The sequence below is a fragment of the Pelodiscus sinensis genome, chromosome 5 (assembly GCF_052426305.1).
Source record: "Pelodiscus sinensis isolate ZL-2025 chromosome 5, ASM5242630v1, whole genome shotgun sequence".
NCBI lineage: Eukaryota > Metazoa > Chordata > Testudines > Trionychidae > Pelodiscus > Pelodiscus sinensis.
Window position 1 is genome coordinate 17,332,320 of NC_143056.1, and position 240,974 is coordinate 17,573,293.

A 240,974-nucleotide genomic window follows, 5' to 3' on the forward strand; every position below is an offset into this window, starting at 1 on the left:
ACTTTTGTCTTCGGAGGCAAGAGGTAACACTTCTGAAGGACATAAGCAGTGGCCAGTATAGACATAGCCAAGCCTACTGACAGATAACTGACCTGCAGCAGCCTGAAAACTGCAGCTTTTCAGAACCATGTGTGCACACGCTGACAATAACAGAATCACATGTACCTGAACCATCACTGGGCCAATTCATGCTCGATTCTTAGACAAATGTCTTCAATGTATAGTTAAAGACACTATTACAGTTCCTAGCCAGATAAATCACCAGCTGGGGAGAACTATCTATTACCAATGTGCATCTACAGTGAATTCATTCGGTCTTGACACATGTAATTTATGGCAAAAGCACAAGAAGCTTATGGTAAGCTGGTAAATAATGTTTGTACCGGAACTGGGAGATGAAGAATGCATTTGAAAACAGTTTTAGCTTTATTTGGTAGTAAAAATTTCACTGTCAGTGGTTTCACAGAGAGCACCAAGCAAGTAATATTTTCAGATTAATAATTTTTCAAGGAAGAATACAAATAAAGAGTTGCACAGCATTCCTTCCACCTGCGCTCTTATTATTAGAAACATAACCAGCAGTTTCTCGTTTCTAGTTCAAAATCAGACAACCTTTTCCCTCACCCCAACACTCTTTATAAAGCTGAGTAATACAGACATGTCTATTTGAGATGGATTGTGGCTTTGCTTTGTGCAATATTGAAAAATGTTTAGATTTTCCATATTCCACTGTTTAGGATTACTACAGCAAACCTCTTTTTCCATTTTTAAAGATTCTTTTATTTCAGTACAAGAATGGGAGAATGTCAAGTACATTAAGCATATCACCAACAGCTGTAGAAACCCTACATTTTAGTCTTCAAGGACAGATCAAAACAGAATAAATTTACAGAGTAAGCTCCAAAACGAGTACAAAATGAGTAGTAAAACAGCTCCCAGCATGTTATTTTGTGTTCATCTGTTTTTATTTTAAAAGCAGTGTAAACGTTTATTTGCATGCCTGTTTTCTCACTATTGCTGATTTACAACGGTGTGTGATCAGAATCAGTTCCACTCAAGACTGAAGAAATGCTGATTTTGCTCTCACTTAATCCGATTCTATCTTTTCTACCCTTACTCCCACTCCAGGGATTGAACCAAACAACCCTGCCCCAGAGCAGTCACCCATCAGCCATGCAGCTGCTGCCCCAAGCTCCAGGCAGCAACCCTCCGGCTGCCTCGACCCCCCGGTGGGAGCACCCCGCTCGCCCACTGCCCCAAACTTCGGTAGCAGCAACCTGCCCACTACATGGCTGCAAACGTCCATTGTAGCAACCCACCCGCCCCTCCACAGTCTCAAACCCTGGTGGCAGACACCTGGTCCCTGACCCACAGCCCCAAACCCCAGCAGCAGCCACCAGCCCACTTTCCTGCACCCCAAACCTCAGCGGCAGACACCCACCCGCAGCCCCAAACCCCAGCATCAGATACCCACCCGCAGCCCCAAACCCCAGCAGCAGACACCCGCCCACAGCCCCAAACCCTGGCAGCAAACACCAGCTTGTAGCCCCAAACCCCGGCAGCAGACACCTGCCCATCATGTGGCTGCAAACCCCAGTGGCAGACACCCAGTTGTCCACAGCGCCAAATCCCGGTGGCAGACACCTGTCCACTGCTCCAAACCCAGCGGCAGCCAGAAAAGCTGATCCCCAACTAAGCCCCAGCCACCAGAGTAGCACTACCCTTTCGTGCCCCCCCCCATACTCATTCCCGTCCACCACTGGGCCCCACTGTGGGAGCAGCCACTCCAGTCACCTTCCAAATCCAGCAGGAAGGTGAGGGTTGCTGTATGGAGGAGGTGGGCGGGCTTAGAATGTTTTGTGCACAGCCGTGCAAGCGCGCACATTAGAGGGAACGCTGGTCTGTACATGCTGCAGTCACACCTCCCAATTGCAGTGTAGACATATCCTCAGGGGAGACTCCCATTTCTCAAAGTCCCACTTTCCTTGCATGAGTCAGACAAACTGCCGTTTATCTCGGTGTCTTTTATGTGAAGGCCTGTGTGTGAAGTCTTCCTCTTGCCTGAGACTGGTTTGTCATAGTCTACCATCCCCTAAGATTGCCACCTTGGAGACACAAAAAAAAGGGATGTGTGGCATCACCCTGAGCCCATAAAACAGCTGGCAGGTGTACTGATTTTCCAGGACACCTACTTCCAGAAAGGGACAATCCTGGGAAAAACTGGACAGAGAACAGCCCTAGCTAAAACGCTAAACTCCATCTCAGGAACCCTGTAGCTAAAACCTATTTCAGAGCAGTATTCATTGACTAGCACCCCCACACCTGTTACAAATACTTTGCAGGAAGAGATTCCCAGTGCTTGATCTGCTGACCCATGATAGGCGTTTCAGAGGTGGGAGATGTCTATCTGATAGAACACCACAATTGATTTCTTTGCAGACTTTATGGTCCAAGCTTGAGCTGAGGACGAGGTGTGGACTTCTAGAATTTTGATAGCAGGCCTTGCTCGATAAAGTTACAGACGCCTTATCTGCAGGAAATTATTAGCATCATCTCTACTGTCAAGGCTCTTCTTAGAGGTAAGTGAGAACTTTCAGAAGCCATCCATGCATGAAAGCCTGACGGTTTTCTTGCAGCTAAGAATGGTGGGGTGATGTCAAACCTCGGAGTCTGTGTTTGGCCCATTGTACTAGGATATCTTCACTTGCAGTACTTGTGACCCTGAGGGGAGAGGAAAGGAAAGATCTATCTGCTTTCAGCAATAGCCCAGGCTGCTCTTGCACAGGAAGGGGTAAGTGGGAGAGGCAGCCTGTCAGAGGGGCTTCCCCCATGCAGGGCTGAAATCTGCTATTGGGCTGGCATCAGGGTTCAGAAAAGGCACAGAATGGAAGCGGCGCTGCTCTGCTCGCATCACTCATAACTCCAGACAAAACAGGAATTCAGGGATCACTGTGCTCCAGCAGCCCACTCACCTGTCTAGTTAGATGTCCTGTCTCTGACACAGGTGCCAGCTGCTTTTGAAGTAGATGCCCGAAACCTTACATGAGAACCTACTCCTCTTCCCTTTAGCTAATTTGGCTTTTGCCTGGAAGCCTGAGGATTTCAATCCTTTCCAAATATGTGGGGCTGGATTTTTATCCTAACCATGGTAGTAGTGGATGTTTTATTACATCTTGAGGGCGGGGGGCTGGACTCGATGACCTCTCGAGGTCCCTTCCAGTCCTATTATTCTATGATTACCCATATAAATATCCCAGAGTCTCTGTTCTCAGTGCCAGACTTTCCTAAGTAGGAAGCCAGGAATAAACAAAATAGATCCATCTTGACCATGTGCAATGCTGTGGTAGCTGTCTTGGTCCCAGGATATTAGAATGACAAGGAGGATGAAGTGAGATCCTTTATTGGACTGTAGTAGGGCACTATTTGGAAACCATGGGAGGGGTGGTGGGCACAGCCCGCCCACTTCTCAAAGTCCCTCCCCCAGCCCTACGGAAGGGATGACTAGACCCAGGGTCCAACTGATTTCTGGGGACAAATAATGACAAAAGGGATCAAGGTGTGGGGGTCACGGGTTTAAAACAAGGGAACCGGATGGGGACACCGAGCAGAGAACCCCGGACAGCACCCACTGCTCTTCAAAGCTGTCAATGGAGCCAGTGGATACCGCCCAGAGGAACTCTACCCGGATACATGAAATCAAGGAGGAACTAAAGTAGGCCCCCACAGCCGCAGAGCACCCCCTCGTCCAGCATCCTCCTCCTGGTGGTGTAAATGGCGGCTTTCGCCAGGGCCAGGAGGAGGTTGATGAGGAGGTCTCGCAACTTTGTGGGGACACAGATGGGGTGTGCATAAATAAAAAGGTATGGGGGAAAAGTACAGCCAGAACCTCAGTAAGAATTAGGGTGGAATATACGCTGGCCCATCAGGGTTCCCCACCATCCACAGGTCTTAAATAGTCCCACCATTTGGCGTCAGGGTGGGACATGAGTGTGGGGAAATGCAGAGTGTGGAGCACGAGCGTGTACAGATGTTTTCTTGAAGCAGTTTGGAAGCAGATCAGCTGCAAATCTTGCAGCTGGCTTAGGGTCCAGGGATGGGGTGGCCAGCGGGGTCCGCGGAACAGGAGCCCGATAAGAATGGACAGAGGCTTTGCAGGTAGGGAGGGGCGGGGTGTACCTTCTCGCAGGGCTCTCTGCAGGAAATTGAGAGCAGACTGTGGCAAGGCCGCCTTCACCTCCTGGCGTAGGCACAGGAGGGTTTGGGGGGTGGAGAGCCCCATGCGCTGAGTGAGTGCTTGGGGATCCACCCAGTCCCCGGTGTTGTAGTCCAGGAGGTCTCCGATCTTGATGGCTTCTGCCAGGATCAGCCTCCGGCACACTGAGGGAGACTCTGCCACCTGTATGCACAAAGCTGGATTGTGGAGCAGGGGCTCTGCGAGGAGGTCTACTCCCTCGGTGGCCACAATGGACCTGGTTGAGAATAGCTTTCAGGTCTAGAGGAGTTCCTGGTAGAATTCTGGCAGCTCTGAAAGGTCTCGCAGAAGACCTCTCCCCCCCCCCCCCAGATAAATAAAGAGTTGCCAGCCATATTGGAGCCCCCGGAGCCAGCGGAGGAAGACGCATGCCAAGGTGCTCCATTCCAGACTACCTACACTAAAGAGGAGTCTCTGCAGAGCCTGGAGGCGGAAGGTGCAGACCTGAGCCTCTCCTCCAGGGGGAGAGACAGAACCCCTGCAGAGACCCAGAGCAGTCCTGGCTAAAAGAACTTCAGAGCTATCCTCTGGAGCTTGGCCAGGACCTCCGGGGCCGGCCTCAGGGTGTTGGGCAGGAGCCAGAGCATGGACAGGACAGGCTGATTTAGCACCAGCGCTCTCCTGTGGAGGGAGAGACACTGAAGAAGTCCTGTCCCTCTCCACAGCCGCTTACCCACCCTGGCCTCCAAATCTTGCCAGTTCTCCAGAGGAGAGGGACGTGTGGCGGATTATTAAACACCCAGATAGAGAAGTGGACCCGCGCTCCACCTCACGGCCTGAAGCGCGGGTGGGAGGGAGCTTGCCTGCCATGGCCTGAAGCGCGGGTGGGATGGTCCCTGACCATCAGGCCAGAGCTCTTGACCCAGTTGACCCGGGCGGAGGAGGCCGCAAAGTAGATGGCTTGGCAGGCCTCCACTCGTGCCAGGTCTCCTGGGTTCTGTTGCACGAAGAGCACATGCCATCAGCGTACGCTGACAGAACTAGCCACAGCTCTGGCTCTCGGAGCACCAACCCCGTCAACCTCCTATGGAGGAGACAAAGGAAGGGCTCAATTGCCAGAGCATACAGCTGGCCCAGCTCGGTCAGAGTCCAGCTGAGCCTGACCAAACACTCCACGAGGGCATACAGCACCCGGAGAAAACCCACAAAATGGGGCCCGAAGCTGAAGGCTTGCAGAGTGCCCAGGAGATACCCGTGGTCCACCCTGTTGAACACCTTCTCCTGGTCCAGGGACAGGAGAGCGAACGACAGACTGTCCCTACATCCAAGCTCCAAGAAATCCCGGACCAGGTACAAATTATCAAAGATGCTACAGCCCAGGAAGATGTAGGTCTGGTCAGGGTGGATCACGTCCGCTAGCACAGGCCGCAGTTGCAGCGAGATGGCTTTTGCTATGACCTTGTAGTCCGCGCTGAGGAGCAAGACGGGATGCCAGTTCCGAAGGTTGCGGAGGTCCCCCTTCTTCGGCAATAAGGCAAGCACAGCTCACCTGCATGACAGAGGGAGGACCCCACTCTCCAAGGACTTGGGCCAGATGGTGACGAGGTCTGGGCCAAGGACGTCCAAGAACACGCGGTAGAATTCCACGGTCAGCCCGTCCATGCCCGCAGTTTTATTGTTGGGCACGAGAAGGAGGGCTTCTGAGAACTCGGTCAGAGTGAGAGGCAGCTCTAGCTGGTCCATAGAGGGCAGAATCAGGTCCAAGGGCATGAACGGGGTGAGGGGTGAATTGTGATAGGGAGGGGGACCGGAACTTTGGACTAAGTCAGGGGGACAGTTCCCCGGGTACATACCACCGAATGGAGACCAGAGGGGGGGCAGAAGCGGGAAGGGGACCCGGGCCGACACCAGGCTCAGGTGGAGAAGCAGAAGCTACTACCCCAGCATCAGCCAGAAGGGTGTTCTCCGCTGGGCCCCCGAAGGGAAGGGAAGATGGCCGCCCCGCCTCACTTGCAGGAGAGGGGGCGCCCCTGAGCCTGGGACCTGGCCATTCAGGACCACCTGTATGCCCAGTCCTCCAGTGGTTTGAGGGGTACATGCACACACCCCCACTGTCAGGCCCCTCTCTACTGCCTCCTGGGCGGCGGCCTCCGAGACAAGGAAGAACACTACTCAGAGAAGAGTTATTCGTGGTTCACAATCCTGCTGGAAAGGCATAACAAGTGGGGTTCCGCAGGGGTCTGTTTTGGGACCGGCTCTATTCAATATCTTCATCAACAATTTAGATATTAGCATAGAAAGTACGCTTATTAAGTTTGCAGATGATACCAAGCTGGGAGGGGTTGCGACTGCTCTGGAGGACAGGGTCATAATTCAAAATGATCTGGACAAATTGGAGAAATGGCCTGAGGTAAATAGGATGAAGTTTAATAAAGACAAATGTAAAGTGCTCCACTTAGGAAGGAACAATCAGTTTCACACATACAGAATGGGAAGCGACTGTCTAGGAAGGAGTACGGCAGAAAGAGATCTAGGGGTTATAGTGGACCACAAGCTGAATATGAGTCAGCAGTGTGATGCTGTTGCAAATAAAGCAAACATGATTCTGGGATGTATTAACAGGTGTGTTGTGAGCAAGTAATTCTTCCGCTCTACTCTGCGCTGATTAGGCCTCAGTTGGAGTATTGTATCCAGTTCTGGGCACCGCATTTCAAGAAAGATGTGGAGAAATTGGAGAGGGTCCAGAGAAGAGCAACAAGAATGATTAAAGGTCTAGAGAACATGAGCTATGAAGGAAGGCTGAAAGAATTGGATTTGTTTAGTTTAGAAAACAGAAAACTGAGGGGGGACATGATAGCTGTTTTCAGGTATCTAAAAGGGTGTCATAAGGAGGAGGGAGAAAACTTCTTCATCTTGGCCTCTGAGGATAGAACAAGAAGCAATGGGCTTAAACTGCAGCAAGGGAGGTTTAGTTTGGACATTAGGAAAAAGTTCCTAACTGTCAGGGTAGTTAAACACTGGAATAAATTGCCCAGGGAGGCTGTGGAATCCCCATCTCTGGAGATATTTAAGAGTAGGTTAGATAAATTTCTATCAGGGATGGTCCAGACAGTATTTGGTCCTTCTATGGGGGCAGGGGACTGGACTCAATGACCTCTCAAGGTCCTTTCCAATCCTAGTATTCTATGATTCTATGACTAGCTTGCCATACATTTTGGAGGCCGCCACCACAGCCAGAACCCTCACCACCACCCTCGCCAATGCCCACATGTATGTTTCAACGTGGAGCGAGGCGGCGACCAGGAGGCAGCGGAGGCCGTGTCTCCTGGTCTCCTTTCTTCCCCAGTGCTGCTCTTCTGCCTGCCCCCTCCACCTTCAGGGTCGACGGCTGGTGCCAGAGCTATAAAAGGCCAGCCAGCAGCCTCAGTCAGGGCTGAGCCTGCAGATAGACCAGAGACGTACTCAGGGCTCCCAGCCTGGGAGCCTGGGACTGAGGCCTGGCCAGGGCCTCCTACCTTCCTGGGGCCAGAGGCCGACTACCTGCTCCCTGCATGGGAGGCTGAGGCCTGGCCCGGCCCGCCTACATTTGCCAACCTTGCAGAGGACCAGCCTGATCCCAGGCCCCAACCCCTGCCCAGGAACCAGGAGAAGCAGCTGCTGCTGCCGCCAAGACCAGAGGCTCGGCCCAGGACTCTGACACAGCCTGGCCCAGACGCCTGACACCGCCTGCACCAAGAGCCCAACTGAGCTCCACAGACCTGCGAGCCGCAGAGGACTGGGTCGGACTGCCGGGACCCCAGTGGGACGAACCTGCCATGGACTCCATGAGCACCCAGCCAGAAAGCCAGATACCGGCTAAGGGGGAGATGGGAAGTGGTCCAGTGGTTAGTGGCCCCAAGGCTGGAGCCCCCGCTGAGCCCATAGCAACCTGCACTTCTGCTCCTAGGGCCCTGTGCCCCCCCTGCCACCCACCTACCGGGTGGCAGTCTCCCCCTCCTTGCCCCTACTGCAGGCAACTGGCCTGCACTCCTCCTGAACAAGGCCCCCTAGCCTGGGTTTGTTTGTGGCCACACCCTAAACCAGGGCCTGGCCTTCCTTTGAACTACACTGTGGTTGTTGCTTTCACGCCCTGAACCGAGGGCCTGATGTGGGTGTAAACTACCGTATTTTCCGGCGTATAAGGCGACTGGGCGTATAAGACGACCCCCTAATTTTTTAGTTAAAAGATAGGGTTTCGTCTTATACCCCAGTGCCTCTCCGCCTCCTTTGCTCCCAGTGTCCCTGGTCTGCTGGAGACGGTCCCCAGCAGACCAGAGGCACCGGGAGCAAAGCCAAAGCCGCAGCAGCGGCGGGGTCCCGCGCCTCTGAGGCTTTGCCAGAGCAAAGCCTCAGAAGCGCGGCACCCCGCTGCCGCCGCCGCTTTGGCTTTGCTCCCGGTGCCTCTGGTCTGCTGGGGACCATCTCCAGCAGACCAGGGACACCGGGAACAAAGCCTCTGAGGACGCCCCGGAAGCGGGACAGCCCTGGCGCGCCTGGGCTGCCCCGCCGCCGGAGCCCCTCTGCGGCTTTGCAAAGCCATACCCGGCGTATAAGACGACCCCCGATTTTGGGGGGATGTTTTTTAACATCAGAAGTCGTCTTATATGCCGGAAAATACGGTAACTCTGTGTTTGTCTGTTACCACACCCTGAACCAGGGCTTGAACTATCCCTAACTGGGACTTTGTGGAGTTGCCGCCCTCCCAGCACCAGCACCAGGGCCAGGTCTATGTACATATATAGATAAGCAGACTCTGTGGTGTGTTGCCCGCCTGAAGGAAGGCCAGGCATGGACCTGCAGCTTGGCTTAAAGGGACAGTGCAGGGAGCGGAGTGGCCGCCCACTGACGCGGAGGAGGAGGAACCCCTCCGGGAAGCCAAGCCAACTACATAGACTAACTAGTTGTCCCAGTCAGCCTTCCCCTAAGGGTATGTCTAGACTACATGGCTCCATCGACGGAGCCATGTAGATTAATTTTCTAGAGATAGGAAAATGAAGTGGCGATTTAAATAATCTCTGCTTCATTTACATCAAAATGGCTGCTGCACTGTGCTGATCAGCTGTTTGGCGGCACAGCACGATAGTCTGGACCCTCCGCGGTCAACAAGGTAAGCATAACGGGGCATTATGGGGCGGTCAACAAGGGCTTCTCTTGTCGACTGCGGAGCGTCCAGACTACCACACTGTGCCGCCGCCAAACAGCTGATCAGCACAGCGCGGCAGCCATTTTGATGTAAATGAAGCAGAGATTATTTAAATTGCCGCTTCATTTTCCTATTTCTAGAAAACTAATCTACATGGCTCTGTCGACAGAGCCATGTAGTTTAGACGTACCCTAAAGTTGCCACTTTGGTTACCAGAAGTTGTCCAATGAAAGGTATCACCACTCCCGCCTTGTCTCTCTAGTATCCTGGGACCAACACAGCTATGACCACACTACATACAACAGATGGAAGATAATGAATTTTGCCATCTAAAATGTACACTCCACAACATGTAGAAAAATGAAGCAAACTTTTTAACTGTAAGATATCCTTAAACAGAAGTAGGTCCAATAAAAGATACTAGGTCACCCACTTTGTCTCTCCCCTTAACTGTTATGGATTTGCATCTGCTCACGGTCCTGGTGTCAGGCTGTCTACACTTGAAGCTGGGGCTGTGATTCTCAGCTCATGCAAACACACTTGCACTAGCTCTCATCAAGTTAGGATGCTAAAAGTCATAGGGTAGCCATGGTAGCATGGCAAACCGTGGCACAGGCTATTGGCCCCAAGAATGTACACACAGGATCCAGTCAGGGGCTAACCCCTGCTGCTGCTCGTGGGTTCCGTGCAACTCTGGTTACACTACTATTTTCAGTGTGCTAGCTTAAGGAGAGCTGGGAATCACCTTCAAGTATCTCTTTTCTCTTTGCTCTCTCAGCTCATTCAAAGGCTTTCAGCTCAGGGCCTTTTTCCACTGCAGTGCGCCTTTCTAACCTTTGCAGGTCTTATGCAGTGCCTGTAACTTCCTTTATACTTTTTGTGCTATTTTTATAACCCACTCTCGTTTTTCCTCTGGAGATCAAAAGAGTGGTTTTACTTGAGAGAGGTTTGAAAATCTACTGAATGATAGATACAAACAAAAGAGATCATCTTAGTGAACCATTTCCCTCTGGGTTTTAGCTCTCTTTCTTAATCAGGTAAGAGTTGTTGTAAAATGCTTCTGGCAGTAAATAAGCTGTTTGCTACTGATAACAAATTCACCTATGAACGTGCAAAAGCTTAAGTCAAATCAGAGCTGTGGTTGGTCGAAACTTCTCAAAATCAAACCAGGAACCTCTTTTCTGTTTTTATTAAAAGCAACACTTCAAAATAAGAGTCTCAAAAGTTATAGTTTAGGAACATGGCGACATACTTGGGGTATCATATCTGTGGTATTGCCCTCAACCCCTCACGCTACACCCTCACAGAGCTGTGAATGTAGATTACTCAATCTGATTTATGAATTAAATCCAGAATGCTTTGCACAGTCTTGGGGACTCCCATAAGGTCCCAGAGCATGCACACACACTGTTTCAAGCCCATAGAATGGGACTGATCATCTACGTCTCAGCACAACTTATGAGAAGGGAAGAAACTCATACTTGCTGCTGGTTGTGGTTTGCGTTGTGTGCAGCAAGGCCAAGGGAAGAGAAAAGCCCCAGAGTGCAGCTAAGTGTCACTGGGACAGCAGAAGCTTAGTAAAGCAGCCAGGCCACTGCGGTAGTGGCTCATCTCTAGCTGAAGGGGAACTTCTGTGGAAGAACAATGGTTGCCTCACCAGTGATTTTAGATGCTTAGCCAGACTTTCAGTGCTTCTCAGGGTCACGCATCCCTGCCAAATGAAAGAGAGGAGAAGCTGATGGATTTCATGTAAACAAGTGAGGGGCAGTGTCCCGTCCATAGGATGGCTCAAGGCAGCTGCCCCAGGCCCTGTGGTGACCACCTCAACCATCCTATGGATGAGACCCAACCATATCTGTGGGGCCCAGGGTGGTCTGGGGGATTAGCTGGAGGTGGGGGCTGGTGCTGATGGCAACAAGGGTCGGACCCGTCACACCCCATGGTGGTGGGAGCCAGAGCTACCCAGCTGCCCATTCTGCTCCATCACCCTCTCCCAGCTGGCTGTGCTCTGCTTTGCTGCAGTGGCAGGAAGTGGAGCATCCCAGCCCCAGCTTGCTCCCCCAACTGATGCAGGCCTCGGGGGAGTGGACAGGGCTGGCGCTGGAGCCGGGGTGCTCCGTTTCCCGTCACTGGGGTGATGTGGAGCTCAAGCAGCTGAGAGAGGGCAGGGGGGCAGAAGTAGATGCTGGGTAGCTCCCTTTCCCACTGCTGTAGTGATTTTGGGCGGAGGGGACAGCAGACCTCTGCTGCTGCCCTGTGCCAGGCTTCTGAAAATCCCTCCGGGTCGTGTCACTCAAAAGATGGGATGATCAGGGTGGGAAGAGACAGGGTAGGGGCACAGCAAGGGGAGAGCTTTAGAAAAGGGGTAGAGTCGGGCAGGGGCAGAGCAGAGGTGGGGCAGGGCTGGGGCCTGCAGTGAGAGGGTTGTCCCAGGCCCCACAACACCTAGGAATAGCTCTGACCAGGGGTAAAAGTAAAATTAACTTTTTTCAGTATAAGGGGGCACCACCAGCTATGGTGAGTCGTCTCATGTAACCCCCACATGAGGTGACTCCACCCCTCCCCTAGCACAGGACACCTCCCCGCCCCCGCTCTTCCCCTTTTCTCCCCACACATTACCTGGAGGAGCCTGGAGGTGGTAGGGCAGCCAGAGGAACTGCCGGCAGTTCTGCTGCTTTCCCCACTCTGCCCCTTCCAGCAGAAGCCCCAACCCCATCCCTGCCCCTCAGAAAGGCAGTTCCATGGAGTGGCTGGGGGCGGGATGGTGTCTTTCCGATACGCCATACCGGCTATAAATAGGTGCTACGGCATACCAGACTTTGCCGGCCACTTTCTTGCTAGGACAGCGTACCGGGTCACACCAGCTTACATTCACCTCTGCCAACAGAGCACTTTCCTGCTGACCTTGGAACTCCTTCCTATAAAACCTTAGCATCATTGCTCACCTGGGACTCTTATGTAGGCATCACGATGTTGATAGGAAGTCAAACTGTGGCTTACGCTCTCCTTGTCTTGTCTCCACTACAGTGTGGGTCTCCACTGACTATTTTGCACTTGTTGCATATGCAGAATGCTCACTGAGGCTATGTCTATACTACAGAGTTTTTGAGCAAAAACAGTAACCTTCCTGTGGAATCTCTGTTACTATTTATATGGTGCTGCAGATGCACACAGAGCTTTGTCGCCCCAAGTAGCTTGCGGTCTAAGGGCCTAATCAGGCTAGTGTGCTTCTGCAGCTCCTGGTACAATTGTATCTGAGCGCTTTCAATATGTTTATTCTCACATCCCATACAATAGGGCTGTCTGTTTCTCCCCCTTTTACAGTGGCACAGAGAGACTAAATGACTTGCCCATGATCACACAAGAAGTTTTTGGCACAGCAAGGAGACAGGCTGCACTACCCACAGATCCTGCCCCAAAGATCCTCATCCCTGGAGACCCCCAGGTGCTGGCCAAGCTTGCAGTTTGCTCTGGAACTTGTCCATGCTCCTTTTAAAAACACTCCATTTGCTTTATCTTGTTTTTTAAAAATTTGCAGTATTAAAATGTTGCAAAAATGGGATGGATTCTGCCCCCTTATAGGTCACTCCAGTGGCATGTAGAGACCACAAAGGAGCCAGTGTAGAATTTCCCCCCGCCCCCCGACATGAATAGTGTAGCTGTGTGCTGCTTCCCTCCTCAGGCCCCCCTGTAGGAGACAGGCTGGGATAGTTGGTGGGGGCATGCTTGTAGTGTTTGATATTCTAGCCTGTGGAGTAGTCAATAAGCAGTCTGCGCTAGGCTGCTGTAACTTATGCTGGGGGGGTCCTTCAGTCACCTTTGCAACCCTGGGATATGATTTCAGTGCTGCAGCTCTTGGAAGACATAGCACAGAATCTAGCCCCATGCCAGGAGTGGATGTCAGACTATTGCAAATTTTCCTGCTAGAAGTATAATTTCAAGCTCATCCCAGGGACTTTGGAAGAGGGATTAAGCTTCATGAATATTTTGAGTGAAAGTACTGCAATTCCGAGCAGGCCTGGTTGTTCTGTGATATTGCCTTGAAACTATAACATTAATCAAACAAAATCAAGTGACATGTGGTAGCTTTGGTTGTGTTTTGCTTTGAGAGTTTTGGCTAGGTTTGAACCTAAGTCTTGGGATGTGACTGCACGTGAATTAGAACTCTTACCAAGAAAAACCATAGCCCTTCACTCTTGCCTGATTGTGATCAACGGTTTTCTAACTTCCCCACTACAACGTCACATGCAACAGCAGCCTTCGCTTTTGTTTGTATGAATTAAAAACATGGAGGGGAAAACCCATGGGCCAGATCGCATTTAGTTCTTCTACTGGTGTAAAATCAGAGGAGATCCAAGAGTAAAAGGAGCCTGCCCTGACCTCTTGTGCACCACACAGAAAGGTCAGGATAGAGCTGCTTTAAAAAGAAAACAAAATAATTCAAAAATGAGGATTTTACTGGGTTTGGAGGGGTTATCATTTTTTATTATTATTATTTTCACTTTTTTCAAATCTCTCAGCAATTTCCACCTACCCTGTAGAGATCCTGTTGAAGCTCTTTGTCAGTGCTGTACAGGGGTGTCTTAATTGAAAAATGTATACCCATGAGGGGAGTATAGGGGTGGCTCTGTGTCTAAATCGTAGGTGTGCCTGAAACCCCAAAAGGGCAACAGCATGGCAAGAAGCAGGCGAGGTCCTGGTCCTCTCAAGCACCCATGAACTGAGCAGCAGAATTTGCCAGCTGCAAAGCCATTAGCAGAAACCCTTAAAAGAGCAGAGCAGTAAGTATGCTGACTGCACTTTAGCATCTCTCTATATCTCTTTACACTGGGCTGAGTCTAGGTGGCCAAATGGAACACTATACATTCGCCTTTCCCTTACTCCATCTAGGCCAGGCTAGTTTATGCTGATGCCCTGCACTGTCTGGTTCTTGTCATTAAAGGCCTCTGTTCAGAGCGCTTTGCTTTTTTCTTTTCTTTGGCCTCTGCTTCCGACCTTTATTTGTTCTCTCTGCTGTTGTGCCTGTAACCTGCAGGGCTATTTGTGTTCTGATTTCCTGTTGTTTCAGAAGCTGCATCTACACAGCATTCTAAACTCAAAATAAGATATGCAATTTTTGCTATGCAAATTGCATATTTTATTTCAATTTTATTTCAAAATAGCTTATTTTGAAATTTGGCATGTCTACACGACGCCAAATCTCAAAATAAAGCAGGGTATGTCTACACTACCCTCCTAGTTCGAACTAGGAGGGTAATGTATGCATACCGCACTTGCTAATGAAGCCCGGGATTTGAATTTCCCGGGCTTCATTAGCATAAGCGGGGAGCCGCCATTTTTAAATCCCCGCTGCTTTGAACCCCGTGCAGCGCGGCTACACGGGGCTCGAACTAGGTAGTTCGGACTAGGGTGTCTATTCCGAACTACCGGTACACCTCGTTTCACGAGGAGTAACGGTAGTTCGGAATAGGAACCTAGTCCGAACTACCTAGTTCGAGCCCCGTGTAGCCGCGCTGCACGGGGTTCAAAGCAGCGGGGATTTAAAAATGGCGGCTCCCCGCTTATGCTAATGAAGCCCGGGAAATTCAAATCCCGGGCTTCATTAGCAAGTGCGGTATGCATACATTACCCCGCTAGTTCGAACTAGCGGGGTAGTGTAGACATACCCGCACTGTTTCAAGCCATCCTTTATTTCTCGTGCAATGAGGTTTACCAGAAAACCAGTGAAATAGCACGTCCATTATTTCGAACAATATTTTGAAATAATGGGCGGCTTGTGAAGATGCAGGGTTGCTATTTCGGGATACCTCCTGTATCCCAAAATAGCCTTGCAGTGTAGACGTACCCTAAGAAGTATCAGCCAGGTGCTGCCCTCTTTCTGAAGAGCCTGACTGGCTTCCTTACTTGCCTGAAGCGCTACCTCACTTCATGGAAACAATTGGCTTCTCCAGGCGATCAGGTGAGAATAGGGGTTGGATTTGCAGGAGGAGTTGAAGCAAACCCTAAGTGGGAGCAGCCACAGTACATGAGAGGGACAACAGTATATGGAAAGGGCCAAATTCTGATCCTCTCCTGGTGAGTTGCACCTTACTCCGTGAGTATCCCCGTTGACTCCAGTGAGCAAGGGAACCACAGGCTGGCCCTACATGATGGCTATATTCAGTAGTCTGCTTCTGCAGTCCACACTAGGACCTGGAGTTTTGTTCCTTTGCTTTTCAGTGTGGTGGGGAGCATTTGATGTGCTAAGTCTATGCATGTGTCTGTTTCTGCTTTCCTCATGGAGGTGGCTTTGGGACTGATCAGTGGCATTGTTCTATCAAAGAGGCAGGGTGGTTTAGGGCCAGCTTATGATGCCAGTGAGTAGTGCTAGGCTGTGCTGAAGTCAACCTTTCTTGCAGAGGATGGTGCTCCTCACCAGGGCTATGTCTATACTGCACCTGTTTTGTGCAAGAAATAGGCAAGAAATACGCAAATGAATATCGCTTAGCCTCATTTGAATAATTAATTAGCACCCACTTTTTGCACAAGAGGCTTTTGCGCAAAAAAACCCTCTTGTGCAAGAGACGTTCATCCACATTTTTTTCCGGAAAAACGGCTCTTGCGCAAAATTCTCTTGTGCAAAAAGTGGGCGCTCAGTAATTATGCAAATGAGACACAGTGATATTCCACGCTTAGCCTCATTTGCATATTTCTTGCACAAAATGGGTGCAGTATAGACATAGCCTCCGAGTGAGGGAACCACAATCTGGCTCCCAGTGAACAGGAGCAAGGCTGGCATGTAGAAGATCTCTGCTATGGGCTTCCAGTGCAACCTGGAACACTTCACTGGCTTGTGCCCGTTTTTCCCATCTCTGATACTTATCAGAGGATGTTATGAGACTTAATTAGATGGGATCAAAGTCAGCTTGGTATTTACCCAGATGCACATCTTGGGGAGGACAAGGACTGGGCAGAAGGAACACTCCCTGCCCATTAGGCCACAAGAAGGCCAAGCAGATTATCAATTTCTGCACTTGGGGTCTACTGCCTCTCTGGACATGGCACATCAGAGAGCTAGTGATCAGAGACTTAGGAAAAACTATTTCACTAGAAGGGTGATGAAGCACTGGAATGGGTTACCTAGGGAGGTGGTAGAATCTCCATCCCTAGAAGTTTTTAAGTCGCGGCTTGACAAAGCCCTGGCTGGGATAATTTAGTTGGGATTGGTCCTGCTTTGGGCAGGGGGTTGGGCTAGATGACCTCCTGAGGTCTCTTCCAGCCCTAGGATTCTGTGATCTGGGCTGCTTACATATCAGCTTCTGGAGCAGGCCTGGCATGCTGGAGGGATCTGGCTGCATCCCATCACAGGTTTAGTAGTGGGTGCGGTATCCATGCTCACCCATGAGCTCTGAGGCAGAGTCTCCCAAGTGGTAGTGCATCTCCTCGTCATGTGCAGAGTAAGATTCTACCTCCAGTGAACAGCCTGCTTCTGGGAATTTTTAAAAGTAGTCATGGCTAAGTGGGAAACTGTATGAAAATGAATCTTGTGTTATACATAACTGGGAAAATGACTGATGCTCAGTGTGGCCCTGTATTAGCCATGGGTCCCCAAACCAAAACCTTCCCTGACTCCTCCATAGGGGAAATAATGGTCTGCATATCCTATCTCCCTGCCAAAGCACTGGGACAGCAGGCAGCTACAGAAAAGCTTAATCAGGTTGCTACCCTACCATTCCATTAAGGTTGGAAATCAGAAGTCGGGTGTGTAGGAGAAGTTGGGGAGGAAGGGCTGTTAGGCATTTGGCACTACTCATACTGCCTGTGGTACAGCTGTGGAACTGGGGAAAGAAACCTGATCACAAAAACAGGCAATTAGGAAAAGGCAGAGTCTCATGTATGTCACAGATCCCTTGACTAGGTCAGAGTCATGAAAGAGTAGGTATCGGGTGGGCCCTGCAGGAAGGGTGTGTAAACTCGCTTAGCCTGAAAGCTCTTTGGGACTGGGCCCATCCATTTCTTAGGTGTTTGTACAGCACCTAGCACTCTGGGGTCCCTGGTCTATGACTGGGGCTTCTAAGCGCAAAGGATATTAAATTGCATTTAATCAGTTAATCGAGACACAGGATTCCAGTTTCCCATCTCATGCCCGGTCCGCTGCACCTTTGCCTTCCCTGCCCCCTGCGGAGATGGTGCTGAGCAGAGCTGGCTTGCTCCCCACTGCACCGACTTCTGCTTCCCCCTCTTGCTACCTCTGATAGAGACAGCAAGGGGTGGGAGAAGCAACTAGTTAAGCGACTACTCGACTAGTCACTTACATCCCTACTAAGCACCCCTGAAATGCAGACAGAAAGAAGTCACATCTCAATATGCCTGATCCCCCACTTAGTTACACTATTGGAGTAGCTCTGGTTTAAAACCACTTGCAACAGGGCAGCCCCCACAAATTCACTGTGGGCTAGCTTAACTTCACCATTACCTTTGCTGTCATGTTTTTAAAGATCTTTTATAGCTGCTAACTTTCCATCGTGTCTTTTTATTCACAGGCAACACAAACAGGGGAAAGCTCCTCCGGTGTTTCTGCACCACACGGCATCACCATAATGCCGGGACTCGGGAATGATTCGGAATGCTGCCAAAAAATGCCCTACAAGGAGAGCCAGACGCTGTTGGCTGTGATCTACTATATTGTTATTATCATAGGCTTGCCAACTAATATTATAACGATGTGTCTAACCATTGTACTAATCCTAAAGGAAAACATTCTTGCTGTCTACCTTTTTGGCTTATCACTGTGCGAGGTGATGTACTTGTGTACCCTGCCCCTCTGGATTATCTATGTACAAAATGGACACATATGGGAGATGGGACCAATGGCTTGCAAGATAACAGGATATATCTTTTTCTGCAACGTATATATCAGTATTCTGCTCTTGTGTTGCATTTCTATCGATCGCTATGTAGGAGTGGTGTATTCTTTGGAATCCAAGGGGGTGAGGGGTCAGAAAATTGCAGGGCTCATCACGTTTATTCTCTTTTCTGTAGTTTTAGTGGTCCACATCCCAGTATTTGTTTTACCCGATAACGAAAACTGTACAACCTGCTTTGAGACTCTACCACTCAACTTGACGTTTGCTTCTTTCGGCTTTGCCAGGTTCCTAATTGGATTTGCTATTCCTTGCATAATCCTCATTTTCACAAACTACAAAATTTTCCAAATCATCAAAATAAGCTGCAGCTTGAACGAGCCCCAAAAAACCAAAGCAAAGCACTTAGCTGCTGCGGCCATCGCCATTTTTCTGATCTGCTTTGCTCCCTATCATCTGGTGCTTCTAATAAGAGCCATTTACTTTTTTTTGTATCAGAATGACACATGTTCATTTGAACGTGGCATATATTCAACTTCTGCTATATTTCTGTGTTTCTCCACTGCTAACAGCATTGCTGATCCAATCATCTATGTATTGGCTAGTAAGAATAGTAGAGATTTCTCAAGGAGTCTGTCATTAAGGGTTCAGTCTAGTCTCAGTAGCAGGAGTGACAGTACCAAGTTGAAAAATTCCAAAGAATCACAGGAACCAGTACAGACATCAGAAATTTAAAAGGTCACAGTAATCTCCACCCTTTTAGAGAAACTATAGAGGTTTCTGCCATCAACAATGCTTTAGTGCGGGATCTGCTGGCAGTGGTTATCATGTTCACAAAAGGAGATGGAGGTCCCCTGTTTAGGGCACCATCACATGGGCATATTGGCACGACGTCTTAATGAAGCTTTGTCACAATGCATGTCCCCAATGCTAAGTTCCTGAAGGTTATGAAGGAGGAGATCTAACACCCATTAGAAGAAAGGTCGTCTGTCTGCCTCTTTAACTTATTTCAACCACTGTCCACCAGTATTTTCATTCTAAACCAGCCAGCAGTATGTACTGGCTTCCTTCAAGTCAAACTAAAACTTGATAGACTTATTCTCAGGGCTCAATCCTTTTCTCATACGCTTTCAGTGCCAATGTTAGCTTCTAAGGGGACTCTGTAGTTATCATGGAGGAGTATTTCAGGGCTTGCATGCATGCAGAAGTAGTTGAGGTTAAACACTAGAAACAGACCCAAATTAAAGCCCTGAAAATAATGTCTAATAAATGTTAGACATTAGATATAATTTACCAGATATCATCGGGAAAGGCCGCAATCAAGAAGAATTAAGTGTTAAGTATTATTGTAAGTGACCAGCTTAGAGCATAAAAATAAAGACTTTGCATCAAGACTTTGCTGGTCTGGAATTCAGCATATTTCATTGCTGATGCTTTGTTTGTTCAAATCTTGTACTGTACTTAATCTTGCAATGCACTTAGCATCTAGTACATTTATGTTTTCTAGTAAATGGGATTGTAATGGGGCGTAGTGGCCGCCCTCTGACCCCGAGGGTGAGGAGCCCTAGCAACCTACCTCACCAGAAGCCAGGAGACGGGGTGAGGGATACAAAAGGCCTGCCAGAGAGGCCAGGCAAGCCCCCATAACCAGAGAAGTCAGAAGCCTCCCCTGCGCACCCAAGCAAGGAGCTAGACCCAGGGGAAGCCCAGGACTGGCCTGGGCTATTGGGCCCACTACTAGATGACTTCCTGGAGAGTCTGTTTTACCCAGCCAGAGGTTCCTGAACAACAGTGCCCAGAGAACTTGCACTGGACCCAGGTACAGCCCGAGGGGAGAAACGGAAAGAGCACAGGGAGGCCGACCTTCGTTTTGCTAGAACCAGGTCAGCATGTTGCAGAACGGATCCCCGCTGACTCAGCAGCAGACCACTTGGCTGCAACTAGGGCCTTGGGCTGGGAGTAGAGTGGATGGGCCTGTTTCCCCCTTGAAACCCTGCTTTTGGGTGGCAGTCTCCCCCCTCTGCTGTTGCATCAGCCGGACCCCTGCCTGAGCAAGGGGACCTGGTTGGAGAAGCTGTGAACAGGACTTGAATTGATTGTTTTCCTGTTGCCCTGCCCTGAACCAGGACTTGGGCCCTAAAACTGTTTTCCTGCCACTCCACTCTGAACCAGGGACTGGGCATTGAACTGACCGTTTGGCTGCCTGTCACTCTGCCCTGAACTAGGATCCGGCCTGAGGACGGTCTTGGGGGCTATTGTCACCCTGCCCTGAACGAGGGCCAGTGCTCAAAGACTTTTGTTACAGACTGCGTGTGGGTCTCTGGACTACTCTCATGGATTGGCAGCCACACCTGATTCCCCATGAGAACTGAGCGGAGTATAGTGGAATGGAGTGGCTACCTACTGACCCCAAGGGAGAGGAGCCCCTCCCTGAGTCCCACTGGCCTACAGAGATGGTGACTGTTTTTGATGATACCTCCACAGTTTGTATGAACTTGAACTTTTCTCAGGGTTTGGCTTGGCCTCAGTCCCTTGCAAATAGATCTGCAGTGTCTAAGTTGTGAGCTGATCCTTCAATATTAGTGTTTGGTCCAGATCCTAGCAAATAAAGTATTGAGACAGGAAGACTGATCTGCCTTCTGACACATGTTAAGAGTTCTCCGTCCTGAGCCTGGTGGTGGTGTATTGGTGAGGAAATGTTGATGCACTTTCATTACTGCTGGCTATACTGTGCCTGTGAATAAATGAGATATGTAGTGTAGGGATGTTAGATATCAGGTAATTGAATAGTCGTGTAACCACATGAATTCTTATCGGTTACACGACTATTTGATATTCCCAGGGGTGGGGCTGGTAGCTAGTGCACTCCGCCCCACTGACAGGAAGTCCCCTGCCACTCCACGCTGCTCAGAGGCAGCAGCATGGGGTGCCAGGAGGAAGCTGGTCCACAAGGGGAGCCAGTTTAAAAAACAGCTCCCATAACAGATCGGCTGCCTGCCACCTCGTGCGGCTGCCTCTCATACAAAGGTAGCCTCATGGGGTGGCAGCAGCCCTTGTTCGGTTGGGAGGGGAGACGAGCTTCCCATGAACACAGGCTGCTGCGAAAGGAGGGAAGGGGACAGGAGAGGCTGCCACAAAGCAGCCTCTGTTCATGGCAACCTGGGTTGGCCATGGACAGAGGTTGGTCCCTGGCAGCAACCCCTGTCCACGGGGAGTCTGAGCTCCTCGCGGACAGAGGCTGCTCTGCCTCCCACAGAGCAGCCTCTGACTGTGGTGAGCCTAGGCCTGCCGCAGACAAAGGCTGGTGTCCAGCAGCAGCCTCTGTCTGTGGGGAGCTCAGGCCTATCGCAGACAGAGGCTGCTTCCTAGTAGCCTCCCCTGCCCCATGCCCCCTTTGACATGGCGCATGTGCAGGGCTTCTTGAAGCGCGGGACCCAGGGCGGCCGCCCCGCTCGCCCTGCCCTATATCCGCCCCTGGCTGCCAGCATGAAGAGGGGGCAGGTGGCACTGCGAGATGGTGCTGGGGGGAATCAGCTTTTAAGATGGCTCCCTCCAGCACGAGGTCCTGCTCCTCCCCTCCTCCGGGCTAGGCTTATTGGTTCATTGTATAGTCAACTGCACATTGATATCCCTAATGGAGTGGCCGTTGTTTTCAACCCAGCATTTCTCATGAGAAGGAACTGAAAATGGGGGGGAGGGATAGCTCAGTGGTTTGTGTATTGACCTACTCAACCCAGGGTTGTGAGTTTAGTCCTCAAGGAGGCCATTTAGGGATCTGGGGCAAATCTGTTAGGGTATGTCTACACTACAAAGTTAATTCAAACTAACAGACATTAGTTCAAATTAACTTTAATAGGCACTACACTAGCGCTCCGCTAGTTCGAATTTAAATCAAACTAGCGGAGCGCTTAGTTCGAACTAGGAAAACCTCATTTTATGAGGATTAAGCCTAGTTCGAACTAGCTAGTTCGAATTAAGGGGTGTGTAGCCCCTTAATTCGAACTAGTGGGAGGCTAGCCCTCCCCAGGTTTCCCTGGTGGCCACTCTGGCCAACACCAGGGAAACTCGTCTGCCCCCCTCCCGGCCCCGGACCCCTTAAAGGGGCACGGGCTGGCTACGGTGCCCGTGCCAGGTGCAAGCCTGCCAGCACCCAGCTAGCAGACCCTGCACCTGGCATGGATTGAGCCACCCACCCGATGCCCCCCAGCCCTCCCCCTCTTCCGGGGACCAGGCTGGCGGCTCCCGGGAGCTTGCCCAGGACCGCAAGAGGCGGACACCCGCCTGGGCTAGTGCAGACATCGTGGGCCTCGTCCACAATCTCCGCACTAGGCACAGGAAAGTGGCCGGCTAGGGCAGGAGAGCTGCCAGCCTGGCCACCCAGGAGCAGGTGTGCAAGAGAATCAAGGGGGTCCACTGAGACCCCTGACCCTGAACCCTGAGCTTACAATGGCCGTCCTGGGTCAGACCAAAGGTCCATCTAGCCCAGTAGCCTGTCTGCCGACGGTGGCCAACCCTAGGAACCCTGGAGGGGATGGACCGAAGACAGTGACCAAGCCATTTGTCTCGTGCCATCCCTCTCCAGCCTTCCACAAACCTTGGGCAGGGACACCACTCCTACCCCCTGGCTAATACCACTCCATAGACCCAACCTCCATGACTTGATCTCACTTCCCTTTATACTCTCTTGTAGTTCTAGCCTTCACATCCTCCTGCAGCAAGGAGTTCCACAGGTTGACTCTTTGCTTTGTGAAGAACAACTTTCTGTTAGTAGTTTGAAGCCTGCTACCCATTCCTTTCCTTTGGTGTCCTCTAGTCCTTCTTTATGGGAACTAATGAAGAACTTTTCTGTATGCACCCTCTCCACCCAACTCCTGCCTTTAGAGACTTCTATCCTGTCCCCCCTCCGTCTCCTCTTTTCTAAGCTGAACAGTCCCAGTCTCTTTAGCCTCTCTTCATATGGGACCTGTTCCCAACCCCTGATCATTGTAGTTGCCCTCCCCTCTCCCAGCCTCTCTCTTCCCCTCTCCCACCTCCTTTTCCCAGTCTCCCCCAGTTTTGTTCAATAAAGAGAGATTCTATTTTTGACCACACGTTTTCTTTATTTTGTACATCAGGAAGGGGGGCTAGGGAAGGGTAAGTGGAAGGTGGTGAGGGAGGAATGGGGCATGAGCCCCCGATGGGGAGGACCAATTGCCCCCTCTCCCCAGATGGCAGCCTGCGGCAAGTGCAGCCGGGCTGATGGCTGAGTGGTGTGATGTGCCCAGTGTGGGTAGTCCAGGCAATCCAAGCCAGGACTGCTTTGCAAGCGGGGCACCCCTGAGAACTGTCTGTCCAGGGTGGGGGTCGGGACCCTTTAAGCACAGTCCTCGGCTAGCCTGAGACAGCATCTCCACGCTCTAAGTCCTCATCTGATGCCCTGCCGGCACTGCTTCCAGCCATCCTTAACCCCGGTTCAGGGTCCACTTAATGTGGACATGCTAGTTCGAATTAGCAAAATGCTAATTCGAACTAGTTTTTTAGTCTGGATCCGTTAGTTCGAATTAGCTTAGTTCGAATTAACTAATTCGAACTAAGTTAGTTCGAATTAACGTTGTAGTGTAGACGCACCCTTAGGGATGGTACTTGGTCCTGTTGTGAAGGCAGGGGACTGGACTCAAGGTCCTTTCCAATTCTAGGAGATAGGTATATCTCCATTCATTTATAAAACAAACAAAAATAATGGTCAGATTGCAGCACATGCTCTGTAATAAGATCTCATACCTTTCAGATGCCAACAGGCCCTAGGGGAAGAGGCCAGAGATGTACATGAAATCTCATCTTGTATTTATTTAAATTAAACTTTCCATGTGGTTATAAAATACAATTGTGTCATTGCCATTTATTTGTACTATTGCTCCAGCATTTATTTTATTTAATTGTTACTTTCTTGAGCTAAACCAGAATCAGATGACTGTACACCTACTGTAACATTTATTGCAACTTTTATTGCTATTTAAATGTATAATTCTCTGTTCTTTTCCACATTTTTTACATACCTAGAATTTGCAGGGTCTGCTGATGGATGCGTAGCAGCACTTTGAGTGGATGCAGAGGGAGCGTAGGACTGTCACAGGGACTGCCAAATGCAATCAGAACACACTTCACTTCACATGTGCTTGAGTTAGGTGTGTATCACTCTCGTAATATCAGTAGGAACAAAACTATGTGGAAGAAACCTTGCAAAATCTGGTAACCCTGCTCATGGAAAATGGGCCACATGCAGAACCCCAAGGGGTCACATGCAGCCCTTGGGCCACAGGTTGCCTGCCTCTGTCTTAAAACTTTTGCTGATTTATAGCTTGATTTTTTTGGAAAGTGCTGAATACCCAACATTTTAGATGAAGACTTCTGAAAATCAAGCCTTCGGTTGCTAACAAAAAGATATGGATGTTGGTGGAAAGGAATATTTTCCTGAGCCAGAAAAAACACATGATGTGTTTTGCTAAACTGTTGCTATTCATGTCTCTTTTTGTACTTAGGAACACGCCTCAGATGGGACAGTATTGTGCTGGAAAGGCTCTGTACAAGCATGTACATGGTGAAGTACATCTAGTCCCTGCCCCCTAAGACGTTAAGGTCTAGGTTTTTTATGCAGTGATAGGATCTGGACTCCCAAATCTAATTAAAATCAATGGGAATTGGGTGTCCGCATCAGCTGCTGGTTTGGGAAATGTCAGCCTCGTGTTTTATTTCTGATGTAAGCTGCATTGAACTGAAATTAAAAGCTGGCTTCCAGTTATTAACACCGGAACTAAGTTACTATCATAAATAGGGCCCTACCAAATTCACAGTCCATTTTGGTCAATTTCATGGTCGTGGGGTTTTAAAACTAGTACATTTCAATATTTTAGATATTTAAATCTGAAATGTCATGGCTTTGTAATTTTAGAGGTCCTGATCCAAAAAGGAGCGGTGCAAGGGTCACAAGGTTATTGTATGGGGGCTGCAGTATTGCTACCATACTTCTGCGTAGCTGCTGGCAGCAGCATTGCCTTCAGAGCTGAGTAGCTGGAGAGCAATGGCTGGAGGTACCACCAGCAGCACAGAATTAAGGATGGCATGGTATGGTGTTGCCTCTCTTATTTCTGCCCTGCTCCCTGCACAACTGGGCCTCTAGTCAGCAGCTGTCACTCTCTGGCCACCCAGCTCTGAAAAAAACAGTACAGAAGTAAGGGTGACGTGGGTATGGGATTACCACCCTAACTTCTGCACTGCTGCTGGCACGGCACTGCCCTCAGAGCTGGGCATCCAGCCAACATTACAACCACTGCTCTCCAGTTACCCAGCTCTGAAGGCAGCAGAATAGAAGTAAGGGTGGCACTACTGTGACCCTCCTAAAATAATCTTGTGATCTCTCTGCAACAGCCTTTTGACATCAGTGGGCATCGCAACAGGCCTTACATGCTTCAGCACCAACACATGTTACTGCCAAATGACTTCAAATGCCAAGTCTGATGAAATACTGAGTTTTGTAATGCAAATTCAAGGATGTGACCTTGCTATTGATCACGAGATCACTATGTCTTATGGTCTCCATGACTTAGACCAAAAGGGGAGCTCGGCACAGAGCTCTGTTCCATGCAAGTCCCCTGGATGGCAACACTCAGGAGAGGGGAGCATTGGCAATTTATGGTGATGTGCATTTTGCCAGCCTTTCCTGCTACAGAGGTATTGTAGTAAAGCCTTCAGCTGCCACTTCATCTAAGGGGGAAAGATTCCAGTCTCATTCCATCCCCCTAATGTTCAGCCCAGCTACTTGGGCGTGACCCTATGCGAACCTGCAGACTGCTAACCTAAGCCCCAGTTTGGAGACAAGTTAGCGAGGCTATAGTTCAGGTTGGGCTCTGTTCCTGAAGAATTTCTCCGTGACAGGTCTTCAGAGATCCAGCCCTCCATTCCCTGCACACCTACATTTGCCACTAAAGAGGGGGAGAGTTTATTTGTGATTGAGTTAAAAACTCAGATTTGATTTGGAAAAGAAGCCATTGCTTTTTCTGCATTTTTTTCCCAGGCATTCATAACATGACCGAAAGAGGGTCTTGTTTTGGTGACTAGTTATGAAAATGAATCATTTCTTACTGGTAATTACAGCTGCTCAAAAAATTCACAGCAATTTTGCCTGATTGGGAGTTGTAGAATGACTCAGATACTTTCAAAATAATCAGTGTAATTTTTTTAGCTAGTTTCAGTGGGAACTCTCTGGGTCATGAAAAGCAAGAGTCTTTCTAAAACTTCCAAATCTTGGGCTTCAGAGTGTTGATATTTTTCCTACTGAGATGCTTGAAAAACTAAGAAATCCTTCCAACAGATGAACTACAGTATGAACGATGCTTTTAAATTCTGCCTTAAAAGGTATTATTACACAAAGTGTTTACATAGCTGGTATCTGCAGTCGTTTAGCAGGCAGGAAACATCATTGTTGCGCGTGAGCTCAAACTCCTAGATGGCAAGATAGGATATTTTACAGTCTGTGGTTGCTATTCTCGTTCATGTGGCTACCTTGAGTCAGTATGAACATTTATGCCGGGTAAAAGACCTTCAGTTAAATAATAAGTCTGTGAAAACTAGCTTGGGGCCAAGTTTTCAACATCCACCTTTCAAGCTCACACCTCCAATGATCCCTGCTGGCCTGTGTTCTTTTCTCAGGGAACCCAAGTCATTCTTTCATGCAGCAATTTCTTAGCTCTTCTTCTTACCCACTTTGCCTTCCTTTGGAACAAGGCTAGATTGTGCCTTTTCGACACAGTCTAGAGTGGGGAGCAAAGCAGCAGAGACAGCTCAAAGAGGGGCTGCGTCTCAGTGAGAAGCAATTGCCCTTCTAAGGGTATGTCTAAGGGTATGTCTACACTACCACCCTAGTTCGAACTTGATGGGTTAGGGTTAGGGCTAGGGTTAGGGTTAGGGTTAGGCTCAAGAGCTTGTGTGCAAAAAGGTGTGTGTGGACAGCAAACAGGGATTTCTTGCGCAAGGTGGCCATTCTGTTAATGGCAATCAGAGCTTTCTTGCGCAAGAACATCCATGCAGTGTGGATGCTCTCTTGTGCAAAAGCACATTGCTTTTCCAATGCACTTTTGGGCTGTGTCTAGACTGGCAAGTTTTTCCGCAAAATCATTTGATTTTGCGGAAAAACTTGCCAGCTGTCTACACTGGCCGCTTGAATTTCCGGAAAAGCACTGACGATCTCATGTAAGATTGTCAGTGCTTTTCTGGAAATACTATGCTGCTCCCGTTCGGGCAAAAGTCTTTTTCCGAAAGACTTTTGCGCAAAAGGGCCAGTGTGGACAGCAGAGATTTGTTTTCAGCAAAAAAGCCCCGATCGTGAAAATGGCGATCGGGGCTTTTTTGCGGAAAAGCGCATCTAGATTGGCCACAGACACTTTTCCGCAAAAAGTGCTTTTGCGGAAAAGCATCCTGCCAATCTAGACATGGTTTTCCGAAAATGCTTTTAACGGAAAGCTTTTCCGTTAAAAGCATTTTCGGAAAATCATACCAGTGTAGATGTAGCCTTATAGTGTGGACTCTCTCTTGTGCAAGAACTTTTTGCGGAAGATCTCTTCCGCGAAAAGGTTCTTGCGCAAGAAGCCTACAGTGTAGCCTCAGAGAAAGAGGGAGAGCATGGTGGCTGGACCAGCATTCCAGCTCTCCTGTATGGGCCCCCAGATTGGCCCAGGGTCTTTAGGCCTGGGCCCTGTGGATAGGGTTGCTAGGTGTCTGGTTTTGAACCAGACAGTCCAGTATTTGAGCTTTCCTTTTGGAAAACAAATTGAGAAAATATAAATGTCCGGTATTTTTTAAATAAGATGTAACATAGATTGTGATGTAATGTCAAGTGTGTCTGGTATTTTTGTTGAAATTATCAGGCAACCCTACCTGTGGAATAATCAGCCACTGCAAGAGCCAGCTGATCTAGCCCAATAACACACAGCTTTAACAAGAAACTGACATGAGCTGCAAAAAGAAACACTTTGCTGAAATACTATTTGACACGTTAACCAAAGCAGCTGCATCAGCCAGAACAAGACCCTATTTCTAGGAATTTAAACTAGTTATTAATGCCTCATCCATTTCATTCAGATCACTGATAACGCCTGGGGGTTATATTCAGATTTTTCGTCCTTCCAGATCTTTTCACAAATATGAATTAAAAAACAAACTACACGGTTTTGCAGTAAGACTAAAAGTTTGCTGAGTGATGAAGGTCTAAGATATGAAATGTGGTAAAAAAATGTCACGGAACCTCATGTGAAACCCAAAAGCTGCAAAGTGGCGGTCAGAGGCAGCTGCCGTTTTAGGAGTGGAAAAAATGCATCTCTTTTGCCTTGATATGCCAGAGGACATAGACTAGGCCTGTAATCAAAAAATGTCAAGTCCATGAAATCACAAGGTCTTATCTTAATATTTTCTTGAGGAGGGGAAGCAAAGGGTATGTGCAGCATGCAAGGCATAGGATAGTCATGTGCATACTGGTGACGACCCTAACCTTGCAATCACTTATGCATTGTGCTTAACATTATACAAATACAATAATTCCTCATTTAATACAGTAGATACATTTCAGAAAATGATCATGCTAAGTGAAAACATGTTATGCGGGGTCAATTTTCCTATTGAAAATAATGGAAAAGGTGGGGGTTGCGTTTCAAGTGCACATGCGCTCGCAGCTCCAGCCTGCATTTCTTAGCAGCTGGGAATGGGACATAAGGTTAGAGGAGAAAGGAGACTGGGTTATAGCAGGGAGGGGAGGTGTTTGGCTCTGGAGAAGGGAAGGGAATGTAAGGGAAGGACAGGGGAGGGGTCTTGCAGCCGGTGGCTGGGTTTCCCCAGCTGGCTTACCCTGCCTCTGGAGGTTCACTGCTTGCCGCGCCATTCCCTGGTGACCCTCTCTGGCTGGATCCCTCGCTCGCTCTCTTCTGGGTTTCCCCAGCTTTCGGGTCAGGGGCAGCTGTCCAGGGCTTCCTCTGCCTCCTTAAAAGCATTCGGCCAGAGGGGGTCACTGGGGAACTGTGCGGTGAGCGGAGAATCTCTGCCGCTTTGTAAGGAGGCAGACGAAGCCCCACGCAGCTGCCGGTGACTGTTGAGGTGGGGAAACCCAGCCGCCAGCTGCAAGCGGGGGGCGGAGGAGAGGGAGCGAAGCATCTGGCCAGATGGGGTTGCTGGGGAACAGCACGGCAAGCGGAGAACCTCTGCCGCTTTGCAGGGAAAGCCTCGCGCAGCTGCCAGCCACCAGCTGGCTCTAGGGAAAATCGTGTTATTGTAGGGATGGATCGTGTTGTTCGAAAAATGTTCCCCCCAAAAGAATCGTGCTATTGCGAAAACGTGTTAAGCGGGCACGTGTTAACTGAGGAATTACTGTACTTCCGGTGGGAGCAGCAATTTAGGCTAATACTGCCCACTGCAGGTAGCTTTATTTAATGCACAATTTGAACATTTGTAAGAAAGCATCCAAGATGCCATACTGATAGGTGGCCCATGAGCTATTAAAATAGCCACTAGCTATGAATAAAATCCTTTCTGTTTCTTTAATCCTTCCATTCAACTCAAGTCTCTCCTTGGTATAATAAGAGTTTTGGCACCTGTCCATAGCCCATCATGAGGTAAGAATTTACTTACTCCAGTTTAGGAGACATGTTTGCACAGACTTAACGAGATATCTTCAAAGAACATCACCTACACAGTATATACAAATAAGCTATCACCAATGTTCCCTCTCATTTTTTCCACCCACGTGCAGAATAAATTTTGTTATGTGCATGAAGGCATGTGCAGATATGCACCACTAATAGAAACACATGCTGCCCATTCTGGGCAGCTGTGGGCACTCTGCCAATCAGCTGGGTACTGGCTGAATCTCTCCTGGGTGACTGCCTAAGTGCTCCGCTTACAGTGAACTCCAGCTACCACTAATCTGACTATTGTACACATCTACAAGAAGGAACAGTAGTGCTCAGATTACTCAGCTTAAAAGGCTCTTTGATCTTCTTACATTTTTTATGGAAGTCATGATACAGATATGTGGGGGTGGAGAATAGCCCAGAATAAAAGGTGAAGTGAAAGCCACAGCACCCTTCCTGGAACAGGAAAGAAGAAGTCTCTGCCAGGCCTGTGGAGAGGTGAGTGAAAATCTTGTAGGTCAATTAGAAAGCAAAATTTACCAAACTGTGAGGCAATAGAAGAAAAGGCTTTGAGACAGCAAAAGGAATCCCCAGTACTTCTGGGAACTTCACATACAGCAAGGAGGCTTTGTAAATGTACTTCCCCTTATGACTAAGCCAGGGGGTCTTCCAAACAGCTAACAGACTTATTAAGTCAATGTTTCTCTTTTTAAAGAACTATCTCATCTGACCAGAAATGTCCCTCTCACATGAGGGAACAGTGAGGAAGTGAGGAAACAAATTAACAGAGCCAGAGATGTATCCAGAAGCCTCCTACTACAAGACAAGTCCAACAAAGAAACCAACAGAACACCACTGGCCATCACCTAGGGTACGTCTAAACTACATGCCTCCGTCGATGGAGGCATGTAGATTAGACAGATCGGCAGAGGGAAATGAAGCCGCGATTTAAATAATCGCGGCTTCATTTAAATTTAAATGGCTTCCCCGCTCTGCCTGTCCGAGACAGAACATCAGGAATGGCTGCCCGTCGCAGGGAGCCATAGCCTGTAATACCTCTGAGGCTGGTATAGGGGGCTCTGTCTGTGAGGTGGAGTGTTTTCCATATAAGGGCATGTAAATTAATAATCTTCCCCTGCTCGCTCCACCCATTGCAGTAACAGATCAGCCAGTGGGCTGACTGGTGCTCAGGCCTGCTACTCCACCCACTGCAGCAAAAACCAACCTATGGGGTGATAAGTTCACAGGCAATAAAACAGGCAGGCAGCCCCTCTCTCACTGGGGATTCGCATTGAGTGAACGCCTGGCCTGATCACCCAGACGCCTTGCACCCCCCGCTCTTGAGTCTTACTGAGCGTACTCCGAGTTGGTCGACCCGAGTGGAGACAGTTTATGAGCGTGTGACCGGTACTTGTGTTCCTGCTGTCTCCAGAACTGGTATAACACCCCCCCCCCCCCACCATCATCCCTATCCTAATTGATTTTTTAGTTGTCCTTATTGCTTGCCAAGTGACAGTGGCTAAAAAGTTACTAAGTTAGTTTATAAATAGTTGTGGTTTAGGTTTTTTACTGTTTCCTTGTATAAAGTTGTGTAAATAGTCAGCCCTATGGATAATACCAGTGTTAATTCAACTGTTCCTAACCCCTGGGCAGTTATTGGGAATTATTGTGATTTAGAAAAGCCTCAGGGAATTGTTTTGTGTTGTCTGGCAATCTGTTTAATTTTTGTTCTGATGATTGTCTGGCGCCATCAAAATAAAATCAGTTTGTACTTTTTGAAACCCCCAGTTGTGGTCTCATCCTTTCCGGCATCCCTTCGAACCTCGTGTATTATGGGGACTGACATGGCGTCACGAACAGGATGCCGGAACCCCAGAGACCATGACAACTCTGATAGTTGCCCCTGGGCTAAAACTGAGAACCCAGGTTCTGAGGAGGATCAGTTTAATCATTTGCAATACCACCTCCTCTGTACTCGACAGCGCGAAGGGGCCCCTAACACTTTTGACTGGGTCTGTGTCATAGGACACGGCCATGATTGTAGGACCTACACCATTCCTTTGGGGTTGAGCGATGTGGGCTGCTTGCTAACTTGCCATCCCACCTTCAGGGCCACCCCGGCCGATAATAGCCTTCAACCGTGTCTCACTCAAGTGGGTGAGACAGCCCCTAATTCAAACCCTCTTAGCCTCTGGAAAGAGGTGAACAGGGTAATTAAACTCTGTGGGGTAGCCCCCTCCATCTTGGCCCCCGAGCCAAGAGCCCCACATGGATCACCTGCACACCACCTGTTAATAGGATTGGTCCAAAGGTTAGATGGGATAAAAAAGGTTAAAAAACTACGCCCCGATTCTTATAAATCAGAGGATGTTCTGGCTGCCATCTGCAATACCCTAGCAGCAGCCCTTGATAAAGTTACTGTCTACCATGGGGCCGTTACAAATTGTGCACGTGGGGTGGCGCACTCACAGTCAGAGGGAGAACCGGAGTTTTCCCCTCAGGCGCCAAAGACGCCTCCTTTAGAGACACAACTTCCTCCCCCATACCAAGGCTCTCATGACCCACCAAACATTTACCCTGGCTTGACTACCCTGAGTTCAACCATACCCACAGCTCCCGACCTGATTGTACCGGAGGCCCTCCCTGTGACTGTAACCCGATTAAAAATGGATGGTCAGGGGAATACCTCTCAGGTAACTGAGACCCGCCCCCAAACCAAGGCGGAAATGAAGGAGTTCATCACAGATACTGCCCGACGTCCAGATGAGCCTCCTATAATCTGGGTAGGGAGATTAGCCTTGGAACAGGGGAGTGACTGGGTTGACCGGGAGGAAGCCTTAACGTTAACCCGTACCGGGAGTTGGTCGCGGGGCCTTATGGGGGGAGTATTGGCAGCGAATAATCATTGGCCTGTAACGGCCGCAGCTGCCGCGCACCTCCAAATACAAGGGGGATTTCGCGCAGTACAGATGCCACCTGATTGTGTGAATAACTCCACTACCCTTATGTACGCAATCGCTGGGAGTTCTATTCTGCTCTGGGATCCCACCGCACACCCCCTCAACTTAACTAACGTTCAGACGGTAGCACAAAACCCATTTCGTTTTGTTGATGATCCCACTCAGATTCCCATAGAAGATGCGGCTGTTACCCTAGCCGTGGACAACAGCCCTAATCTAGACACAGGGGCTCTTCTGTGGCTAAGGGGATACACAGGACAACCTATTGGCCGACTATACGACGCTGTAGAGAGGGTGAAGTGGGCAACACTAAAGGCCGCCCTACTTGCAACCCCCTCTACTCTGGTGAAAGGGTCCAAAATGGCGCCCAAACCCAAATACCCCGAGCGTTCGTTCATTGAGCGTAAGATTTTTGGATTTTTATTGGGTAAGGGACTCACCAAGGAAGCTATTAGGAAAATGAATAGTGATCAACAGAAAGACTTGGCTGTGAAATTGGGGTGGGAAGATCGCCCTATTCCCCCGCAGCCAAAAAACGGGGAGAGGCCGAGTGCCTAGTGGTCACTCGGCCCGATTTAAATGACCCTCGACCCTATCAAAACCTGACTACCGAAAACGAGACAATTATCCCCTTTTTGTTAGACATGGGGGCACAGGTATCCATCATCCCCCCCGATATGCCCCACACCCCCACTGGAAAGATAGTCTTTGTACAGGGATTAAATAGCGTTGAAGCAACCTACGTTAGTCCATCACAATTGGCTTTCTCTTCGATCTTAATTAGCCCGCCTTGAGGGCGTTGTTTGTCCCCTTTTTGTTTTTCAGGTACCAACCCATTCGAGCCCCCCACCGGCTGTTTGACTTCCGGAGCCAACGAGAACCATCAAGATGGAAAAAATTTAAGTCTGCCACTGAATCTTTCGTTTGGGAATATGTTACCAAATGTCCCGCAATCTCGAAGCCCTCATTAATTTGACCGCTGAAGGGTTTCGACAAGTCGATTTGGCTCTCACTGTACTAGCTCATTATGCCGAAAAGAATCGTCTAATGATACAGGTTATATTGCAGAAGGACTTTTGTATGGCACTCGAGGACCTTGACCCCAGGTTTAAGGACCAATACTGTTTGCGTTTCAAGCCCGGGTGGAACAATGTTTCAGCCATCACCCAACAGCTGACCTCACTTGCAGTTCGGATTCGCGAACAGCGGGAAGAATGGGACTCGTGGCAAACAAAACTTTCCTCTTGAGGACTGAGTACTTGGGCATCCACCATTAAGCAGTGGTTGATTGTATGTGCTCTTGTGTTACTAGCCTTTTTAGTGAGCACTGCTGATGCAAAAGCTCGTATCCACAGAGTTGTTTCCGCTTTCCCTGTTACTGTTGCTTACTTTTCCCTTTCTCCCCTTTCTGAAGACAGCAGCTCACCAGAACCTCAATTTACCCAATTGGCTTCTTGCTGATTACCCTTACGTGCGCTCTCACCTTAGGCAACCCCCTTACCGCTTGCTCCGGACAGCCACGGGGGCATGTCCGAGACAGAACATCAGGAATGGCTGCCCGTCGCAGGGAGCCATAGCCTGTAATACCTCTGAGGCTGGTATAGGGGGCTCTGTCTGTGAGGTGGAGTGTTTTCCATATAAGGGCATGTAAATTAATAATCTTCCCCTGCTCGCTCCACCCATTGCAGTAACAGATCAGCCAGTGGGCTGACTGGTGCTCAGGCCTGCTACTCCACCCACTGCAGCAAAAACCAACCTATGGGGTGATAAGTTCACAGGCAATAAAACAGGCAGGCAGCCTCTCTCTCACTGGGGATTCGCATTGAGTGAACGCCTGGCCTGATCACCCAGACGCCTTGCACCCCCCGCTCTTGAGTCTTACTGAGCGTACTCCGAGTTGGTCGACCCGAGTGGAGACAGTTTATGAGCGTGTGACCGGTACTTGTGTTCCTGCTGTCTCCAGAACTGGTATAACACCCCCCCCCCCCCACCATCATCCCTATCCTAATTGATTTTTTAGTTGTCCTTATTGCTTGCCAAGTGACAGTGGCTAAAAAGTTACTAAGTTAGTTTATAAATAGTTGTGGTTTAGGTTTTTTACTGTTTCCTTGTATAAAGTTGTGTAAATAGTCAGCCCTATGGATAATACCAGTGTTAATTCAACTGTTCCTAACCCCTGGGCAGTTATTGGGAATTATTGTGATTTAGAAAAGCCTCAGGGAATTGTTTTGTGTTGTCTGGCAATCTGTTTAATTTTTGTTCTGATGATTGTCTGGCGCCATCAAAATAAAATCAGTTTGTACTTTTTGAAACCCCCAGTTGTGGTCTCATCCTTTCCGGCATCCCTTCGAACCTCGTGTATTATGGGGACTGACACTGCCGATCAGCTGTTTGTCGGCAGAGCGGGTCAGTCTAGACGTTCCCCTGCCAACAGAAAACCCTTTTGTCGACCGCCCCGTTATGCCTCGTGGGATGAGGTTTACCAGGGCGGTCGACAAAAGGATTTTCTGTCGACAGGGGAACGTCTAGACTGACCCGCTCTGCCAACAAACAGCTGATCGGCAGAGCGGGGCAGCCATTTAAATTTCAATGTAGCCGCGATTATTTAAATCGCGGCTTCATTTCCCTCTGCCGATCTGTCTAATCTATATGCCTCCGTCGACGGAGGCATGTAGTTTAGACGTACCCTTACAGTCCTCATCTAAAACCTCTCCAACACATCATCAGTGATCTACAAATCCATCCTGGACAATGATCCCTCACTTTCACAGGCCTTGGGAGGCAGGCCAGTCCTCGCCCACAGGCAACCCACCAACCTGAAGCAATTTCTCACCAGCAACTATACACTGCACCACAGTAACTGTAACTCAGGAACCAATCCATGCAACAAACCTCGATGACAACTCTGCCCACATATCTACACCAGCGACACCATCACAGGACCTAACCAGATCAGCCACACCATCACAGGTTCATTCACCTGCATATCTACCAATGTAATTTACGCCATCATGTGCCAGCAATGCCCCTCTGATATATATTTCAGTTAGTCTATAAGGTGCCACAGGACTCCTCACCGCTTCTGCTATATACAGTAATTCCTCGCTTAACACATGCCCGCTTAACATGTTTTCACGATAGCACCATTTTTTTGGGGGGAACATTTTTCAAACAACACAACCCGCCCCACAATAACACGATTTTCCCTAGGGTCGGCTGGTGGCCGGCAGCTGCGCGAGGCTTTCCCTGCAAAGCGGCAGAGGTTCTTCACTCGGCGTGCTGTTCCCTGGCGACCCTCTCTGGCCGGATGCTTCACTCCCTCTCCTCCGCCCCCTGCTTGCAGCTGGGTTTCCCCAGCTGGCTGGTCACCGGCAGCTGCATGGGGCTTACTCTGCCTCCGGAAGTTCTCCGCTCACCACGCCATTTCCTGGCGACACCCTCTGGCTGGATGCCTCGCTCCCTCTCCTCTGTCCCCCACTTGCAGCTGGCAGCTGGGTTTTCCCAGCTCACCGGTCACCGGCAGCTGCACCTGCCTCCTTACAAACCGGTGGAGGTTCTCCGCTCACCGCGCAGCTCCCTGATGACCCCCTCCGGCCGGATGCCTTGCGTCCGGCCCGAAGGGGTTGCCAGGGAATGGCGCGGCAAGCAATGAACCTCTGGAGTCAGGGTAAGCCCTGCGCAGCTGCCGGTGACCAACCAGCTGGGGAAACCCAGCTGCCAGCTGCAAGCGGGAGGCAAAGGAGAGGGAGCGAGACATCCAGCCAGAGGGGGTCACCGGGGAATGGCACGGTGAGCAGAGAACCTCCGAAGGCAGGGTAAGCCCCGCGCAGCTCCTTGATACACCGCCGCTTTGAAATGCCACATGGAGCCCTGGGTCAGCTGAGGACTCCCCAGCTAATCCTGGGCTCCACACAGCATTTCCATTGAACCTGGAATCAGCTGGGGACTCCCCAGCTGACCGCGGGTTCCATGTAGCATTTCCCCAGAACCTGGGGTCAGCTGGGGACTCCCCACCCCGGGCTCCACGTGGAGCAGAGCCACATGGAGCCTGGGTCAGTTCCTTGGGCTTTGATTTGAAACACTGAGGCAGGGTTTCAAAGGGGCAGCACCGCACAGCTGAGCCTGGGATCAGCTGTGCAGCACCGCCCCTTTGAAATGCCGCCCCACTTTGAAGTATTGCCTCTTCCCCCTCTCTTTGGGAAAAGAGGGGAAAATTGACTAGTTGACTTGACTAGCCAATAAGTCAACTAGTCCTTAATAATCTTAGCCTGGATGGCTACCTTGGTCTATCAGAGCTGGAAAGCCCTGCCAAGAAAATGAAAGAATATATTTTTTGTTAAAAGAAAAAGAAAGAAAGAAAGAAAGAAAGAAAGAAAGAAAGAAAGAAAGAAAGAAAGAAAGAAAGAAAGAAAGAAAGAAAGATCATTGTTGTCCTATAATGATCCCACGTCCCTTGGACCTCCAGATTTTGTGAAAATTCCTGTCTGAGTTCAAACACTGTGGGTATGTCTACAATGCAACACTATCATGAAATAACTAGCGCTAATCTGAAATAACTTAGTCTGCATCTACACAGCAGGCACTTATTTCATATAGTGTCAAAATACTGTCAAGCTGGAGAACTTCTTACTTCCACTCCTGTAACCCTCATTGTACAAGGAGTAAGGGAAATCGGAGGAAGAATGCTCTATTTCAAAATAAGTACTGTGTAAATGCTCCCTATTTCGAGATAAGCTACACAATTGATGTAGCTCAGTTTTCATAGTTTATGCCAAGTTAAGTGCTGCAGTGTAGATGTACCATGCCTACATCTAGACTACATCCCTTTTTCGTAAAAGGGATGTAAATTAGACGTATCGCAATTGCTAATGAAGCGGGGATTTAAATGTCCCCCACTTCATTAGCATAAAAATGGCTGCCGCTTTTTTTCCGCACGGAGCTTTGCCGGAAAAAGCGCCAGTCTAGACGCTGATCTTGCAGAAAATAAAGCCTTTTCTGAAAGAACCCTTATCCTTCTTGAAATAAGGGATAAGGGATCTTTCGGAAAAGGCTTTATTTTCCGCAAGATCAGCGTCTAAACTGGCGCTTTTTTCCGACAAAGGTCCGTGCAGAAAAAAAGCGGCAGCCATTTTATGCTAATGAAGCGGAAGAGATTTAAATCCCCGCTTCATTAGCAATTGCAATATGTCTAATTTACATCCCTTTTATGAAAAAGGGATGTAGTCTAGACATAGCCCATGTGATTCAGGTCCACATCTCTGTTGTAACTGACAATGGTATAAAATGATCAGTAGTTATAACAGATAACTGCAACTTGTCTATGCCCGGCATCAGGCATCCAGTTCACTAATACAGAGATAACATTTTATATAAGAAACGCATTATTCATATTACTTTCATTTTTGCTACTTTTAAATTATGATAAAAGCGGCGAGGAGTCCTGTGGCACCTTGTAGACTAACTGAAGTGTAGGAGCATAAGCTTTAGTGGGCAAAGACCTTTAGAGGCCTCTAGAAATTTCCACTACATGCATCTGACGAAGTGGGTCTTTGCCCACTAAAGCTTATGCTCCTACACTTCAGTTAGTCTATAAGGGTATGTCTACACTACCCTCCTAGTTCGAACTAGGAGGGTAATGTAGGCATACCGCACTTGCAAATGAAGCCCGTGGAACGAGGTGTACCGGTAGTTCGGAATAGGCATCCTAGTCCGAACTACCTAGTTCGAGCCCCGTGTAGCCGCGCTGCACGGGTTTCGAACCAGTGGGGATTTAAAAATGGCGGCTCCCCGCTTATGCAAATGAAGCCCGGGAAATTCAAATCCCGGGCTTCATTTGCAAGTGCGGTATGCCTACATTACCCCGCTAGTTCGAACTAGCGGGGTAGTGTAGACATACCCTAAGGTACCACAGGACTCCTCACCGCTTTTGCAGATTCAGACTAACACGGCTACCCCTCTGATACTTAAATTATGATGACATAATATTATGGTCTCTGGCAAACAGATTATGGATACAGTAGATGCTGCATAGAGTGACGTCACTGCCTCCATCCATACTCCCCATACCGAGGCATGCCTTAAAAGGGATAAGCCATAAGATCTCTGAGGTGACGTGGAAATATGTCATTAGGGAGTTGCCCATTTCTCTCTACTATTCTCCCAACCTCAGTTCTATGCACCTATGGTCTCTTTAGCCAGTGTAAGTAAAGCACTGATCTCTAATATTATAAACTTCACATGATATTAACCTGGTACAAGGAATTCTAACTGTTTTGATATTCAAAGCTAGAAAAGACCTCACCTTACAATGTTTTGCAATTGTCTAGCTGACAGCTTTATTCCATTTGCAGATAAGAGAAAAGAAACGAAAAAAGAGATCTGATTAATTCTAGAGATGTGATTGGTTAACCAGTAAGCATCACCCTTACCGGATGATCCTTATCGGTAACTGGTTAACCGAGGGGACCTCAGGGCTGGAGCAGCCCCCTGACCATGGAATCCTGGTTAACAGATTATATAGGATTTTATATCCCTAATTCATGTTGCATGTTAATCCATGGAATGTCATGTTTCAATAACAGTGCGCCTGGCCACACGAGGGCACCAAACTCTAATCTATTTCATCTCACTTCTAGGACATGTTGGGAAGGGAAAGAAAATTAGTATCTTTCTTCGTTTTTCTTTGTCTACTCTCACAAAATCACAAGCAACACGATGCTTTGGTTTAAAAAAATGAGAGTGAAAAAATATGAAAAACAAATCCGATCTCTGCTGTGACAAAAATTTTAAGTCATAGGCATGATCTATGGGGAAATATAAATCAACAAATTGAAAAAATGAAAAACAGGATTTATAATGTTTCCAAGAAATAAACCTCTAAAGGTTTATTTCAAAGGGTTCATCAAAGGAGACAATTTCAGTGCTGCCAACTGACTGGGACTGAAAAGGTTAATGTAGCTATGACTATATCTGCTGAGCCACTGTAGAGTGGGGTTATGCTCTTTATCAGTCCAAGGCAGTGATTCTCGGTCTGTTCCAGAGGATGAGTCCATTGTACTCCAAGAAAGAATGCTGAGACTTCTCTTTTATGCAATGGTAAAGAAAGGGAGCGTAGGTGCACCCTGCCTGGCTCTCTTTCTGACTCTCTCTAGGATGCAAACCCCCATGAGGTAAGGCAGCGCTACTCAACACACAGCCCCTGTGCATGCAGCCTGTGGTGCCTTGAGCTGCTTCCTGGGCCCCCTGCTTGCCTCATTGGTGGGGCTCCAGCGGCAGTGCCGAGCCATGAGGCGAGCCACGCGGCTTTGAGACAAGCCGCCTGCTGGATCTGCCACAGCCACAGTGCCTGCCCACGAATGGAGCCACGTGGCGCGACACTGAAACAGGCCGCCTCGGCACATGCTTGGGAGCTCCAGCCGCCAGGGAGCGATGGCAAAAGGCAGCAGCAGAGTACGCCCGCCATGTCTGCCACAGCAGCAGTGCCTCCCCGAGCCAGGCCACATCGATGGGTGCACGGCAGCTGCTGGGGATGGCAAGAAGCAGCGGGGGAGCCGGGCAGCGAGGCACATGGCAGAGCTAGGCAGCGGGAGAGCGAGGCTGAGGTGAGAAAGACCTGTGCAGCTGCGCTGGGGCTTGGGTAGGGTTACCATATGTCTGTTTTTTCCTGGACATGTTCTTGTTTTCACATGTTAAATCACCATCCGGACAGGTTTTTTAAAAGGCAAAAAATGTCTGGCATTTTTTGCCCTGCAAAGGGAATTGGGGAGGGGGGCAGCGGCACGTGCCTTCAATGAAACGTTCAGAGCCGCGCACCCAGACCATTCATGGCTGCTCTGTGCACGGGCTCCAGCAACTGGAGGGAAAATCACGTGGCTCCAGTGAGACCCAGGGTGTTACCCTCCATCCTGCCAGATTTTTGTCCCGGGCTCTGCAGGAGGGAAAGGGTATTGAGTTAGAGCAGGCAGGCTGGGGGGGCCTGGCTCTGGGGGAGGAGAGGAGCATTGGGTTGGAGTGGGAGGGGTGGAGGATGTCTGGTTCTGGGGGAGGGGTGGGTGCATTGGGTTAGAGCAAGGGTCTGGGGGGTACCTGGCTCGGGGCATTGGATTGGAATGGGAGGACTGGAGGGTGCCTGGTTCTGGGAGAGGGAAGGGAACTCGGCATTAGAACTTCTGACTTCTTTCCTTTTCTGTAGGTGGGCAGTGGGTGCGTTGGTTAGATTTGGGAGTTCCAGTCTGCTCTGTGAGTATTGTGGGAGCTGGTGCTTGAGGGGGTGAGCAGGGGAAAGGAAGGGATTCTGGAAGCAGGATTCCCGAGTTCCTTTTCTAGCCATGTCACTTTTCCCCTCAGGGCCTTTAACTTCACATTGATTGTACTTATATTTCAGTAAATATTGTATTGGCAGTTTTTGTTTGATTAGTTAAAATTGTAAAGCCAAAACCAAAAAGTAGTCAATGGTCTTCTGTTGATATGTGTTTTAGTAGTTACATTGCTGGACTGTCATTGCTCATCAAAAGTGCTGTCATGTGGGTGGAAATTGGGTAAATACTGTATTTTATTAATATCAGCAGAACTGACTTAAATGGGGCCTGTGTGTTGTGTAGTTTTGCCTTAATCTTTGTATTCATGCCTGTCAGTATGAAAGAAGCTATTTGCATAAATATTTCATATATTTGCATATAGGTGCAACCACACTTAAGTTGCAGTCCTCGACATGTGCTGTGGGTATCATTGTGGCCCCGGAGGCTTCCAATGCTGAATAGCCCTGATCTAAGGCATTTGTGTGGAACTAGAGCTAATCACTTTGGTATCTCAATGCTAAACAACAGAACTTCCAAAGGAAGAATCCAGGTACACTGGCATCAACAGAGTTACCAACTCCTGCTATAGTATTGCAAGTCTTGTAATAGTTGGTGTTTTTCTTAAACCCTGAGCTGCTGAAGTTAAGGGATTGCATGAGAATCTCATCTTCCAGAGTGTTTAAAGTACATTTCTAGCCCATGTGGTCAGGGCTGCTGACAGGAGGAGGAAAGGGGTACAGTGGCAGCTGCCCCAGGACTTAATGATTTAAAAAGGGCCCAGGGTTCGTGGCTGCTGCCACCGCTACCTCAGCAGCAATAACTGGAGCCCCAGGTCCTTTAAATAGCTGCCAGAGCCCCTAGCCATTCTCCTTCACCTGAGGACCTGCTACTTTTGGGGCTCGAAAGTGACTCCCCCAGGACCAAGACAACCATTTATGGAGGCATGGGGTGCAGTAGCACCCTCCCCAGGTTGGGTACCTGTATTTCATACTTGAGGACTGCTTAAAGCTCCAGAGGCAGTTCTTAAATGCAACAAGAGTTTGAGCTGCTTGCAGCTTTGCCTTTGAGGGAGAGAGTTTGCTTTTAAAAAAAAAAAAAAAAAGGAGGCAGAGTGATTATCAGTAACAAAAGGCCAGGCATTCAAGTAATTGAAGGATTATTAGATCATCATGAAAACACTGTAGGGTACTCCACTTAAAAGATAGGGTGGGGAAGAGTAGGAATGAGTGTTGTGCTACTGGCAGGGCCAGATTAACGGGGAGGGGGGGCTAGCTGGGTAGCTGCCCAGGGCACCAACCTATGGGGAGGCGCCTGATGGCAGCTGTAAGGGGTGCCACGTGCCCGGGGGCCACACGGCGCCCCTTTGAGCTGCCATCAGGCGCCGCGTGCCTGGGGCCATGCAGTGCCCCTTCGAGCTGCCATCAGGCGCCGCGTGCCCGATAGCAGCTGTAAGGTGCGCAGCGCACTAGGGGGGAATGGGGTCGCTCATGAGCCGTGCGCCTGGGGCAGAGCCACACATGCGTCGTGCGCCTGCTGCCTGGAGCGCAGGAATGGCTCGAGCCAGCCCTAGCTCCTGGGATTTGCATTTGGATCACTACTAGCTTACAAATGTTCCTGAAAAAGGGGTGAACAGTGACTAATTCAAATCTAACTGCAAAGGGTTACAAAGGAATCTCACAAAACTGGGTGATTGGGCAACCCAAGAGCAGATGGAATTCAGTGTTGATAAGTGCAAAGTAATGCACATGGAAAAATATCTGTTCAATGTGCACTGGCAGTGTAAAAACTAAAAAGCTATCTGAATATTGGGAATCATTAGGAAAGGAATAGATAAGATAAAATACCATATTGCCTCCATATTGTATGCCCACATTTGAATACTGTATGCAGATCTGGTCACCCCGTCTTAAAAAGACATATTGGATTTGGAAAAGTTACAGAAAGGGCAACAGAAATTATTAGGGGTAAGGAACAGCTTCTTCCATATGAGGAGAGATTAATAAGACTAAGAATTTTCATCTTGGAAAAGAAATGACTAAGGAGTGGGGGAGATATGTTAGAGGTCTAGAAAATCATGAATGGTGTGGAAAAATAGAATAAGGAAAGGTTTTTCATTCTTTCACTAACATAATACAAGAAGCTGACCCAATTAAATGTATAGGCAGCAAATTTAAAACAAACAAAATAAATTATTTTTTCACAGTCAGCTTGTGGCTCTCTTTGCCAGGAGATGGTAGAAAGGCCCAACCCATGACACAATAAGAACAAAATAAGTTCAGGAGCATAGGTCCATCAATGGCTACTAGTCAGAATAGATAGGGATGGTGTCTCTAGCCTCTATTTGGCAGAAGCTGGGAATAGGTGACAGGGGATGTATCATAATGATTGCCTTTTCGGTTTATTCCTTCTGAAGCACCTGACATTGTCCACTGCTGAACGATAAGATACAGGGCTAGGAGAACCATTGTTCTGACCTGGTATGGCCATTCCTATGTTCTTATACAGAGCTGAAATAGAGTCCAGGAGTCTTGATGGGGTCTGTCTCTCTCCACATAGTAACAAATAAAGACTATACATTAAGGCTATGTCTACACTCGCAGCTTCTTGCGTGAGTAATATGCAAATGAGGCTAAGCGTGGAATATTGCCGAGCCTCATTTGCATACCTAATGAGACACCACTTTTTTTCAGAAGAGGCTCTTGCGCAAGAAGGAGCTTCTACACTGCCCCTTCTTGTGCAAGAAAAACCCTCTTGCGCAATGTCATTACACCTATTACTTGACAGGAAGAACAGCATTGTAACACTGCTGAAGCCTCTGTTCTCAGTCCTTCTGCCCCATGTTCTCATTCTTTTCTCCCTACCCCCAACATGGCATACACAGGTTTCTCCCCTCACCAAAATCTGAAATGGCACCCCTGTCCAGGACATGGCCTAGTCTCTCATCAGGCCTGTTGGGATTGCACAGAAATCTTGGAAACATGAGCCAGGTGCACTCTACTGGCTCAGACACCAAAAGGAAAACTCCTGCCATGTTATTTGGGAGAATCACAATTTTTAGCCATACTCATGATTTTGGAGGCCCGACTTCTGCTTTTAACTCCTGAAATTGGTGATGCTTCATTAATTGGGCCACCACATCACTCAGTTGTATTGCACCTTTCACATAAAATTCTTCTTTAGGTCAGACACCATTGGAGGTACTGATTTTTGAAAGCAGAACAGAGCTGTGGAATGACTGTCTTACTAAACATTGCGCAACCAGAAGTTGGAAAACAGCAATGTGCACAACAAACCAATGGTCTAAAAGCCAGTGTCCCACAATAAGAGAAGAGCATTACATTGTTAACCTCTCCTCTTCAAATCGTATTTGTTTCAGTCTATTTTGTTCCTATGGGATTTGCCATTCCCACAGGATAGTTGGCTGACAGAAAGACACATAATATAATCACACTGACTTTCTATTTGTAAAGTGACAAACTCCTTTGAAGACAATATGATACCTATGTTACTGCAAAGCCAGGAATACCTTATGCACTGATAGGCACCACGTGTCTTATGAGAGAGTTGGTGATATTTAATAGTAGATTCTTAGTTGCTATAGCAACTGTCATAGCTATGGTATTTATGCTGTGATATGGTGGAATACCTATTTTTTAAGCTATACAGGGATGTATGGCATGAAAGTGTCAAGTATTTAAAAATCCATGTTTAAAGAAAATACCTATTATGAAGTGAGCAGGTACGTTGCTAGAAGTTCTTTCTAACATGATGCTTTGCAACAACAGAACAAGTATAATAAACCAAACTGCAAAGATTATCTAGAAGAGCGTTTTGAGATGTTAAAAAAAGCCCTAAAGAATCTGCAGCATTTTTATATGGTTTTATTGGTGAGCAGTAATGCACTGGTCTTCACACTACACACCATACCTTGTGGACTAGTTTCATCACATAGCTTTCGAGTGTATGTAATGATTTCATCAGGGTTGTTAGCAGAGACCAGACCTTCTGAACAAAAAGCACAAGCTTCTCCCACAGGAGTTAAAGGAGAAACTCTGTTACCTGACAACAATAAGAGCTTCTAGCTGCTAGAGGGGGATGTGACACACATAGCCAGCATGTGATGTGCCACTCTATCTAAATTTCTCAAAACTCGCATGGTAGTGCTGCTACATAAACACTCTAATTGGAAATAGACTTCTTGATATCTTCTTGGTAGGGCAAGCCTTTCTTGGAAGGCAACCTGACGATATCCAGACAGAGATCAAGATCTGTATGCCCTACTTTCAATAAACAACATATCAGAAAGATCGGTGCCAAAGTGGAACAACTTCAAGGAAGAGGGTAGCGCTTATACACTAGACCAAAAAAAATGGGGTTAGAAGTACTAATGGGATTAGAAGGAGGGAGAGTATGAAGCTAATGTATTTAGGATGGGGAAGAAAGAAATAAAAATATTTTGCCCAGGGGAGGTAGCTTATATAGGTAAGACAGAACATTTCTGCTGGAGCCCCTGGTTGAATTGTTAGCAACATATGACCCACTTTCATCCAACAATGACTCTTTTCTGTTTTCATCATTGGCTGGAACGCAGCTGCACCTTTATTCCAGTTCCACCTCTTTCTGCCTCCTTTAATAGGTGAAGCAAGCAGCCTTCCAAAGCTTAGAGCCATCCTATGCCCAGCTGAATAGGTTGACCAGATAGAAAGTGTGAAAACTAAGAATGGATGTGTGAAAAATACGTGCCTATATATGAAAAAAATCCAGATATTGGAACTGTCCCTATAAAATCAGGACATCTGGACACCCTACAGCTGAACTACTGAAGGAACAGCAGGGAATAGTCATATGTAACTGTTCTTGCTAGGTTTTTTTCTAGTTCTGGATTAGCCTGAGCCTGCCCTAGGAAGGAGAGAGCCAACAGAGCTCTTCTGAATTGTTTTACAATATTGACAAAGACTATTGGCTATTTTTAAGGCAATTCATCGTATCTGCTGCTGCACTGAGTTAAACAAATGAGGCATGATCAGCTTTCCTAAATATAAACCAAATCCTAAATGCTTTAGTCAAACTAATAAAAAATGTAGATGGTATCATGAGCTTTCACGGGCACAACCCACTTCTTCACATGAAGCACAAAAGCTCATGATACCATCTACATTTTTTGTTGTCCTGCAGCACCTTACAGACTAATTCATTGTTTTTTAAGTTTTTTTTTCAGTTACAGACTAACATGGCTACCCCTCCGAAACTTTTAGTCAAACTCTGTGGCTACGTCTACACTGGCGGCTTCTTGTGCGAGAACTCTTTTGCAGAAGAGTTCTTGTGCAAAAACTCTTTCACAAGAGAGCGTCTACACTGCCATGTCCTTTTGCGCAAGAGATGTGCTTTTGCACAAGAGCATCCATGGCAGTGTGGATGCTCTCTTGCGCAAGAAAGCTCTGATGGCCATTTTAACCACAGGGGCTTCTTGCAGAAGAAATTCATGTTGCCTGTCTACACTGCCCTCTTGTGGAAGAACTCTTGCACAAGAGGGCTTATTCCTCGTGGGGAGAGGAATAATTCTTTTGGAAGAAGCCCTGTTTTACAATGCTATACTGTAAATTTACTTGCGCAAGAACGCTCATGCAGTGTAGACAGCAGGCAAGTTTTTGCGCAAGAACAGCTGTTCTTGCGCAAGAAGCTGCCAGTGTAGACGCAGCCACGTGTAACTGACAAGTTAAGGATTCAGGACTATATGAGCTACTAATCTGATCTGGAGTGGCTGTTTCCCAGTAACTCCTTCCCTTCCCCTTCTCCTCTCCCCCACTTCACAGGTAAGGCTAAGTACTGCTGCACAAGAGTTCCCTAATATAGTTGTAGGCAGAGGCAGTTTGATCAATCATACAGTGGTATTGTCTAAAACCATTTGTTTCTTCAAAATGTAAGCATTCTTGGGTTTTTAAGTTGGTTTCTAGGCCTTATGGATGCAAACAAAACCTACCAAATGTGGCCTGCTAACGTGCTAGCATCAATCCTTTAACCACGCCAGTGCTTAATTTTAAGAGTGTGAATAGATCCACTGATCCGTCCAACAAGAGGAGTGAGAAAACATCCAGTGACACTACTCATGTGCTTAAAGTGAAGTATGTGCATAAGTGTTTGCAAGATTAGGGCTTCCCTGTCCCAAATTGAAACAGTAGCCCTAATAGGGGAGTAAATTGCTCCCATTTATCTCAGTGGGGTAGTAATTCTGACTGATCTAAGACCCTGTGTTTGCAAACACTTCAGAAGGTGCATAACTTTGCTCACAAGAATAGTCACATTGATTTAAGTATGCCTGTAACTGTAGTGTAGTAATAGAGATGTAGCCGTGTTAGTCTGGTCTAGCTGAAACGAAGGACAGGATTATGCAGCACTTTAAAGACTAACAAGACGGTTTATTAGGTGATGAGCCTTCGTGGGCCAGACCCACTTCCTCAGATCAAATTGTGGAAAATTGGCATGACCATATATACCAAAGGGATACAATACAAAAAAAGTGAACACATATAAAAAGGACAAATCAAATTTCAGAACAGAGGGGGGATGGGGGGGAGGTTAATGTCTGCAAGCTAATGATATTAGAGGTAATACTTGGAGAAGCTATCTTTGTAATGGGTAAGATAATTAGCGTCTTTGTTGAGGCACAGTTGTAAAGTGTCAAATTTAAGCATGAATGACAGTTCAGAAGTTTGTCTTTGAAGTCTTTTGTTAAAATGTCTTTGAAGCAGGATACAGGTAGTCAAGTCCTTGAGACAATACCTTTTCTGGTTGAAATGTCAAGAAACTGTTTTTTCTTTGTGAAACTGTCTGATATCTGTTTTGTGTGCATTGATTCTTTGGTGAAGTGTCTGAGACTGTAGTGGTGTGAGTAAAGCTCAATGTGTAGGTATGTAAGTATGCTTGTAACTGTAGTGACATGAGTGAAGGTGTGAGTAAATGTTTGCAGTTCTGGGGTCTAAATCTGCAAGCTAGTGACAGTAAATAAAGTGTCAATATTACCTATTTAACTGTTTCATGTCAGCAGACATTTTTGCTTTTTCTGGTGTGGTAAGTGTCACAATTCTGGACAACTGTGCACCTGTATTGCTCCCTCCAGGGCATACACTGAAGGCTCCAAGTTCTTAAGCCTGTTACCTCACAGACAGAGATTCTTAGAACTTTTCCAAGTTGCACAGATTCCTGCCTGCATCGTATTATTCTCAGCAACCCAGATTACCCTAACAGGTTAGAGTCTGCGCTTTTGCTCTCTCCCTCTTTGGAAGATATAAACAGTGCAGTTGCCCACAGTTAAAAGTTACCGCTCAGCTCCTTCTAAGCAAGCACATTTATTCTTAAGGTGAAATCGTTCAAAAGAAAACACAGAATAACAATAAAAGTTCCCAAATCCATGCAAACCTCCCAGCGCTAACCCCTCAGTCTTATGGGGCCTCAGTAGGCCAGGACTCTCCAAATCTTTCCAGGAAGCATGGGGGTTCCCTTTGAACAGAAAGTCCTAACTGCAGGAGTCAGTTTAAACTGTCCTTTTTTGCTAGTCTCCAGAGAATCCAGTTTGAACCAGTATACGCGAGCCTTTCCAGGTAATGATACCTCTTCTGAGGTGTTACAGCCTGAGTGATTTCGCCTAATCACCCCCCCCCCCCCCCCCCCATACACACACACACTCTGGTCTTAGCTCCTGGAAGACTTGCTGCCACCGTCCCCCATGCAACTGCACCCTGGCCTACAATTGTACATCAACTTCATACAGTAAAATCTCCCAAAGGCATTGCAGGAAATTGCCGTAGGTGTCACAGTGGGAATGGACGCTTACACATTTTTTTTCTATTCGTTATTATTAGTATTGCAGCAGCAATCAGACGTTCCAGTCAAGATCAGGGACACATTGTGCTGGGCTAATATTTTTCAGCTCAGGCTAATATTTCAGGTTGGCATCTTATTTAAAGTCAACAATTTTCACTGAAACAAAAAACAGGACTATGTAGCACTTTAAAGACTAACAAGATGGTTTATTAGGTGATGAGCTTTCCTGGGCCAGACCCACTTCCTCAGATCAAATTGTGGAAGAAAATAGGCGTGACCATATATGTATCCAAAGGGATACAATAAAAAAAAAGTGAACACATATAAAAAGGACAAATCAAATTTCAGAAAAGAAGGGGGATGGGAGGGGAGGTTAATGTCTGCAAGCTAATGATATTAGAGGTGATAATTGGGGAAGCTATATTTGCAGCCAAGGGCAAACTGCAGCCAATGGGAGCCCCAAGGGTCCATGGCTGAAGAGCCAATGGCTACGTCTAGACTGGCATGATTTTCCGGAAATGCTTTTAACGGAAAAGTTTTCCGTTAAAAACATTTTTGGAAAAGAGCGTCTAGATTGGCACGGACACTTTTCCGCAAAAGCACTCTTTGCAGAAAAGCGTCCGGGGCCAATCTAGACGCGCTTTTCCGCAAAAAAGCCCTGATCTCCATTTTCGCGATCGGGGCTTTTTTGCGGAAAATAAATCTCAGCTGTCTACACTGGCCCTTTTGCACAAAACTTTTGCGCAAAAGGACTTTTGCCCGAACGGGAGCAGCATAGTATTTCCGCAAGAACACTGACAATCTTACATGAGATCGTCAGTGCTTTTGCGGAAATTCAAGTGGCCAGTGTAGACAGCTGGCAAGTTTTTCTGGAAAAGCGGCTGATTTTCCAGAAAAACTGGCCAGTCTAGACACAGCCAAAATGTAAAGAAACCAGAGAGGCCTGATAGCAGTTTTCTCAGAGTGAGTCCATAGACCACTTTGAGAAACACTGTCTTACAGAATTGCAAGACTGAAAAGCTATTTGTGATAAAGCTAAGTTCTATTATTTCTTTTTTTAGAATGTTCCAAAGTCTTGGAGAGAATACTTCACCTGAAGTGAGTTGTGCCCACAAAACCGTCTGCATGTTTTGTTAGTCTTTAAGGCACTGCTAGAGCATTTGTTGTGTGGCAGGATGTTGCCCTGCCCTGGCCCTTTAAGGGGCTGAGCATCAGGGGAAGCCCAGCTGCAGCAAATGAGGAGGGCCCAGCTGGAGGCAATAAGAACAGCTCCTAGGAGGAGGAGAGAGAGATGTACCTGCCTGCTGCTCTGGGGGGAGAGCAGTGGAGACTTGACTGCTGGGGAAGCAAGTGGTTCCCTGGAAGAGGGCAGGACTGGGGAGGCTATGGCAGGATGAACCCAGGCTACCCGGCCTGAGGCCCAGCGCTGCAAAGAGGTAGTCACGAAGGGCCGGGGCTAGCATGGAGGCAGCCCTAAAAGGCCGGGCTGTGAAGGTAGACAGGGGGAGCTTGAGCCAGGGAAGCCCCAGGACTTCATAAGACCAGGACGCAGTGTCACAGGAGGTAACCGGGTAGGCAGAGGCGCGCCTGCGGCCAGGGAGGAGGGCCTGGAACTACTGCGGTCTGCCTGGAGGGGCTATTAAGGGACTGGCAGTGGGCAACTGAGGCTGGGACAGTGTGGAGGGAACTGGGTGTTCCCGGGGCAGAAGAACTGGGGGTTCTAGGGAGTAGGGAGGACCCTGGACTAAAGAACAGCAATGAGTCCTCTACCCGCCCCCCCCCCCCCCCCCGGAAGGGGGTGTGAACTAAGAAGGGAGTGGTCACTGTCAGAGGGCAGTGCCCCAAAGACCAACACCACACCCAAAGGGGGCGGGTTGGTGGTGGAACAGCCAGCTACTTCCCCCAAAAGCCACCCTGAGGGAAGAAGCTGTGTGGAAAAAGTGAGTGAATCTGCTACAGTTGTTTTTTAAGTTTCACCTTGAAAGGTAAGGGTGTGTAGGGAGAGAGGATTTTTGTGTTTGTTTTGCTTTACATTGTAATTTCAACCCCCTTATTTGACTTTTTTGACATTCCTTCCCGGGGTCATACCCCACCGGTTGAGAAAATTTGCTAAGAGATGATTAAACACCTAAGAGGAGACAGTGCCCAAAGGAAACACTTTGGCTGTGTCTAGCAGTTGCTTTTGCGGAAAAACTTGCCAGCTGTCTACACTGGCCGCTTGAATTTGAGCAAGAACACTAACGATCTAATGTAAGATTGTCAGTGTTCTTGCAGAAATACTATGCTGCTCCCGCTCGGGGGGGGGAAAAGCCCTCTTGCGCAAATGCTTTTGCGCAAGAGGGCCAGTGCAGACAGCTAAAAACTGTTTTGCGCAAAAAAGCCCCTATGGTGAAAATGGCGATTGGGGCTTTCTTGCGCAAAACCGCATCTAGATTGGCACGGACGCTTTTCCGCAAAAAGTGCTTTTGCGGAAAAGCATCCGTGCCAATCTAGATGCTCTTTTCTGCAAATGCTTTTAATGGAAAAACTTTTCCGTTAAAAGCATTTGCGGAAAATCATGCCAGTCTAGACGTAGCCTTTGAATTTGCTCTCTTCCAAATGACTGCTGTGTAGAGTAGTATAAGAACACCTCTTATAATGGGGATGATGAAAGCCAGATAATGAAAATATAAAGCTTTTTACCTTGCATTCCCCCCCCCCCCACCCCATGCCATCTGTGCACCCCATTCCCCAGAGCTGGGATTGAGAGCAGAGCTATGTCTCCAGGGTGGAGGGGAGGAGGAAGGGACACGGACTGGGATGAGAGGGCCAGTGCTTGGACCAAAGTTGGTGACCGAGACAAGGCTGGCAGCCAGGCTGGGAGCAGAGCCCTGCGGACAGGGTCAGCAGCCAGGACCCCATGCAGAGGGCCAGGAGTGGAGCCACGGGAGCACTCCCACTAAGGATATTAAAGACTAGTTGACTATCCGATAAGCATTTACTTATCAGATAGTCTTTTGACTAGTTGATATCTTTCTCTCCCTCCTCCCCGCCTTGCTGCCTCTAATATAGAGGCAGCAAAGGGGGGGGGGGTACTTCAAAATGTCAGCGCTGCACAGCAGTGCTGCCACTTTGAAACCCCAAGTCGGACGCTTCACAGCTGATCCATGGATCAGCTGTGTGGTGGGTTGCCCCTTTAAAATGCCACCTCTGCGCGATTCAAAGGGACAGCTGTAGAGCCCAGGCGCATCTGGGCAGTCCCCAGCTGATCCCGGGCTCCCTGTGGCATTTCCCCGGAACCAGCTGGGGATGCCCCAGTTGACCCCGGATTCCACTCGGCACTTCCTTGAAACCTGGGGTCAGCTGGGGATTCTGGGGAAATGCCTCTATGCATTTTAAAGGGGCAGCTGCCGTGAAGCCCGGGGTCAGCTGGTGATTCCTAGCTGACCTTGGGTTCCCCATGGCATTTCCTCAAACTTGGACAGCAGGGGACTCCCCAGCTGATTCCCCAAGCTCCATGGCTTTGAAATACCCAAGAGCCCTCCTTGAGGACTCTTGTGCATTTCAAAGAAGGTGCCATGTGCAGTCAGAGTCAGTAGGATGTCCCACTGTCCCCGGACTGTAAATGGAGTTCCTCATTCCTCCTTTGAAATGTACAAGAGCCCCAGCAGATGCTTTTGTACTTTTCAAAGGAGGAATGTGGAAGTGCCTGTCGACTAGGCAATGGAAATTCCATCAACTAGCTGACTAGTCAATTAACCGCATTTTAACATCCTTAATTCTCACACCCTTGCTTCCCATGCTTATGGCTGTCTAAGGGTCTCATCCTGAAGCTGAGAGTGTGTTACTTAACTCACAGGAGTATTTTCATTAGTTGCTCACATGTGTAAGCATGAGCCATACTGAAGGGATGTTAATTGCTGTTTTATTCATATTTGTATTGCAGTAGCGCCAAGGAATTCCGATCATGGACCAGGACCCCACTGCATAAGTTGCTTTACAAACAACGTCAAAACCTAATCCATTTGAAAGAAAAGTCTTACTTAAGGCCCCAGTCCCGATGCTGCGTTTCCTACTCCTTTTGGTGGTTTTACAAACAGTTTCCTATTTTCAAACTGTTTTTTCCTCGCTTGTTGTTGTGTGAAAGTCCCACCCACATGGGAGTGGTTGAGTGACCTCACTAGAGGCAGCTGATCCAGTCCCCAGCACAGCTAGCCCCTAATGCTCAGCCCAGCACAGGCTCAGGTAGTCGGGTAGGAAGGTGGCGAGCAGACTGTCTGCAGCAATCTGGCCCACTGAACCTGCCCAACCTTGCACTGAGGGGGCCCAGTTAAGACAGCCCCCCAGCTGTCTAGGCAGGATAAGAGGGCAATTCAGTGCCAGATTTGTCCTTCAAGGGACTCACTTACCCTCCCCCACTCTCCAGCTTTGTGTTGCCTGATAAAATAGCTGCAGTGGGGAACATGGCGTCCCAGGACAGGGTTACAAAATGTTCCTCTCACGCTACTAACCATTTCTGATTTGCTGGCAATGTAACTGAAAGTCATGTCAGTTCATTGAAGATGCATGCGATTTTTAAGCATTCTCTCTCCTATGCTGGAGCAGAAAGCATCTCAAGCTCGGTTTCCTGCATCAAGTTGTTGCAGACTTTTCTGTTTTGTTTTTTTTTTTTTTCTTTCAGGGTGTGTTGTCTCCCCTTAGTCTTTGCTTCTGGCTTCTATTATAGATTCTGCTTTTGTTAAGAGCTGTCTTGGGCTTTTTCAACACCTAGATTAAATTGCAGCTGGGATAGCACTTTAATACGGCAGTGTGGTCACAGAAGAAGCGCTGAGAGAGAGGTTTCCCAAGGCTCTAGGTAAACCACCTCCACGAGGGCATGGGTGCCAGAATCAGAAGTACTGGGGGATGCTGCAGCACCCCTTGGCTTGACAAGATTACCACTATATAGAAAGATTACAGTTTGATTCACCCCCACCATAAAAATTGTTCCAGCACCCCTGCACAAGGGGGCTGTGTCTAGACTGGCAAGCTGTCTACACTGGCCATTTGAATTTCCGCAAGAACACTGACGATCTCATGTAAGATCGTCAGTGTTCTTGCGGAAATACTGTGCTGCTCCCGTTCGGGCAAAAGCCCTCTTGCGCAAATCATTTGCACAAGAGGGCCAGTGTAAACATCACAGTACTGTTTTCCGCAAAAAAGCCCCGATGGCGAAAATGGCGATTGGGGCTTTTTTGCGGAAAACCGTGTCTAGATTGGCCACGGACACTTTTCCGCAAAAAGTGCTTTTGCGGAAAAGCATCCTGCCAATCTAGACGTGCTTTTCCGAAAATGCTTTTAACAGAAAACTTTTCCATTAAAAGCATTTTTGGAAAATCGTGCCAGTGTAGACGTAGCCGGGGAGTTAACAGTTTTGGGAGCCTGTTTACACTGGCACTTTACAGAGCTGTAACTTGCTGCACTGGGGGAGGTTGTTTCACAACCCTGAACAAGAAAGTTACAGCACTCACCTTGACAATGTAGACAAATTCTTAGTTATGAACGTTTCACCGTGCTGTGGGAGCCTGCTAAGGTGAAAGTTCTTCATAGGAAACTAGCAGTCTAGCTTTTTCTGCTCTTTCCAATACTGTCTTTAGAGTTTGGTTCAATGTGGTGGATGGGTTGAAAGGGTAAAGGTGATAAAGCCTTGTTCTCTTTATAGCTTTATTTTTATCTCTGTGGTGGTTTGTTCTCTAGTAATTTTTTGGGGTACATTCTTTTGTATAGGTTTAGTCAGATAATATATTGTTGTCATTTCCTAAGTTTTGTTTCTTACATATAAAACAATCCTTGAGTTTCCTTTATATTTTTCCCCTAAAAATATCAAGTCTTGTCAGTCCTTGGCTAGAGGACTGCCATGGGAGTTTCCTCAGACCTTATCTGAAGAGCTAGAAGGTTGAATCTTTCAGAGTTTTTCTCTCTGGTCTTATATCAGTTTGGGTGTGTCTAGACTACATGCCTCTGATGACAGAGGCATGTAGATTAGGCTACTTGGCATAGGAAAATGAAGCAGCTACTTAAATAATCGCTGCTTCATTTAAATTAAAATGGCTGCCATGATATGCTGATCAGCTGTTTGGCGGCACAGCGCGGTAGTCTGGATGCTCCGCAGTTGACATCAAAGGCATTTGTTGACCGCCCCGTTATGCCTTGTGGGATGAGGTTTACCGGGGCGGTTGACGAATGCCTTTGATGTTGACCGTGGAGCGTCCAGACTACCTCGCTGTGCCGCCAAACAGCTGATGGGCACAGCGCGGCAGCCATTTTAATTTAAACGAAGCGGTGATTATTTAAATCGCTGCTTCATTTTTCTATGCCGGGTAGCCTAATCTACATGCCTCTGTCGTCAGAGGCATGTAGTCTAGACATACCCTTTGCCATACTGGAGATACATCTTCTGGTCTTTGATTTAGCAGGTCTAGTAAGGAACAGCTAAATCAAATGCTAAGGTCACCCCTGGTAGGTGCGGGTACTCATTGATTCAAGAGAAGTAAAGGAAGCTAATGGGAGCATTTGCTCCTGTTGACCTGCTGTGGAGACAGCACCAAGCTTGTTTATGTAGCTTGAATTGTGTAAGCCAACCTTCCAGATCCTAGAATAGACCTGGCCTCAGAGTTTTAAACAGTAAAACACCTTCCTTGTTCAGTCTCTTGTTATATGAGAAACTAACAATGTCTCTTATTTTGCTGGAGAGCTTTTTGAAAGTTTGAAGATGTTGATCTAATATTTCTAACTTAAAAAAAGATAATTTTAAGGGAGAAAAATGTATATTGTCTTTATATGTATATGTATATGTTTATGCTCTTTGTTATCACTTTACACTTTACTTTTATTGTCTAGATCCTGCAAAGAAACACACCTACTGAACCCAGTAACAGAACTCTATGCTAGCACAAGGATAGTCCTTTCAGGCCTTACTGACGGATAAGGGCCCACATTATTTGCAAGTAGGCCAGAAGGAACTGGTGTGTCTGTCTGAATATGACAATTTTTCCTCTGATATCAATTTCTTTTTTTTAGCATTTTGACTGGGAATTCTACACCATGCTGTGGTCAGAACAGTGCAGGTTAGAGCCAAGTATAAAAAAGACATTAACATCTGTAGCCTACATTGTTTCAGACTTCTGCCTAATTGATAATGGCATGCACAGAGTACAACCTTGTTTTGAACATTCCCTGCACCTAATCTCCAAGTTCTATCTTATTTCTTGCTCTTCCTACAGTCTGTGCTCCTCCAGCTCTCTTTTAGGATCTTAATTTTCTGTCCTACATTTTCCTCCCCACCCTTCCTTCACACATCCTCTTTCTAAGAGCTCAGAGCCAGAAGCAGCAAAGCAGCTGCTGCAGTTCACCCCCTTTCAGAAGTAGCCAGGAACTAGACCCGACATGCCCTTCCTTTCTGCTCAATTGAGAGCCAACCAGCAGGTAGAGAGCTGGGGAAATACAGCAGCTAAGCATTAGGAACAAAGTGTTTGTAGGGGACAACATCAAGCCTCAAAGCCGTCCCATACATAGGATGGTTCAGGGTGTCTGCCCCAGACCCCAAAGTTTTTTTGGGGGAGCGGGGGGGCCCTCACCCATCCGATGGACAGGGCCCAGGGTATTACCTGGGGGCCTGCCATGCGGCAGCAGAAGGGGTCACCCCCTTCCCACTCACGGCAGCAGTGGGAGCAGAAGCAACCTGCTCCATTCCACCCTGCTGCCCTATCCCAGACTGCTGCACTTGGCAGCAGGAACAGAATGCCTCGGCCCCAGGGCACTTCCTACTGCCACAGTGAAGCTAAGTGTAGTGGGCTGGGAGAGGGCACTGGGGTAGAGCAAAGTAGGCTGCAGGGTTGCTCCAGCTCCCACTACCATGGTAAATGCAGGCTTCCCAGTAATCCCTGGCTCGCATTGCTCAGAGGAGGGGGCTCCTTCCTGGAGCTGCACAGAGCCAAGGCAGGCAGAGAGCTTGCCTTTGACCCACTGCACCACCAATCATACTTTTAACAATCTAGTCAGTGGGCCCAAGGTATCAGTTGCATGTTTACATGATCACATCCTTGTATCAGAGGCAGCAGCATGGGGGGAGAATGGAAAGGAGTGGCTCTTTGGTTGCTGGTAATCTACAAGGAGCCAGCTTAAAATCAGCCTTCCTACGTGTATTGGCTCCCACCTGTGCTGCAACCTCTCTATCAGAGGCGGGCGGGGGGGAGAAAGAGAGAGAGGCAGCTTCCCAGAAGCCTGTGCTCACAGGAAGCTTGCTTAAAATCTGGCTCCCCACCCTCCACGCTTCTGGGGAAGGGGCTGTGTGTAACAGTACAGGTTAACTGATAAAACCAAGATCATTAGTTAACTGTTCACAGGGGAGGGGAACTTTTTTTGGTCAGGGGGCCACACACGACAAAAGCAAAATAAACAAAAACCCCTCACTGACACAGCCCCAAATGAGGAGAGAGACATTCCCCACCTTTCCATTGCACACCAGAGCCTAGGGAGGCCCAGCCTAGTAGATTTTGTGTGCTTCCAGCCCTGCAATGGGACGGCAGGGGGGCTGAAGAGCCAGCACAGGTTTCCCAATACTAGGGGGAAGGGAACTGAGCAGTGGGGGCTGCATCGGGGCCTGAGGTTCCCCACATCTGCCTTATACTATCATATCCCTATTTTTGACTAGGCATTCCAGCTGACAACCAAACACCTGGCAACCCTATGCTAGAAGCTAAAACTGGAGGGCTACATCTACACTGCAGGCTTCTTTCACAAGAACAGCCGTTCTTGTGCGAAAACTAGCGGAGCGTCTACACTGCACGCACATTCTTGCGCAAGTAAATTTACAGTAAAGCATCAGAACAGAGGGCTTCTTGTGCAAGAGTTACTCTTCTCCCCACAAAGAATAAGCCCTCTTGCGCAAGAAGGCAGTACAGATGAGCAATAGGGTTTTCTTGTGCAAGAAACCCCTATGGCTAAAATGGCCATCAGAGCTTTCTTGGGTAAGAGAACATCCACAAAACGCTCTTGGTGCAAAAGCACATCACTGCGGATGTGCTCTTGCGGCAGACTTTTGCAAAAGAGTTCTGGGGCAAGAAGCCTGCAGTGTAGAAGGATCACTCAATAATTGCCCTGGTCTATTCATTCCCTCTGAAGCATTTAGCAACAGCTACTGCCAGAACAGGAAACTGAGCAGGCTGAGCCATAGTCTGACCCCCCTAAGGCTGTGGGGATGGTCCCTTGGGGTTCTGCCTGCAGGCAGCAGAGGTGTTGCTGTTAAGGGAAAAGCCAAGCATGTGCCATGCACTAGATTTCAAGCTGGGAGCTGAGGGCACATGGTGCCCAGCCATGATGTGCAGGAGGAGCCCATGCAGCAGTAGGGCAGGGTCCTGGGTAAGGGGGGGGGGCTCCTTTGCCACCACGGGGCAGCAGGGAGGAGAGAGCCCGGGCTGCTCTCGGGCAGGCCCCACTCGTGCTGGCTTTGGAGCCAGTGTGGCCAGGATCCTGGTCACATCAATAGGCAGAGGCAGGGGGCCCGCCTAGCCCATTGGCAGCTATTTGAACGTTAAACTCCACCTCGCTCTTTTCCTCAGCCAATGACAGCTAAGGGGCGGGTATGGGCTCTATGGTAACCCCTCAACCAGTCGTACGTTGGAGGGGGGTGGGGTGGGGCTGAGCACCATGGTAACCCGTCATCCAATGGAAGGGTGGATGCCGTGTGGGTGGTGCTTTACGGTCAGGAGACAGCCAATGACGACCAAGATTTCGCTGTGGGCGTGGCTACATGGTGGAAGCATCGCCCAATGGCAGGCCGGGTAGGGAGGGGGCAAACGACCGTTTCTTTGTGGGCTTTGACAATAAGATGGCGGGCGGGGAAGAGGCGGGGCTGGCGGGGGTGCTTGGTCCCGCCCCTTCTCTCAGGCGCGGAGCAGTCGGTGAGGCGGGAGCCGGGCGCAGGTCGGGAGGCGCCGAGGAGGTGAGTGGGGTCGGGCCGAAGCGCTCCGCGGTCCCGGGATTAGCTGCCCCCCCTCCCCCCGGGGATCGTCTCTTAGTCCGCGGCAGCGAAACAGGGGCACCGGTCTGGAAGCGGCTGGGCGGGGAAGAGCCCGCGGTGGGGAGCGGATTCAAAATGGCGGCGGATCCCCCTCCCCGGGGTCCCAGAGCAGAGAGGGGCGACGAGCAGCTGCTGCCGCCACCGCCCAGGGTCTCCTGGGAGCGGGCTAGGCCGCCTCTCGGGGGGCGCCTCCTGCAGCCTGAGCTCGCTGTTCCCTTTCGCGCCCCCTCCCCGCTTCCCGCCCAGCGCTCGCTGCCCCTCCCGGCGTGCGGCCCTCCCCCAGTGCCCCCTGGCCCGCAACCCCCCACGCGCCCGCCGCCCCCCAGCGCCTGAACCCCGCCGGCCGCAGCTCCTCCCGTACGCTCCCCCTCCCCGTCGTCTGCCACCGCCGCCACGTACCGTGTGTGCTCCTGGGAGAGACTCCTGCCAGCCCTAGTCCTGCCTCGGAGGGGAGGGGTCGCTGCCCTGCCCCTGTGGGGGATAGTTGTAATCGGGGGGGCTAACCCCCCCCCCCCACCTACGCACCTCTGCGCGTTTCCTGCTCCATCACCACGCTGGCACCTTTCCTCTGTCCACTGCATCGTCTCTGTATCTTGTCCCCTTCCTCACTGCCCTGTACTCTCCTGCCCCCGCCCTGTATTGATGGGGGTGACCCCCTGGCGCTGTTGCCACCCTGGTGGTAAGGGCTGCTCCCCCCCCCCCCCCAAACCCAGGCTCTGCTTTGCTATTGTATTTCAGAAATGTTGTCTGGTGTGCGCTGCCATTTATAGTTTTGCAAAATAGGTACCTAAAATTCTGTGGCAAGGCTTCTACAGCAAATTTGAAGATCTGTGCCCCATTCAAGTAATTGTAAATTAAATGTGCTCGTCAAACTACTTATTTTTCTATTGAATTCAATCTGTTCTTCCAGCTTTCAGATGCCCATGTGCTGCAATTTTTTGTAGTGGCGCCTCTGAATTGTAGTAGCTAAAGGAGATTAACTACCAAATCAAGGGGCTTTTGGCACACAGGAAAACGGAACAGTTTGGGCTTTGGCACTCATGTAGAGTGCTCACGAAAGGATGAAATTGTGCTTCCCCATTTTAGATGAGGTTAATGTTTACTTGAAATTGTTGGGGGCAGGGGACTTCAACTTTCTAGCTTCTAAACAGACAGCAACTTGACCTCTCCTCGTTTGTCACTGTCCAACAGCAGTGGACCAAGTACACTTGTTGAATTGCTCTATTTTGGTGATCAGCAGAGAAACAAGATTTACAATTATGAACCCCGATCTACACTACACAGGGCAACATAAGGCAGTTTATGTCAATCTAACTATTTAAGTGCAGCCTTGGTCCCACCAATACAAATGTACACCACCGCTTTGACCTCCATGAGAGTTGCAAAGCTTATGTCAGTGTAGGGAGGGTGACATGTAGTCTTGTCACTCTCACCCCTAGGTCTTCATTCCAAACTGGGCTGCCACCTAAGCTCCTGCTGGGTTTCTTGCTTCTCTGCCCTGCCCTGCCCTGCCCTCTCCCCCCAGAGTTCTAGCTGCTTGGTCTGTGCAGCAAGCCTGGCTGCACAGACTGCTCCTGGCTTCCTACAGGACGCTTGACTCCTCACCAGGAGCAAAGCAGCCAACTGGACTCTAGGTTCGGATTTCTCTGCCAGAGATGAAGTCCCAGGTAGCTCTCTCCTCACCCCACCCACATCACCAGCTGGGAATTGGGGAGGCAAGAAGTCCAGGGGCAGCTGGGTACCCAGTAGGGGAGCTCTGTGGAGTCTCTTTAGTCAGTGGGAGTGCTCTTGGTGAGGACACTTACCACTGACAGGAGGCTAGTGTGGTCACTCTGGGGGTTGTAGGTTGATTTAAGTTTGTAGTGTAGATATGTCCATACACTTCAGAGTTAACACTCTTTTGCTATGAATGCCTGTTCGTAGCTATGGTTTGTGTGCAGATGCAGGAAAAACAGCAAGATCTTTTTAATTTTTTTTTTTTTTTAAAAGCAAGAGGTTAAAAACTCAGGTTTTTTTAATTGCAATTTGTGCCCCCAAACCCTAATTTTATGTCAGTGGGCAAATCTATAGTAGGCTTTGCTACCCTATAACTATGAAAAATAGGACTCTGCTTAATAAGAGGATACAAAGAGAACCTATTGGTTCTCAGGAGCAAAAATAATTGTTCCTGGGAATGACCTAAAATTACATGCAACAGGTCAAGTTTATCATTGCTTTGCATTGGCTAACTATTTTTCCCTGTGAGTATTAGAGATGTTAAGTGGCAGTTAATTAAGTTATTCCCCTGACTACTGGATTGGTCAATTGGGGGGGAGGGGAGTGCTCGCTACTGCCTCTGTGGCTCTGTAGTTTAAATGTAAATTGCTCCCGGGGGGCAGTATGAGCCGGGACCAAGCAGTCCCAACTTGTGCCAGCTCCAGGACCACTGCAGTTCTGCATCTTCAATGTAGTAAGAGCCTGCCGCAGAGCCACAGCAGGATGACATGAACTGGGGTGGCCCTGGGACAGCTGGGGTTCCCCCCAGCACTGGGTCCTACTTCCTTCCCTCCCCTCCCTCTGATACAGAGGCAGCAAAGGTGGGGGAACGTGAGTAGTAGTGACTCAACTACCTGATAAATCTAAATTTATCAGGTAGTCGACTACTCGAGTAGTCGCTTTCATCTTTAGTATGTATTACTGAAGTTGCAGTTTGACTAGGCTGAAACTGTCCATCTCTGCAGTATCACTTTGTCCTTTCCTATGTACCGTAAAACTCCAATTGTCTGGTAAACAGTGGTCTGGCACTCCTGATAGTCCGGCACCAACTGGAACCCAGAAGTGCTCCAGCCAGCCGGACAATTGGTGCTCCTGTGAGCCCCACGTGCGCTCACGAGCCGAGAAAGAGAAGGGGAGGAGAGGAGAAGGGGACTATACCCCTGTGACGGGTCTGTTGGACCTGCACTGCGTCCGGCCGGGGAGGGGGACGGCAGCAGCGAGGGGCAAACCCTCCACCGTTTTGCAGGGAGGTGGGGGAAGCCATGCACAGCCGCCTGCTACAGGCCAGCTGGAGAAGCGGCAGGGGAGGAGAGGGGGCAAGGTGAGAGGCAGCGCTGCAGGGCCAACCCGACAGCACTCCAGCTGCTCTGCTCCGCCCCTTCCCCAAGTCTGCTGCCACCATTTGCTGCCTGCCTGCAAGCGGTGGCAGACTTGGGAAAGCGGTGGAGCAGAGCAGCTGGGGTGCTGCCAGGTTGGTCCCGCAGCGCCGCCCCTCACCTCGCCCCCTCTCCTCCGCTGCTGCTTGCAGCCCCAGCTGGCCTGTCGCCCGCGGCTGCGCGGGGCTTCCCCCGCCTCTTTGCAAAACGATGGAGGGTTCGCCCCTCGCTGCGCCGTTCCCCGCTGACCCTTCACTCCCCCCTCCACACACACACACACACCCAGGAGGTCGCAGTGCGGGTCCTGGCAGACCCATCACAGCCCCCTGCCAGAGTACCCCCTGATACTCTGGCATATCTGATAATCTGGCTCCCCCTGGGTCCCAAAGGTGCCGAATTATCGGAAGTCTACTGTATATTATTTTAAAAAGTTTTCCTGTAGGACGACAGTGACATCATCATGTCATCCTGTGTCCCACAGCCCCTTCCCCCCTCAGCTGCCCCACCACTTCCGTTCGTCCCTCCTCCCTGCTGCTAACCCAGCAGGGGTCTGCAACCGTTGGCTCCCAATCCTTAATAGGAGCGGTAGCACTGCTGCTTCTGGTGGGGGGAGGAAAATTCCAGGGGGCCAGCAGAGAGGCCTGCTGTAGGGGGATTAAAAAAGCTCCATCTGCAGCAGGGGGCAGTGAGGCCCATGGCAGAGGGCAGGAGGGCTGTTAGAGAGACCTACTGAGGGTGGGGGGGGGAGGGCACAAGACTGGTGGGCACTTGGCCCCTGAACTTACCTAGGAGGCACCCTGACCCCTGAACTAGGGCCAAGGCTGGAAGTGCCTCTGGCAGCCGTCACATGGCAGGCTTCCTGGAGTTAAAATCTCTGTCAGAGGGAGAGGGGCCGGCGGCGAGAAGGGGGGGGGGGGCAGAGCCCAATGCAGTGGAGAGGACTGGACTAAGGATCATCCTGCAGGAGGTGCCCTAGCCTCTGAACCAGGGCTGGATATCCCTCTGGCAGCCACCCTCCCACTCATCTGTGATGGTCGGGGGCTGGGAAGAGTTGGGCTCAGCTCTTGCGCAGCCTTCCTTCTCCCTCCCTGCCAGAGGCTGGCTGGCTCCCACCTGACCCACCCACCCCCCTGCTGGCCATAGGAAGAGAGGTGGGCCAGCTGCAGTCTCTGTGTAGTCCAGTCCCCACCCACCCGCCCCCAAGCTTCTCCGGTAGCCAGAAGGAGAGAGCTAGGCCAGCCTCAGCCCAGCCCAATCCCCTGGCGGCCGGAAGGAGGGAGCCAGACCAGCCTAGGTCTGGAGCCCACTCTACCCCCCAGCGGCTGGAGCAGGGAGAGCCAGGGCTGCCACACCTCAGCGTGGCCTTCCCAGTGGCCAGGGGAAGAGCCAGGGCTCTCTACCCTGGGAGAAGGAGGTTGGCTAGTGCAGCGAGCAGGAGGCACCACCCTGTAGTAGTTTCTGGATCTGATGAATCCTCCTCTCGGTCCTTTTATTGAAGGTTCATGTTCTCTTCAGCAAGCATTCCTGTTTCATTCTGTTTTGGCAAGTAATAGTAACTGTTTTGTGAAGTAGGGTTTTATTTTCCAAAATGGTCAAATATGTAAAGCAGAAAACATATCATAGTTACGTATTCTCATATCTGCAACTTTTTAACGTTGCTTGATCTTTACTAGCCTGAATTCTCTTAAAATCAAGACAGTCTATCATATAGTCTAGGTGCATTCTTGAACATATTCTCCTTAAGGGTACGATTGGTTAACAATAGCATTATTGGGAAAATGCCTCTCCCCTTATTTAATTGAAGTCTTTTTTTATGACAGAAGTTTTTAGACAAAAATTTGAGTTATTTTCATATTTAGCTTTGAAGCTTTTGGAATTTCAAATGAACTAGCTATTTTCTGCCTGATCCGGTAACTCTATTTCAGGAGACATTCATAGTAAATATGTTAAGAGGTCTATCAAACTTCATTTAGACCCAAATTTGTTTTTCAAGTCTATTTTTATGAGCAACACATTTCTCCTACATTTATTGCCAGCAAATCTATCGCCTTGAAAAGCACATTTTAATCTGAGTTCTTTTTGCTGCTGTGGGGGAAACACCTCAGTTTTACAGCTCCCCACTTACATTTGCTTTATGTAATTTTCATGTAGGATGGAAGAAGTGACAAAATCAATACCCTATACCCTGATTAGCCAAATTACATAAGGCACATAGCTTTGATTCTGATAATTGGGAACTCAGCTAATAGGGGAGGAGCCAGCTTCTTGCACTCCTGGCTGAGGATTTCTGCTCTTACCAGCTCGCTCCACTGATGGCAAGGCTGTAAAGGGTTTCCTGTGTTGCAATAGCCAGTGACACAATCTTTGCAGGCGCAGGGCAGAGCAGAAATCCCAGAGCAGGACTTTGCTCTGCCCTGCCCTGCTTAGAGTGCTACCTTCCTTGTGCCTGTAGGGATCAGGTGACATTTGCCCTGTTTACAGTAGGGAGTCCTGAAGCTCTGCTGTCCCAATCCTTCTCACACCCACTTGCTCAGTCCCATAACAGCAGGCCTGAAAAGAGCTCCCTCTGCTGCTGTTGCAGCACCACCATTCAGTGGCGGGGTAGCTTTCTCATAGCTTTTGCAGCCCTTACTGGGGGTCTCTGTTAACCCAAGCTCCGCATTATCTAAATCTCTTCCTTCTCCCCCTACATTAGATACAGGGGGATGAATGAAAGGATTTGAATAATATGAAGGTTTGGTTAATACTGTTTCAGGTAAATGGGACTATACTGCATGTTTTTCCTTCTGTTGAAGAGATTCTTTTCTCCCCTCTTTATGTATATTTCAATATCCCAAATGACTGTTAAATACTTAGTCTACTGTTTCGGTGGCTAAAAAAGGAAGAACGGTGCGGCAAGTAATGTATTAGTTTAGGATTTAGGAGACCCGAGGTTTAAATCCCCGCCTTGCCACCGACTTTGTGTGACTTTAGGTGAGTTACTTAGCCTGTTTGCTCAAACTCTGTACAATGGAGATAATAGTACTACCTCGACTCGCAGATATGTTATAAGGATAATGCATTAAAGTTTGTGAGGTGATCAGAAAAGTAACGGCGCCTAAGTACCTGAAATAGAAAACAGATGGAGTTCTGCTGGGTACCTCCTGTAATTGACTGACTGACTGTTCTGCTGCCTGGTAGGTGGAGCTATAACACGTGCTGTATGGAATCTTGTTCTGTAGCATGGGAGAAGAGGAAGGATTACATCAAACGCAGTTACTGGTATGTAACTTCTTAAGTAAAACTTTTAAACCAGTTGTGTTGTGCAGTCTCAAACGGGGCAAAAAGTTTCCATATTCCTTTATGAGGACATTACAGTTAAAGTAAAAAACAACATCATAAACCAGGAAATGCTGAATCAAGGTGATATTAATCACATAAGCTTGGGGTGACTAGCTCTGATGGACGCTGCTTTCTAGAATTGTCCAGAATCCCATTAACAGGGATACTTCAAGAGTGTAGGTCCATATGGACATTGGTTTGAGAATCACAATTACCAGGGCAAGTACAGTAAACTTCTGATAATCTGGCACCTTTAGGACCCAGGGGGTGCCGGATTATCAGATTGCCGGACTATCGGAAGGGAGGGCAATGAGGAGTCTGGGGTGGGGTAGGGGGATGCCACCCCAGACCCCTCATGGCCCCCCCCTTCCGAGAGTCCGGCTTTGCCCCAGGCGTCCCTGATTCAGCTGCTGCTGGTCCGTTTCAGCAACGGCTGAATCGGGGACACCTGCAGCAGAACAGCTGGAGTGCTGCGGGGTTGGTCCGGTAGCGCCGCCCCTCGCGCTGCGAGACCAACCCGGCAGCACCCCAGGTACTCTTGGGGACGCCTGGAGCAGAGCAGCTGGGGTGCTGCCGGGTTGGTCCCGCAGCGCCACTCCTCGGTGCTACTGGACCAACCCGGCAGCACCCCAGCTTCTCTGCCCCAGGTATCCCCAAGTCAGCCGCTGCTGATACTGATCAGCGGCTGATTCCAGGAAGCCGCGGGCAGAGCAGCTCCAATGGTCTGGCTGCCCGGAGCACTTCCGGGTTCCTGATGGTGCCGGACCATCTGCGTTTTACTGTATCTTGATTCCTTATGGAATCTTAAAGAGGGATGAACTCTTAGGTGACACAATACAAAGTTCACTGAAAAAGTATAAGGGAATTTAGAAGCCCTTAATAAAACTAGGGGACAGAATGGCAGGTTCAAGTCAGTGTAGACAAATATAGTCTAACATGTTGGAAGGAACAATTTACCTTGTCGTGTGTTGGATTTTGCGCTACTTACTCCGGGGGGGGAATGAAGGTGAACTAATATAAAAACATCTGACTAATCCAACATTTATTGTGCAAAATATAAAATGAGAGATAAAGGTGTATTAAGGGAAGCAGAGAATAAAACTGAAAATGTTATGGAGTGAGGGAAGATTCATTTAGAATTTTTCATTTTGAATTATTTAGGTTTTAGTTAGCCCCTCCCTTCAAAAAAAAAAAAAGAAAGAAAAGTGTCAGACTTAAACTATACTCGGTAAGACCAATGGCTCATATAGCTCAGTATCTTGTTGGATAGTGCCAGATGTTTCAGAGGCTATGGAAAGAACAGGTTAATTTTGAGTGATCAGTCCCCATCATCAATTCCTAGTTTCTGTTAGGTTTAGGGACACCCAGAGCCTGGAGTTGCTTCCCAGTGATCTTGATGGGCCTATTTTCCATGAATCTGTTTAATTTTTTTTTTTTTTTTTAAGTCTAGGCATACTAAGACTTCTGTCTGAGGAGAATTTAAGAAAGGAAACTATAAAGGAATTAGGGGGCATCTAAGAAAAAAATTAAATTGGCCTTGAATTTCAATAAACATCCAACAGATTACTTTGTGGCATATAGAGCCCTAAGATACAGTCAATATTAGTTAAATTCAGAAAACACTTGGGCTACATTTACACTGAGTTTTCTCAGCAAAACATATGCTAATGAGGGACTCATTTGCATGAGTCATGATCTCATTTGCATATTTTCTGCCAATATTTGTTAGGGTATACCGATTTTGCAGGAAAGGGGGGTTTTGCGCAAAGAAAACGTCCACACTGCTTGGTTTTGCACAAAAACAGGCAGAAAATATGCAAACGAGATAGTGACTCCTGATAATGAGTCCCTCATTAGCATATTTTGCCGAGAAAACTTCTACTGTAGATGTAGAATTGTATGCTTACCAGTAGGATGTCAACACGTAGTCAAGTACACATTTAACCAATAAGCATAGGCTGATTAGTTAATTTTATTGACCACACGCATCATCTGGCAGGGGAAGCTACCATGGAACAGCCTTTGTCCCTGGCAGGCCCACTCTCACTGTGGGCAGAGGCTGCTGCCAGCCAACACAAGGCAACAGCACAGGGTGGCAGGGGGCTTCCCAAGAGTAGAGCCAGGAGTGCACTGGCTGTCATTCCCGCCCCCAGGGACTATTGAATAGTCATGAAACCAATAGTATTTTGTGTGGTTACATGAATATTTAGTTAATTGCTATCTAACATCCCTACTTACCAGACCAGTAGCTAGCTAATGCTCACCTTTCTGAACATAAAGCAATTATTGACTTACTAGTCATAGTTTGAAAGACTTTCCTGTATAGGTATGTTGCTGTAAAATTGTCCATTGTGTTTTACTATCCATACTGCTAAAGCAAGCCTAGTATGATCATTCTTGTGTTTAATGAAATATTCTAAAGTTTTTACTGTAGTTTTATTTCTGCAGTGTCTAACTTATTAGGGCACTGGATTGTGCTACAGAACTTTTTTTTTTCCTTCACAGGACACAATGTTTGTGCGAGGATTGAAGAGAAAATGTTTTGATGGCGAAGAAGATATTGAGGGAACTCTGGCTGGTTTTAAAGCTATCCCTTCATATAACCTTCAGCGGCAGTCACTTTTAGATATGTCTTTGGTGAAACTTCAACTATGCCACATGCTTGTTGAGCCTAATCTTTGTCGTTCGGTACTTATAGCCAATACGGTACGGCAAATTCAAGAGGAAATGACCCAGGATGGGACTTGGCAGATGATAAATACACAAAGTGCAGGACAGACTTCTCTAGATCGTCTGGTTTCAACAGATATCCTTTGCCGTTCATCCAAGGAACAAGCTGAAGGAAAGCTTGTTCCAGTCTATAGTACGTTCACTAAAGACTATGAGGAGCCTCATTCACAAGATCATTCAGAAATTATGCCAACAGTTACTTCAGCACAAGCTCCAAGAAACCTGCCAAATAATATGTGGGAAATGGAGAATCCACAAGAAAATAGAGGAAACTTTCAAAAGTCATTAGATCAAATATTTGAGACATTAGAGAATAAAAATCCTAATACGGTTGAAGATCTCTTTTCAGAAGTTGACAATTCTTATTATGACCTTGATACAGTGTTAACAGGAATGATGAGCAACACAAAAATGGGACACTGTGATGTACTTGAAACATTTCCTTCTCAGACATCCACAAATTCTAATTCTAACTGTAAATCTGATCTTAATGAGCTTGAGCATATTGTGGAGATCCTTGTTGAATCTTGAAACTGTTAAGTATACAGAAGACAGATCCTTAAGGAAACAGAACTTGTGGAAACAATTTTTCAGATAGAATAAACTATCACAACTGCACGTGTGTTTTATATAAAATTTATATGTATAAAGCACTTCATATTGCAAAATGTTAACTTTTGAAGTTAGCATGCAATTTGTAGTGTCATTCTGGTTTGTCTATTGAACTGTAAATACATACTCTAAATGGTTTTAAGTTAGAGCCCGAGGCTTTCAGAATTGGGCTTTTTTGCTTAACTTTTCTAGCCTTTGAAGGGGATGTATGTTTGGTGAGAGGATTGCGCGTGCTTTTTTTTTTTTCTCCTCCCCCCCCCCCCCCCCCTTATCTTTCTTTCTTTCTCCCTCCCCAGTAAGAGGCAACAGAGAGAGCCTGGGTTCTCCTTTACCTCCGGGTTCTGGACCAACAATTAATTCCTACCATCATTTAATTTCTTCCCTGTTCACTTCCTCTGTTCTGCCAGTAGTTTTCACAGGGCTCTTGAAGAGCAATATGCAATAGTTATCATTATCCTACTAGATTTTGTCTGTTTTTGCTAATATTTTCTGTTTAAATATAGTTTTAAAGTGTTTATCAGTGTTTAGATTTTTCCAACTATTTTCCTAAAATATATTTTTACTACAAATGTCCTGTCAGCTGCTAATTTAGTAACTTTTAATCATAAATATTTGCAGTTGATGTATTTTTGAAAGACTTTCAAGAAGGGATTTGTTTTATACCATGAACTACCTTATGTAGTTCAGTAAAATGTGTGTAAATGTAAATATACAGTTTTATACATTACATTAAAATGTAAGTGCTGTTTTTATGATTCTGTTTTTATAGAGTAGTACTTTACTAAACTAAGAATTGTAAAAAGCATAACTGTACACCACTTGAGTATCATTAGAGGGAAAAGCTCTGATGAAGCTGCACATACAGCTAAATGCAATTACATTAATTCAGTTCAAATCACATTTTTGTTAATTTCAGACATAAATTATATAGGTTTTTATTTATGTGTATTTATATGTAAATGTCATCAAGTGAATTGTTTTATCACTGGGATCTACCTTCAAATAACTGTTGATATGAGAACTGTCTTGTGCTAATTACTACAAAAAGTGTTACTAGAGGCCTTCACATCTCCGATAGCGTCCTCCACTGTCTTGTCTAAATTAGTATGTCCCACTGTCTTTTGTCAATTTATTTTTGATCAACAAATATAGTGTGGGTTAGTATTTGCTTTCTTTAAGGACTTACACATTCGTTTTAGAGTGTGTGTAATTAATCTTGTCCCTAAACACTTTTGGGGATGGGGTGGATCAAATATGGTATACAATTTTACTATAAAATGAGCAAATTTTACCTTGGTACACTGGTGCTAGAAAGAGAATCCTACATGATAGGAAAGGGAGAGAGAAAAGAGACTTCATTCCTGGAACCTTTTGGTATTGGCTGTGTGGGGAGAAGCGATTGCAGATAGTTAAGTTTTTCTTGGTGTATCAAGAGACTGAGTACCGTGGGATGGGGGGAAACAAACATCTTGGCATTTAGCATACCTTTTTGTCTTCCCACAGATGATCTAACCTGTTTGTCGTGTGATTCTCAAATCTCTAGTTAGAGATTGAGTATATTCCAATTCCTCACTTCCATGAAACTTACTTTCAAATATAAATACTCCTGTTTCTAGTATGTCTAGCTGATGCCTGTGTTCAATTTAGAATTTTAATAATTTAAGTGCTTTTGAAATAGCTGGTTGAAAAACCAACATTGTATGGCTAAGATTTGCCACCACAGTAGATGGATGCATATTTTAACTCAAATTTGTGTCATATCATCCCATTTGTATGTGAGCTTTCAGTAAACTTGAAACTTTTTTAATTAAATTTGAATATGAGATTATCTTTATTTGCTTAGTAGTAAAACATTGCTTCATAATTCCAAACTGACAGTGACTTTGTATCAAAAAACTAGCTAGATGAAGGACCACATGGAAACTTGCAAATTAAATTGGTACAATTTAGCTGGATTGAAAAGTTACTTTAGAGAGCTTGAATATTTAAAAATTTGTAGATTAGAAAATATTTGCATCATTACAAATTAGATGACACAACAGGTAATCCTTATTAAACTGGATACAAATGCTGTAACCTTTCTCTTTTTTTACTATGGTGAAATCATTGAAAATAAAATCTAGTTTTAAGTTGCAATTGGTATGTACCACAACATGGTTAGTGATGACTCCTTCCTAAATCTAATGATGTCCAGATGGATACTTGCATACGATGTCTGCTTTCTGGAGGAATTCAAAGGGTAAGTGGATTAGTTTTAGGAATGAAAACAAATGAGGCATCTCCCCATACATTCAAAAGGCAAACAGAGGGGCTTCAGCAGAGCAGGGTACCTACTACCTACCTCTTTTTAACTTTGTACATCGCCCCTTAGATTGCTTTGATATTTAAACATCTTTGATTGATTTTTATTTTTCTGTCTTCAGGTGGAAGTTGCTGATGTCTTTGCTTAAAGGGCTAGCTTTTTCAAGAATGCTTGTTATTCTTACAACTTAAGTTACAGATGCAGGGAAGATGCAAAAGCATTCTGTACAAATAGAACAGTTTTATGTATAGGACTTGTCAAATATGTAAGTGCACAGATTATATTAAATATAGCATAGCTGTACTAAGCATCTTGACAAGCATGTTCTGTTAACTGAATATTTTCTATTATGCAATTGCACATAGTTTAATGTACAGAGTCTTTCTTGCTAAGACAAGTGTTACATGTTTTGGCTAATCTATGCATTTATAGAGATGATCTTTTAAAAGATACATGTATCTTATTTCATTTTGACTTCATTAAAATTTACTTTAAAATGTTGGGTTTTAACATGTAATATTGCATGTCTGTTACCTTTAAAAGTTTGGGCCTTGGCTTAGGGTATTTAAGCATTGCTGCACTTTGGATTTAGGCTCCTAAATCCCTAACTCTTTTTTGAAAATGAGACTTAAACTCCAAAATAAGATGGGCATTGCAATGCTGAGCACAGTAATGCCTAAATAGCTTTAAAGAGCTGGTTCTGAGTACTTAGCAGAAACTTGAAAATAATATATGTTTATGAAGAGATTTGGTGAACTGTTACCATTGCACCTGGAAGGGCCATTTCTAGATTTCCCCAGAAATTTCCATTCAAGTCAGTGTAAACACAAGGTTGTTTTTGTTACTGGTATTCTGTCTATCTTAGACTAGTCTAGTTTGTCCATGTCTCCATAATTTTTCATCTTTTTTGTTAATGTAAATCTGTTAATTGTTTGTTCTCTAGTCCAGTTAGTCATTTTTTGAGGCTAGTTCCAAGATAATTGGTCTTGTAGAGCATTTGCAAGCGATGTGTGTTAGATACATGGACAGTATTTTCATCCTTTGTACAGATGATAAACTCCCTCAGATTTTTTTTACTACAACTTAATCACCATTCACCTCTCCATTAAATTCTCAGAAACCTTGCCCCTACAAGCATGAAATTCCTGGATGCTGTAATTGGCTTCAGCAATGGAACTCTGTACATGTAAGAAACCCACCTATCAGCACTGCTATTTTCATAGACCCAGTAACCTTCCCAAATGCACCAAGAAGTGTTACCTACAGACAGGCTGGTATCCCTACACACCTCACAGATAGTGAACTGGAGTGAAGGTGGCATTAGCCTGGGAGCTCTGCAGAGCAAGACTGCTGTATTCCTGCCAATCTTCACTAGAATTATAACCAATAAAAACTTTGTAGATGTGTTGAATCCCTCAATGCATCAAGAACCAACACATAATGGGTACATAGAAGGTGATGAATTTGATAACTCACGATTCAAGTTAGATGAAAAAGATGAGGACTCAGATTCACTAGCTGAATCTACCACTGCACCAAACCTGAAATGGAAGGTACCAGTGAACATCACTTTTTCTCTTGTTCAGGATAATCAAACTTCCAAATGATAATCCAGCATGTTCCTTCTGTGATGAACATGTTGGTAAGCTGAGTGCTTTAAGCCTCCACCCTCAGCGATATCATGGTGGAAAATACGTGGAATTCCAATGCTCCCGTTGTCAGCTAACAGAGCCAAAAGTGCATAGCATCTTATGCCACATTCCCAAATGCAAAGGGGAAGTATCACAAGAACCAACAAGTCACTGGTTTTGTAACACATGCCCAATGAGATTTGAAACAAAAATTGGCCTCACTCAACATAAAAGAATTCTGCATCCAGAGGTTCATAATGCAGAATGCCTCACAGCCAGCTGAAGCCCAACTCACAATGTGGTAAGCATAAAAGCTGCTGGATAACAGAGGAAGAAGGTCTACTCAGGGATCTTGGGGGGGGGGGAGGAAATTCAGGTGAAAAGAATATGAACAAATTAATTGCTGAACAAATGAAAACAAACTGCTGAACAGGTAAGTAATAACAGAAGACATCTGAGTCTTCAAGGAAAAAGCCATAAGGAAAGATCTGACACCATATGTGAGTACCTGAAGAGAGAGACTGATACAATACCCATCATTATTGGCCTTAAGAATACCTATATGTGAAAGGTGTCAGAGTCTACTGGGCAGAGTCGATACCTTGGAATCTTTGGGAAAAGCAGAATTTGACTTGTGAATCATGAGAGCTTGGGTTGCAGGAAACCCCAATATGAGATCAATTGTTGAAGATTCAGCAATTGGCATTTTGACTTCCTTTCTAACTAGAGACCCTGAACCACAAAATAGAAGGAATATAAGAGCATAGGTTACCAAAAACAGAAAAGGAAAATCTTGGATGAAGAAAGGGGCAGCGCATACAGGCACTTAGAAAAGATACCTGCATCTTTTTAATACTGAGATGCAAACTCGCCTCCATAATCCTTGATGGCAGAATGCCTGCAGTGCCAAGTCCCTCCGGCTGAAGTCCATCAAGCATATAAAGACAAATGGGAAATAGAAACACTTTTTGAAGGCCCCGGACAATTCAAATCTTTCACCAATGCCAATAACACATTTACCACTGTAAATCAAGTAAGACACAGGTAATCAAGAATATCCAAGGAATGAATAAGAACTCTGTGCCTGGTCCTGATGAGATCAGTCTAAGACACCTGTGCTTGGTAGACCCAGATGGCCTTAAACTAGTGGAACTTTACACCTGCTGATTACAGGCATAATTCCTGATGGTATCAAAGCATGTCAACCAATGCTGATCCCTAAAACAATGGACACAGAAGCCCTAAAAGATCTGGGAAACTGGATCAATTGTGCTGAGGCTTTTCTCAAGAATAATTACCAGCAGATTGGCCAAAGTGTGTTCCTTAAATACACACTAAAGAGGATTTATAGCAGCACCAACGTGTTCTGAAAACCTGAAGGTACTCCAAACCATAGTGAAACAAGCCAAACAGGAAAAAAAAGACCACTGGGAGTTGTATTTATTGATATCTTGAAAGCATTCGATTCAGTATCCAATGACCACATTACGTGGGTATTACAAGAAAGGGGCCTGGACCATAATATTATTGAACTCAAAAGGGACTCCTAGGCTATGTTTACGCTATGTGTTTTGTTGGAAGAGGCAACACAAATGAAACGTGAGCTAATCAGCGCTTCATTTGCATTGCCTCTTCCGACAAAACCTGTACAGCTGGTCCCCGAGTTGCGAACGGTCAACTTACAACTGTTCGCAGTTACGACCAAAAGTGTCGTAAATGGCGGACCCTGAGTTACGAACGTGATCCGCACTTACGAACAACGAGGTTGCGTGTAACTCAATGGGGTCCGACTTACGAACAAACAGTTATGACCAATTGCTTGGTCTGTAACCGTTTCGTAAGTCGGAGACAGGCTGTAGTAATATCTAGATACGTATGGAGGTTGGGCAAGAACTCACTCCAGCCATCAATATAAAAGTTGGTGTCAAACAAGGAGACCCTATGTTTCCACTGCTATTAAGTTTAGCACTTGCTTCTCTAATCTCAACATTAGAGAAAGCTGTCCTGGGATTCACTTCTGGATCAAAGCAGATAACTCTAGCTTTTGGGGTTGACTTAGTAATGCTGAGTGATACATAAGGCACAAAGGCCAGCATTGATGTAGTGAAAGCCTTTTGCCAGCTTTTGGGGCTTATAGTACAAGCTAAAAAATGCCATGGATTTTTATCTATACCCAACCCATGACTCTTACACTGTCAAAAATTGTGAGGCTTGGGAAATCAATCAAGAAGGTTTGAATATGATCATTTCAGGTGAGGCAGAGAAATAGCTGAATCTTAAGGCAGACCCATGTATCCGGTTCTCAAAATCGGCACTGTATGAAAAGCTAGACACTTGGCTAAAAAGAATCAGCAAGCCTCCTCTCAAAGCTTCACAAACTTGTACTGTTTAACACTTTCACAGTGCCTAGGATCATCTACTTGCAGATTGCAGAAAGTGTCCTTTCTTCCCTTGATGATCACATCAGAAGTGCTGTCAAACAATGGCTCCATTTACCAAACAACACTCAACAGCTTCATCTATGCCAGATCCAGAAATGGTGACTTGGGAGTAGCAAGGCTTATCAGCCTCAGTCCATCAGTCCAAACAAGGTGGTTGCACAACTGCACACTGTGAAGATAAAAGCAATAAAACACATTACATTAGCTAACAATATAGAAAAAGAGTTTGAAAATCTTTGGGTGGCTGCTGGGGGAGAAATTGATGAGATCCCCAGAATAACAGACCTAATCTTCATTGATTACAAGTTACCCCAGCATGTTCTGGAACTCTTGACTGAATGGGAAAAACCAGCACCAAAAACATGTTATGCAACACTATGCAACTGGAAAACTACGAATTCTCCCAGTGGAAAAACCTTCAATACCAACTGAATGCTTTCAGAACAACTCAATCCATAATCAATGGCTCCGGTTCTACTATGGGTTCTCTGAATGTCTGTTTCTGACTGCTCTCAAGATGTGATCAAATGTATACCCCACCAGAGAATATTTGGGATGTGGAAAAAACAACAAAACAATGAAGTATAGACACTGCCTCACCCTTGTATCCTGGGTCAGTGTCTGCAGTTCAAGGAGCCCACATACAACGTCATAACAGACTCTGTGACATTCTGAAGAGAGAGGCTCGAGAACTCAAATGAGAGATTTACCAAGGGCCCCAATTTTTACTCACCACTAAACAAGGACTGCGAAAACCAGACCTCAACTTTGTTAAAGAAGGAACAGCATTCATGGTAGATGTGACTGTCTGATTTGAATATAAAGACTATGTTTTTGAGAGAACTTTCTCTGTGGCTGTTTCTGTCCTAGAACGGGAAATGACCAAAATCCAATGAAAAAGTACTTTTTGCCTTAGGCAAACCACTAGACAAAATCCCACAAATTGCTAGGCTAGCTGTTGGACATTGTGCTAAATATTTTTGCTAATATTGGAAAACAAAATACATTGCCAACTATTCCATGAGGTTCTGTCCCTCGTGCTGACTTTCATTTTTACTCCTATTTCTTATCCCAACTGTCTCCTACCCTCATTTCATGGGAACCTTTTAAAGATTAAATATGTTCAGGACTGCTCACTGGACTTGACATGCTTGGTTGGACGGGCCACGTGGGGGTGTGCAAACATGCCGAATAACCCAAAAGAGAGACCCACAAGGATTTTAAAAATAGAATGGTCTCCTAGAATATGTGCTAATTATTTTTGCTAAACTGTTCAATCTTGTATTTGGCTGTGACACACTGAATATTTTCCCAAACCTGAAGAAGAGCTCAGCACAAGCCCAAAAGTCTCTCACCAACAAAAATTGGTCCAGTAAAATTCTCTCTTCCCACCATCTCCTTAATATCCTATTATTGAAATGGTTACAATAGCACTGTCATCAGGAGTGCCTGAATACTAAGCATGTTTGACTGGATAGGGGCTAGTTTGCATAGGAATAGAACAGAGTTGACTATCAACATTTCTGGCATTCTGCTGTGAAGATTTTAATCTAGCTTTTCAGATCATTTGTTTTTGTAAGATTCACTGGTGCCTCTAACAGACTTGGGCTATGTCTACACGGGGAAGGTTTGCATGTTGACAGCACTTTCATCACCAAAAGTGGCCAAAAGAGAAAACTGGTAAAACTGGGTTTTCTGCCTCCCATTGTGAACATTTCATAGCCACATTGCTATTACACGGTGGACAGATGGAGCAAAGCAATGTGAGTAAGCATCCCATAGAGCGGTATTGTGTGACGTCTGAGCTGATCCTTATGCTTCTTGGAATTCCCTGTGAGTTCTACCACAGCATTCTCAGCTGCTGGGAGCAGTACTGTGAGTAGCTGTCTGAGCTCTCCTTGCTGAGGAATGTCAGAGCAACACAGCAAGTCTCTCTGGCCCTCCCCCTGCAGCAGCAGCAGCCTGCCTGTGACTCGGTTCCTAATGCAGGGCAGAACAGGAGCATTCCAATGATTTGCTTTTTGTCTGTTACCCAATTGGAGCAACTCACTCAGCTGTCAGAGATTTCCCCTTCCTCTTTCAAAGCTGTGGGGACAGGGGAGGAAGGGTGCATGCCTACAGGGCAGCAGAGATCAAAACACTGAGTAGAGCCATCAGGGATACTCTGAGCAGAGCACTGTGGGATACTGGCAGAAGACAGTTCTGTCAACAAAACAAACAGCAGTGTCTACACTCGCTCTTTGTCAACAATAAAGGGATGGGAAAAGAAAAAAGTCTCTCATGGGTGTGGAAGGTTGGTTGTGTGGTGGGGGGCGGTGGTGTGTGTGTGTGTGTGTGTGTGACACCGACCAAAACTGGGTGTTTTTCCTGACAAAAGTCTCATTGCGGTATGAATGCTCTCACTATTTTGTCAACTTAAGGCTGTTTTTGGCGACACAACTTGGTAGTGTAGACAAAGCTTTGGTTTCTTTTCAATGCATCATATGACTATCTTTTTCTCTAGAAATTGTAATGTGACAGCCATGGTGCCCAAACACTTGACAGCTGATCCAAATGCTGAGGCTGGGCTTACCACTCTGTTTCATGGAGGACATAAAAACGGTAAAGCAATAGCTAACATTAGATTGGCTTTTTCTTTTCTAACCGGGTAATCCTCTCATTTAGGAATCCAGAATATTTGGAACTCAAGTAGTTTCAGACATTCAGCAAAAGCATAAGAATCCAGACATCTGAGACAAACAGCAACTTATATCAAGAAAAAGGAAATTGGGAGGCAAGGAAAGAATAGTGTGTTGCTGGTTTGGGCTGAAAAGCATCTTTCTAGATACCTTAGATGCAGTGACAGTATAACTGAGCTGTGGTTTTTCATCCTTCAGCAAGTTAGTATTTCACATGGTAGTCTTCAAATTCAATAGCAACTGTGTCTATACTGTGGAACAGCAGTGGGACCATGGAGTCAGGAATCCACTACTCCGCTCCTGCCCATGAACTGCTTTGGGTCTTCTTTCTACACCAGCCTAGCCCCTACAAATGTAAAGAATACACATTTCCTGAGTAAGCGCCCACTTTCCAGCTGCTCTCACTCCATATGGCAGGGCCCGCTGTGGCTGTTGAGGAGGGGAAGAATTTGGCATGTTATTTCCAATGGGTGGTTAGAGTTTTATTCAATGTGTCTGCCACAGTGGGCTCACTTCCCTCACCTGTCATTCAGACATATGGTAGTCTCTTTGTATAGAACTTTTACTTGTAACCGGACCGCCTCCTTCAGGCAAATTACCTCAGTTGCTTCTTGCATTAAAATGAAGGAGCAGCAAAGCCACAAATATCTAGAATGTCTCAAAGGAGTAGCCTGTTGTTAGTCTGTAACTTAAAAAACAATGAGTGGTCCTATAGCACCTTAGAGACTAACAGACAATATAAATAGTATCATGAGCTTTGGTAGGCACAACTCCTTTCTTCAGATGATGAGAGGAGCAAGAAGCACAGAGGGGCAAATGGTTTAGCAAAGAGGTCAAGAAAAGCTAACCTGCCAACTGGAAAAAAAGCCAGAGATCCATCTTTATAGTAGGAAAAATGTCCATTAATTTCAAATGCCATCTTGAGAGAGAAGAATAATCAAATGCACAAACAAGGATAGGAGAGTTTGCAAAATGTAACTTGGAAGTAACTATCTCTTTTGTTGGCTATCTTTTGAAACTCCCTTTTGACTGTGCAGGTGGTGCCAGTGTGCATCCATTTAAGTAATAAACTGTCACTTTTGAATAAATTAGATATTTTAAATCTAAATTAATTTTATGTGCATTGATCACAGATCAAGTTTTGGAAGAATTTGTTTACTAAATCTTGGCTGCAGCTCCCCCATCTTCCCCTCCCCCCCCCCCTTTTTTTTAAAGGGATGGCAGATTGTGCAAAATAGAGTCTTCAAACTGGGTTAATATTTAGGCTATTGGCACAAGGGCTGGTGTGAGGTGACCTTAAGATGTGAAGACAAAAATATCTTTATTGCTTTTTTAAAAAGAGGATGGAGGCATGAATTCACATGGGTCTAGTTACTTTGATGCTGGTATCAAACTCAGCAGCTCAGTATATCAAAGCTGTTGGCATCTAAAAGAGTACCTCTGTTGCCATATGCAAAAGACGTTAGTGAGAAAATATAGATGGTTAATAGTCTGAGATTTAGTAAGAAATATGTTCCTATAAAAATAGTATATAAAATCCTTATACAAAATGTATTGTCCTTGAAACACTCAAATGGGATTATGAGAAATAATCTAAGTCATGAAAGTAAGATAGTAATAGAGATGTAGCTGTGTTAGTCTAGTCTAGCAGTAACAAAAAACAGGACTATTTAGCACTTTAAAGACTAACAAGATGGTTTATTAGGTGATGAGCTTTCATGGGCCAGATCTGAGGAAGTGGGTCTGGCCCACGAAAGCTCATCACCTAATAAACCATCTTGTTAGTCTTTAAAGTGCTACTTAGTCATGAAAGTGAGAGAAATTCTTGTGTACTTGAGGTAGACAATTGTATGGCAAGAAACCTGGCTTCTGTTCTTTGATTTGCCAGTGACTATCTTTGGGACTCTGGACATGCCACTCAATCTCCCTCTCTGAGTTTATTTATTTATTTAAAATATTTTTACCCCACCTCTCTATTTAAAATATTCAAGGCAGCTTACAAAATTGTTTAGAACACAATATAAATATATATAAAAAATTTAAAATGAGACCCTAGAGGGACATAAAACCTACTAAGACATCTCGAGAGGAGAGACACACAGACTCAAATATCAATAAAAGCACGAGTCAAAAGGGTGGCTTTAGCCTGATGCTGAAACAATGCTAACGATGGCACCATGCAAATATCCCCGGGGCCAGAATTCCAGAGCCTGGGAGCAAACGCTGAAAAGGCCCTGTTCTGCATAGATATTAATCTTATCTCCATAAGTGAGGGAACATTGAGCAGAGCCTCCCCAGCTGACCTCAATCCCTGGGCAGACTCATATGAAAGACAGTCCTTCAGATACAGTGAACCTGACCCATTTAGGGTTTGATAGGTCATAACCAAGACCTTAAATTGTGCTCAGAAACATACCAGAAGCCAGTGCACTGGCCAGAGCACTGGCATAATGTGCTCTTTATAACAAGTATTAGTTAAAACTCAGGCAAATGCATTCTGGACCAGTTGAAGTTTCTGAAGTCTGTTCAGAGACAGCCCCACACAAAGTGCATTACAATAATCCATCCAATCAGGATGTAACCAAGAGCATGGATCACTGTGGCCAAGTTATGCTTGTTCAGGAAGAGTTGCAGCTGGCGGATCAGCTGAAGCTACCCAAAAGCACTTCTGGCCACCAAAGAAATTTGGTTCTCAAATGTTAAAAAAGGGTCCAGGAGGATTCCAAAGCTGCGTACTTGTTCTTTCAGGGGGAGAATAACCCCGTCTAGAACAGGTACCATGTCACATTCCTGAACAGATGGCTTCCTGATCCACAGGACCTCAATCTTATCTGGATTCAACTTCAGCTTGTTTGACTTCATCCAGTCCATCACTGCCTCCAGGCACCAGGCACTTTTTCCGGAGGATCGGGGCCAGTGTAGACGCTCTTTTCCGGCTTTTCTAAAAGCCGTAAAAAAGCGGCGGACATTTTTATTTAAATGCCGCGGGGGATATTTAAATCCCCCGCAGATTTCCCTATTGCGATCTCTGAAATTAACATGCCCCTTCCGGAAAAGGGGCCAGTGTAGACGAGCCCCAGTTGTGGGGGTTTGTTTTTCATTTTATCATATATGAAATGAGGATTCTTGCCTCCCACAGGTGTTGAGGGCAAATTAAATTTCTTAGATTGTTCTTTGAGTTTCTAAGATGAAAGAAACTATAGAAGTGCAAAATATTGGCTGTTTTCTATATCAACTGGATTTTAAAAATAGCTACATAACAGAAAAAAACTACTTTTGTTTATCCATTACAACATAATTTGCATTCCTTTTTCTCTATTGCCTTATGTCTGAAAGGAGAAGAAATTTTTATAGTCATGAACTATAGATCTAAGTTCTATATAATATTGCACCAGATACTGTATTTATACCACCTTGAATGGTTTTAGGCCTAATTGGTAGTACAGTAGTATGGGAGACCTCCAAGGAATACCTAGATGTTACAGGAAGTGGCATTGGTCCAGTAGAAGGAATCTCTTCCTTCTTATTTTTGAATCAGTGCTATCTTAATGCAACGGTCAATAGGCCGCTGGAGGTACTGTCTTTTAGGAGAGATGTTAAATTGAGGCTCTCATCACATTTGGTCAAGATCCCACATTTTTATTGCAAGGGCAGAAGTGCAATTCAGATGGTATTTTGTTCAAATTGCACTGGGTGCAGTCAGGCCCAGCCAAAGGGTTTGCAGGGCCCAAGGCAGGACGCGGAGCCCTGGGCCCGGCCGATTGGTGGTGAATACTCAGCAGTGCAGGGTCCTGAAAGCACAGGGCTCAAGGCATTTTGCCTTGCTCACCTTGCCCTATGGCCAGGCCTGGGTGCAGTCAAACAGACCACATTTAATTATTGAGCACTTCATGCTGTGGGTTCTGAGTGACTCTCTCAGGATGGGACTTCTCTTCATTGAGAGAGAACTGTAAGGGCACTTTGTCAAGAAAAATCAACTTTAATTTTGAGCTCAGACAGTGAGTGTTATACATAAAGGCAGTTCATGACTCATATTTAAGGCGGTTAAGGTTTGGACCTAACTTCTTTCATATGCCCTATAATCTTCAAAGCTTTTTGTCATTATTTCTGACCTGTGGCAAATAGTTATGTAACTAACTGTGAAATCTGCTTTCCACACTAGCCTTTTCTAGAGTGATAGTTTTAGCAGTCATTGTTTTATAAATTATACCCACCAGAGCCTTGCTTGGTGTTAATGTACCCATTAGGCAGTATTCTGTTAATAGCTTTTCATAGATTTTTGTCAGACTCAGAGCATATATAGATTTGCCTCAACCTTTGTGGAAACATCTGAACTCATTTACCACAGCTGTAGAAGAGACACATCCTTAGGTAAAAAAGCATTGACCCTAGCAACCAGTCAGTTACATTAGACAACTTATCCTACCTACCTGCCGTCACTGTTCTCTCTGAGGAAGTTATCGGTTTGATGGCAGACACTAGGTAGTGACTTATTTGAAGTGATCCCCTCCCCATTTAAGGGTTATGAGTAATACGACCTACAGTGTCTACACTAAGAGACTATCTAGAAGACTGGCTTATTTTGGGCCTCTAACTTTTATAGTGACATTTGGCAAGTTATTCAATGGCAAAAAGGTACATTAACTCAACATGAAGGTTGCTTGTAAGGATGTGAATGTTTAATTGTTAAATGGTAACTGGCATGCCTCACCCTTAATGGCTGAGGCTTACCGGTTAAAGTTAACTGGTGGGGGCTGGAGCATCCTGCAAGGAGGGGCTACTCCAGTGCCCTGGATGAAGCAACTCCCCATCCCTCTCTTTAATTGGTTAACCAGTTAAACATATTGTCAACAACATATTGTTTAACTGGTTAACCAATTAAATGGGATTTTACATCCCTAGCTGCTTGGTGGTAGGTCATCCTCTTGCAGAATGCTGAAATGATAAAATTTCTGAAAACCAGCAAATATACAGTTACACTTACCCGTGCAATCTTAACTCTTTCAGTAACAATTTAAAAAACAGAGATTATACATACAAACAAGACCATAATCACAGAATGAGGATTTCACTATAGATATGTAGTTTCTTGCCAGATGAAATGCTATTTACACTAAGGCTACATCTACACTGGCAGCTTCTTGTGCAAGAATAGCTGTTCTTGCGCAAAAACTTGCCAGGTGTCTACACTGCACATGCGTTCTTGCACAAGTAAATTTACAGTACAGCATTGGAAAACAGGGCTTCTTCCAGAAGAGTTATTCCTCTCCCCACGAGGAATAAGCCCTTTTGCGCAAGAGCTCTTTCATAAGAAGGCAGTGTAGACAGGCAACATGATTTTCTTGCGCAAGAAACCCTTATGGCTAAAATGGCCATCAGAGCTTCCTTGCACAAGAGAGCATTCACACTGCCGTGGATGCTCTTGCGCAAAAACACATGGCGGTGTGGACGTGCTCTTGTGGAAGACCTTTTGCACAAAAACTCTTGCTCAAAACAGTTCTTGCGCAAGAAGCCTGCAGTGTAGACATAGCCTTTGTTTGTTTGTTTTTAACAAACTCAAGAACTGTTTCTTCATTTAGTGAGTAGAAGATTTTGGTTTTCTTCATTTAAATCATTGCTCTGGGGTGGGGATAAAGGGTTCAGTAGGCAGAGTGCCCTGGGGAGAAAGGACAACTGCAGCTTTCTCAGTGCAACAGCTTGGGGGCCAGGTGAAAAGTGCCTGTCCATGGCTACTGTAGAAGGTACAGTCGGAGAAAGAGTGCACGAAAAAAGAAAAGCCTTTTTCAAAAGATCCTGTAAACCTCATTTTTGAGTACAGGATCTTTTGAAAAAGGCTTTTCTTTTTGAAAGAACTGCGTCTAAACTGTGGTTTCACTTTCAAAATAGCATTTTTCGAAAACGCCATGATGTGATTATGCAAATGAAGCACGGAAAATTCAAATCCCAGCTTCATTTGCAATTTTGATATGTCTAATTTACATCCCTTTTTCGAAAGAGGGATATAATCTAGAGAGAACCTTTGGTGTTTTTTTTCTCTTTTATCATTCAGCAGCATAGTGATTATTTGGTTTACCCCACAGTTGTTGTTGAGACATTTGGTGCACTAGATCAGGTATGTATACCACATGTAATAGGCATTTGTAGGACCCAGGGTTTTTGAAAGGAGGGTTCTGACCAGTGTTGGCCATTATAGCAGTGGAGATATGTCTGTAGGTTTTGCATCTGTTCTGGCATCTGGTGCCGCTTTGTGTTGGTGCGCCCTGATCTATGGGGAGCCTGCTTCTGATAATGAAGTTGAGAGAGGGGTTGTTTTTGAAGGCCAGAGGAAGGGGTTCAAGTAGGACGGAGTCCCAATTGAGTTTGGTACCCTGTAAGGATTCAAGTGTGGGGTGATAGGTGACATCTGTTGTGTTTGAGCTGCCATCTATTCATCTTAGAGCTAGTTTTTTCCATTTGTGTCCACATATGTGGTAAAGCAAGGGGGAAGCAGTGTGGATGGGAAATGCAGCTACTTCCTCCAAAGCTGCCACTGGTCTCTTTGCATAAACTCAATGCAGCAGATGGACTGTGGGGGAAGGGGGAGTCACTGAACAGCCATTCTAAGTGGCATGTCCCTCTCCAATACTGCCCAAGTAGTGTGTCAAAAAAGATTTATTAATGTGGCTTGCAGCAGCATTTGCTCCCCTTCTGTGTTCTGTGACCCCCAGCCGTGAGGTCAAAGCACAGCTGTGGCTGGGGAACCAGTGGCACATGTTGAGGGGAGGGGAAACTGCTGAAAGGAACCTGGAGGAACAGTTCTTCTGCCTCTATGCAGGGATTCTGCCTGGTTTCCTGTGCCTCTCTGGCCAACTTTCAGGGCCCAGCTCTGGCATCCCACCTCACTGCTGCCTATCTAGATATTCAGCAGGGGTAACAATCTGCTGGAACAGAGGGTCCTGCAAACTGTCCACTTTTCAGATCATGGACCGTTTGAGAAATCCTAATTTGCTTACAAACTTGTTTATTTAAAAAGTTTAATTTTTGAAAAGATTTCTTTAGCCTTGTATTTGGACCTGAAGTGGTTCCCTGAGCTTCTGTCTTTAATGTGAGAAGTGTTACTTAGCTGTGATTCATAAGGTAAAGTCATAGTAATATTTAAGGACTCTAAATCTTTTTTTTTTTCAAAACTGCACATGCAAGTATTTGTTTGCTTTGCACAAATATTTATGCCAATATACTTTGATTATGCAGATGCTCATGGAAAGCAAATATAAAAAGAGGTGTGAGCAAGTCCAAAGAAAATCCATTACAAAAATCAAATGAATGTGGATGACTTTTGCAATATTTGCCCAACTCTAGCTTCATTGCAGAAGAATGTAGATGTCTTACTCCACTCCACTAACAGAAAAAGGAATACTGCTAATGGCTGTTTACTGACACCACTTAATTCCCTTCATTCTGCTCTTTTCTGATATAGGAAGAAATGGGATTGTTAAGGAGTAAGTATGAATTCAAGGCTGTATTCTAAGGTCAGAAATTGGCAAATGTGGTGCAGTTCTAATTCCAGTAAGCAGATTTTGATACAGCAGTTGAGGAACTTTGGGCAGTAGTCAATAAAAAATATCATTGCAGTCTTTGTACTTCTGCCTGTTAGCCATAGGAATAAAGTGCTAAGTGGCCTCTTGCAAGTCCTATATTTGTCATGATCTAACTCAGCTTTGTGGTAGCATTATTTTCTCAGGTTATGATGTTTAATGCTCAATTTGGCTTTAACAAGAGAGTATTCTTTGTGCAGCTCTTTTTAGAGCAAAATTTTTTATTGTGATGGATGTGCAGCACCATTAAACGAAAGGAACCTGCATTAAAGTAAATTGTACACTGCTGTATTAATGTGGTCCAAGTGTTAAAAGATGCTTGATAGTGTAAAAGGGAATTGATGAAAGGAGGGCCTTTGCATTTCCTTTACCAGCGGGGGGCCCAAGGATGCAGTTAAAGGGCTGCCCCTGTGTTGTTTTAATAAGAAAGGTGGGTGGGTCCTTCCGTTTCCCTGTTTGTTGCAGTGCTCCAAGACGGGGGAAGGAGGGGGTGACCCATTGAAGCTCACCCAACACATCGACTGTCCAATTCATGGGTTGAGTCACAAGGAAAAACCTGCGGAGCACCGCCAACGAATGGGCTCACTTGCAGGGCGCCTTAAACCAGATGTACTGCAGCTGGGGCTGGCACAGAGCAGCAGCTGCAGGGCAGAAGTCCTGGTACCATCCATTGCTCCGCCCAGCGCCCTAAGCTTGGGGCAGCGGGGCTGAGCCATGCACTGGAACCACGGTGCCTAGAAGCTGCCGCCTGGGTGGGAGGAGCTACCTCCCACTAGCAGGGCGGAGAAGAGACCCGTCCCACAGCGGGGAGGGGTGGCGCTCTGGCGGAACTGCGGCCACGCCCATTCCAATTGGGCCAGAGGAACCAGTCGCCCCGCCCACAAAAGCGCCGGAGCCTTTTGGATTGGTCGGTGCTGCTGGCTTATCGGAGTCCACCCTTCCGAACGAGCCAGCCAATAAGAAAATGGTTGCTGGGCTGGCTTGAAAAGCCGCTGGCCAATGGGAGCAGGGGCAGCTGCCGGCGGGCGCCGCGCTCGCAGCTGCCCCCCCCCCCCTTCCCCGTGGGGCTGCGTGCGGAGGGGAGGAGCTGAGCTGAGGTGGCCGGGGCCCGGCGGGGGTGGCGCGCGCCTCCTCCCCCTCCCCCTGGAAGGAGTCCGAGTCCCAGCCGCGCGGAGGGAGCCCGGCAGGCGGCGAGGGCAGAGCAGCGCGGCGCAGCCTGCGGCGGCGGGTGGCTCCTCTGCCAGGTGAGACACCGGCCGGGGCTGGAGGGGGGAAGGTGCCCGGTGGAGGGGAAGAGGGACCTGGCTGGGGGGGAGGGTCTGGGGCAGGACCTGACTTGGGACAGCGGGGGGGCGAGTCCTGGGTGGGAAGGACCTCGGTGGCTGCTTGGAGTAGGGAGGAGACGGGACCGTGGGGCTGGGGGGGGGACCTGGGGGGACCTGGGGGGGGGAGGATGGGATCTGGGGGCTGGGGGGACCTCCTGGCGGGGGGGGATGGGACCTGGGGGGACCTGCTGGCGGGGGGGGGATGGGATCTGGGACCTGGGGGGACCTGCTGGCGGGGGGGGGATGGGATCTGGGACGACCTGCTGGCGGGGGGTGGATGGGACCTGGGGGCTGGGGGGACCTGCTGGCGGGGGGGGGGGTGGAAGAAGACAGGAATCTGGGGTGCGGGAAAGACCTGTCTGCGGGGTGGGGACGGACCTGGGGGGGGGGGGGGGTTGGATGGTTGGCTAGCTGCTTGCCGGACTTGGTAGAGGGAGGAACCTGGCTAGCTAGCTGCTGGAGGGACCAGGCTGGTTGCGATAGGTCCTGGTGGAAGGGGAGGGGGCACCTAGTTGGCAAAATTCAGTAGCGGCTGGGATGGATCAGATCAGTTATAATTAGCCGAACTGGGATCTCTGGAAAACTGGGCAGGAGGAGTGTAACTTTTCATAGTTCAGGAAGCCCAAGGTTATCTCTGATATTACTGCTGCTCGTTGCTGCTGGGGACGGCACAGGCAGCCGTTTTCAGGAAGTACCCAACTAGGCTAGTCTCTTTTCATGAAGGCCAGATGGTGGCAGGCTCCCCTGGGCTTTATTATAAATGGTGCATTTGCAATAGTAGCTGTAGGGATGGCGGCAAGAAAATGAATCTATCTAGGTCGCTATCTGTGTGTGTTTTATCATTATTTAGATTGAAATCATATTGTTTTTTAAAAAATCTAATTGAACCCAACACATAACTGCTTTGTATCTTTATCGCATGTCTTCTCATGTCTGTTATATAAGCTCCCAAGTTTGCTTGACTTTCCAGCATAGCTCATACTTTTCTCTTACATGCATATTGCATATTTGCTGCACTAACACACATGATTAATAGTTTCTGTTCAAGATAGGGCTGGAATTTGTTGAGGTGAGTTTCAGCAATTTAGAATTTGAGGTGCCTTCACAGAAATGTCTGAGAAGCGCCACGTGGTGGTTTTCTCTTATCTGGTTCAGCCAAGTATGTTAAATCTCTCACTTCTATAGGCATTAAATTGAATTTGAGTTCAAAATAATTTAAAAATAGATAGTACAAGGTATTTAAGTTAAATGGACCACAAACAAATTGGTCCTGAAAGGATGGATATAGAGTTGGTGGGGGACTGAAGAAAGAGTAATACAGGTTGAACGTCTGTAGTCCGGCAACATCCATGGTCTAGCATGATTTTAGTTAGCTGGGTGTCCCCTTTTATGGATGTGGCCAAATTTCCTGCAGTCCCATAAAGTTTGCTTATAGCCATCAGTCCTGGCTCTCAGTTTTTTTTGGTGCTGTTGTTTAGCTCTAATTTACCCCTAAGGGTGGTTTAAGAGCCTGGTAAGCAATGAAAGGTCCTGGTGGAAGGGGTAATGGTCCTAGACTGTATTGACCTCTGGTGATTTGGCAAATTGTCTGGTTCGGCACTGGTCAGTTCCTGAGGGTGTTGGACTAGAGAGATTCAACCTGTGTATGTTACTAATATGTAAAACTAGTAATTATTCACAGAATATGCAATTGTATGCCTAGTCTGTTCTAAAACTGAAAGCTTTCTAATATGTAGGCTACCTGCGTTTGATAGTCTTTCCTATTTTATCCTGTCACTCGTTGTATAGCAATGTGAAATTAGAATGGCAATGAGAATGGTAAACTTGTGGCTTGGAACATGAAAATGAGTTGTAATTAAGGAAAAGATCCTCTTTTTTTTTTCTAATTAGCCAGGTGGCGGGCACGTGACCTAGGGTGTGTGAGGCTGTTCCTGTTGCACAGCACGGAAGGTTATCTTTGATTTTTACAGGTTGAGATTGGGTCCAAAAGTACCTTTAAAACCTTCTCCCGGAGGAAAGGATATCCCATGGAAAGTTTGGTTGTGGTAGCTCTTATAGTGTCCAATTGATTAGAACACAAACATACAAACATTCTCCTTTATGTATTAGATATTATCCTTTCTTACATGTATTTGCACACTGATTTTTTTTCCCCAGATTTATTCCTGAGTGCTGGGCTGACCATTAAAATGTGAAATCTCATTAAAACTCCTTTTTAAAGATTATACTTCCTATGTTCTTCACAAATAGATTTTAAAAACTACATCAACTTTCAGAAACAAAAAACAGGACTATATTGCACTTTAAAGACTAACAAGATGGTTTATTAGGTAATGAGCTTTTGTGGGCCAGACCCACTTCCTCAGATCAAATAGTGGAAGAAAATTGTCACAACCATATGACAATTTTCTTCCACTATTTGATCTGAGGAAGTGGGTCTGGCCCACGAAAGCTCATTACCTAATAAACCATCTTGTTAGTCTTTAAAGTGCTACATAGTCCTGTTTTTTGTTTCAGCTACACCAGACTAACGCTGCTACCTTTCTATCACTAATCAGGTCTATCTAGCATATTAGGTTATTTTTAAAGAACAAATCAAAAATAGTCATGCCTTTTTAGTATGTTAAACATCTCAGTGTTAACAAGTAGTTGTTTTTAAGCAACCTATTTTTAATTTCTTGTCAAGAATGGTCCAGACCTTCAAGAAATCATTTTCTGTAAGCAATAAGGAGTTGTATCTGAATAATGGTTTTTTGTTGGGTCAACTTGGTTGGTCTCAAACAGTGAGTACTCTACTGCTAGATTATTGCTCCTTTTTTTACCAGCTAGTCCTGTGTGGTGAAATTTTGAGGTGAAAAAGCAAACACACCCATTCATTTTATAGTGCTCTCTGTAGCCAAATTCCAACGAAGCATTGCCTTCTTTGTTTATAGAATATTGGAACTAATTGCTATGTTAAGTGTATTATTCACAAACCAATATTTTAGTTACCTGTGAATATTTGAGTGTGACTGTTGAAATGCAGATTTTGAACTGAAAAGCTAATTCTTGCTTCAAAAGAAATATGTTTCCACCTAGATAAAGTGTGAATATTTTACTCTGGTGCTGAATTTTCTAAATAGACTGCTGTGGCTAGTTTCAGGTTTTAAGAAAAAAGTCCAGACAGGCTGAAAAAGCACTCTGTTTCTAACAGCACATGGGATTCCAGGGGGCACAATTTATGAGAGCTCCCTGGAAGTCAGTAGAGCTATGCCAGCTGAGGAGCTGCTCTCAAGAATAAATGAGATTTTGAGAGCACCCCAGTTTGTGAACCTCAGTGGAGGCTGAACAGTCGTCCCTTTTTACTATACCCTCCAACCTTCGCCTAGTCCACTAACATCAACTTAGTCTTTTTTGCGTTGCTTAAACTTCAATCACCTTGTTAAAATCCAAGTTGTAGTTTCTGTTGTGTACTGACAACCCATACACTCTTTGGGTACAATTAACATGCTATGATGTGTGTTACCAGCAAATTTATGGATCCCATCAATTCATCATATTCCCTAATGGTGGCTTCATATACTTCATATACGCTGCTGTGGCATTTCAAAGTGGCAGCGCTGCGTGCAGCCTGGGGTGAGCTGGGGACTCTCTAGCTGACCCTAGGCTCCCTGCGGCATTTCCAAGGACCCGTAGTCAGCTGGGGACTCCCCAGGCTCCAGCGCAGTGTTGCAAAGCTCGCAGAGCCTGGGGTCAGCTGGGGAATCCCCTCTGATCCCCAGGTTCTGCGAAAATGCCATGTGGTTCTGGAAAATGCCGTGCAAAGCCTAGGGTCAGCTGGGGAGTCCCCGACTGACCCCGGGCTCTGCATGGCATTTCAAACCAGCAGCACAGCACGGAGCTCAGGGTCAACAGGGGACTCTGAGTTCCCCGCTGACCCCAGGCTCCATCAGGGCACTTCCACTTTGAAATGCACAAGAGCCCCCGCTGGGGACTTTTGTGCATTTCAAAGCTGGCACTCCACGTGCAGCCCGGGGCCAGCGGAAAGTCCCACTGACTCTGGGCTCCACACATGTGCTTCTGTTTTGAAATGCACAAGTGCCCTCCTGGAGCCCAGAGTCAGTGGGAAGTCCCACTGGCCCCGGGCTGCATGCAGTTCTGCATTCATCCTTTGAAATGTACAAGAACTCCTGCTGGGGCTCTTGTACAGGGGCTCTTGTACATTTCAAAGGAGGAATGCGGAAGTGCCTATCAACTAGAAATTCCATCCACTACTGGACTAGTAAATTACTTGTTAGTTAACATCCTTATGCAGGAGCCAGCCCCCGTGTGAGAAGGCTGGGAGCAGGAGCTGTCCCTCTCCCCTCCACTGCATGCTGGACTGCCAGCTCTTGCTGCTAGCCCAAGCCTGCACGGGTTCAGCAGTGGCAACCCAGTAAGATTAAGGGAGGCAGGAGTGGGATACCATTTAATCAGTGAATGGGTTAAACCTGAGGTTTAACCCATTCACTGATTAATGGGGATTTTGCATCCCTACTTATAATTTGGTCAGCCTGTTGTCTTTATGGTCATGTTAGAAAACCTCTGGAAGAGAGCAGTTTTTAGCCACAGCATGTTTTATGAGATGATACAAAATTAATATTTGTGAAACTGATACTTTGTGGTCAACTTTCTTTATGTATCCTGCTTAATTATTAAAGATATTTACCATTTCACATGATATTTTGACAAAATATAAATCAGATTTTTGAACTATAAGCCCAAGGCATGGGATAAACTTAATTTTGACTCTTATGAGTTCAGGTTTTGTAGATGTTGTCTTAGCGCTGAATATTTAAAATATCAGTTTAACACAGTTGTGCTAAATTTCATTCTAATGATTACTCTTAGCATATTCAGGCTTTGCTTTTACAAAAATAATAATAGAACACTTTTTTTCTAATTCTATCCTAAAGTTGCATCATTCTGTTGAAGTGGATGACTTCGGCCATTATCACAGCTGTATAATTCAACACCATTTCGGATGAATGCACTTTATACAAAATCTGGAATCTTCCTACCTGGAACTCCTATCTAACTTGTAAAGGTAACTTTTTTTTCTGTAAAATAGAAGTTTAACTTGTACAGTGTCTATTTAGGTTTCAGTTCTCATAGGTAGATTCTTAATATCCATCTTCTGAATAATTTTGGTAAAATCAGTAGTCCAAAATGACAGTGGGTTTCTTTATGCTTAGTGCATAGGGTAAAATCTTCAGATTATTTGCTTTGAGTAGCATGTTTTATGTGAGCTTCTGTTCACTTAAGCATTGTAGTCTTATAATAAATTGTTTGCATAACACTCAATTTTTCTGGGTTTTAATAACTAAGGCCCCGATCCTGCAGTGAACTCTGTGTTGCATGCTCATTGGCAGTCCCTTCAGCTGCAGGAATTGGGGGCCTTATGGAGTGAGTCTATCTGCAAGGAAAAAAATTATTAAAAGTAAATCTCTCAGGACTGCAGACACCAATTCCATGCTAGAGTAGTGGCTCTCAACATTTCCAGACTACTCTACCCCTTTCAGGAGTCTGATTTGTCTTTCTCACTTAAACTACTGTCTGTCTACTGTACAGGCAGTCCCCAGGTTACGCGGGTCCGACTTACGGAGGACGCGGGTGGCGGGATCGCCCAGACGCACCGCGGTCCCGCCGCCCGGGTCCTCCGTGGCTTTGCTCCGCATCTCCCTGGTCTGCGGAGCAAAGCCACGGAGGACCCGGGCGCTGGGACCGCGGCGTGACTCGGTCCCGCCGCCCGCGTCTCCCTGGTCTGCTGGGGGGGGGGGGGGGCGCAGCTAGTGCGCTCCCCCCCTCCCCCCCTCAGCAGACCAGGCTTTTATTGCGGACGCCTGTGGTAGAGCAGCTGGGGCGCTGCCGGTTGGTCCCGCAGCGCCGCTCCTCGACGCTACTGGACCAACCCGGCAGCACCCCAGCTGCTTTGCCCCAGGCATCCAGATTCAGCTGCTGTTGAAACTGATCAGCGGCTGATTCCAGTAAGCCCGGGGCAGAGAAATTCTGCCTCAGGCTTCCTGTAGTCAGCTGCTGGTCAGTTTCAGCAGCGGCTGAATCTGGACGCCAGTTTCGACTTACGTACAAATTCAACTTAAGAACAAACCTACAGTCCCTATCTTGTACGTAACCCAGGGACTGCCTGTATTCTTGTGTCTGGTTTTGTATCTCAGCACAGTTACTGATAACATTTTATATGGTAAAAATGAGAAAGTAAACAATCAATTGGAATATAAATATTGCATTTACATTTCAGTGTCTAGTTTATAGTAGTAGGGATGTTAAATAGCAGTTAATTAGGTAACCGTGTAACTGATGAAAATCTTAGTGGTTACACACTATGGGCTCTCTGTTATAAAGCTTATACTGCATAGCCTACAACGCAACCAGCTCCCTAAGAGCGGGGCTGGCAGCTAGTGCACACTGGGAGTGGGATGTCAGCCCCCCCCCTTGGGGAACCAGTTGCACTGCAGGTTCTGTGGTATATACTGGGGCTATGAAGTATAAATATTAGAGTGGGAGCCAACGTATAAGAGATGCAGTAACTGATAAGCTCATGCTTAACTATCTAAACAGTTATACTGTTACATCCCTAGTATATAGAGCAGTGTAAGCAAATCATTGTGTGAAATTTTAGTTTGTACTGACTTCCCTTGTGCTTTTTATGTAGCCCGTTGAAAAACTAGGCGGATACCTAGGGGAGTTGATAAACCTTCTGAAAGAACTCTGTGTACACATATCCCTGATTGAGAACCACTGTGCTACAGCAGTAAAAATGGCAATGTAGATGTCCCTACTTGAGCTCAGAAACCCACCCCTCTTGCTTGATTCAAGAATCCAAGCTCTAGCCTGACTGGAATCATCTACACTGCTTCTATATTTAGCTGCATAGCATAGGGATGTTAGTGAGTAGTCGACTACTTACTCACTCCACTCCACCCCACCCCACCCAGCTGCTGCCTCTGTATGAGAGGCAGCAAGCCAGGGCAAGTGGGGGGGAAATAACAGGAGCCAGTTTAAAAACTGATTCCCCGCAGCACTGTCTCCGTGGTGCTGCCTCTTCCCACTCCCCCCGCTGCCTCTGTCAGAGGCAGCAGGGAGTAGGGGGAACAGGGGAGGCTGCTCCAGTAGCAGTCCCTGCCCATGGAGCAACCCTGGCCACTGTGAACAGGGGCTCTGTTTGCGGCAGTCAGCTGTGGCTGCCGCGAGCAGAGGCTGCTGTACTTGGTGCAAGCTGGGACAGAGCAGTTCCAGCCTGTGCACTTTAAATATAGTAAGAGCCTCCTCAGCGCAGGGGGGTCCCAGAGCTGGCACTAGATGGGACTGCTCAGTCCTGGTTTGAGATGGCTCCATGAGCTACCCCTGTTGCGGCTCTGCAAAGCAGCCCTAATTGACTGATCGTGTAGTCGATACAAATTGTACAAGTTTTTCTCTTATCAGTTGCGTTTGTTTATTTTGGTGGTGGGAACTTCTCTGATTCTCTCACAACTCTACATCCCAGCATTTCTTCACTGTGAATACTCTAAGTTCTGTTGGCAATGGATTTTCATTTCAATCCACTGCTGCCTGTATGTAGTTTCTGTCTAGGGTGTTACATGTGTGATCACATGCAATAGTTTTCTATCTCCAGTAGATGGATGACTTAAGGAAGGAATTTTTGTTCTCCAACTGTTTTCTGTCAGGAAAAGCTAGTTGGAGGCTCTACATTGAATCTGATTAAGTTTGTCAATTCAGCTGTCTTGCTTTGTTGAAACCACAGTAGTGCTTTTTTTTTTTTTTTTTTTTAAAGTTCCATCTTAATTAGTCAAACTTTTGCTACAGGAGTTTATAGATTCAGTAACTTTTTGATTGTTTGGTTCAGCTGAACTATTTATTCTGTTATGCCTTAAGCTTAAATGATGATCATTCCCTTCCTCCAGCTGAAACACTTCACCCAAAATCTTAGCTGAACTGTAGCTGCAGCAATACTTGGTAAGTATGTACATTTACTATATAGGGTTCATTTCTGAAAGTGGAATCAGATGCACAAATGACACAAGTTGGGGATAAACTTTAAGATAATCTTATGTTGCTTTTTCTTTACTTTTGGAGACCTGTAACCTAATTACGTTTCCTGCAATTGACTCTAGTGATAGATAGGGATGTTAAATTTAGATTAACTAATCGAATTGTCGGTGGGGTTTCCATCAACTATTTGATTAGTCTATAAGGGAGCCTCCGCCTTGGGCTCCCGCACTCCCTGTGGCACCTCAGCCTTTGAAATGTACAAGAGCACCTATGGGGCTCTTGTACATTTCAAAAGGAAGCTCCAGGAGCAAGGGATAAGTGAAGGGAAGGACTCCCCTGCTGGCCCTGTGCTCCCTGCAACTCCTGAGCCTTAAGAAATGTACAAGAGCTCCTCTGGGGCTCTTGTACATTTCAAAAGCAGAATCGCAGCAGAAGTGACACAAGTGGAGATTGCTTCAGTCCCTGCTCCTGCCATTTCCCACTGTGCCTCTACCTCCTGTGGGGATGGTGCTGGGGGGAACTGGCTAGCCACTAGCCAAAATGCTCGCCACTAGCCGCATGTGGCTATTTGACCGGTAGAGTGGCTAGTTTGTGGCTATTGCTTCAGAACTGTTTGGACACCACAGTCTTATAGCAATAAACATCACATCATATTTTAGCAGGTGGAAAACACAAATCCTGACAGAATCCTGCTTTCCCAGAATGAAATACTGAAATTAACAAGTAGCAGCAGATAAACAGCTCTTTATTTTCTGTACATGGAAATTGATGACCATTGCTTTACAAATGACTTGTGAAGAGGGCTCTTTTTAGTGTAGAAAGTTTCCCGGTTTAATTACTAAACTTTTCTTCTCTTCACCTGTTATTTTTAGATCAAGGTGAACTTTTCACGTCAGTAGCACCTTCTATCCAAGGTTGTTAGCACTTTACAGACATTAATTTAGCTTTGTAACAGTCCTCTAAATGTCTGAAGTATCCTGTCTTCTGATACAGAAAAGTTATGAAATAAAACTGAGGATTCCAAACTCCTAGTTGTGTAGTTTAACCAAAGCTGCTGTTTCTTAGTTTAATTTAGAGCTCTTTAGATTCTTGTCTATATTTAAAAACATTGTTTGGCAGGTGATTGTCCTCATTTATAGTTCTATGAAAATCTTAACAGTAATATATAATGTCACTGTTTTCAGATAAGTAGCTCTATTACTATTAAGTTTTGTGAAGTATCTTTCAGTATTTGGTGACCAAAAATGTCCTGCTCTATAATTACTTAACATTATCTGTTCCCCTTTTGAGGAGCTATTTCCTGTAGGATTATAGGTCCAATAAATAACATCACTACACAGTAGCCTAGATTTTTGGAAATAACACAGATTCAAATGGCAGTACGTGGCATTCCTCTTTAGAGTATATCAGGCATGCATACTTCCTATTTAATCTCTCATACAGCTTGGCTAGAATAAAATGCATTTCAGGGATCTTGGCTAGCAGTTGTGATTATCCAATCATACCTTGGTATGTTATGTAAGCTATTTTGGGTCATCAATGTAAATCCATTCCTAATGTTCAACCTGGTGGTTTCTATTTTGCCCTTGATCTCTACTCCATTAACAACACTAATTTACCTCCTTGCTGCTCTTATCTCTCTTCTGAGGAAAGGAGAGAGAGGAGCTGTTGCAGGAATATTTGAACTCCATTTGTCAGGACCTTACTGTGCTAGATGCTGAGCAAAAATGTAGGAATACATGCTCCCTTACCCTCAGATGTTGACAATCAAAAACTGGATGTACATTAGTTAACATATTAAAGGTTGTGATGCTCAGCTACTACAGCAATGGGAGCCAGATTGATAGGTAAATGGCAAATAATGTGAGGAAGGAGGAGAGAAGATGATGCTGACAAGTTTACACAGTTGCATATAAGGGATGTTAATGAGTAACTGGTACCTGAGGAGCAGCCCCTTTCCCTGCTGTGGGGTGGCAGGGAGTGGTTCCCCTGCCCAACCTATTCAGTTACTTAACTGGTTAAACATAACGCTTAATGGGTTAATTAAATGGGGTTTTTAATCCCTATTACATATACTAGATGTGTGCACAGCTTGATGGTTCTGAATTATAACTACAGGCAGTCCCCGGGTTACATGGATCCGACTTACATCGGATCCCTACTTACAAACGGGGTGAGGCAACCCCGCACTAGCTGCTTCCCCCCAGCAGACCAGGGAGACGCAAAGCTAGCACCCCCCTCCCCAGCAGACAAGGGAGACAGAGAGCAGCTTTTCTCAGCAGACACCTCAGCTTGAGAATAAAGGACTGAGGGAAGTGAGGTGTGGGAGAATAAAATTGAGCTCTGGAGAAATGTTTGTCTAGAGTTTCCCCTACAATATGTACCAGTTCCGACTTGCATACAAATTCAACTTAAGAACAAACCTACAGTCCCTATCTTGTACGTAACCCGGGGACTGCTTGTACTAGCATTATCCATTCCATTGTGATGGTAGACGTACACTCAGGTTGATCTGGTGTGTTCCAGCCAGTCCCAGGGTCTATGTGATCACTTCTTATTGGGTTCTTTGGCCTTGTATTTTTTTTGTTCTTATATTCTCCTCTCTTTGTTCCCTCTTTCTCTTAGTCTTCAACCTACTCAGCGTTTTTCTTCCTGTAGTTCTCATCCTATTCTTCCCTCCCCCGCTCTGCCACCACATGTCTCACCCACTAACTTACTGGCAGCAGCTTGCTTTTTTTCTCCTGCACACCCCATTGTGCTGCTTTTCAAGCCTCACATCCTGCTTGGGGACCAGGGGGAGGTGGTGTGCTGCTTTTCACATCCACCTTTGGTGTGGGGAGGAAGAGGAAGTCTTCCAGTGTGGGCTATTCCCACAAGTCAGTATACCTAATTTGGGCCTAATCTACATTAAAGAGTTAGGTAAAAAAAACCCGCATTTTACATCATGATGAATAAACATCTACACTGCAGAGTTCCTCCTGAGACTGTAACCACTCACTACACCAGAGCTACTCAACAAGTGGCCCGTGGGCTGTACGCGGCTCGTAACCCGTTTGTTTGCGGCCCACTGTGTGGTTTGGGTTTAAGCAGTGCTCGACACGTGGCCCATAGGTGGGAGCCAAAACAAAAAAGTAGTCAATATAATAGTCTTCAGTTGATACATGTTTTAGTAGTTAAATTCCTGGACTGTCATTGCTCATTAAAAGTGCTGTCATATGGGTGGAAATTGGATAAATATTGCATTGTATTAGTATCAGCAGAGCTGACTTAAATGGGGCCTGTGTGTTGTGTAGTTTTGCCTTAATCTTTGTATTTATGCCTGTCAGTGTGAAAGAATCTATTTGCATAAATATTTGCATTTATATGCAACCACACTTAAGTTACAACCCTCGGCATGTGATGTGAGTATTATTGCGGCCCCCAGGGCTTCCAAAGTTGAGTAGCCCTGCACTACATCAACCTAAACAATATCCCTCTCACAGAGGTGGAGTTAAGTGTCCACACAGACACTGTGCTTACATCACCTTTGGCAGCTGGAGCCCTCTCAACTTTGGCTGTCAATTTGAGGAAAAGAGGCTCTGGTTGTCAGTGCCCCACAAGACCCCACTAAAGTCAGTGTAAGTGCTTCTGGTGATCATATGCACCACCTACAGGAGTGCAGTATGGATACTAAGGACTGATTTAATTACTGTGGTGGCTATAGATTGACCTACTGTTAATTTTGTAGCATGTACTCGCCCTTTAACAGGCATAAGTACCTGACAGTAAAGCTGATTGTAAAAGTGACTTCTCACCTTTGCATAAAGAAAAGCCCCACAATATCCAACAAGGCTAAGTCACAGATTCTAAAGTCAGTAGATACCATTGTGATCATTCAGTCTGACCTTCTGTGTAATACAAGGCAAATGCTTTCTTGGAGATCATGTCCATAAACTTGTACTGTAATAGCCAGGGTTGTCCCTACGTGGGTGCAGGGCCCAGGACAAACTCCCCCTCTGCCTCAAGCTCCTTCCAGCCCCCATTCCCACCCTTTCTCTGTCCTCCTACCCCAAGCGATGTATGGGACCTGGTGCTGGAAATGTTTTGGGCCCGCCCCTGCACTGTCCAGCAACAGCGGGGAAACTGAGTGCCCTAGTCCCAGTGTGCTCCGCTCTGCTGGCTTTCAGCTGTGTTGCTCTGTTTCCCATCACCACCAGTGAGTGTGAAGGGTGGGGCGGTTCCACCTTTTCCCTCAGACAAGATGACTGGGAGCAAAGCAGTCAGGGGCTAGATAGCTCCGTTTCCTGCCACCACTGGTGAATGCAGGTCATTCACCATACCTGCTGTCAGCACAAGTCTCCCCAACTCCCATGGCCCCCCCGAAGTGCAGGACCTGGGGTGGTTGCCCCAAACCATCCTATAGATCTGATTATAGCAAGTCAGTGCCAGTTGCCTCCAGTGCTAGGTATCCTGCATGAGAAGGAAAAGTGTGTACACTGTATACAGTCATAACTTTTAGAAATTCACTCTTGTGATTGCTTTCTCCTGTTGAAACTGCAGTTCCGAAGTTTAGTAATGTAGGATGTTTTATGAAAGGCAGAGCGCGAAAACAAGTGGATTTGCTCAACCAGAAATAACGGGAGATTTTAACTCAGCCATTCACTGCTTTCTTCCCTGTGACTGTTCCTAGCTTCCTCACCACATGTCAGCAGCAGCTGTGCTGCAACATTACTCCGTGACAGATGAAGCTCATCTCTTCCTCTAAAATGGTAGCACTTGTATAAGCCACACGTTTCTCAAGGTTAATATTTTTGGGGAGTCTGGAGTGTTTGTTTTGCATCGCTGCCTGCTTGGCATGCTGTCATGATGGTTAAGTGGCATGCATCCCTGTTTCCTCCCGGTTCCCTCATACTTCAGTTCACGTTTCATTGTGGCACATTGTTGTTTCCTTCCAACCCAGAGGGGCAAAATTCCTGTAGCGCTAGCTTGGATCTTAAACAGGGAGCATGCTGCTCAGCCAGCATCTGTTCACGACTAGAACTGTGGACGCAAGCTCCTCACTGATTACTGAACTGGATGCAAGTGTTTGGCCCTCTTACTGAAAACAGTAAACTGTATTTGACTTGTTTTTATTAATGTGCTAGAAGTAGTTAGGCGTTCAACAATTTTATGTAAACTTCCCATCATAAATGTCCTGTATCCGGATGCTGGTTCACATTATATGCTAGGTTGGTTACGTAGATGAGAAGGACAGTACCCAAAATATTTTAAGTGTGTAATTCCCTATCTTTAATTGTTCTGTGTGTCATGACAAAGCTCTCTAATGGAGACCCTTAATCATTTTCTAAAACCTGTTCAAGTTTTCATCCAAGTGTAAGGAAGGTATAATATGTAACTTGTTATCCTTTCATTTCTAACTAGGTAAGTACAATTTCAGGTTGATGCTGACATTAGCTTTAGCCTGTAGTCACCTTGTATATTTACAGTTGAGTTTTGAAATAGTGTATGTATATGAGCATTCTGTTGGGGCCCTATTTTTGAATGTTGAGTAGCTTTCAGGAATTAGGCCAAAGCGAAAAGGATATACTTCATAGCAGTTTCCAGAAGCTCCTCCCAATTCTAGCATGTCCAGTTTGTGCTTCTCTGTTGAGCAGATTGTATAGTTCTGTCAGCTGTTTGAGTGAGTGCTGTGCAGTAGTCAGTCCTCTCAATAATGCATGGAATTAATAGAGGTTGCTGTTTTGCACCAGAAATTACAGTGGGGAACAGATGATAAAATTAAACAACTTGGTCATAGTTCCATGCTGTGTAATGGAGGAGTACTGACACAAAAATAGAGTACCTGGAAAAAATTACAGTGCTATTAAAAGGTAAGTTACTCACAGAAGACTGTAGCAGCTTGTTAAAGGTATACTCTTGTGACAAATTATTTTATACTAAAATGTAAAAGTTCTACTAACATGGTAACAAAGCTCCATGACTTTTTAGATCAACATTTGAGTGTATTTGACACAGAAATGAAGTGTAAAATGACAATAATATCATGATTACTAATGGAAATGTTAGCATTGCTGTAACTTTGTGGCTGCTTTGGTTTTTTAGCCTCTAAAATTTTTATACTTCTAAAAGTATCTAGCTTATAAAAACAGACTTGCAGCATTTTTGCAGTTAGGCAACCAGCCACGTTAAACAGGCATAGTGAAGACTGCTGTAAATAAGACCAGGTATTCTAAAAGTCTCACTCCCGTTATAGATTTGGCTAAGAAACAATGTGCTTGTGTCTGCATGCGCTAGCAGAACAATTTTAAAGGTAATGTTTAGAAAGCTACAGTTGCTCTAACTGTATTAAACATTTCTAGAACAGCTAGTATTGAGGAGTTGGAACTTACTTTAACTAAATGGGGTAAGGTAATGGAAGGTGTTAATGCATGTGAGTGTTGGGATTTTTTGTGTGCTAGGTACATTATGTGAAGTGAAGAAAAATCAAAACAAGCTATATACAACTGTTTCATGTAATGAAGTATTTTTAATGCTCATATCTCTGAAAATTTCAGTGTGGTAGACTGGAATTTAGCTTAGTATGTCCTATTAAACTGATGGTTTGTATTCACTAAACCACCATGCACCTCTTTGAGAGAGAATGTAGTGGTTAGCATTTATGAGTATTAGTCAAATTGGTTAGAGTTATAAAGGATCCTGGTTGACAATGAAGCCTAAATATAAGTTAGGAAATACTAAATTACAATTGCCTTTACAACCTTAATCTGTCCATATGTATGAAGATAATCTTTGAGTGATCACATGCTTGTTTTTTTCATTTAGTGAGCAGGATGGATGGTGCTCCCTGACTGGGTAAGCTATTCAGTATTTTTTTATCCTCATTCAGCGTGCAGTTTGAGGCCATATTTGCTGCACGCTATCTAAACCCTGCACTGATTGCACAATTAGCTATAGTCTCATGGCTTTTCTGTGACACTCATCAGCATAGGAAGTGGCTGCTTTGCAAACATTAATTAAATTATTTTCATAACACTCCCATGAGGTGGGCTAGTGATATTATTCTTAAAATAGTTTTTTTTAAAAAACAAAGAGTGAGTCCCAAATTGCAAATAGTATTTTTAATGTGTGCCAAATTTTACGTTATAGATTTTCTGATTTTTCTTTTTCGGTATTTCACATCAGAGAGAGACAATTAATGGCTACTCTTTAACAGTTTGATTTAAGTGATTTACTCAGTTTAGTCTCTAGCCTTGTTTTTTGAAACACTTGAACCTCTTTTGTGGAAAACTTCAGCCTAGATGGTCGAAGTTTTGCAAAGTGAAAACCAACTGAATGCAACATCTTTATAAGGGAAAGTTTAGTTAAACAATAGTTAAACTGCACTTATCTTAAACAATACTAGTCCTGCACTTATCTTAAAATTTTATTCAAATGGCAAATTTGATTTCCTACTACAGGAACATCCTCTTAGTCTCTGTGTATTTTGATATGAGTCTCTTGCTTTCATTCCTTTCCCACCTCCCTCCCTTTCTCCTTCCTTTCTTTCCCCTCAGTCGAGTGCTGCTCCATGTTAGGAATGTTAAATTTAGTTAAACCAACTAATCAACTAGTTGATGGAATTTCCATTGATTAGTCGATAAGCAGGGGAGCCGCAGCAGGGTTAGCTTCCTTTTAAATGTGTTGGTGCTCAGCAGAGAGGACCTGGTGCAAGCCAAGACAGCTTCCCTTCTGCTTTTTCAAAGAGAGATACAGCGTCCTGGCACTGGGTGCGAGTGAGGAATCTGCTAGTGCCCGGTCCTAGCTACTTCCCTGCCTTCAACAAAGATGGTGGGGGGGGGGACTGGCTTTTAAGCTGGCTCCCCCAGCATCAGCTTCTGCTCCCCCCTAGCTGCCTCTGATGTCGGCTGATAGAGACAGCAGGACGGAGGGGAGGAGACTAGTCGACTATCCAATAAGCTTACGTTTATTGGAAAATAGAGTAGTTGCTTACATCCCTACCATGTGTCTTGCATTCTTTTTGTTACCTTAGAGGACACAGCTCTCTTCAGCTGTAGTCCAGGCAGATTAACGCTTGGGAAGCCATACAGTGTTTCACTTTGTTCCAGTGCTTAACCACCTGGACAGAAAATTTCTCCTACTGTCCAACCTAAACCTCCCTTGCTACAATTTAAGCTCATTGTTTCTTGTCCTACCCTCAGAAGGTAAGGGGAAGAATTTTTCTCCCTATTTCTTGTAACAAAGTATTTAAAAACTGTTACATCCCCCCTCTCTATCTCTTCCAGACTAAACAAACCCCAGTCTTTCAAATCTTTTTCCTTATGTCATGTTGTTTTTCAGATCTTTAGTTGGTTTTGTTACTCTTTTATGGACCTTCTCCAATTTGTGTTACATCTTCCCTAAACTGTGGCATCCAGAACTAGACTCACCATTGAGGCCTTATCAGCATGAAATGGGGTGGAAGAATTACTTCTTGCTTACAAGACTCCAGCTAATACATTCCAGAATGATGTTGGCTTTGTTTTGTAATAGTATTACACATGTTGACTCATGTTTAGCTTGTGATCCACTATAATCTCAGATCCATCTTTGTAGTAGTCCTTCCTAGGCAGCCATTCCCCATTTTGTATGTGTGCAATTGATCTTTCCCGTGTGGAGTGTTTTGCATTTGTCCTTATTGAATGTCATCCTCTTTACTTCAGATCATTTCTCCAGTTTGCCCAGATCATTTTGGATTTTAATCCTGTCCTTCAAAGCACTTGGAATCCTTCCCAACTTGATATCATCTGCAAACTTTATAAGTGTACTCTATATGCCATTATCTAAATCACTGATGCAGATATTAAATGGAACCAGACCCAGGGCTGATCCCTGAGGGACTTCACTCAATATGACTTTTCAGCTTGGTGGGAACTACTGATAACTACCCTCTGGAACTAGTTTTGCAGCCACCTTATATAGAAGCTCCATCTAGGCTGTATTTCCCTAATTTGTTTGAGATGGCCATGCAAGTCAATATCAAAAACCATATTGAAGTCAAGAGATACCACAACTATTGCTTCTCCCTATCCACAAAACTTGTTATTTTGTCAAAGCCATTTAGGTAAAGTGTTTAAGACTATAACTGTCCCCTGCTTTTGGCATTTTTTTTCCTTTGGCAGGGATAGTCAAAACAACTTTGTTTTTGTGGCCACTATTCATATGTCTTGGTCAAGGTCCAGGCTGTAGAGAATATAACCAACCCCCCCCCCCCCAAAAAAAAAAAACCCCACACCCACAATTATAACTAATAAATAAAAAGATTTCAGGGTAAGTTCAAAAGCAACTGGGGTCTGTATTTGGCCCACAGTTTTCCTGTTGACTATTCCTGGCTTAGGCTGAGGCACCATCAGTGACTATAAAAAGTATAAACATAACTAATACCCTGCCTCAAAGGAGCTTCCTTAAACATGTGCTGTTAATATTCCAGAGTCCTTCCCACCCCAATCCATATTGATGTAGACATATAAGTTTGGTTTTCGATTTTACAATTAATTGACAGCCAGGCAATCAGATACCACAGAATATGTTCTGAAGAGAAAATCTGGGATACACATTAACATACTCAAATCCAACTTCAGCAAACAAGGACACTGCCCCAGAGAAGTAGCTCACATTGAACAGGCCATTCAAATACTCCAGGAGAACGTTTCAGTACAGAAATAAAACCCTCTAACCACAAACCCCAAATTTTCAGCTACTATTCCACACTGGAGTACTTCTATAGTATCAAATTACCACCACCCATACTCAGTTGAGACCCTGACCTGAAAGAAATCTTTCCTAAACACCTCTTCTAGTTTTCTCACAACCCCCCGACCTCTCCAGGCCGAGAAGCAGGCTTCCCACAGACCAGACACATCAATTCAAAGTGACATCAGACCCTGCTAGAACAACAGACCCTGCAAACATATTTTCACTTGTACAGTGAGCAACAATTCCCCCCCCCATATGCGCTTTCCAAGATCCTTGGATCCTGCACATGTCTATCTCAATATGTAGTATACCTCATTAAATGCAATAACAACTGTGTGGTGAAACTAGACATTCAGGGTGTGTCTAGACTACAGGGTTTTGTCGACAAAGGTGGACTTTTGTCGACAAAACTATACCTGCGTCCACACTGCCTTTGAGTTATGTCGACAAAACTCAGCAGTTTTGTCGACGTATGTAAACCTCATTCTACAAGGAATAACGCCTTTTATCGACAGAGTTCTGTCGATAAAAGGCATTATTGCATCTATACTGTCCTTTGAGTCCACACTGTTATGTCGACAAAGCGGCTTGCTTTGTTGACTGAACTGGATGTAGTCTAGACGCTCTTTGTCAACCGTATCTGTCGACAAAACTTCTGTCAACAAAACTTCTGTAGTTTAGACAATACCCTAAGACACAAATACCATCTCACAAAGCAGGTCAAGTATAGAGCAACTATCTGACCTCATCCTCATGAACCTTATACTAGACTTTAAAAATATGAGCCTGGGAACTTAAATTCATAACTTTTGTGACAGTCAAATACTTTCCTCAGATCTGGAGAATAGTTCTGTGTAGCTGGAAATCTTCTATCTCTCACCAAGATAAACTGTTCCAATAAAGAATATTACTTCACCTACCTCATCTCTGTTTTATTTGTAGACATTTCTGTGGTGTTCTCTGCCATAGTTTGACCCCATTTGCTCAGTGTAAATGTGAGCAGTTGTGTACCTTTTTTATAACAAAATGTTTATAAGCTTTCTAGTTTTATGTGGAGACTTTCATTATAAAGCTTTACACATCCCTCTAGCTTTCTGAAAATCCATTTTAGATGCACAGAAAATTGGAGGGTCTCGGGTTGTAGGTGAAATTGAGGCAGGGACAGGGTTGGAGAGAGAATATGGAGTAACGTTTCTTCACTTTTTTGAGATTAAAGGGTGGAGGGAGGACTTTTCTGGGGTAAGGTTTTTAGAAGTTATAATGAACATGTTACTGATGAATTGCTGAGACTTGACAGTTATCATGGACTACTGTGCTTCACCCTGGTCCCCCCCTCCCTGCCTCTGAAATACTGAAAAGTTTCTCTTTACACATGCAATACAAAATTTCTGGTATGCTTAGAGTTATGGGACTGAAATATTCCAGCATGCAAAGTTTACTTCCCCTGTAAGTAAAAAGTAGTAAGAATAATTTAATAGTGACAATGGAACAATTTATTAAGGATCATGATGGATTTGGTATCATGAGCAATTTTTAAACCAAGCTCTAGGTATCGCTTCAGGTAAGCTTTGTGTTACTCAGGAGATCAGAATAGACTATCACAATGGTCCCTGTTGACGTTGGAATCTATAAAACTGGGAAAAATCAATTTTGATGAGTAAAAACAGGTCCAGAAATTTATGGGCATTTAGGGTTGCCAGATGGCTTAACCAAAAAATACCAAACACCCCCCCTCCCCTCCAGCCGAAAAAAAGGTGGGGGGGAGACCAAAGTTATTACGCAGCAAAAAACAAACAAAAAATCCCAAGAGTTAAGCTTTTTTTTTTAAAAAAAAAAAAAAAAATGCATGGCCCCTTTAAGAAGAGCCTTTGAGGCTTTTTGGCCCTAACAGGCTGCCATGGGCCATCCCCCATCTTATCTTCCTGCTCTGGACCATCCTGCTCTCCTGCAGAACCAAGTAAGCACCCAGGAGTTTCGCCTCCTCGCTGGGGGAAAAAAAATCAGAAAATACTGGACATTTTAGGTGTCTGGTATTTTCTGAACCTTTTACCGGACAGGAGGCAAAAATACTGCACTCTCCGGGTCAGTACCAGACACCTGGCAACCCTATGGGAGTTTATATAATGTTGGCAATTCTGGGTATTGTGTTAGGTGGGCTGTTTGGAGAGGGTACTGGGAAAAGTTGCATGCTGGTGCAGGGAAGTCTTACATCAGGGCTACTCAACATGAGGGCCGCATGCAGCCTGTCTGGACCGCGGTGTGGTTTGTGTTTACGCGGGGCTCAACACGTGGCCTTCGGATGGGAGCTAAAACAAAAAAGTAGTCAATATAATGGTCTTCTGTTGATATGTGTTTTAGTAGTTAAATTCCTGGACTGTCTTTTTTTATTAAAAGTGCTGTCATGGGTGGAAATCGGATAAATATTGCATTTTATTAATATCAGCAGAACTGACTTAAATGGGGCCTGTGTGTTGTGTAGTCTTGCCTCAATCTTTATATTCATACCCATCAGTGTGAAAGTAGCTATTTGCATATATTTGCACATATATTTGCATGTATATGCAACCACACTTAAGTTGCGGCCCTCGGCATGTGTTATGAATATCACTGTGGCCCCCGGGGCTTCCAAAGTTGACTAGCCCTAATCTAGTCTGACCTCCTGCACATTGCAGACCACAGAACCTCACCCACCCACTCCTGGGATAGACCTAGAACCTCTGGCTGAATTACTAAAGTCCTCAAATCATGATTTAAAGCAGGGTTGGAGAACCTCACCCCTGGGAGCTGGATGTGGCCCCGAGGCTCATGAGCCGAGTCCCCCCCCCCGCATTGGGGAGCCTGCGTGGGTGCTCCAGCCCTCTCCCACCCTGCTGCTGCACCATGGGGCTTAATCTTTGTATTCATGCCCGTCAGTTTAAAATAAACTGTTTGCATATATATTTGCGTGTATATGCAACCACGCTTAGGTTGCAGCCTTTGGCACGTGCTGTGAGTATCATTGTGGCTCCCAGTGCTTCCAAAGTTGAGTATAGCCCTGTCTTAGATGAAAAGCGCTGTTTTCAAGGCCTTGACTTGTGGCATCATCCAATAGTAAGAGCCTACAGGAACCTGTAATCTTCATCTCTGGTGGCTGCAATTCCACATACTCCTTCCAGTAGTGTCATTGAAAAGTAGCAGACTTGTTCTTTCCCCTTAAATGTCATTCAACAGGCTTTTACCTCCACTACTTCCACTTGGGAATGAAGTGCCCTGATGCATTCTTCTCCACACTTAGCTCACTAAGTGAAACTCTCTTTTTCCTTTGTTGTTGGGGAGTAGTTGAGAGTCCCCAGAAAAGTTAATTATCCATAAATCAAAATCCCTTGCTATTTGTTTGGTACAATGATTGACCGGAATCTTGATCAGTGATGTAAAAGGATTATCCTGCAGCCAAATTCCATGGCCCTTTACTGCCTATGCTTTTAAACTGTCTGAATATTTAGTGTCATAAGCTCATAAATGGCTTGAAATCCTTGATGTAATGTCGTAAGGCAGCATAAGTGCTAATAACATCCATTGAGAAGTTTGCATTTATGAAGGAACTTCAATTCTAAGCCCCCCCCCTCGGCATGCATGAAATGGGATGCACTTCAGTGTACATACATGTGAAGCTCATCTACATGTAAACAGTGACTGAAGTGGTGCTGTAGCCACGCCAGTTTAAGGATTTTAGAGACCAGGTGGGTGAGGTAATAGCTTCTATTAGGCCAGCTTTTGTTGGAGAGAGAAATGAGCTTATAGAGAGTTCTTCTTTGGCCCAGAGACTGACTCAGTGCAGTTAAGTTTCATGGTATGGGGAGGAGCTATGATGAACTCAGCTCACGTAGCTTTGTGCCCAAATTGGGAGGGGAATAGAAAACAAGAATAGAAATGTCATCCTGCAAGGTAAAACCTGTTTTGCAATTGTAACTAAATATCCACCAACAAGTGAATAATGTAATGTTCTGAAATATTTCATGTGGCTGTTACCCGGGGTTCTTTCAGCCCAATTCTCTTGGTAATTTTTACTCTCTGCGAGGTGGTGTCAGGAAATAATTCAGGGGACACGTGGTTGTCCGACTGATGGATGGATGGAACAAACAGGACAACACGAGTGCTTTCACTTAAAGCTAAACTTTACTTAGTCTCAAGCACTTTCGTCCGCAACAAGTTAGTAAAACACCCGTACCCTCGATAATTACTGAAATTGAGTGTGGCTCTCGAGTGACACAGAGCAGGCTTCTGATGGTCAGTCTTCCGTCTGCCAGTGCGGAGGAAGATGTGTCCAGATGTGAAGAGTCCTCAAGGAGTCCTCGAAGCGATCCTCCAAGTGTTCCCAAAATTGTCCCCCTAACTCAAACTTTCCTTCCCTATTTATCCATTAGCATTACAATAACATGTCACTCAAACTTGTTAGGCAAGCACTTTTTTAAAGGTTAGGCAAGAGGTTTTCTTCTGATCATCACTTTCACCAGATGCGGTTTTTTTCTTTTTCAGTGACTTCATACTCGGGTGCCCTGATAGATGTGTCGTAGGGCATTTAGACAAACTTCCTGTTTTTCTTAATGTATAGCTCAGCAATTTCACTAGAGATTTGGGCCTCAGGAAGTACGCGGGGTCAAGCTGCCCTCTTGGTGGCACCCAAACTTCCCTTCTTCCCCCTCCCTGATTTGGTCATGCTGTCTAGGCCTATTTTGGACATGTTAGCTTGGTTGCTAAAGTTCAAGCAGTAAGCAATAGTGGTTCAGGCACATTACTGGATTTGCCGAAATCTCCCCGTACAGTTAAGGCACTTATACTCAGAAACTTCTGTTTACTTGGTAGGATAGCTGTGGCCCTTTTTCCTATCTTGATTGTGGTCTGCTATATTTCTGTCTTTCTATCCTGGAAGTGTTGTGAGCTTTATTCCAAAATACTTAGCCTAGTAAGCCTGCAAAAATTTCAGTTAAAAAATTCTCCAGTTATAAAAAGCTTCCGTATGATCCTGTTGATGCAATTTTTTGTAGTTCTATTTGATTTAATCATGAGATATGAATTGTATTTAATAGCTGAAGCATTTTGCTCTAATCCAAAATTGTAAGCATCCTTAGAAATAAAAACTTCTTAATAGCTATTGAGAGGTACTTTTTCCAACTAATTTTCTGTGTGATCAGTTCCCCAGAGCATTGATTAATTTAGACAAACTGTCTGTTATGCCCATTTGTCCAGTGTTAGAAATATAACTTTTGAAAAAGTGTGGTGTGAGCCAGTGATGTTTAATAAACAAGTATAGAAGGATTAACTAGAAATTTTCTTTTGCAGGTTCATGTTGGGGAAAGGTCTAAAACGCAAGCTGAGTGACTATGAGGAGAACATGGCTGATCTCTCGAGTGCTTTTGATTCCAGTCGAAATCTGCCGTATCCACTTAAGAGGCAGTTAGTGCTGAATATGTGCCTCACCAAGTTACAAACTTACAAAATGCTGGTGGAACCAAACTTACACCGATCTGTGCTCATAGCTAACACAGTAAGGCAGATTCAGGAAGAGATGAGACAAGAGAGTAGTCAGCAGCCAATTAATGTGTGCAATGGCATTGCCTCCCATTCTCTCAGCTACCCAGGAATTGATTCACCTGGAATTTCTTTACATTTGCCTTCAGGTAGTAACCAGCCAGAGTCTAACTGTTGCAGCTCGTGGTCTGGAGAAGGCCCAATTGAAAATAGCCTGCTGATGGTTTCAGATGATGACATGTCATCTGCCATTTCATCTATTCTGAAGGATTTGGACTTCATGGAAGATATAAGCCCACCTTCTTGTTTGGCTCCTGCTGGAGATGAGCCAAAGCTGCCTGAAAATGCATGTCTAAAACCAGAAGAAGTGCGACAAGATTTGAAAGGAGCTGAATGTGTATTTGGTTCCTTTGAAATTTCAAATTCAACTAGTTACTTAAAAGATTTGGCTATAGATGACATCTTTGAAGATATTGACACTTCGATGTATGATTCAGACTTCTGCTCTGCCCCACTAATGGCATCTAGAACACCACCTACTGCTACAGAAGAAACATTGAAAACCTTCCCATCTTGCAATTCTTCCTCAACAACCAATATTCAGATATGTAGACCAGATCTGAGTGAGTTGGACCATATCATGGAAATTCTTGTTGGATCTTGATATTTATTTTTAACCAAAGAGACTGTACTGCCACTTAATATTGGTTTGGGAATATAGCCACTGAGAGAGCTGCGAGGAATTTCTTTTTAAAGAAAACACAATTGCCCATGAGTAATTCTTACAATGTCTCTGTTATAAATCAAAAAAGCGGCAGTTTTTAAAATTAAATTATTTATTTATCAAATCGTGCAATCATCTTTTTCCTTCCAGGGGTGCATGGGGTGTGTGTGTGTGTGTGTGTGTGTGTGTGTGTGTGTGTGTGTGTGTGTGGACCTAAAAATGTATGCACGTATCCTTCCCCTCCACCCCTCATCACACGTGAATAAATGTTTATGTGCAATTTTTAATTTGTCAGAAGCTTTTACATACAAAGTGAATTTCATATGGGAATCACTTATGAAGCCTAAATTTTATTTTTAATATTTAAATACATGACAAGTTGGTATACATTGGAGTTGCATATTTGGATTGTGCAAATCCATCCGCATTACTAGAAAAATGTGTATATATATTTTAAAAATAAAACAAATTTCACTTCCCTTTGGTTGGAAAAACAGCCTCAAGACACTTGGTGAAGTATCTTGCATTTTCTAAAGCATTCAAAACTATTTATTTTTATAAATTTTATAATCTTTCTACATTTTACTACGTTACTTCATCGTAGTTGAACTATAATGTATTTCTAGCTGGATGTGGCTAGCACTACCTCTATAAGCTGAAATGCTTTAACTCTTTTCAGTGCTTTGTCTCTCACTGCAGGGTTTTTTCCTTTTTGTTTCATCCTTGGTATTTTTCTGGTGTGTTTGGGGGATGGGACGGAACACGCTTTTAATTAATTAGAATCTTTGTTTTACAGTGACCTAGCTGATTTGTGAAATTAAGGGTATTAAATGTTTAAAATTTCTACAAGTATTTGCAAATGTAATTTATATGTATATTGAAATTTAACATTTTCTGTCAGTATTATGTGCTTAGATTTTAAATAATCTTGGCATTCTTTAAATTAGCATTTACTGTACAGATAGCTTTTCTATTTAGAGAATGCTGTATGTCTTCAGTTCCTTTCACTACAAAGCTTTTTTTATGTGCACTATTACTTACACATTTGCACAGATGACATTGTAGAAAGAAACTTTCTTTAAATTTAAACGTGTGAAGTAGCATCTTGGGAGTGGTACTTGAAAAGCCAGTGTGTATCCTCTTCAGAAGTGAGTTGAGCATTTCTCAGAGTACCATCGCTTACTGTTTTGAATACTCCTGAAATGTTATTTTAAATGTGGTGGGTCATTGCTGATGACGAAGCACTGTCTTGTGAGAGCTGGGGAAGTGGGAAGTGGTCAGCTCATTCACATGCAGCTGCAGGATGGGGGGCCTCAGTGTATTGAAACAATTTCAGATATGGTACAGAAGGGTTTAGCTGTTTTTTCTTTAATCTATTGAAGATGAGGCTTGTCGTGAGAACTGTTTTTCCATGTGATAATAGGAAATAATTTTTCAATTTAGGCTGAAGTCTTTATTAACTTCTGGAGTGGCTTTCTAAATTGAGACACTAGTTTTCCATTGAAACTGTAAAATTGTTTCAATACATCTATTAAAGCTGTAGTACATTTAGGATAAAAAAGTTTGTGGCCAGCTTTAAAACCTTCTGTAGTTCATGGCAGGGTTGCCATGTCATTCTTTCAGCTAGTAGCAGAAACTTAGCAGCAATAATGTCCCTTTTAGATAAATGTAACTTGCTCAGTTTTTTAATATAAACTCACTCGTGTTCACGTCAGTGTCTTTTACTCAGATCACTGCTCAGATCCCTCCAACACCCCTCAGTGTTTTTTTTAAGTGTTTTGCTTTTGTTACATTTGTCCTTCAATTTTTTTGTGAGTTCAGTATCTAAGAAGCTGAAGAGCAAGAAAACATGCCCTAAGTGTTGTACCTCAAACAAGGGATGAAGTCCTGGTCTTGTAGAAATCAGTAGCAGTTTTACTATTAACTTCAGCTGGGCCAGGATTTCACCCAGGATTTTAATCTTAAATATACTGCAGCATCAGTTCTCCTGTGCTAAAATACTCTATTTCAGAGGTCCTCCGTTGATAGTCTGTTGTCCCCAAAACCCACTATAGGTCACGTTCTCTCAGCTACCCAAATTGTTTGGCAACTGAAGGGTATAAATATATGTGCTCACTGTTAATGACTCTAATAATTAAATCTAGAACTTCTGATGGTATAAAATGTTCTAAATTATTGGATACAGGATTAGTTTGAAAATTGTATAGTTACTGAGAGAGTACCGCTTCAGAATGTACACAGACTGCATTGTGTATAGACTACTCTGGCTTTTCCTCAGTCTCCCTTTTTGTATGTAAAGATATGCCTGAATAAATCCTTGAAATATTACTGTCCTTCCGCACTGTGATAAAGCAGAATTGTGATTAAAAATATCTTTAATTTTGGTCACGGGAATAAAAAATACTTTTATCTAATTTCTTGTATGCATTTGGAAATGTGGAATTTGACAAAGCAGTAAATATCACCCTTTTGTTTGTCATTAACATGATTGCTACATTGTGTGAATTTAATATCCATATGTTCATATTTACTACCCAGCTCTGCAGAAACATAAGACATCAGGGGAATTAACTTTATATGCAACTGCTGTAAACTATTTTTTATATATTTTGGTAACTGATATAAATGATTGAATACAGTGAGGCTACGTCTACACTGGCATGAATTTCCGGAAATGCTTAAAACGGAATAGTTTTCCGTTATAAGTATTTCCGGAAAAAGAGCATCTACACTGCAGGCTGCTTTTCCGAAAAAGCCCTTTTTCCGGAAAAGTGTCTGTGGCCAATGTAGACGTGCTTTTCCGGAAAAAAGCCCCGATCGTCATTTACGCGATCGGGGCTTTTTTCCGGAAAAGACTACTGTGCTCTCTACACTGGCCCTTTTCCGGAACAGTTTTCCAGAAAAAGGACTTTTGCCCGAGCGGGAGCAGCATAGTTTTTCCGGAAAAGCAGCCGATTTCTTACAGTAAATCGTCACTGCTTTTCCGGAAATTCAAGGGGCCAGTGTAGACAGCTCGCAGCTTATTCCGGAAGAGCGGCTGCTTTTCCGGAATAAGTGGCCCAGGTTAGACACAGCCTGAATGACACGTCTCTTTGGACATAGAGGTCTTGCCACTAAGCTGTAATTATTAACTGGCTGCTTAATAGCCCACTGCCAGAACCATAAACTGTAGGTAATGCAGCTTGGATGATATACTTTTACACACAGTTTTTAATTTTAATTATCCACAAATTAGTTTTAATTCAGTATTAAAAAAAATCTGAAACAAGCTAGGGACTTCTATTTAGTTTAGGACAAATGCAATACATTTTCAATTTAGCCTTAATTTCTTGGAGTTTCCAGTATGAGTGTAATACATGTATTTACCTTGCTAATATTTTCTTCACTGAAGTAATGAAGATGCAAAATAAATATTTCTCTCTGCTTGCCTTTTGGGAACTATAGATAATATGCAAGTTTACTTACCTCTTCACACCCAGACCCCATCTCTCTAAGCCACATTTCTATAGAACACTGGTTGTTAGGCATGGCAACTTCATAAGACAATGTGCTGGGAAGAGTTGTCTCTGCTTTTGATAGTCAAACATCATTTTCTTACAACTTATTAAACATAGTTTACCCCATCTACACAAATGTACAGCAGCTTTCAACTTAGTTTGCAGGACACAAGTTCAGATATACTGTCACCAAGGCTAAGTTTAGACTACATCCCTCTGCCGACAGAGGGATATAAATGAGGCACTTTGAAAGTGAAAATGAAGCAGGGATTTTAATATCCCATGCTTCATTTGCATAATTGTATCATGGCATTCTTTTGAACAAGCACCATTTCGAAAGTAAAAACGCAATCTAGATGCGGTTCTTTTGAAAATGGCAGGCTTTTTTTGAAAGATCCAGTACTCACGTACAGGATCTTTTGAAAAAGCCTGCCATTTTCAAAAGAACCGCATCTAGACTGCAGTTTTACTTTTGACATGGTGCTTGTTCAAAAGAGTGCCATGATACAATTATGCAAATAAAGTGCAGGATATTTAAATCCCTGCTTCAGTGGCACGGCGAAGTGCCCCATTTACATCACTCTGTCGGAAGACGGATGTAGTCTAGACACAGCCCAAGAAAACAGTACAATTGAGAGCTGAGGCTCCCATCTGTGTATGAAGCCTATTATTGCTCTGAATTCACCAGTGGTGCAAGACAGCTGTCATCCAGTGGGAGAATAGAGCCCATTGGTGGGGAATATATCCTTGAATGAACTTACTAGTTTAAAAATAACATCTTCAAAGAAACATCTTACCTGTGATTTGGAGATGTTGGGAGTACCTTAGAAATGTCAATTATGTAAGTTGTCTTGTTGATACAGAACATTTTAATATCAGGATAAAAAACGTATGGAATTTTTCACAGGAGGCCCAGACATTTAATCTTGTGTTTGTAGCACAAAAGAAATAGCTGCCTTTACACATGCTGTTTAGTTTAGTAAACAGATTTCTAAAACTCCCCTATGCTTAAAAAGTGCAGTTGGACTTTGAGAAATGACTAAATTAAATGACACTGTGAGATTAAACATTGGTGTCCATGTTCTCACCCAAAATAAATGCACTAATTACAGGTAAAAATGTCTTAACTGCCACAGTCACACACATATCCTGGACTTGAAGAGCCTGGTCCCTCACTGAAGTTAATGGATAGCTTACACTGATTTCAGGGGGGAGTAGATTAGCCATGGGCAGCCGAGATTAGTGAGTGGGCCACATGAGTGGCCTTCCATCGTTTCGGCAGGCTGTATGATTGAAATCCAGTGACAGGCAACATGCAGCCCACAAGGGTTTCACCTATGGTCTGTGCACCCTATCTCTTCTCTCCCCCTCTGCCCCCCCCTTCCCTAATGCCTCTCATGTGCTAGGACCCTGGAGCTCTGAACTTACTCCTACTCCTACCTCCCAGCACTTTCAGAGGACCATGAATCTGCTGATTTGTGGTCCGTCCCTGCTCCTCCTTCCCAGAGTTTGAACAGCTGATGCATAGAGTGCAAGCTCTGAAAGGGATGGAGAGGAGTGAGGTTGGAGCATAAATCAGTGAATTCCTAGTGCTCTGAAACTGCTTTGGGAGGAGTAGAAAGTGTGGGGCCCCAGTGCATGAGTGGTGCACTGGTCACGGATAGAATCTCAATGTGCTGCATGCGGGTCGCAGGTTGCCCACCATTGGGTTGGATCAAGCTGAGTTCTTATGAATTACCAACAATGAATTCTGCAGTGCTGGCCAAATTGGACCCTCTGTGATTAGTACACAGGGATAGGATATCAGGGGTTAGTAAAAAACTTGTTGAATCCAGCTCACTATCAGTTGTGTGGGCTCTAGTAACTGATGCAGTGAAAGTCCAGGGAGCATGTAGTGTTCACTCTGCGCTTAAAAAGAGCAGCTCAGTTACCGCAGTAATCTTACAAAAACTTGGGAAAATAGTCAAATGCCATTTGGGGTTTTTTTAGATGACAACATATGTAAGCAAAGATTGTAGTGGTACATTACATCACTTGTATGTGGCTTTTTGCGTTCACTGAGATTTTGCAGATCCGGATGTGTAAAGCTGAGCTTTAATTTTATGTTGGTTTTGCTTTCAGGGACAATAATATTTTCATTGCAGTGACTTGATTACAGTTTTAGAAGTATGTATTAGGGAGGTGAAAGATCAGCTGGTAAGCATCATCCTTAACTAATGTTCACTGGTTCTGTTTAACTGTTAACAAGGTGGGAGGCTCCTGCAGTGCCACGCGGGGCGGGGCTTACCGCAGATAGAGGCTGTTCCGGTTCCAGAGCGGCCCTGGGACTTGTTTGGGCCTTCAGTAAACAGGGCTGGGCTGTCAGGGACTCTTCTGGCTGGGCTAGTGCAGCCCCTGCCTGAGGTAGGGAGCATTCCAGCCCACCTGCACCCCCTTTAATCTGTTTACTGGTTAAACAGGATGTTTAACTGATTAACCAACCAAATGGAATTTTACTCCCTAGGACTTAGGTGGGGAATAACTATTTGTTTAATAATGGGTTTTTCAAATTAGGAGACAATGATGTGTAACAATCTTAATAGTTTGAAGGTGAAGCTTGACACATTCAATGTGGAAATCTGATGTAAATTTTAATAGTGAATGTAATGAGTGACTATTTGCAAAGGGTCACAGTGGGTGAATTCTCCATTTTAAAATCAAGATTGGATGGTTTTTCTAAAAGATCTGCTCTAGGATTTTGGGGAGGGGACAGCAAATTCTATGGCTTGTGTTATACAAGAGGCCAAATTAGATGATTCCAGTGGTCTCATCTGGCAATGTCTTACTATACTTTTAAAAAGTTTTTCCTGGGGGATGACAGAATGACCTCATGCATCACTCTGTGTCTCGCAGCCCCTCCCTCCATCCTCAGTCACATGGCCCTCCCCCCTTCCCCATGCTTTGTGGGAGTGTAAGCCATGCGGTCTCCCCCGTGCTCCAATCTGCCCTGGCAAGTGGGGCTGTGAGGGTGGAGGGGCGCTGTCCATCCTGTGGCATCTTGGGCTGCTTTAGAGTGGGCAGTGGTGGGGCTGGGCTGGGGCAGGTGGCCAGGAAGCTGGGCAGCCTGACTCTGCATGTGGCATCCACTTTGCAGCTTCCCTCTGCTAGGGTTGCCAGGTGGTTTCAACAAAATTACCGGACACACTTGACATTACATCACACTCTACATTACATCTTTAGAAAATACCGGACATTTCTATTTTCTCATTTCTATTTTTTCAATTTGTTTCCCAAACAGAAAGCTCAAATACTGGACTGTCTGGTTCAAAACCGGACACCTGGCAAACCTACGTCTGCCTGCTCGGTCCTGGGCCCCTCGGGTCACAGCCCGGAGCCACTTGAGAACAGAGGGAGGCGAGGCCTCTGCGTCCTTCTCAGTGAGGCAGGGCAGCACTGCAGGGTTGGGCCCTGGGCAGAGACACACCGCAGCCTGGAAGAGCTGGAAGCCAGCAGTGATACCTGTGTATCCCCCTTGCCTCGCGTGCCCTCAACTGTGAGTCGCAGGTCGTGAAGGAGGGATGGGTTGGCCCTCTGCCTCCTCCTGTGAATGAGAATCCTTGCCCAGTTCCACAATGCACAAGGCTTGCCAGACTTGCTCGCATCACCTGAATGGAAACGTCACTGCCAGACACAGTGGGAGGTAATGGCCCCCATGACCTCCTACCGGGTCCACGCCACATGGGCTGGGAATTAACCCCTCTCTGCTGCATCCCAGCCTTGTGCCCTTCCCCCTCCCCCAGGCTGCCTCCACGCCACATGGGCCGGAGGTTAACTCCCTCCCCCACTCACTGCCCCATCCCCAAATGGATTTTGCGTGGCTGGAGTTAGGAGGCTAATTCCACGCACGCACCCTGAGGTGTCACAAAGGGGAGGCCCAGTAGCGTTTGGAGCAACTGCCAACCCGCTGGTGCCCATTTCTTTGCTGGTTTGGTTGCCTGTTCGTGGGAGGGGGCAAGGTGTGTGTAGGTAGGGAGGAAGGGGGATAGGGTGTATGAGGATGGGCAATGCAGTAAGGGGTTGGTGGGGGAAGAGGGATATAGGAATGGAGGTGGAGGAAATGCAGGGGGAGGGGTTTGGGAAGGGTGAAGGTGTAGGAATGGAGGAACTAGGTGGGGATAATGTGGGCGGAGAGGGGAAGGGTTAGGAAGGCTGGGTGGGTGTAGGGATGGAAGGAAGAGGATGGGCAGGAGGGAGAGGGGTTAGGGAGGATGGTGGGTGTAGGAATGATGGAGGTGGGGGTAAGGCTGGAAGGAGGGGGGTGGGCTGTGGGTCATGGAGCTCTGGACCCCCAGCTCTTCCCCTCCCCATTTTCCCCTCTCCCCACCAGCGTGCACGCTTCCTCACAAGCTGAATCTGATGCGGAGCCTCAAGGTTTCCTGCCTTCCCCCCTCACCTGCAGGAAGCTGGTGCAGGTGCTGTAAACTTGCAGGGGCAGGGTGCTCGAGGTGAAGCACCAGGCAGGCAGCAGCCCAAGCATGGGCCAGGTGGAGGCAGCAGTTCCCTCCTGGGTCCCAGAGATTCTGGGGCTCCGAAATGCAGGGAGGAGCTGCTGCCGCCACTCCTGCTGCCCCCTGGCTCCCTTGGTCCACCTCCGACAGCTGAAGGGGAGCCCAGAGATCGAGGCTGCAACCAGGGGGTATGTGGGGGCAAGAGGCTGTAGGAGGGGAGCTGAGAGGCTGGGGCTGGTGTGACTGCTGGCCCTCCCCTCCTTGGCGGCCGGGGTGGAGGGAGCATGAAAGGCCGGGGCTGGCACAGCCCCAGCCATCCCCTCCTCAGTGGCCAGGGAGAGATCTGGGCCTGCCTCCCCCCAGAAATGGGGGTTGGAAAGCATAGTGAGCAGGGGGCAATGCTCCCTAGTAATCCACAAATAAAACATTCCCTCAAATTGGAAACAGTTGAGCAAACTTTCATCCTGAGGGATGAAATTTACAAATATACACACTACTGCACACAGCCTGTGCAAGCTTTTCCTATGGGGAACTTTGGAAAGGACCCGAGGTTAAAAATAAAAGAAACTCCCTCCCGTGAGCAAAGCAGCCTCTAGCAGGAATAGCCTGTGATCGGTATGTAGGAGTTAGGGTTGAGTCTGCCAACATACTGGCCACATCTCCCCACTCTACAGCGGTCTTCCAGAAACTGGTGAAGAGCCAAGTTCTGTAGCATGCAAGAGCCTTCTATGTACATACTGGGTAATCTGCCTTCAAAGTCACTGTGGCTCTGATTAAGGGGTAATTGTCTTGGAAACTCACAATATTAGTAATGCTTACAAAAAAGGAGCTTGGAAAAAATATATTCTGTTTGAAACATGCTATGACGGCAATCTAAGCTTATGACTTTTATAACAGTCTGTAGCCCACCAACTCCTGTTTTTGTCCTGTGTCTGCAGAAGTGTTAATGGGCTACTATTCCTTGAAGGTCTCTTACAATATGTGCTAACAACTTATGGAAAACAGTATGTCCCACACTGCATTTTGCTGTGATGTGGGACTTCCTTTTCCCAAGCCTGAAGAAGAGATCTGTGTGGCTCAGAAAGCCTCTCTCATCAACAGAAGTTAATCAGATAAAAGATATTACCTACCTTGTCTAAACGAAGGATTATATGCATGTCTGATGTGTTCTTCCTTAGGCTTTTATTAAACACATTGAGTAGCAGGTAGATATCACGTAATACCTTATTGAAATAAAATTACATATCTTTTATTCATAGACATTAAAGTCAGAAGGGACCATTATAAGCCTCAGTCTAGTCTTGTCAGATCTCCTGGATGGTACAAGCCATAGAATAGGGCAATTACAGCTCGTTTTTCTAAAGTTTTCTGTTCAACAGGGCAGTTTTGGCCAAATCAGAGGAATGGCCAAATTTAGCAGGAATGTGTATTTTGATACTTTGGGACAAACGTTTAAACAAATCATTTTGACTTCTTGGGGGTTTTTTATATACATTATAATGATTAGAGCAGGTCAGAAAAACTTGGGTGGAACATATCTGTCTGTATCTGTGCGAGTTTCTTCATATGGTGGAACAGTTTTCCATCAAAATGCAGTTCTGGCTAAATCTCAACACTTTTGTAAAGTTGCATCTTACCAAAATCTTGTTTTGGTGGGGAAGAGGGTGAAGGTGGGGGAAAGAGATTTCAACAATGTTGAAATGTCCTATTTTGACATTTTTTTTGGAATGAAATGTGTTTTTTTTCCTTTTTCAGTTCAAAACTTTGTTTTAATGTTTCTCCATTATAATGCAGCCATGTAAAGTCATGATCAAAATGAGAAGTCTGTAAATGGCATTAAGAATATGCTGCACCTCCTGAAATCCACCTTCTACAGCTATACTTGTGAAATTCAGTTTCTTATCTTCCCCTCTTCTTCACAGAATGGGTACTAACAACATTATCTTAAGGTAATGTTGAGTGGCAGATCACTGCTCTGTCACTGATTCGGCTAGAACAAATGAGTCAATGGCAAGGAATGGGAGCCACAAGCAAAAGACAAAAGGAAATGAGCAGCAAGTATTTACAGGAAATATATCTGAGGCTCTCCCCTTCCCCCAACCTCTTGACAACTCTTGGGTTCAGACAACTGCATGCGGCATCCCAGTTTCTTACCTAAGTAGCGTTTGGATTTTGGGGTATGCTTGTATACACTTACAATTTATGTTGCCTAAATGAAATCTTTTTTTTGGGGGGGGACAAGATTTTGGAAACTCTAAACTGAAAATAACCTCTAACTTTAAACACTTCATTGAAAAAAGCCAACCTTTTTCTTCCAGCTGGCTCCTACCTATCTAGGTCTAAAGTCCTCTCTCAAGTGCTAGTATTTTTTGGATCTTGCACTCAGCAAAGTTTGGGGTGTTCAGAGTGCCCCAGAGGATTAGAAAGCAGAAATCAGTCCCCCTGGATATCAACAGGATGCCTCCTGTTAGCTAAGGTGCAGGCTTCCCTCAAAGGGTTTCTCTACATTTAAAATGAAGCAGCAGTCTCAGCGTAGCACTCCAGTGAAGAAGATTCTGCCTTCACCGGCAGGAGGGGTTCTCCCACTAGTGTCGGTTCTTCACCTTTTCTAAAAGCAATAACGGGGTCTACATGACAATTGTCTTGTCAGCCTAACACTGCCTACACCAGGGGCTAGGTCAGCTTAACTGTCATTCAGATTTTTCTAGTAGCACCTTAAAGACTAACAAAACATGTATGAGGTTTTGTGGGCACAACTCACTTCTTCAGATGACTGGAGTATTAGAAGTCCAGATGCAAGAATAAATAAGGGAAAAGTGGGGGGTGGGGGAAAGAGAGACAGATAGTGAGTAAATGGTTCAAGTAGTTACAAGAACCATCAAGTAGTCCCCCCCCCCCTTTTCCTTTATTTAGTCTTGGATCTGGATTTCTAATACTCCAGTCATCTGAAGAAGTGGGTTGCACCCACAAAAACTCATGATACCATCTATGGCTGTGTCTACAGTGGTGTGATCTTGCGCAAAAGCAGCCGCTTTTGCACAAAAACTTGCTGCCTGTCTACACTGGCCACGAGTTCTTGTGCAAGAACACTGACGTTCTAATGTGTGAAATCAGTGCTTCTTGCGAAAGAACTCTGATGCTCCCGCTCAGGAATAAGCCCTCTTGCGCAACTGTTCTTGCGTAAGAGGCCAGTGTAGACAGGCAACATGAATTTCTTGCACAAGAAAGCCCTAGGGCCATCAGAGCTTTCTTGTGCAAGAGAGAGTCTACACTGGCATGGATGCTCTTGCGCAAAAGCACATGTCAGTGTAGACGCTCTATTCTGGAAGAGTTTTTGCACAAGAACTCTTCTGCAAAAGAGTTTTTGCGCAAGATCATGCCAATGTAGACGTAGTCTTGATGTTTTGTTAGTCTTTAAAGGTACTACTACAATATTGGTTGTTTTTTTAAGTTTTTCCTGTTACAGGCTAACTCGGCTCCCCCTATGAAGTTTCAGATTTTTCTGATAATTTTCTAGTGAAGACCAGTTCTAAAGCAGAATCACTCAGTCCTGGGACAATTCATAGAATCATAGTTGCCTTGACTGATTAGACAAAGGGTATTGTTCTTCAGCTCAGATGAGGTTTCTTAGGCCTCGCTTCTATGGGAGAACAAAGCGTTAGGATCAGGCTGAGCTGATTTAAGTCACCAAAAAATTGCCCCCTTCCCTGTCAGTGGGCCTGTCCCCCTGCAGATTTTAAAGCCACAACCCAACCATACAAATCCTGACAGATTGGAATTTAACTACAGACTTGACAGGGGCTGGGCAGTGGTGGAGGGGTCTGTTTGTGAAGCCAAAAGCAAGATGGAGGAATCCTGCCAAGCAAGTGACAGTGCAGTCTGCAATAGGCTTGATACCCCACGGGCCTGCTGTATTGGAAGGCACATTTTTGAAAGGCTGAAGTCTTGGGTTGTGAACTGGAGAGGCACTGGATCTTGTGTAAATGATGCTTAGCTATTCCAAAACATATGGGAACCTGGTGCTGTAAAAGCTACAAGTGAGGCATCAGCAGAGATGCCTTGTGCAGATGTTCTGCAAAAGCAAGGGCAAGTAAGGCAGAAAGTAAAAGAAAAGACTGACTGAGGTAGAGGATAGTTTATCTAAGGCTGTTGCATTTGGCCTTGGGCAGTAACTGCATGTCTTCTTTAATGTGAAAGTTGGTTTTTGTCCTATTTGGATGAGGCCCCAGTCACACTGATATTTCAGCTTCTGCCTCCTTTATCAGTTGCCTTGACTGGTTAGACAAAGGGTATTGTTCTTCAGCTCAGATGAGGTTTCTTAGGCCTTGCTTCTATGGGAGAACAAAGCGTTAGGATCAGGCTGAGCTGATTTAAGTCACCAAAAAAAAAAAAAGGATTTAAATCAAGTTGCCAAAAAAGCTAGGACTGTGCTACTGGCACTTCTGTTTTTTGAGAAAACAAGTATAGAATGGGGTTCCCTTGGAAAAGCTGAGTTTTCTAAAAATAGGGAATAGACTTACATCATCACCATTGTGATCAGTGGCTATGATGTCCCAAATAATGGGGGATGTATTATCTTATCTAGATCTAATATTTATATTAGAGTACACCTGTGTGTCTATAGAGAATAAGACAGAAAATATCTTATTGCCTCTATATAAAACCATGGTACACCCACATCTTGAATACTGCATACAGATGTGGTTGCCTCATCTCAAAAAACATATATTGGCATTTGAAAAGGTTCAGAAAAGGGCCAAAAAATGATTAGGGGTTTGGAACAGGTCCCTTTAGGAAGAGAAATTAAAAAGACTTGGACTTTTCAGCTTAGAAAAGAGGAGACCAAGGGGGGGGGGGGAGGTATGATAGAGGTTTATAAATTCATGACGGGTGTGGAAAAAGTGAATAAGGAAAAGTTATTTGCTTATTCCCACAATATAAGAATTAGAGGTCACCAAATGAAATTAATGGGCAGCGGGTTTAAATCAAACAAAAGGAAGTTTTTCTTCACTCAGTGCACGCACAACCTGTGGAACTCCTTGCCAGAGGATGTGATGAAGGCTAGGACTTTAACAGGGTTCAAAAAAGAGCTAGATAGATTCATGCAGGTTAGGTCCATCAATGACTATTAGCCAGGATGGGTAGAAATGGTGTCCCTGGCCTTTGTCTGGAAATGGGTGATAGGGGAGAGATCACGTGAGGATTACCTGTTGTGTTCCCTCCCTCTGGGGCATGTGGTCTTGGCCACTGTCGTCAGACAGGATACTGGGCTAGATGGACCGTTGATCTGACCCAGTATGGCCATTCTTATGTCTGTCTGCAAGTCCATTTGTTCAAGAACTCCTCCTAAATGCTGAAGCAAAATGCAGGACAATGTAGCACTTTAAAGACTAACAAGATGGTTTATTAGATGATGAGCTTTCGTGGGCCAGACCCACTTCCTCAGATCAAATAGTGGAAGAAAATAGTCACAACCATATATACCAAAGGATACAATTAAAAAAATTTCTATCACTATTCCTCCTAAATGGTAAGAGACAGGGCCACCAAATTTGGTATGCAGCTTCTTCTTATCCTAACTTGGAGAAAGGTCAGGGTTTGGTGGTGCCAAGACAATTGGAAGCCCCATGAAAAGGACAATTTTCCATAACATGCAACGGGAGGGCTGCTGTTGCGAGGAACATGAGTGACCATCTAAGTTCCCTCTATGGTGCGCGCACACAGAATTTTAATCCCACCCACCTCAGCAGAGCTAAGCAGCAACACTCACCTCCCTTTGACGTGAAAGTAAGCTTCTGCTGGTGGTGGGGTTGGTGGGAGAACGGGGGACCAAGGCTGCGTGGTGGCTTCGCAGCTGGGATACTGACTCCAGCCCAGACACATGGGGTAACTACCTGCCATGAGGTCCCACCCTGCGAGCAGCTGAGCAGCCATCCTGTGGCCCTGGCCCCACCTTCAGCCTTCCCCAGGGCTGAAGCTGCAATCAGGGCGAGCTGTGTGGCAGCTGCTGGGGCCGGGGCCATAGTAGTGCTCCAGCCCTGACACAAGTGGCAGCCGCCCACCACATGGCCCTGCCCCAAGAGCAGCCAGGCAGCTGCCATGCGGCCGTGGTCCTATCTTCAGCCCTTCTGCAGGGAGCCAATTTCTTCAAAATAATCCTAGGTAGAGGGTCTCTTATGCCCAGAAGCCATGACAGTTTTTCTGTGGCAAAAATTTAGGGGCATATAGGAAGCTGTATGTGTGCTGAATAATGTCTTCCCTTTTTTTTCCCAGGCCACTCCACTGTTCTTTTCTGTGGTGCCACCATCCTTTCCTATATATTGTCTGTCTTTAAGACAACATCTTAACTAACTCTCTTCTCTGCTCAGCCCAGGTCCATCACCACATAAGCACAGAACAAAAAACAACTCTGTTCAGTTTGTATCTTTCTTTGCATATGTTACTTTTTCCTCTGCTAAGAAACAGGAATTGAAAGCCCAGAACTTTCTAGACGCAAGAGGTAATCATTAATACATTTATTTTGATGAGCCTTTAAGTGCAGGCGTAGCATGTTTGGGATGAGATTTCATTGTAATTTTTAGAAAATCAAAAATGTGATTTAAATAAAAAAAATTACAACTTTTCTAACTATTTTAGTGTGATTTTTTTTTAATGCAGTAGTACTACTGGAACAACCCATCATGTAGATACAGTTATACATTGCCTTATTACAGTATAGTTTATTCCCCTTTCCTGTATGTGAATAAATTATACTGGTATAAACACCTTTATTACTGATATAATTGTGTCCCCGCCAATATTCCCTCTAATTTTTTCCATCCATGGGCAGATTTTTCTATTTGTGTGTGGAATATTTTTATGTGCACTGAAGCATGTGTGGATGTACACCACCAGCAGCAATAAAACAGGTAGCTGTGGACGCTTTGCTGCTCAGCTGGGCAGCATTTCAATCTCTCCTGAACAGCCACACAAGTACGCGGCTTATAGAGAACACTGGTCTCCACTAAGTAGGGTTCTACCACTTTAATTATACTTATAGGCTACGTCTACACTGGCACCCTTTTCCGGAAATGCTTAAAATGGAACAGTTTTCCGTTATAAGTATTTCCGGAAAAAGCGCATCTACATTGGCAGGATGCTTTTCCGGAAAAGCACTTTTTCCGGAAAAGCGTCCGTGGCCAATGTAGACGCACTTTTCTGGAAAAAAGCCCCAATCGTCATTTTCGCGATCGGGGCTTTTTTGCAGACAAGACTACTGTGCTGTCTACACTGGGCCTTTTCCGGAACAGTTTTTCCGTAAGAGGACTTTTGCCCGAATGGGAGCAGCATAGTTTTTCCGGAAAAACACTGACAATTTTACAGTAGATCGTCATTGCTTTTCCAGAAAAGCAAGCGGCCAGTGTAGACAGCTGGCAAGTTATTCCGGAAAAGTGGCTGCTTTTCCAGAATAAGTGGCCCAGTGTAGAGACAGCCATATAGTTAAAGCAGAGTGAGCAAACTATGGCCTGTAGGCTGCATCTGGCCCATCGGCCATTTTAATTCAACCCTTAAGCTCCTACTATAGCACGGGCACCAGGGCTTACTCTGGTCTGCACAACACTTGGAAGCAGTTGGCATGTCCCCACTTTGGCACCTATCCATAGGGGCATCCCAGGTGTTCTGCATGTTGACCCTGCCCCAAGTGCTGCTCCCCCCCCAGTCCCATTTCCTGGGAACTGCTGCCTATGGGAACTGTGGGGGCAGTGCCTGTGGATGTGGGTAGCGCACACAGTCACCTGCCAGTGCCTCTGCCTAGGAGCTGGGGAGGATGTGCTTCTGGGTGTTATTAGCGGTAAGTGCTGCCTAGAGCCTGCACCCTTGTGTTCCTCCTGTATCCCAGCCCTCTGCCCCTGCTCTGATTCCCCTCCTGCCCTTCAAACCCTTCAGTTCCAGCCTCTCTTCCAAACCCTTTGGTCCCTGCCCAGAGCCCTCTCCTTGCTCCCCACACCCTTATCCCTTGTCTCACCCCAGAGCCTACATCCCCAGCCTAAGCCCACACTTCCCTTGACCCCCAACCCCAATTTTGGGAGTGTTCATGCCCCTCCGTACAATTTCCATATCCTGATGTGGCCCTTAAGCCAAAAAGGTTGCCCACCCCTGGTTTAAAGTCACGCGACACTGTGTGTATGCAAGCCTTTACTAACATGCAGTTAAGGTCAGGCTGTCCATCAGTAATACAGCTATTTACCAATGCCTGCACAAGTTTGATTTATGATCCTAGCTGGCTACATTGTTTCTGTTGGTGGCTTTAATGGCACTAGAGCTGCCTTCTCCCGTTTTATGGTCTCATCTTGATAAAGATCTAGCCATCACACTGTTGGTGCATCACTTGTCAGGGTCCTCTACAGGCTGTTAACTCTTATGGGCTGTGTCTACACTGGCATGAATTTCCGGAAATGCTTAAAACGGAATACTATTCCGTTTTCAGTTTTTCCGGAAAAGGAGCGTCTACATTGGCAGGCTGCTTTTCCGGAAAAGCCCTTTTTCCGGAAAAGCGTCTGTGGCCAATGTAGACGCGCTTTTCTGGAAAAGAGCCCCAATCGCCATTTTCGCGATCGGGGCTTTTTTCCGGAAAAAACTACTGGGCTGTCTACACTGGCCCTTTTCCGGAACAGTATTCCGGAATAAGGATTTATGCCCGAGCGGGAGCAGAATAGTTTTTCCGGAATAGCGGCTGATTTTGTACAGTAGAGCATCGTTGCTTTTCCGGAAATTCAAGGGCCAGGGTAGACAGCTCGCAGCTTATTCTGGAAAAGCGGCTAATTTTCCGGAATAAGTGGCGCAGTGTAGAGACAGCCGTACAGTTTGTAAATTGTAGTGATCTCTAATACAGAGCTCCCAGCCAGACTGGGGCCCTAGCATAGTGCAAGGTGCCACACAGACAATTAAGATTGTTTGTCTCCAGTTAATCTAATCGTAGCTGAAGACAAGCAAGTGGGGAAGATGACTTCAGCCCCTTCTTGGGGCCCTTTCCAAATCTTGCAAACTCCAGGGTACTGAGCCACAGAGGAGGGCCTCTTTCTTGCTGCCATAGTTTCTGCAGGAGCGCAGTGAACAGCCAAATTCTCTGGCCAACTATTCCCTTCCCTGGCTAGTGCCAGACGTGTCTTTAACAGTTCCTGCCCACTTATTTAACCAGGACTGTTTTTTTTTTAAAGTTGGCCTTTGTCCTTCACAGTCTAACAATGCTTCTTGTGGTTAGAAAAGCCTTGAAACTTTGCTTAGGAATTTTATTACTGCAAATGCTTCTCATGAGAGGGGCCCACGAAGGGAGCCAAGAGTTGTAAAGTTACCTTAGCTCATTGGTTGTAAACTTGTGGTCAGGAGTCCTGGTTAGCAGAAGGGACTTGCCCCCTGAATATTAGGGCTCACTATGTGGCCTGTATTCAATAGTCCCTGGGGGAGGGGGGTGGAAGAGCAGATGGCTCTGTGAAGCCAGTGTTCATGGGGCTCTGGCTTTTAAGCCGGCTCCCCCCAAGCACCGGCTCCTGCCTGCCCCTCACCCTCTGTGGGAGGCAGCAAGCGGGGGCAGGCAGCTCTGTGGAGCAGGCATGTGCAGAGAGCTCTGAGCATATCGGCTCCTGCCTGTCACTTGCTCACATATGCTCTGCCTCTAATAAGGGAAGACGGGGCGGGCAGCTCCACAGGAGCTGATACACGCAGGGCTTAAGAGCCAGCTTTCCACATGTACCAGCTCTGCTTGCCCTCTCACCATCTCAGCTGCTGCCTCTCTGTCACAGGCAGCAGTGTGGGCAGGTGCAGCAGCTCCATGGGATCCAGTGCTCATGGGAAGCTGTCTTAAAAGATGGCTCCCCCCCACTCCTTGCCACCTCTGGTACAGAGACAGCAAGTGAGGGGGAATGCCTGTAGTCGATAAGTTGTTTGGATTAATCGGTAAACTGTTTAATTGACTATACACTAACATCCCTAGTCTAAATCACCACCCTGGAATTTACCCTTCCTTGTCTGCTATTTCTGAGCTTAAGTTACTGGTAGAAGTCCAGCTTGACAACTTTTTGATTTTGTTTAAACTTTAGTCACAACTACCATCATTCATAACAAAAAAATGGGACCCTTTCACTAATTTTTGTTTGTATGTCTATTACTGTCCCTGCCCTGCAGGCTGTGGGACACCATCTGGGACACCATTTTAGTAAATAGTTGCGCAGCAAGTCCTTTGTCATTGAGGCAGGTGTTTGGAGATGTCTACATTAGAAATTGCTATAGCTATAGCATAGACTAGGGTTGGGGCCACTGACACACAGAAAGATCAGTCAGGGGGTTCACACAAGTGAGAAGCAAGAAAAAAACCCAAACCCTCACTGAAAGACACTCCCCACATTCCCCTCACACCCAAATTCTAGGGGGCACAGCCTAGTAGATTTTGTGTGCTCCAGCCCCGTGGTGGGGCAGTGGAGGGACTAGAGCACCAGCGCTGGCTCTCCAATGCTAGGAAGGAGGGGAGGGCCCTGAGCTTCTGGGGCTGTATCCAACCCCCAGCCCTGAGGTTCCCCACTCGTGGCATGGACATTTACTTCAGCGATGGAAGAGTTTTTTCTGTCACTGCAGTAAATTCACCCTTAAGAGAGGAGCTAATTAGATTTGACAGAAGAAATCTTCCTTTGACCTAGTGGCTAGGTAAACTTAATTATATTACAGAGGGTGTGAAAGTGTTAACAGCCTTGTTGATGCTTCTGCCTTTCATGGCAACCTAAAATCACTGTTTCACTTGTACACTGGAGATGCATTTACAAGTAAAAATTCTAATTAGTTGGCAGTGGAAGAGTCTTCTGCATTTCTCGCACACAAGTATGCTCATGTGCATAGTTCCCGCAAAGGTGTGCACCTGTATAGGTGTGCACAAATAATTCTTCCATGCCCACCTCTTCTGGAGAGCTGCGTGGCAGGTGTTTGGTCCGGAAGGTGGGGCCGGCTGAGATGGTGCAGCCGGCTGGGACCTGCCACATGGGGAGAGGGGTGTCTTCTTCGGCAGCCAGGAACAGGACCTGCTGCATGGCCGGGTCTGCTCCGGTGGCTGGGAACAGGACATGCTGCGTGGCGGGATAGGTGAGTTTCTGCTCCTGCGGCCGGGAACGTGTGCATGCTAATAAGCCAGATGTTAGAGAAAAAACTGCCCCCCCAGTAAAAAAGTTTGGCCAGGCTGCTCTTGCTATAGTGGGCTGCAGTACTCCTTGGGAGAAACTGGCCGCACACTTCCTGCATACCATTGCCTTTAGAAAAAGGAAAGGTGTGAAAAGGAGAAAATAGCCTCAGACTCTCCCACCTGTCACCTTGGCGTGAGAACTGCGGGGCTTACTTGGTCGCATGAAACCTGCTCAGTTTCGGCCCAACCCCTGGGACACAGACCCCCCACTTGGAGACCATTGGGCCATATATGGTAATATGCAAGCGCAGGAAAGCGATGTGCAGATTGGGGGATAAATACCCATCACACAGTTTACTTGACGAGGTCTTCGCAACACACGTACCACCGTGCGTGTGCCTTCCCGTATACTTCAAAGTGCTGCCAGCCTGATCAACCGACCAGCCACCTTCCCCGACTCTCGGGCGTAACCAAGGCCTTCGCAACCGAACCGATATCTTTGAAATGTTCCGTGTGCTGTGTAAGTTGGTACGTATGATTTGATTTTCTTCGTTGTATAAGCTTAGTGTTGTACTTGTTTTGGGTAGTACATAGAGTTTGTGGTTATCACTGTTATTTAATTAGTGTAGCTGGATATTTTTAGAATAGAGACTATTCCCCTTGCCATTCCCATCCTTATATCTCTGACACGTTTAACTAGAAATAGTAGAATAAATATAATAAATACTGTAAATTCATTATTAACAGTCTATTAAAAATCTTAGAATAAATACTATAAATTCATCACTGTTATAAATAAATATTTTTTATTTGCTAAAACGGTCCACCTGGTTCTGTCCTTCCCCCCTTGGGTATGCATCATCGGACCTGTGATTCTCACGACACCAGAGTAGCACACATCCAAACCAGCACACATGAACTCAATATTGGTGCACAAGCCAAAACTCACTCCACTCATGGTTGGAAAATCTTAGAGGGAACACTGATAACTCATGCATACTAGCTGGGGCTAGCCCCTTGAAGGAATCGTGATCCTAAGCTGTTGACTGTTAAACCCATAGGCTGTGTCTACATTGGCACCCTTTTCCGGAAAAGGGATGCTAATGAGACACTTCGGAATTGCAAATGCCGCGGGGGATTTAAATATCCCCCGCGGCATTTGCATGAACATGGCTGCCGCTTTTTTCCGGCTCAGGGCTTTGCCGGAGAAAAGCGCCAGTCTAGACGGGATCTTTCGGAAAATAAAGCCTTTTCCGGAAGATCCCTTATTTCCTTGAAAGTAGGAATAAGGGATCTTCCGGAAAAGGCTTTATTTTCCGAAAGATCCCGTCTAGACTGGCGCTTTTCTCCGGCAAAGCCCCGAGCCGGAAAAAAGCGGCAGCCATGTTCATGCAAATGCCGCGGGGGATATTTAAATCCCCCGCGGCATTTGCAATTCTGAAGTGTCTCATTAGCATCCCTTTTCCGGAAAAGGGTGCCAATGTAGACACAGCCATAATCTATTACAGCAGCGGGCAAATACTGGCCCATAGGCCTGATCCAGTCTGCCAGGGCTAGCTCCAGGTAGACCACCGCTCTATTTACCTGCACCTTCTTAGGTATAGATGCTTCAGCCTCCCATTGGACACAAATCACCATTCCCAGAAAATTGGAGCTGCGGGAAGTGGTGTGCTGGTTGCTCTTCTTCCCGTATCTCCCATTTGTTGAGAACAATGATGTGCAGCCTGTAAAAGGAGCTACAAACGCTTGTACCTGCGGAGGCGCAGGTAAATATAGCGGCAGACCATTGGGGCTAAACCTGTGGACCCACTGTCTTAAAACTATTTGTTTGCAGACTGGGGTGCGGTTTGTGTTTACACGGGGATTAACACATGACCCGTAGGTGGGAGCCAAAACAAAAAAGTAAGTCAATAGAATGGTCTTCTGTTGATATGTGTTTTAGTAGTTAAATTCCTGGACTGTCATTGCTCACTAGAAGTGCTGTCATATGGGTGGAAATCGGATAAATATTGCATTTTATTAATATCAGAACTGACTTAAATGGGGCCTGTGTGTTGTGTAGTCTTTCCTCAATCTTTATATTCATACCCATCAGTGTGAAAGCAGCTACTGTATTTGCATATATTTGCACATATATTTGCATGTATATGCAACCACAGTTAAGTTGCGGCCCTCGGCATGTGTTATGAATATAACTGTGGCCCTCGGGGCTTCCAAAGGTGACTAGCCCTGATCTAGTCTGACAACCTGCACATTGTAGACCACAGAACCTCACCCACCCACTCCTGGGATTGACCTAGAACCTCTGGCTGAATTACTAAAGTCCTCAAATCATGATCTAAAGCAGGGCTGGGGAACCTCAGGCCTGGGAGCTGGATGTGGCCCCGAGGCTCATGAGCCCCCCCAGCATTGGGGAGCCTTTGTGGGTGCTCCAGCCCTCTCCCACCCTGCTTCTGCACCATGGGGCTGGAGCACACACAATCTACGAAGCTGGGCTCTCCAAGAATTTGCTGTGTGAAGGGAATGTCTTTCTTCTTCTCAGTCTGGGGCCACGTCAGTGAGGGTATGTTTGGGGTTTTTTGCTTCTCACTTGTCTGTGGCCCTCGACTGATATTGTTTTCATATGGCAAAAGAGGAGAGCAAAATATGGTTGTAAAACCACAAAACTGATATATGTGCAGGGATTTATGCATGTATAAGGTATGAATCTATTTAACTCTTATTCTGAATAGATTCCTGTTTGATGATGCTTGAAAGAGTGATGCTCTTGATGAGAGGTGCTTTAAAAGAGCTCTTTATGAGAAGGGGAAAGCCATTCAGGTAGCTTAAATAAGCTATGCACAGCCTTATTTCCGTGGGCAGAGATTACAAGCGAATCTTGAAATGTTGTCTAGTCTTTCTCTATATATAAAAAAACTTTTCCCTCAGGATGACACCATTAAGTCACTATGCATCCACAGGAACAGGCCCCACCCTCAGCTTGGTCCAGGCCTGGCCAACCCTCTCCTTTCCTCCTCAGCAGCCAGGGGAGAGCCCTAACTGCCTCAGCTGGCACAGCCTTGGCCCTCCTCCTGCAGCTGAGACTGTGGCCTGCACCACCCCTCCACCCACAGCTGGAGGGGGGCTGAGAGCCCATGGCCTGCAGTGGGGGAGAGGTAGGCGGCTGGGTGGCTGTAGCCCTGGCCCTCCTCTTCCCGGCAGCCGGGGGAAGAGCTGGGCCTGCCTACCCCCTCAGAGAGAGCGGGGCTGGTGAGCGTAGTGAGCAGGGGCATAGCCTCCTAGTATGTTTTAAAATAAAACTGATTAGACTGGCAAAATAAAAAACCTATAGCTTTGGACCACAATTTAGCAAAGTTCTTGAGGATGTGAAGCCATTAGTTAAAGTTGCACAGGGGTATTTAAGCACCTAATTGACTCAGCACTTTAATGCAATGATTGCCATTTCATTTCACAGTAAGCGAAAAAATACATACAACAGAAATCTGTATCTGGGACATTTTATTAAATACAACTTTACAAAAATCAGTGCAGACTTGTTAGCTCTTGCCAACTTTACTAGAAGAAGGTTTCTAACACTAGAAAAGTCAGTGTTTCTGTAAAGTTATAAAACCTTCAGCCCTGATCCTACACCCACTTTGGGTGTAGCCATGCAGAGGTCATTACAGGATTGAGTCCTAGACTCCTGGGCCACTTTAAATGGCATCCATTCAAATGCAAGACTGACTAATGGTTAGGATACACTGTTGCCACTAAATGAGCAGCAAACACTTTCCCCCTAAATGAATAGCACTGATGTATCCTGCAAGTTACTACTGCTAGTAAATGTATAACTCAGCTCTGATTTTACTGCTGACTGGATTTTATGCAGATTAAGGCTATGTCTAGAATGCAGGGTTATATCGGAAAAAGATATGCAAATTGCAAAATGCAATTTGCGTATCTTTTTCCACTTTTTTTTCCGGAAGAGGCTTTTCCAAAATTTGGTCCATCTACAGAGGGCTAAAATTTCTGAAAAACCTCCTCTTTTAGAACATCCTTCATTCCTCATTCAATGAGGAATACAGGGATGCCGAAAGAACACGTCTGCTTTATTGGAAACTGTTCCAAAACAGTGGATGTGTTCCTTGGGCGCGGCAGTGTAGACACAGCCTTAGGCTTCAATTCTGCCAGTACTTATCTATTTTCAGTACAGACTATGCAGTCCTTAAAGTTAAGCATGTGCATAAGGGATGGCAAGGCCTTAGTAAGAATCTCATTTAAATACAGGTCCCTAACACAAAATTAAAATAGTTTAGAATTTAAATTAACATTTAAAACATTTAATGTCAGATTATCCAGTTTCTCTGTCACGTGCCTGTACAATTCAACTATATACAATATACTTTAACATGTACAAAACCTCATGTTATAATGCTGAAAAGTTATCTTCATAAAGTCACAGTACAGACTTATCTGGCTTGTTAAAATGGAAACAATCACACAAAGTTTTCACATTCATAAGGGACAAAGTAACAAAAATATTGATATAACCTGCATATAAAGTTCTTGATAAGGAGCAATGTACCATACACTTAGTGAAGATGAATGTTTGTAATGAACAAGTCATAAATTCTGTGGCTGATATTAAATACGAAGTGTACCTGACTTGGTACTTGTACATGCAGAACAGTGGGCAAACTAGTCATTAGTATGAAATGTGAAGTCTTAAAATAGCAGCCTACATCACTGCAAAATATAAGGCCTTGACTGCACAATTGGCTTCTAACAGATTTACAGCCAGGACTATGCAGTTTAAAATGGTTGGGGGCTGAATGTTTCTAAAGTCATGTTAATACAATCTCATTCGAAAGCTATCCTATTACAGTACAATACAAGCAGAGTTTCTGAACCTGATTATAACAGTGACTCCATCCAGGCTGACTGGTTAAATTGTGTTAGGTCAGTACTCAGTAAAAATGCCATTGAGCAATGGAGATAAAACTGTACAGAGCCATAGTTATACACAGAAAATTATGTGAAAGTCAAAGTGTGTGTAGTGGAGGTAGAGGGGGCTTCTCAGAGGAGGGGATCAGCAGCAATACAAAGTATCAGATCTATGGATGCTCCAAAACAAATCAAGTGAAGGAAAAGAGACGGTAACACCAAGGCACACCTTACAACACACCTAAGATGTGTTTAGATTTTTTGGGGGTAGGATGGAGTTTGAATTTAAAAGATCCATTTATATCCAAAAGGGAGCAGTAGTTAAAAGGTCACAGAGCGACGACCAAATGCTTTTTAATGTAACACTTGGTTCTAGCGGATTACCATAAAAGATATCACTTCATAATTTGCCATGACTGCCACCAAATTTACTAGCACAAAACTAGAATCTAAAACCCATTACAAAAAGTATTTTTAGTAAGAAAATTGCTGTAGGTGTTACATTTATAACAGTGGTACGATTTTTCCCCCCACCAAAAAAACCCCTCTAGACTTCAGTACCAATCCAGCAACAAAATGAAAGTAAACTGCACTTTAAATGAAGGAAAAATAGGTACCTGTACTTTAACAAACATCACTATTGAAAATTTTCATTTTTAGATTGTGTGCACTGAAAATTCTGGTCTTTCCTGGTACTCTTTTAAATTGCATATTTCCATTTGATGGTGTCTTCTTCAAAAACAGGTTATAAGTAAAGAAATTACCATGTTTGGAATCTGGTGATACAGATAGCTGAGTCAAAATGAAAAAAAAAAAACCACAACTTATTAGCTTTTCTACAAGTAAATAGTTCAAAGCAATTAAAACAGTTTAAATTTTCACATAGATTGTGTAATTATTAGTCTTACTGACAAAAATAGGGTTATCAGAATGAAATGTTTACAATCAGGAACATAAAAGGAAAAGAGCCTATTACAGTAGTATATTTAGGCTAGCCCTAAGTAAATACAGGTTTGTTCACTATAAGACATTGACTAACATTTATTTTAGTTTGCAGTATTTAACTATGGGACTTCCCGTTTCTCCTGAGAAGCTATTCCAGAGTCCATTAGTTCATATTAAATAAGGTTTTTCCTGTTCAGTCTACATTTTCTTTTTCAATTTCATCCCATCATTTGATTTTTACCTCTTGATTCACTCCTCCCATGAAAAACCCATCTCTTACAAATGTTCACAGTGTGTAGCCAGAAAAGATTTCCCCACCTTTACAAATAACGAAGTATCTGCAGCTTATTCTTTCAAAAGTCAGTCCTAACCATTCTCTGTCTCATCTGTTTCTTTTGTCCAAACTCCCTCCTGTTTATGTCTTTCAGGCACTAAGGTGTCCAAAACTGATCAGAGTTCAATATTCAGTTTATAAGTGAACTAAAAACTGGCAATTGTTTGCATGCATTTTGCATTACCACAGGAACAAGACAATTTATTATCTGCTTAAGAGAAAGGGAACTTTTTTGGGGGTACTCATCTAAACATTCCCAGGACCCTTTTTTAGGATAATGAACAAGAATGCAATTTTGCCACATTTATTTCTAAATGTGAAGCTTTCCTTCAAAATGAACTGAATTCCTTTAGCAGAAAACTGATGGAACTTGCAATACTCACTAGCAATTGCCCCCAGCATGTGCAAATGCTGGCTTGAAACAGAAACTAAATTCAAGGACAAAGTACACAGCCACCAAAAAATGTTATTTTAAATTGGTAAATCATTATCTGATTAAAGTGTCAACTCTCGTGTAAGTATTTCCTGTCAGATCTCTCTGAGCATACTTAACACAAATGGGCTAAATCCTAGTAATATCCTGGTCCTTTGCTCCTAAACCCCCAAAGTCCATTTTGCTTTATTTCAGAGTGTGCTATTGAGTTTTCTATTGAGAGAAGTTTTGTTTATTTCTCACCTTCTCTATTCTTTCCATCAGCTGTAGAAGCCTAACCTCTGATTCATTCTGAATACCTGAAATACCAGTTGGATACAACTGCCTCCTCCCTCTTTCTTCCCTTCCTTCTTCAATGTTTCATAAAAGTGAGTTGAGTCAGTGTTGCTCTCTTTTTATTCCTGCCTTCATCACATTGATCCTGGTGTAAGGTGGCTGGACAGCCTCAATCACCAAAGTGTCATCAATCAATCTGACATGTTTGCGGCAATCTTAGCACAGGGCCCATATTAATCGTGCAAATTAAGTTCCATAAATAACACATGGCCTGAAGTTCTAACTCTCCCAATCTTACCTCACTTTGCACTTGCTACATACACAGTACTTCGTGCACAATTTCCAAGACCATTTGAAAAAAACAAAATTTGGCTGTAGAACTGCCAGGTCCCTTTAGAAAGTATGTTAAAACACAAACTGGGCAGGGAAAATCCCAACATGTAAAATAGGAGACCACTCACTAATGTAGAAAAACTTAGAAAAACTCTTACCTTGGTTTGAATTAGTGTTTTACAGTTACTAATATTGAATCCATCATCCTCTGAGTTTTCATTTACTTTAATGTTTGTCTCCTCCAAATCATCTTTGCTGTCTCCTGAAACATCCTAGTAAACAAGGAGCAAAATTTAAAACACTTTTTATAATATTAAGTGTCCATCAATGTCAGAATGCTTTACTCAGAAATGGGCTGCTGCCTAGTGAAAAAATGTTCCCCTCTCAGAACTAATAAACAAACAGACATTTAACTTTATTTTTGGAAGCTAAAATATAAATCTGAGGTGTACCGGTAGTTCGGAATAGGAATCCTAGTTCGAACTACCTAGCCGCGCTGCACGGGGTTCGAACCAGCGGGGTTTTAAAAATGGCGGCTCCCCGCTTATGCAAATGAAGCCCGGGAAATTCAAATCCCAGGCTTCATTTGCAAGTGCAGTATGCCTACATTACCCTCCTAGTTCGAACTAGGAGGGTAGTGTAGACATACCCTGAGTAACTTTCCCGGACCAGAGGAAGAGCTCTGTATAGCTAAAAAGCTTCTCTCTTTTTATCAATAGAAGTTGGTCCAATAAAAGATATTACCTGACCCATCTAATCTCTCTAATATTGGCATAAAGGCATTTTATGCCATCATAGTTATTCCTTCACAGAAATAGTGTTTAACTGTACCAGTATAAGGCACTTCTATACTGATATACTTGCATTGACATGAAAACAGTAGTAATGCTCCTTCAATTAAAAATAAAATTACACCCCTAGTTATGCTAGGATAACTCATGTGTAGACCAGGTCTCATGAGACTAACCAGCACTACAGTTTTGTATGATAAATTTGTGTGAAAGGTTGATTAATCCAGTTAACACCAAGGGTTTCAAATAGACAACTATCAAGAACCTAACAGCAATTATTAATGAAGATATTGCTACCTCTGAAAAACAGAGCAAAAAGATTAAATTTATGCTAACTAAACAAGTGATAATAATGAAAAGCTACCTCCAAATAATCATTCCAACATAAAAAAAAACAGTAAAAAATTCCACTTTGAGATTAAAATTTTGCTTTTTTTACACTTTTAATTTATTTAAAATACAGTTTCTCCATTTTTCCCCTAAAATGGGTGAAATGATTTGCGTAAAGGCAAACTGACTATTGTGTTCCAACCTGCCACAGGTAGGCCAGATATTCAAGCGTATGATACTGAATCAGCCCAAGTGATTTTGTTTTTCACAAGGAACAGTTCAATATCTGCTTCAACTGACTTCGTTGGGCACTGGACTGAACTCAGAATATCTTATATAAATTCTGATAATTTCTCTACCTCAAGTTATACAAAAAATCCCTACATTAGTGGAACTCTGCCAACTAAACCTAAAATTGACGCTGTAATCAAAACAAAGTGATATATTGTCATTACGATGGAGTTTCCAGTAAATTCTGTTATAAATTGGCAAAGACAGCCAGAATTTGGTCTTTGCACCATAATAATAGTTATAACATTTTGGCAGAGAACATCATAAACTAAGGATTTGTCTACACATAACAGTTTATCTGGAATAAAGGAGTGTGAATTTAAAGTGGTACTATTCTTGATTTATGTCATGATTCTGGAATAAGTGTGTCCACACAAGACATTAATCAGGAATAACTTCTTGTGTAGACAAGCTCATACATCATCAAAAAGGCCTTAGTGGAAAACATTTGTATTTGCAATCCACCAAAACATGGTTCCTAGAGAAGCTTTGTGACTGAGAAATGATTTTTTTTCTGCCTAGACTACTTAAATTAATACAAATTAAAATTATACACTTACACTGGTCTTTTAGCCAAACATATCTTTAAATTACCTTTTGATTTACATCTATTCCAAGAGCAGATAAGAAGTTTTCCTGGCAATGGGATTTATTCCAGAGTCTTCTTAAACCCATGGTGCTACTGGAGTCTCTAAGAGTTCTCCAGAGGTTTCCAGAGTCAATACTAGAAAAAAAATGCAACTTGAAATTGTAGTTCAAAGAAAGTTTCCAAACAAAATCCAATTGAATCCACACCTCATATAAAGCCATTATTTAATTTTCAATTCAAATGCAACCTTCTAGGAGACAACTGTATAGAGGTACACCTGGAACCACCTTCTATGGAATCTTAGAATTATTTCTTGAAGCCATCAACCCAACTTGCTAACAAAGATGCATGATGTTCAGTGATATAAGCAATGGCAAAAAAAGTATGCATGCTTTTTCCTCATCAAATAAATAGCCAGGGCGCGACAAATCAGTGAATCTACTTACCCATGGCGAATAGATTTCAGCCAGTCACCCCATTCACCTGCAGCGTGCGCATGCACAATGCAGGTCTTGTGCATGTGCAGTGAGGGGCTGGCAAGTAGATTTCGCTGCGGTTTGTCAAGCCCTCTAAATAGCCACACAGTAAGAACATTTCTCAGCAATCTTTATATGCCCCATATCTCCAGAATGAGTAGAAGTAAATAGGAAATAGATATTAGAAAAATCATGATCCAGAGGTGGTGATGTCCAATTTATGTTGTGGAGAGCAAGCAGGTACAAAAGCAGAGTGCTAGTTCTTTTAAAAGGCAGTTAACCTAGTTTGGTTATTCTGTGTCTCACAATCCTCATTCTTTCAGCTGTCATGTTGCATTAAGCCAGCCTGATAGTCACGTGAGTTACCTTTCATATTTGGTCTCATCTCTGTAGGTGTGATTTCCTCCTCTGTGATGCTCAAAAAGTATTTAAAGCAAAGACCCAGTTCCAAGGAAACACAAAGGAAAAGAATAAGGCATCTAAATCAGGATGTTAAATTGAAGAAGGTTCTTATGCCTTATGCATCATCCATTGTATCTGTGTACTTTCCAGTAGCATTAAGTGATGTGGCTAACCTCTGCCATGGGTTGTTTGTCACATATACTATTTAGGTTCTTTGTATGTTGCACAGCACCATAATATTGGTGTGCCTTCCAAGAATTAAAAATAACAATCTCTCTCTCTCTCGCCTTTCCCACCAATAAATTACCTGATCAAATTGGTATGCATAAGAGGAGCTTACTGAGGGAAAACTAAATAAAAACATTTATTTTATTGTATATTACTGTATAATCCTGGGATGGACAAAAAGGCCTCCGTGGGCCAGATCTGGTCCGCCAAGTGGGTTGATCTGGCCCATGGAGGCCCTGCTGCTCCCCCGCCCCCAGGCCATTTAGGACCTGGGGGCAGGGGAGAGCGCAAAACTTCCTCCCGCCATGCGAGGACTTCAAAGTGCCACACGCTCCTTGCAGGGTGGGAGGAGATGTCATGCACTTCCTCACCCCCAAGCCTCAATTAGTCTGGGGGCAGGAGAGCTACACAAAGTTTCCTCTGCTCTCCCCCCTGCCCTGCGAGGAGCTCACAGCACTTCAAAGTGCCATATACTTGTGCAGGGCGGGGGCAGGGCGAAGGAAGCTTCGCGGAACTCCCCCGCCCCCAGGCCCTGATTGGCTGGGGAGTGGGGGGAACCCGCAAAGCCTCCTCCTGCCCTGTGATGAGCATGTGGCTCTTAGAAGTGTTTCATGCTCCTCACAGGATGGAGGTAGGGCAGGAGGAGGCTTCACGCACTCCTCCTGCTCCCAGGCCAATCAGGGTCTGGTGGCAGGGGAGCTGCGTGAAGCTTCCTTTGCCCTGCCCCGGCTCTGCGAGGAGCATGCGGCACATCAAAGTGCCACATGCTCCTCACAGGGTGGGAGGAGGCTTAGTGCGCTCCCCGCCCCCAATTGGCCTGGGGGTGGGGGAGCATGGGAAGCCTCTTCCCGCCCTGTCAGGGGCATGGGTACCTAGTGGGAAGGGGGTGCAAAGGGGCTCCCCCACTCTCAGACCAATTATGGTCTGGGGGTGGGGTAGCCTAGAATCATCCTGGCCCTGCCCCTTCCAGTTTAGGCCCTGCCCCTTCTGGAGTTTTGAAGTGGTCCCCGGCCAAAAATTGTTGCCCGCTCCTGGTATAATCTATTGACCGTTACTAACGTAAAGCACAAATATCCAAGACTACTTTGTTGGTTACAATGTTCCAGATGTATGCTGAAACAAGCACTGCTACCAGTGCAGAAATACTAATCCTTCAAAAACAGATGACAAGTTGATCAGCATTCCAGCAGACTTAACAAACAGTCAAGTTACCCATTGCAACCACTGATTAAGGAGAGCATGTAGCCTAACAGGAGGAGCATAAATTACTGGAGGAATTAGGAGGCTCTGGTCACAAAAGTACCCATGGCTGGGAAAGAAAGACCTGTGCTGACATTCTTGGTGAAAGAGAAACAGGCAAAAAAACCCAACAAAACACAACAATAGTCCTGACACACCTTAGAGCAGAGGATAGCAAAAGGGCCTCTGGGGGCTGGATCTGGCCCACCAAGAGGGTTGATCTGGCCCACGGATGCCCTGCCACTCCCCTGCCCACAAGGCCAATCAGGCCTGGGGAAAGGAGAGCATGTAAAGACTCCTCCCATGCGTACAGCACTTAAGTCAACCATTAGGGTTGACTCTAAGCAGGACGTGTCCCTTGCAGGGTAGGGGCAGGGAGTGAAATACTTTGCGCACTCTCCCCACCCCCAGGCCAATCAGTACCTAGGGGCGGGGGGAAGCATGCAAAGTCTCCTCTTGCCCTGCAAGGGGCACGTGATGCTTAGAGTCAACCGCCAGCTGTCACTCTGCTGGCAGCTGACTCTAAGCATGGTTCCCCCTGGCAGGGCACAATCAGAGAGCGAGAGATTTCCTGTGGTCTCCCCGCCTAAAAACCCTGATTGACCTGGGGGCAGGGAGAGCACGCAAAGTCTCCTCCTGATGCCAGGGGCACAGGCGCCTAGAGGGAACTGCCAGCTGTTCAGAACAGCTGGCGGTTCTCTTCAGGGCATAGGTGCAAAGACTTAATGCACTTCCTCTGCCCCCAGGCCAATAAGGGTCTGTGGGCAGGGAAGCACAGAAGTGTCCTGGCCCCTAGGCCACTTCAAAATTTTTTGAAATGGCCCTGGACTACAATTATTGCCCACACCTGCCTTAAAGGCTAACAAAAAATGTAGATAGTATCATGAGCTTTCGTGGTTACAACCCACTTCTTCAGATGATACCATCTACATTTTTTGGTTGTCTCTAAGCTGCTGCAGGACTATTTATTGTTTTTTAATTTTTTTCAGTTACAGGCTAACACGGCTATCCCTCTGAAACAACACATAGATATGCGGGAAAGAGAAAGAAAGTTGCAGCGGGGAATGGGAGGACTTATAACACATCAGTTCCTACAAACGTCAATGACTTTAGTGTGGAACACATGTATTCCAGGGTGACTTATAGCGGTGACCCAACATAGTTTATTTTAATTTGAAACAAGTACATTTATCCCTCTTTCCCCCCCCCCCCCCCACCAATTTCTTCTTTCAGAAAAATTAACAGTATTATTGCCAGGTCGACTTAAATTCATTACCAAAGCTGTCTCTTCATAAATTCAGGAATGCCAATGTCTTCATTATCTGTGTCAAGAACTTGATCTAGGCTTCTTATGTTCTCTGTGGACTGTGGAACAATGACTTCTGGAAAACTCAACTTAAAAATATTCTCACAGCTGATGCTGGCCTAGAAAAAGCAGAGTTTTATTAAACACCTCATAAGGCCAATCCTGCAGTTCACAAAGGACCTGATCCAAAGCTAACTGAAATCACGGGGAGTTTTTGCCAGCGACTGTAAGCCTGATGCAAATAGGGATGTAAGTGACTACTTGAGTAGCTTACTACATGATAAACTTAGGCTTATCGGATAGTTGAGTCATTATTTGACTACTCGCCCCCCCCACACACACACACTGCCTCTATATCAGAGGCAGCGGGGAATGGGGGGAACTGGCTTTTAAGCCCGTTCCCCCCAGCACCGTCTCTGCAGTGTGGAGAGGGTAGGGGAAGTAGAGCCGCAGCTGTCCTGGAGCTGGCATAAGCAGGGACTGCTTAGTCCCAGATCATGCCACCCTTGGGAGCTAACCCCAATGCGGCTCTGCATTTTGAATGTAGTAAGAGCCCGGGTCCTGTGCACCCCGCTCCTACTACATTTAAACGGCAGAGCCACAGCGGGGGGGTGGGGGTGAAGATAGTGAGCGCCCCTTTTTTTGACCAAACAAGTAGTCGATAGAAATTCCATTAACTACTTGATTAGCTAATTAACTGCTACTTAACATTCCTAGATGCAAAGGCCATTAGCACAACAAACACTGAAATCTAGGAGAGTTTTGCTTGAATGAAGGATTGGGCAGAATACGTGAAAGATATGGAGACTAGGTACAACTAGATATATCAACATTATTATAAGTAGTCAAACGCTAACTCTACACACACAGTTTATAGGCTGTCTAATAAAGATTAAATCAATGTCTTTGGTTCACTTCCGTATGTGTGCATCACAAAATGGTGCTTTTCTTTAATTGCTAGTATAGAGACAGAAGGGAGAACTTACACGTTTCTCTTATGACAATAATGACTGAGGATTTTCAGGTTCAGATCTTAGTTCATATGAATGATTTAAGACATGCAAGCAGTCCCAGTGCAATTAATAGGATTACTTGCAGGAATATGGGCTGCTCATGTGAGTAACAATAGGAAGAATCTAGATCTGTTCTAGAAATGCTCAGTCCATCTGCTCCAAAGATTCAATTTTGACCTTTAATTTCATTTTTGTCCAGAATGGTAAATTATTTTAATGATTTTTAAAAACTGTTTGCTTGGATTGCAATATTCCTGTAGTATGTTTCCAACCCAAACCCAGTAATTGCATGAGAACGGGGAATTAAAATTATCTATTCTATTTTCATTGTCTCAGATGAATAAAGTGGAAAAATTAAAAATGCCATTTTAAGTGTAAATCAACACTAGTCCAGGGACTTTTCCAAATATTAATTCAAATAGCTTAAATCTACAGGTGGTTCACTATCAAATTATAACTATCTCTAAGCAGGTCTAATTTTGGGACTAAGCTATTTGTATCTCCTTAAAGCACCTCAGTGTGTGGAAGGTAACAAAGGGGAGCATCTTATAACATTCTTTAATCCATTATGTGTGTGATGGAGTTAGCAAATTATCCAAGTGTTGTAGGGTACTTAATAGTGACAACTTGGAAATCAGGAATGTAAACTCTGGAGTCTTTTTTCTATGCCTTTTTACAGCTATAGAGAAGAAGACTGTTCTTGGTTGGACAGGACATACTTAATCCCTCTCTGTGCAGCTGGTGGAAGACTTATGTAAGGAATGAGCCTGGGCTGCCAGTAAGTCTCAAGGAATGATGGCGCATCCTAGGTTGTCCAAATATTTGTCTGATAGTCAGAAAAGAGATTTACTTCTAACGTGTAGGCTCAGATGAGCGAACTTTCCTGAAGAGTTATTGTTGAAGTGTCCAAACCATCTATATCGATATACATGGAGCTGGAAAAATTGTTCATGCTGTTGTACATATGTAACAGCATGCTGTATTAAGGCTACGGCTCACCAAATGTCATGTGACAGAGCACCTCCTGTAAGATGGAGCCTGATTAGTCAAAGAGGGAGAGGCAGGGAGACAGGAAGGAGTGGGTGGGACTCTGTATCAATCAGGTAAATGAGCTGGTAGGTAATACTTGCAGGGATTAGAGGCCTTATTAGGGAGAGGCTTTTGGAAAGGCCCGGCAGCAATTCCTGAATTTCCTGAAGGAATCATAGTCTATGAAAGGTGTATGTTGAGCTGATACTGAAGTTTTTGTTAAAGAAAATGCTGAAATTATGCCACTGCAAGGAGCTTTATTCAAAGTATGGGCTAGTGAGCTGACCCACCAGCATACAATATAGCCAGATATAGGTAAAGTTAATACCAATACATATTTGTCATTTTCTTGGCTATGAAGCTCTTAAATATGTGTAGTTGTCTTCTCTGCTTAGATTATTTCTAACACTCAACTACGGCATTATTTTCCTTCATCTTATGGTTTTGTCATATTGCTATTGAATGCCTAGTGGTTCCCAATCTTTTTTATACTACAGACCTGCAAATCCATTCACAGACTTTTAGTGGACTGGTAATATTTTATTTGCCTATTCATTAGGCAAATGAATATTCAAATATGCAAATAAAACATGACCAGTCCGCCAAAAGTTTGTGAATGGGTTTGCCAGTCCACGGTTTAAAATGCCCTGGTCCTCAGAGGCCCCGAGTGCTAGCCCTAACCACTAGAGCCCACATCCCTCCACTCCCCACCCCCCCCGGCCAGCCACTAACCCCAGGGTCCTCTTCACCCAACCCCAGCCTGCCACCCTCAGAGCCCCCCGATGCCAGCCCCCTGCCTCTTAGAGCCCCCGTACCAGATTCCCCAGTGCCAGATCCTGTTTCCAGGGCCTGACTGCACCCAACACCCTCAGACTTCCCCCCAGTGCCAGCCTCAATTTCCCCCCCCCCCCCCAATATTAGCCCTGTTCCCAGTACCCCCCAGTACCAACCTTAACCCCTAGAGCCTCCCTCCCCGCTAGCCCTGCCCCCAGAGTCCCCTGCCTGGCACTGGTTGGCTGAGAGGTGGGGCAGGACACGCCTCTCCCAACAGCTGTGGTGGGAGGGGAGGTGCTGGGCAGTGTATCCCAGCCCAGGTCCCCAGAGCCATCACGGCCCGGCAGCCAGAGGGTCGCAGCCCGGCTGGCATAATGCATGTCAGAGTTGAGATCAATTACTTTGCTAAAGCAGTGAGGAGTCCTGTGGCACCTTGTAGACTAACCGAAGTGTTGGAGCATAAGCTTTCGTGGGCAAAGACCCACTTCGTCTGATGCACCTGACGAAGTGGGTCGTTGCCCACAAAAGCTTATGCTCCAACACTTCAGTTAGTCTATAAGGTGCCACGGGACTCCTCGCCACTTTTGTAGATTCAGACTAACACGGCTACCCCTCTGATACTTTGTTAAGGCTAGGTACAGAGGAATTACCATATGAGACTAGCTTAATGGTCATTCTTGTCCAGTATCCTGACTGACAGTGCCCAATAGGAGATATTTCAGAAGAAGGAATAAAATACATTATAAGATTTATAACTGACAATTAGGTAATAATATGGGGGGAGGGGGGGGGGATGGAGAGCAGGCCGAATGTTTCTTCGAAGGCCCAGGAATCTGCTCGTAGACTTACAATCCAAGGCCTAAGGTTTCTGTCTTAAATTATTACTATTTATTACTGGTAGCAGTGACAATGTGCTAGGCATACTCCATACCCAAGATGCAGACACTGCCCCAAAGAGCTAACAGTTGAAGGCAAGCAACATACCAAGAGAGCAGGGGAGCGAAGGATAAATTGTGTTATGTTCATTCCCAGCAGACCATTGTAGTCTCTCTACTATGAAATTGCACACACAACTCAAAGTGGGGTATGCCACTCAAATGTATCAGACATCTCATTGCTTTGGTTAACCATGAAGATTAAAGTAGAATGTTGGTAGCAGAAGAGATTTAAATTATGTTTAGAGAGATATCAAATGACTTGGTATAGTCTGTTTTGATTAAGAGTAACTAGTAATGTATATTTATCTCTCCATATACTCCCCTATCTTCTGTCCCAACACACTCGGACTTCTTGTCCTAGTTTTCAAAACCCTCCACAATTTAGCCCACTTCTCTATACATCCTAATGTCATATCACTAGGCAACTCTTACCTTTCTTTGCCAGTGATTCCAGCCTTAATCACCACTTTTCCCACAAGTCCAAACTACCCTTTGTTTATGGGTAAAGTTACCAGTCAAAATCCATAAAGTCACCACCCCACTCAATCCTCTCTCAAAATTCACTTCTGGCATTTAGAAAACAGCCATCTGGTAACACACAGATAGGTGGTAAGTTATAACTGCTGCTATGATTGGCTACGTATTATGTATACTATTAATCCCTGCTTTTAAATATATAAAATGTTTGTAACCCTATCCTACTCTCCCACATATTCCAGTAATGGTGACAGCCCGGTCCTTTATATAAGTCCCTCCCCCAAAGCATGTACAGTAGTTTATGTTGCTGATATGAAACAACTGAATCGGAATGCAGCATATAACATTAAATATTAATCCATGGTAGTTAATGAAAATGAATCATTTCATAATCATCAACGTTGCATTTAATTATATTTTCCTCCTCCTAAAAGTGTATCCTCCCAAAGTGCTGTTTGTTGAATGCGCTTTCTAGAACCCCAAGGGAACTGTAGAATAATAAACTTTTAGCAGTGTCTGACTTACTAGTAATACATACCTTATCCAGAGAACTAGCACTAGTTTCCCTCCCATCCTGTGGAGATGGTTTGCAGCAGTGACACACATGAGAAGTATTGCAATGTTTTCCATTTAACTCTATACCATTTTTAGAAGTTTTTGTTTCTGATGAATTCACCAAAACTTCAAGAGTGTCAATGATGCTCTCAGACTTGACTAACGATTCATTGAAACTTTCAAAATCACCCCAGGAACTATTGGGTTCTGATGTACAATGAATGCTCTCAGAAAACTCTTCACAACTTCTTCTTCTAACTTTCTCCAGGGAGAGGCTCTGCTGCATCATATCAAGTTCCACTGTATCTTCTTCATTTCTGCTTTCTTTTCTGTTACATTCAGCAATTCCCTCATTATTTTGACTTAGAGACATACCGCTCATTTTGGCTGTAAGATGCTCTTTCAAAGACAGACAGCTTAATCCTTCTATGGTGCTAGGACTTTTCACCAATTGCTGGTCCTGAATTTCTGTGTTATTGCAATAATATGGGATCACTGGTAAAACTTACAATGTAGAAAACAGACAACATAGTTTAGATGTTAAAATCTAATGTTTCCAAAGAATACAAATCTTCATTTCTCTTAAATCATCTGTAATAACGATGCTAAAGAACAGTATGTCCTTCACTCTCGCCCCCGGTCATCAACATTGTGTAGGTTATTCAGTCTGACTTTCATTCCACTCAGGATTTCAGTCTGCAAAAGATTGTAAATAAAGACATTTGTGATAATGGCTGTGTAAAGCTAAGAAGAGGAAACTGATAAAGAAAAAATGTTCACATATAAACACATTCCAATATTATACTGTTGTAAACAGCAATTTAAAAGGACAACTTAAAATGATCCAGCTGAAATTTGCTTTTTACTTTTGGTAACACTTTGTGCCTAATCAGTTTCACCATGTCCCTTGGAGTCTGTTTTGCCTTCATATAGCAAAAGTTTAAAAGAGATTTTTTTAAAGGTTGTGCATGTGTGTGAGGCAGAATTGTAAAATTACAAGAATTGGCCATGGAACTGCAGGAGAGTTATAGTACCTTTACTTTTTAAAAATAGCTTAGAGGCCATTTTGACTTCTAAAGAACACCTGTGTATGTAAAGCCGAATGTCTTTATCTTGGATATTAATATTTGAAAGCTGTGATTTAATCTTAAAATGCTTAACACATGCAAATTCGTGTGATAAAGAAATCTGAAGTCCTATAGTAATTGTTGGTGTTCAGTCCATACTAGTCTTGATATTAGAGCTTCCTTAGAAACTTGACAGTGAGAACAAGTACTGTAATTACTTGTGATTTGTCCTTTTCAGATGTGTTCATTTTTTTTTAATTGTATCCTTTGGTATATATGGTTGTGACTATTTTCTTCCACTATTTGATCTGAGGAAGTGGGTCTGGCCCACGAAAGCTCATCATCTAATAAACCATCTTGTTAGTCTTTAAAGTGCTATATTGTCCTGCATTTTGCTTCAGCTACCCCAGACTAACACGGCTACATTTCTATCACTGTAATTACTTAAGCTGTTTTACATGCTTGCTGGTTCTGTGACAACAAGTCACTGTGAGGTTTATTTCAAGATGATCAGCAGGCAGGGAAATGGGGCAAAACTCAGGACTGCAGTGTGCCCTGGGGCTTTTTCTGCTAATCCCTTCCCCCCATAGTGCCAGCCTTTGCTTTTGTACATGGCACCACATTATTAGCACTCTGCCCAGAATCAGACTCAGCAGTAGGAATAATCCCCGGGCAAGCGCCTCCTGTAAAGGTCTGCTTTCAGTCCAGCGCCCTCCTTTATTCTCCCATCAGAGGAGTAGCCGAGTTAGTCTGGATCTGCAAAAACAAGGAGTCCTGGGGCCCCTTAAAGACTTAACAGGTTTATCTGGGCATAAGCTTTGGTGGACAAAGAGCCACTTCCTCAGATGCATCCGACTAAGCCGGTTTTGTCCAGGAAAGCTTATGCCCAAACAAACCTGTTAGTCTTTAGGGCGCCACAGGCCTCCCCCCTGTATTCAATGGCAAGGGGCATTGTCACTCTCCCCACCTCCGCGCCTGCCCCTGCCTCGGTTTCCCCACCTGCCCCATGGAGGCGACGGCAGCGAGCCCGGCTCCGCACCGTGTCTAGCGGGCAGCCGCCGCGCCAGGCCGGGCTGCCTGAGAAGCGCTGGACGAGGTGCCGGCCGCCAGTTAGCGCCGCTGAGGCCGGATCGGGGTCGCGCGAAGCTCCCCCCGCCCGCGCCACGGACCCTGCCACGGCCGGAGCCCCCCTTTGGGCCAACGGGTCCCTCCCCCACAGGGGCCGGGGAGAGGGACGGGTGCTGGCCCCGCCCCGCAGGGAGCGCAGGGGCTAAGGGGAGCGGGCCGGGCCCGGCCTGTTGCCGCCGCGGGGGAGGGGCAGCCTTACCCGCACCGCCGCGCGCGGCCAACGACCGCCGCTGCCTCGGCCACCGCCACTGAGGGGCAGCGGTTGAATCCCGGCGCGAGCCAGCACCGGCCGGCCTGGGGGCGGGGCCGGCGGGCGGGGTGGGAGGGAGCGGGGGCGTGGCTGAGGAGCACAGCACGGGAGTGAGGTCACCGGCAGGGAGTGGCACTTACTGTCGCTAGGGGCGTGGCTACATTTCGGGGGCGGGGCTTAGAGGTCTTTAGGCCTGTAGAGAGACGGTCAGCCTCCCCATGGAAACGGTGGGGGGAGGGGAAGGAAGTTGAGTGTTAATCCTAGTGGCTGTGCAGGGAGGCCCAAGTCAGCCAGGCCTGCAGTGTCCCCTTCACTGGCTCTGGCTTCTCCTTAGTGCCCAGGCAGGACACAGGGTTTGCCTGCACTGCAGCCCCAACGTGCTCTTTGCAAACAGGGGGGAAGGCTCATAGGGACACAAGGGAATGCTACCTCTCCCCGACTGCTTGCTGTGTCCGTAGGGTAGCCAGTTTTGGTTGGACGTATTCTTGGAGATTTAATCCCATTTCACAATCCTTAATTAAAGATTGATTTTTAATTCCTGGAGATGCCGGGCCAGGGCTGGAGGGCTGGCAACCTGGTGCATTGGTGGGGGGGTCAAACTGGGAGATGTGGTTGCGGGTTTTCGTGGTTGGGTGTGAACCTGTATCTTTCCTAGACAAAAGCCATCTGAAAGTCCTGTCTGTATCTCACATGCCATCAGGTCAGTTTAACTGTAGCAGATGTTGCCATGTCAGTATCATCAGCCCTGATTCTGACTCCCCACTATAAAGAGCACAGAAAGTGCTTCTTAACTTCAAGCCCACACGAACTGTTCCAAAAGTGAAGCTCTAGCAGGCGTAGTTGTCAATATTGTCAAAGTGTTGCCAGGGACAGTGCAGACAAGCTGGAGGCCTGGGGGAAGCTAAGGTGCTAGAACAAGGGTGGGTGATAACTTTTGAAGGGGGTCACTTTGCGAATTTCGGAAGTGGTTGTGGGCCACCCTGAAAGGGGTGGGGCCTCGGGTGGAAGGGGCGGGGCTAGGAGACTTTGAGTGCTCCCCTGCCCATCAGTCTAGGGGTGCAGAAGTGCATGAAGTCTTTGCCCCCTGCCCTGCCAACTGGCAGTTCCCTCTAGGTGCCGCATGCCCCTGGCAGTATGAGGAGACTTCCTGCGCTCCCTCTACCCCCAGGCCAATCTGGGCCCTCCCCTGCCAAGGAAGGAAGGATAAGAGCACAGCAACATCAGGAGGAGAAGGAAAAAGAGGCTTTCCCCTTAGTTTGGGAGGCACCTCCCCTCTCCTCCCAGCACTATGCCTCCCAGCCTCTGTGAAGGGGCTGGGGCTGGGGCTGGGGCAGCAGACATAGTCTCTGGGTCTCCCGTCCTGAAGGGCTGTGCACCCTTGGCTGGGGGAAGGAGACTTTGCACGTTCCCCCCAGCCTGGGGGGCAGGAGGAGCGCGTGAAGTCTCTCACTACCTGCTTCACCTTATCAGGGGCAGGGTGGGGTGTGTAGTGAGAGACTTTGCGCACTCTCACCGCCCCCAGGCCAATCAGGGCCTTGCAGGTAGGGGAGTGCACAAAGTCTCCTCCCCTCACCAGGGTGCACAGTTCCCTCAGGTTGCCGCATGCCTATGGCGGGGAGAGGAGACTTCGCGCGTTCCCCAGTCCCCAAGTCTAGATTGGCTTGGGGACGGGAGAGCAGTTGGGCAGCTGTGGGTTGGATCAGCCTGCTTGGCAGGACAGATCTGTCCCACGGAGGCCCCTTTGCCCACCCCAGTGCTAGAAGGTTGAGGGCTTGTTTGTGAATTTTAGGATGGCTTTCATATGAATATCTTAATTTGGCACTTTGGGGATAGATAGGGCACCCATAGTCATAGCTAATCCTTTGAAGACCCCGACAACCATCTAGCACCACACAAACCTCTGCCCTGACAGCTTGTCCACAGAGCTTAAATTCTTTAGCGTTTTTTCCTGGAGACTGTTACAGCCCACCCCATTCTCCAGGGGGTGCACTGGGACTTGGGGCTTCGGGCTTCAGCCTCACGGATGCCCTAAAACAGCTTTGTGGCTCCATAGAGGGTGGAAAACCTCCATTTGGGAACTGTAACAGCATCAAACTGGAATCCATGTTTGAAAATATTTACCAGAACTCCACTCCAGCTAAATGTAAGTCTATGTCTCCCAACCTCTCAATATCTTGGAGTGGGAATTAGCTTAAAACTGTTTGCTTAAGACTGTCAGAGCTGTTTTCTCTCCCCCAACATCACCGTTTGGGGTGGGCATAGATCTTTGTATCTCTCTAGTGGCTTTTCACATGAGGGGATGTGAGGTTTCTCCAATAGTTAGCACCCATTCTTCTCCATTTTCTCTCTCTCCTCTTTTAAATTGTGTTATCCCTCCCCCTTCATGGGTTCCCTCAATTTTTACCCCAAGGCCTTTATCTTTCTGGCTTACTATTGTTCAGCTCAGTCATGAGTCAGATAACACAATTTGTGAGTCTGAAATTCTGTTATTTTAAAGACAAATAAAAGTTGGGTTCTTTTTATTCACGTTTTCCTGCACAACCAGGAGAGCTAGAAATATTTTTCTTTTCTTTTCTTTTCTTTTCTCTTTTTGGAGGCAGCTGAAATGAACACATAATTGCAAGACTCCAGGAGCTAGAGCTTTTAGATAAATACTAACATTGTGAGACTTGGGATAAAACCCTGCAAGTTAGCAATGCTGCTGTACTTCACTGCGTGGCTTCCTATTAGTTCCTCAGATTTGTCCATATTTTTTCCTATTTTGTGTGTTCCTCTCTCTTTGCCTCCTCTATTCCTTATTGCAGCACTGGGGCTGGAGAGCTGAGTCTCCCACTGTACAATCCTGAGCTGGGAGATGTTGATCCTGCTGCTGTGTAGAGCCTGCCTAGACTGAGAATTCCACTTCACTTGCTTTCTCTCTGGCATGCCCAAAAGCTGAAGCAGGGAGCAGAATGGAGGCACTCGGCCCAAGGCTGCTGCTTGCTGGCTCTGCTCTCTCACACACTCTATTGGCAGGAACGCAGATTTGAAACAAGCACATAAACAACCCCCTTCTCCCCCCCATCTTTTCCTTAGGCCTCTTGGTATGACTCACGGCCCTCTGGCAGTCCCCCCAGCCAACCTGGGACAGTTATAAATGGAAGGAGAGAGGTTTTCTGGAGCAGGGACTAGGGAGAACTGTCTGTGCATTTCACAAGTATGCCTCCCACACCTCTTTACTCCTGTTCCAGGCACCAATGCTATACTTGGAATGAGAGGCTGGCCTGAATGTAGGGAAGTGCCCAGCTGCACAACCAGAGTAGCATTTTATAAGACTGAAAACCAACTCCCTACTCCCTCACTGTAACCATTTCCTGGCCTTCATATCACCCCACTATCCTAGGCTGAGGATATGGGGAAGGTCTGGTCATTCTTTGAGATACATACCACATGTAACTTACTCATTGTGTGGTGCATTAACCATCACACATGCGCATATGCATGACGGAGCTCTTCATGCTTCCAGCCCCCTTCCCACTTTTGCCCTGTAACAGTGGAGCTGAGCTGTTTGCTCCTTCCAGCTCCTGAGATTGGTTTGCAAGGCTTTACCGTGGGAAGGCAGCCTTGAAAATGTAAAGGGCAAGGAGCTTCCTAACCAAAGACTGAGAGATTCCTTTACATTCCAGACTCCCCAAATCAGAGAGGCCCCACAGCCATGAGCTTTGTAGGGCCTGAAAGCCTGGCTGTGGCCAGTTGGAATCTGATGTATAATTAAAACTGGAGGTGGGAGATCTGAGGAGTGCTAGAATTTGGCTCAAACTCTTGGGCTGTGTCTAGACTGGCATGCCAGCTGTCTACACTGGTCGCTTGAATTTCCGCAAGAACACTGACGATCTCATGTAAGAAATCAGTGCTTCTTGTGGAAATACTATGCTGCTCCCGTTCGGGCAAAAGTCCTTTTGCGCAGAAGGGCCAGTGTAGACAGCTCAGATTTGTTTTGCGCAAAAAAGCCCCGATCGCGAAAATGGCGAGTGGGGCTTTTTTGCACAAAAGCGCGTCTAGATTAGCACGGAAGTTTTTCCACAAAAAGTGCTTTTGCGGAAAAGCGTCCGTGCCAATCTAGATGCTCTTTTCCGCAAATGCTTTTAATGGAAAACTTTTCCGTTAAAAGCATTTGCAGAAAATCATGCCAGTCTAGATGTAGCCTTGGTGTGGGGGAGGAGGAGGGCCTTGTGCGTCCTCTTACTGAAACACTAGCAGCCTCACTAAGAAAACTCCAGAACAGTGAGGTAACAATGTTCTTTATTTATCTCTCTCTCCCTAGCAGATAATAGCTCACTGTGGGAACAGCAGCTGCAGGCTCTGGGCTCCTGAGTCAGAAGTGAGGCATCAGATTCATACAATACGCTGGGGCTCCCCCTAGTCTGACCAAAGAGTCCTAGCAAAACTGTGCCATCTAGTGTAAGTAACCAACCCTTCAGGGCCTGTTACAAGGGTATCAAAGTTGCTGAAAAAATGATGGCTGCTTGTGCAAAGTTCAGGACTGTTCTGGCTTGTGTCTTTACTAGGGTTGCCAGATGGTTTCAGAAAAAATACAGACAAAAAAAAATCCGCCAGGAAAAAGTTTGTTGAGAGAAAAAAAAAAAAGGACTCTGAGAGTTGTTAAAAAAAAACAAACCCAAAAAACAAAAACAAAAACAAACTACTGTGGCCCCTTTAAAAGCCATGTGGTGAGGCTTTTTGGCCCTAACAGGCTGCCAGCGGCTGCTTGCCATCTTGCCTCCCTATGCTGGGCCGGACAGCCCCCCTGCGGAACCCAGTAAGCACGAGGGTTGCCAGGCTGCCTCCTTATTGAGCTGGACAGCCTGGGAATTTCGCTTCCTGGCCAGGAAAAAATCAGAAAGTACCAGGCATTTTAGGTGTCCGTGATTTTCTGAATTTTTTTTACCGGACAGGAGATGAAAATACCAGACTGTCCGGTTCAATACCAGATACCTGGCAACCCTAATCTTTACTGTAGAATTATCTACATTCCTGTTAACTCCTCCTGAGTTAGCCTAGTCCAGGGCAGAGCTACTACTATGAATGACACACGAGTTGCTGCCAAAAACATAGTGCAGTGCAGGCTTATAACCCCCTTCAGACCTGCCAAATCAATTAAAACCCTCACTATACCACAGGTCCCATTTTGGCTGGGACAGTCCCTTTGTAAAGCCCTGTCCTGGCTGTCCCAACTTTTTTTTTACAAAAGTGGGCATTTGACTCTTTTGCTCTTGCCAACTTGATCATCTGGCAAGAAAAAACAGGACAAGCGCCCACTTTTGTCAAAGTGGGGTGTAGTACAGAGGAACATGCAGGAAAGAGAGACATGTCAGGCTACATCTAGACAGCAAGCGTCCTTTGGAAGAAGCTTTTTTCGGAAGAGATCATCCGAAAAACTTCTTCCGAAAGACAGCGTCCACACTGCATAAGTGCATTGAAAAAGCGATTTGCTTTTTCAAAAGAGAGCATCCAGACTGAATGGACGCTCTCTCTCATGTAAGCTGTGATTGCTGTGGATGGAATGGCCACAAGGGCATCTGTGCCTTTTCCTCTTTCCTCTTTTTCCGAAAGAACTCCCTCTTCCCCATCCACACAAACCTTCACAAAAAGGTTTCTTCCTCGTAGAATGAGAATTACCAATGCCGGAAAAACCCCTCGTCCGTTTTTCTGACAAAACTCTGTAGTGTAGACATACCCTCAGAGGAGCTGAGAAATCTGATCCAGTGTTGCATTAGAGAAGAGTAGTTTGCCTTGTGGCCCTATTGCTTATATCCTTCCTCCCAGAGAAAAGGTGTAAACATTTTATCTGTGTTTGAAACCTCCCTTGGGTACTGATAAAGTTATAAAGTTGAGTCAGTGTAAAATATGAGAGGGACTATTCATTCTGAATGAGATTATGGTTGATGAATGATGCAGTCATGATGATCCGCCATTATGTCCAGCAGCTGTTGTAAATTATTATCTTACCTATCAAACTGATTTGGTTGCGGTAAATTACACAAGGGCTATGTCTAGACTACAGGTTTTTTTTAAAAAAGTGGTATTTATAAAAAAAACACAAAAACCTTCACCTGCATCTAGATTGCTGCCGCATTCTTTCGAAATTAAAATGAAGGAACGCGGAGGTTTTTTTGACAGCTGTAAACCTCATTTTACGAGGAAGAACACCTTTTTTCAAAAGATCTCTTTTGAAAAAAGGCGTTCTTGACCACAAACAGAGCTTTTTCGAAAGAGAGCATCCAGATTGCCTGGGTGCTCCCTTTCCAAAAAGCGGATTGCTTTTTCAAAAAAGTTGTGGCTGTCTAGACAATCTCTTTCAAAAGAAGTGTGTAGTCTAGATGTACCCTAGCAGAGCAGTTTCTAGTCTCTGTGCTAAAACTTGTAGCCAAAGTGATACAATCTGTGTTCATTTGTTATACAGGCAAATGCTTCAGCAGGTTTATTAAGTCTCAGTGTACCAGTGATAAGGATCTTTTAAACAGCAGGTGAAAGTTCTACCTTGACTTTTTATTGTTCAGAAAATTATTATGCCCCAATCAGAATTGTGAAAGCTGTTGCAGAAGCACTTGGATAGACATCCTCCCCATCCCAAAGACCTGCAACACTGATCCTCAAATGGATTTGGGCTGCTAGAGTCCATTGAAATGGACCTTCCAGCAGAGATTAGAGTGTATTCTCTCTCCTGCTTGGTTATGGCAACTAGGGATCATAGGGGACCCCAAGCTAAATAAGAGTCAACAGTACGACACCGCTACAAAAAAAGCAAACACAATTCGGGATTCATTAACAGGAGTGTTGTGAGCAAGACACAAGAAATCATTCTTCCACTCTACTCTATGTTGACTAAGCCTGAACTAGAGTATTGTGTCCAAATCTGAGCACAACATTTCAGGAAAGATGTGGAGAAATTTGAGGAGGTCCAGAAAAGAGCAACAAGAATGATTAAAGGTCTAGAAAACATGTCCTATGAGGGAAGACTAGAACAATTGGGGTTTTTAGTTTGGAAAAGAGAAGCTCGAGAGGGGACATGATAGCAGCTTTTAGGTATCTAAAAGGGTGTCAAAAGGATGAGGGATAAAAAATAGTCTCCTTGTCCTCTGATGATAGGACAAAAATCAATGGGCTTAAACTGCAGCAAGGGAGGTTTAGGATGGACATTAGGAAAACCTTCATAACTGTCAGGATGGGTAAGCACTGGAATAAATTGCCTAGGGAATCTTCATCATTGGAGATATTTAAGAGCAAGTTAGAGAAACATCTATGGTGCTTAGTCCTGCTGTGAGGGCAGGGGATTGGACTTGATGACCTCTTGAGGTAGCTTCCAGTTCTAAAAATCTATGTTTCTGTGATTTGTCAATACTTGTGTATATTGCATGTAGTGCGTCTGGGAGTCCAGTGAGGCTGGAAGCCACTAGGATTTTTCTGATGTGAGCATATATATACCCGTTGAAACATTTAAGGAATTCTAGGCATGCACAGTGAAATGAGTGGAGATATCTGCTGTTTGCTAATCCTCTTTTCACTGCTTGATTAGGTCTGAAATCCATTATTGCTAATGAGACTACGGGGGTAGGGGATGGAGGAGGAGATTTGTTCACAAGGGCTCGGAAATATGCTTCCTGGTCTGTGCTGAGCTGGCAGTGAGTATTAAATAGCTTGCCCTGAAATTTGACCAGCATTGTTAACTAGTGCTGAAGAAGGGTGTGTGACTTGATTAGTAGTGTTTATGTGCCACCTTGTTAAGCTTTGGCACTGGACACTGACAAAACTCCGTAAATGGCTGTACTGAAGTAGTAACACCATATAAAGAAAGTCATGTGATAATGAACTGCTACATTACAAGCTATTCCCCATCCACATTACAAGGAGTGTTTGACAGAAGTAGAATGTAATATTAACACTTTTTTATAGCTCCTGCCTTCCAAGGAATTCAAATATTAATTAAGCTTCACAATGCCTCTGAGATAGGGAAGGTAATGACCTCCCTTTTACAGGTGGCATGCAGAAAGATTAAATTATTTGCCCAAAGGAAGAGAGTGAGTCATTCTCAAAACCCTTAATTCATACTTCCAAGGCCTTTGTTCTCACATGAAGACCATGCTGGGTTCCCAAAGTAAACTCAATCAGAATTAAAATGATCAAATTATTTATCCTGGCTTGAATAAAAAGGTATTTGCTAGCTTTTAAAAAGTGCTGTGGAATTAGTTGGCAAAAAGACTCCATCACACTTGGAATTTCAGCTGTTCATGCAGCTCCAGTCAGACCTTGGGTGGGTACAAAATGTAGGGCCAAGCCACGAAGGGCTTCTACACACTCGCACTATTTGGGACTGGCATGCAGAATTCTTGTTACGGCCAACTGGGGTTCTGCACATGCAGGCTGACATACTTACCCCTGCACCAGCCCCTTTATGCCAGGAAAACGGGCCAAAGTGGCTGCTATCTGGGCTTTTCCGGGGTTACATGAGCTCCCAGTTATGTGTAATTTAGGCCACTGGCCTCTCCAGCCCCCACTGCAGCTGAACTGGAATAGCACAAAGGTGATTTAAACTTAGCTCCCCTCTCCACCCTGGTTATGTTTTTGTTGTTGTTCTTCCTCGGAGGCCTGATATATTTGAAAGCTGAACCAGTATAACTGCTTTGGTTAGAGGTGTGGGGCTTTTCAAGTCATATGTTTCTACTGGCACAATAAGTAGTGAGGATGCAGTGATACCAGTGTAAAGATGTCTTAAAGCACAGTGTATAGCTTGTTCCCCTTTCCTCACAAGCATATCTCTAGCAGCATAATGTTCCTTTACATGCAGATATAGTTGCATCCACTCTGGGGATATTGTACTGTTTGAATTACACTCATATAAGTAAAGCCATATAACTTTCTAATGTAGACAAGGCCTTTAAGAGCTACAGTCCAGAATCAAACTTGGAGTGTCTGCAGGACTTAGCCTTTCCCTACCAAGCTCTGTATTGAACCTCTGTTGTAGGCCACACTAAGAGAAAATAAATAGTTTAATAGATGAGCTCCCTCCTCCCCCTTTCCAATGAAGATTGAGATGCAGTATCTTCTGCATTCAGAAAGCAGAAACAGGGAGCTTTTCCCAGAACTGCACACATGTGATATGTACCAATGACTCTTCATTGTTACCAGGCCCGCTGCCGGGGCAGGGAGGAGGGGGATAAAGGGGGCAATTGTCACAGGGCCGGATAATACAGAAGGGCTTGGGCCTCTGTGGCTGTGTCTACACTGGCCACTTATTCCAGAAAATCAGCCGCTTTTCCGGAATAACTTGCCAGCTGTCTACACTGGCCCCTTGAATTTCCGGAAAAGCACTGACAATCTACTGTAAAATCATCAGTGCTTTTCTGGAAAAACTATGCTGCTCCCGTTCGGGCAAAAGTCCTTTTCCGGAAAACTGTTCCGGAAAAGGGCCAGTGTAGACAGCACAGATTTCTTTTCCGCAAAAAAGCCCCGATCGCGAAAATGACGATCAGGGCTTTTTTGCGGAAAAGCGCGTCTACATTGGCACAGACGCTTTTCCGGAAAAAGTGTTTTTCCGGAAAAGCATCCTGCCAATGTAGATGCGCTTTTTCCGGAAATACTTATAACGGAAAACTGTTCTAAGCATTTCCGGAAAATCATGCCAGTGTAGACGTAGCCTGTAAGTGGCAGCATCTGGAGCCCCAGACCCTTTGAATCGGCACTGGAGCACCATGCCATGCAGTGTGCACCTGGCTGCATTGAGACCATAGGGTTACATGCTGCAGTCCACGTGGTACTGAGGACAGGCTGTCCCTAGTCCTGCCCTTTCTGCCTGAAGCCCCGCCTCTCCTGGGATGTGAAGCAGGCCTCCCCCATCTTGCTGAGGGGCCCAGCGAGGCTGTCAGCCCCTCTGCTTATGGTAAACGTAGTCGTTCAGCTATCTCATCAGTCAATATTTCAATAAACGCTTTGCAACATAACAGTTAATATTGGCATATGCGGTACTGATGTATCTGTGTTAGTTCCAGCGTATTAGAGAGACAAGGTGGGAGAAGTACTAACTTTATTGGATCAACTCTTGTTGGTAAAAGAGACTAGTTTTTGAGCTTCACAGAGCTCTTCTGCTTCTAGTTCGCCACATTAATATGGTATCAGATTCTGGGATGAGATAGAAATTCAATTCCTTGCAGAATGTATATATAATACAGCCTGTGTTAAATGTAAATCTTTAATGGCAGCAAGACATGGGCTCACAGAATCATAGAAGATAAAGGTTGAAAGAGCTCTCTGGAGGTCATCTGGTTCAACACCCTGCTCAAAGCAGGACCAACCGCAAGTAAATCATCCTGGTTCATAGCCAGATGACAAGAAACTTCAGTGCTTCACAATACCTATCCTCCTGCTTCACAATAACTCCTGCTTCACAATACCTATCATCTTCTTTTTAAGAGTTATACAGCATCACTTGGAGATCAGAAGAGGGCAGTATGATACAAAAACATATTCATGGACTAAGTACTCTCACATCTACAGCCAAAAGAGGGCAGCATGTACCCTATAAAAAGTGTATTTGCTGCATTATTGAGGGTATGCCTCTGAAAGGAAAAACAAATCAGTCATAAAAATCAGTGAACCAATAGTTACAATTGGAGCTGGCCCATAACCTCAAAGTTTGGCTCTAGATTCCAACTTTCCCAAAATGCTAGGGCATTTGCATTCAGGGTGTTTGTTTCGGCTCACTTCTATTTATGGTAAAAACCAGGAAGGGATTAGGAACACCTTTACTAACAGCTGAATTTAGCTTCTAACAATACTGAACAAAACCAGTTAGCAGCACTGTCCAGAATATTAACATATGGATACAATTTAAAAAAAATCATAGCCACCCAAGTCCACATGCTGAGTCACATACACCTCTTCCCCTCCCCCACACACATAGTGGTGCTGCATCAATATGATTAGTGTTTGGATTACGGGGGTCTTATCCCAGGGTTCTTATCCCCTCAATAGCTGACATTGCTCTAGCAGTTGATTTACAGTGTATTGTGGGAAAGTTTGTCTGTCACTTCCAAGCTCCTGCGTGGAAATGTTCCTACTTCCCCCATCCCCCCCATGCATTTAGCCAAGGCATTTCTAACTCTGCACACACCTGTTCTGGCCAGATGACAGGTGGGGTTTGGGCAGAAATGGATCAGGACACACACAGCAAGCTGCACTGCAGACATACCCTGCAAGCCACAGTCTGCCTCCCAGGTTCCATCTGGATGTAGTGGTGCTGTTGTGCTGGCTGGCACATGGGAGGGGAGTGCAGAGTCAAAGGTCTGTTCTTTCTTGCTCACACGTGAGAAGGGGAGAGTGCAGTAGCTCCACAGAGACTGCCCTTTTCACCCACTGCACAGGTCCGCATAGTGTGTGTAGTCTGCTTTATGCTCCCTTATTCCCTGTGCAGCCATGCAAGTTTTTCCAGGATTTCAGCTTAGCATAAGAGTTTGCTCATCCTCCCTAGCCTCCCCCCCCAAGTCTGCTCAGATCCAGTTAATGAGTTTGACAATGAGATTGATCCAGGATAACCTGCAGCATAACTCTGGAGAGGGGTTTGGGTAGGGAGGGGTTGGGTATGTTGTGTGAGCACATGTGCCGCCTGGCCCCCGACTGCCATTACTGTAGCTTAGTAGATGAGAGCAAACTGAAGGGGGAAAGGCCGTGTTTTGTGTGACAATTCCAGGTCTTGTAACGTGAACTATGGTGGCTTCATCTCAGTGTCCCTCTTTTGGGACTAGCCCAGCACTGCAGAGTCAGCTGCCTCCTCTCTGAGTCTGCCTGTCCTCTGAGCAGGGAGGGAGGTTTCATTTATCGCTGCTGTGAGAATGCCATGCAAGTAGCAGTAGAAATGCAGGCAGGGGCATTGCTCACAGCATCCCTCCCAGCCCATCTTCCCTTCCCCAGCCCCCATCTCACAGGGCTCTTCTGTATCACTACCTAATGGTGAATGGTGCCCCAGACTGAGCTCCTTAAAAGCAGGCAAAGAAGAAAACTCCCAAAGCCTGGACAGTCAGCTATGAAAAAGAGATCCCTTTTGTCACAGCGGCGAGGAGTCCTGTGGCACCTTATAGACTAATTGAAGTGTAGGAGCATAAGCTTTCTTGGGCAAAGACCCACTTCATCAGATGCATGTAGTGGAAATTTCCAGAGGCAGGTATAAATATGCAGGCCAGAATCAGGCTGGAGATGACGAGGTGGATCCAATCAAGGAGGATGAGGTCCACTTCTAGTAGCTTTTGTCACAAATACTGTAGTAGAGCAGTGATAGAAATGTAGCCGTGTTAGTCTGGGGTAGCTGAAGCAAAATGCAGGACAATGTAGCACTTTAAAGACTAACAAGATGGTTTATTAGATGATGAGCTTTTGTGGCCAGACCCACTTCCTCAGATCAAATAGGAAGTGGGTCTGGCCCACGAAAGCTCATCATCTAATAAACCATCTTGTTAGTCTTTAAAGTGCTACATTGTCCTGCATTTTGTAGTAGAGCAGACATCAAAATTTGCCAGAATAACTGAAATAAGGCATCTCCCCCACTCCGAGGCTAATGTTATCACAACAGCAAACTGCAGGTGTAGTAGAAAGCTACTACTTATGTGCACCCTTCGATGTGAGTCTGCTACAGTTCTCACCTGGCTCTTTAGCTCCTGCTGTCAAGAACAGATATAAAGACCAGAAGAGGCCAAGCTGTCCTGGCAAAGCCACTGCTGCCGGACACTTATACTCTGCTCCTTCCTGTCCCTGCTCTGCCCCTTCCCTGAGGCCACGACCACCTGCCGCTACTTCGCTGAGTCCCTCTTCTCCACCATTTGTCAGCCATTTTCCTCATCCCTCCTCTCCTCTGCCTTGCTGTAGGTGGCAGGGGCCTCATGGGGGTAGGAGGGTGAAAAAGTCCTCTCTCCTCTATCCATTTTCACAGGTGAATAATCAGGAGCAAGAAAGACAACTGGAGGGAGTAGAGTCCACCAATAACCAATGGGGATATCCCCATTATGATGTGAACTATGTCCACCTGAGAGCTGATCTCACAATGGAGTCCCCATGTAGTACTACAGAGGTACAGAGGGAATCACTAGTCCACAAGGGCATGTCTACACTGTAGAGTTTTCGCAGAAAAATGGCCATTTTTTCCAGAAAAACTACACTTACGTCCACACTGCTATTGTGATCTTTCGACAGAAAGGCGACAGAAAGGCGACAGAAAGTCGAAAGAACACAGGGGCTTTTCCAACAGTAATAAACCTCTTTCTATGAGGAAGAAGCCTTTTTCCGAAAAAGCTTTTTCAGAAAAAGATGTGTGGACGCGGAAGAGAGTGTTTTTTCAAAAGAAGAGGCCTCCAGGAAAAAGCACAGGTGCCCTGGTGGCCACTACGTCCACAGTAATCACAACTGAAATGCGAGATAGCATCCAATCAATGTGGACACTATCTTTCAAAAAAGCACATCGCTTTTTTGTTGTGCTTTTGTTGTGTAGATGCTCTATTTCAAAAAAGTTTTTCCAGAAGATCTCTTCCAGAAAAGCTTCTTCCAAAAGAAACCTGCAGTCAAGACATAGCCCCAGACCCTCAATGATCAAAAAACTCATTGGGTCCAAGGTGTAATCTATTTTGTTCTTTTTTATTGAGGTTCATATGCAGCCCTCATCACTTTAGTAACTGAGCACCTTAGTTCCCTTCCACATGACAAATTCTTTCCCAGTCCAAGTGCCAGTCAGTTGCGGAATAGGATTGTTATGTATAACTAGTGCTAGGCAATATGGACAGCTCTCTGGATGAGTGGACTGAAGCTAATTTCATGCCTGTCCCCATACGGAGCCAGTGTATTTGCAATGACATTTGAAGACAAAACACTCAGGGCATACAGGACAGCTAGGAGAATTTTTTCCAATAAGGTTCTGAGTGCCAGACTTGCCAGCTTAACATGAAAAGAGCTTTTGTAAGCACTAACCCATCTGCAAATAGTGTGAGTTGTTTTTAAGTGAGGAGAAACTTGGAGTGCACAAGACAAATCTGACTCCAGCGGTGAAAGTAACTTAACATTTCTTACAGGTACTGTCTTAGTGCAGCTCAGGTCCCTGCCAACTCTTTAAATAGCTCCCTGCTGGCTTTTGCCACAGCTCATCCAGCTCTTGCTGGAGCTGCACACCAGGGCACCACCCGCTTACTTTCACCTCTGCCAACTTCTGAAAGTGATACAGTTGCCTGGAGAGGTTGAGAGCCACTGCTCTGGAGAGTGATTTGGATCAAACATACGCGGGTGAACACGAGCAGCAGCTCATGGAGTTACAATGATTGCCATGTTCCATATTCCAAATTGCCATATTCCAAATCAGAAACAGGGTCCCTTGCATTTCACTATGGCCTTGCTGCTGAATTCCAAGCAGAAGGCCTTTGGGCAACCCCAGGCTGTCATTTCTGGATAATAAACTGCAGACCCATGTTTTTCTCTGGTTGTCAGGATCACCAGATCATTTTGTGCTATCTGGACTTGTCTTGGTTTTCTCATTCCTATTCATCTCTACATGCAATTTATTTTTTAGTATTTTTAAAAAGAAAACATCTCTCCGAGTCTGTATAGCTGCCAACAGCAGAATAAAAAGGCTTCATTAAATGGCTGCTGTGTAAACAACCACAGATGCCGTCAAATGACATTCATAGTGGCACAAAAGGGCACCAAAAGGACTAGCACGGTGGTTCCCAATTTTTCGGTGCACACAGACCCCTTTTCAATCTGTTAACATTTTATGGACCCCCACCAGGGGAGTGGTGGGAAGCGGCGGCCAACATATTTCTTAACCTGTGCTGCTTCCTTAGCTCCCACCCCCTCCGTCCTCTGCCCATCCATGGAGGATACAGCAAGGGGGCTCTTGTGGCCAAAGGCAGCTCCTGCCCCAGCACTCTACCCTTGGCCGGCCATGGAGCCCTGTAGAGGGAAAAAAAGAAAAGGAAAAGAAAAGTAAGGATTTGGTCCATCATGGGACTGGGAGGGGGGAGAGGGCTGGAGCATAAATGGCAGCACAGCTGGTGGTGGGAGGACGGATGCTTCCTCCTAGATCCCGTCCTGAGGGCAGGAGCCAGCGCGCGTGTGGCCAGTTGCAAATGGTGAGCCCCGGGTAAGTATCGCCTGGCAGAACGTCCCAGTCCTATGATGGGCCTGATCCTTACTTTTCCTTTCCTAAACTTTCCATGAACCTCCTACAGTACTGTCACGGATCCCCAGAGGTCCACGGACCACAGGTTGGGAACCACTGGACTCGCACTTAAATCCTATGTAAACTCTAATCCAATTTTTATTTCCCTTACTTTGCAAGGTAAGACCGTGGGTGCTTGTCACTCATCTGTGCATGCGTGGGTTGGATGCTGCATGGGCACTCTGAGGACCTGAGTTCTAATCCTAACACGACTTGAGTTGGATGAATTCCGTCACATTTCTATGAACCTTAAAATAAGCCTAATCTCCACTCTCCCCCTTGGTATTAAATGGTGTTACACACATAACACTCTTTCCCGCAGATACTGTTGCACTTTGATCAGTATAACCCCATCTCATAAACGCAACAGCTTCCTGAAGGGCCAGTCCCATGACTCCCACTCACTGGGAGCTGTATTGTCAAACTGAAAAATCAGAGTCATGGCTCGGCAAGCCAGTCATGAGATCTGTGAAAACACGGCATGTACTTACTTGTTCTTGTCAGGCAGTTCTCTTTGTGTGTAGGATAATTAGCTAATTCTATTTAGCACTAAACTTCTGGCACCAGTTGAGCATCACTTTTATCACTATGTAAACATCCAGCTGAAGGACACTTTTGTAATATCTTGGGGCCAGTGCAGCCACAACAGCACAGCAAATGCCCACTTGACTCTCACTTCAGTTACTAAACAAAGATGGTGCCTGATCCCAACCATACTTCAACCAGTCCTACACTGATGTAACCCAAAGAAGTGCACCCTGGTATATACGTGTCCATTTGATTAGGATTTGTTACCAGATTTGCCCAATACTCTGGGGTATGCTCATTTATCAGGGTTACCCTTATGGGACTGGGGGAAGGTTAACAGTTCTATCAGTGTGCTGTTGGTGCTTACTTGGGCTCTCATATGGAGCTGAATTCTCCCTGCTGCCAATTCCCCCTCCCACTGGAGCTCTCCTGCAGGAACTAGGTTCCTCAGGATGGGGTTCTTCCCACCTTAGCAACACACACAGACACTCACACACACTAATCAGAGCACGTCTGAGAGGACTGGGTACTCAGCACTCACAAGCTGACCCCCTCATTTGTCCCTGGACTCAGCTGGCTGGGTTTCACAGCAATGCCACACTGCACCCTCATGTGCCTTTGGACTCCGTGGGCTGGATTAAACAGCACTTTAAGCTGCCGTCCTCATAAGCCCCCAGGTTCAGCACCCCCTATCCCCACTTTCACACCACAGTCATTCACAGGTAAACCACACGATGAGCAAACCCCACAGGATTTTGGGCACTACAGGGATCTTTTGCTTGGGTACAAGAAGCGTTGTTGCAGAGCGAATGGGGAAGCCAAAACAACACCCCTTAAGGAAGAGTGAGCAAAAGAGAAAGAAAGAGAGAGAAGCAACCAGTTTAACAATGAAAGTGATTTATTTCTGAGTAGTGAATAGATATCAAACAGTTACAATATTAAATCTAACAATTACAATATTAAATCTAAATTGAAGCTGATTACAAATGTTAGGTAACCATATAACAGTTTACACAGGGCAGGGTCAGGAGGCTATGCTTAGAGAGATAGTTGCGAGAGAGAGAAAGAGAGAGAGAGAGAGACCTCACCACTCCATGGAGCTTGCACTGATCGGGGTTCCCAGATGATGATGGTAGCCGGGGGTCCAGAGGGCAGGAGAAAAGCAGGTCAGAGCCCCCAGCACGATCAGACAGGAGATGAAGAAGTCTCAATGGAACTGATGCAGTTTAAGTCCAGGTATCAGAACAGTTTTCTTGGGGCAAAGATAGGAGTTTTTATAGGGATAGTTCAAAGAGAAAGAGGAGAGACAATAGAGATTGATCACCCCTGGTTATGGGTGATGTTCCTTGAAGGAGCTCACAATGCAACTAGGCAGTTTCAGTATTTTAGATGTCAATAGGATCGTTACTAGAATTGGTCTGATAATGACTAATCTGGGTGTGAGCAGGCCTAGGTTCATTAGCATCTGGAGCAGGGATTTCCCATCAGGCAGTGCTTCTCTGCTTTCGGTGTCCCATAGTTCAGTGCGGTTCCTGCCTTGGAAGAGCTGCTCTCCATTCTGTATGCTAATGAGATGTCCCTCTGTTCCATCTTTAATGTAAATGAGGCTGGGGTGTTTCCTTAATTGTATCACCCTTGTCTGAAGCAGCTAGGTGTGTCTTCCCCTGCCTTTTCTTTGCTTTGTCTTTGATTCTAGCAGAAGCCTGAGGGAGGGGAAGGGTTTTCCATGAATGTCACTCCCTGACTCCCCAAGAGCACAAGGCTGACAGGTGACCATGTTCTGGTTCCCCAATAATCACAGAGCTGGTGGGTAACAGATCCTTTGACATCTGGGATCTTTTGAATTCTGTTAAACTGGACATCAAGAGTAACTGATGCAAGAGATCAAAGTGGAAGAAAGCAAAGAGGAGGCAGCTGTTGTTTTTAATCTGGAGACTGAGACAGATCGTAAATTTTCTGGGGGTGGCAGCTGCCTTTTTGTTCTGCTTCTGTACTGTGCCTAGCATAGCAGGGTCCTGATCCATGCATGGGACTCCCAGGTGCAATGGTAAAGCAATTAATTAGTTAAGCTTGATAATACTGATCCAGTCGTTAGGGAGTTTTATTGAAAATATGCCAGAGGGACATTCAGATGAGAGGACAAAAGATATTGGTGCCAGTGTGAGGTCATTGGTCTTGCTTAAGGCTGGCCAAGGACTCGACTAGCTTTACACTCCCATGCCCTGCGTCTATCATTGGGTGTTTTTGACCCCAACACAGACCCTACAAAACTTAAGGTGCAAAAAGGATAAAATTTATCAACAGAGATAAAACTAAACAAAGTAAAACTCAGGACCCCCTACTTGAACAAGTATACACAAAATAACACCTCAGCTGTTAACTCCCCAACCAGGGCTGGGGTAGGGTTAAGATAGTACAAGTTGTCACTGTACCATCTCTTGTTGGCAGGAAGGATACATTTCACTGACAGAACAGGAGCACCGGCCACACAGATGGAGAACCAGATCCCCGGAATCAGGAATACAAGGGCCTCTTCAGGCAAGTAGCTCTTCTTGGTCTTCTTCCCTGTGTCATCCTGGGTACAAGTGTGAGTTGAAGATGGATAGCAGAAGGGCTGCCATCCTGAGTGGCAGTAAGACACCCTCCCTAATACCATTCAGATGTTACATATTTACTACAGAACCCTGGAGGTAAAGATGGTCTCGGCCTTCCTATCTGCTAGCTACCTCTACATAAGTTCTGACTGCGTCTTCTAGAGCGGCAGCTTGTGCTTCTGCCTCCAGCACAAACAACTTCCATTACTAGAACAGACAGTCCCATGTGCCTGGATAGTTGGCCTTATATAATCTCCCATTGCTAGGCAGATTGGTCAGTTATGTGACCTATACCTGGGCCTGCCATAGCATGAAAAGAGCTGCTCCAAAATCAAAAAGGGCACCAAAGCCTGGGTGAAGAAAGGGCACTAAGATGGATGCCAAACAACAAGAGCTATCCAAGATGGCTTAACAGGGAATAAAATGATAAAACCAAAAAGTACCCTTGCAGCCTGAGCATAGGTGGCTATATAATGTTAGGTCTGTCCAAAGCGATTGATCTCAAGTTGTTATCATACTAACAGTATGCCTGGATGTCACACACTGGGTATGTCTACACTACCACCCTAGTTCGAACTAGGGTGGTAGTGTAGACATACCCACTGTCTGGAGGGTGCCATGTGTGCTGGATTTGTGCACATATCTATTGCACTGAAAAAATACATATCTCACTGGTATGTCACTGAGGGACACTATAATAATTTATTTGTTTGTTTTATTATTATGCCACCTACTAGATCAAATGACTTTATGCGCACAAGAACATAAGAATAACCAAGGGAACGGAGCACAAGGAATGCTAATTGTCCGGAAGCTAGGGTCATGAATCTGTACAACACCCACAGGTTCTGGTTGCTGTCACTGGAGATTATGTGGTTACGGTTCTGACACGTGGTGACCCATAATATAGCTCTCACTCACTTACCTTTGGCCTAGGGCAGTGGTGCTCAACCTTTTTCCCGGCGTGATCCCCAGGAAAATTTTGGTTAAGGAAAAAAAAAGTGCGGCCCCTTTAAATGCCGCTCTACTCACCTGCCAAGATATTTTGGCCTTGGAAAGGGTTCAGAAAAGGGCAACTAAAATGATTAGGGGTTTGGAATGGGTCCCATATGAGGAGAGGTTAAAGCGACTGGGACTTTTCAGTTTAGAAAAGAGGAGACTGAGGGCGGATATGATAGAGGTCTATAAAATCATGAGTGATATGTAGAGGGCGGATAAAGAAAAGTTATTTATTAGTTCCCATAATAGAAGAACTAGAGGACACCAAATGAAATTAATGGGTAGCAGGTTTAAAACTAATAAAAGAAAGTTCTTCTTCACACAGCGTGTAGTCAACCTGTAGAACTCCTTGCCAGAGGAGTCTGTAAGGGCTAGGACTATAACAGAGTTTAAAGAGAAGCTAGATAATTTCTTGGAGGTTAGGTCCATAAATGTCTATTAGCCAGGGGATAGAATTGGTGTCCCTGGCCTCTGTTTGTCAGAGGCTGGAGGGGGATGGCAGGAGACAAATCACTTGATCATTGTCTTCAGTCCACTTACTCTGGGGCACCTGGTGCTGGCCACTGTCGGCAGACAGGCTACTGGGCTAGATGGACCTTTGGTCTGACCCAGTACGGTCGTTCTTATGTTCTTATGTTCATGCCGGGAAAAAAAATGATGGCCAGCATGGCAATGCAACCCCCCCGGAAGAGAGCTGCGACCCCCTTGGGGGTCACAACCCATGGGTTGCGCACCGCTGGCATAGGGGTTTAACAGCCTCTCTCTCAATCCCTTTCCCTACAGACTGTGGAGGGTGCTTGTTTTCTCCCATAAGTTTCCTTTCCTAGCCCTGTTTCTAGCTGTAGGGCACCACACACATAATACACGGTCAGAGTGATGGTGCTGTTTATGGTGCCCTGCTTTGGTCATTTCAAGCCAACCCAAAACAACAAAATCAGAGAAAGTTATATCACTCCGTCTTAAGCAACTGCATTAATAGGTATCAGCTGCTAGATGCTTGATATTCTGGGTCATGCCACTTACCAGACACGCTGAACAATTTAGTCATTTCCTCTTGACAAGATGAATAGAAAAAGTGAATATTGATTACATTGAAAAATATTGCCAGAAGATGCCTTTTTGCTGCATAGGCTGTGCTCTGCCCAGGCTGACACTTGTGACTGTTTGAAAGGGCAGTTTCATGGAAGGATAGCTCATCCCCCTGCTACCTCTGAGAAAGTGATTAATTTCACTGTATTTTTATGGGTGGGAGAAATATCTGGTGCCTAGCTACAATAGAGCCTTGAATAATAATTTCTCTCCCCTATCTTGATATGCCTCAGGGACAAATCCAGCAGAGCATAATGAGTGTGGTACCTAGGAGAGCTGAACTTTTGCCACCTGGAAATTACCATGGGGAAAGAAACCAAATGCAGGACACAGACAATGGGCCCAACGAACCAAGGAAGGATTTTACGGCCGTCCTGTTAGAGAACTATAGAGAACCCCTATACCAAGAGGAATGAAGCTTAGTTAGATAGTGAGCTAAGCTATCTTACTACTCTATTTCTAAAGACACTCGGGCTATGTCTAGACTGCAAGCCTCTTTCGAAAGAGCCTCTTTCGAAAGATACTTTCGAAGAGCCTCTTTCGAAAGAGAGCGTCTAGACTGCACGCGGAATTTCGAAAAAGCAAGCCGCTTTTTCGAAAGAAAGCAGCGAGTGAGTCTGGATGCTCTCTTTCTAAAAAGCTGTTTGCTTTCAAGAACGCCTTTCGAAAGAGCACTTTCGAAAGAAGGCGTTCTTCCTCGTGGAATTAGGTTTACCACCGTCGAAAGAAAAGCCGCATTCTTTCGATTTAATTTCAAAACGCGGCTGCAGTCTAGACGCAGGTGAAGTTTTTTCGAAAAAAACCCCTGAGTCTGGACACAGCCTCAGTCTGGCAAGCACAATTTGGCCCAGTGTTTCCAAATTGCTTTGAGATCCTCAGATATTAAATTCTCTGGAAGTGTGTGGTGTTATTACTGAAACATAGAAAGCCTCGCTCTGCTTGGAACACCACCACCTTACCCTTTCAAAGACATAGTTTTATCGCATAGCCACATCCCTGTAAGCTGTGACTCATGGCCGGGTGTGTGTTTGTCATTCAGCACACACCTGCATTGCCCATGAGCTGGGCCATAGCTGTACAGTATAGCTAGCGCACCCATGGTTTGTGTACCTTGGCTGAAGAACACTAAAGCAGTTGTGTATTACATGCTAAAGGTGAGATTGTGATGGCCAGTTTAGATATTCCCTCCATAGTTAATTGGCTTTAGGGAGCCTACTTGTGGAGTAAGATACTACCCTGAGTTCCAAAATGGTTGAAAAATTGATTGTTTTCTCAATAAACCTATTAACTGTCATCTTAATCATTCCAGTTCACTAGAGAAACACCCTGACTGTAGTGTTCGCTCCATCTGCAATAACAATCCTTAGTACTTCTATAGCACTTTAGAAGAAACTAACTAACCACGAATGCTATAGGATTGCAAAACTCTGCAGTCATTTTTACTGCAGCATCCAATTCTTTTGCTCCAGAGTCAGAAGGTAAGTCTAGTAAACACTCCACAAGGTGAACACATGGCATGTTTCTGTCCCCCACTAAGCCTCGCCCCCACAGGTTCCCACCTTGCTCTTGCTCTGCATCCTCTTCTTCTCCCTATCCTTCCCCTCTCTCAGTAGCATGGGAGTGACGGGAGGGCTTTCAAAGGGGAAGCCACTGCTGCCAGTGCTACTCCACTCATTAGTTCAACAGCAGCATTAAAGACTAAGGCTGGGTCCATACTGGGGGAGACAGTCGATGTAAGATACGCAACTCCATCTACAAGAGCAGCATAGCTGGAGTCTATGTACCTTAAGTTGAATTTCTGTGGCAGCCCCCTTGCTGGAGATAGACAGGAGACATTCTCCCATAGACTTCCCTTATGCCTCGCAACCCTGAGCTGGGTCGAAAGCTCAGTTTGCAGGTTTGCAAAAAACTATCCAGATGACCATCATCATGATTTAAACGCTCATTGCTTTGGTAGCTCTATAGTTCCACTTTGGAGAACAAGTGTTTGTAAAGCAGCCTTTATAAATGTCAAAGCTGTTATAGCTAGATAATGGCACACAGCACAGCATGGAAATATTCCTTGACATATCTTATAGCTTTTTAAAGAACTGGAGTTCCCCTGATCTTCACTGAAACAGTTCCCATCGAAGATAAATCTTCAAATATCAGGGACAGCTGAGAGGGCATCATTATATTAACTCTGTCCTTCTATAGGATACTGCCCAAGAATTGTAGAAAAATAGGTTAGATCAGAAATCAATAATTTAATTGAAAATAATTTACAATGGAAACCAGCAGAAGTGGTTAAATTGTGGACATATGCAGGGCTTGGTTACCCAAGAAAAGTTGCACTGGTTTACCTTAAACCAGTTTTTAAACCTAGTCAGTTAAACAAGTTCAAATCCCTGTGTAGATACTTAGGTTTGAGAGGTTTAGTTTGAGTTAGTTTAAACTTGTACCTATTTATCTTAAACAAAACTAAAGTAGGCCACTCCTAAACCAAAACATGAATGATCACTTCCAGAGCATTGCTGATAATGTGAATAGACCTAATTAGTGAGATCTAATTAATCCGAGCAAGTCCTAGAGCTACCGAGCATCTTCCAGCTGTGCACCTTACAGGGTACAGCTTTATCTCTCTCTATAACATTTTTTTCCTGCTGCGTCAAAATGACATCATCAGGCTCTCTGGCCGTGAAAGCGGCCAGAAAGAAGGGGGTTAGTGAGTATAGCAAGCCTGGGGCACAGCCCTCTACTTGTACATTAAATTAAAATTACCCAGTCTTTATTTTATGGCCCTCTTATCTTTCCATAGACCCCTTCATGACCTCCTTTCCCTCAAGAAAATGACCATGGAATTTAACTTGAATGGTTCCATTAGTAAATCGTTTCCCTGTTGGATGGCTCCTGTGAATCCTGTCAACAAAACCCCATCCACTGATATCTCATTTTGATCAATTGTCATTGATTTTCTAGGCCTCGCCAGCAGAGGAAAATGATCCTTTAAGGTGTTATTTCTGCTGCGTACTATAGATGAAATAACTAGCTGCATTTGTCTTAGTTTCAGGAAGTAGAGAAGAGGACTACTACACCAATGTATACAAATTCTGCTGAGGAATAGTTTGTCTGAAATAAATACTTTATCTTCAATGGCTTTAGGCTATGGTTCCTTGACAATGTGCTCGTATAGTAGTGCATGACAGACTGATTTACGTATCAGTGCCGTCGAATTGTTGCAAATTGTTGGTTTAGCTTTACAGAAATTAGAATCATAGACGATTAGGGTTGGAAGAGATCTGAGGAGACCATCAGTCCAACTCACTGTTCGAAGCAGGACCAACCCCCACTAAATCATCCCAGCCTGGGTTTTTTTCAAGCCAGGCCTTAAAAACATCTAGGGATGGAGATTCCATCACCACCTCAGATATGACAAAGCAAAGAACCTGTCTAGTGTTATGGGTGAGAAAATCATGAGCACCCAAGTTTGTAGCTGTAACTCAGGAACTGCTCATGGACTATTTGCTCATTTGAGAAAAGAGAATGTGTATAACTTCCTGCTGGATAAATTAGTCCTTTTCATCTGATTGTTTAATGAGATGGCACCTGGCCTTGTGAGCCTGCTCTACACTCTACTCTAACATGCACCAACATTTTCAAACATGACTAATGATTTGGGGTGTCTCAATGTTGGGCTGCTTTGTTTCACATGCCTTAGAGGGGTCTGCGGGTGTGTTAACCTCAGACCACTTGAAGGTATCTCAAGCCAATAAATAGAGGCACCCAAAATCACCGGGAACTTTGGAAAGTCTTGGCCCCAACTTTTACAGAGGCAGAAGAAGAGCGAGTTGAATACTTTGCATCCTTTAAACAGGAAAGCTTTACACTTCAGAAAACATGAGGCTACACTACATGGGGGAACAGAGTGTCAAGCCCTCCTACGATGTAAGAACTGGCTTTGTTGATTACAAGATACCAAGCTGCCTCTCCCACAATCTGAGGGAGGAGTGTGCATGTGTGGTGCAGATACACATACAATTTAGCTCCTTAGTCTTGCTGAGCAAGTTAAATGACTCCTGTCACTGTCAAAGTGCCAACCTCCCTCACTCTCCAATGGGCTGAGTGTTTAGCTGGTGGCATATGCCCTCATTTTGCTGCTTTTGATCCTAAAGGGCTGGTGATCAATTGGAAAAACTTTTTCCTGAATATAGAATAAGCAACCATTCCACAGTGGCCTGTTCTTCATCATTATGAATCTTACGCATTTACGGAGCACTGTATCCAAACACCTGACCCACACAAGGCACACTCTGCTCCTTACCCTGAGGAGTTCACCGCCTTTTTCCATCCCTTGCCTTGGAAATCCAGGGCAACAATCATATTGGTTGGCTATAAGGAGGGAAAAGATGGCATGGAACCCAATACTGGAAGGAATCCCAAAACAAGGCTATGTCTACACTCGCGGCTTCTTGCGCAAGTAATATGCAAATGAAGCTAAGTGTGGAATATCGCTGAGCCTCATTTGCATACCTAATGAGCCATCATTTTTTTCAGAAGAGGCTCTTGCACAAGAAGGAGCGTCTACACTGCCCCTTCTTGCGCAAGAAAAACCCTCTTGCGCAATGCCGTTCTTCCTGAAAAGTAATAGGTGTAACGGCATTGCGCAAGAGGGTTTTTCTTGTGCAAGAAGGGGCAGTGTAGATGCTCCTTGTTGTGCAAGAGCCTCTTCTGAAAAAAATGGTGGCTCATTAGGTATGCAAATGAGCGATATTCCACGCTTAGCCTCATTTGCACATTACTCGCTCAAGAAGCCGTGAGTGTAGACATAGCCCAAGTGTTTTAAGGACAAGCAGACAAGAAATGGAAGGTAAATCTTGGTTGCTATTATTTCCTAACATTTAAACCTTCTAGAAGGCTATTTTCATGCTGTCTATAGAATTGAAGGCTCTGTTGGGGCCAGTTATTTATTTGTTATCAAACTGATGAAGATATAAATACCTGGCATAAAACACTCCCAGGCTATGTCTAGACTGTAGGCTTCTTTCAGAAAAGCTTTTCCGGAAGAGAACTTCCAGAAAAACTTCTTTCAAAACAGAGCATCCACACAGAAAAAGCACAACGAAAAAGTGATGTGCTTTTTTGAAAGATAGTGTCCACATTCATTAGACGCTATTTCGCATTTACATTCTGATTGCTGTGAACGGAGTGGGCACCAGGGCACCTGTGCTTTTTTTACTGGAGGCCCCTTCTTTTGAAAAAACACTCTCTTCTTCCTTGCAGAAAGAGGTTTATATCTTTCTGGCAAAAGAACACAATTGCAGTGTGGACGTAAGTGAAGTTTTTCCAGAAAAACGGACTTTTTCCTGGAAAATCTCTGCAGTGTAGACATACCCTCAAAAGGGTATGTCTACACTACAGTGCTATTTCAAATTATCTTAATTTGAAATAGTTCATTCGAATTAAGCTAATTCAAAATAATGCATCTATACACAAAAACTATTTCGAAATAGCATTTTGCTATTTCGAAATAGCACGTCCACATTGAGTGGACCCTGAACCGAAGTTAAGGCTGGCCGGAACCAGTGCTGGCAGGGCATCAGTTTAGGACTTAGTGTGTAGAGCTGCTGCCTGAGGCTAACTGAGCTCCAGGCTTAAAGGGATCCTACTCCCACCCCAGATAGACAGTTCTCAGGGTTCCCCACTTGCTTGTCTACCTTGATGAGGGACAGCAAAGCAGTCCTGTCTTGGAGTGCCATGAGTGCCTGCACTCAGGACACCATAGCACTCGGCCACATGGAGCCAGAGCTGCTCCTGGGCACGCCGGTGAGTCTCATGGGGTCGTTGCCATCGGCCCAGCTTCACTTGCTGCAGGCTGCCGTCTGGGGTGTCCATCGCGGGTCTGTCAGGATCCAGGAGGCCCTGAGGGAAAGCGTTCACCCCGAGGAGCCCTCAGAGTCTCCCCGGTCCTCCCCACCGGGGGCTCGTGCACCATTCCTCCCTCACATCCTTCCACTTACGCCTCCCTAGCCCCCATTCTTGATGTCAAATAAAAGACACGTATGTTCAAAAATAGAAACTGGGTTTATTGAACAAAACTGGAAGGAGGGGATGAACCTCTGGGGAGACTGGGAAAAGGAGATGGGAGAGGGGAAGAGAGAGGGTGGAAGAGGGGAGGGGGAAACCTGGGAGGAGGGGGCTGGAAGGGGGAAGCAAGGGGAAGAAGGGGGAGGGGAAGCTCAGGGCTCAGGGATGGGGGGGTCTCGCCAGACCATCTTGACTTTCATGCTAACCTGCTCCTGGGTTCACATGTGGCCTTTGGTGGCCAGGCTGGCAGCTATCCTGCCACAGATGGCTACATTCCTCTGTCTAGTGCGGAGATCATGAATGTTAGGGGCACCCCCCCAAACCTGAATAAGGTCCATGATTTCCACCCTGGACTAGGAAGGCGCCTGCCTTCTCCAGCTCCTGTCAGGCTCCTGGGAGCTGGCAGACTGATCCTGGGGAGCGGTGGAGAGTTGGCTGCCAGTGGCTTGCTGGCTCATGTTTTGGGGCCATTGGGTCAGGGGGCCTGGTGGCCACTGCTGGCTCTGGGCACTGTGACAGGTACTGTGGCCAGAGTCTACCCCTTTAATGGCTTTGGGGCTGGAGGAGAGGAGAGTAAGTTTTCCTGGTTGTGCCCAGAGTGGCCACCAGCGCTCCCTGGGAAGGGCTGGAGGACCCCTATTTCGAAGTAAGTGTCTACACAGCACTTAATTCGGAATAGCTATTTCAAATTTGGTGTTACTCCTTGTAGAACGAGGTTTACCAAATTCGAAATAAGGGCTCCACTATTTCAAATGTATTTCAAAATAGCAGTTTGCCTGTGTAGATCCTATTAAAGATAATTCGAAATAACTGCTGTTATTTCGAATTAACTTTGTAGTGTGGACATACCCTTAGAGATGCTCGCAAAAAGCAAGTTCACATTCAGGTATTGATTTAGAGCATCTCTAAAGGAAAGGCATTTTGGATTCAGAGTTTTTCTGCAGTCCCTTTTTGTCTATTGAAAACGGTTGAAAAATTGACTTTTTTGACATAGGGTGTGTGAAATTTGTAATGAAACAATTTTGTGAATGTTGCACTTTTTCTATGAAGCCCAAATGCGAAGCGTATTTGCATCTGGGCAGGGAAGCAGTGGGGTTAATTTGTTTTTTACTTTTCTCACCTTCTTTCAGTTGCAAAATGAATGGAAAGGTGGCAGGGCAAGGGAGAAGGGGACATGAGAGAAGAGAGAGAGAGGGGAGAAAATTAAATGCCTCAAAATGGAACATGTTTGATACAAATTTTCAGGAAAAACTTGAAATGAACAAATCATTGCTCTTTTTCCAAATCTAAATTAACAAGCAAATGTAAAATACCTACCATTTTACATGCTCTAGTATGGTGCTAAAGATTCAAATACATCCATTGCTTAGGCAAAGCTCTTCATTTGAGGCTTTTTGGACACATATTTGTTTGAGGCATGAACATGGAGTTCTGCTTGCAGGGAGGGTGTGTGAATTTTCATGACTCACCTAGTACATGGGGCTCTAAAAAGCTGAGCCCCTTCAGGAAAGCATCATGGTGTGGGACAGTTCCACACATGTCTTTGCAGATCCTTCGGCCTGAACCTGCATTCTCAGCACCCCCCAAAACTTCCATTGAAACTACTGGGAAAATTGAGATTATATGCAGGAACACACTCCACGAAAATATACCTCACTGCCCACTTGGTTTTACTCTGATAAAAGAGGCTGAAAAATGGCCTTTTCCCAAAATCAACCTGGAAAGTGTTTCGATAGCTAAGTCCTGACATCTGGCCCATTAGTTATTCTCCATGCTGTTTATAGAACCATTCCCCATGGGAAGTGTGTGCAGCCTTTGTTTGGGACCTGCCCCTTCTACACAAAGCCCCCCTGCCACCCTTTCCATCTGAGTCCTCGTCCCTTCTGCCCCAGTTCTCTCTTGCTAGCCCACAGGCACAGCCCTGAGCCCTGGCTGGTGTCTAAGCAGCCCTAAGCCTGGGCTGCCCAGAGGAATTCTGAGCCCCATTGTGACCTAGCCTGCAGCAGGGAGCATTATCAGAAGTTTGGCGAGTCTTAACCTTCCCCAGCCTCCATGAACCATGGCCCATGCCACTCCAGGAATTCTAGGAGTTATCACTGTACTATCAAAGTTTGCTCTTCAGACATACACTGCTCTAGGCTCCGAGCTTGCACCGAACAAGTCCTGGGCAGACTCTTGTGTCCATGTGGCACGCCATTAAAAGCCGTGGGGCTCTGGAGATTCACAAGGATTCTGCCCCCACCCCACAGTACTCATTGCAGCATCAAAGCCCATACTTCCAAATTTTGCATGAATGACATGACAGAGGTGGGGAATAACACTGAGCAAAGAGGTGGATGATTATTGTCAAACTATGCCACTGTGGAAATAGTATCATTGGTTTCATGAATGAATGCTTAGAGGTAAACTGATAACAGACAAAAATGAATAGTTCTGTGGCACCTTGGAGACTAACAAATATATCACAAGCTTTAAAGCTCATGATATGATATATTTGTTAGTGTCTAAGGTGCCACAGGACTGCTCATTGTTTTTAAAGCCACAGACTAACATAGCTACCCCTCTGAGGCTTGATAATAGACAATATTTCTGTACAGATAATGAAATACGTGAGCTAGCTCTGGGTATTAAGCTTAAGTCATTCTCCGAGAAGCTCATCTCATGACAGGCACAGTGGGGCTTTAAAGGTATATTTCCTATCCAAAGTTCTATGGAAGAATTGGTATCGACAGTCCTTACTAGCAGCTGTGAATATAAGTATTGGCTCCCTCACTTTGCTTTTTTTGTTTTTTTTTTTTTTGCCAGACATGTTCCAGCAGGATTTCAAACAAGCAGGATTTGTGGAAACCACCTACATTTTGGCAAAAGAAGCAGAACCAGGACTGAGATAAATATGAAAGAATTCCTAAGCAATGCTTAATGTAAGAGATGGGGAATGAGATAAAATAAATTGCATTTGGTTGGAGATAGCTCAGCTGGATGGCCTGAATTTAGGGTACTTTTCTACCCTTATGTAATGACCAATTAGTAACACATATTAGCAGGCCTTTTTATATACATCTAGACATTCTTATTTACATCTAGACTTCATTTTCGAAGCTAATTAAGTATTAAATAATTTGTCTTATGAACCCCTGGCCTCTGGCAACATGTAAGCTATCTAGCCCCAATAAGTCCTGCCTGGATTAGTTAAATGTAATAATCTGCTATGAGTTTGCTAACTAAAGAGAAATGTGTATTCATGCCACATATTGTGCACAGATGTTTATTCCAGGACAAGGCACTATTTCATGTTCCCAAGGATCAGGTGGTTGGTTTAATAAACCAGCAATTTTTGAATCAAGAAACAACTTGATATCCAAAATAGTACAGTGATTGTGCAGTGGTTCGGTCACAAGCCCTGCATGTTAAGAGAGTCTGTTTAGTTACTGGGAAATAAATAGAGAAGGATATATTCCTGTGGTGTCAAGCTGCTTTTTTGCACACAAGTCAGTGCTGCTAACCATAAGGTTTATTGATTCTTGGTTTCATCCATGCTCTAGATCTGACTTTTAACCCATCAAGTCTGAGTGACTTTAAGTGTTGTATTTTTGCAATAAATTAAAGTTCCCGCAAGGCCAGACAGCGACCCTCTACTAATGGTCACCCTTCTGAGTGATTCTATTGACTGCAAAGGGACAACAGGGGCAACTCACTGCTCACCAGTGGGAAGAAGGGTCTAGTAATCTGGCCTTAAATAATTGTAAAGTCAACTGTTTGTTTAGGGCAGTGGTTCTCAAACTTTTTGGCTCATGGCCCTCCTGGCTAAATGCAAACCTTTCTGTGGACCACCAGGTGCTAGTGGAAATGCACTGTTAATTACATAATTACACCCGAGCCATTTTGCTAATGCTGCAGCTGGGAAGAACGGTTTAATTCCACCAGTAAGAAAGGAAATATTAAATTATTAAACAGATTAAGAATTGTAACTTTCTCATGTCAGTTTACCAAACTTCATTTTAAATAAAATAAGATATTAATTTATGTCCAACAGAAAAGGTTTCAATGTTTTCTTTATTTATGGTAGAGGTGAGGAACCTTTTTTGGGTTGGGGGCCACTAAAAATCACTTGGGGACCACACAAGTGAGAATCAAAAAAACCCTCCAAACCCCCCAAACCTCACTGATGTGGCCCCCAACTGAGATACCTCACTCCTCTGGTGCTTCCTATTGGCCAGATTTACTCTTCTGGGGTGAGTGGATTTTGTGCCCCCTCCTTAGGCTCTGGGGTTGGGATGTTAAATATTGGCTAATCAAACAGTTAAACCTCATGAATTTTTATCAGTTACTCAACTATTCTATAGTCCCCCCGGGGAGGGGGTGGGGCTGACAGCCAGTGCAATCTGGCCCCACTCCTGAGGAGCCCCATGCCGCTGTGGAGTGCCAGACAGGAGCTGGTTCTCGAGAGGAGCCAGTTTAAAAACCAGCTCCCCTCACAGACTAGCTGCCTGTTGCCCTGCACTGGTGCCTCTGTGCAGGGGCAAGTCTGAGCTCCTGGATCTGGAGTGAGCTGGAACTGAGCTGGGCTGCCTGGCTCTAATACACTTTAAATGCAGAGCTGCAGTGGAGGTAGGTCCTGGACCCAGCGCAAGCCGGGACTGACCTGTGCTGCTGGCCAGCCTGCTAAAAAATTTACTGGTGGAGGAGGGGGGAATGTGTGTAGGCTAGAGCATTGACCTATAAACTTTTGCTTATTGGTTAATTGGTTAATTGACTACACTATTACATCCCTACTCTGGGGTAGGGACAAAAATGAGGGGTTCAGTGTGTGGGACAGGGCTGCCAGTGAGTGGGATAGGGATAGGGGTGCAGGATCTGGGCAGGATGTAGGGTGCAGGAGCAGGCTGGAAGCAAGGTGTCTGGTCCAGGGAGAGGGAGCAAGAGCAAAGGAAGGTTCAGTATGTGGCCAGGAGGGAGGGTGCAGGAACAAGGGTGGGTTCAGGAGCAGGGGTGGGATGTCTGGCCACAGGGGAGGATGCAGAAGTAGCGGGGGGTACTGGGTCTCAGTAGGGGGTGGTGCAGGAGCAGGAGCCTGCAGCAGCCTATACTCAAAATGGTAGCTGCCCTGGCACACTCCAGCCCCTCAGAAGATCTGTCACCACAGATGAGTTCTGTGTTTGCAAATGCGGCACCCAAAGTTCCTAAGAAGACGGCATGGTCTCCTTGCAAGAGGAAGGTTTCAGATCTGTGCACTAGCAATTAGTGTACACCTATGGCACTGTTCCCCAAACTGTGGGGCAGGCCCCCAGGCCCGAGCAGCCTCTGGCTCCAGCTCCTCCCTCATTCCCAGCTCCATTTCTGGTGATGGTGGAAGAGAGGCTGTGTGACAAGGAAAGTTTGAGCACCCTGTAGGAAATAATCCTATTGGGTACAAGTTTGGGGCACAAGCCAGCAAGCACTCCTGTGGAGTCAGCAGCTGCAGCACTGACCTTCCATTAGGGAAGTGTGTTTCATGCACTTGCTAGCACAAACATTGTGTGTGTGTGAAGGGAGGGGGGCTTCCGAGAATTGCATTAGATAAGGAGCTTTCTGCCAGCAGCAGCATCAACAGAACGATAAATCACTGGGATTTTGCATAGCTTCTGGTACACCAGGGATGCCAGTGTCATGTGGATTTGTGCTACTCCCTACTGCATGTGTGGGGGTGGTTAGGACTGCAGCTGAGCCTTGAAGCTGCAGAAGGGCCTGGTCCATGCACCCCCTTCCCTTCTGCACCCACAAAGCAGCCGAGTACAATTTGGCTGAAGCAAGGGAAAAGAAAATCCATCAACCGCTGGGCCGATTGAGCAGGTTAAAATAGCAACTGTGCTGCCTTCCAGTGGGCAGAGATTTTATTCATTTTACAGAGAGAGCAGAGTCAGGCTCTTTTAGTCTTGCACTATGGTCTTTCCGCCTAACCTCTATTAAGCCTCTGTGTATGTAACATATACTGTGTGCCTGCGTGTGTGTTTTTATTCTGGACCAGCCAGGCACATACGTTTCCAAGCAGCTTGACATTGTCTTAGTCATTGGCACTACTGTTCTAATGGCTTCAGATTTAATCATAACACATTGTGCTATAAATTATGAATCAGCCCAGCTGACTTCTTCCCGTAAGCCCTGCGCTGGCTGCTTGAATTCTGAGGACCGCATTATGCTAAAGTCAGGCGATCAGACGCTGGGGGAAGGGAGGCTCGCAGTGAAGTGTTTTGCTGGGCGCGGGTTGCAAAGGCTGGGGGGGTTTGATTGTTTATGCAGAAATTGGTCTGATTCTGCAAAACCTGAAAATGGAGTCGTCCCTGGATAGAATTCATAGGTAGGTTCATATCACCTTTGGACTTATCATTCTGGATTGCTGACTAGCTCTGTGATGGGGCTTAACCCCCATCACCAGCAAGGCAAAGGGAAGAACCCACATTAGTCATGTTACTCACCATTCAGGTGCAGAGCTAACTGGCTCTTGGCTAAAGCAGGAGCTAGGTTTCGTGAGCTCCCTCAATCTACCTATTTGTGGGAGGCAGTAGAAGTTATAGGTCTTTTTGGTGGGGCATGGGTTTAAGAGCTAGGGAACAATGTAGGCAGAAAGATACAGGCTCAGAGTAGGTTCTTGCAGGAGAAGTTTGATGATTTGTTTTGGACTTTCATAGGGCTTATTGTGTTACCCTAGGAGGGAGTGACACTTTCACTTGACTTGGCTGGAGGGCCAAGCCACAGAACTCCGACCGGGGAAAATGCCATTGCAAGGCTGAGAGAGAAATCAGTGGGGTGTACCAGGCACGTGGGCCCCATGTGATGCAATGGCCAGAAATGAGAAGATGCCCATGGGGTGAAGATGTGCTCTTATACCACTTTATTTCACTGTTCCATGGGAGGGAGGGAATTACATCTGGCCTACATTTTGCAGTATAATGGACTGTACCACCAAGCAACTGGCAAACTGGGCACAGAGGTGCGTGTGTGAGAGAGCTCCATCTACACGCTTACAGATTGACCCATTGCTGAGGATGTGGGGCGTGTTAAACCAGTGCAGAACACATTTGAACTGAATCTATATGATGTTGAGCACCATTGTGTGTAGTAAATGTTAGACACAAATCTAGGGAATGTACGTTATGCTGGTGTATCCCACGCACCTTTTGGGTGTGGTTTACTGTCCCATGTAGTGGCATTGAGACCACTTAGAGAAAAAGAAAGTTTCCTCTACAGACCTAGCTGAGAGCCAGTTGGCTTTTAGCTCAAGCAGTAGAGACTTATGCACTAAGTGCCAGAGGTTCTAGATTTGGTTCCACCTGGTGGTGTTACGCTGACAACAGATGTCTGCTGAAAACAGTTCTGCTGGAAGATGAGATCCAAACTGAGTTTGGCTCCCTTAAAAAAACAAACAAATGAGGCCCCCACTTCTATTGTATCTGAGTCTAAATGATATTGTAACGTATTTATCCTTACAACACCCCTGTGAAGTGTGGAAATTCTATCAGCCTCAACTTATAGATGGGGAACTGAAATATATTTTTAGAAGCATAGATTTTTAAAGGTACTTAATACCTTTAAGCTGACCAGAAAATAAAAGTACCTTTCCTCAGAAAACTGATGTTTTTGAAGGAAGTCTGAAGTCAGAGAAAAAAATCAAAAATGCATTTTTTTTCCTGAAGGAATTTTCCCCAAAATTCTCTTTGAGGAGAACAAAAATGGATTTTTCTTCATCTTCCTGGATGTCTATCTGGAAAATTTTTGTCAATATCATTTTCAGCTATCAGATGGAAAGTGAAATTTACAGGAGTCTTCCAGACAGGCTGCTGGAGACTGAGGTATCCTGGAAAAATTCTGCCGCTTCCACAGAACGCGTTTGCTCTTCTGAATTTTTTTTTTGGAAAAGCAGACGTGGTTTTTTGGCATCCCTGTAAATCTCGTTTTACGAGGAAGAAGGGATGTGCTGAAAAAAGGGCTTTTTCCTGACATTTGGCCCCGTGTAGACAGGCCAAATGTCAGAAAAGCCTCTTCCAATATAAGAAGCAGAAAAAGTTACACAAATTGTGGTTCACAATATGCGTACCTTTTTCCAGAAAAAAACACAGTCTGGACACAACCTGAGTGCCCCTGTTCACTGATTCCTTCTGCTGCCTAGTAGCTAGAGAGGCAGCCAGGCTGTGAGAAGAAGAGAAGGTGCTCAGCTCCTGATAATCCTTGTGGAAGCTTCTTGTCAATTTTATTTTCTGCCTGTCAAAATGAAATGAAATTAACAAGAACTTTCCAAGTGGGAAGCTGTCATCTTGTCAAAATAAGGAAATAAAAATTCCACAGAAAATTCTGATTTTAGGAAATGGGCACTTTCTATCAGAAAATCATTCCAGTGTGAATTTCCCAACCATCTGTAGTAGTCAGGGGTTGCTCCACTCAGTTTTGCAAAACCCAAGGGACTTGGATGGATTTCTATTTTCAAAATTGACTTTATAAAACTCTTCTACTCCAACTGTTAGAAGTCCAAGAACATGACTTTTACAAAACACTACCCAGGAGCTATTTAAACAGGAAACAAAGAACTTCCCAGACAAATCCAAAGTCTGACAAATCTAGAAGTCCTACTGCTTATTGACATATTGCCACTGTGTTAGTAAAGCTAATTTGCTGCTAGTTTTCATGCTTCGACTTCAGATTAACTCAACACAGTGCCTGTTGCTAAGGCCAACCTGTTTGGTACTCTGTACTTATTTTGCCTGCTGAATACCATGTTACCCGCTTTGGTTGGAACCTTCCTTCATCAATCCCTAGTAACTGAACACTTGCTGAATCCCTAGTAACTGAACTACGTCTATACTGCAGGCTTTTTCCTCAACAACTCTTTTGTGCAAGGTCTTGCGCAAGAGTGCATCCACACTGCCATGTGCTTTTGCGCAAGGGATGTGCTTTTGCGCAAGAGCATTCATGACAGTGTGGATTCTCTCTTGCATAAGAAAGCTCTGATGGCCGTTTTAGCCATAGGGTTTCTTGTGCAAGAAACCCCTGTTGCCCATCCACACTGCCTTCTTGCACAAGAGCTCTTGCGCAAGAAGGCTTATTCCTCATGGGGGCTATGTCTAGACTGCAGGCTTCTTTCGAAAGATGCTCTTTCGAAAGCATCTTTCGAAAGAGCATCTTTCGAAAGATCGCGTCTAGACTGCAGGCGGATCTTTCGAAAGAAAAATCCGCTTTTTCGAAAGAGAGCACCCAGCGAGTCTGGATGCTCTCTTTCGAAGATGGCCTCTTTACATTGAAGAACGCCTTCTTCGAAAGAGGAACTTTCGAAGGAAGGCGTTCTTCCTCGTGAAACGAGGTTTACCGCCATCGAAAGAAAAGCCGCGTCTTTCGAAATAATTTCGAAAGAACGCGGCTTGAGTCTGGACGCAGGGGAAGTTTTTTCGGGAAAAGGCTACTTTTCCCGAAAAAACCCCTGAGTCTGGACACGGCCGGGGAGAGGAATAACTCTTGTGCAAGAAGCCCTCTGTTCCAATGCCTTACTGTAAATTTACTTGTGCAAGAACACATGTGCAGTGTAGACGCGCTGCAAGTTTTTGCACAAGAACAGCCATTCTTGCGCAAAAAGCCTATAGTGTAGACATAGCTTTGATGTTTTCAGATATAGTAACATATGGAAAGGCATTCTGTTTCCATAGGCCTCTTTGGCTTTGAGGCTCTCATAAACTTGCTCTTGGTCCATGATGTGTGCCTCCCTTCGCCCTGTCCCCACCCCATGCTACTGCAACCACAATGATAATGAGAGCACAGCAAGCTGAAATTTTGTTGTGCAATCCCCAAATGTTCATGTTTTTATTTAAAATCTTCTGATTATTTTTGACAAAATGAGATGTTCATGATGATCTGATTTTTGTTGTTTTACCTTTTTAATCTTTTTTCCTCATCCATTTTCCTCCTCATTCCCTCCAGTGGGAGAAAAAGGAGGAGGAAAACCCCCCAAAATACAAAACCGATCATGAACATTTTTCATATTGATGAACATTTTAAAAGTTTAATGAAAAATATTGCATGAAACAAAAATTTAGTTGCTTTCAAAAATTTCTGCATAAAATTCTCACTATTTTTTTTTACAAGCTGTAGTGGTAGGAGCTCTTGTGAGTGGCATGGCTCCAGAATAGTGGAAACAGACTGGCCTGCAGGAAACAATTGCAGAATTGTGCTTTCCATTTTTACTCCTATAGGAACCAAAAAACAGCCTGTGTTGTTTGAGAAGATAAAAAGCAGACTCCATCATTTAACTTTTCAAAGACTACTCTTTGTTGGAGGTGGCCATCTGCTAGTCATCTCAATTTAACATGAATACTTGGCTTAGCTGTGAAATATTGAGTGGCTACAGTGGAGAAAGTCTCTGATGGATGATCAGTTTAAGATGGCAAACATAATATCAATACTGTAATTGTTCCAGGAAATAGACATTTCAGGGATTTTTTTTTCAGTTCACTCAGTCACTTTTATATGACAACAATAGGGAAAAAGTAGTGGAAGCTGACATGTACATTCAGCTAGATTTAATCTGTGTGTGTGAGAGAGAATTTTCCTGTTATCAAAGAACAAGATGGCGACATTTCAAAAGTTACTAGCTAGAAATGGAATATCCAATATTATAATGCAGTACAATATCGTATAATTTCAGGCAGACAGATTTGCCCCTAAAGACATGCAGCTCTAGTCTTTCCTTTACACAAGAGAGTGTTAACCCTGCACACTGCTATTAAGATGCATGTTTTGCATTTAGATTGAAAACAGCTATCAGCATGTTAAACTCTTTTTACTGTGAAAACCTGGGGTCAGAGCCCCAGCAGGTGTAAATCAGGGTAGCTCCGCTCTAGCTAATGGAGTTATGCTGACTTATTCCAGTTGAGGAGTGAAAACACACAGTGAAAACAATACCATTGGATCTGGTTCATGGGAAATTTAGAGATGTGAGGGTGAAGTGCAAAGACAAGTGAAACAAAACTTCACTCCTCAGTGGAAAAACTGTCGTCAGCAAAGAAAACCCCGCAGGAGCATCACACTTCTGAAAGTCAGAGGCAAGAGTTGAGCTGTGGAAAAGGGTTTCATTCCCCAATGAAGCTTTCATCTTGGAGACACTGATTTTTTTTTTTTTTTTTTTGCAAAGCAAAACAAATGTCACTTCAGAAGCTAATAAGATTTTCTATGCCCTGCATTTTAAATTGGGACCCAAAGAAGCTATGAGCCCTGTCCAAAGCCCACGGGAATCTTTCCATTGATTTGTCTGGGCTTTGGGTCAGACCTCATGAAAGGACCAGTGATGTATTTCGTTTTAAATCCCAGATACGCATCAAAGGCAAAGAGGCACCAAAAGTGTTGCTTTCTGTTTGGGTAGCTTAGATCAGCAGGTCTCCATCTCAGACCTTGTTGCTGACTAAATGTGCCGCCCGCTCCCTTGGCAGCCCACGTCCCACCCCACCCTGGGAGTGACCAGACAACCAACACAGGCTGCCCCACGGTTGGAGCTGGCTTCTTCATTAGGATGGCAGGATAAGGGACGCCCTGAAGGTAGGGAAGTGGGGTGGGATCCCAATGGTGGGCTATTAAAGTTGAAGGACTTTGGGCAGGGTTGCTACTGACATGTCTCCAGAATATTGGCTTTACTTCCAGGAATGGCATAGGCCTACCCTTGTGAGCCCATGCAAGCCAGGGTGACCTTGCATGCATGGTGAGCGTGAGGCCACGTCGCATGGAAAAGGCCATTATGTAGTGTGCCACCTCACCACCTTTAGTGTGACCTTGCATACACTGCAGAAGGGTGGGGTGGTGTGGTCTTCAAAATAGGCTCATGCAGTGTGCTATTGCACAAAACCACATCCAGTTTTATAGTTGTTCCGGACAGGGGCCAAGCCTAGAAAAGTCTGGACTGTTTGGCTTAACATCAGGTAAAAAGCATGCTTAATTCTGGGGACCAATCCTGCACAGGTATTAATCAAAGTCGCTCTATTGACTTTAATGGCACTTTGCTGATACTGAGAACCTAGCCCTTTGACTTCAAAGGCACTCGCAGGGGGCCCTCAGTCTCTCTGTGGTGCCTTTTCTTAGTCTAAAGCTCAAACTTCCCCTTCCAAAGTGCTCTGCCATTTGGACCCTGTGTCTCTGCATGATCCCTCCCTACGCTCACCCTGCCTGCCCCTGTGCACTGTGCTCTCCCGACTGCTCCCTTTGTCTGCCTTACCCACACTTTCCGGTTGCCATGCTGCCTTTAAAATACTCCCTGCCCCTTCTCTTGTAGTGCATCTAGCACCACCCCATGTCTTCTGTGAAAGATTTTAGCAGCAGACTATCCACACCATTGTTCTGCCTGTTTTTTCCCCCCCTATTGTGTTTTGTATCAAATGATACCTACGCCTGTCTCTGCAGGAATTCCCCTCAGCTGGGAGCCTGATGTCTCTTGGGGCATGTCTACACTAGGAAATTATTTAGAAACTTATTTTGAAATAATAACTCCAGAAATAACTCTTTTGAAATAGCATGTCCACACTACAGAGAAGCCTCGCAATGAGTCTGAGGCAGGCATCCTTAATGTGGATATGCTACCTTGACTTAGAGCCCCAGGAAGCACTGGGGAGTAATTACTCTGGGGAGTATTTCGAAATAGCAGCAGAGCGTCCATACTACCGTAATTTTGAAATAACTATTTTGAAATAAGCGTTATTCCTCGTGGCAAGTCGGAGTTCTTATTTCAAAATAACCAACCCCAGATTTTGAAATAACGGGCTTGGTAGTGTGGCCACTCTGCTTGTTATTTCAAAATAAGGGTAAACCTGGTTTTGGCCATGGTCTTGGACATGGTCCACTTATTGCATGTTTCCATATAACTGACAGGTTTTTGTATGTGCAACAGGAATGTGCATATTATTTGGGCAGGTAGTTTTCAAAATGCCACATTTTTCGGCTCAGATCCACCCCCTCTGCAGCATGTGTAAGACTGTGGTGGCAGCCCATGTTCCCTGTAAATGAGTGCTGCTGAGGCTGCTCAGGAGAGATTTAAATGTCTCCCAGCTGATTAGCAGAATGCCCACTGCTAGGTTTTTTGTTTCTACTGGTGGTGCACATCCACACATGCTTTGGTGCACATAAAATTTATTCTGCACATGGATGGAAATATTCCGCACATGGATGGAAAAGATTAGCGGAAACATTGGCAGAAGCCTAATATTGCATAATCCTCAATTTTCACAATATTGTAAGTTAAATTACGGCCTTAATGATTAACATTAAAGCTACTATTAATCCTTGAGCAACAGAGAATTCTGTGCTATTGTCCCAGTACATACAAGAAAAAGACAAAGCTGACTCAGTCCTCTGCCCCAGAAGTCAAGATCCAGATCTGTTTCTCTTGACTGAAATCATGTTTATGGCAGAAGAGTCTAATTCATAACCTGGACAGATGTGCTGACTTTTTCAAAGGTGGCTAATCGTTAGATTCTTTCTTATTTTAAGTGCTTCTTGGCTGCAATTCAGTAATCATTTATTCCTGTCCTTTGGCGTGTAGTATAAGGAGAACTCAATCATCTCATTAGTCTGAAAGCTCTTGCCTGAGAAACTAACTTCCAGTAGATGTTCGATTTATTATAAACTTTGAAATGTGAATCAAGATGATTTATACATTGCTCAAATTCCAAAGTAGAACTGTGCAAGATCTACAAAAATAAAACATTGATGTAAAGTAGCTAGCAGCAAATGGAGGTATAGCTAACAGCAAATGGAGGATTCAGTCTCTAAGACAGAATGAAAAGTGTTTCCAATTTACTAGTATATCAGTCATATTAATTTGAGAGGCTTTGTGTAATCTAGGGGTCTCTTTAATGAGGGACTAAAGGCATTGCAGAATTACCCAAGTTTTGCTGCTTGAGACTATTTGCATCTGCATTTGGTTTTGCATCTTGTACTATGAAGGTGGAAAGCTACTGGAGCAGAGATTGCCTGTAATACCCAGCCTCAGAATATGCAAATGACTAGCAGGCATAAAGCTGGCTAATGCATAGCAGTAGAGGGACAGAGAGTGGCCGAAGAGTGCAATGAACTTTGGGAATCACCTGCTTTGGTGGATGATCCTTTGCAAAGCATAGGCAGCAAGCACAATTTAAAGCAAGGGCAGACAATCATTTTTGATGGGGATTAAGTTTCCAAGATTTTGGTAAGTTTTTTCTATGGAGGTGTAGGGTCTGGAATGGGGGTTGGGTGCGGAAGAGAGCTTGAGGTAGGAGACTGGGATGCAGGAGAGCTGTGGGGTCTGAGAGGGAGTTTGGGTGAAGGAAGGGATTGTGATCTGGGGCAGGGGATTGGGGTTCAGAGTAAAGGGGGGGGGGCGGTATGAGAGCCAGAGAGGATTCTGGCCTGGGGAAGGGCTCTGGGAGGGGATGTGGGGTCTGAGAGAAAGTTGTGACTTGGGGCAGGGGATTGGGATTCAGAGTCAGGGAGGGGGTATGAGAGCTGGGGAGGATTCTGGCCTAGGGGAAGGGATCAGGGAGGGATGCGGGTTTTGAGAGGAAGTTGTGACCTGGGGCGGGGCGAGAGGTGCAGATGGTTTGGATGGTGACCTGGAGCAGCAGAGGGTGTTGATCCTGGGGCAGGGATTTGGGGAGTGGGATGGGATGGGGTGCCAGAAGCAGGCTCTGAACAGGAGGCACTTACCTTATGTGGCTTCCAGCTAGCAGCCCAATAGGGACCCTGAGGCAGGCTCCCTGCCTGCCACAGCTCCAGGCTGCTCAAAATAGCTGGAGGCTCCCTCCATGGGTTGCTCTGCGCTGCACTCCCCTGGCCGGGCTGGGGGAGACTTTACATGCTGCTCCCACTTGCAGGCCCATCATTGCATCTCCCATAATTGGCTAGGGGGTGGGGGCAACACACAAAATCTCCCCCACTACTGGGGTGCATAGCGCCTAGAGCGAGCTGCCAGCTGTTTTAAGCAGCCTTGGGCTGCAGCAGGCAAAGAGCCTGCCTCAGGGTCTAGGTCAGGGTGGTCCAGGGGGCCCGATCAAAAAGCTTGGTGGTCTGGATCTGGCCCATGGGCCATATGTTGCCCGCCCTTGATTTAAAGTCACTGCTAGGTTGTTCTACTCTGTTGCTAGGGCTGTGTCCAGGCAGAGAACCACAGATCTGCCACTGGCTTCCTATCAGTCCCACTGCATCCAGAAGAATATCTGACTCATCATTTCCTACACACATGCAGATGTGTCATTGACATTGGTGAGATCCTGGGTACATGCTGCTGGGAGAAAGGAAGACTGGCAGTAGGATTCACCTATCAGAAATGAGAGATGAATTTTGCTCGCCTTGTCCAATCCATCAACAGATCCGTATGAAAAAGTAAGTTTGTGAGTTATGGCCCAGTGCAGTCTCCAGTATAGTCAATAAAAAGACTTCAAAAGGCATCTACACCAGTCCTTAGAAAGTAATTATAGCATGTTTAGATGCACACCTTCAGCTCGTCTGCCTTCCAAAGGCTCCTATAGAGCATCAGTAAATACTATCAGATCACACAGGTTATTCGGAATTCTTGATGATGGGCAGGAATATGGTTTTTATAACCCACCCATATGAATGCCAATCGGTTGTACTTCAGCAGAGACTCTTGCTATGCTTGTCTTTGTAGCTGAGCTGGTTATCAGCCTTCAGGTACCGTACTAGAAACTGATAAATCATCATCATGTTTTACCAAAATGATGCATGGTTGTCACATCCTAGGGCATGATTCAGACCAGTAAGGGGTTATGTCACCATTTGCCCTGTAATCTTGGCTGCCTTACAACACTTCACTGCTGTATTTCCCAGCCTGGGGCCATCACAGCCAGCCTACAAGCATGCAGGTGATGTCCTGAGTGTTTGTGCCACTAGACAGCCCTGATTCAGCAGTTCTGAACCCCACAGGCTATCTACAGCCCCACTCTGGCTTCTACTAGACTGGGTTACAACTAGCAAAGTGACCCCAACACTCCCAGTCCTGGATTCCCTAACATGTGCTCTGACGTATTAAGCCCCCACCTTAACCTCCCAGACAAATAGCAAGGTTTTCTGCTCCTTTAAAGAGACAAAAACACATCACAGCTTATTAACTTAGCTAGGGGAATATACCATTCCCTTCCAGGACCTATTATCAGAACATCCATCATTTCAGCTACAGAACAGTTATAAACATTTCACAGAGACACTAATGACCAGGATTTAAATGAAAATCACAACACCAGTTTAGGAGGTGTGGTGAGTATGTCTGGGCTACTTTTCACAGATGCCTTGCCCTCTTTGCGTCAAAGAGAGATGAATACAATATCGACAGGAACCATTTGGTCACATTGTTAACCTCTAACAGTATATATGTAAACACACAAACCCACAAAACATTATCTACTATTATGTCTCCGATCTTAAGGTTGACTTTGGATCATTTGTCCTTTCGTGGTCATGCTTCACACCTATCTATATACTCTCATTAGTATCAAACTTGGAGTCTGATAGCCAACATGAGTCACAACAGAAATGGAAAGTACTGCACCCTACCTGACACTCCCATACAACTAACAATCTCCCCAGAAGTTGGCATCAGTTGTTTGTTTGAACAGCTCTCTCCTCCTTTGATAAACTTAAAAAACAAGGAATGGTTCTTTGGTACCTTAGAGACTAACCAAAAAATATTAATAGTTCTCCCAGGTTAATGGAGAGAAATAATTGTGTTGCTAGTGATTAAACCTGAAGTTGAAGTGTTTTGAATATGACTTCAAAGAGAGATTGGCTTTGAAAGAACTAGAAGAGGATTTAACAGTTGAGAAAAAGGGAGAAGCTACTTGTATGTATGGATTATGTGCACATTACAGAGAGGAGACATTGAAGAATATTCACAAATAGAGAAATTAACACTGCAGCCCTATCGAACCCTTTTAAAAGTGACAGACTTGGCTTAAGCTAGGGCTGGCTAATAAGCAGTCTGTAGGTTGGACATAGTTCGCCAGGATCAGCTCCTGGCCACCAGATGCTTTATTTACCTGAGTGTCTGCAGGTACAGCTGCTCGCCACTACTATTGGCTATGATTTGCTGTTCCCAGCCAATGGAAGCTGCAGGAAGTAGTGGTCTGGCCTACAAACAGACTTTTTAAGACCCCCCAAATATCATTACAATTAATACATGTTACACTGATTAATACTGAAAGCCCAGTGGTTCCCAATATAATCCTCGTGAACTGAAAATACATTACCCAGACATTGTGTAATGCAAAAGAATGGGGAGGGGGGAGCATTTACATTGTCATTGCATTCCTGTCCAGGGGATTCTTAGCTTTTAACCCGTGGTTCATCCTGGCATCTTTTTTTCCTATAATCTATTTTTATGGGGCTTTTAAATGTATCCAACCTTTATTTCCTTGCAGAATACTGTTTGAAAACTAGCAATGGCACTCTGAATTTCTCAGTTTTCATAGTAAATGTCTGTGGCAAATGTCTGTGCTGTTATTCAATTACAGCCAGGATGGCCTTTGACCTGATAATAGAATTCCAAGACCAAAGGCATTTACTAGAGCATGCTGAAGGTAGAAAAAAACCCAGCAATGGAATTTGAGTTGGACATCAAAGTATTCATGTCTGGGTAAAATGATTTTTAGTTTTTATAGAAATTCTGCACAAATTAGTTATTTTTAGGGGGATTTTTTTTCCTTCTTATTTCAACATGTGTTTTGCTGGCCATGTTATTAGGCTGCAAAGCCTTGCTTTTCCACTATAATTTAAATATGGCTGCCAGCACTAAGATTCTATGATTATTGCAGGGTAGCTATAAGTAATCTCCTAAACCTAAAATAACTGAAGCTGCATAGATAAAGTATCAACATAATTAATTTGGAAAGTAGGCAGTTAATATCGTAGATTAATCTGGGGAATAAACAGAGAATGATCAAGCTGAAAATACTGTCATACTTTAATACTATATCTTTCCTCTTGTTAAAAGATGTGATAGTTCTTCTCCAACTGGGATTTCCTTCCTCCCTTCCTGCCCCATGAAGAACCCTGCTGCCCAGCCTCCCATTATCCTGTGATTTTCAACATTTTCCACTATATGGCTCCTCAAAAAGTACCAGGTAGACCACTGGTGATCTATGGATCACAGTCTTGGACATACTGTTACATAATAACAATATGAATCACGTAGGCTACGTCTACACTGGCATGATTTTCCGAAAATGCTTTTAACGGAAAACTGTTCCGTTAAAAGCATTTTCGGAAAAGCACTTCTAGATTGGCAGGATGCTTTTCCTCAAAAGCACTTTTTGCGGAAAAGCGTCCGTGGCCAGTCTAGACGCGGTTTTCCGCAAAAAAGCCCCGATTGCCATTTTTGCAATCGGGGCTTTTTTGTGGAAAACAAATCTCTGCTGTCTACACTGGCCCTTTTGCGCAAAAGTCTTTCGGAAAAAGACTTTTGCCCGAACGGGAGCAGCATAGTATTTCTGGAAAAGCACTGACGATCTTACATGAGATCGTCAGTGCTTTTCTGGAAATTCAAGTAGCCAGTGTAGACAGCTGGCAAGTTTTTCCGCAAAAGCAGATGATTTTGCGGAAAAACTTGCCAGTCTAGACACAGCCTTACAGTATATACAGCTTATAGTGTCAAAGCAATGGTCATACATTAGATAAGAATTCCTGTGATGTAAATAAACCTTACTATCACTGTTAAAGAGCTGGGCAACAGAGACATACAGAAGTGAGGTGATTTGCCTAAGGTGAAAAAGGAAAAATATTTTAATAAATCAAGTCAAGTGCCCTGATTTATGGCATCCATTCCAAATGTCCACCTGACTAACAAATTAACATAAAATCAGACTCCGATATATTTGAACATTCTTGGGTTGGTTTTCATTGTGATTATATGTTTTACCTTTGACAGGCTACTTCAAGGCCTTTATCTAAAGCATAATACACAATAAGGGTATTTCTAGACTACATGGCTCCATCAACGGAGCCATGTAGATGAGGTTACTAGACATAGGAAAATGAAGCAGTGATTTAAATAATCGCCGCTTCATTTACATAAAATGGCCGCCATGCTGTGCCGATCAGCTGTTTGGTGGCACAGCGGGGCAGTCTGGACGCTCAGCGGTCGACAACGGAAGCCTTTGTCTACTGCTCCATTATGCCTTGTGAAATGAGGTTTACCGGAGCGGTCGACAAAGACTTCTGTTGTCGACTGCGGAGCATCCAGACTGCCCCACTGTGCCGCCAAACTGCTGATCGGCACAGCGCGGTGGCCGTTTTGATGTAAATGAAGCGGCAATTATTTAAATAGCCGCTTCATTTTCCTATGTCTAGTAAACTCATCTACTTGGCTCCGTTGACGGAGCCATGTAGTTTAGACATACCCTAAGGGTGGCCAAATGTAGTTTCCCTCATTGTATTTTAGAAAGTACAAAATATATAGTGTCTATACTGTTAACCACTAGGTTTTCATAGAAATTAAAGTCTCACAGGAAAGACAACAGACTGTTGCAAACAGCTTCATCCTACTCTGGAGTAAGGACAGTGAATTAGTTTTCAGTGCAGAGGCACTTTGTATTTCAGAGTGCCAACTTATAAGTATCTGTGTCACAGATAGAAACATATCATGCACTGGCTGCACGCAGCATGTCAAGACTGATTTTAAAGATCTCTGTGGTTACCAGAGCTCTTACCAATTTAGCTTTGCACATTTTGCTGGCAACATACAGTAGAACCTCAGAGTTATGAATTGACTAGTCAATCATACACCTCATTAGGGACTGGAAGTATGCAATCAGCCAGCAACAGAAACAAAACAAAAAATAAGTACAGTACTATGTTAAACAGAAACTATAATAATAGTAATAATAATAATAATAACAACAACAACAACAACAATAAATAATGTAAGGAAGCTGTTTCTATGTCTGTTTCATTTAAATTAAGATGGTTAAATGCAGCATTTTTCTTCTGCATAGTAGTTTCAAAGCTGTGTTAAGTCAATGTTCAGTTGTAAACTTTGGAAAGAACAACCAGAATATTTAGTTTAGGGTTACAAATATTTCAGCATCATGAACAACCTCCATTCCCAAAGTGTTCATCACTCTGGGATTCTACTGTAGTAGCATTTTGGTGCGGAAGGCAATCGTTGTGTCTTCCTAAAGGGATACAGATGCAGTTGAGTGGACTTAGAAAATGGAATGAAAACAAAGATCAGGAGCTGTAGCACATCAGCCAGCCTTGCACGGGTGTATGGGAGGAGGGGCACGAGCAACATGCTCACAACTTGTCTTTGCCCTGCATCGGTGATTGGAAATTGGTGCCAGCACTGTAAGAGTAAAAAGGGAATCACCCCAGCAGAGGCAGAGCAATGTTTCTACTAAAAATGAGACACAAGAGGGTTGTGTAGTTCAACTCACACACAAGTGGTTCTATTCCTGAATCCCTACCAGTGTGACCTTGGGGACATCAGTGTAAAATGACTTGTTCCTGATTTTCAGAAATGTTGAACATCTGTATCACTGGATGAAGTAAAAAGATCTGTGTGATGAGCAGGCCCTCTCAGAGAATGACAGAGGCCTGGGTCATTTTGAGTTTAGAGCCCCAAGCCCCCGGGCCTCATCCACAGGGTCATACTAAAACCAAAAGAATATGTGAAAATTAACACTTGAGACATTTATTTATTAACAATTAAGTCATTATACCAATAGAATGTATATTAAAAATGTATCTTTAATTGTGAATTTCCACTGAAAGCAAAACTCTTCATTTTAGGAATGCTTTTCTGGCTTTGTTGTGTGCAAACTTATTTATAATTGAAGAAAAATCTAATTTATGTGCAACATCACTGTTAATGCTAAGCATTGTGAGCCCATTCAAATGCTCTTGTCCCATTGTAGAACGATGATAGTTCTTTACTTGTTTTAACACGATGAATGTGCATTCACCTGAAGCCACTGATACAGGAAGGCTGACAAAAATATGTAATGCAATTGTGATATTAGGAAGAACAGTCAACAGGCTGAGATCAAATATTTCTTGAAGCAGTTCTTTTGGCTTGCAGTCTGATTTAAAGTTGATGGAATGTACATGTTTCAGGAAAACGGTCTCGTCACAGAGAATCTCGTCTCTTGAAATTTCATTGTTGTACCTTTGTTGAAACTGTTCAGTCGCTGAATATAGATTGTCTCTGACCTCCCAAAGGAATCCAAAAAGTGTACAAATTTGTCCCAGTGACTCAAATCAACATGTAAGACCAGATTTGATAGAGTCAATAATAACACTCTCTCCCCCAAACCATTGACTCAGTAGTGCCTTTCTGCATTAAATTGAGATGTTAGGCTGCGATTGGTGGAAAATGCAGATGAAACGTCAATATCGTGTGCTACTGATTTGAACTCAGAAAGGATTGTTTCCCATTGATCATGAATCTTTTGAAAATCGTTAAGAAGTAATTCAGTGTTATCCCCCTCAACATCTAATGTAGCATTGGATGCTTCAATTATAAGATTAGTTTCATGGATCATTTTTAGCAGCTTCATCCACATCGAAGTCATTAAAATGCATTCAAATTTGGATATATACTTCTGAATTGACTTAAGCTCAGTGTGAGCATGTGCTGTGAGTGTAAGAGATTCAAGCTCACTTAAAGCCTTTCTCACAGAGTCCAAATGCTGTATAACTGGTTTAATGCCATCAGTTCATGCTGACCATCTCATTGTCAACATGCCGTAAAGGGAAACAGGCAGATGGTGCTTCAGAATTTTCCACTTTTGAGGACTGCTACCGAAGAGGTTGTAAAATTGCTTGGTTGTTCCAAAGTATGTGATTGCTACAATTGGAGAAAATACAGTTTGGATTTTGCTCAAGAAGGACTGCTTGCACTCTTTTGTATTTTGCAGCCATATTGGATCCATTGTCATAGGCTTGGCAAATGCAGATTTGAAAATTTAATTTGAAGCCTTCCAGAATTTCTAATACATGAGCTGCGATTCTTTTCCACTTTTTTTGTGTGAAATTATCGAACAAAATTAATTGTTCTTCAATTGAAACCTTTGAATTTCCTGTAATTTTAACATATTGAACAACCAAGGCCATCTGTTCTTTATGAGGACAGTTTGGAGTTACATGAATAATAATTGAAAAAAGTACCTCAAATGTCATATTGTCATGTTATTCGCACAAATGTCTCACATAGCTCAATAAACTTGTTTTGAATTCTAGTAGATAGATAATGGACTTAGTTTTCAGCTCTCTTGTGATTCACAAACGTGCTTAACATGGCCTGATAAAAGTGGGTCATACTTGCTGAGAAGCTCAAGTATACCAAAAAAGTTTCTGTTTGCAGGGTCACCAATAAGTTGACTGGAACCAAACAAAGCCAATCCCTTTTCAGAAAAAAAAAGAATGACATTCAATATGCGCTAAAAGATTTTTTTCCACTTATCAGTTTCTGTGTTTATTTCACTTAGGAGTAAGTTTTCAATTGAACTGTCAGCTAGTGCTGCTCTACTAGCTGATTTCCATGTAACATAGTTATCTTTATGTGATACTGAAGTTTCATGTGCAGGTATTGAGTCTTTCATCATCAGAACTGGAAGTGTCACTGTCAGTATGGAAAAACTTAAAAAACAATGAATAGTCTAGCAGCACCTTAAGGACTGACAAAACATGTAGATGATATCATGAGCTTTCATGGGTACAACCCACTATGGGTGACCTTCTAATGGCCGAGGCATCTTTTCTACAAGAAATGATGTTATTGGCTTTAAACTCTTAACTGCTGCTTCACTCTGTTGCTTTTGCCATCTCTTACTTGCACCACTTTTCAAATCTTCACTTCATTTTTATAAAGGGGTTCTTTTAAAACACAGTAACACACAATAAATTAATTCACTAAAGGCTATGGCTATTGTTTATACAAAATTTAAATTGAATATACTTCACAATGAATATTATATAATAATGGTGTGAGGGTGTTATGTATTATGGCCCTTTTAGCCTTATTTCAAAGTCTTGAAATTTTGCCTGCTAACATGTTTGCATTATTAAATCTCTCTAATAACTGGTGCATTATTATTAATATGAACACCGAGTGATTGCTAGATTAGATAAAAAGATTATTAAACAATGAAAATTAAAAGTTTATTATCACAAAAAAGCCTTTAAAGGTGAATCTAAAACTGGACGAAAAGGTAGCTTACAGCTGAGCCTGATTATGGTTATTGTCAGGGCTTGATAAACTGCAGTGAAATCTACTCACCAGCCCTGCACTGCGCATGCGCCAGACCCGCATTGCGCATGTGTGTGCCGCCGGTGAATGGGGCGACTGGCTGATTCACTGATTTGTTGAGCCCTGGTTATTGTATACAAAGACACATAAGAAAAAACAGGAATACAAAAATCTCCTATACAGAGATAAACATCCAATTCAAAGGTTAAACTAAACCTCAGACCAAGCAAAATCACTTTACAGTAACAGAATTAATTACAACTTTCAAAACCTCTAATCTATGCAAAGACTGTAAACAGTGTTTCATAATGTAGAATCACTAATTACAGAAGCTACCCCAGTCTCCAGTCATGCAGATGAAAACTCAGATGTAACCGAAAAATTGGCGAAGGCCCGAGGTCCCACAATGATTTCAATCAATTTTTTGCTTCTTTTGTTACCGGTCTTGCACTGTCACCAGCATTCAGAGGCAGGGATGCACCCAGCTGCAGTTACATGATGGCTTCTCCTCAACCACCCATGAACTAACAATAGAGAGGCTCCATCACAGCCTAGGACCCTAGAGTTTTACTGTCCAGCTCTGGTCAAAAGGCTGACTGGTACACATTTATTTCCCCTCCCTCAATGCAAAGAGAACCATGCACAAGCCTTTGTATACTGAGCTGGTGTTTTCCACACACTTCAAGCAAAACACACTGTTTTAGGAGGAAAAAAAGCTTTCTTAACTGCATAAACATGGCTGCCGCTTTTTTCCAGCTCGGAGCTTTGCCGGAAAAAAGTGCCAGTGTAGACGGGGATCTTTCGGAAAATAAAGCCTTTTCCAAAAGATCCCTTATGCCTCTTAAAATAAGGAATAAGGGATCTTTCGGAAAAGGCTTTATTTTCCGAAAGATCCCCGTCTAGACTGGCGCTTTTTTCCGAGCTGGAAAAAAATGGCAGCCATGTTTATGCAAATGAAGCGGGGGGATTTAAATCCCCGCTTCATTTGCAATTGCGATGTGTCTAATTTGCATCCCTTTTACGGAAAAGGGCTGCAGTCTAGACACAGCCGGGGGGTAAATCAGTAGGCACTCAGCCAGAGTCAATGGAGTAACTCTGATAAGAAACATGTAAGTGAAGGGAGAATCAGGAGCAATACATTCTGTTAGTACAGTAATTCCTCATTTAATACTATAGAGATGTTTCAGAAAATGATCGTGTTAAGTGAAAACGTGTTATGCGGGGTCAATTTTCCCATTGAAAATAATGGAAAAGGTGGGGGTTGCGTTTCAAGTGGTGGTGTCTGTGGCAAGGGGAAACCCAGCTGCCGGCCTGCAAGCAGGGGTTGAGGAGAGGGGGCAAGGCGTCCGGCGAGGGGGGGTCGCCGGGGAATGGCGCGGCGAGCGGCGAACACTCCGCCGCTTTGCAGGGAGACAGGGGAAGCCCCGTGCAGCCGCTGGCGACAAGCCGGCTGGAGAAACCCAGCCACTGGCCTGCAAGTGGGGGCGGAGGAGAGGGGACAAGGCATCCGGTGAGGGAAGCCCCACGCAGCTGCCAGTGATGGGCCGGCTGGGGGAAATTGTGTTATTCCGGGGACGGTCGTGTTAGTTGAAAAACGTTCCCTGCCAAAAAAATTGTGCTATCGCAAAAACGTGTTAAGCAGGCACGTGTTAAATGAGGAATTACTGTACACAAAAACGAAAGGGGTTGGGTCCATGGAAGCATTTGCAAACAAAGAATGTCATTACTGCACAACACTCCATTTCTTGGCCCTGCCTAATTGTTGTGTTTGCATGTGTACTGTAGCACTGACAGGATGTAATACTCAGTTTGCTTAAGGTGACGGCTCTGAATTCTCCCTGCTGCTTACGCTTAATCGTTCTGTGCTGCATTGTAACCTTGGGAAAATGCAATCAGCCTTTTGCATCTCCTCTTGGAGACTCAAAGCTTTTACTTCTGCCGAGTGCACAGCATATTACAGTCCCAAGGCAAGGTGGGACGGGGAACTGCAGAGGCAGCCAGAAAAGTTGAGTTCTGTTCCTGGTGCAAATCAGGTCACCTCTGTGCTTCTGTTTTTATGTTCCACCTCTTGTCTGCCCTGTCCATTTAGAAGTCATGTTCCTTGGGCCAGGGACTGTCTCTTTAGCTGTGTTTGAATAGGTACTACACAATGGGCCCCAGTCTCAGATGAAGCCTCAAAGAACTAGTGGAATACAGATAAATAAGAAACATGACCATTCTCTCTCTTTCTTTCTTAGGGCTCAGTCCTGCTCCCCTTGTTATATATGGCAAAACTCCAGATCAGGCCCAGCATCTCCTATGTTTGAAATATAACAAGCTAGTTTTATGTTTGTGTATTCAGACGTTATTCCTGGGTCCTGACCTTCCCATGAGAAAAATGAAGATTGGCAATAATAGATTTTGCAGTGTGAAAGAGCATTGCTGAGAATTCCTCCCTTCCCCTTTCTTCCGTAGAACCACCTGACTTATCATTCTAATCTCAATTATCCCTGACATTTTCAAGTTAAAACTTTGAAACCAACACCACAGTCACCTTTTCCAGGGATGGGCAGTAGCTGCACCTAGCATGCAAACTCTGTGGCCAATACAAGGCTATGAGCATGCCTCTGCAAAGTCAGGCTTAGAAGCTGTAGCACCTCTGAGATGTAAAACTGATTAGATCGAATGCTGGTTTGTGCAAAAGGACTTGGAATCCTGCAGCAACGGAAAAGGTCTTCCGCTGATCTGGTGTCTGATCCAGCAATGTAATAACCTGGGTGTCTGCAGCTGAATAGCTCAAACAAGCCAACAGAAAAGCCTTCCAAACCCAGCTTTTAGTGCACACACAAGCCCAAACACATGTTGTTGTGAATCAGTTTGCTAGTTAAGTTTTCATCTGCTCCACACCTCCTGAACGCGATTCAAGCAGGATTTGTGCTATGGTGAAATCCCTGCTTCAGGTTGCTGGCAGCAGCACGTCTGTTGGGAGAGGGAGGTGCAGTTAGCAGCAATGCAAAGGGCTTATGCACCGGCCTAAGCAGTTGGCAGGTGGGGTAGGGGTGTGGCTGGAACAGGAGGGAGTCTGTTGATTCAGCCCTTCCAGTCACTGGCTCCTGCCAGCTGTGTTGCTCTGGAGCTAGTTAAAACTGCCCCAGTTTGGAGGAAAATGCAAAGGAAAGTGGCCAAGCTGCCAATGTGAAAACTCACTGGAGCCACAACTGGGCTTTCTGCCCCAGGGCGGGCAAGCATCATTAATCCCTCCCTAAATCCACTTTGCTGAATCTGGCCCTATGAGTCTATTGGTCTGAAAAAAAATCCAGGCTCTCTGGCTGCTCACAGTTCTTTGGTCATGAAAAGAGTCACTGCCAAAAGACAGGCTTTGGTGCTGTCTGTATCTATGTTGGGGTCTGGGGCAGGGCAGAAATTGTGAAGCCACGGCCATGGGCTGTGCATGAAAGGCAGAGGAGAGCCACCAAAAGACTTTTGGGCATTAACTCATGAGAGCATAGAACAGCACGGGAAAACCAGCCTGAGCAGGAAAACACACTGCCCGTGTGCACTGCAAGAACAAACTCAAGGCAAGGAGAGTAAAAAGTAAAAATAAGATACTTTGTTTTGAACTAAAAACATCCCACCCCACCTGCCTAAATGTAGTAAAAAGGCAACAATGGGTAGGGGGAGATTGTTTCCAGGAGTTTGTACCACTGAGCCCGTGTTTTCTATTGTATTTTACTAGGCTTGCAGCTTAGTTCTGAAGGCAGGCAGGTCTGCAGGAGATTTGGAAAGGCAGGAATTCCCTTCCTGTTGAAAAATCTGAAAAAACAATGAATAGTCCTGCAGTACCTTAAAACAAAGGTAACAAAACATGGAGATGGTATCATGAGCTTTCATAGGCACAGCCCACTTCTTCAGATTAATGGAGTTAAGGGGTCCAGGTTGCAAAATAAATAGCAGAGAAAGAGAGGGGCTGGGGAGGGAAAGAGAAGGAAAAATGGGAAAAAATTGTCAGAGTGTCCATGCTAAATGATGCTGAGAGAGTGGGTTCTAAAGTATCTGGCGCTTAGCTGTTTATGCCATTAGGATGTGGAATGTGGCAGGTAATCTAATAAAGTTCTTTTTTTAAACCACTATTGCAGGTATCAAACTTGCAAATGAAATTAAGTTCTGCAGTTTCCCTTTCAGGCTGGGTTTTGAAATTGGCTTGTAATCATAGAATCATAGAATCATAGGACTGGAAGGGACCTCGAGAGGTCATCGAGTCCAGCTCCCCGCCCTCAAGGCAGGACCAAGCTCCGTCTACACCATCCCTGACAGATGTCTATCTACCTTTTCTTAAATATCTCCAGAGAGGGAGATTCCACCACCTCCCTTGGCAATTTATTCCAATATTTGACCACCCTGACAGTTAGGAATTTTTTCCTAATGTCTAATCTAAACCTCTCTTGCTGCACTTTAAGCCCATTACTCCTTGTCCTGTCCTCAGAAACCAAGAGGAACAAATTTTCTCCTTCTTCCTTGTGACACCCTTTTAGATATTTGAAAACCGCTATCATGTCCCCCCTTAATCTTCTTTTTTCCAAACTAAACAAGCCCAGTTCATGAAGCCTGGCTTCATAGGTCATGTTCTCTAGAGTAATAATATGGTAACTTTGAGACCCATTAATAAGTGCCCTGGCAAGTTGATTCATTCATGCAGTGGGCTCCTTTAAAACCCAAATCAGAGCCATATCTCCTACACTGAGGATTTACAATCTCTAGACAACAGTGAGGCAGGCTTTGATACCGGCAGCCTCTGGTCTGTGTTTAAAGATAGATCTTGCTCTGCAGCCACCTTGTATCAATGCAAAGTGACTCTGAAGCTAGCAGAACTAGCACCAGATAGGTTAGCTCAGCATGAAATAAACACAGATCATTCAAGTATAACAATGGGCAAATGTCAGAAGTGAACTGCAAATAAAAAGCAGCCTTCTGCAGCAAGGGAGGTTTAGTTTGGACATTAAGAGAAATGTCCGGTCAGAGTGATTAAACAATGGAATAAATTGTTTAGGGAGGTTGTGGAATCTCCATCACTGGAGATATTTAAGAACAAGTTAGACAGACATCTATCAGGGATGACCTAGATGGTACTTGGTTCTGCCGTGAGGGCAGGGGACTGGACTTGATGACCTCTCGAGGTCCCTTCCAGTTCTAGTGTTCTATGATTCTATTCTATTTTATGATTCTGTGTCTGCAGCTGGATGTGTTGAACAGTGCCAATAATTCAGCTAAGTGGGGTTTCCATAGCACAGGCGACTAACAAAAATGACACATTATTTAACGTATTTGTATGCTACAAATTTTTGGGTCACTGGTTTTTGTCCTAAATCCATATTCAGATCCCCTAAATAAATGCTGGCCTTCATTGCTGCTGGGTATCTGAGTCAATGGGATTTAAGTGCCTAAACTAAGGTTACCATACTGAAATCCCTGTCCTTATTTGTGTGTGTGTGTTGGAGCCCTCTTTGACTTGGTGCACGGGCATATTCAGGGCATATTGCTGAAGTAAATGGAGAATCTTTAATTTTCAGCTCACCTTTACAATTATCTAACTCTTCAGAACTACGCTGTAGTTGTGTTTCATGTACTCCAGACAAGAGACCTAGACCACAGCATTTGGATTTCAAACTGTTGCTTGCTGTATACAGGTGTCTGGAAAAAACTCAATTACTCCAGGACAGACGGAGATAGAGAGTGAGATAGGAAAACAGGTTCACACTTGCACAAGCTTCTTGTACAAGTCAGAGATGCTTGTCAGGGATGCTTGTCAGTTAGTCTTGCTACATAAAAGTTGCTTTTGATACCACCCCAATAAGGAATTTCAATTCTGTGCCAACTTTCTTTGATCAAGCTGCTATCTGTGTGAGACTCTTCATGCACAGAGGAATCATATTATCACATTGCAAAACAACGAGTAGTCCTGTGACACCTTAGAGACTAACAAAAAGTATATAGAATCATGAGTTTTCGTGGGTAAAACCCACTTCATTAGATGAGTAATTTCTGTTGTTTCTCCAGGCATTTATACACCACTTTTCCCTCTGCCAATGAAATAAAATACAATAATAAATGGTATTGCGATGGCATATGTACTACCTCCAGATATAAATTGTATTCAGGATTATTCCTCCCCTCCATGGGAAAAATAAGATAGCTGAAGAAATAATAATGAACATTTAAGTAGCTTCTTTGATCCCAAAAGATCTCATGGTGCTTTATAATGCTTGATCCTGAAGAAATTATACATGTGAATCCTGTGCATCAGGCTCCCAGGTCTGGGCCCCATATTTAGAGGCACCACCATCCATACCTGAATGAAAACTGGCAGTTCTTTAGCATCATACAGCCATTCCACAGCAGGCTTTCCTATAGGAACCAGGGAATGTAAGCAGGCAGTATGTAGCCGTAAAAAGCTGCCGTTTACCTAAGCCAGTAGAGCTAACACCGCTTCATTAGTGAAAAGTTGTCTAGGATCTTGCGGATTCGATCCTGTCAGCTCTCTGGCCCTCATCCAGCAAAGCACTTCAGCACGTTTAGCTTGAAATAAATGGGATTCTGCTCTTCTCTTGGGGCTCATAGACCACGCCCACCCATCTGATACACCACTATTGCAGCACCTGTTTATGGGCTTAAAGTTAAGCATGTATTGGAATGCTTTACTGGATGGGTTCTGAACCACTTAGTGCCTTGAAAGATAAAACCTCCTATGACTACAGGTAGCAAAGGCCTTGTTTCCTAATCTCATCCAAAAGATGGATGTTAGCTAATAGATGCTTTGTAATCTGGTAACATGAGCACTTAGTACTCTGAATATTCAAGATGGTCATTCTAATTATAATTCTTCTCAGTAAGTTACAGGAAATGCCTGCTGGATTGATGTATCCAGAATCCTTAGCATGAAATTGAACATGTTCCTTTTAAGAGGGTGAAATCTAAAACACAATGGGATGTTAGCAGGAAACATTTTGGTCCCTCTCTGTCATTACAAAATAAAATGAATAAATAGATCCTGCATGTGTGCAAGATACCACACTGGATGTGAGCATGCGAACCTGCCCAATTATTTCAATAAATGGCACTGTTTCCTTGCCAGGATGAATGGCATCTGGCTGTATTATCTGCAAAGTAAAAAAAAAACTGGAAAAGAGATACTGCATACATATTCTACTTTTGAAAGAGCCATAAGCTGTGGGATGTTTTTCTGTTCGTACACTGTTTTTGTGGAAAAATTTACTCCTAATTCCTAACTAGCAGCCAATTTTCTTCTCTTCTCTCTCCTTAAATTTTAAACTGTGCAGTGTTGTTGCTTAATTGTTGCTGCACAATTTCCTGAATAGCCTGGCTCAGTATGGGATATTCAAATGCAAACAAAACAAAACAAAACTGAATAGCTTTACTTATCAGTCTTGGCAGTTCCCCTCACAAGTTTTAATGGAGGCGTGTTTGCCTAAGTCAGCTTTCATAAGGATATTCTTTACTCTCAGATTTTTCCTCCTTTGTCCAGCTGAGAGATATTTTGCTGGCAGGGTAGAAAGCATTTACAATTGAGGCTTCTGTAAATCAGATGACTCTCAAATCATTTGATGCTTACAGCCTGAGTCTGTAGAGTCACAAGTATGGAGGTTATAAAGTGTCAAGTTAACCATGCAAAATGAATTACTGATGAAATTTGTAACATCAAGGTATGGATGGGAAAGGAGTGTTCACAGGCTCTCAAAAAGGAATTGTGTCCTTTACTTTTTAAAATCCATTTTTTCATGGAGTTGCTAAAGATGATACCGGATGTATCAGTATAAAGAATTATATCATCCACAACTCCTTATTATTGTATTCTTGTTATTAGTCACATATTGAAGTCCCAATCATGTTCAGGACCCCATTTTGCTAGTGGCCACAGGTTAATAACGTTTTAAAGCCAAAAAGGGCCATTATTATCATCTCATCTGATCTCCTGCATGACACAGGCCAGAGCATTTTACCCAGTAATTCCAGTTGGGCTACAGCAGATCTCTTAAAAGTTATCCCGTCTTCATTTAAATACTTTGGGGGATGGAGAATCTTCCATAGCCCATGATAAAGTTCAATAACCACTCTATTAAAAAAATTACCTTATTTCCCGTTTGAATTTGTCTAGTTTCTGCTTCCTGTTTGCTATGTCTTCATCTGGTAGATTAAAGAGTCCTCCAATATCAGACTGTCCTTGCTCCACAAAGTTTACAATCTAAATGGACAAGACTGGTGAAGAGTAGAAGCCTGGATGTATTTTATCTTTTTTACAGATGGAGAAATCAGTGTTGCATTTTGACTTGTCTTATAAGATAACATGTCAGAACAGTAAAGCTAAAATGATGTGTTTTGACCTGAGTGAAATGAAATTACTTTTTATCTGGCAATAAATTTCTAAATTTTGACTTTTCATTCCAATTGAGGGGGAAAGGAAATTTTGAAATGTGGGAACTGCCTGCAGGCAAGAAATCCCATTTCCTGGACAGTTATTTTTACTCCTATTTCAATCTTCATTTCAGAACTGTCGGGGGGAGAAAAAAATTAAGTGGACCTGATTGAAAGCTAGTATGGACACAAGGTTGCTTCCATGCATACAATGGACATATCAAATATCTTTACTATGTGACATAGAAGAGGCCAGCTTTAGAACATCTCACATGAATGATGGTGAGTCTTTGCACATCATTGGTGGTCTTTCTTTTTCTAAAGTATAATACACACATAATTACAGACCTCATTATCACACGCATAATACAAACGTTAATGAAAGGTATAGTAAGCTAGGGGCAGATTTGTCATATCAAATCCTGTGCGACTAGGCATTTCTCCATCCACAAACTGCCTGGTCCTTAAATAGTTCATTGGCAGACCCTACAGTAAGGTCAGTTTTAACAAGAGTCAGAATTTATTTCCAGGAGTTCTATGTGTTGACATCAGAGCGTGTCTACTCTGCCATAGTGGCAGCACGTGCAATGGCGCCTGTTATGGGAAGTTATTTAAGGCTGGGTTCTGTATTTGCTAGCCAAGTGCAGGCTCACACAGTTGCTGTGCATATCAAAAGCAGGAGAGGCCCTCTGGCCATATTGAAATTAGGGCTCATCTAATCCCAGGCATAGGCATATTTAGATTTGTATTTCTTGGTGGGTGTGATGGTATGTCCGGTGTATAGACAGCACAGCGGCAGGGAAAGAAACAAATGCCAATGCCAAATCAGTCACAGGACAATGGTGCCTATGTGCTCATTTGCTACTTCAAATGTATCATTTGAAGGATGAGGTGACAAGCTTCAGATTTTAAGGCTAATTTTATGTATTTACGTCTTGATCCTTCAGCAGGATAAACAAGCACAATTTCTCTGTATTTTTTGTCTGGAAGCAGCCCATTTACTCATCACTACTGAGTGCAGCTAGGCAACACAACTGCGCGCTGTTAATTCCACACGGCAGTCTCCAGACCAGCTCTCCATGCACACGGTACAGCCCCACTTGCTCTTGCCTGTGGAATGGTGACCAGTGGGTGCTGCAGGAGAGTGTGTGGGGGAACTACAAGTTAGACATCAAGGCTGATGGTCATTCATCTATTTGGGAATCTAGCAGTTACTTCTGCCCCAGACCAGGGATACCTGCTCTTCTCAAGTGGTTATTTCTTGTGGAGATTGGCAGCTTGGGGAATGCCATGTCCTTTAAAGTGTCATCACATTTCCCAGCTCCCATGGACACAGGCTGATGCACCAGTAGCCAGTTCCAGTAAAACTGGGATCGCCTGGGGGAAGGGCCTGGTCCAAGGCTTAGATCTAGCTGTTCTCACCAGAGTCAGTGGATATCTGTGAGCTTTGAGGGGCCACCTAGTCTGACTACTTGCACTGGCTCGGAAGCTCCTCCATACCTGTTGAAATAATTAAGCCCATTGCTTGGTGCCTCAGCTCCAATCCAGGGTCCCTGGTGGGTGCATGGTTAGTGGACAGTCAGAGCTAGGCCTTCAGCAGTGGTTTTAGTTTGTCAGGGAGTCCTATCAGTTTGTAATATGGCATTTCTACAGCATTGCCAAACCCTTGTGATTTTATCACAACTCTAGTGATTTGGGGGTGCTTTTAAACCCATCCCATAAAAGCCTGACAAAACATGCCAACTTATTAATTTCCCCTTATTCAAAATGGCCACCGTCTCCTATTACTGTCAAGATGGCTGCCATTTCCCTACAGTTTATCTGCATGTGGGAGTGGACAGCCCTTAGTAAAAGTGGCTGACACCTTGTGCTGTTTTCATTGCCATTGAAGCCACGCCAACAGACATAATCAAGGTCACACTGTGGTTTAAGGCCAGGACACAGGGGCTGTGTGGAATAGCAGACACCAGGAATGAGGAGAATGGGGGCAGGGAGGAGGCAGATTTAGGGGAAATGGGTGCTCGAGAATGTTGGGGCAGCCAAGAGACTGAGGCGGGTGAAGAGGCAGTGACAGGAGCTGGATATGGAGGGGATCAGATGGCAGCTCCCCCCTCCTGGGGGCAGTAGTGGTTCAGGGGTGTCCTCACTGAGCAGCCAGGGAAGGCAGTGTTACCAGCTTTCAGGAACAGGAGGCAAGACACAGGATTTTTGGCCCCTGCAGGAAGAGTTCTCTCTCCTCCAATCCTGTGATTTTTTAGGATGGGCAAGAATCGGTGTGTAAGAGCCTCAGCACTAAGGACACAGATAGTCCAAGGTCCTGGACCCAGCAGTAACACTTCTCTGCCTCCCTTTGCCTTGGGACTTCTCTAGTTGGGATCCAGGCAAGGAGAAGCTGTAGGGGGCAGGAGGAGGGGGAGAGAATAGGAACTGGTGCTGCTGCATCTGGGGAAGGGGAGAAGCCCCAGGGGCAGCAAGAAGTGGGGAAGGGGAGAGTTGAGGAGGTACTGCCAGGCTTGCTCAAGGGGCTGGGGGAAGGGCAGCCAAGGGGGCAACTGCACTAGGGCACGATGATATAAAAGGGCCTGGAGATCCTGCCTGCCACTGCCGCTATGGTAGCACTGAGGGCTGCCTGGGTGAGACACAGCCTGCTCTCTGGGTGGTGCTGAGGGCTGCCTAGCCTCAGCCCCGCCCCTTCTGCTTGAGGCCCCGCCCAGAGCAGGGCCTCCCACCTTGCCCAGGGGCCCAGCAAGGTTGTTGGCTCCACTGGGTAATAATGGAGGGTCTGGGTAAGGTTGAAGCCCTGGTGGGCAATGAGGCAAGAGAACAGGGCATCAACACAGTACAGGCAGTCCCCGACTTACGCGGATCGGATCCGCACTTACGAACGGGGCTTTCTTGCCCCGGAGGTCGGGGCGAGAAAGCCCCGTTCGTAAGCTGCTCCGGTGCCCCTGGTCTGCTGGAGACCGTCTCCAGCAGACCAGGGGCACCGGGCGGGTTCCCGCACTTCTGAGGCTTTGCCTGAGCAAAGCCTCAGAAGCGCGGGGAACCGCCGCTGCTGCCGCTTCAGTCTGGGTGCCTGTGGTCTGCTAGGGACCGTCCCCAGCAGAGATGGGTGTATGGGACATCTTCTTCCACATTCATAATTGCTCAACTTACCTTTCCTCCCGTTTACATAACAGCTCTGTGGAAACTACAGCAATGGAAAAGTAATATTGGGAAAGCAATGTATTTTTAGCTGCCTTTTATTAGCAATTAGTGAATGGAAATCAGGAGGTGAGCCAGGATCACGTGACCAGTCAGCTATTCACAGACCTCCAGCAAGTGCTGTGGGAACATCTACTTTAGGGCCTGATAATCTCTTAAAAACCTAGGTCTGCATGATCCCATGGGAGTGTCAGAAATGATTATGTTTTAGGCAGGCATAAAGTCCTCTGGAACTTCCCCATTGCACAGGAATTGTGTTTGTCTCTTCCTGCCTGCTAAGACAATCTGTAGCCAGATACGTATTAGAGCATGTGGTTGCTTTTATCTCCAGGAGAGCCTGTTGCCATGTATAAGTGTTTACATGTATACTGCCATGTATAAGTGTTTCCCTTGCGAGGCTACTGTGAATGGAAGGAGCTTGTTTTTGTTCACACTGCCTGGAAAGCAGCACTTGTAGCTCTGAAATATTGGAGTGACCAAAGGGTAAGACAACGTCGCTTACCTCTTTCTTCTTGGCTCTCCGCTGTGGGCAAGGCACACAGAGGAAGTCTCAGCGGAGAGGACAGCTGGAATCCATCTAAACATTCCTGCTAGACAAACGATAGCATTAGCTATTAGAATTCCTGTGTTCTGGCAAAATTAAGGGTTTTTTTCTCTGTCTGATTTACATAATTCACTGCACATGCTACACCTATTGTCACTGAGTACAATGGGATAATACTATTGTCTCTAGGGGTACATCTACACAGCAACATTATTTTGAAATAACTAGCATTATTTCTAAATAACTTAGTCCACGTCTACACAGCTGGCAGTTATCTTGACATTAAGTTGAAATACTGTCAAACTGGAGGACTTCTTATTCTGACTCCTATAACCCTCATTGTATGAGGTGTAAGGGAAGTTGGAGGAAGAGTGTTCTGTTTCCAAATAAGTACTGTGTATATGCTCCCAATTTTGAAATAAGTTAGTTAGAAATAAGATACGCAATTGATGTAGCTCAATTTGCATGGCTTACTTTGAGTTAAAGTGTAGATGCACCCTAACAGATGAGAGTACCACCAAAAGCCCTCCTAAAGACTGAATTATTCTTGCTGCTGTGCAACATGCCTTGTTAGGGAAAAATAAACTGTGAGGTTGCTCTCATGGAATTTCTGCCAGCATCTCCCATTCAATGGGTGGGGTTTGATTTCCTCATGGAAGAGGCAACCTATCTGGCTCCCAAGCCACACTGATCCCCACACCAAAGTCCAACCAGAGGCATAATCTTCCTCCTCCCCCAGCTCAGTCCTACGCTAAGGAAATGACACAAAATGAACCAGCAACTAAGCTGTAGGCAACTGCATTTAGTGAAACCCATTAAGCAGCTTTCCCCTCTCTCTTAGCCCCAAAGAGTAATAAAGACTAGGCAGCTACTGTACAGTACAATAATACATTCCCAAGCTTTGGCTAGAGATAAACACTTTGTATATCTTGATCTCGTGGAGATAGCTAATTAAAACTGTGTCTCCCTGTGCCTTTGGAGACCATAGATGCATTTCTTGGCAGCATGAACATGTTTTTCAGGACAGATTTTCTGCATAGATTCAGGCACTGGCAGTTGGCCATGAACTTGGCAGATATAAAGGTACCTGTCCAGGAATCTATAAAAGAACCAAACAAACTATTTTGTTTTTCAAATAAAGTAGCTGTAAAGTTTGATCAAACAATATGGGTGTTGTCACTATGTATGTGATGCAGAGGGGTGTGAAAATCATAACAAGGCCAACTTATTCCTGGAGTTGCTGGGCATGCAGTGGTTATGCAAAATGAGTGTGGCTCATATACCAAAGAGCAGAAGGGTAGTCTCAGCAACTCAGAAGAGACTACGAGTATGTCTACACTTGCACTATATCAACAAAAATTTTATCATTCCTGGGTGCTTAACTCCCTCCTCCATGAACACCAAAGTTTTGCCATGGCAAGTGTACATGCTTTGTCAGCAGGAGCGCTCTCCTGCCGAGAAAGCAAAACCCGCTCGTTGGGAGGTGGATGTATTTTGTGGGCAAAAGTGTCAACGAACAGCATTCACACATGCTGACTTTTAGTGACAAGGCTGTGTTGACAAGCTGCATAGTGTAGACATACCCTAGGATAATGCAGTCCCATTCCCACATTCCATGTGGGAGTAAGTTAAGTGCTGGTTTAGACAGGATCATTGACTTTAGTGAGAGATATACCCATTTACCAGTATGCCTGAACTGGTCTCTGCACAATACCATACCCGTGTCAGTTATATCCAATGAGTGTGACATCAGTACCATTATATTTTGCTATTTTGTGGTATGTCCCACTGTGAGTCATCAGTAGAGCCTGAACCCAAAACTGAAGGCCATTTAAATCAATGGAAAGATTCCCAAAGACTTCAGTGGGCTTTGGGCCAGGTCCCGAAAGCCTGTGATTCTGCCACTTGAGCTAAAGGCATAATTCCATTAACTACCAACAGTAGTAGTAGGTTCTAATCCTCTTTAACGGTGGTCTCCAGTCTTTTTACACCCAAGATCACTTTTTAAATGTCAGGGCAAGCCAGGATCTACCCCATCCTGTCCCTGAGATCCCACCCACTCAAACATTTCCACAGACTACCTGTTGCTAAAGGAAACTCACCATTAATTACATATTTACACCCAAGCCATTTTGCTAGTGCTGAAGCTGGGGAGAATGGTTTAATTTAAATTATTAAACAGATTAAGCGTTTTAATTCTCTCATGTTAGTTCATCAAACTTAATTTTAAGTAAAGCCAACACAAAAGGTTTCAATGTTTTCTTTATTTATGACAGACGTGGGGAACCTTTTTTAGGTGGGGGGGCCACTGACTCATAGAAAAATCAGTTGGGGACCACACAAGCGAGAAGCAAAAAAACTCCTCCCAAAAACGCCAACCCTCACTGATGTGGCAGGAAAAGGTGAGGGGTGAGGGTATGAGAGGAAGTTTGGGAGCAGAAGGGCATTGGGGGAGTAATGCAGAAAAGGTGAGTGGGTGAGAGTGCAGCCAAATAGCTAGTTGGGGAGGGAGGCAAAGACGTGGGGAGTGTTGAAGCAAAAAAACTGCTCCTCTCTGTTTAGGCAGCTAACAAACAGCTTTATTAATTAATAAAGCACAGCATGAGCCAAACGTGGTCACAGCAGAGCCGGGCCCAGTAAGGCTGCTAATACAATCAATCCTAGTATCTTTATACCCTTAGCCAAACAGTCTGATGTCAGGGCATCCAATTACAGAAATCCTCAATTAAACTTGGAAAAACAAAGCCTTATCAACAAGATGGCGGACAGGTACGAGGGAGTACATCTCCTGTCCCAACCAGCCCAATTAACACATACCAATAGCCCATCCTGTAGACCTCTTCTCACAGGGTGACAGAAAGTTCACTCTGGTCTACGTGCTTGAGAGAAAAGCTGTAATGGTTTGTTATACAAGATGGCTTTTAGCTAAATATGAAAATGGTTTCTACAGCTTCTACAGGAGTAAAGGAAAGTGCAGCTTCTGCAAAGTAAAACTGTATCCCCCTCACATCTTCCCTCTGCTCCAGCCTTGCTCCCCTCAGCCCCATGATCTCCCCCAGCCTGGTCCCCTGCATTACCTCATGCCCCTTAGTGCAACTCCTGCCCCCTCCCATCCTAGCCTCACATCCACCTTTGCCCCTCTCCTGCCCCCACATGCCTGTGCCCCCAGCACACTCACTAGCAGGGCAGCAGTGCTAGGACTTGCAGCCTCCTGGCAGTACCACTAGGGTGAGGAGGGGGGAGTCAGAGTTTCCTTTGCCTGCAGGCAGCAATTCCGGGGCTGGGGCTGGGGTTGGGACAGGCAAAGCCCAGGGCTGGCTCCAGCCCAGCCAGGCACAGTGGGGTGCTAGGGAAGGGACTCCCCAACTCCACACATAGCCCATGGGGAACAGCATGGTGTAGCCTGGTCAACGGCATGCCAAGTGTGCTGGCCCCCCAGCCCTGGCTCAGAAGAGCAGGCCCAGCCCCGCCCCTTCCTGGAGCAGGAGACAAGAGGCAAGGGTGCACGTGTGCCTCTTCCCCCAGTCAGCAAGTTATCAAGAGAAGAGGCTGTCCCTCTTTGTTCCAAACCAGCTGGAGCATGGTGCAGGCTCAGTGGGTTGAACCTGCAGCCAGCTGGCTGGGCTGCTGCCCCTCTTGGCTCCAGCCCCGTTGGCTATGGGCCAAGGTTGCACCCCACTCCAGCTGGGCTGGATCAAAGAGAGGCAGCCTCCCAGCCAGCTGCCACAGGGATCGACTGCTAGGGGCGCAGCGATCAACTGATCAATCACGATTGACCTGTTGGTGACCACTGCTCTATCAGCACTAACCATTATCATAGAATCATAGAGCTGGAAGGGACCTCAAGAGGTCATTGAGCCCTCACAGCAGAACCAAACACCTTCTAGGCCATCCCTGACAGGTGTCTGTCTAACCTGCTCTTAAATATCTCCAGTCATGGAGTTTAGAAGGGACATTGCACACTGCAGGTATCTTATATCTATTAGGATCTCTTTTCTGCTTAACCCAATATACAACTGACTCCACCATTTCACTGCTGACTTTGGGCAAGTATTTCATTTTTTGTCAGAAGCTCTTTCTATTTAAAAAGGATGCTATCAAACTATTGGGCTGCTTATGGGGCTAACAATTTGCACACATCTTAGTGCTTTGCTTTTTAGCTTATTTAATTGACTTCCTGTTGAAAACCTTGTTGGTTAAGTTAAAGTACTAGTTAGGGTCTCTTGTCAGAAATTAGGTCCAAGGGCACCATTTCAGGAGGGCACGGGGGGCTACAGATGCATGCTGTGATGCTGCTTGCTCTTATTCCCATTCCCTCATGATCAGGGAGTCAGGGGAAAGTACAGAGGCTACGTCTACAATGCAGGCTTCTTGTGCAAGAACTGTTTTGCACAAGAGTTCTTGCGCAAAAGGTCTTACTCAAGAGTGTGTCCACACTGCCATGTGCTTTTGCGCAAGAGCGTCCATGGCAGTGTGGATGCTCTCTTGCGCAAGAAAGCTCTGATGTCCATTTTAGCCATAGGGGTTTCTTGCCCAAGAAATCCCTGTTGCCTGTCCACACTGCCTTCTTGCGCAAGAGCCATTTTAGAGAGAGGTGAAGTGATCTGTCCAAGGGCCTTGGACAGAACTGATGTCACGGAGCTGCACAATCAGTGCTAGCCTCCAGCTCTGGAACAGTCTCTAGGAGGAACCCCTGTAGTGTTTCCCAGGGGTCTCACTCTTTCTCCAGAATAATTGCCTCCTTAGATGAAAACTTTGGGCTTTCTCCACTCACTCCCATCAGCTTTTCTTACTCCTTGCAGAATGAGGCATACTGTACACCGATGGGGGCTGTCCTCTGCATTTGATTTATGGGTCCACATTAGACCCGCTAAATCAAACACTAGAAGATCGACCTCTGGAGAGTTGATTTTCTTGCTAATGTAGACATGTCCACAAAGGAGAACTAGTCTTGGAAATAGTATTGCACACATATAGCTGACCTTACTGGACACATGGGAATGACATTTGCATTTGCAATCCATATGCTGTGAGACTTTTGGTAATCCACTAGCCAATCTCCACAGGTTCAAAATCAGAGCTACTATTTTCTAGTTCATTCCCAGCTTATCTACCCTTCTGTACAACCAGGAGATTGTTTTATCTGTAAATAAAGACTCAATATTCCTTTTATAATACTAGGGGACGATGCCCCCTGCTTGCTATGCTCACTAACCCCTCTTTGGGGGTAGGCAGCCCTGGCTTCTTCTCGTGGCTGCTGGAGAGGTCCAAGCCAAGGTATGAGACCCCTCACCTGCCCCGACTTTCTCCTCCCGGCCACCAGGCCCCCCCAAGGCCGGGCCAGCCTTGGCTTTCCCTGCACCCAGATGCCGGGGGGTTGGGCCAACCTGAGGCTGGCCCACATCTCCCTTGGGCTGCCGCAGGTTGGGCCAGGCCAAGGCTGGCCTGGATTTCTCCCTCTGGCCATCAGGGGGTTGGACTAAACCAAGGCTCTTTCCACCTCAAGAGGCTCTGAGGCCACCCTGGTCCTGACTCTTTCCCCTGGCCCCAGGGTTGCCCTGGCTCTTCTGCTCCCTGCCCCTGCTCTTGCCCCTTAGTGCCTTCCACCTCCACCCACCAGTCCTGGCTCTTTCCTCCCACTGGCTGTCAGGGAGGGGGGCGAGGGCAAGGCTGGCCCAGCTCTCCCCCTGACCTAGAGAGTGTGTGAGGCGGCTGGGGTGTGGGCAGGGGGCGTGGCTTCTGCCCCCCCGGATCACTGGAGAGGGGGAGGCCCCCTGGAGCACCCATGGGGGAGCAGAGAGGCTATGTGGCTCCCCCCCCTCCTGAGCACTGGTGTGGGGGAGAGGGACTAGGCTGCACAGCTCATGGCTTCTGCCCCCCTGAACACCGGGCATGTGGGGGAGGAGAAAAGCCGTGCATCTCCCAGCTTTGGCCTCCTTCCTGGAGCACCAGGGGATGGGAGGGGAAAAGTTGTCTGGCTTTGGTTTCCCTTCCTGGAGCACTGGGGAGGGAGGGAGAGGAAAGGCCACGTGGCTCCCGGGCCACATGGATCATGGCTTCAGCCTCCTCCAGGAATCAGGGCCACTCTGGGGCCTCTCTAGGCTCCACTGAACACTGGAGAAAGGGGAGGGAGGGAGGAGGCAGGCAGGGTGCAAAGTGATGTGATGATGTCACCCTGTCATCCTGCAGGAAACCTTTTTTTATTTAGAGAGAATACATGTGCCCTCTGTGTTGCCGTACCCTCTGGAAACATCATGTTAATTTCACACCTGTTCACCTCAGACAGGTGTTCAGAACCAAAAGAACCTCCTGGATTAACAGCTTGATTCTGCAGGCTTTGGGACATATGTGTCATGGAAAAAATTGACAGATAACAAAAGAACAGAGAAAGCAATTTCTGTGTGGTGAGGTTCCCATGGCGACTAAAAACAAGAATACACAAGGAAACCATCCCTTCCTCATGACACTGTAATCCTCAGAGCTAAAAGGTTTAGACTGTAAACTTTAGAGGGATGGAACTCTCTGCTCCACCTATTGGCTCATACTGGGCCAACCTTACTTACATCAATTATAACATTGCTCACCCATAGTTCCACCTTATGGGTATTGAATTTGTCTAAGTTCTGACTGTGTAAATGATAATAGATTTTTCCCGTGACTCTTCTTTTAACAGGACATAGGAACTGTGCAAGATATGTCCTGGAGTGAGTGCTTCATCTTGACCTTACCGAAAAAGACTTTGATTTGAAAAGACTGAAGGAACAGATAGACAACTCTATCCTAAAGACTAGGAGCTCTATTCCAGGGACTTTGTCCAATGACCAAGTTTTGAGTTCCTCCCCTGAAGATTCTTCTGAACCTGGCCTGGAGCAATTCTATAGGAGTGGATCAGGCTGAATGGGCAGTGGCAGCACAGAGCTGACTTTGCAGGGAAGCCTGACTGGCTTAGTAGCAGATAGAACTGAACCAAGCAGTGGAGAGCTGTTCCCTGACTACCACTGCATCTCAATGGACTTGTGAGTGAGGTGGTAGTAGGTTGGGGATTGTTTGTGACTAAGAGCTCTGACCTTCTATAAGCCACAGCTAAGACATTAGGGCTATGTCTAGACTGCAAGCCTCTTTCGAAAGAGCCTCTTTCGAAAGATACTTTCGAAAGAGCCTCTTTCGAAAGAGAGCATCTAGACTGCACGCGGAATTTCGAAAAAGCAAGCCGCTTTTTCGAAAGAAAGCAGCGAGTGAGTCTGGATGCTCTCTTTCTAAAAAGCCTGTTTGCTTTCAAGAACGCCTTCTTTCGAAAGAGCACTTTCGAAAGAAGGCGTTCTTCCTCGTGGAATTAGGTTTACCACCGTCGAAAGAAAAGCTGCATTCTTTCGATTTAATTTCGAAAGAACGCGGCTGCAGTCTAGACGCAGGTGAATTTTTTTCGAAAAAAGGCTACTTTTTTCGAAAAAACCCCTGAGTCTGGACACAGCCTAGGATGTTTGGGGGTGGACATACTCACTGACTCAAGTTTGGTCATTTGCATATATGTAACTACTAGAAAATGTACCCAGCGTTGCTTGGGTCCTTAACTCAAGTAACTTTTGTTTTATACTTTCATGAATAACTTATTTATTTTCAATAAAATGAAAATGTCCATGCTTCATTTGAGTCATAGCTCTGGGGTGGGACTGGAGATGAAGAGTTCAGGATGCAGGCTGCCCCGGGGAGACAGGACTACCCCAGTGCTTTAAGTTATGATAAGAGGAAGCTACCGGTATATGCTGAATTTGGTGGTCCTAGCGTTTAGCATTCAGGAGAAGTTCTTGAACAAACAGACAAACAGATGCTCTCAACTATATAGTATATGGGTAGGATTATTATGGTTCTATTATTTGTTTTTCCCTTTCCCCCAAATAAAGGTGCTTGCAGCCCCATGATCCCACAGATGTTGAGTGACTGTGAGTGTGTGAGTGGGAAAAAATCATCTACAGAGATGACCAGGGAGATTATAATTTAATTTCCCAGAACCAAAAGTAGGAATACAGAAGTGTATAGGGACTCAAGCCATAGTTATATTTATCTTAGAAAGGAATATCTAGGCAGATTGACCTGTCTTTGTTTCTGCCACTGAGACACCTTACAGATTGGTTACAAGATAATGCATATGATAGTGAATGCTCAGGTAGAACACAAGATCAACCTCTACCCTTGGATTATGAGGAAATTTGGATCCAGATCAAAGTCTCTCAGGGTATGTCTACACTACCCCGCTAGTTCGAACTAGCGGGGTAATGTATGCATACCGAACTTGCTAATGAAGCCCGGGATTTGAATTTCCCGGGCTTCATTAGCATAAAGCAGGCGCCGCCATTTTTAAAAGCCGGCTAGTGCGAACCCCGTGCCGCGCGGCTACACGTGGCACGGGCTAGATAGTTTGAACTACGTAGCCATTCCGAACTATCCGTACTCCTCGTTCCACGTAGTTCGAACTATCGTAGTTCGAACTATCTAGCCCATGCCGCGTGTAGCCGCACGGCACGGGATTCGCACTAGCCGGCTTTTAAAAATGGTGGCACCGGCTTTATGCTAATGAAGCCCGGGAAATTCAAATCCCGGGCTTCATTAGCAAGTTCGGTATGCATACATTACCCCGCTAGTTCGAACTAGCGGGGTAGTGTAGTCATACCCTCAGTGCCCACCTATATATATCAGAGATGTTTCATTTCCCTTCGGGTATGTCTACACTTGCAGCCTAATTCAAACTAGGGCTGCAAATGTAGGCATTCAGAATTGCAAATCAAGCCCAGGATTTAAATATCCCACTTATTTGCATCTTCCCGGCCAAGCGCCATTTTTGAAATTTACAAGCCCGAAGTAACTGCCGTGTCTACATGCGGCAGTGAAGCGGGCATTCGAAATAAAGCCCTAGTTCGAACTACCTGTTATTCTTCCTGCAATGAGGTTTAACAGGTAGTTCGAACTAGGGCTTTGTTTCGAATGCCTATTTCACTGCCACGTGTAGATGTGGGCAGTTACTTCGGGCTTGTAAATTAAAAAATAAAATAAAATGGCACCCAGGCGGGAAGATGCAAATCAAGCAGGGGATATTTAAATCCGAGGCTTGATTTGCAATTCCGAATGCCTACATTTGCAGCCCTAATTCAAATTAGGCTGCAAGTGTAGACATACTCTTCCATCTCCAGGTTACCATGAAATATTTCCTCCCTCTCTAATATACAGGTGAGGTAACTTACCCATTCATACCTATGAGGTGGTGAGCTGTACTCTGAGATTAAAAGGCCAATTAAGATGTTGAGATGACTGACATTTTCATCTGTTGAGATGACTGACATTTTCAAGTGAAGTGGTGATGACAAGTGAACATGACCCCGGCAAGCTACAGCACTAGATTTGTTTTGTTTTGTGTGCATTCTCTGATCCCTTTTTTGGATGGTGCCAGTATTTGTACTTACGAGATAGACTCCTATCTCCAAACCCGTTTAGTTGAGGAGTTGTCATTTCACATGCAAGGCAGGGCTCCTCCATTCTGATTTATAGTTTTGTCCTTGCACACTGTGTTCCTTCTGTATTGTGTCCACAGGGCACCATATGCAGGAGCACAATGGCAAGGTGAGATCACAGCAGAGAATAGCAGGTTAGTTATGAGCAGGTGTAAAGCCATTTCACAGAGAACACAAAGCTTAACAGCAACACCGAACTCCCATTTAAAATACAAATACCAGCATAGAGGTGGCACTTAGAAATCTGCTTTCTGGAAGGCTACAAGTGACCTCTCTTCATGGGTTGTGATTTCAGTTGACTTAGTCCTCACTGTGTCCCAGCAGAGTTTACCCACACAGAGGACTGTGTTTGAATGTTATCTTTCTCATGGCATGGCACTTTAACAATATTGTAGGGAGAAGGTATTCCAGAGTTCTTCTTACCCTTGTCACTTTCAAACTACTGCAAAATTCACAGAGCTAAATTTCTCCCATGTGTAATCTCATTGCAGTCACTGGAATGACACTGGAAATATTTTAGTCCTTTGAATTTAAAAGTGGGGGAGATCTGACAGATTATTCTACTCCATCCCCAAAGGAGCTGTGCAAAATTGGTTTTTACAGTATATTTTCCAGAGCAGCTAAGCTCTAGATTTTAATTTCTTAAGTGAAAAGACTTCCCTTTCACCAGTCTAATACATCTCACCATTAGCAAGTTTTTCCTCCATTAATTTACACTTTCCTTTCCTTTTCCACCCCTTTCTCCCAGTTATATTTTTACTACCTTAAATGATTCTTCCCTTTAGTAATGACCCTCTTTTAGTCAGGAAATAGTGGAGCGTTAGGCCCAGGACCAGAATGTGCCATTAGGGTCCACTGGGGGCAGTGTGGAACTTACCCACTGTGCCATGCATATGCATGGTCTCCTCGAACTACCAACTCTGCTATGGTGGCCTCACATTCTCTGTTTTCCCTTTGGCACGGCTTGAAAAAGAGAAGGAGCAATCCTTGCACTCCAGAGGTAGTGATGCCAGGCCTCTTCTCAGTGGAGGTCAAATAGCTGGGAATTCCTTGCACTTCACCTCAGCCTTTGCGCCACCGCAAAAGACCAGGCACAATATGGCCAAGTGTTTAGTTCTTACATTTTCATTATGTCAGCCACACCCACCAGTCCCCGATAGTATTTCTTGCCCGTCTCTGACTTTTTGGCAATGGACAGAATCTTTGCCTTCATTTGGTCAGTGTCCTTATTTTTGGTTAGACTTGTGTTCAGGATAATATTAAGAATCTAGCTCCTCAAGGCCAAAAATATGAGGAGGCAATATGTCTGGTACAGTTATCTCCACTGACTGAACTGGGCACTACTCTGCTGCATTTTGGAGTTTTGGGGGGGTTGGTTATTTCGGGGGAGGAGGGAGATATTAACTATTTTGTATCCTATATTTCATGTGTTTTCTGAAAGTGGCATTTGCTGCCATCCACATTTTTCCTGAGTAGTAAGAACATTAGTCCTGTAGCCTTCACAAGGCAGAAGCTGTTTAGAGAGCCGTTCTGAGCTACATATCTGTTAAAACATTTGACCAATTAAATGAAAATGCTTAACTGGTTAACCATAATGACGTAGGTCCCACCACTCAGCCCTGCCGCAGCCAAGGGTCCCCCTACTGGCTCCCAAGGCTGTGGGGTCCCACGGGGCTGACCCAACTTGATGTGGCTGGCCACCACTGGTAAGGGCCAGTTAATTGTTAAGCATATTGATATGTCTCATGTTTATTGGTTAACTGGTTAACGTCCCTAATATACACCTTTCTGGTGCAAGTACCATTTGAAAATAAAAGTAACTAAGTCTATAGGAGCCAAATGGATGTGTCATTCAATTTCGTCATGCTGTAGCTCTCACTGCTTTACACAATATTGCAAGAAAGGGAGGGAGCATCAAATTTTCAGCAGCCCTCTGTAAAATACCCACAATATTTACTGGCATGTCCAACTCATAACGGTGCATGCAAACCTGGATGCAAAAATGGATGCAGCAGCGCATGTAAATGCAAGTGAGGAGATCCACTCAAGAGAGTTCCTACAAAGGCCTGTATTTACTTTAAAGTGAAGGTTTCTATCATCTGTCCTGATCTCCAAGCACCTGAACACTGTGTGGTAGGTTGCACTACCCGGATGTGGATGGTAGAGAAGGGCAGCCTAGAGCTGTCAGTGGAGGAATCCGTTGTGTGACGTGCAGAAGAGACACCCCACTTAAGGCATACAGAATTCAGGTCCTTTACCTGGTGACCTAACAGCAGTTTTTGATTGGTTGATTAGTTTACATTAGACCAGTTTTTGTTTAGTTAATCTGATTGGCTAACAACAGCTCCCACATGCAGCCCACTGGGTTCTATATGTGGTCCATAAGACATTTTGTTTACCACTGTCCATGGGCAGGGTTGCCAGATTCCACCGGTTTCTGTCTGCGTAGTTTTTTTCCTACCTGTATTACTAAAATGCCACACACATAAAGCAAAGGCACATGAAGTGAGGTGTGTGCTGACTGCACATAGCAATGCCTGTATGAGCCATGTGCTCTCTCTGCATCCAGTCAAAGTGCTGCTACAGTTCATTCGGTACACCCTGCAAATTCTAGATACGCAAGTGCAGTTAGCAAAACTAGTTTAGGTTGCCCATCAGCGTTTCCTGTAAGAGGTGGGCATGTGCGGCTGCTCAGGAGAAATTCAAATGCCGCTCAGCTGATTAGCAGAGCGCTCAATGCTGGGTTTGTGTTTCTACTGGTGGTTCCCAATGGCACGTCTCAGTGCACATAGAATATTCTGCATTTAGATGGAAAAAAATCCACACATGGAAGGAAAAATTTAGAAGGAACATTGTTGCCCATTGTTATGGTATATACTGTTGCCAGTTCTTTGGAGCTATGTGCTGTTCAGTTGGAAGGGCAGGGGGAGCAGATTCAGGCATAAGGGAACACATAGGAGGCAAGAAGAAAGGTGTGTAAGAGGCTGCGGAGTTATGAATCAAGAGGGAAATTGACTTGGCTTGGCTTGGGGGAATCATGGGACTATACAAGGAATTACTAAAAAAAAAACGGTAAAAATTGTGGAGGAAAAAAATCATCTGATGGCCCTCCTATAGGGATAAATCTCTTAAAAAAGAAACAGCAGAAAGAGTGGTGAGTTTGTCTAGGCAAATGAACAAAAAAGGGCACGTATAGGGTGGACTCAAATGTTCCTGATCCTACTAAGGAGGAAGATTGTACCTCATCAACTAGTCCAGTGGCGGCTGGCAAAGTAATGTTAGCAGACAGCAGGGCTGTGATTACAATGACACGACATCTTAGCAAGAACCAGAGGTGGCAGTATTCATCTCTATCCACTTTGGGTACCAATCACATCCATTGTCGCAAAGGAGGAGGGGAGATGGTGGTAAATAGTCTGGAAGAAATGTTGGGAGCTGGCATGCTATGGAACAAGGGTCTCTTTGTGGACTTAGCTAATAGTGTTCTCTGGCAATCTCCGGCAAGAGAGAGGTGATTTATTGCCATGGTGGCTCTGACAGGAACAGTTAAAAGTGGCTAAAGCTGTGAGTGCCAGGGCTAAAGCCCCACGAGGCAGTACAGTATCTGGTTGACTGGTAAGTCCATGGTGCTGGTGTTCATATCTTTAAAGTTGTACTGTACATATTATGGTATTACAGCCAGGGGTGGCCCATGGATGTAGGCAACCTCGGCAGTTGCCGTAGGGCGCTGTGTTTAATGTGGCACCCAATGTTGATGTCATGCCATTGAGGGCTATGGAGGCAGGGGTGCCGATTGCACATTCCGCCTAGGGCGCCAGTTGCCGGCAGCTCTCCTCGAGCCGCTCCTGCTTACAGCTCCAGCTTTTCATGCTGCCCATGTGAACTGGGAGGCGAAAATAAACAAGAACTTTCAACAAGCAAATGTTTCAGCTTTGTGACTGAAATATGTGGTTGGAATGAGTGAATCGGCAAAGGGTTCCAGCTGAGCTGCCTTCCTGTGTCTCTCTGTGTTTGCTCAGCAACAGTTGATATCTTAAATCAAGTTCAGCTCAAAAGCCAGTTTTGTGAATGATTCTCAGCAGGGACTGTCATGGCTCTGTGTTTGCATGATGCCTAACACAAGGGAGTCCTGGCCTAGTTATGGCCACTGTAGTAGTGCTAATAATAATAATTAATATTAGGAAATAGCACATGGATTTTTCTTTCCCTTCAGCACTAACAATAACTCATTTGTTGGATGCTATGTGCCTGATACTCATACTCTCTGATCAGCTGGCTCTGCAAATATAGAGGATTTATATCAGATGCAACTGGAAAATCTGTGTGAGTCACTTCACTGTACTTTCTGACTCACATAGTATTCAGGCTGTGAGGCTCAGAGCTTGGAATGGCTTGCCACTCCAGGGCTGTGTTCAGTAAGGCTTCTGAGACAGAGAATCTTCTTGCCTCCTTCACATTCAGGTGCATCATTAGATTTGGATTCTGTAATCAGTTGTACAACATACAATTGTGCAGATGTAATACAGTGGCAACAAGACAGTTATCTTCTCATCTAGTGGCTGGATCTCCAAAAGCTAGTAGCCTATTACAGCTCCCAGCTGAAGGAGCTGTACTTTTAGCTCAAGTGATAGAGTTTTATGCTATGGTGTTCAAGCTGCGCTGATGATACTTGACCATGTAGGGAAGGCATCACACAAATATTATGGCTAGAACCTTACAAACACCCCCATATTAAGGCAGGTTCAGATTCTGGTCCTCTTACAATCACTAGTTCAGAACCATGAATGTTTGTGAATCTGGGCTGCTGTATTTCACATAACTTCAGGCCTCCCAGTTCTGGACTTCTAGTTAGCCTCCCTAGTCTCACTCTACCTTGGACATCTGGAGCCCCACAGACTTTGTAAAGAGGGCAAAGGCCTGATCCCACACATTCCATTGCCATGAAAGAGCCCTCCTAGGAAACTTTGAGGGGTATCAAGTATCCACTTTCCCATCTCAGTACTTCTATGTTGACTGCAGTTTCCTTCACTTCCTGTCGTTTTCTACTATCTTCCTGACTTCTGCCACAGGTCTATCAGCTATCATCAGTCAATGTGAGACTCAGAACCTAGGTCCTGCCTTCTTATAGTCATTGAGGATTCCATAGCAATGTTCCCAAGCAAGCAGCAGGGGGGACTTGGCTGCATTTAGATCTGGGTCACTACTATCTGCTTTCCTAAATTCCCCACATTTATACAGCGTATTAGGCACATTCTATGATGCACTATGTATTGCTCTAGTGCTCAATCCAGTGGAAAGACTTCCACAGATTTCAGTGAGCATCAAATCAGACATTTTGTAGGCTTTTAAACAGCTGCCATGTTCTGCCACAGAGATGGCTGCATTTGTGGTGGGCAGAGCCATTGCTCTGTGTCTTATATAAACAATTAATAAACATTGCCACATGCTTTGGGGTCCATCTGGCTGAAATGCATTGCGCAAATCTGGCAGAAAGACACCACATTATTATTACTCCACAGAACCAACACCATCACATAATTCATGCCCTTCTGTCTTTTACCCTTGATAGCATTTAAAAGGGCCACATGTGGAATTTGTTCTCTTAATATGTTTCTCCTTCTTTTGGTAAGGTATAGATTTTAAACACGTTACACAGGGTTTAATCATGAGTACTCCTGTGGCACCACAGAGACCAATGAAAGAGTCCTATGTTACCGACTAACACCTGCTTCCCTTCACAGAGACTCTGGGACCCTTAACCCTCGTAGATACATGGCATGACACCATCTTGCTCTAAGGCCTCTCCTCATCTCTCACTAACTCCCAAAAGCTGCTGCCCTCCCTGTCAGTTTGCTCTCTCAATTTCAGCTATAGGAAAGCAGTAGCCAATCAGGAGAGTGAAGCAGATTGGGTCTCTTCAGTCAATTTCCCTAAGCCTCTTTGGTCCTTGCGAAGAGTCTCTACATCATTCTCTTTTCTTCCACTGCAATGACCTGAAGCTCCGGCGATCAGTCAGGCACAATGCAATGCAGGCCAGCCTGGAATAATTTGGTTGTCATCCAAGGAAATACATTTAGGGCTGAGTTAGGGAGTGTGTCAGCATTTAGTTTCAGTCTAGCTGCACTTTTCCTGCATCACAGAATCACAAAGTCTCCGTCTCCCCAACTGGAGTGGGATTGATTCAACACTCGGATCCTCTGCAAAGACTGTTTTCCTTTCTTATTTTTGCTGTGCCACTGCAATCTACCAAGATGTGTGACTGCTTTCATCTAGTTCTTCCTAACTGGCAAGGATCTCCAGCCAGTGGTGGGCTTACTTTTTCTATACTTTGCTGTATTCTGCTTCTGCTTTACTGTGTGCTCTGCTAGCTGCAATTCTTCCTCCTCTGAAGCAAACAGCCTGCAGCTTCTAGGGTGTGGCTTTCTCTGATGCGGCATGAATCAGATAAGAAGGAATAGAACTAAGAAACTCCTTAGTTATTCAGTCTAAACTTTCCTCAATTATCCTGGAGCCAAGTTTAAGGAATCCTCCAACTCTGTGTCTGATTCAATTAAATGCTTTCTAAAATAGTTGTTTTCAGACTGCATGCCTTTAATTAATTGCTTGCCCTTCATTTCTCATAGTCATAGCTCTTAGAAAGTAAACAGCAGTATGCAGTGCATGATGCAAACAAGCTGGCTTTTATTGTAACTAAAATCCATGTTGTATATTGTGATTTTTTTAAAAAATTTCAAAGTGCCCTGTGCTTCGTATTTGATCTGATGTGTGAAGTAGCATAGCATTCCAGAAAGGTTTTCTCTCAAGTTCTCTTCTACAGAGTAGAGTGGAAAGAAATCAGAAATTCAAACTTTCCTTTGAAAGAAAATCTTGTACAAATTTTAGTGTAAAATATTTTTGGAGCAGAACATCAGTGAGTGGATGATTTAGTTCAAAGACATTAAAAACTATATGCAATAGCAAAAAGCAAATTCTAAGCTGACAGAAGCATGTTGATATATTAGAATTTTGTCCTCTAGTGTGTAGACAAGTTAGTTCAATACTATGATAAGCAACTAGTAGTTTTAAAGTTGTGCCTTCATTTCTTCCCAGGATCTGAGAATCCTGTGGTACATCCTTTCAGCCAAAAGCATAAATAAACTGCATTTTTCTATGTGCTGCATTAAATTGCCCTTTTTCATTCTGGGGGAAAGTCATAATTTACAAACCACATATAAAGTTTTGAACAGTTATAAAAGGGAGTGAGGTTTTTTAAATTAACATTCTTGAATCTTTCTGCTTTTCTGTTTTGTAACTATTTTAATATTCTGTTTTTCATAACACTGCATATTAAGGAGTAACTTGTCTTACCCTTGACAGAAAAAAGTAGTGTGTTACACTTTGAGTAGTCCCATTGAAATCAGTGGGACAATTGTCCCTCAGCATGAGTAAGAAAATTACAGTCTAGTTCTCTGTTAACTCTTTGATGTTCTGGTTAGACTGTTGAGTCAATCATTCAAGATTCTCTTATAGAACTATGCACAAGCACTAATTTCATTTGGTTTACTTAAAATATACTTTACGTATGTTTCCAGAACATGAATTGATGGCACGTAAGGGAAGATTTTCCTTTATAAATGTGACTTTTTCTAATGATAACATTCTGTTGGTTTTTGCATTATGTTTATCTCCTTAAACAGGGTCACTTATTTAACAAAGTCACCATCTTTGCGGGTATAAATATTTCCCACTGTCCAAAGGGTATTGATTGTGGTCTCTAGGTGCCACCATAAAACAACTAAATAGAAAAAAAATACAAACTTCAGTATTCAGGCCTCACCCATACCTGATAGAATAGTGATAGAAATGTAGCCATGTTAGTCTGGTGTAAACCATCTTGTTAGTCTTTAAAGTGCTACATAGTACTGTATTTTGCTTCAGCCATACCTGATATGTCCCACAGCCATTATCCTAAGAAATTTTGTGTTAGCAAAATAACCTTTCTGTTATGTGAACCATGTGTGGTTTCCATAACACTACTGTTCATGTTCCTTAGAAATTAATGATCACCAGTACAGGTGGATTTCATGTTCTGTCTCTAATTTGTGTATCAAATTTGTATTGATTTCTTATGCAAACTATGTAAAGTCATCTTTCCTGTTTAGGATATCACACGGATCTGAGAAACCATGCCAAATAAAAAGGACAGGGGGGAAATGAGTGTGATTTAGAGGCAGGCAGATGTTGAACCGAGGGTGGGAAATCACAGAACAACAAAGGACTTTCTCAAGAACAGTAAATAATATATTCCTTCCTCTGTACAATTTTAAAAATTTGTTGAAAATAGATAAGGTTCATAATGCTTAGTCTAGTTCATTGCATTTAGCCTAGTCCTGGCTCATGATGATACCTAACCCAGGTGGCAGAAAGATAAATAAGAGTTTGCATGTTTCCTATATCACAAAGGCAAGGACACAGTTTTGGCCAGAGATCAGATATCTGCTGCAAATTTTGGAATGGCTGATAAAAATTGGTGCAATGTTATTTTTTACATTTAAATTTAAATAGAAGAGAAATGCTGCCTCAGCAAAGCAGGGAAATCTACCAGAGTCCCAAATAGAAACCATCAAAGGGCTTCCCAGCGCAATGTTCTTTTAACTTGCCATCCACTGGAACATCTTTTGGAACCAAAGCCCACTGAAGTTGATGGGAGTCTTCCTAGGCCCTGATTCAATGAAGTATTTAGGCACATTCTTCCTCTGAGAACATCCCAATTCAATGGGATGTAACAAAGTGCTAACTATTATACACGCTCCCAAGTGTTTTGCTGATCTGAGCCTTTGTTCTTCAGTGTTGCTGCCTCTCCACTGCCAGCTTCATCTATGCACTGGAGGGGCAGAGCACACAACTGGATATGCTTGCACATATGCGGCTGATGTCAGCAGCAACTGGGATGGGTGCCAGAGACAGAGATCCAAGGCAAGAAGTAAAAAACAAGGAATGACCAACACAAACAGAATTTCCTTTCCACTTTAGGCAGATTGTCCTTTGTGTTATGTGATATCAGCATGGCCCATTGAATTCTTGGATGCCCACTGTGAGTGAGAAGCTGCTGATTGTGGGCATCAAGTTTGTAGACTTAAAGTAATAAAATGACTACAGTTGATTGAATGCCCCTTGTCTCTTAAATGCTCTGCCTGATGTTTGTCAATAAGGGTGCGTCTACGCAGCAGCGTTATTTCGGAATAATGGCTGTTATTCCGAAATAATAATGCAAGTGTCTACACAGCAATTCTGTTATTTCAAAATAAACTTGAAACAAAAGACAGCTTATTCCGACTTCTGTAAATCTCATTCCATGAGGAATAACACCTCTTCCGAAATTCCTATTTTGAAATAGCTGTAGTGAGGACACTCCAGTGCTGCTATTTTGAAATAGCTCCTACCCAGGGCCATTTAAAGTAGTTACTCCCTAGTGCCACCTGGGGCTCTAAATCAAGGTAGTGCATCCACATTAGGGGAGCCTGCCTCAGACTAATTTTGAGGCTTCCCTGTAGTGTAGATGTACTATTTCAAAATAAGCTATTTCAGAGTATTTCTTCCAGAATAGCTTATTCTAAAATAAGTGTGCAATGTAGATGTACCCTAAGACGCAAAGATTTAGCAGCATGTATTCCACTATAGTTAGGAGACAGTGATAAGCAAAAATGTTATGCTAGTGTAAACTGGCATAACTCCATTGACTTTAATCAGCTGTGGGTTTGGCTTTCTATGCCATAGTTCCCTTTTCCTTGGTCAGTTCATTCAAAATGAGTCTATGTGTGAAAACACCAATGATCCGTTACATTTTCAGCAGGAACATTATCGAATCTCAACTTCCGCCCCTCCCCCCAATAAGCTGTCACAAATCCATGCACACTTGTATTCACATTGACACCAGAAAAATTGTGGTGTCAGCAGAGGCTGCAGGAGAATCTGATCCATTTTGGCTTCTGGTATATTGATAATTGCCAGCTCAGTGGGACAGCCTATTAAGTTATCTCACCGTGGGTTCTGTTCCCCTCCTTCCAGGATCCTTTCACCAACTTTTTTTTTCCAAAGGATGTTATGTGTGTGGTTTTTTTTCTGGACACTTTCGGGGGTTTTTGTACATTGGTAAATGTATTAAGTGCCATGTGAAATGGAAACCTCAACACCACAGAGGCTCATAATCAACAAGGCTTTGTTTGTCTGTCATTGCTGTGCAGTAAACACTATTACAATTTTGTACTTAATTGGGCAAACAAGGGATGGTATGTACCCGTTAGTGGAATAATAGGCTGCCATTGCCAAGATTTCTGATTCATAAAGGAAATGAGCCTGATGTAGGAATGATTCCAAACTTAATGAAAACTGGGAGTCTCCTCAGCATTTTGTTTAGAAACGTCAAGAAAGGAGGACAATTTCTAGAGGAGCCACAATCCGTCTTGGTAGCAAATTTCTCCGAGGACAATTTGTCTTTGAGGTGGTAAATGTTCAGGCATCATATGCGTCTGTCCCACCTGCTCAGTAGGGGACAGTACCCTCTGAAATATTGTAGTACTGCAGCATAGGTCTAAGAATGCAGGCCAAGAGCCAGGGATACTGTTCGCCAGCTAGAGACACTGGGGCTGTTGTTATTGCTAATGGTGATGGTGAAGGTTGTTTCTGAGTGAGATAAATGGCACCAGGGGTCCTCTGAGTATTTGCTGCCAGTGGAAACAATCACATTGTTAGGTTCGTAGGACCTGCTCTACAGCCCGCTGAAGTGAATCAATGTCTTTCTGTTGACTGCAGTGGGTTTTGGATCAGGCCCAAACTTTTCTTGTCACATCCTCCCTTACCAGTAATGGAATCTGTAGCCAAGACTTCTGCCGCAGCAGAAAAGCTTGGGCTGAATGTGGACTGGGGGAAGAACTGGGGACAGGGAACGAACTGGGGCTAGAGGTGGAGCTGGTCTGGGACCAGAGAGCAAAGGAGAGCACAGCTGGGCTGGGAGCAGAGTGGAACTGCAGCTGGGGCAGAGCAGGGGGCTAAGTAGAGCAGGCCTAAGCCAGGCCTCATGGGGCAGAGCAGTGTTTGGTGGTGCTCCCTCTTCAGCCCCCATGAGGGCTGGGCTGGGCCCCACCCTGCACTCCCCTCAAATATTCCTCCATGCCCCCCTCTAGGGGGCCTTGCCCGATTTGGGGGCCAGTATGAATGCTGCAGCTTTAGCTCATGCTACAGAAACAGCCACATCTTAAGAACATGTAACATTAACATTCCCATTTAACAAGGCTATTTAGATCATCTGATTTGGTTACTAGACATGGGCTGGCTCTCAAATGGCACATACATCCTGATTTGATATGCTTACCCCTAACACACCAGGTAACTGAATAAACGGGCTTATGGGTGTCCAGTACTGAGCTATGTCTGAGACAGACAGTAACTGATCACATTACTGTGTCTGAGGGCTTTTTTACATGAGAACATTTCCTGGCAGAACTACACTGATAGAACAGTGTTGTTAGTAGTCCATCGCTGCTGCTGATTACGATATTGTTGCAGATCTCTGAGCATAACAATCTGCAGTCTACACTCTGATGCACAGACCCAGACGTGCTGAGAGAGTGGGAAGTCCGTCTGGATGAGGTTTGATGATGCAGCTCTGGCGATGATTTTGTTGATCCTGCTCAAACTTGTCATATTCTGATCTTGTCGGAGACTACCAGGAGTCCTTGCTCAAGTTCTTTGGGGCTGATGCCAGCCCCCTAGAGACTGCTCTTAGATTAACTTTGAAGAGTTTATACGGATGCCCCTGTTTTCTTTTGCCTTGACTCAGCTCCCCCAAAAGAACTGTTCTGGTAGATGGCGGTCTTCCATTCTGATGACATGTTCGGTCCACCTTAGTAGTGCTCTCATGACATTTCCTCAATATTGGTTGTGTTTGCTCTCACAGCGACCATAATATTGGTCACTCTGTCCTGCCAGCGAACACTCATTATGGAGGGAGCCCTTGTGAAACTGCTTGAGCTGTTTAATATAATGTTTATTCAGCAATGTGCCATGGGGCATGGCAAGCATGACAAGGCACTGACATGTCCTGCTTTCCCACTGCAGCTAAGGCAGTCTCCAGCCATAACGACTCTTTGTGCTGCTGGACTCTGGCTTCCACAGCCAAAGGAGTGGGACTGCCCCTGGGCAACAGCCTTGGTACTCAAAAATTTCCCAGGCAGGTTTTCTTGCACCTCTCATCCCATTAACATCTTATGAGAGCTCCTTATCATTATTCACAACCTGCTGTGACAGGGCATGGCGAAGCGACAAGTGGAGATGACCACTAGTGGGCATAGCCACAATCCTTGGAGCCTGCAAGTAGGCAGCCTTGTGATTCCTGTCCATACAGCTCTGTCCCCAAGGCACTGGAGAAGTTTGGCAGCATCCAGACAAGTGAACAGCCCTTTATAGGATAGCACTGCTCACCCTTCTAAAGGGAAGGCTCTAGAAAAGGTGCCCCAAATATTTCTCATCTTATAACATTTGGCCAGACTTATTGTGTCTGGCAGATCATCCTACAACAGTTAATAAATATACAGAAGAAAAGAATCATGTATGTGACCAGGGAGCTTTGCAAACAGGGAGTTTTGAGAAGGAGTTCTCCAGGTAAAGGAGGAGCAAATATGGGATCCTTGAAGTAAGTGGCTGTCTGTAGTGTGTATTTGTGTGTTTAGCTTGTGTTTTGTCTGTTTGTTTTGTTTGTTTTTTGAAGGAGCGTGTGCTGTGGCCAGCAGTTGGAAGCTGTGAGCTTCTAAAGGTTTGAAATCTGTTAATTGGCTGAGCCTTAGTCAGGGGGTGGGGCTATCAGGAAGTCCAGGGTCTTATAAAGCAGTGAGTCAGTAACCAGGGGGCTTTGCAAACAGGGGCTGTGTCTACACTGGGCCACTTATTCCAGAAAATCAGCCGCTTTTCCGGAATAAGCTGCGAGCTGTCTACACTGGCCCTTGAATTTCCGGAAAAGCAACGATGCTCTACTGTACAAAATCAGCCGCTATTCCGGAAAAACTATTCTGCTCCCGCTCGGGCATAAGTCCTTATTCCGGAATACTGTTCCGGAAAAGGGCCAGTGTAGACAGCCCACTAGTCTTTTCCGGAAAAAAGCCCCGATCGCAAAAATGGCGATCGGGGCTCTTTTCCGGAAAAGCGCGTCTACATTGGCCACAGACGCTTTTCCGGAAAAAGGGCTTTTCACTGTAGAGATACAGACTCGCCTCTGGGGGACGCTCTTGCCTTCCGCCGTGGTGCTCGGCTGAGTTCTGCGCCGCTCAGCTGGGTCGTGGCGGGGGAGCAAGCGGTGGCAAGCGGCCGTTTGGGGTCCGTGCTCCCCAAAGTAGTTAAGACCAAAGCAGACTGTGAAGAACTTCAAAAAGATCTCACAAAACTAAGTGATTGGGCAACAAAATGGCAAATTATACTTAATGTGGATAAATGTAAAGTAATGCACATTGGAAAAAAATAAACCCAACTATACATAGATGGGGGCTAATTTAGCTACAGCTAATCAGGAAAGAGATCTTGGAGTCATCATGGATAGTTCTCTTAAGACATCCACGCAGTGTGCAGTGGCAGTCAATAAAGCAAACAGGATGTTAAGAATCATTAAAAAAGGGATAGAGAATAAGACGGAGAATATCTTATTGCCCTTATATAAATCTATGGTACGCCCACATCTGGAATACTGCATATAGATGTGGTCTCCTCATCTCAAAAAAGATATACTGGCATTAGAAAGGGTGCAGAGGAGGGCAACTAAAATTATTAGGGGTTTGGCATGGGTCCCATATGAGAAGAGATTAAAGAGACTGGGACTTTTCAGCTTGGAAAAGAGGACACTAAGTGGGGATATGATAGTGGTATGTAAAATCATGAGTGGTGTGGAGAAAGTGAATAAGGAAAAGTTATTTACTTGTTCCCATAATATAAGATCTAGGGGACACCAAATGAAACTAATGGGGCAGCAGGTTTAAAACAAATAAAAGGAAGTTCTTCTTCACACAGCACATAGTCAATCTTTGGAACTCCTTGCCTGAGGCTAGGACTATAACAGGGTTTAAAAGAGAACTAGATAAATTCATGGAGCTTAAGTCCATTATTGGCTATTAGCCAGTATGGGTAAGGAATGGTGTCCTAGCCTCTGTTTGTCAGAGGGTGGAGATGGATGGAGGAGAGAAATCACTTGATTATTACCTGTTCGATTCACTCCCTCTGGGACACCTGACACTGGCCACTGTTGGCAGACCGGGTACTGGGCTGGATTGACCTTTGGTATGACCCAGTCTGGCCATTCTTATGTTCTTAATACTGATAGGACCCCCGCCCAAATTCACAGGCCTGTTTGGTCAATTAGACGCTCATAGAAGTTTAACAATTCTAAAATTCAGGATTTCAGATATTTAAATCTACAATTTCAGGGTGTTATAACTATAAAGTCCTAACCCAAAAGTAGGCTGAAGGGGGGCTCAGAAGATTGCTGTAGGGAGGTTGTGATATTGCCACCCTTTGTGCTGCTGCTTGAGGCCGCCCTGCCTTCGGAGCTGGGTGGCCGAAGTATGGCAGCGGCAGACCAGGAGCCCAGCTCTGAAGGCAGCGCCACTGCCAGCAGCTGCGCAGTGGTAAGGCTGGCCTGGTATGATATTGCCTCTGCGCTGCTGCCTGCAGAGCTGGGCCCTCGGCCAGCAGCCACCACTCTCCAGCCACCTAGCTCTGAAGGCAGCAGTGCAGAAATAAAGGTGGCTTAGTATAGTATTACCACCTTTACTTCTGCCCGGTTGCTGTTGGGGCGCTGGATTCAGAGCTGCATGCCTGGCCAGCAATTGCTCCCCAGCTCTGAAGGCAGCACAGAAATAAGGGTGGCAATACCCCTACTATAACCTTGCAGTCCTCCTGGGAGGATTCCTTTTGGGAAGACCCCAGTTTGATAAACACTGGTTTCCTCCATGATAACGGCAAAATATAGGAAAAAGTGCTATCCCTCTGAAGCTTATCTACTCACTGTCTCTTTTTTTCTTCCTTCTCTCTAATTTTTTTCCTTCTCCCCCTCTCTCCACTTCCCCCTCCCCTCCCCCTGCCCTCCTTCCCTTATTTATTCTTGGATCTGGACTTTCAATACTCCTGTCATGTGAAGGGGTTGTGCCCACAAAAGCTTATGATACCATCTACATGTTTTGTTAATCTTTAAGGTGCTACTAGACTATTGGTTGTTTTTTAAGTTAATAACTGACATTTATTCTGAAATAACATAGTGCACATCTACATTACAAGACTTTATTTCAAAATAATGTCAAACTGGATGACTTCTTACTCCAACTTCTGTAACCCTCATTTCACGAGAAGTAAGGGAAATCAAAGGAAGAGTGTTCTTTCTTTGACTTCCTGCTGTGAAGACAGCGCCAAAAGCCAAATTAAGCTATTTTGACTTAAGCTACGCACTTGACATAGCTGAAGTTGCATAGCTTAATTTGACTTTAGACCTGCTGTGTAGTCATACCCAAGGCGACGAACCTTCCCCAGTGTATTTTCATGTCTCCATTTCTTCTTTACTCAGGCTGTGCCTAGACTACATCCCTCTGACAGCAGAGGGATGTAAATTAGACACTTTGACATTGAAAATGAAATGGGGATTTAAATATCCCGTGCTTCATTTGCATAATCACATAATGGCGCTCTTGTGCTTTTTCAAAAGAGCACCATTACATGATTATGCAAATGAAGCACGGGATATTTAAATCCCCACTTCATTTGCAAGTGTCTGATTTACAGCCCTCTTCAGACAGAGGGATGTAGTCTAGACACTGCCTCAGATGGCGTGTGTCCCTGACACTCTTTCTGCACTTTATAGGTAACAGTACATAGTATGGTCAGGAAGACACTTCTGACTTTCCCCAGCTGAACTGACCAGTAATGGGTGAGGTCTGATAGCACCTTGGCTTGTTTAATGAATTTGTTCACTAATCAGAAGGAAGCTGATATTTGAAGACAAATATCTTCTTAATTGGGAAAGACTGAAGAAGACAAACAGAAACCACCTACCTACCAGGCCAGTAGTATAGCAAAATATTTGCTGGGCGAGCTATGTAGATAAGTACCAGGACTGCTTGGGAGGTGGTTACAATTTTCACCCCACTGTGCGTTTGCCTGTGGAAAGCAAGTGTAGAGCCAACAAACCCAGATCGTTGGCACTGTGGGATTGAACCTGTAACCTCAGGAGCTAAAGCTATGTGTTTCTACAGCATGAGCTAAAAGCCAACTGCCTTTCAGCTAAGGTTGTAGAGTAAACTTCACTCTCCTTTGTCAGTGGTCTATATGCCTCTGAGCTACACAAGGATGGGCAATTCTCAAAAGGTTCAGAATCAGTCCCGCTCAGGTAAACACTTATAATACTGGACGTGCTTGGAAATCTTTTAGAATCTCTACTTTGTTGGACTCTCCCTTCCACCCTCCCACCTGTGCTACCTGTTATTCTTCTTTCTTTCGTCTCACAATGCTAAGGACTGGTTCTGTGGGAGCCAGTATAGGCCACGCACTGAGGGTGGGGCAAAGAGCCAGAACTCCTGAATCATACCTTGCTGTATTATGGACAAACTATTTTGACTTAGGAAAGTCATTTGACCCCTTAATGACTCAGTTTCCCCACCTTTAGCCTGTGGATAACGTCCGACAGGGAGGTTAAGAATTAATTTGTGAATATCTGTGCAATATTAATTGAATGGAAGCCCTGCAGCAAGAGAGAAAGGATGTTTGAAATCAAGGCGCATAAGCCCAACCCCTGGCTTGTGTTCAGAGAGAATACAGACACATCAGTGTTCTGCAGTCTTCTTACACACAGAGAAAACTTCATCAAAGCCAAAAGGACTTTAAAATAATCCTAGACAAACTGAAATGGCTTTTGAGAACTCTGTTAAATAACAGATAGTTCACATGATACAGGGTGTGGTTTCAAAACTAAAAGCACTCCACCCCGTGTTATCCTTGCAGAGCAATTGCAAACGAATAGCTAAAACATCTAACCCATTGAGGGCAGGAGCATCCGGCAGAGTATGACTAGAAAAGTAGCTATGTATCTCCTGGTAAATGGTCACTTTTCACCTGGATGTGCTCAAACCGGTTCAGTCTACTATGCTGTTCTCATTCTTGTAGATTAAAAAGGGCTACAGATGAGCCATCGTTCTTGAGAGATGCAGTGTCATGCCTCCCTGAGTGAACACCACTGATTTATCTGAGTGTTAGCGCTTTGGATTTTTACTATTCTTAAACTGGTCTGCTGTCAGGTCGGTGTATTTTGCTGGATGTGTGCCCAGATGATGAGCATTCATTTTCTCTTTCCTTTCAATGACATTGCTACAAGCTGTGGGAAAGATACTTCCACTGTATTGATAGAACTGGCCTGTTGCTGTGTCATGTAAATGTGCTCTCTGGAAGAAAAGAAAGTAGAAAAGAGCTTCTTTTAATTAACTATGAATCATTGGACCTAACTGGCATCTAATTATACTCCAAAATGGGGGAAAGGGAAAAATGCTATTTTTAAAGACACTTGTACAGTCAAATAGAAAGTACAAGTTATCACTGCGTGTCTATTTGTATGGGCCAAATTCAGAGGAAAGTGTAAACAAGTCTTAGAAAGTCAAGGAGGAGAGGGGTCAAACTTTTGGAGTAGCTCACATTGTCTCTGGGGCTGTGTCCAGATTCAGGGGTTTTTTCGGAAAAAGTAGCCTTTTTCCGAAAAAACTTCTCCTGCGTCTAGACTGCAGCCACGTTCTTTCGAAATTAAATCGAAAGAACGCGGCTTTTCTTTCGACGGCGGTAAACCTCATTTCACGAGGAAGAACGCCTTCTTTCGAAAGTGCTCTTTCGAAAGAAGGCATTCTTGAATGTAAATAGGGCTTCTTCGAAAGAGAGCATCCAGACTCACTGGGTGCTTTCTTTCGAAAAAGCGGCTTGCTCTTTCGAAAGTTCCATGTGCAGTCTAGATGCTCTCTTTTGAAAGAGGCTCTTTTGAAAGTATCTTTTGAAAGAACCTCTTTCGAAAGAGGCTTGCAGTCTAGACATAGCCTGGCAGTCCACAGTAAGTATCTTAGATACATTTATGCTCCTCTTGGACTTGCTTAGACAGACTGTGATATAATTACTTACGTAGATTGTCCTGGACTCACAGCACGTTGGATTACCATATACTACTTTGGGGCTGGTCTACAGTAAAAATTTGATAAGGACTAGGAGGCTGTTTTGGAGCAGGCTCTGTAGCCATAGTGTGGCACGGTGACAGAGTGCCTTTACCAGCTGGAACTTTGGAAATATCATTTGGCAGGGAAAGAACAAACCTCGTGTCAGTGTTATGGGTCCAGGTCCACAGAACTTTGGGACTGAAAACTCTGGAAGCAGAATTCAATCTCATCCCAGATTGCTGCCTTGAAGATGCTGAGCATATGCAGGGAGGTGCTCAGCACGCTGAGTTCCCATTTAAATCCAAGGAGTTAAGGGCAATGCTTTCCAAGTGTTTATCCGTCAGAGGCTGAATCAAGGCCTTAATGAGGAAGTATTTCAGAGTCCAATGCACTTCCAGATAGGGAAGCATTAGAAGGGGAAGCCAAGAAGCAATCCTCCCAGCATTCTCTTTGCAAGTGTACAGCTGAGCAATGCAAACGTCTGCTCAGTTAGCACCAGTTATAGAACTAGCAGGAGACAGGGATGGGGATTAATACACTTACAGAGACAGAATGTGTGCAAAGCCTCTGGGAAAAGAAGTATGGTCTTGTGACTAAGTAGGACACAGGAGGTCTAGGTTCTGTTGCTTTCCACAGACTCCCAGGAAGAAGGCATATACTTTGAAATGGGTCCACTAAATTTGTAAGCTTTAATTTTTGCGACGTGTTACGTGTCACAGGTCAGGCAAACAAGAATGGAGACACCTAAAGTTAGTGGACACTTGGAAACTCTGGTCCTTGTAATGCAGTTGGATGCATCCACGTGGACCGTGATTTAGGGTGCACAGGTACTGTTTGCTTCTGCTTTTCTCTAGGGTGCAAGCTGCCAAAAGAGGCTTGGGTGGAGCAGGAATAAATGAGGGTCAGGATCCCTGAGACTCAGGCCCACAAGAGTTATCTGCTCCATCCCAATGGATCAACCCTGGAGAATTTGTTCTTGCTTGAGGGCCAATCTTCTGGATGCTTCTTCTGCAGCACGATGGTTCTGTACCACCACCACTATGCAGGGCTGTGGTGCAAAAGCCACAATCCAGTCCTTATTGAGGTGCCATGAAAGAAATGACTTTTCAGGAAGGCATTAATACACTGCAAATTGGACTGCCTCGTCCCAAATACAGTGCACATGGGGTAAATCTTTCAGTTCCCTCCTTAGCCAGCTTTCTGCTGTACAAAGGGAGTCTGGGTGCTTGCCCTTTAACCCTGCCCCCAGGTCCAGGTCAGCGTGCAGTTTAAAGGCAATATTCACAGGGAAAGGGGCTGGCAGTTGACACCATTTTCAGTTCTCTCTTGTCAGAGCTGCAGGCTCCCTGAGGCTCAAGCACCAGCTCAGCACATCTGAGGGATCAGTGAGGCCAGAATTTAGCCTTTTGGTTTGAATTTGTTTAGCAACTGTGCTG

At 45.1% G+C, this 240,974-nt stretch overlaps 4 protein-coding genes and 1 long non-coding RNA gene across 16 annotated transcripts; 3 read left to right on the top strand and 2 right to left on the bottom strand.

Moving 5' to 3' along the window:
• Positions 1 to 2,440: 2,440 nt before the first annotated feature.
• GPR132 (G protein-coupled receptor 132) lies at positions 2,441 to 21,448 on the top strand. Its single transcript, XM_006112742.5, has 2 exons — positions 2,441 to 2,579; positions 17,897 to 21,448. The coding sequence occupies exon 2, from the start codon at positions 17,954 to 17,956 to the stop codon at positions 18,950 to 18,952; it is 999 nt and encodes a 332-aa protein (XP_006112804.3). The 5' UTR covers positions 2,441 to 2,579; positions 17,897 to 17,953; the 3' UTR covers positions 18,953 to 21,448.
• Positions 2,577 to 59,605, bottom strand: LOC102453109 (uncharacterized). Its single transcript, XR_331314.5, has 3 exons — positions 59,385 to 59,605; positions 11,032 to 11,085; positions 2,577 to 2,721 (listed from the first exon to the last, which is right to left on the bottom strand). It is a non-coding gene; the product is annotated as an uncharacterized LOC102453109 (long non-coding RNA).
• Positions 58,762 to 71,591, top strand: CDCA4 (cell division cycle associated 4). Its single transcript, XM_075926427.2, has 3 exons — positions 58,762 to 58,907; positions 65,297 to 65,377; positions 67,943 to 71,591. The coding sequence occupies exons 2-3, from the start codon at positions 65,339 to 65,341 to the stop codon at positions 68,696 to 68,698; spliced, it is 795 nt and encodes a 264-aa protein (XP_075782542.1). The 5' UTR covers positions 58,762 to 58,907; positions 65,297 to 65,338; the 3' UTR covers positions 68,699 to 71,591.
• Positions 71,592 to 86,063: 14,472 nt separating this feature from the next.
• Positions 86,064 to 113,409, top strand: LOC102453784 (SERTA domain-containing protein 2-like). Of its 11 annotated transcripts, none has more exons than XR_012903279.2 (7): positions 86,064 to 86,649; positions 91,665 to 91,795; positions 94,671 to 94,722; positions 99,428 to 99,538; positions 100,488 to 100,607; positions 101,560 to 101,589; positions 103,437 to 109,781. XR_012903279.2 is itself a non-coding variant. In XM_075926430.2 (7 exons), exon 7 carries the CDS (start codon positions 109,793 to 109,795, stop codon positions 110,639 to 110,641), a length of 849 nt encoding a protein of 282 aa, XP_075782545.2. In that variant the 5' UTR covers positions 86,440 to 86,649; positions 91,665 to 91,795; positions 94,671 to 94,722; positions 99,428 to 99,538; positions 100,488 to 100,607; positions 101,560 to 101,589; positions 109,789 to 109,792; the 3' UTR covers positions 110,642 to 113,409. The 11 variants fall into 11 exon arrangements, 9 of the variants coding, with proteins under 9 accessions (XP_075782545.2, XP_075782546.2, XP_075782550.2 ...); XM_075926430.2 differs by lacking the exon at positions 103,437 to 109,781 and adding an exon at positions 109,789 to 113,409 and having other exon boundaries at positions 86,440 to 86,649; XM_075926431.2 differs by lacking the exons at positions 100,488 to 100,607; positions 103,437 to 109,781 and adding an exon at positions 109,789 to 113,409 and having other exon boundaries at positions 86,440 to 86,649.
• Positions 113,410 to 133,309: 19,900 nt separating this feature from the next.
• CLBA1 (clathrin binding box of aftiphilin containing 1) lies at positions 133,310 to 150,062 on the bottom strand. 2 transcript variants are annotated; one of them, XM_075926439.2, is made up of 6 exons: positions 149,905 to 150,062; positions 147,494 to 148,206; positions 142,695 to 142,843; positions 139,079 to 139,208; positions 137,231 to 137,344; positions 133,310 to 135,543 (listed from the first exon to the last, which is right to left on the bottom strand). In XM_075926439.2, the coding sequence occupies exons 2-6, from the start codon at positions 147,890 to 147,892 to the stop codon at positions 135,376 to 135,378; spliced, it is 960 nt and encodes a 319-aa protein (XP_075782554.2). In that variant the 5' UTR covers positions 147,893 to 148,206; positions 149,905 to 150,062; the 3' UTR covers positions 133,310 to 135,375. The 2 variants fall into 2 exon arrangements, with proteins under 2 accessions (XP_075782554.2, XP_075782555.2); XM_075926440.2 differs by lacking the exon at positions 149,905 to 150,062 and adding an exon at positions 149,577 to 149,858.
• Between the last annotated feature and the right edge of the window lie 90,912 nt (positions 150,063 to 240,974).

Excerpts from the sequence above, each read along its gene's own strand:
- GPR132 (XM_006112742.5), top strand. The coding sequence starts at position 17,954 with ATGCCGGGACTCGGGAATGATTCGGAATGCTGCCAAAAAATGCCCTAC.
- CLBA1 (XM_075926439.2), bottom strand. The coding sequence starts at position 147,892 with ATGAGCGGTATGTCTCTAAGTCAAAATAATGAGGGAATTGCTGAATGT. Across the intron at positions 142,844-147,493 it reads GTGCTAGTTCTCTGGATAAG|GCCAGCATCAGCTGTGAGAA; the intron begins GTATGTATTACT and ends TGCTTTTTCTAG. Across the intron at positions 139,209-142,694 it reads TTTATGAAGAGACAGCTTTG|TATTGACTCTGGAAACCTCT; the intron begins GTAATGAATTTA and ends TTTTTTTTCTAG.
- LOC102453784 (XM_075926430.2), top strand. The coding sequence starts at position 109,793 with ATGTTGGGGAAAGGTCTAAAACGCAAGCTGAGTGACTATGAGGAGAAC.
- CDCA4 (XM_075926427.2), top strand. The coding sequence starts at position 65,339 with ATGGGAGAAGAGGAAGGATTACATCAAACGCAGTTACTG. Across the intron at positions 65,378-67,942 it reads TACATCAAACGCAGTTACTG|GACACAATGTTTGTGCGAGG; the intron begins GTATGTAACTTC and ends TTTCCTTCACAG.